This window comes from Lepus europaeus, chromosome 4 (genome assembly GCF_033115175.1).
Source record: "Lepus europaeus isolate LE1 chromosome 4, mLepTim1.pri, whole genome shotgun sequence".
NCBI classification, from domain to species: domain Eukaryota; kingdom Metazoa; phylum Chordata; class Mammalia; order Lagomorpha; family Leporidae; genus Lepus; species Lepus europaeus.
Genome location: NC_084830.1, coordinates 129551824 through 129836075, shown reverse-complemented (window position 1 = coordinate 129836075; position 284252 = coordinate 129551824). Strand labels below are relative to the sequence as shown.

The 284252-nt window shown below is 48.1% G+C and overlaps 10 protein-coding genes and 1 non-coding gene across 19 annotated transcripts; 7 read left to right on the top strand and 4 right to left on the bottom strand.

The window, feature by feature from the left end:
* Window positions 1-175: 175 nt before the first annotated feature.
* On the top strand, window positions 176-48004 carry SYNPO (synaptopodin). Of its 3 annotated transcripts, none has more exons than XM_062188836.1 (4): window positions 176-257; window positions 15906-16481; window positions 38925-41317; window positions 45462-48004. In XM_062188836.1, the coding sequence occupies exons 2-4, from the start codon at window positions 16088-16090 to the stop codon at window positions 46131-46133; spliced, it is 3459 nt and encodes a 1152-aa protein (XP_062044820.1). In that variant the 5' UTR covers window positions 176-257; window positions 15906-16087; the 3' UTR covers window positions 46134-48004. The 3 variants fall into 3 exon arrangements, with proteins under 3 accessions (XP_062044820.1, XP_062044821.1, XP_062044822.1); XM_062188837.1 differs by lacking the exons at window positions 176-257; window positions 15906-16481 and adding exons at window positions 34592-34747; window positions 36582-36626; XM_062188838.1 differs by lacking the exons at window positions 176-257; window positions 15906-16481 and adding an exon at window positions 34592-34747.
* A 3576-nt stretch (window positions 48005-51580) lies between these two features.
* MYOZ3 (myozenin 3) lies at window positions 51581-61137 on the top strand. Its single transcript, XM_062189710.1, has 6 exons — window positions 51581-51641; window positions 56069-56223; window positions 57165-57224; window positions 57333-57468; window positions 57760-57922; window positions 60969-61137. Exons 1-6 carry the CDS (start codon window positions 51581-51583, stop codon window positions 61135-61137), a joined length of 744 nt encoding a protein of 247 aa, XP_062045694.1.
* Window positions 61138-65308: 4171 nt separating this feature from the next.
* LOC133758927 (U6 spliceosomal RNA) lies at window positions 65309-65414 on the top strand. Its single transcript, XR_009865833.1, has one exon. It is a non-coding gene; the product is annotated as a U6 spliceosomal RNA (small nuclear RNA).
* A 1434-nt stretch (window positions 65415-66848) lies between these two features.
* RBM22 (RNA binding motif protein 22) lies at window positions 66849-76072 on the bottom strand. Its single transcript, XM_062188835.1, has 11 exons — window positions 75913-76072; window positions 75449-75502; window positions 74474-74503; window positions 73736-73868; window positions 72854-72954; window positions 72598-72770; window positions 71473-71673; window positions 69918-70082; window positions 69084-69172; window positions 68772-68903; window positions 66849-67963 (listed from the first exon to the last, which is right to left on the bottom strand). The coding sequence occupies exons 1-11, from the start codon at window positions 75964-75966 to the stop codon at window positions 67833-67835; spliced, it is 1263 nt and encodes a 420-aa protein (XP_062044819.1). The 5' UTR covers window positions 75967-76072; the 3' UTR covers window positions 66849-67832.
* A 4571-nt stretch (window positions 76073-80643) lies between these two features.
* DCTN4 (dynactin subunit 4) lies at window positions 80644-110499 on the bottom strand. 2 transcript variants are annotated; one of them, XM_062188832.1, is made up of 13 exons: window positions 110312-110499; window positions 106858-106928; window positions 105670-105848; window positions 98240-98283; window positions 96955-97062; window positions 95292-95365; window positions 95062-95174; window positions 94324-94433; window positions 91375-91448; window positions 89618-89672; window positions 88554-88661; window positions 86537-86634; window positions 80644-83221 (listed from the first exon to the last, which is right to left on the bottom strand). In XM_062188832.1, the coding sequence occupies exons 1-13, from the start codon at window positions 110444-110446 to the stop codon at window positions 83008-83010; spliced, it is 1383 nt and encodes a 460-aa protein (XP_062044816.1). In that variant the 5' UTR covers window positions 110447-110499; the 3' UTR covers window positions 80644-83007. The 2 variants fall into 2 exon arrangements, with proteins under 2 accessions (XP_062044816.1, XP_062044817.1); XM_062188833.1 differs by lacking the exon at window positions 110312-110499 and adding an exon at window positions 109456-109853.
* Window positions 110500-129993: 19494 nt separating this feature from the next.
* SMIM3 (small integral membrane protein 3) lies at window positions 129994-164456 on the top strand. Of its 3 annotated transcripts, none has more exons than XM_062188830.1 (3): window positions 130121-130204; window positions 152447-152662; window positions 163695-164456. In XM_062188830.1, the coding sequence occupies exon 2, from the start codon at window positions 152458-152460 to the stop codon at window positions 152638-152640; it is 183 nt and encodes a 60-aa protein (XP_062044814.1). In that variant the 5' UTR covers window positions 130121-130204; window positions 152447-152457; the 3' UTR covers window positions 152641-152662; window positions 163695-164456. The 3 variants fall into 3 exon arrangements, with proteins under 3 accessions (XP_062044815.1, XP_062044814.1, XP_062044813.1); XM_062188829.1 differs by lacking the exon at window positions 163695-164456 and adding an exon at window positions 153345-153822; XM_062188831.1 differs by lacking the exon at window positions 163695-164456 and having other exon boundaries at window positions 129994-130204; window positions 152447-153822.
* Window positions 164457-169126: 4670 nt separating this feature from the next.
* LOC133757903 (interferon-inducible GTPase 1-like) lies at window positions 169127-218771 on the bottom strand. 3 transcript variants are annotated; one of them, XM_062188824.1, is made up of 4 exons: window positions 218629-218771; window positions 208659-208752; window positions 200417-200521; window positions 169127-171776 (listed from the first exon to the last, which is right to left on the bottom strand). In XM_062188824.1, the coding sequence occupies exon 4, from the start codon at window positions 171753-171755 to the stop codon at window positions 170502-170504; it is 1254 nt and encodes a 417-aa protein (XP_062044808.1). In that variant the 5' UTR covers window positions 171756-171776; window positions 200417-200521; window positions 208659-208752; window positions 218629-218771; the 3' UTR covers window positions 169127-170501. The 3 variants fall into 3 exon arrangements, with proteins under 3 accessions (XP_062044808.1, XP_062044809.1, XP_062044810.1); XM_062188826.1 differs by lacking the exon at window positions 169127-171776 and adding an exon at window positions 184448-186790; XM_062188825.1 differs by lacking the exon at window positions 208659-208752.
* Window positions 206314-210788, top strand: IRGM (immunity related GTPase M). Its single transcript, XM_062188827.1, has 2 exons — window positions 206314-206529; window positions 209164-210788. The coding sequence occupies exon 2, from the start codon at window positions 209175-209177 to the stop codon at window positions 210426-210428; it is 1254 nt and encodes a 417-aa protein (XP_062044811.1). The 5' UTR covers window positions 206314-206529; window positions 209164-209174; the 3' UTR covers window positions 210429-210788.
* LOC133758773 (large ribosomal subunit protein uL16-like) lies at window positions 218659-219174 on the top strand (the record flags this gene model as incomplete). The annotated part of the gene is made up of 1 exon (XM_062189920.1): window positions 218659-219174. A coding segment is annotated over one exon (501 nt), but the record flags the coding sequence as incomplete, so codon positions are not given.
* Window positions 219175-229122: 9948 nt separating this feature from the next.
* Window positions 229123-230379, top strand: LOC133758772 (interferon-inducible GTPase 1-like). Its single transcript, XM_062189919.1, has one exon. It carries the CDS (start codon window positions 229123-229125, stop codon window positions 230377-230379), a length of 1257 nt encoding a protein of 418 aa, XP_062045903.1.
* Window positions 230380-247260: 16881 nt separating this feature from the next.
* Window positions 247261-258777, bottom strand: ZNF300 (zinc finger protein 300). 2 transcript variants are annotated; one of them, XM_062188822.1, is made up of 6 exons: window positions 258630-258777; window positions 257825-257945; window positions 257169-257212; window positions 251006-251132; window positions 250646-250768; window positions 247261-249544 (listed from the first exon to the last, which is right to left on the bottom strand). In XM_062188822.1, exons 3-6 carry the CDS (start codon window positions 257178-257180, stop codon window positions 247995-247997), a joined length of 1812 nt encoding a protein of 603 aa, XP_062044806.1. In that variant the 5' UTR covers window positions 257181-257212; window positions 257825-257945; window positions 258630-258777; the 3' UTR covers window positions 247261-247994. The 2 variants fall into 2 exon arrangements, with proteins under 2 accessions (XP_062044806.1, XP_062044807.1); XM_062188823.1 differs by lacking the exon at window positions 257825-257945.
* Window positions 258778-284252: the final 25475 nt, after the last annotated feature.

Below are 284252 nucleotides of genomic sequence, written 5' to 3'. Positions count from 1 at the left end.
ATATAGACGGCTAATGTCTTCAGTATGTATGAAATATCCCATATGCTCCGAGACAAAGGGGCTCTGTTATTAAAGTTTCATTTCCACAGCCCCCTCCCCTCCCTCCGCCCGCCCCCCTGACACCCTGCCCTCCTCCCATCCCGCTCAGCCTGCTCCAGACAGAGCAGTGAGGAGGCAGGCGGGCAGGCGGCGGGCAGCCGAGGACCGAGACGGGCACAGTGGGTCCCCGCGCCACTGGGTGCTGTGGCCGGCTCCAGGTGAGGGAGGGGGTGCCGCAGGGAAGCCGAGAGGGTCTTGCAGAGGAGGGGGGCCTCTGGGGTCCCCGGGATGGCCAATGGGGCGCGAGGGCCGAGGTGGCCCCTCTTGTGGGCGCCTGTGGGACCGGGTCCCTGGCAGGGCCGTGCTGTCTGGGACGGAAATGCCCGCTCTGTTGCTAACTGAAACCACATGTGTCCCCCAGGCAGCCGGGCAGGGATGCCGCCAAGCCTGGGGCTTGGGACGCGGGAGGAAGGACACAGCCGAGTCCTGTGCAGTGTGCCCTGGGTGGGGGGTGGGGTATGGGGCTGCCGGAGGGTGGGGGTGGTCTTGGGGTCGCTTGCAGCTGCTCTAATGCAAGTGTGTCAAGGTGGGGGTGAAGGTCTGGTCTGCGTGTGCGCACACGAGCCCGCCTGCCGGTCAGTGCAGTGTCCACAGCGGTCCCCCTCTTGGCTCCTGGGAGCTGAGTCCCGGGCATTCCTGTGTGCCTGGGAGCCTGCCTGCTGCCTCCTGGGGGTGTCCTTGGGCAGGGGGATGCCTCCGAGTGGGTGGCAGTCCTAACCGTGTGGCGACTCCCCTGGGCCCCCTTCCTCTCCCTCTGTTTTCCTGCAGCCCCGTCGCTGTCGCTGCACCTGCACTGCCTCTGCCCATTTCCCGGGGGAGAAGCTGTGTCAGGGAGGTCACCTCGGTGAGCTTGGTGTCCAGACCCTAGCCCTGAAAGGTGGGAAAGTCAAGGCCAAGTGAGAGGGCAGTTTGCCCAGGGCATCAGGGACCAGAGGTCTGGGGACTCCTAGGATCCTGGGGCACCCCCAAAGCTCAGGTGGCCTGCATCCTGGGTCGCCTTTCTCTGCAAAGCCAGCCCTGTTGCAGGGCGAGCTCTGGATTTGGGGATGGCTGTGTCCTGCTCTGCCATGGATGCTGGACAGATCGCCCGGCTCCGCCTCACCTTCCCTTCCCCTGAGGTGGCAGGGCAGGCACAGCAGTGTGTCCTGGGGCGTGGGGTGCACATTTCCCATGCAGTGGGACCCCGCGGGCTGTGGGTTTTAACAAGGAGTATGTGTTATTTTTGCCTGCATTTGGGAACCAATATATAACTAGCATATCAACCTGGGGAGCAGATTTAAATAAAAGTGTAATTTACCTGAATGAATGAACACTGGGGACCAGGGCACGACCCCTGGGGCCTGTCCCTTTGGGCTGCCGCCAAAGTGCCCCTGCGTATGTCGCTTCTGGCTGTCTGGGACGCGACCATGTGACCTGCTATGTAGAGTATCATCTGGCCCCACAGATTGGGAGCCTTGTAATCCCACGACTACAGAGGGCAAAGCCCAGTTGCCACCTTGTTGTATGCTGTGTGCACCATGTGGGAGGGGCTGGTGATGGATGGCCGGAGCTGGGAAAAAATGGGGGTGCGTACCCAAGGTCGAAGGCAGGGGCTCCGGGAAAGAGATTGCTCCCCACCCGACACTTTCAAGTGCTATGTCCGGCCTCAGGCTTGCTCTGAATCACCGGGGTGGGTGGGTCAGCTTGAGGCCGCCCTCGCCTTGGCCCTTCCTGTCATTCTGTCCTGGCTCCCGAGCTGTTCGCTGCGTGCAGTGTGTCTGCCAACCTGGGGCTGGCCTGGGAGAAGGGCACTGAGAGGGGTGGGATGTGTGGGTGTGCCCCTGACAGGGCTCCCCCAGTCACTTCTCCAGGCTTGGAAGCTGCCCCCCAACCCTGTACACTTGGCTTGGCGTGGTTCTTCCTGGGGCCAGGCGCTCCTTGTCTGTGCGTCTTTTCTGGCCACGCAGCCTCCCCAGCAGCCCTTCAGGAGCAGAAAGTGCGGCTCCCAGGCCGTCCTCTTGTCTCATCCTGCCCTAGGCAGAGGGCACCACACTTTGGCTCGAGGACGTGGACAGCATCCTCAAGTGGGAATGACCTCATGGCCCCTACCTGGGGGCAGCAGCAGGTGCAGGGGCAGGAGCCCAGGGCTGGTCCGCCCCAGTGCTGCCGCGTACGTGCTGTGTGGCCCTGGACGAACTCCTTGCCTTCCGTGGCCATCCTCCACCCCGCTCCAGGAGGCACTGGCCTTGCTGGAGCTGCAGTGACTGGAGCTCTGGGATGCGCACTGTGAGTGCTGGAGTTGGGCTCCTGGGAACGGGGGTGGGGAGCACGTGGAGTCATGCACACTCCTGGGGCCTGGCTCCCTTGGGGCTTTGGCAGCTGCTTCAAACCCCGAGGAAGCAGCTGGCTGGGGTCAGGGCACACTCGCTGCCTGCGGAACTTACACATTCGGATGAGCCTTGGGTGGCCTTGCGAGTCCCGCTGAACTGCTAGAGCTGCACCCAAGGCCAAGGGCGGACAGAGCCCTGCTCCATGAAGCCCTGGCAGCTCTGCGGTCATCCTCACAGAGAGGTCCGCCTGACCAGGGAACAGGAGGTAGCCTTGCTCGTGTGGAAGAGCAGCTCTGTCGCGAGAGACTGTCATTCAGAAAATGAAACCGCTCCCATCACCAAGGTCGTGGTGGGCTCAGGAATGGGGTCGAGCTGGAGGCAGAGGCTCAGCTTAGCTTTCCCACACACGGTGGTGCCCCGGGTTCTCCACCGCCTTGGCTCTCCGCCTGATTTCTTTCTCCTGGCTTTGGTAGGGACAGAGTGTGGAATCGGTTCGTCTACCTACAGAGCCACACCCTGTGCACTGGAGACGGAGTTAACCTCAGGAAAAGGAAAACTGAAGCTTGCTATTGGGGTAGGAAAAAAGGAGCCAAAGCAAACAGAAGGTGAGCTCGGGCTCGGCTCCTGCAGCAGCTGCGGGAAGCGGCCAGGCCACCGTGCCTCTCTGCGCTCCACGCTCCTGATCTGTAAAATGGGTTGTCATGGAGACTCACGAGGCGATGGTTCCAGCGGGCCCTGGTCCACCTGCAGTGGCCCTGGATGAATAGTAGCTCAAAGGGATGAGGTCTGCTGATGATCCTGCCAATTTAAGGAGGGGGTGTCCTCCTCATTTACGGGGGGAGAGAGAGATCCCGGCCAAGGAGATGAGGAGAGCACCAACGCTGCCCGGCCAGTTCCACGCTCAGCCCTGCCTGCGCTGCCTGTCAAGCCGGGCACCGAACCTTGGCATCTCTGTATCCTCATCTGCACGAGGGGTTGAGGTGGTACCTACCTCACAGGGTGGCTGTGTTGCACTGGATGTGCCGGGCACGTAGCAGGTGCTCATGAAGACTGTGCTGGCTGCTCTCCTGCCAGCATCCATCTAGCCCTCACTCAGAGCTGCAGACTTTGCAAGCAGTGGGGCCAGGGAGCCTGAGGCTCTCTGAGCCCTGGTGGAGCTCCCTGCCAGGGGCTGGTCTCAAATCTCCACCCGTCGGAGATGTTCTGTCTGGAGTCTCCTGGGATGGTGGGAGGTGGGTGACGAGGCTCTTTGCCACTGCGAGCGGGAAATGTGGGGTGACTTCATCCCTGGAGGGTAGTTAGAGGCAAGAGGCCACTGAGGCCCCAAGAGGGGGAGGGCCTGCGCAGGGTCAGCGTGGCGATGAGACAGGGTTGACGGGCTGCAGGTGAGACCGGGAGGAGAGGGCCGCGTCACCCCCCACACACACACAGGGCCTCCCTCCCAGCCCGCCTGGAGCAGGAATGGGTTAAAAGGGAACCGGAAAGGAGAGGAAGAAAGCAAACAGTCGGGCGCAAAGCCCTGCACTCCCAGCTCACTGGGGAGGGTTGGTGTGGCTCAGCCTCTCCCAGCCATCTGTAGACAGCCGCCAGCGTCCCCGCCACACGCACTCACACGTGCAAGCACAGATACGGGCACAGGCGCACACAGGTCCAGACATGAGTGCACGGCTACACACAGGCACACACACGTACCCAGAGACGTGCACATACATACATACACACATGTAGTCACACAGAGAAACACTCGTGCACGGGCACGTGCACACTCAGACACACATGCAAATATAGATGTACAAAGACATGCATATGTAGAAGACACATACATGTACAAGGACACACTCAGACACACACAGACCAGCACATGGCTGCAGATACACAGATATACACATGGACTCACAAAGATGTGCACACACTCACACACACACAGCAGCGACACGGGAGTCCCAAGCCAGAGAGCAGGTGCTAAGAGGCAGGTTTCATGGCTCCTCCCTCCCCGTGTCGAGAACTTCCCGCAGGCTGGCTCTGCCCCTGCACCCAGGCTGCGCTCCGGCGCCTTACTCACGCTAACGGCGTGAACCCTCACAAGCACCTCTGAGGTGCCCCTGCCATTAGCCCTGTGAAACGTGAGGTCAGGGAGGGGAGGTCACTGGCTCGGGGTCACACAGCTGTGGAGCGGCCACTCCAGAGCAGGCCGCCACTCCCGACATGGTCTCCTCTGAGGGTCCTAGTTCCCGCCCCGGGGCTGTCTGAAGCAGCCGCTTGGGCATGATTCTCCCGGCCCTGGGAGGGGGGTGAGCTGCCCCAGGCCCTGAGATGCACGGAGCAGGGCAGAATGTCCGTGTGCTGTGCCGGGGAGGGGGGCGCTCAGCACTCTCCTATCCTCTTTCAGTCTCCTCTGCTGTCACCTCCTTCCCCCACCTGTCCCATCACCATCACAAAACTCCCTCCATCTTCCAGCCCTGCCCAGCCAGCCGGAGCCTGTGTCCTGAGCCTCCTTAACAACAGCTTTGGGGACCAGTTGACAAATATAGTCCCCTGCAGTATCTTATTGTGTCCTAGGTGTGTGGTGGGGGAGGCGTCATCCTAGTCCTTGAATAGCCTTGGGTCATGGCTGTGCCCCTGACAGTCCTTGCCCGCTGGGGTCCAGACTTATTAAAATCCTATTGGGTCAAATGCAAGTCGCACAAACATAGGATGTGGGAGATAATGGCACACAAGTGGCAGTTGTACAGCAATGTCTTTTTTTATTATTATTATTATTTGACAGAGTTAGACAGTGAGAGAGAAAGACAGAGAGAAAGGTCTTCCCTCCGTTGGTTCACCCCCCAAATGGCCGCCACGGCCAGTACTGCGCCAATCCGAAGCCAGGAGCCAGGTGCTTCTTCCCGGTCTCCCTCATGGGTGCAGGGGCCCAGGCACTTGGGCCATCTTCCACAGCAGAGAGCTGGACTGGAAGAGGAGCAACCAGGACTAGAACCCAGTGCCCATATGGGATGCCGGCACCGCAGGTGGAGGCTTAACCAAGTGAGCCACGGCGCCGGCCCCAAGCGACGTCTTTGAAGACCACAAACATAAGGAGATGCAGCAGGGATTCATTACGGAAAGCAAAACAAAGCCAAAAACCCCGAAGCTGATATCAGGTTGTATTAATAAAGGTAGAAGGTGCAGAATGAGGGAGGTGATGGTTTTGCACTGCTCTGTGCTCATGTGGTTTTTCTGGAATGTGTGACCAGTTCCCTCTTGAGCGAGGGGACTGAAGCAGAGGAGGGTGAACGGAATGGGAAGGGGGACTGAAGGTCTTTCCTGAAGGGGAGTAATAGCAAAGAGGCGAGGCTGGTTCCGTGCATCCCAGAGGGCAGGATTGAAGTCCGTGGGGCGGTAGTGAGGGGCAAGCTCCCAGAGGCGGTCTCATCTCTGTAGGAAGTATAAAGAAAGGAGGAATGGGCCATGGCTGCTGGAGATGCCCAGGCTGAGGCCGGGCGCCCTGGGAAAGTGGACTCACTGATTCGGTGGGGACATAACTTCCCTCCCAGCCCCACCCCATTTCCAAGTCCAGGGGAATGTCTGGTCCCCACATGTGTTCAAACTCTGCTTGCTGAATGAATGAATGAATGAATGAAAGCGTCGCGAGCAACCGGCATGGTGCAGCTCACACAGAACTAAAATAACCACCGAGCCCTCCCGAGCCCATCCCTGGGGGCTCCTACATCATCTCATCCCATCCCGGCAGCAGTGTCTAGGCGGAGGGGCGGTCCTTGGCCCTACAGATGGGGACGTTGAGGCTAAGAGGGTAAGCAGCTCCTCACAGCGTCACCCCCCACGTTGTAACAGCCACTCGAGCCCCTGCCTCTTGTCCTTCCATCCATGCTAGCATCACTGGAGGCAGGAGCCGCCCCTGCTGTCCCGTGTCCTCCCCGGGGTCCTGCTCGATGCCAGCCCAGGGGCACCTCCTGTTGGATCATCTGAGAACCGGGGAAGGGAGAGGAGCAGGAGGAGCGCGTGGGAGGATCAGCGGAGGACGCGGAGCCAGGCGTAGACAGGGCTGGCAGCGTCTTCAGCGTCTTCAGCGGCTCTTTCCTCCAACCCCCTCATTTGCATTCAGCGCTTGGACTCCCTCCCGAGAAGCCTCGGGGAGTTCCCCAGGCTCTCCTTGTTCACCACCAGTGATGGGGAGCTCAGTACCTATTGAGTACCAGTACCTATGCTCGCTCTCTCTCTGAATGCACACGGCACCACAGAGGAGGGAGGTACGGTGGCTACCCTGGTTTTACTGATCAGGAAATGGGGCACAGACCGTCCTGCAGCATGCCCAGGGTCGCACAGGTGCTAAGCGACGGGTCGCAGAGCACGACGGGGTCTGCAGTGGTGGCAGCAGGGGCCGTGCCCTGCCGTCCTCTGGGCCAGCACTGTTTGTGGGAACAGAATGCGAGCACACAGGCAGTTCCAATTTTCCTAGCAGCCACACTGAAAAAGCAAAGAGAAACAGGTGGCACAAGGAAGCTCATGAAATCAATTTTAATAATGCCTTTATTTAAACCCCAGAGAACAGATTGTAACGTGTAATCAACGTAGCACGTGGCACTGCGAGACCTTTTCCATTCTTTGTTCAGGGCCATGTGCTGGGAACTGGGGGTGGACACTCCATCCTCACGGTGGGCCCCTTTGCACCAGGCACACGCCAGTGCTCAGGGGCATGTAGGACCAGTGGCTGCCATATTGCACGGTGGGGTTCTCCATCACACTGCATGCAAGGTGCTCGTGCCTAGGAAGAGCCCCCCTCCCCAAATGTCAGCCCGTTGTAGGGTTATTTTTATCACTGGCTGTGGTTCTTGTTGGACCATGGAGAAGCTGGGCTGAGGCCCCAGGCCTTTGGCACGCACCATGCCCTGATGTCGCTATTCTTAACCTCAGTTCTCCAAGCCAGGAGCTTGGTGTCTCCCAGGCTGAGCCAACTTTGTGAACCTTTGGCCTGCGGGGCGAGAAGCACCAGCTCGATTCTCTGGAGGGAGGGAGCGGAGGCTGGGCGGAGCCCATCCAGCTCCCTGGCTGGCCAGCTGGGTAGCACACCAAGGATGGCCTCGGTGGGGTCTCTGAGTCTGTGGTCTGTCTGCTCAGGAGCGCACGCCACAAGGTTGAGGGTAGGGGCTGCTCACTTTGGTTCCTGCGTGCATGAGGCCTCTAGGCAGGAAAAGCAGTCACAGCCCAGCACTCCCAGTATAGTTTTTCCCTGTGAAACCCCATGAGTTAAGAAATGGGACAGTGAGGAGGGTTCTGCCCTTCTCTGCGGTGCCTGGACAGCAGCCAAGGGGTTGCAAAGAGCCAGAGGCTCCCAATCCTGGGTGCCTCTGGAAACCCCCGGGAGGCATGGACATGTGCTGACGCCCAGGCCCCGGCCCCTGGAGGTTGTGATTTCATTTGTCTCAGGTGTGGCCCTGGTTCCAGAACGTGTGAGAGACCCCCAGGTGATTCTAACATTCAAACAGGCCCCGGGAACGCTGTGTTAGCCCTTGGCAGGTGGGTGGGGGTAGGCACGAGCTCCCTTAGCCCTCACTGCCGCCACAGCCCACGTGTGGCTCGGGTTCCCACTTTACAGACGGAGAAATAGAGGCTGGTGGAGGTAAAGGAACAGGAAAGGGGCGCAGTTCCTCCTCGCCCTGTTTCAGCCAGCAGTGTGCTGGTAAGTGCTTAACCACTGGCTCTCCAGCGGGGGAAGCCTTGATTGGCAGCGTCCGCCCATTTCCATGGTGTCGCTACTCCCACTGGGGCCCATGGCAAGCTCCAACTATGTCGTGGGAGCAGAGCTGGGAAGGGCTTTGCGTGGGCGTGACGTGGCGTGTGCACACGGCTGACCACTGTTGGGGGGGAGAGGCGGTCCTACTGAGTGGGAGGGAGAAGTGCTCTGGCATTTGCGCGAGTGTTAGTCCTGTGGCCTGCGTGAGAACTCCAGTGTACAGGACAGATAGAAAGCAGTATGTTGTCGGCGTCAGGCGTCAGGTTATATAACTTGGGTCGTAGTGTCCTGGGCTTGTTCTCACGGGGCTGTCCCACTGTGGGCCCTTAGGTCAGGGCATGGGGTTGAGGGGTGAGGATGGGAGGTGGGTGGCCATGAAGGGCAGCCTTGACCCTCCCCGTCTGGGTGTCCCTGTTCTCCTGTGGCTGGGAGGAGACGGACCTGCATGCAGGACCCCTGGGCGTGATCTTCCAGGCCGGCCTCGGCCAAGGCGCACCACCCACCCGACCCCGAGCAGCCTTGGTCCTTATTTATAGCTGTGACTTCAGTCTCTCCAGCTCCACTAAAGCTGGCTCCCTGGCCCATATATTTATAAACCCGGTGGGGCAGAAATAGATGTGACGCGCAGGGGCCTTGGCTGATTCTGCGAGCAGGCTGCAGGCAGCAAGTGCCTGTGCTGTGGGCTCGCATCTCCCAGAGCCCTGGACGTGGGGTACCACATGCAACCCAGGGCTGGAGGGGGGTTTGAGATCCTCCTGAGCCCAGTCCTGGGATTGTGTGGTCCCACGATCAGGGGGTATATGGCCAAGGTTACAGAGGGCATGGCAGGGCCAGGACGAAGGGTTGTTTGCTCTGTGTGAAATGGCTTCTCCCAGGATCCTTGGGGATGCTCCAGTGACTGCCCCAGGTCTCAGGCACCTATTAGGTCACAGGGTGGTCCTTTATCTACTCTGGGACCATGGGAAGAGACTCACCTTCCAAAGCCTGTGTTTTCTTATCTGTTCACTGGGGATAGTAGTCAGTGTCGGCCTCTTTAATGCTGTTGAGAAGAATGAGCAAGATCATAATTGACATCGTGTGCCAATACACTGTGCAGGACACAGTAAAGTCCAATAAACGGTAGCCCTTGTTCTTTTTTTTTTTTTTTTTTTTACAAAAAGATATATGTATTTATTTGAAAGGCAGAGTGATAGTGATAGAGATGGGGTGAAGAGGTGGGGAGAGAGAGAGCAAGCTTCCATTCGCCGGTTCACTCTCCAAATGTCTGCAGGGACTTGAGCTGGGCCAGGCCAAAGCCAGGAGCCTGGAAGTTCCATCTGCGTCTCCCGCGTGAGTGATAGGGGCCCAAGTACTTGGGCCATCCTCTGCAGCTTTCCCAGATGCATTAGCATTAGATTGGAAGGGGAGCAGCTGGCACTGGAAGCAGTACTCCCGCCTGGGCTATAGGCACCACACACGGTGACTTAACCCGCTAGCTCTTAGTCTTGTTGCGCCGTCAGTCCCGCTCCACAGAAGGACACTTCTACAGACAGTAGCTGCGTCATACTGGGTATTGCACAGGGTGCCTGATTTAACCTCCACAACAACCAGATGACATCATCGTTATTATTATTCTCGAACTCGGTGTGTATCATATGTTTTGCATTCAGAATGCCCTATCAACTAGTGAACTTGGAAAAGAATGTTCTGGAAGAAATAAGGCTAATATGTGAAATCATGTTTCTATACAGCATTATAGAAAGTCATTCTAAGCGGTAGATGGGTTCACAGTGGAACAGGAAGGCTCTAAAATGGGGAACAATGGCAACTATCAGAATATTAGCCTAAGAAAGCTCTCACCAGGGTCAGGCACTGTGGCACAGGGGGTTAAGCCTCAGCCTGTGACACCAGCATCCTGTCTGAGCACTGGTTTGAGTCCTGGCTACTCTGCTTCTGGTCCAGCTCCCTGCTATCATGCCTGGGAGGCAGCAGGTGATGGCCCAGGTACTTAGGCTCCTACCACTCTCGTGGGAGACCTGTATAGAGTTCCTGGGCTCCTGGCTTTGGCCATTGCGGCCATTTGGGGGGTGAACCAGAGGACGGAAGATCTCATTTCTCTCTTTATCTCTGTTTCTGTCTCTCCATTCTCTCTCTCCCTCTCTCCCTCTCCCCTCTCCCTTTAAAACTCTGTCTTTCAAATCTATAAAATAAATCTTTAGAAAGAAAGACTCCCAGGCACCTGCAGGGCTTATGTTTCTGGGTTTGCCACCTCGTGTTGATTTTATGTTTTTTAGAATCGCATATGGGAATTTAACATGACAGTAAACTTGAAATGCACATACTATACAAAGCAGAGTGGCATCTGTCAAGGTTTTTCGTACGATTACCACTGTTTTCTCTGTCTTGGTGATACAGCGCCCTGGCCCCTGCTGCCCGGTTATTTTTCCATTGCATTTGGCACTGCTGGCATACTTTGTGATTTATTTATCATCTGTCTACTCCAGTCGACACGCGAGCTTCCTGTGGGCAGGATTTCGCTCTCTTTTGTTCCCTGTGTACTGGCAGCCCTTAAAATAGCACATAGCAGGCGTTCAGTGAATCCTTGCAGAGGGCACGAGTGGGTACACAAATGACCCAGTCTCCGTTCTCCCACGGGGGCCCCTGGAACTGAGTGAGCTGAAGGGATGCGACCCGAGTCACCCGGCTATTGTGAGGCCTGAGACCTGGCTGACGCTCAGCTCCCCCGAGACCACCCAGCATGCCCGCCTGTGACTGCTCCCCAGCCCCTCGCAGCTCCCTGTGCCCATCCTGCTCCTTCCTGATCTCCAGCAGCTTCACATCAGAGACAGCACCAGCTCCTTCTGCCCCCGGAGCTGGGTGGGAATGAGGAGAATGGAGGAGAGGTCCGAGCAGGCTGGGCAGCCAGGACAGCGGAAGCCAAAGGCTAGTGAGGCTGAAGGCCAGGATCTGCCAGTCTGTCCTACAGGACTGAGGGAGGGCGGCCGGCACGGGGCCACTCCTCTACCTCCCTCTGGGGCTGACTCTGCCCGCTGGAAAACAGCAGGACCAGGCCCATCGGAGAGGATTCAGGGCAGCCTCCCGCCGCTCCCGCAGCCACTCCACTCCAGGTCTTTTTCAGCTGGGGAAAGGCTTGGGATTCCCCCACGTTGGAGCCATAGGGCAGGAACCCCCCTGCCTTGGCTCCCGTCCCTTCCGTGGGAGGGAAACACGATAGCAGGAAGTTATTCTCAGCTCAGCGTTTGAGGACCTCGCAATTTCTCTTCCTAGTAGCAGAGAGAACATGGCTTTGGCCTCCCAATGCTGAGGGCGCGGCCAAGCAGGGCAGGTGTGCAGGTGCAGCCCGAGCTGTGTGCTCAGTTGTGCCCTTGGTCATTGGTCCCCTTGGTTGTTTCACTTCTGAGCGCCTCCTTCCCTCCTTCAGTCCTTCCCTCCTCCCATCCTCTCCTTCCTTCATTCATCCGTCCATCTGTTCAGTCGCTGCTAACATCACCGAGAGGGGTGGATAAGAACGTGATTGGAACCTGACGATCATGAACCCTGACTCAGCCACTTGCTGTGGGAGCTCGGCAAGTCACGGAAGCTCAATTTCCTTATCTGTGGAATGGGGATAATAATAGTGCCTTCCTGGCAGGGCTATGATCAGGATCAAATGAGTGGAGGCGCAGTGAAGTGTCGGGAATAGCACCTGACATCATAAACACTTCATCAACTCCAGCTATTATCATTGTTACTGTTTCATGTGCCTGGCACTGGGCCAGGTGCTGAGGAAATGGCTCCAAACATCGCTTCTGCAGGGATCCTGCATGCCAGCCCTGGTTTCGGCCCCCTATGTTCTGCTCTGGCCATCCCCACAGGCCTGCGGGGCTGCTCCCGATGGCGTCTCTCCGGCCAGCGGAGAGCCCGGGGGTCTGTCTCATCGTGGCCCCTGCCTCTCCCAGCCTTACCTCCCTCTGCCCCTCCATACACAGCCCAGCCTCAGCCTACCCAAGTCCACATGCTCGTCCAGGTTGATCCCCAGTGGTCCTGGCTTCTCGCCTTCCCTGGGCCTGATGGAGCCTCTCCTCCCAGAAGCCTTGCGTCATCTCCCTCGGCTGAGAGTCAGGAGATCTCCCGTGGAACCTACATTTCTTTTCTTTTGTGGCCGGGTGTGATTTTGTTCTATTTTGTGAGCCGTGGGAAACCATGGAATGCACTTGAGCAAGTGAACGACACATTCAGAGTTGCACGTTGGGAAAGGGGATCCGATACCAGGGCCGGCATGGTGTTGCAGTGAGCTAAGTTGCCCCTGCGATGCTGGCCCCAAATTAGCATGCAGGTTTGAGGCGTGGTTGTTCTGTTTCCAATCTAGCTCCCTGCTAATACGTATGCTAGTTTATTTTAAAGGCAGAGTTAGAGAGCGAGAAAGAGAAGAGAAATCTTCCATCTACTGGTTCACTTCCCAAATGACCTCAATGGCTAGGGCTAGACCAGGCAGAAGCCAGAAGCCTGGAACTCCATCCAGGTCTCCCCTGTGGGTGGCAAAAGGCCCAAGCACTTGGGTCATCCTCAACTGGTTTCCCAGGCACATTGGCAGAGAGCTGGATCAGATGATTGATAGCCCCCCTCCCATTTCTGCGACTCTGCCCCCACATGCGGGCCCCTGAGCTTGTCTGAGCTGAGCACCCTTGGGGGCTGTGGGGTCCCTGGAGTCAGAGTGTGTGGCACTGAGAGCACAGGCCCCAGCAGCCTTGATTCACATCCTGCTTTACCACTCAGCCGCCGTGAGACCCTCTGGCTGCTGGAGGGGCCCCCCCAACCTCCAACCTCTCTGAGCATGCGTCCAGTTCCCAGGAAGGCCAGGCAAAGGGCTCAGTCCAGCACCCGCAGATGCTCCGTCTGCAGCAGCTACCACTACTATTGTGGGTGCCTGGGCAGGGGTGCGGTGCCAGGGCCTGGCCTGCATGGGGCCCACCCCAGCTCCCCATCTGGGTTGGGAGTGCTCCCTCCTTGGGAGGAGCCTTGGGTTGCGGTGCTCCTGCCAACCCCTCCCTCCTGGCTTGGCAGCATGAAGACAGAGCCAGCCAAAAATATTTGTGTGGGTGGCGGAAAGTTAACTTTTCCGCCTCGCTCTTCTTTCCTGGAAACCGTGGCCATGGTCAAATACAGCAAAAACAGAAGCAGGGGCGAGGCCCCCCGTGGGGAGTCAGAGCAGCCCTGCCCCCCACGCCCACTCCTACTGCCTCCTGCCATCTGGCTCCGTGGGGGTGGCATGAGGGTGGGCACTCGGAGCGCTCGGAAGCATGGATCCTGCAGTGCCAGACCCTGGTGGTCCTGTCACCGCCCTCTGACTCAACTGCACAGCAGGCACCTGCCCAGGGTCACACAGCCAATAAGGCCTCTTCAGAGTTCTGCTGGCCCTCTACAGGAGTCTAGGATTCTTTGGCATGCAAATGGCAGAGATCTGGCAGCAGCTGGCAAGGGAGCAGGCCCCGGAGAGGAACGAGGGCCTGGAGCCACCTTTTCCATATCTCTGTCCAGCATCCTCCTCAAGACCCTCGTGCCAGGCTCCACCCAGCCCTGGCACTCACTAGCTGTTGTGCCTGGGGCAAGAAGTCACTTCCCCTCTCTGGGCCTCCATCTGCTCTTCTCTGAAATGGAACGGTAATAAAGAACCCCTCTCGTGGGCTGGGAGAACTTCAGATGCAGTGGCTGCTCGGAACAGTGAGCTCCCATTCTGGCCTCCAGGGAGAAGCCTGCCTTCTCTTTCCCCATCCCCTGCCTTGGCACTGTTGCATCAGGTGCCTGGTTATCTTTCCCATCCTGACTCTAATTTGTCTCCCCCCTCACCCACCCCTGCCCCCCGGCACTTGCCCTTGAGCTGCTCCTATCTCTGCACCTGCCTGGCATAGCCCCAGAAGAGCGGCTTTGACCCAGCCTGCTGCTTTCGGGGTGCCGGACCCTGCTGGGGGAGCGGAGGTGTGACCACAGTAGCTGAGCTCAGCCCCAGCTCAGGTCGTCCATGTCCACGGACAGCCACAGTTCTCAGGGTTCTTACTGCTAGTGTGTGTCGGGGTGTACCATTTTGCCATAGGTAAGAGGCAGAGAATCCACACATCTACATCTTTAAGCCATATGCATTTCATTCCAAGGTCTCCTTCCAAGTATACCTGGCCATGGGACCCTGTTTTAAGTGCTACCTGCCAATCCTGGGGATCTCATTCCCCTCCACTGTATGCCCCTCCAGATGAGACCCAGCCTCTAACTCTGGCCGGTTCTCCAGGCCCCTAGGTGGAACTGCCCACTGTGCGTCTCCCCCAGAAATGGAAAATCTAAGTCATCTCTCTGCTCCACGGAACACCTGCTGCTTCCCATGTCTTCTCAATCTCTATTAGCAAAATCGCTGTCATCAGAGCTAGGAACCTGCTAGGCATCCTGGACCCCTCCCTCTTCCTCCACACCCACTCTCCATCTGTCTGCACGCCCAGCCAGCGCTTCCGCCCAAGCATCTCTGCCATCCACCCCTCCGTGCCTATAGGAAGCCTGCATCCCCTCTCTCTCTGGATTTTCATCATTCTTAACACTTATAAGTAATCATGCTAGGGTTGCTGTTGATCTTGATATCACTCGCAGCTCTGCCCAGCGGTTTTTAAGATTGCATGAGCCAGGGCACTCTATCTTCTTTTTCCCTCCTCTATATCCCCAGCACTTTACATGACATCTGAAATATCCCAGAAGCTTAGGAAATTTCCGTGAAAGGAAAGGCTGGCCAACACGAATGGAGTTATGGCTCAGAAACTGGACCGAGTCCTCCGCGTGCATTTTCTCATTGAATCCTCAAAACAGCACTTAGTTGGAGACCTAGGTTGAGTATCTCTTACCCAAAATGCTTGGGACCAAAAGTGTTTGAGATTTGGGAATATTTGCATGTATCCTGGGATATCTTGCAGAGGGAACCCACGTCTAACACAAAATTCACTAATGATTCACAAACACCTTATGCAAATAGCCAAAAGGTAATTTCACACAATATTTGCAATGCGTGTGTATCCTCACATGACATGCCACATGAGGTCAGGCGTGGATTTTCCGTTTTTGCTGTCATACTGGTGCTCAAAAACGTTTTCGATTTTGGAGCATCTGGATTTGGGATTAGGGACACTTATTCTGTATTACAATGCCCATTTTTCAGATGGAAAAGTGGAGGTTCAGAGACATCAAGTGGCTTTCCTGACTACCACATAGGTGGAAGAGCTGAGATTCTAACACAGACCCTGGGCTTGCTAACATACCACTGCCCCCGCTGTCTCGACCTGCCCCCCAACTTGGGGGGTCCCTGTTCCCAGACTTGCGTCTTGTGCGCCACTGTTCCCGTGATTGCTGTGGAGTATGTACCTTTGGTGCGGCCTGAGAGAATTCCTCTGAGGTGGTGCTCGGATAAGTGCTTTTAAATACTTGGTATTGTATTGAATGTGCACTGGGAGAAAAATGACTTCACACAACACACTTGTGGTTTTCCCGCAATTATTGCTTCAGATAAGTTTAAAGTAACCAAAGTAAGCTACTTAAAGTTGATTGAAGGAAAATTAGTAAGCAAATAAAGTGTTAGGTAGCATCAGGATATGGTGAAATCCTGGAATGTTGAATAACACTTCCCTGTGGAAGTGTGGCACCTGTGCCCCAAACCCCAGGCAAGTTCTCAGGGTCACTTGGCGGTAGGGGGGTTTCAGAAGTTCAGCCGGGACCGCAGTGAGCGTCTCACGTGCTGTTTCTCCCCCCCCCACATGCAGAGTGATTGCCTTGAAGACGCCGCGCGCGCATACATCCGAGACAGGTGGGGAAGCACTCACTTTCCCAGCTGGAGCTCACCTGACTGCGAACCAGCGGACGGAGGTGAAGGGGCAGAGAGGCAGAGGAGGCCTCCAGGAGGAGGCCCAGGAGCTCCTCCGCATCTCTAAGGAGAGGCCGCGCCATGCTGGACCCCCACCTCCCACCTCCGCCCCTCGGGCCCACGGAAGCGAGGCCTACCCCCTGTGCCTTCCGGATCCCGGATGGGAGCTACAGGTGTCTGGCTCTGGAGGCCGAGGAGAGCAGCGGTGAGGAGGGCCTGCTGGGAGATGCAGGGCTCACGGACCCGGAGGAGGAGGAGGCGGCGGCCGGCAGCAGTGGGGACTGCCGAGCTGCCCAAGGGGCGCCACAGCTACCCAGCGCCCTGAGCATCCAGCTGCCCAGCTGCTCCAGGGAGCCGCAAGGAGGGCCCCGGTGTGACGACAGGGGCAGCCGGGACTGGAACGTGGTGAAGGCCCGGAAGGTGATGACAAACAGCTCCAGCCCTGGCCCTGGGCCCAGGGTGGCCCCGAAACCAGGTGAGCTTGTATCCATTCTCCCCTAGCCTGTCGGAGTCTCGGGGGTACCCCAGAGCCTTCACACTGGGGCTTCTGCGATCGAAAGCAGCCATCATGGTCCCCTGGGCACGCCCAGGTGAATAGCTGGGGTGAGACAGGAGAGGCAGGGAGACTGCTCCCAGCTGTGCCGTGGCTGCCAGGGAGGGGCTGTGAGCTGGCTCCGAGGAAAGCCGCTGTATCTTCCCAGGTTAACAAAGAGGCCATCTCTCGTTCTCATCTGCGCTTCAGTCGTTGGTGGTAACGAGTGACCGAACAACTGATGGGGTGGCATGCTCTCCCATAGAACATGGGGCACAGTGCTGGACAAAAAAGACCCAGCCACTGCCCCGGGGAGCTGACCAGGTAGAGTGAAGCCTTCCATCCAAGTCCACCTGCACACGTTACAGGTGGGGCAAACGAGATCCAGCGTGAGGAAGAGACTGGCTCCAGGTCACTCTGCATGGCGGGGGCCGGGCTGGCCCCAGTTTAGAGATGGCAAAGGCAGAGCTCATGTCGCGGGGGCTGCTGTGAGCGCCGACGCCAGCGTGTGTGTGTGGGGGGGGGGGGTGGCTGGGGGAGAGCTCCTGCGCCGCCCGGAAGGAAGGAAGGGGTGACGATCGTGTTCCCGAGGGCGTCTGGAGTCTGCAGAGCAGGGAGACCCACGCTGATTCACCTCCACCGCCGGCCATGGAAACGCTGAAGTGGGTCCAGATGGGGAGGACGTGATGCAGGCCATGCTCGGCTCAGGCGGGAGCTGCTGCCAGCAGACCCCGGGGGTGCAGGGTGTGTGGGGGACACGGTGCCGTGAGGGCTTGTGCGTCAGGAAACTGAAGGAACGCTTCACTTCTCTGCAGGCGTCTCTGACGCCCCGGCTGGCATCCCACCAGCCTTTCCACCCACGCTGCTCTCTGAAATAATTGTCTCCAGGCTCTGATCACCCACCGCGGCCACTGTTCCCTGGGAGCTTGGGTCCCACTGGGAGTGGGGCAGCAGCACAGCGGGGTCTTCCGGAAGAAGGCCCTCCCCCAGGGAGGTCCAGTTGTCTTGGTCCTCACTGCAGAGGGCTTGGGGTCCCGGGACGCACCCCCTTCCTGCTGCAGACTGCAGCTGGGCATCAGGAGACCTGGGTGCTGGTTCTAGACCCAGGGCTGACCCAGCAACCCTAGCAACTGTCTTCCCCGTGGGGAGCTTCAGTTTCTTCATCTTCGAAGATGAATAGAAACATGAGCCCTGTCCGTGTCACAGAGCTGCTGAGCAGTAGCATGGCCTGAGGAGTGGCCGTGTTGGGACATTTCAGAGTCATCCGGGCAGGTGTGTGAGGGACACGATGATAATTCCCATGGTCGTCATCTCAGCAGCAGTGACTGCTGCGACTGGTGAGCCCTTAGGCACGTGCTGAGCCCACTGTGCTGAGAGCCTCACGTGCATCGTTTCGTTGTGTCTCAGCAGTCCCCGCACAGGGATCAATGCCTCCATTCTACAGATGAGAAGATGGAGGCTCAGGGACTCTACGTGACTTCTGCAAGGAGCACGACCAGCAGGCTGCTGTCATTGTGTGGTGTTCTGGGGATCCCAGGGATTGTGCTCCAGCTGGCATACCATTCTGGACCTGGGCACCTGGTCGGGGTGGGGGATGAGAAAGCAGGGGAGAAAGGACTGTTGGCACTGGTCCTCATTTTACAGGTGAGGCAACTGAGAGGCAGAGATGGAAGTTCTCTGCCCAAGGCCACAAAAGTCAGGGCCGGAGCTGAGACAGGGACCCTGTTCTTGCTGCTATGAACCGTCTGGGGCATTCTGCTCTTTCACGTCCAGCCAGCTGGTCCTCCGAGGTTCTCAACATTCTGGGGACAGAGGAGCAGGGAGTGACTTAGGGAGGGTGGACTGGGCAGGGGTGGGTGCAGGCAGGAAGCTGTCAGGCAGGATGGCCAAGATCCCGGTGGGCTTTAGTCGGAGCCTTGGGAAAGGGAGTGGCCAGAGACCCAGAGGGGCCGCCAGCTCATTAGTGGATTAGGGCTCCCTTTGGAGGCTTCCTCCCATCGTGGCAGGGGATTAGGAGCATCTTCCCACAACTCTGCCTGCCTCTCGAGCGTACTCCTGGGAGCTTCCAGGACACGTCACGGCATCTTCTGCCTTTGGCGCCCAGAGATCTTTGTCTGGGACAAGGGGGCACTGGTGTCATTTCTCTCAATCCTGAGTACCAGCTGTGCAAGGTGCGACAGGGTCCTTGGCAGGCTGGGGGAACAGGGGCTGTGGAGAGATGAGGTGGGCATCAGCCTGCAGCTCAAGTTTCTTGCCATCAGCTGCTGCCAATTCCAGAGAGAGGCGTAGGAAGGAAAGTGTAACTTGGGGCTCATCAGCAGGCCTCGGCAGCATCGGCTGGTCCACAGCCCACCAAGAGAGCCCCATGCCATGGCTGGTCTCTCCTGCAGATCCTGGGGTGGTCACAGCTGGCAGGGCCCCTCGAGAGTGTCATGTGGGTAAAGATGATGGAGCCAAGAGACAGCAAGCAATTAGTCCAGAGTCGCACAGTTGTTGCAAAGCTAGAGGTGAAACCTGGGCGTCTGCCTCGCAGGTCAGCTGCCAGGCATTGTGCTAAAATGGTTTGGGTGGGTTTGTTTAGCCCGTCCTCTGAACAGCCCTAGCAGGGGCCCATTTTTGTTACTTCCTACAGATGAGGAAACTAAGGCATTTGTGTCGAAGGGAGCTGTCAGTCTCCCGGCTCCAGGTGGCGGAGCCCAGAGTTGCACCTGAGAGGTCTGGGCCCATGCTTTCCACCACCCTCTCCCTGCCTGTCTCCATGGAGACGAGGCAGCAGGCTGTACTTCCACCCACCTGGGCCTGGGAAAAGGTTGCTCAGGCTCTGGGGGTTGGTGTGACTGCTGCCGAGCCACACTCTATCCCTCCTAAGATGTGCTGAGGAGACCTGGAACCCACTTGTCAGTAGGGGCAGTGGCATGCCGAGGGTCCAGAAACCTTTCCCACTCTTGTGGCCACTGCTCCAGTGCTCTGGGGCGGGGCCGGCTCCCCAGATGAGCCACGTGATCTTGATGAGGCCCAGGAGCCCGCACCCATGTTAAGCACTGACAGTGGTTGCTGGGCCAAGGCTGAGACTCCTGCCCCTCAGGGTTGTGACACGGGAGCCGTCCTCACAGCACAGCGATCGTGATGGGGGGTGATGGTGAGGCGCCCTGCTCATAGGCTCCCATACACCTCACTGTGCACTGACACACGCTTTGACATGCACCCATAAACGTGTGTGCACAACACATGCCAACATGTAAGGCTAAACACAGCCCTGTGCGATCGGTAGACACTGCCTACCCGAAGGCCCCTTCACCCAGGCACACCTGTCATACACGGACACACGTCTCAGATTGGCCTGCAGAGCTGCAGTCCCGCCTGCGTGCCCTTGCTCACACAAGCGCATGCACTCCGCTCCACGGACACAGGTTGCGGCTCTTCTCCGTGTTCTTGTGCCACACACCTACACTTGGAAAGCCGTCTGCGTACATGCAGCCTCTGCTCCAGGCAGACCCACTCTCGCACAGCCACTGTCACACACCTACGTGCAGCCTGAACCGCTCGCTCTCCTCCGCTCTCTTCCCCTTGTCTTTCATACCCACCCACGCAGTCAGCCCAGGCTCTCGCTCTCCTCGCCTCTCACCCACACACTTTGCTTCCTGGCTCCCCGCAGGCTGGGCTGCAGACACTTCGAGCACATGTTCTGCCAGGGCAGGCAATGCCTCGCCTGGCACCAGTCCCCAAGGGTCCCCCTTCTTGCGGCCCCACCCCAGCACAACGGGGACAAGAGCAGCCACGAAGTCCAAGTTGTTCTCTGGGGCCCGTGCAGCTGGGCAGCAAGAGGGGAGTGGCCAGCGAGGGTCTGTCCCCTGATCTGTTGCACCCCGAGACCACCTGTTGGAGGTTGGGGACCGGGGATGTCCCCAAAGCAAGCCACCTGTAGGCCAGCGGTTCAGAGAACTTTGGGTGGGGTGGGCTTGCATCAGCACATTCCTGACTTCCAATAGCAGAGGGCTAAACACACAGTTCTTGCTATAGGAGGCAGAGGAGAGCAGAGCCAGCCTGGTGGAAGGGGCCGGAGCTGGGGGAAGTCAGTGAAAACCCAGGCGAGCATTTTCCCCAGAGCGGGTCTGCCTCCGGTTGCCGGGTGTGCCAGGTGCCTGTTAGGTGTTGTTTCCAAGACCTTCTTCCCAGGAGGGGTGCTGGGTGGGTCCAGCATCACCACCTTACCCAGCGTGCCCACTGTCCACTGCCCGGTTGAGCGCATGTGAATGGCTTTAAGTTAAAGGAGAGGGTGGGGAAGGGAGTGTGGGAGAGGCCACTGTGAGGGCCACCCCCATCTGTCCCCCTTTGTTTAAGTGCTTGGGGGGAAGGGGAACAGGGCCAGGGGCACTGCCTCTGGGAGGCAGGTGGCGGATGGGGTGAGAGATGGTCTCAGCTGTAGGCACAAGGTCCAGAATCACAGATATAAGGGGTGAAAAGATGGAGGGGGCGGGATAGGCGGGCAGACAGATCCATGGAAGGACCTAGAGCCACAGAAAATGATGAAGAATCGGAGAGGGAGAGAGCCAGGAATGAGGACACGAGGCACAGCGAGAGGATAGAGGGGGACGGGGGACCCGCGTGAAGACCAAGGCGGGGCGGGCAAAGGGAGCCGCACTCCCCCTCCAGGGCGGGGCGGGGCGCGGGCGGGGCGGCGCTAGGGCCCCGGGGAGCCGGCGGCAGCAGCTCTCCAGCCCGCCCGCCCCGCGCTGCCCGCTCCGGCTTCGCGTCCCGGGCCCGAGCAGCCCTCGAGCCGGTGGTGGTGGTGGTGGTGGTGCCGGCGGCGAGGAGGGGGCGTCGGACACGGAGCCGGCGCGGGGCGGGGGCGCCGGGGCTTACTGAGCGGCGCGGCCAGGTGAGCCGAGGCGGCGGCGCCCGGAGTGCGGGGACCGCTCGCCGCGGCTGGAGGTGAGTGAGGGGCGCCGGCCCCCAGGGGTGCGGGCAGCGCAGGAGCCGTGCCCTGTCCCACCTGCGCAGTTCCCGGCGCCGCCCAGGAGAAGGTGGCACCGCTGGGCTCCAGCCCATGAATGCTGAGTGACCTTGGCCAAGTCTCCTCTACACTCCGGGCCTCAGTTTCCCCAGCTGTCCGGGGAGGGGCAAGAAGGACCCCAGGGCCCTGGAGCAGTTCCGGAGCCGGAGGCAGCCTTACCGCGGGGCAGCGCCTCCCCCGGGCTGCGTGGGCGCTCCGCCAGCGGGTTGCGGGGGTCCTGGCTCACCGAGGGACAGTGGCCCGCGCTGGGAAGGTTGGGTCGGCTGGACCCAGGGACACGGCGGGCTGGGCTCTGCCGGGGCTGACCCACACGGGCGCCCGTGGTGGCAGTGGGAACGGCCTGTGCTGGACTCGCGCCTCCGCTTCCCGCGGGCGGGGGAGCACCGGTTCTGGCTGTGCGGTCAGGGCCGGGAGGAGGGGGGCCTGCGGGACACCGAAGGGACAGGGACGTGGCCCATGAGGACCACCGGCCGGAGCCCCGCCTGGGGAGGTCGAGGCCCTTGCTGAGCTCCGCCTGGGAGAGGGAAAGTCCGAAGCTGTCCCCGTGAGAGTCTCAGCGCACCGTTCTGTTGCTCCATTTGCTGAGGCAAGCCGAGGGGCTACCAGATGACATTGGCATGGCGGGGGGGCAGCATCCGGCCGGGCGGGAGCTCTTCGAGGACCCTGGGAAAGATCTCCTTCCCTCCCCCACCACAGTCCAGGCTATGGATTATTTTGGATGGGACCAGGGGACCGCCTGTGTTCCATGAGTGGTTGAAAGCAGTGGGCGCCCCCGTGGCCATCGCCCCCACCCCACCCCTCCGCCCCAATCCCAGCTGCAGGTGGCACTGGAATGAGCCTGCCTGCTGTGTGATCTTGGAGCAAGCTCTTGCTGTCTCACGCTCCCAGTGCCCAGGATGGTGGGAGGCACAGTTGGAGGGTGCCCTGCCCCTGTCACATGGGGAGGTGGAGGGTGAGAGAGGATGCTCTTGGGAGGACCCGAGGGCACTGGCCTTGGTCCCATCCCGAGTTGGGTTAGACCCACGAGCTGCAGCTGGTGATTTGCTGCTCATCACATCAGTCATCTAGGGGTAGGACGAGACCCTCAAGGGAGTTGCAAGTGTCCCATTTGCTTGATGCCCCCCCTTGATGCCACATGAAATCTTGTGCTGGTTTCTCCACCTGTACAGCCAGGTGGGTGGGCTAGGAGCACTTTAGTTTGATTTCAAGAACCTTCTCCCAGGCCAGTTGTTTGTCACTGTGCTCCCCTGGCTTATAGTCACGCTCCCCCCCTCCCACTTGCTTTCTCTCTGCTGTGGCTTCAGCATTCACAGGGTTAAAAATGAGGCTGTTAACTCCTTCCCTCCCTTGTGGGTGATGGCCCTTCTCTACTCCCCTTCCCCTAAGGTGAAAGAAACAAAAACCAAAGTAAACCAGTGGCATCCAGGTTCAGCTCCTGGCTGCTGACCCAGCCTCTTCAGTCATTGTACATGCTGAGCTGGGAAGGCGAAGGCGCAGGGAGTCTGGGAGGAAGATGGCTGAACCTCCAGCCTGGGGGAGAGCTGGCCCTGGAGCGTCTGGAGAGGGGCAGCACACAGGGCCATGTCTGTGTGCCCCTCCTCCCCTCCCTAGTGGTGGCCCTGGCTAGGGTTGAGCTGGGGCTCTCTGAGCCCACTTCACGGCTTTGGGGGTTGAGCCGGCTGGCTGGGTGGGCGGGCGGAAGGGAGTCTGCGAGTTCTCTCCCACCAGAGGGAAAGCACCTCCAGGCCTAGGCACACCTTTTCCTTCAGGGCAGCTCCCAGGCCTCCAGACATGAGCTCACTGGAGCTGCTGATGCCAGGAAGGGAGGCTCAAGGGAAGTGGGCAGAGCTGCCCAGATAGGGGCGCCGCGGGCCCTGGGGAAGCACAGGGAGTTCTGTGGGTGGGGACCTGCAGGCTGTGGCCCCCGTGTAGTGAGGAGGCAGGAGTCAGTGGCAGGGCTGCCTCTGTGCACCTGCTGCATGACCTTGGGTGAATCTCTCACTCTGGCTAACGGCAGCAGGGTGGGCATTTGGAAACTGGGATTCTCATGGAGAACAAGACATATAGACAGGATCTTGCCCTCAAGCAGTTTGTGTTTTAATTAAGAAGACAACCAAAAAAGAAAAAAAGGAAGCAGATCAATCGGCAAGATCATTGCAAGTGATAAGATGGAGAGTTTAGATAGAGTGTTTAGGTGGGGGCTACTTTGGGCTGGCGGCAAGGGAGAACCTCTCAGCAGGTGACGGTGGAGTCAGGGAATGGCAGAGGCTTCCTGGAGGAGGCATGGGGATCTGAAGAGTGGGGGAATCTGGCTGGGGAAAAGGGTAGGAGGCAGTCTCAGCTGAGGCTACAGGGTGGGGGTTGGGGGCTGGGGGCAGCATCCCCGAGGTCTGCAGACTGCAAACCCCAAGGGGCTCAGCTTGAGATCTGGTCAGGAGTGAGGATGAGGCCGCTGTTGAGTTAGGCCACTGTGCTGTGAGTTCGCCTGCTTTGTGGGCAGCCCCTGGATGCCGGGGACTGCGTTGCTGCCCAGTGTCCACACGCCGTAGCCTCCAGGCACGTCATTCCAGAGGCTTACAAAAGCCCTCTCTCTGAAATGAAATCGCTACCCAGTGGCTGCTGCCTGGAATGCCATGTCCTGGCTTCATCTTTTCCACTTGGTAAGGCGGCCTGGTGTGGAGCTGTGCTGACCCTGCCCTGCCCTGGCCGGCCCTGCCCCCCGGTCCCCCAGCTGCTGCGAGTGGGGCTCCATACAAGTGCTGTGGTCGGGCCCCTGGCCTCCCTTCCTGGCTAACCAGATCTTGAGCGTGTTATGTAACCTCTCCGGGCTTATAAAACAGAAAGGATAAAAACTCTGTCTTGTACTGTAGTTCTGACAATTAAATGCTAAGATGATAAACACTAAAAATAATGAGCTCCTACGTGTTAATAGTATTATCATGTTTTGATCTGCGTTAAAATGGCAGCTGACCCAGTCTCAGTATACATCACTTTTTGACATTTGGCCAGGAGAGGGTTTTGCTGGTGGGAGGGTGGGTGTGTGCGCAGTGGGACATGGCATGGATTGGCTCCAGGCAGGGATGCTGGAAGTCTGGGCTTAGCTACCCGGCTGCTGCCTCGGGCTGGACCCCAGGCTTCAGCTCGGAGCTGCGGTGACAGGCTAAGGCTGCTGAGGGTCTGTGGGAATCATGAGTGTCAAGGAACTTGGGGGACACCAGCAGGAGAAGGGGAGGGGGCAGGCTGGGGAGCCCCATCTCAGGACAGTGGGCTGGCCCACGGCCCTTACATCCCATCCCTCAGAAGAAAGTGTGGGCACTGAGAGTGCTCCCGACCAAAGCCACCTTTCTCGAACAATAGTTGTTTCTGGTTATTACGAGGCCAGGAGCATTCTAAATTCTTGACGTGTCCACAGCCCATGAGGTCAGCCCTGTTGTTATCACCATCTGATAGGCAGGGAGCCCGGGCACAGAGGGGTCCGGTTGAGTGAGCTGCTGAGGCTGCACGGTTGGTGAGTGGTACGTTCAGACCCAGTTGGCCTGTGTGCCAGGGATTGAGACGGCCACGCCCCCTGCCCCAGGACCACAGTATTCTGACCTGGTCCTCATCACTCCTGTCCCTCAGGCCCTGGGGTCTGGGGCTCTGAGGCTGGCCCTTGGACCAGTTCAGCCTCCTTTCTTCCCTCCCCTCTTCCCAGGAGCAGGTCAGGAACCCCAGGAGTCCTGGGCAGTTCTGCCAGCGCCTGAGGAGCGGAGAGTGAGTGGATCCCGGTGCTTCAAGGGTAGTGAGCTCCCAAGCAGCCTGGTAGGCCCTCATCAGTGCACACAGTGGGGAAACTGAGGCCAGAGAGTGGAGGGCAGGACGACATCACATGAGCAAGGGGGAGCCATTTTTCCCCAGGCCTCCTGCCCTGCCTTCTTTGGGCTGTTAGGTACTTGTGGGCTCCAGGGGAGGATGGGACATTAGGGACCCTCCCACCCATCCCCGAGGGGATCCTGATAACAGCTAGGACACAATTCCTGGTATGGGGCTCTGTGGGAGGCACATGGGGGCAGGGGATGGAGAGGACGCTGATTGAAAGCTAGTCACGCGCACAGGGAATGAGCATGCCACCGCCCAGTGCGAGCCAGTTGGCTCCCCCGTGCCCAGCTGCCAGGCCCCACTCAGGTCTCCCGCCGAGGCCCCACCCAACACGCCTGGCTCTGGGCCTGAAGCTTCATGCTCCCAGCCATCCTCCTCCCCCCTCCTCCGCCCCTGCCCAGCCTCCGGGCAGATGGTGCTGTTGCTGAGCTTGGGTGGGTCTGAGCCCAGCTGCTGGCCTTGAGCTATGCCAGGGGGGTCAGCGTCATGACACACACTGTGCGGCTTGAATGGGATTCTGCTCTCTGGGCCTCCGGTGGTGACAGGGCTGGCAAGTGAGGCTCTTTGCAGCGTTCAAAGCTTTTCCAGATTGCTGCTCTCATTTAGGCCTGACCTCCAGGGCTGGAGACCCGGCTCAGAGAGGCCGCTCAGCTGGGGCGTGGCAGAGCAGAGGCCTAGACCCAGGCATCGTGCAGTTAGAGTTCTGTATGCCCTCCCTAGAGTGAGCGAGCCCTAGGTGTCAGGGCATGGACATAGCTGAGATCCCCGCCATGCAGGGGCAGGACAAACTGACAGTCAAACCAACACTGCTGGGATGACAAATCTGACAGGTGCCTGGAGGGCAGGAGAGGGGGCTCTGGCCGGGAAATGTGGCCTCTGAGGGCCCCCTGAGGCTTGCAAACAGCCAAGAAGGAAGAGAGGGGCAGTCAGGCTGAAAGGTGGTAAGAAGCATGGGCTGTAGGAGCAGCCAGTGCAAAGGCCCTGAGGTGAAGAAGTACTTAGCAAGCTGTCTAGCACTTGAAGGGCCAGTGTGGCTGGTGCAGGGAGAGTGAGGCCCCAGGAGGGGAGCTATCGTGTGGGTGCATGGTTCTGGTTGCACATGTTCCTGGCGCTGGTCTTGCCTCCTCCTTCTTCTCGGGTGGGCATCCACCCTGAGAATGCTATCATCAGTGGCTCTCCATGCTGCTCCGGCCACTTCTCGGGGCTGTGTGGATACAGAGGCCATGGAGCCATCTCTCTGCTCCTGGAGCTTATTTGCATCTTAGTTTCACTCCCCCCGCCCCATACCAGCCCTGTGTCTGGCCTCAGAGGTTAGTTGTGACCCACAGACACAACCCCCACCCCCACCCCCGCTCAGGCCTAGGAGGACTTGCCTTGGGTGGAAGGCTGCAGCCACTCATGCTGAGTGTCTCTGGTCAGGTGAATTCTTATGTTGCTGGGTCCCTTGTGTGAGTCTAGACCCCAGGAGGTTCAGTGTTTGGCTGAGCCAGGTCTGCCCCCCCGACTACCTGGCCCCTGCTGCCCTCCAGGCACCTCCATTCACCCCCATTCAGCCCTGGGATGGCCACGGGGGCGGGGGGGGGGGGGTGGTGGGGTGCTTCCTGAGCCCATCTCTACTGTGTGCTCTTGGGCTCATCCCTTTCTCTGTTTGGACCTCAGTCTCCGTATCTGTATGCTAGGACATGCCCTGGTTTTCCTGGCCAGCGTCACCCAGACCCTTGTTAGGGACGCAGACCCCCAGGCCCACCGCCAACCTGCAGAATCAGCAGTGTGCATCCTAACAGCATCCTGAGTGCTTCCCGGGTACAGGAAAGCATGGGAAGTTCTGCGCGAGGCTGGCCACTTCTAAACGTGAAAATGGAAAATAAGCCATAGACGACTCTTCCCTCTGCAGGGTCTGACACAGCAGGTGCGAGGGGCCCCAGGCTCATCCCATGTGGAAGGAGGGGGAGGTTGGGGGCGCAGGGTGGGCATCATGACAAGGAGGTGTCCTCTCAGCTTCTCCTTTGCCCTTTGAGAACTCCTGGCAGGTGGCCCCTGAGAGCCCTTTCTGCTCTAACTTCCAGGGTCTCCTGTCTGACTGGGTTGGGAGAGTGAGCTTGGAGGTGTGGTTCCCGACAGTCCTAGCCCTTTGAGGCCTTCTCTGCCTGTCCCCATCTTGGTGTCCTGCCCTCTTCCCGTCGGAATCCCTGGAAGGGTAGCCGATGCTATTCTTAGTGTGGCAGGGTCATGAGGAGGGAACGTACTGCTGCTTCATGTACGCCTCTGACTCAACAGGCCTGCGTCCAGGGCTCCCGGCGCATGGCCCTCCCAGTGCAGAGTGTCCACGATGGGCGACGGGAGGGCAGCTTCCCAGGACCCACGACTCCTCGCTCTGGCCCTGACCGTTCCTGCCCAGGGCTCCCAGCTCTCCCCCTGGGCACTGGGGCTTGGAATATGACTGTTGGCCAGAAGGAGAGAGCTGCTTTAGCAGGATCTCATGCCTTCGTGCACTGAGCTCGTATTGGTTGAGCACCTATTACATGCAGCAGGTGTGGGTGTGCGTGCAGGCCTGAGCACCAAGGAATGAAGCAGACTTCCTGCCCTCCGGGGGTCAGGAGAGGCAGCATGCCGGGCCTGACGCTGGGCACTGCACCTGCGAGAGCTCCCTGCACAGCCACCCGGCGGGGTGGGGATTAACAGACCTTTTCACAGACAAGGACACTGAGCTCAGCATCTACCAGGCTTGGAAAGGTCACCGTCGCTGGCGATCACAGGGAACGCAGAGCGGCTAGAACGCAGCACTCCTTTTAGATCAGAAGGCAGCAAGAAGCAGCATCAGGGTTCGGACCCCCTGCACTGTCCACGGAGGGACCTGTGGCCGGACGGAAATGCGCCGGTTGATGTCCCACCTTGCGTTACTGGAGAAGTCATGTGAGCCCAGGGATTTCACAAACCTGGAATGGGAAGGACAGGGACACTGCGGGCTGGCAGTCAGGACAAGATGCCACGTGGCTCGAGGCTGTGCTGAGGTCTCTGGTCGGGACGTGAAAGCTTGTGCGCTGTGAGGCCCTGAGCGGGTCCTTGGCCTTTCTCTGGCTCCGTTTTCTAGTCTGCGAAATGGTATGCCTGTCCGCACTCTGCCTCTGTCTGGTGGATGAGAAGTGCCGGGAGAGCTCCCGGAGTGTTGTACACATGCACGGAGTGGTATGGAATCACCATACGTGATGATGTGTGGAAATACGCTTTATTCAACGTGTATTTGCTAATGTTAGGGGATCTTACTCTGTGCTGGACACGTGCCAGGCATCTTCCCCTGTGTGAACTCGCTTAGAAGCTTAGTTACAATACCGTGAGCTCTGAAACCTGGCGGGCCCCCCACTGGGTATGCATCTGAACCCTGTTAATGTGCAGATTCTGTGACCCCATGGGTCTGGGTCTGGGGGAGCCTTGGCATCAGCATTTGAACACTTGCCAGAGGAGTTCTGATGTGTGTGCAAGTTTCTTTTTAACAAAAAATTTAAAAAGAAGACATTTATTTATTTAAAAGGTAGGCTGACGGGCCGGCACTTTGGCGCAGCGGGTTAATGCCCTGAACTGAAGCACCAGCATCCCATATGGGCGCCAGTTCGAGACCCAGCTGCTCCACTTCCGATCCAGCTCTCTGCTTTGGCCTGGGAAAGAAGTAGAAGACGGCCCAAGTCCTTGGGCCCCTGCACCCATGTGGGAGACCTGGAAGAAGCTACTGGTTCCTGGCTTCGCATCAGCGCAGCTCTGGCCATTGCGGCCAACTGGGGAGTGAACCAGCGGATGGAAGATCCCCCTCCCCCTCCCCCTCTGTCCCTCTCCCTCTCTCTCTCTCTGTGTGCATGTGTGCCTCTCCTCTCTCTGTGTAACTCTTTCAAATAAAATAAAGTAAATCTTTTTAAAAATGTTTTAAAAAGTAGAGCAGCAAAGGGAAAAAGGAAGAGAGGGACAGAGGGAAAGAAAGAGAGAGATCTTCCATCTACCATCAGTTCTCAGATGGCCAGAACAGATGGGGCTGGGCCAGGCCAAAACCAGGAGCCTGGAACCCCATCCTGGTCTCACACGTGGGTGCAGGGGCCCAAGGACTTGGGCCATCCTCCACTGTTTTCCAAGGCACAGTAGCAGGGAGCTGGATCAGAAGTAGACCAGCCAGGAATCGAACCGGTGCTCATATGGCGTGGTGGCATTCCGGAGGCGGCTTAATCTGCACGCCACGATCCTGGCCCTCCAGGTTTCTGACCTGGGCCGCAGAGGGGAAGGGGCTTGCCTGAAGCCTCCTCATTGGATTGGAGGCCGGACAGAGGTTAAACCCAGGCCTCTGGCTCGCCTCGCAGTCTGGTGCTTTCCTCCTACTCTTGAGCTGCCCCCGAGCGCCTTAAGGGAATGGAGCCGGGTGTGCCTGTGACCAGGACCAATGGGGCTGGTGTGGCTGTCTCTGTGGACAGAGCTGTGGGAGGCTCGTCTTGCATCAGTGCAGGTGGCATAGGAAAGGGAACATTGTCTACCGCAACGTGGTCCCCTGGGCTGTGTGCGCATCTGGTGGCAGTTCTGAGTGTATCCACCGTGGAGGGAGATGAGGACCGAGGAGGAGCCGAGATGCTGGACATGTGGATTTTAAACCACATGTACCGTTTTTCAGTAGCACCTACTCTCGAGGAGAGTCACCTGGTAACTCAGGTACCTGAAGACAGGGCAGGCTGGTGGGAGGAGACATGTATGTGGCACCAGTCTGCCACATGAATGCCACGTGCCCCCGTGTGCACACCCGTGAGTGTATACCTCTGTGGCATGCCCCGCTGTGAGGAGTGCAGGCTTGGAGCCGGCAGCCCTTCTGTGCACAGGAGAACGTGTGAAGGTGGACTTACTGCTGCCTGCAGGGGGGTCCGAGTGTTACTGGGCAGTGAGAGGGCCGGTGTGTGCACAGATGCTGGCAGTGCGGGGACATCCCCACGGTCCCAAAGGATCCCCACGTCTTGTGCAGCAGCATCCCCCAGCCTGCTGGCAGGAGCCTGCCTCAGGGCCTTAGTACCAGCTGTTGCCTCTGCCTGGCCACCGTTCCCCTGCGCCTCACTCCCTCTCCTGCTTCCGTTCTTGGCTCGGGTCAGCCTTCTCAGTGAGGGTGGTCATGACCACTGCACCTTTGCAAACCACCCTCCTACCCGTCCACCCACCCATTTCCTGTCCCTCTTTACTTTGCTCTGTGGTGTTTCCCAGCTGTCGGACTTCACTGTTCACTCTCTTGCTCCCCTGCCAGAATTGCAAGCAGAGAGCTGCCTTTTTCTCTTCCTGGCTGTGAACAGTGCCTGGCCCTTAGCTGGTGTTCGGTGACCATTAGCTTAATGAACAAATCCATGTACCACATGTCCTTCTGTTCTTTCAATTGTCGCATTTTTTCTTTCTTTTTTTTAAATTTATTTGAAAGGCAGACAGAGATCATCCATCTACTGGTTCACTCCCCACATGGTTGCAATGACCAGGGCTGGGCCAGGTTGAAGCCAGGAGCCAGGGGCTTCTTCCAGGTCTCCCACATAGGTGCAGGGGCCCATGCACTTGGGCTACTTTCCACTGCTTTCCCAGGCCATTAGCACAGAGCTGGATTGGAAGTAGAGCAGCTGAGACTTGAACCGGCGCCCATATGGGATGCCAGCATTGCAGGCGGTGGCTTTACCTGCTACACCACAGCACCGGCCCTCTATTGCCTCATTTTCTTACTGCACTTTCCATGCTAGCCTCTCCCTAAGCAGTAACATACGTGAGCTCATGGGTTTGCTGTTTAACATAGCGCTTTTCCAGCATTGACCTGACCGTGATTATCAGAGTGCCACCTGAATCCTCTGGCTTCTCACGGAGGTGTGAGGGCACCATGCCTGGGAACAAACCGAGGCCCCAGTAGGTCAGGGAGTAGCCCAGTGTCTGACCCAAATGGTGACCAAGCAGAGGCTGGGACTAAGTCTCCTGACTTCTGGTCTCTGCTGCTTTTGTAGTCTGAGGCCTGGGGAGAGGGTGGCACTGGAGGATTCGGCCTCTCACACCTGCTGGTGGGTAACTGGCAGGAGAGGGCCGGGGCAGGGCCAGCAGCCTCCTGCGCCCCAGAGCTGCGCGGTCCTCCTGGCTGCTGCTTCCCTCTGGAACTCCAGGACCTGGGACTTGCCCCCTGGAGGCCCGAAGCTCAGATCTGGCTGTCGCTGCTGGGGTCCCCGTGTGGCGAGCAGGCTGGGGGCAGGGAGGGGGGTGAGCTTGGCTAGCAACTGCCTGAGCAGGAGTGAGAGAATGAACCAGAGAGGGCTGGTGGAGTGGACAGAAGCGGGCAGGGCCCAGCCCCGTAGACTTGGGCCGAGGCTGATTTTGTGCAAAGGCTTCGTTGACTGCTCCCCGGCCCGTGTGCCTTGTCGAGGCAGAGCCAGGAGGCACCTGGCTGCGGGAGGTGGCCCTGGAGTGCCTCTGAGAGCGGGAGGGGGGCATTGGGATGTCGATCTTGGTTTCCTGCTCTGTAAAATGGGGATGAAGGCGCTGCTTGCCCCACACCTTGGCGGCAGACATGCAGCCACGTAGTACAAGAACCCCACGCACCTGCACGCTGGGCGCAGGGACAGTGGGTGTGCCCTGGGCAGGTGTGAGCTCTCCGGAGGACCCCCCTCCCCCAGGGGCTGGCTCAGGTGAGGCCCCTGGGGCGGAGCAGCTGCCAGCGCCCCTCCCCTGTCCTCCTCATCCTGCCTGCCTCTCTGGTCCCCGCTTATTTATTTTTCTGTGAGGAAGGAATGTGGGGAATTTACCACAGGGTGCTGGCCCTCGCCTGGGGCTGCGGCTGCTGGGCGGCCTCTTCTATAAGGAAGCGGCCTAGACGGATGGCAGAGGCAGTGGCGGCAGAGGGTCCCTGCGGGCTGTCATGGCAGAGGCGGCGGCGGGTCCCTGCAGGCTGTGGCCCAAGCCCGGAGCAGTGGGCAGTTATGTAACTGAGGCCCGCGGCAGACCACACAGTGTCCCTGGGCTCAGGCTGGGGCCATGTAAGATGTATGCACCGTGGAACTGTGCCTGACATACCCCACTCTCCCTCGGCTCGGGCAAGCCCGGGAGGCGTGTGTCCCGGGGACAAAAGTTCCTTCCAGCTGCTCTGGACCGGGGCTGGGGGAGGTGCGTCTGGGCAGTTACCCTGTGCCTTCCAGCCTCTGCTGAGCTGCTGTCCTGTTGCTTGAAACACCTCCTTATCACCATCTTTTGAGACCTGGAGCACATAGCGTCTTCCTGGTTGCTTCAACCTAACTCCACTCTCATTTAGGCTGTGTGTTCTCGTGGCTCTTTGTGGAACATTTTGCCCGATTTAAGACTGGAGGTTTGGTCTCCCTATTGCCCATAGATGTATTGTTGCCTCCTTCCCTTTCTCCCCTGCCCACCAGGAGGCACTCTCAGGAGCTGCAGTCTAGCATCTCAGCAAACCTAGGCTCTTCTCTGGAGATGACTGTGGGAGCATTGCTGGGCCCCTCCTTGGGTGCTGGCCTCTGCTGGGGCTGTGGCATTTGGAGAGACTGGAGACGAGCCCGGGCCCTAGGCTGGCTCAGAGCTAAGGGGGAGGGCTGCATGTTTGTGCAGGGCCCAGAGTGTGCCAGGCTGTGCCACGAGCAGCAGGGGCCTGCTGGTGACCAGGCCGTGTCCTGGCACAGGGTAGGGGAAACCGTCTTTGCCCTGCCCTGGCCTTCTTGCCTATAGGACTGTTTTTCCTGGACGGGTATGTGTGCCTGTGTGTGAGTCCTTTCTGTGTTCCCACAGCGTCCAGGGAGCTGGGGAGGAGGGCGACACAGCAGGAGGGGGCTGGGCTGGGGGGGAGGGGGAGAGGGGACTCTGACCTTGGCTGTGACCCCCGCCTCTCCACTTTGCTGTCTACCTGGGACTGAGCCTGCGTCTCTCTCCCCATTTCCAGGTTTCTGGAAATCTACCTGTTGGAGATAAGCTATTCGGCCGAAGGGAGGCTGTGGCTCCTGGCCGGTGCCCCATAGTAGGACCCTGGTCAGCCAGCAGCGAGCAGTGCATGGGTGACTTGGGAGCCCACTCCTCACCATGGGCTGCAGAGATGGGCGTTCAGATCAGCCTCCTTGCCTTGGCGTCAACCTGTTTCCCCTCTGAGGCCTCTGTGCCAGGTGGAGCAGGCAAACAGCATGGGTCTAGGAGTCTCGCTGAAATGACCAGGGCTCCCCACAAGATGTGGCCGTGGGGGTTGGGACGGGGACCGTGGGTCAGGAAAGGGCCCCTGCCCCGTGAGTGGAGCACGCAGAAGGCAGGTGCACTTGGAGCGCTGCAGGGTGGTCTACCCGGCTGTGCCTCTGCTCTGCCCCTCGCTGGCTGGGAGAGTGGAGGTCACTTAGTGTCTGCATTGTTTTCCTCATCGAGTACGTGGGGACGCAGGGGGCTCCTTGATGGGTTGCTGAGAGGGGTCACTGAGAGACACGGTGACCTTAGCATCCACTGTGGCCTCAGTGACTTCCCGTTTCTCTGCAAGCACCTGTGGGCGATGTGGGGGTGTGGCAGGAATACAGAAGCAGAGCATTTATGGTCCCTGTGATCTGGGAGGGGGCAGCGTGGCCCTTGTCACAGGCCCTGCGTCGGGCTTTTGGGCCACCCCTGGCTGAACCTCAGCTTTGCCCCTGCACCCCTCTGAGCCTGCTTCTTCTGCAGCACCGACAGGAGCGTGCTGCCGCCTCGCGGGGAGCTGGGAAGGTGAAGGAAGCCGGGCCCGTCAGGGTGCCTGTCCTCCGGGGTGGTGCACATAGAACACGGGTGGAGCGGGGCAGGCCCCCTGGAGGTGGTGATGACTTGTGAGCTAGCACGGGGGGAGTTTCGGCTGGAGGAGTCAGGAACGCACAGGGCGAGCCTGGGAACCGTGAGCCACGGATTGACCTCCCTCCCCACCTTGTCAGGGGCAGAGAGAAGAGGTTCGAGGGCGCTGATGTTAGGGGCTTTGAACGCCGGGGCTGGGCTCTCCCCTTGGTCCCCACATGGGGAGGCAGCGAATGGCTTGGAGCAGGAGAGACACGAGTGGAGCGGGAGTGTGGGAAGACGAATGTGGCAGCGTAGGACGGGTTGATGGGAGGGGGAGAGGCTGGGGGTGGAGAGGCCATTTAAAAGGCTGTTGCAAAATCGGTTTTCCTGATAGAGCCAGTCTGAGTCATCTGTGGAGGAGAGAAGTCAGATCCAGCTCCTCCGTGCTGCCTCTGTGGGATTTTCCTCCCGCCGTCAGCCAGGCAATTGGCTGCCTTGGCTGGAGGCTTTGGGAGCCGAGGCCCGGAGGCCGCAGGGAGCAACCAAGGGGCAGATGGGCTGCAGCGAGAACCCAGGCAGAGTGAGTAAGAGGAGTATCGGCGGGCACCTGGCTTAGGGCAGGTGGGATTCCCTCGGGGCATCCAGGGAGAGAGGGTATGGTGGCTTCTGCAAGCGGCAAGGCTAGAGCCGGGCCTCGGGCTCCCCTGTCCCCATCCTGGCTGTCCCTGCACCTGGGCTGCATCGGGGTTGGCTGTCCGCGGAGCCCAGATGGGCGGCCTGCCGGGCCGCAGTCGGCTTGCACTCCCCCGTGACTCTGGTGTGCGAGGAGAGCTCCCCAGGGCATGCAGACTGTGTCACTTCCTCCTCCGAGCCGGCGGATGCAGGGCAGGGGCTGGCAAGGGAGCCAGGCCATTACTCAGGCCTCTTCATCTTCCTGCCCCCAGCCGAGCCAGGGGTTGCGCTGCGGCCAGCCATTGGTTCCTTCCTGACCCCGCCAGGGGGGCAGTTTACTCAGCCTGTTTACCCGTCCTGTTGCCAAGACTCCCGGCCATCACAATGGCCTGCCTCCAGCCGGCCTCTGTTCCTGCCCCCTGGCCCACCCGGGCCTGGACCCTCCCATTGACGGCAGCCGTGTGAAGAAACATTTCCTTGAATTCTCCCTGTCCTGACCTCCTGCTCTGGCCTCCCTTCCCCACCTCCCTCTCTGATTCTTGGTCCAGACAGGTCCGAGGGGGCTGGAGCTGGCAGCTGCCTGCAGTGCTGAGAGGGCGTGGGGGTGGAGGGGTTGTTCCTGCATGAGCCATAGTAGCCCAGGGGGTCTCTGGCCTCCTAACCTCCTGATCTTCCCATTCTACCAGTCTTTCATGCCCTATCAGTCATTTCCACCTTAGTAAGAATAAGCTTATCAGCTCTTCTCTGGAGCGAAGCTGAGTTTTTAGGGGAAAGAGCCGCGCTGCAGCCTGCTATCCAGGCACCCTGGAGCCGGTCTCGGTTCCCCCAGGCCCCAGAGTCCAGGTCTGAAGGGCACACCGGTTCAGGCTTTGTGGGTTTTGAATCCCAGCCCTGCCACCTCCAAGCTGCCTGACCAGGGGTTGTGGTTGGGGGGGTAGACAGGAATGCCGGCTGCTGTCCGGGATCCCAGTGGCTGCTCCCAGGTTCCCCAGAGCAGCTGTGCTCGGGGCTCCTCATCTCCCTGCCCCTCTTCAGCATTCACCCTCCTGACCGCAGGCAGCTCCGCCTGGCGCTGGCCCTGCTCTCCTGAAAGCTTGTGTTTACTTTGAGGGTCCAGTGTACGTCCTGAAAAGGTTGGCACCCCGGCCTGCACAGGTGCAGGCCACAGCCAGGCAGCATGAGGGCTCGGGGTGGGGGGGGCACCCTTGGTGACTTCCCACATCTTTGGACCAGCCTCCTGGGGCATCACCCTAAGTGGCAGTTCCCTAGTCTGGGGACTTCTCAATGGCACTGTCCCCTTGCTGCCCTGGGATAAGGGACTCTGGGGTGCCTGTGGTTGGCCTAAGCCCCCCTTCTCCCCACTTTGTTTGTGCAGGGTGGCAGAAGTCATCGGGGTTGCTGGCTGGGCCTGGTCCAAACCTCCCGCTGCATTCCTTTGCCATGGAGTCAGTGCGGGCAGGGTTGGGAGCTGTCCTCAGAGGGCAGCGCTCACTCCCCTCCTGGCCTTTTCTGGTTCCTCTTCCCAGAACAGTAGCTTGGGGGCAGTTCCAAGCTCACAGAGGTGGAGGCTGTGAATGGTGCTCAGCTGGGTGCAGTGGCCCCGGGCCCATGGCCTCCTCTCCCCTCCTCTCCGCGCCTCCCAGGCCCCTTCACACTCCAGGGCCTTTCAGAGCTCTGGCAAATGGGATAGAGGCAGAAAATGAAGGCGAGAACTGGAAAAATGTATTTTTTTTTTTTTTGAGAGCGAAATCTGTTATTCAGTCCCCAAAGCAGCCATAGAGAGCCAGGTGGGTACCGGCTCCACTCCTTCCTGGCTCTGTGACCTCAGGCAGCTTGCTTTGCCTCTCTGAGCCCTGGGTTCCTCAACAGAACATGTGCAATAACAGCTTGTGCTTGCAGGGTTGCTGGGGGGAGGGCGGTTTAAGGTGTGCGGTAAGTGCCCAGTGTTGCTGCTGTGCCGTGTGAACCTTCTGGGTCCCATGGGGCTGGGGGCAGTGAAGAGCAGGAGCAGCCTGGTGGCAGTGGGGTAAGGTGGAGGGATGAGGCTTGGGAAGAGATACCCTCAGGGCCAGGGTTTTGGGGAGGTGAGAATCGTGTGGGCAGTTGGTCCAAGTGTCAGCTCTGAGAGTCAGAGCTTCTGTGATCTGGGGCAGGGAGCTCCGTCTCCCCTTAACCCCGGAAGGCCCTACTACGTGACCTGCAGGACCTCCCTCCATCGAGTGAAACTCCTCCACCCGGGGAGCAGCCAGGGGGCTCACCACGTGCCGGCTCCTCTGGGAGTGACCTGAGCACCCTGCCCTGTCCACCTGGCACTCAGGACCGCGTTGTGGCCTCCCAACCCTCAGGTCCTCTGACCCCCAACTTCTTCTGAGTTCAGGAAGCCAGGTCCCTGAGAGGTGCAGGCACCTGCCACGGTGGCAGAGCTAGCAGATGGCCGAGCTGGGATTGGGGCTGACGACCCCTTCCCGAGCTCCCCGCAGGGAGCAGCCTGGCTAAATGTCCTGCCACATGCGGTGACCCAGGCAGGAGAGGAGTCCTGACGGACAGCAGGTGTCATGGGCGGGTGAGGTGGGCTACGCGCTTTCTCTGTTTCCAGTACAGTGGGAAGCAGCCAGGCTCTGATGAGGGGAGCGAGGGAGATTCGGGCCAGAGAGCCTGCGGCTGCTTTGCTTGGTCCCCGTGAAGCTGCTGTTTATACTCAACAGACTCTACCCTAGGTCATTCTCTGGACTCAGTTGCCCTACCTGTAACTGGGGTGGTGGTGAACTAGCCGCTGCACAAGGCCCCTTCCAGCTTTGAGACTCCATGAATTGTGAGCATGGCTGGCAGGGTGCCGAGGTAGACTGTCCCTGGAGACCCAGCAGGTCGTGGCCCCTGCTAGTGAGGGTAAGGGAGGAGGGTGGCAGTGTCACATTCCTCAGGGACTAATTAGCCCCACTGGAGGAGGAGGAGGGCCGGGGTGCGGGAGGCAGGAATGTTCCCAGCTACTCACTGAGCTGCCTGCCCTGGCCACAGGCTCCCGCATCCTGTCTGACGATTCATTTGTTCGTTGTTCAGGAAGCATACATTGATCGCCAGCTGTGTGCCGGCTGAGCTCTGGGGACAGAGAGAGGCGTGGTGGCCTGAGTGAACTTACAGGTGACCCCTGACCTCCGTCCCTGGATACATCCCCAAATGACCACATTTTAGGGGGAGCACTCAGCTTGTGCGTGGGCTGTGGGCCCAGAGAGGAGGAGTTGTAGGTCACTCCAGCTGTGCTGTCTTTACAGTAAGAGCTGGGGCCAGTTACCTACAGGTTTTTGAGTCTTGGTTTCCCCCTCAAGCGAGTGCTCCTTAAAACTGGAAGATATTCTGGAAGGATGGAGAAGCAGCTGTGATGAGCAGCAGTCAAGGGGAGCGGGGAAGGCTTCTCGCTGGATATCTTTTTTCTGTTTGCATTTTTAGACCACGTGACTGTATTTCCTGTTCTAGAAAGTGTTAGCAGCTTCTCTTTGTACAAAGCAGACAACTACCCTAAGTTGGAAAGTATCGCAGGCCCTGAGAAAGGCACGTGGCAAGGGGCCCAGGGTCCCCAGTGCGTTCAGTGATGTCTGCAGAGGGTGCACTGTGGGCACCGCTGTCATGAGGGAGGTGAGCAAGCAAGGTCACTGCCGCTGTACTCCCGAGTGACGAGACAGAGGACGAACAAGCGGGCATATAAAAACAGTTCAAGTTGCGATGAAAGCTGTGACGAGATGGGAAAGGAGAAGGGAGGGCCCCTCCAGGGAAGTGACTCCAGCAACATGGACAATCTGGGCAAAGATTATTGCAAGCAGAGAGCAGCAGCCACGGAAGCACTGCTGTGGTGTTTTCAAGGAGTACAAAGCTAGCTAGTGGGGCGGGGAGAGGGAGGGGGGTAAGGGATGCAGGAGCCTTGGCTGCTGGGGCGAGGTGTTCGTACATGGTTTGGCGAAGGCCTAACTGGGGGACACTAGTGGGACCGGGGTCTTCAGGGCCGATTCCAGGAAACAGTGGGTGAAGGGCAATTTCCCGAGAGAGCGACAGTGTGCCTGCACCTGCTAACCGGGCGTCTGTCCCCCCTGCAGCCGTGGGCCGGAGCACTAGCCTCAGCGAGAAGGACCTGAAGGAGGCGAAGGCGCGCAGCCAGCAGATCGCGGCCCAGCTGACCACTCCTCCCAGCTCCAACTCCCGCGGCGTCCAGCTCTTCAATAGGCGCCGACAGCGGGTGAACGAGTTTACCTTGGAGAGCTGTGGCCAGCGGGGACAGAAGCCCAGCCCGGAGGCCCTCGGAGCGCTCCCTGCCAGCGCCGCGGGCCATGTGCCGGGGCCCAGCCTGAGTGCCCCCTTGCCACCCCAGCCAGGCCCTCCAAGGAAGCCCAGTCCCCACGGCCCTGACAGAGGGGGCCCCAGCATGGAGGGCTACTCGGAAGACGCCGGCTTGCTGCGGCACCTGGAAAAGATGGCCAGTGAGGAGGAGGAGGTCCCGCTGGTGGTTTATCTAAAGGAGAACGCGGCCCTGCTGACGGCCAACGGGCTGCACCTGTCTCAGAGCCGGGAGGCCCAGCAGTCCCCGCCCACCCCTCCTCCAGCTGAGGACCACAGCCCGACCACAGATGTCAACCAGAACCTCTCGTCACCCAGTGCCACGCTCACAGCACCAGCTTCCAACAGCACCTGCAACCCACCGGCCACGGATGTCAATCAGAACCCCGCAGCAGCTGTCACCCCGCAGAGCCTGCCACTGGCCAGCACCCCACAGCACGCCTCCGAGGGACCATGCCCATCCAACGGCTCGGTGCCAGATTCTGAATCTCCCAGCACCCCGTGCACAGACGGGCAATCCCGGGCGCCAGCTGATGAGGTGAGGTTCAGCACACTCCTCATCGATAAAGTATCGGCTCCACCTACCACCACCACCAGCGCCTTCTCCCGAGAAGCCACACCCCTGCCCAGCTCTGGCCCCTGTGCCCCAGATTTCACATCCAGCTCCTTGCTGGTCGATGTACAGCCCAGCGCCCTAGGGCTGGCAGCAGAACCAGAGCTGTGTGGACAGGCAGCTGCCATCACACCCACCAAGGCATACAGCGAGGTGCACCTGACACTGGCCAAACCCCCGTCGGTGGTCAACAGGACGGCCAGGCCCTTTGGGATGCAGGCCCCGGGCGGCAGCAGCCAGCTGGAGCGGAGCCCCATGGTAGAGAGACGGCATCTTGGGGAGAAGGCTGCAGCTCCCCAGGCCCCCACCTTGGCAGACAGGAGCCCGCGGCCACAGAGACACGTGGTGTCCCACAGCCCCATGGCAGAGAGGAGGGTGATGGGGCAGCGAAGCCCGGCCTCCGAGAGACGCCCCTTGGGGCACTTCACGCCGCCACCCACCTACGCCGAGACCTTGTCTGCGGCTCCCCCGGCTTCCCGGGTGCGCTCTCCCCCATCCTACTCTGCCCTGTACCCCAGCTCCGATCCCAGGCCTCCCGCTCTGAAAGGCCAGGCAGTGCCCACCGGCAAGACGGGCATTTTGGAGGAGTCGATGGCCCGCCGGGGCAGCCGTAAGTCCATGTTCACCTTCGTGGAGAAGCCCAAGGCAACCCCGAACCCCGACCTGCTGGACCTGGTGCAGACGGCCGACGAGAAGCGGAGGCAGAGGGAGCAGGGAGAGGCGGGTGCAGACGAGGAGCCCTTCGCCTTGGGCGCCGAGGCCTCCAACTTCCAGCAGGAGCCGGCCCCTCGAGACAGGGCCAGCCACAGCACCGCAGAGGAGGCCGTGCCCGAATGGGCCTCCTGCCTCAAGTCTCCCCGCATCCAGGCCAAGCCCAAGCCCAAGCCCAACCAGAACCTCTCGGAGGCCTCCGGGAAGGGGGCTGAGCTGTATGCCCGCCGCCAGTCACGGATGGAGAAATACGTCATCGAGTCGTCGGGTCCCGCGGCCGCCGAGCTGGCCCGCTGCCCCTCTCCGACCATGTCCCTCCCCTCGTCCTGGAAATACTCCACCAATGCGCCCGGGGGATTCCGGGTGGCCTCCCGCAGCCCAGCACGGACCCCGCCTGCCTCTCTCTACCACGGCTACCTGCCCGAGAACGGGGTCCTGCGCCCGGAGCCCACCAAGCAGCCCCCGTACCACATGCGGCCCTCGCTCTTCGTCCTCTCGCCCATCAAGGAGCCTGCCCGGGCCACGCCGAGGGCCGCCTCCCCCCGAGCTGTCTCGCCGAGAGCCGCCTCCCCCGCCAAGCCCAGCACCCTGGACCTGGTGCCCAGTCTGCCCAAGGCAGCCCTCCCGCCGTCCCCTGTGCTGCCTCGGCCCTGCCGCTCCTCTCCGGGCCTCTACGCCTCCCCTGGCCAGGACGGCGTCCAGCCCCCCGCCGTGAGCCCTCCCTACAGCAGCGATGTCTCGCCGGTGTCACCCTCCAGGGCGTGGTCTCCCCGCGCCAAGCAGGCCCCCAGGCCCTCCTTCTCTACCCGCAATGCCGGCATCGAGGCTCAGGTGTGGAAGCCTTCCTTCTGCTTCAAGTAACAGACACCCCCCACCCCGCGGCCATGGGGCAGGGGTCCCACTGCCTTGAGAGGCCCCTAGGGCCCGGGGCTTGGTGAGGAGGCTGCAGAGTCCGTGGCACCGTCTGCAGCTGCTGCCGCCAGCTTAGCTGTAGGACCCTGTGCGAGCCGTCTCCCCTCCACCCCTGCCGTGCAGCCTGGACTGCTTCCGTGTCGGATGGGGAAGGGGCACGGAGACAGAACCCCCTCCCTGGTGAGGGGCAGATCCTCACCAGGACTAGGCTGCCCCTTGCCTCGAGAACTTCGGGGTGTCAGTGCGAAGCCAGCATCGTGCTGAGGCAGTGGCCAGCCCAGGGTCTGCCTTCTCAGCTGCCGGCATCTCGCTTCCTGTTGCTGGACTCTCGCCTGTCTCTCCCACTTCTGCCTCTGGACAGCGCTGCTTCTGAGAGCTCTGCCTCCCCTCCACCTCTCCTCCTCCGCTGCTGGACGTGGACTGAGCCCAGCCCTGCTGGGTCAGGCCGTTCTTCCTGCCCTCGGGCAGCTGCCCCCATGCCCTCTGTGAGCCCTGGCTGCACTGGACGGAGACGCCTGGGCTCAGCTGTCTCAGCTCCAGCCTGGCTGTTCGGGGGTGGGGGTGGGGGGCTATCCCAGGGCATCCCTGAGAACCCTAGAGAAGGACTGTGCAGGTGTGTCCAAGGGGCTAGCAGAGCAGCTGCTAGCAAGGAGCTGCCTGGCCACAGGAAGTTACCTGGGTGTGATAGAAGGGGACCCAGAGAGACAGGAGGGAGGATGTGGGGAGGGGGGTTCTGACCCCCATCCCAGCCTCCCAATTGCTGTGTGATCTTGACCAAGTCATTTCTCCTCTCTGGGCCTTGGTTTTCTAATTTGTGCACCAAGGGCCCTTCTAGCTGTGAGGATTGAGAGGATGGCTGGTGCTTTGAGAGACAGATAGGCCTTGTAAGTGACAAGACAGTGCCCCGGGAAGAGAGGGAAAGGAGGTGGGCTGTTGCCACGAGCAGGTAGCGTCAGCCATGAAGGTGGTCCTGTGATGCTCAGGAGCCGCGGCTGGGATGGCCCAGGCCACGGCTGCCTGGAGACTGGGAACGGGACAGGGACTGGACCAGAGGGACAGAGGTGACCCTGAGACTTAAGAGACCTGGATCCTACCAGACTGATGGCGGAGTCTCTTCTACAGTGACGCCGGGGTACCAGGTTATCCAAGTCCCCGCCTGCACTGGCACTTTTGATGGGGGGCAGCTCTCCTCAAATCAGGCTTCGTGGGGGCTGGGAAAATATAGACACAGGAGGCAGCATGCAGATGGAAGCATCCCAAGGCCGGGGGCTGGGGACCACCCACTTCCTCTTCCCTAGCCTTATTTCTGGGCTCCCGGAGGGGAGCTGGGTGGTGGGGGCGGTGCCCTGCTGGGCTGTGCCTGCCGTGTTCGTGAGCTCCGGGCTGGTCTCCATGGGAACAGGGGTGCCTTCTCAGTGAGCTCATTGCCCACGGAGGGAGCGCAGCGTGGGGGAGTTGAGGGAGCTCAGCTCGGTGAGGCCAGGCCCCCTCCCTGACCAGGGACACGCCCCTGTCCTGGACCCACGCTCCCCTTTGACCGCGAGGGCCCGCACCGGAAGAGCCCACCCTGCACCCAGCTCTTCGCCAATCCTGTTTCCTCTCCTGTTCTGAATACATTCTGCCTCACTCCGTCTCGCTGCTTTCTTTCTTCCGCGCTGCTACTGGCCGTCAGGGCTCTGTCCTCCTCCCTGGTTCTGGCCTGGGAAGTGTGGGCGAGTGTTTGTGTGAGAAGAGGGGAATGCACTGCCGGCATTGGCTGTGTGTGTGGATGTGCCCTGCACACCCTGGAGGTGAGCGTTGCTCCAGGCAGCACCTGGGGCCGCAGCCCCCTGTGCAAACCTTCTGCCAGGTTCTCCCTTCAGGTTTGGACAGAAACGGTGGCGAGTACTGGGGAAAACATTCGGCTCCTTAGAGCCAGATTGGTTCTACCCTTTACAAGCAGAATTGAAATACCCCTAGCCAGGCATTCACTCTCCAAGCCCCTTCGCCCTCTGCCTATATAAATGTGACCACTTCCCACATTGCTAACTATTAGCCTGGAGGACGGGAACCAATGCCACGGAGTCGGGGGAACTCAGGGGAACTCCCCAGCTCTGCCCCTGACTCCTGTGTGACGATCCCCTCCCATCTCCGGGCCTCCAGGGTTGCAGAAGGTAGGCTGGGGGCTCGGGCTGGGCTCTGATAGTCCACGTCTCACCAGACCTTACTCATGCCTGCACCCCTCCATGTCCCAGGCTGCTGCTGGGTTGACGGTGCTACTCTGAGTTTTCACCCCCTGCGTTTCCAAGGAGTTCAGGTGCAGAGTGCACTGCACGCTGTGGCAGAAAACGAGCACTATCATCCTCTGCCATCGCACACGGGCAGCACCCGGCCAGGGCACTGAGGATGAGGTCAGCCTCTGGCCCACCTCCAGGCGATGAGGCGCTGCCCTCCCCTCTTTCCAGCCCGTGCTGGAGCCGCTCTGGTTCGCCTGGACCCTGGGACTCTTCCCACTTGTTGGCCACCAAGGGTACAAGCCACCCTTCAGAGATTTTTAGACCTTCCTAGTTCCCCTGCCCCAGCCTGTGCCTCTTGTAGCCAAAGAGCCCAGGCTCCTCTTCCTCCATAGCTATTCACGGCTTGGGACCCCACCTCCCTGTTTCTGCGATTTGGGACACACGTGAGCCCACTCTGATGTGGCATTTGGTCCTGAGACCCTGGTCACTGCTGTTTGGCCCTAGGGCTCAGCCCTCCCTCCTAGCTGCTCTTGCTGAGTTATGGCGTCTGCTTCCTGGAATGTGTCCCAGGCGCACAGCGGCTCCTACACCTCCGACCCTGGAAGGAAAAGAGGTCGGTTATGTTGAGCTTTACCTTGAAGGCTGGAGGCTTGCGTATTCTCAGGTCTCTAAGGATCACTCCAGCTCTACTTTCCCACCAGATATGCACTGGGTAGGCCGTGTATACCACGCCTTTATAGGTGCATGGGTTCCAACTGAGTCTGCATCTAGCAGCCAGTGTGTGTGGGGAGGGATCAGGTTCCTGATTGGATGCAAGGATGACTGGCATGGCCATGGCTGATCACTGACTGGAGGGAAGAATTTCTTGTGTGGCTGGTTCTAGACTTGGGTAGGGGGCACTGGATGGATCGACTGGCTCTGGACTCTGAAGGGTGACTGCTGGGGAAGCGGTCAGACTGGTAATGCTGGCACCTGATGGGAGGCTTAGGCGATGTATGCTGGGCATGATTCCCAAACCCGCCACTCAAACCAGTGCAGATGGCTTAAACACGGCAGAGCTTTGACTCGACAGAGTCACACACCATTTCCTGGTGGGGTAGACCACACTGGGCACTGTTCACCCCCAACAGGGGTGCTGGGAGGAGTTGATGAGCCACAAAGACTAAGAACGAAGCTCACAGACCTCAGAGTTCTCACAGGGGTAGCAGCACGCGGGGCAGGTGCACAGCAGAGCTGTGCTCTCTGTAACTTCCACACAGCTCCTCCCCACGCCCCTGCCAGCAGCCCAGGGTGGGCAGTGTGCAGCCTAGGCCCAAAGCAACTTGCTTTTGTGTTGCCACCTGCCGCTGGGAACTTCTTCCCTGCTTAGGTATCCGAGGAAAAGCAGAGCACCCCCCAGGGCTTTCATCCAGTCTAAGCCAAATAGTAACAGGCAAATATTTCTAAATTTCAGAATAATCCATCCACATGGTCCAAAAATCCAAACCGCCAATGAAAATCAACCCACTGACAAGCCTTGCTCCCAACCCTGGGACTGAGTGTCCTGTCCCCTTCCACTCATCTCCCAGCGGTCACCCCTCCAGTGTTTCTCTGTGGTGCCCAGCAAACAGAAGGAAACCACGGTGCCCAGATTAAGGAGTCTGTCCCGAGGTGACGCTGACTCCGAGCCTCCGCGTTAAACGCACGGGTGGACACCAGCTGACAGGGGACACCTGCGCTTCGCGGCACTGCACGCCCCCCTCCCCCTTGCTCTCTAGATAAAGAGCAAGCCAGCTCGGCCCTGCCCCAACCGTGTTCGCAGAAGACACAGCACTAACACCTGCCCCTCCTCTCTGCTCTCTCCCCAGGACCGCCGGGAGATTCTGCCCACGTCCCCGCCCTGGACGCCGGCCGCATCCAGGCCCCCCAGCAGCCTGGACGGCTGGGTGAGCCCGGGGCCGTGGGAGCCCAGCCGCGGGAGCAGCACGAGCAGCCCCCCACCGCCGCTGCCCCCGCCGCCGCCGATGTCCCCCTCGTGGAGCGAGCGCTCAGTGTCCCCGCTGCGGCCCGAGCATGACGCGCGGCCACCCAGCCGCCAGCTGCAGGCACTCCTGGCGCGCAACATCATCAACGCAGCCCGGCGCAAGAGCGCCTCCCCGCGGCCGGCGGGCGCCGAGAGCCTGCGGCCCTTCTCCCCGCCGCGGCCGCCGCCGCCGCCGCCGCCACTGCGCATGCGCTCGCCGCAGCCCGCACGTCTGGGCCCTCTGGCGGCGCCCGGGGCCACATTCGCCCCGATCCCGCGGAGCCCCCTGCCCGCCGGGCCCTCGTTCTGCGCCGGTCCCCGGAGCCCGCTGCCCGCGCCGCCTAGGCCCTTCCCCTACCGTCGCTCGCCCACGGACTCCGACGTGTCCCTCGACTCCGAGGACTCCGGGGCCAAGTCGCCCGGTATCCTGGCCTACAACATCTGCCCCCGCGGGTGGACGGGCAGCCTGCGGCTCAAGCGTGGCAGCCTCCCCAGCGAAGCCTCCTGCACCACCTAAAGTCCCCCGCGTAGTAACACGCAAATATTTCTAAATTCAGAATAAGCCATCACACGGTCCACAAATCCAAACTCCCAATGAGAAGCAGCACACTGACCAGCCTTGCCCACCCCCACGAGGGCCAAAGAGCGATCAGGCTTGGGGGACCCAGCGCTTCGGCCCCAAAGGGTCTGGTCTCATTGGTCAGCCCCAGAGAGGAGCGCTCCGGCCGTGGGCTGGGGGGGGGGGACCCACACTTGGTTTCTGGCCCTTCCCGGTTCACTCAGTTCTCTGATGCTCCTGCTGACCCTCAGCTGCCTGTTTACCGTGGCTTGGACAACACCATCTCCCAACGTCAGCACACACACGCCTTGGCAACAGGACCCCGGGGCCGGCCGCGTTCTCCTCCCCCCAGCTCCCCCCAGCTCCCTGGAGTCTGCCACCTGTGGTGTGTTCAAAAGCTCCCTGTCCCACGCAGGCCCTGGCCTGGCCTGGCCATCGAGCTCCCTGGCACCGAGGTCCGGGCAGGAGCAGCTGTTTTCCGTCCCTTCCCAGACAAGCTCTATTTTTACCCGGTGACCTTTAGAGCAGTCTCTCGGGCCTGCTCAAGGTGCCCGGCCGTGCCTTCTGGAGAGGAGGTGAGAGCGCCTCTTCTGGCCCCTGCTCAGCCCCCACCCCGGTGCAGGGGGTCTCGGGCCTCTTAGCTGCAGCCAGGACTTCCTCCCAGGCCTGGGACTTGGGTTGCCCACGCAGCTGTCCCTCCTGGGCCCACCCATGCCAGGATCTGGGTTCACAGCTGACCTGAGGACGGCAGAGAATGGAGCAAGCCTGAGGCTCTCAGATCGGGGGTGTCTAAGTGGAGTGAGACGGAGGTTCTGCTGTTACAAGGAGTATGCTAGCTGTGTGGCAGCCCCCGCTCTGGGTGACCCCTGAGGGCTCCCCTAGCCCTGAAATTCACTTCCTGGTCTAAGAAGTGGGGGGGAGGATGGTGACAGAGGATCACGGGAGCAGATAAGCTGGGGGGGGGGGTGAGTGAGGGGTCAGGCCAGCTTCCGCCTGTGTTTCTGGCAGCCTAGGAAATGCCCATTCTTCAGTTCCAGCCCCCAGCCCCGGTGAATGTGTTGTGCCTAGAAGAGTGGGGAGTGGGCCCTGTCCTGCCCCCACCCCTTCTGCTGCACTCTGGCCTGGCTAATGCCTCATTCCCGGTGACCCCGGGGAGCGTGGCTGCCGGCCTGGTCCATTCAGTAAACTGCAGCTGCTCTGACTCCAGCTCCCAGGAGGGATCCAGGGAGCACTGGGACCAAATTCTGTGGTTTGCAGGCGTGGCAAGTGGTGGCCTCTCGAGGAGCATCGGCCTCGGAATACGCCGGGGACTGCAGCAGGCAGAGCACTACAGGTATGGAGGCAGAAGGATGCCGGGATGTAGCTAGAGGTGCAGGGCTGGACTTAGCCTCAGGGCAACGCTGAGCCTGGAACCAAGGCTGTGGAGAGCCAGCCAAGGTCAGGGGGGAAGGGACTCAGAGTTGGGTGGGAGGCTGAGAATAAAAATGTGATCCCGGGGGCGCCTAGAGCCTTAGGGCTGCGGACATAGGCCCTGTGGGTGGGAAGATGAGAGGTGCTCCAGCTCAACTGACGAGGAGCAACCACGTTTACTGAAGCCCCAGCCTGCTGCAGGAACCCCTTGCAGCGAGAGAGACTGGAGCTAAGGACCCCTCCTAGAGAAGAGACACTGCCAAGCTTCCGGCCAATGCAGTGACCTAAGTATCTACTTCTACCTGCATTTCCTGAAATAGCCAGCAGGAGGCAGCCTAACCCACTAGAGCTTGCCAGTGTTCTGCCTCCTGCCTCCTGTAGAATTCAGCTCTGGCCCTCAATAAATGCTTCCTGCATTCTCCTGCCTCCAGTGTCATTTTTGTTTATGCCCAAAGCCCTTCCTTGCTCCCCAAGCATGCAACAGTCCATGGGACTCCGGGGGAATGGGAATATTTGAGAGACATGGGCTGGGAGCTTGGGGAGCAGCTATATGCAAAGGTGGGGGAACAAGTGGGGCCCTAGAAGAAGCCCCTGGGTTGAAGTCCTGGTGCTGTCACTGACCAGCTCAGGAATCCTGCATCTGGCCACTCTCTCTCCAGGCCTCAGCCTCCCCATGTGGGTAAGGGGAGAGCAAGCTGCGCTAGGAAGCATCTTGGGTGGTGTTGCCCAGGCTGGGACCACCGTACACACTGTCACTGGAGTGGGCACAGCCAGGCTGGGCCAGGGCCAGCTTCCTCCCAGCAGTTCAGGGCTCCAGGACGAAGACCCAAGGCGAGAGGTCACCTCTGAGTCCAGGTAACCTAGTGAGCTCAGAGCTTGGCCCTCAGGCGTCCTCCCCTCCTGCCAGGGCAACCTTTGCCCAGAGAAGGCGGCTGTGGTCCCAGTCCCAGGTGAGGCCAAGCCTGTCCTGGGGACCTCCCTCACCCTCCTTTCTAGAAACTCAGGCCTAGCAGGGGCTGGGCAGAGGAACCCAAGGGCCAGGGAGCTGAGTGCAGGAGACAATGCCCTGCGGAGTTCAGGAATATACCCTGAATATACCACAGGAATATACCACAGCTGCAGGTGCTCTCCCACACCCGCCGGGCCCAGAGCCCCAGGGCACTGCCCACCCTTCCTGGGGAGCATTCCGTGTGCCTCTGTCTCGGTCTACCTCCAGCGTACTGGTGAGCTCATCACACCGAGTACCTGCAAAGCGGAGCTCAACCTGCCCCGCACCTGAGCCTGCTCCTCGTCCTGGCTACCTACCGTCGTCACCCCAGCCTGCTGCTCATCCTGGCTACTGCCCGCCATCACCCCAGCCTGCTGCTCATTCTGGCTACCGACTGCCGTCACCCCAGCTGGAAGCGGGGTGTGGTCCTTGACTCACCCCGCGCAGTCCCGCCCCAAGACCTGGCGACTCTCTTAGCACCCCTGCTGTCTCTTCCCTCCCTCAGCTGGCTGCACTGAGACCCTCCTGCCTCTGGTCTGAGCCCTTCACACCTTTCCCACGCGGCAGCCAGAGACATCTGGGGGAAATGCCAATCTGACCACTGCACCCCAACAGCCCTTTATCAACACAGCTTCTGGTGCAGCATCGGCCTTGGCCTTCTACCTGGCCTCGTCTCTCAGCACTGCCCCAGGTCCCCGGCTCTGGCTCAGCTTGCCAACCCCCTGCCATCCTTTTTTTTTTCTTCTTTTTTTTTTTAAGGTTTAGTCCCTACCATCTTCACATGCTTTGTGTCCCCCATCTGCAATGCCCTTGCCCCTTTGCTGCCCGGTAAAGCCCTGCTCATTCTTCATGGGAGCCCGCCAACGTCTCCTCCTCCGGGAAGCCTTCCCAATCCCCCTGGCCAGGCTGATAACACGTCCTCGACACCCCAGGCTCTCCGGAGAATCTCCCATGAGGCTACGCCAAGTCTTGTTTATTGGGCTGGATCTGACTCCGGCCTGGCTGGGCTCCTTCAGGACGGAGCCCTGCCTCATTTATTTTCAGTCGGCGGAGAGAGGCTCTGAGAATGTGAGGAGGTGGGGAGAGGGAGGGAGAGGAGCAGGACGGAAGGAAAGGCGGCACTGACGCAGGAAGAAAGGTAGCAAGAAAGAGAGAAGCAAAGATAGCGGGTGCGGGGGGAATTCACCCATGCAGCCGTCCCTCGTCCACCCACCAGCTATCTAAGAAGGCGACAACAGCTAATGAGCCGAGTGAGCAGCCGCGGACTCTCGACATTTCCAGGTGACTTTTAGGCGTGCACATGGGAGTGTGCGTGCACATGGGAGTGCGTGTGCACATGTGATTGCGCGTGCACATGTGGGCGCAAGCCTTCTGTCGGCAGGGGCCCGCTGCCGGGGCACCTGTCTTCCCTAGGGTCTGGTGCTTTTAGCATCTGGCCCCGGCTCCTATTGCAGCCCGAAATAAGGCTGTGACCCGCGACAAGGCAGGAACGATTCTCGCCAGCTGAAGCCAGAGAGGGCTGCCCACTGCTCGCTGCCCGCTGCTGCAGCGGCGACACAGCCACCAGCCGACTGTGAAACTCCAGCCTCCCGACAGAGGTGTCAACCTCGGAGTTCTGATCCGCCCTCCTGCTCACGGTGGTGGTCTCCTCTTCCTCTCAGGTACCAGGATCCCAGGGGAGCTGGGTACCGGGGGAGGCAGCAGAGGGGACTGGCCAGAATCCAGAGGGCCCTTCCCCAGAGTGGAGGTAGGCCATGCAGAGGATCCGGGGAGTCTGGGACCTCGTGGGAGTGTGGATCTTGGGTTGGAGGGAGGAGAACTCTAAGCTCTAGGCCACTCGACACAAGTGGGATGGGGGGCTTTGACTGAAGGCGGGGGCGGGTGACAGCTCTGCTGGGGACTTCAGCAGCCTCCCCGTCTGTCACTGAGGGGCCCTGCCCAGCACGGGGGATATCTGTCAGCGGAGTGCTTCTGAGATCTGTGCACCGTGCAGGCCTGGACAGCTTAGGACCCTCAGCCCACAGGCACGCAGACTGCCTCCGGCTCTCGAGGACTCGGATACTCTTGAGGCGATCCGTGAATTCCTACGACTTGGCCCAACCCCATTGTGCCACAGAGGGGGAACTGAGGCCCAGGGCTGGAGAGCGACTTGTTCCCAGTTAGGAGGAAGTCAGGGACACCAAGGGAATGCAGGTCCCCAGCGAGCGCCCCTGGACCCCAGGTTCCACAGGGAGTGGGTATAGGAGTGGTACAGATGGAAGCGGACGTCTAGAAAAATCTGTAAGCAAAGACAGGGTCGGGGGCAGAGGGCTGGGCGCTGCCTATTTTCCTGGGGGCAAGTTCGAGACTTGAGTCTGGGGCCTGAAGGGCTCTCTGGGGCTTTGGACCTCGTTTTATTTGTAAATCTCCCAGATTCCTAGAAAGTGCCTTGAGACCAGAGAGGGAGGAGGAGGACGGGAAAGAGAACACTGTGGAGGTAGAGTGGGGTGGGGGGTGGGGGTGCTGGTTCCCCCACTGTTGCTGGGCCAGTCTGTGCCTCAAGCCTCAGGGCCAATTCCTGCAGCCAAGAAGGCCCAGCAGAGCCCATCCTAACCCATGTCCCCTGCCCCTGACGAGATCTATCTTGGGTGGGCAGATGACAATAGAACTTGGGACCCCCGCCTCCCCAACCCCGATGTCCCAGGCATTTGCTGTCCTTCTGACCAGGGTGCCGGACCTGGACCAAGGACTCAGAGTTCACGCTGTGCCGGAAATAAGTGTCCCTAGCAACGGGGACCCGGTTTGCGTGGCCTCTCCCCACTCCCTTGCCCTTCCTGGGCCTCAGGCCCCTCTGCAGAGACCCCAAGGCTCTTCCCGCTCAGTCAGCCCTCGCCTGTGATGGGGGGCGGGCAGGGGGCAAACTGGCCAGGGCCAGGGCTGGATCAGTCAAGAACTTGGAGGGGTTCTGGGGAGGGGCGGGGGCGGGGGGGGCAGCCTGGCCCATTTGTGAGTGTTCCTCTTCGACAGGATGATCCCCAAGGAGCAGAAAGGGCTGGCCATGTCTGCCCCGGGGGACCTCTCGGAACCAGGTAAGCTGGGCCCAGCCCCGCTTCTTACAAACCCTCTTCTCCCTTCTAATCTGTGGCTCCTCAGGCCTGCTGGCCCCAGGCCCAGCAAACAGGTGTGAGGCCAGCCCAGAGGGAGCGCCTGTGGAATCTGCAGCCTGGGCTGGGGAACTTCCGGAGGCTCGAGGAGGGACCTTGTCCTGTGTCCGCAGAGCCAGGAGCTGCAGCTGAGTGACCCTAACTCCAGCTAAGGCCTGATGTCAGCCCCAAGCTGAATTCTGAAGGCATCTACATGGCAGGGGCTGGGGAGCCCGCACTCCACGCTGGGCTCTGCAGGCTGCTTCCATGCCCTTGAGCATCACAGCCAGACTTCCGCCCATCTCATGCGGCATCTCTGCCTGCCTCCCCGGCACCCATTGGTTCGCCAGTCTCTAATGCTGGTTGTGATACATATCTGCCAGTCTCTAATGCTGGTTGTGAAACCCATCTCCAGGGCTGGGAAGTCTTGGGTGGGATCCTTGGGAGTTCAGCCCCAGGGGTCCTGTGTCCATGCCTTATTGAGGGGTGCTCTCAGAAGGGAAGTGAGGGCAGGGGAAAATGCTGAGCCAGGCTGGGCTTGGCTGCAGTTCAAGTTCAGCCTGACCTCCATGGGAGACTGCAGAGCGTCACAGAATCCATTCCACCAAGGCAAGGGGGCAGTGGGCAGCTGTTTCCACGCCGCTGAGCAGGTCTCTGCAGAAGGTCATGGTTGGGATCTGTGGGCCACCAATAACAGAGTTGGGGCAGCACAGGGTGCACCCCGGGGGTCACACCATCGTAAACACCCTCGGGTGTATGTCTTTGGGTATGTTTACTCAACTTGCGCCTGGAGAATGTGTTCCTAGACCAAGAACTACTTAGTCAAGTGGGTCTTATCGTTTCTGTTGTCAGTGTTGAGCGCAGTTCACCTGCATGGTGTCTGAGATTATGAAGTGGGGGCGAGGGCCTGGGGAGGTATTTAGGTAAAACCGTTCCTACTGGTAATTACGCAAGGCACTTTCTGGTATAAAAAGAATCCTGTCAACAATTTCCAGCCCTCCCTCTTCCTATGTTTCCTAAGTAGTCACCGCTAATATTAGACATGTCTGCTACTGTTTCCGATGCACCTACAGGTACCTACATATATATAGGCTCTTAGAATACACAGCCTTCAAGTACTTTCCCTTCTACTTACCCTACAGCGGGTTTCTTTCTGTTCTTAGTGTGTGGAAAGGGCTCTTCCTACATTTGTTCAAAGAATTTAAAAAATCCTTTTTTAAAAAAGTGACTGCTTAAGACATCGCTAAATAGAATGATTCAGAGCACCCCAGTGGCCCAGGTGCTGACGGGAGCCCCCCTTCCCCTAGCCCAGTCCATCTTCTGGCCCACGGCACTGCCTTCCACGACCTTGGCAAGCCTGCTCCTGTTTCCTCGAACCTCCAATACCTCTTGCTGCTAACGACCTTGCTTCTTTTCACCAAGGAAAATCCAGTAGCGGACAGGCAACATGTGCAGCCCCACCTGCCACAGCTGCCCACCTGCTCGCGTCCAAGCCTGGGCGCTCAGTCTTCCTTCCCCAGAGACTTGGCAAAACCCCCTCACACCTGTCTGCTGCCAGCCCTTCTAGCTGCGCACCGGACACCCTGCCCCTTCAAGGACAGTCCTTCTGCCATTTCTGTCAAATGTGCCCATCAGCCAACACACCTGCTGTCAGTTCTCTCTACAGACAAAGCCCTCTCGATCTCACAGCTGCCTCCAGCCGTGGTCATTGAAAGCCCAGACTTCTCAGCGCAGTTATCCTTTCCTTCCCATCCTCTCTCTTGTTAACACATTATGATGTCAATTTCCAAACACAGGCAGAAGTAGGAAGTTCAGATTCCCAGGGCTCCCATCTTTCTTCCTGGATTCCAAAGTTAATACCAAAGGACATGTTATTTCACCCCCCAAATTCTTCAGAACGCATCAACAAGGATAATAAGGACTTTCTTTACATTCTACAAGGGTATTAGCACAGAGAACATAAATAGCAAAAACAATTTAATACCACCTAATAAGCAGTACCACATTTAGCTCCTTCCGATTTTCTAGTTTGGGTTAATCAGGATGGATCAAAAAGGGCTTTTTTTTTTTTTTTTTTTTTTTTTTTTGACAGGCAGAGTTAGATAGTGAGAGAGACAGAAAAGTCTTCCTTCCGTTGGTTCACCCCCCAAATGGCCGCTACGGCCGGCACACTGTGCCGATCTGAAGCCAGGAGCCAGGTGCTTCCTCCTGGTCTCCCCTGTGGGTGCAGGACCCAAGCACTTGGGCCATCCTCCACTGCCTTCCTGGGCCACAGCAGAGAGCTGGATTGGAAGAGGAGCAACCATGACAGAATCCGGCGCCCCAACCGGGACTGGAACCCCGGGTACCGGCGCCGCAGGCAGAGGATTAGCCTAGTGAGCCGCAACGCTGGCCTAGGGCTATCATTTTTAATTGGCTGCTAGGTTTCTGAAATATCCTTTAATCTAAAGCAGCCTCCCCTCCCCTTTCTTCCACGTCATTCACTTGTGGAAGAAAACAGGCCAGATGCCGCGTGGAATGTTCCCTATCCTGGATCTGACTCAGGCTGGCTTCGGTTATGCCAGAAATTGTTCCTCCGGCCCTTTTCTCCTGAACCCTCTCTGATCAGGCTCTCACACCCAAATGTGTCACAGCAACTCCTTTAGTGAAAATTACTGCTGACCCCACGTTACGCAGCGTGGCCGCCACTCTCAGCCCGCGCCTTATAGACCCGGTGGCAGCACCTGCCTCTGCTGTGGGTCCCTCCATCATTCCTGCACTATCCGGGGTGCTCTGCAGGGCGTCTCCCTCTTCAGGTTTCCTCCTATCTCCCTTCCAGGCTCCGGGCTGGCTCCCACCTCCTCTGGCTGAGAGTCGGAGGCCCCCTGGCTCAGTCTTGGTCTACTCTCATTTCTTGCTGACCTCATCCAGCTCAAAACAGCATCTAGAGGGCTGGGATATAAACTTGGCGTCTCTGATTTTTAGAGGCGGACAGTGCAGGGCAGCTGCCTCACCCAACAGCCCTCTGCACCCAGGTCCTCACCATGCCGGCACCCACACCCCGTCCTCCAAAGCCTTCCTTGTTGGTCACATGCACAAGCCAGCATTTTACTGGGCTAGGGGAAACCCTCAGGTGAGAAGTGGGTCCCAAACCACCAGCACCGGAAGTCCTCTCAATGGCTACAATGCCTAGTCCTAAGCATGAGATGAGAAAAAACATCATGGAAAACACCACCGCCAACAAGCACTGTCTACAAGCTCCCAGAGGCGCCCGCTGCTTCTCTCCAGGCCCGTTTCCTGGGGGAACGCTCCACCCACACATCCAGCTCCATTCTCAGTGTCTCCACCTGGAAGTCTGCAGGCGCTGCCAAACTCATGTGCTCACGTTTAGAGACGATAGCAGAGCTTCATGCACACCAGATACTCAATGCAACTCAAGCGCGTGCTCTTAGAAAGGTGGAGATCGTGATCTGATAAACCCAAGTTACAAACACAAACGCCATGATTCCATTTTGGGTACAAAGTCATCTATGAGGAGCCAGCCTCGTCGCATAGTAGGTTAAGCTGCCACCCGAGATGCCAGCATCCTATTAAGAGTGCCCATTCGGGTCTCAGCTGCTCCACTTCCCTGGTAATGTGCCTGGGAAAGCGGCGGAAGATGGCCAAGTCTCTGTGTCTGTGTCTTTCTCTCTCTGTTACCCTGCCGTTCAAATAAAAGTAAAATAAATCCTTAAAACCCAAGTCCCACAAGAGTAAACAGCACAGAGAAAGACAGAGAAAGCACGTATGCTAAGGTATTGCTGGTGGTGTTGTCTGGGTGGTGGACAGTGGCATTTCTCTTCTGTTTTCTTCCATCTGCATTTTCTAACTGTCCTCTGTATACATATATGCCATTTGTGTAACACTGAAAGACCGTTTTAAATCAACAGGACACACATCCAAAACCAAACTTCTGATCTTTCCCCAAAAGAACATGTCCTCCCTCGGCCTTCCCGGTCTCGGCAAGTGGGTGTGCCCCCTTCCCAGTGGCTCCAGCCTGACACCTTGCTGTCTGCCCTCCAGCCCTCACCCCCAGGGCCCCGGCTTACCTGGAGCAAACATCTAGATGTGGCCACTGCTCATTCCCTCGGCCACTGTGCGTAGGAGCTGCACAGCAAAGTCCTGGGCCTAAGAGCTTCCCAAACTACAGCCTCCCCCTGAGCGGCCAAAGTCTGTGTGCTGTTTCCCCCAGCAGGTGGGCCACGTTTCAGAGTAATGACTTCCGGGGTCAAATGTTTGCGTAGGGAGAAACAGGTGTTTTTTCTAGCAAGCCCTGATGCCGGGAGGAGGCGCCAGTTCAAGGGTGTGGCCTGGAGCGCCTGGGGCGGGTGGTGAGGCCTTGCCTCTCCTTGCAGTGCCCTTGCTGGACCTGGGCAAGAAGCTGAGCGTGCCCCAGGACCTAATGATAGAGGAGCTGTCACTCCGCAACAACCGGGGGTCCCTCCTCTTCCAGAAGAGGCAGCGCCGCGTGCAGAGGTTCACCTTTGAGCTTCCAGACAGCCAGCGGCTGGTGAGTCAGCCCGCCCTGCGCTCTGGGGGAAACTGAGGCCAGGGAGAGCCTGGTGAGCACCTCTGGCCTCTGGTGGGGCCCTCGAGCTCCTGCTGGGGAGACGGTGATGTTCCCACAGGTCGAGCGTCTGCTCTGCTGGGTGACCCTTGGGCTGTGTGAAGCTTTAGCCTCTCTCCACTGATACAAAGCCCAGGGTGGGCTGGGTGGGACGGGAGGAGGGACGGGACTCTGCCTCCTGCTAAAAAGGCTGGAAGCCAGTAGAGAGCTGGGGCTGAATTTGCAGCAGGCAGGGCTTAGCTTTGAACTTGGCCTAGCACGGAAAATGCAGCATACCTTTTCCTCCTTCCCACTAGAGGAAGGAGAAGGCTACTGAGCAGTCTGCTGGTAGAAAAAGAAAGCAAGGATGGGTTTCCCCTGGCTGCAGAAATGGACGGCAGCTTCAGCTTCTTCTAAAGAAAGTGGGGGTATTGCAGCCATATATGGCTCCAGCTCCCATCGGCTCTGCATAGGAAAGAACCCAGAGAACTAACATGGACACCTCCCTCTGCTGGGGCCTAAGCAAGGCTGGCTTCTCCCCTCATTTCATGCTACGAGATCCATATCCTCATCCCCATGTATACAGAGGGAAATCAAGGCTCAGAGACGTGAGCTATCTCACCCAGTCTTGGTACAATAGCAGTCAACATAAACGCCGGTGTCTTCAAAAAGTGCGTGGAAAATGGGTGCTCTGAAAAGGAAAAAAAAAAAAAAAACTCACATGGATTTCAAGTTATTGTACACAGAAATAAATGTATCCTTCAACCCCGACTGCCCGGGAAACTGTTGGAAGCATGTCTCTGCTTCCCCCTGGGGGATCTTGTCCTTTCTGCCTCTTTTGGTGGAGGGAGAACCTGGGTGTCCTTCCCCGCTGAGCCTCCTGCGGTCCATTTGCCCCCTCACAGAGCCTGGCTGGAAGCGCCAAGAAGAAGGCGCTTGGAACAGCGGAGCCCGGGACGGTGAGTGCTGGGGAAGACTCCGCCCAAAGGGACGCTTGGGGAAGGGGCGCCGCAGCCGCGCAGGGGAGGGAGTGGTCGGCCACGGCTTTTCTGAGCGCCCGCCCCCGTGCCCAGGTCGCCAACGGCCCGGAGGCGCAGAGCTACCGCTCGGAGCTGCACGTCTTCCCGGGCTCGCCCGGGGGCCTGGACGACGCCCACGGCACGGGCGCCCTGGCGGAGAGCACCCGCAGCCCCAGCGCCCTGGCCCCAGGTGAGTGGGTGAGCCTGGCGTGGGGCAGTGGATGGGGCGTTGCCCAGGGATCGTGCGATCCAGCCCGGTCGCCCACGCCCTACGGCTGGAGCACAAGCCCAGAGGGGCCGCCACAGGGCGAGTCTGGGTCTCGCCAGCTGACCTTGGGTGCCATGGTTCCCCTTACTGGCGTGACATAGACACCCCATCCCCGACTCCTCTTGTGATGGGAGTGAGGATGGCAGTGAGGCAGAGGGGTACAGAGCCCGGGCGCCCCCTTCCGCCTCCCCCACACAGCCGCTCCTTGCGCAGGCTACTCCGAGCCGCTGAAGGGCGTCCCGCCAGAGAAGTTCAATCACACGGCCATCCCCAAAGGCTACCACTGCCCGTGGCAGGAGTTCATCAGCTACAGGGACTACCTGGGCGACAGCAGCAGTCACACCCTCAGCCCAGCCAGCTACCGCAATTTCAACAAGTAAGGCCGCGGGGAGGGCCGGGCAGGTGCTGTTGGCTGAGATGAGAACAGGTTCTTGTCTGGGTGCCAGAAGGAATTCAGACGCGAGACAGAGAGGAGTGGTGAGCGAGGTGGCCAAGTGTCCAGGAGTAGCACAGCCGTCGAGACAGATGGCACCTGTCCAGCTGGAGCCTGGGAGAGGGCCAGGTCATTCAGACTGGGGAGAGCAAGGTTAGGTAGTTGGATGGGGACAATACACTTGGAAGGCAGGGGAGGCTGGGAGTATTCAGACCGGGGCTTCTAAGGGAAGGGGTCCAGGTCTTTCTGCTTCCCCTCCTCCCTCTTCTCCTGGCCACAGGGTTGCTGGGTGTGAACTAGGTGAAATTCCTCCTACGGTTTTATCACCCAGGCTGGGGCCACCTGTAAAGTTGTAGAGGTATGGGCAGGACTTGTGCAAAAATACCGGGCTCTTCTGCATGCACAGGCCAGTTTAACTTCCTACCTCACAGTGCCCACGCGCCGTCTTCTGCAGGTGAAGGGACAGGAGCCCAGGAACCAACAAACTGCGGAATCAGGAAACAAGAAGTGGGGCGGAGTGGGGGCTCGTCTACTTGGACAACCGTAGAGCCTCTGCTGCCTCTCCACCTCTTCCAAGGTCCTGTCTTCCCCCCAGGCAGGCAGCTGGCTCTCTCGAGAGCCAGGCCAGCCCAGCCTCTCTTTATGTCACCAACTGGGGTGGGGGCCATTTGGATATTTACAACCTCACTACTCAGGGACCATAAAAAATTGTGAACTTAAACATTAGGCTGCTACAGTTGTGTCGAATTTCCAGTCCCCTCTGCGGTTGCCTTGGCAGGGCCAGACCAAATGACTGGGAGGGGAGAGCTTGTTCCCAACCCCTCCCCTGCCCCAGAGGCTGGTTTTTGGTTAAACAGAAGAGTGACGGGAAACCACTGGAGCGGCTGGTACTGGTTTAAAGCCTGGGGCCTCAACAAAGGGTTAAATACAGACTCCGGGTCTTGGGCAAGCGACAGCCTCTCTGAGCCTCTTGCCTCAGCTGTAGAGCGCACTTGTAGAAAAGCCATCCAATGGCTCTGAGCAGGACACAAGCAGCCACAAAGCTGCCAATAAGACACTCAACGAACAGCAGTTACTGTCGTTATCACCACTTGTAGGCTGAACAGATGATGACGGCAGAAGCTCATGGAGAACCTGAGAGGCATCACTCTGGTACTGTGATCTGGGGGCCTGAGAACACATCACAGGCGTCCAGTCGGAGGCTGGTGCTGGAGGAAGGCCTTGGGCAGGGGATACATTTCAGCGGCTGTTGGCTTCCCCCGTCTGAGGCTATTTTAGGTTGCAGGAAGCAAGGGACAGGGTCCTCAGAGAGGAGGCCACCGTCCAGCTCTTCTGGCACCTGCTCGGACCACACGGGGAGACTGCGTCTGCCTGACAGAGACAGATGGGTGGGCTCCAGGCCCTGGCTGGCCCTGGACACCCGGCATTGTGAGGAAGGGCTGAAGGAGCTGGGGGCTGGGGATGGGAGGGGATCGGCCTTGGAAGGGACAGCTCAGGATGGGCGTGACTGCCCCCAGGCAGCTGAACAGCCAGGGAAGATTGGGCCCCACAGGCCTGTGTGAGCCTCCAGCTAGGAGCTTCCTAGCAGACACCCTGGAGTTCCCACCAGGGGCAGCTTCCCTGTCTGTCCTTCTGGTCCTCAGACCCTGCCCGCCCAGCCTTGGAAAGCTCTTGGCAGCCCCGCAGCCCCGGGTAGCCAGCTTCTATGCTGGCTGCTTCAGGTTGCGTCTGCACCCACGTCATGCCACACACATGACAGGCGCTCTACATTCCCACCAGCAGCGGGAGGGTCCTGGGAGCCCTGAGCCCAGACCTCTCCTGAGACAGAAAGGGCAATTGAGGCGCAAGGGGCAGGGACAGCAGTGTTGGTGGCCACGAGGGCCCGGAGTCCAAGGCTCTGGGCTCCCAGTCAAGGGCATGTCAACTGTGAGGCCTGCTCAGCTTGGACACTGCCCAGCCTGCTCCCGCAGGGCCTGGCTGTCGCCACCAGAGCTGGGGTGGTCTCAGCTGCAAGGCTGCCTGGCTGGAACCCAGGCCCAGGCCAGGCTTGCTCGCTTCCTCCAGAAGTCTCTGGCTGCAGGAGAAATATTCCTTAAGCAATTTTTAAAAATATTTTCTTCAAATTAAAAAAAAGGCTTTCAAATCATATACATATTGTCTCTTAAAAAATTCAGCAATTGCAAATGAAGTTCACTACCCTGCAATCCGGGTTCCTCCCCAAAGACAACGCCATTGTCAGACTGTGTGTATGTGCAGGACATTTTGCACAGCCAGTGGCATAGCTACTGGAGACACGGTACTGTGTGTGTGTGTGTTCTTTCCTGCAAGTTGCCTTTTCCACAAAACCTCACGCTTTGGGGATCTCCACATTAATGCATACAGATCTAGTTCCATCCCATGAGCTGCTGTGTAGCATGCTGCCACATGCTGTGCTCTTTGTCACCCACATGCTGCTCGTGGCTTTTGCCTCGGGCGTACACGCCTGTGCCTCCCTACCTACAAGCTCAGAGGTGGAGCTGCTGGGGAACAGAGTGCACGCATTTCCAGATGAAAAAGATCCTGCCGAGTTGTCCTCCAAGGCAGCGAGGCAGCGGCACCAGCGGACCCAGATTTGCAGCCGAGTGCCCCCCCCCACCTCACCCACTTCACCCCATTGTCCAGTGATTCCAATTTGCCAGTCTTAGGGCAAATCCCCTCTTTCTGCTTCGATCTGAGTCAGTTGTTCCAAGCTGGGGAAGGGTGACAAGTAGAAGGGACAACTTTCTACGACAAGCCAGTTGTAACACTGGAAACTCCACACCTCTGCCTAAGCAACAAGCCGTGGCCACTAGGGGCAGGCAGGGAATGGGTAGCGCTGGAGAATCCCACTGCACAAGGCACACACCTTGCTGGGTTGAAGGGCACCGAGGCCCACACGTAGGGACCACGGGGCAGGGTCCTGCCGCCCCTTCCTGCACAGCTCACGTCTCCTGCTGCTCTCTTTCCCCAGGACCCCGGTGCCATTTGGAGGACCCCTCGTGGGGGAGGCCATCCCCAGGGCAAGCACCCCTTTTGTCCCAGAGCCCTTCAATGGCTTGGAGCTCCTCCGCCTCAGACCCAGCTTCAACAGAGTGGCCCAGGGCTGGGTCCGCAACCTCCCGGAGTCTGAGGAGCTGTAGCCTCAGCCTGGATCTTCTACGCGCCCCGCTCAGAGCTTGGGCAACCTCTGCAGCCAAGACTTGCAGACAGTACTTTGCGGTTTGTGAAGAGCCTGCACATGTAAAACCTGATCGCGCATGGCCTTGAAGGCCCCTGATGTAGCCATGCTTCGAAATTCCTTGGGGAAATTGTTCCTGATTCGGGTTTCTGGTCTGCCCTAGCCTTGCAGCATCAGCGCCTCCCAGGCAGGGGAGTCTGTAACAGTACTCCAGTTGTGTCCTTAGGAACCCACAGCCATGCCTTGGCTCCTCCCTGCTCCAGCAGCTCACACTCCCCCAGGCGCAGGGTGCTCCCTAGTAGTCCAGCTACCTGTGCATACCTCTGATGGTTAGAAAGTCTTGCTTTTTATTTAAACAATTACGGAGTATCTACTGAGTGTTAGACCATCTGTCAAGCCCAGGCCCCAAGGAGGAAAAGAGAAAGAGGGGAGACAGATCTGTAAGGCAACAGATCATCTGAATTGTTCCTAAAATGTGCTACTGCCATCCAAGGAACAGAGTGTTATAGGGCAGAGGCAAAGTGCCTGGGTGTGGGGTGGGAAGCTTCCCAGAGGTGGAGGGGGACCTTGGAGGCAGAGTCCATAAGGAGAAGAGAGAGGGTGTGATGGCAAGTGGACTAGCAGGTGCAGAGGTGCGGAGCTGAGCCCAGGTGCAGGGGTTGTGGAGAAGGGACGGTATTAGAGGAGTCACAGTGGGATGGGTTTTCCTAAGTGGGGACGTTTCAGTGACGGTGTAGGGCACAGGTTGGAGAGAAGAATGCAAGAGCCGGAAGTCTGAAAGGGATGAGGTCACGGGGATGGAGAGAGGGGCCATCCTACTGGACACCTTCCAGGACAGGTGCAAAGTGGGGGCACTCATAAAGGCTCCTTTCCACCTGCCATTCCGAGCAGGCCCTTTAGTTCAAGTGAAGATGATGGTGATGGAGGAGGAGGAAAGGGAAGGAGAGAAAATGAAGATGATGACAGTGGCTGTGTGCTGAGTGTCTCAGCACCTGCGCTGACAGTAAGCTCTGGACATACCCAGCACAGACACCCACCTGCCCACCCTCCTGCCTCTGTCCAGCCCTCCCAGAGAGGTAACTACTGGCAACAGTTTGGTCCTTTTGAAATCTAGAATTATTTGAATAGGTAGATAAGTACATGCATATAGATGCACAGGTGCCTGGGGATGTCTTGGTTTTAATGGAATCATGCTGTATGTACCCTTGTGTGTCGTCTTTATTCAGCCATAAGTAAAATTTGGATTTTGAAAAAGCAGATACATTAACCTTTGATGTAATGTAGCAGCCTACCAAGTCCCTCACATTAAACACCATTCTTAAGCCTGTTTTTGTTCTTTCTAATGAAATTAGAGTGGCAAGGAAATGAAAAAGACCAAGAACAGCACAGTGTTAAGAAACCCACCATTAGACATAGCAGCAATGAATGAATTATAGGGGCATGCAACAACATGGGTGCACCTCGGCCAGCTGGTGATAAGCAGAGGCAGGCAAATGAACACACCCACGGGACCTGGCACAGGGAGTGTTTATAATCAAAGTCAGAATGGTGGTAACTTTGGGAGAAGGGAAGGGCTTGTGACTGTGAAGGGACACATACAATTCTTCTGGGGTAATTAGAGAACTTGTATTTCTAGACCTGGGTGACTGTTATAGAGATGTCCACTTTAAAATATTCAAGTTAGATAAATGTGAGCGTGATGCCATTTCCTGCATATGTGTTATAGCTTACCAAAATACTCATTTTTAAACAGTTAATGAACAGGCTAATATCAGTTAGGCACTCCCAGAGAGAGAATTAGTAAGTTAAAAGTGCCCATGAAGCATTATAGAGAGGTAAAAAGATGGAAGACCTAGCTTCAAAGTCACAGAGAATAAAATGCAAATATCTCACTGCAAATAGCAACACTTGATAGCAACAGTAGAAAAATACATTTAAGGAGAGTGAAATTAATAGATTTTCAGATAAGTAAGTATTAAGAGAGCTTTCCATTAATTCCTGAAAGAACTACAAAAGAACATGTTAGAAAGAACCCAGAAGTACAAAATCTAAGAAGCCATGGTGAGCAGAACAATTGATAAAAATGTGAGTAAGTGGGGCCAGCCACTGTGGCATAGAAGGTTAAGCCTCCGCCTGTGGCACCAGCATCCCATATGGACACAGGTTCGAGTCCCTACTGCTCCACTTCCCATCCAGCTCCCTGCTAATGCACTTGGGAAAGCAGCAATAGATGGCCCAAGTGCTCAGGCCAGCATCTATGTGGCAGACCCAGAGGAAGCTCCTGGATCCTCGCTTTGACCTGGCCCAGCCCCTGCCGTTGCACCCATTTGGGGGAGTGAACCAGCAGATGGAAGCGCGCGCGCGCTCTCTCTCTCTCTCGCTCTCTCTCTCTTTCCCCTTCTCTCTGTATCTCTGCCTTTCAAATAAATAATAAATATTTTAAGAAAATATGAGTAAGCCCCAATAAATTTAGTCATTACAATGGAATGCAGGAAGGATGAAAAAGAAATAAAGGCACAAAAAATAAAGTGCTATGTTTTAACAATATATGTAAAAGGACAAGACTTACCAGTTTAGATGAAGACTCACAGATTAGAAACTTCTTTTAGCTCTGAGCTATTTATAAGCAGAATTCCTAAAAATATGAGGAATTAAATGAAAAAAGTTATACCAGTTAAGTGCTATCCAAAAGAAATGTGCTCCAGCCACATTAACATCAGACCAAGTAGACTACGGCAAAAAGCCTTGCTGTGATAAAGAGGGTCCTCACAGGAGGGTAAATCTGGAAGCGTGGAAGAACACATTTCAGTGACTGATAGATTATCAAACCAATTACACAGAAGTTCTGAACAAAAAGTAGTAATTAGAGAACACATGACCTCAGTTTCAACTACATATAACACTCTTGAAAGCTGAATGTAAAAATTAAAAAATTCTGTGTGCCAAAGATCATTATCAAGAGAGTAAAAAGGCAATCCATGGAGTAGGACATTATAACTCAGACAGGAAATATCTATGAATATGTCAGCTATAAATAAGTGATTTAATAAATAAACCATAAATGAAAGAGAAGGGATAGATTTTCCTTCTCTGTAACAAAGGCTTCCAAATATGCGCAAATACTAACTCCTTTAAGAAGTAGAACTTAATTCTCCACTTGTTGGTTACAGACTGAACTGGCCAACTTGCTTCCAAATAGAACATAAAAAATGCAAAATAGTGACTTTATAAAGAACAGGTCTAGGGGACACCATGCCAACTGATTAACCAAGCTTTGTCATCAGTAATACTTACATTTCTGTGATGTGGCAAGGACCCTTTCCCTGCATTAGAAACGTTTTTAAAACTTAAAACAGTTAATTTATTCCAAAATAAATAAAGCAAAAAAAAAAAAAAACCAAAAAACAAAAAAAAAAACCAAAAACAGGTTCAGAGGGAGGGATTCATAGGTGAGTTATAGCAGACATTTAAGAAAAAAAAAAATCAGTATTACACAAACTCATTCATAATATACAGTAAGAGGTAATATTTCTAAACGCACTTTTTAAGGTCAGAAGAAACCTGTTACAGGTATTCCAGAGGGGCTGGCGTGGTGGCACGGTGGGTTAAGCCACCACTTGTAATGCCCACATCATGCTCACAGATTGGAACTCCATCTTGTTAGGAGGTCCATCCTTTCCAGACTGATTTACAAATTCGACACAATTCCAATTTCAGTAATATTTTCATGGAAGCCACCAGGCAAGCTTTAAAATTTGCATGGAAATATAAAGATGCATTAAAAAAAAATCTTTTTCAACCAACAATCAACAATCCGTGAGACAATAAATGCCCAATGTGGAAGTCGTCACACTGGTGGCATTTGGTTATGGCGGCTCAGGCAGACTAAAGCAGACTCTGGCACACTGGACAAGTTGGACTTCATGACAATGGAACCCCCTGTTCATCAAAAGATACCACAAAGGAGTGCACAGGCAAGCCACACGCTGGGAGAAAATACTTGTAAATTTCTGACAAAAGACTAGTATCTAAGCTATACTGAAAAGAAAACTTCTATAACTAGTTAATAAAAAGATCCTCCCCAAAATATGGCCAAAATATTTGGACAGATTCTTCATAAAAAAAGATATATAGTGCTTGCTTTGGCAGCACATATGCTAAAATTGGAACGCTACAGAGAAACTAGCATGGCCCCTGTGCAAGGATGACACACAAATCTGTGAAGTGCTCCATATTTTACTTAAAAAAATGACAGATAAATGGCCAACAAGTCCTTGAAAAGATGTGCAACTTACTTCTAACAATAGAAATGCAGAATAAAACAATACTACTGAGCACCCCCGGAATAACACCAAAGTTAGTGATTCTGTGGCAAAACTGGAACTCTCATACATTGTGGTAGGAATGTAAAGTGGAACCACTGGTTTGGGAAAAGGTCTGAAGGTTTCTTTTAAAAAGAAACACATTCCTGCCCTATACACCATCACCTTTCAAGAGAAATGAAAACCTCTGTTCACAAAGACACAGACCATGGCACAGCAGGGTAGGCTGCCGTCTTGGGATGCTCTCGTCTCACATCAGAGTGCCTGGGTGCAAGTCTCCACTCTGCCCGCATTCCAGCTCTCTGCTAATGCACACTCCTGAGAAGCAGCAGGTGACAGCTCAAGTACTTGGGTCCCTGCCACGCCTGCTGGAGACTCACATGGAGTTCCTGGCTCCTGACTTTGGCCTGCCCCAACCCGGCTGTTGTGGGCATTTGCAGAATGAACCAGCAGAGAGATCTCTATTACTGTGCATTTCAAATAAAAACATAAATAAAACTTTTAAAAAAGTGATCGCATCATATAGTCATGTTTTTCAAAGGGTGGTCCTCACCCATCAGCATTGAAGACACCCAGGAACACAGTTAAGACACACTGAAACCTAAGAGCTGGTCTATATTGCCACCTGGTCTACATCCCTGCTCCATACCAGGGCTTCAGCTGCCACCTCAATTTTTAAAAAAAAAATTATTTACTTATTTAAGATTTACTTATTTTGAAAGTCAGAATTCCAGAGAGAGAGGGAGAGCTATTCCATCTGTTTGTTCACTTCCCAGATGGCTGCAATGGCCAGTGCTGGGCCAGGCTGAAGCCAGGAGTCATGAGCGGGTGCAGCCACCCAAACACTTGCAGCATCATCCACTGCTTTTTCCAGCTAGGACTCAAAGTGGTGCCCAAATGGGATGCCACTGTCGCAGGTGATGGCTTTACTTGCTACACCACAACTCCAACTCCCAAATCTTGATCTCTTAAGCTCCATTTCCCTTTGAGCTGGGAATTTTCCACCGACCTATTTCACAGTAACTTTAAACTCACCAGATTCCATATTAGAATCACATTTCCCCGCCCCTGCCTCCCAATCTCGTTCTCCAGCATCCTGCATTCCAGAAGACATCCTTTCATCCAGCTGACCAGGCCAGAGATGGGGTGTGGCACGCTGCTGTCCCCCTAGACGCCTCCTCTTCCAGCTCATTTCAGGTCACAAAGGCGCACTGACTTGAACTCCAAAACATGTGTCACACTGCATTCATATATAATTTGTTTCTCTCACTGACCTCAACTTCAGCTACCAAAGGATAAAGGAAACAGCAATACAGAAATAAGCCACAACAGTATTTGGAAAATTGACCCGTTTTAATTATTTAAAAACAAACAAAAAAACACAAAATAACATCAACTTTCCCTTACCATCTACAGTTCAGTTATATCCAAATATTCTAAGACCAGACAGACAGTCCCCTACCCATAGGAGAGGATCACAAGACGACGCTGAAGACACACGCAGGCCCATGCTGAAGGGCAGAGTTCCAGCTGCAGGTCACAAGTCTTCCATTCAAACACACTCCGGGGCTTCTCATCGCAGTGAGAGTGTTTTACAGGAAGTTCTTTCAGAGAATTCTGTCCCAGACACCAGGTTTCTTCAGTAACACACAGCTCCTTGCAATCTGTTTCCATCTCATTGACAGGAGTAAAAAGTAATTTTTGCTTTTATCTTTTCTCGGTGGTGTAGAGAAGTCAAACTATCCATCAGATTCCTTTAGCAATGGATCAAGTTTGGAAAGGGCAGGATGAAGAGCTCTGTGCTGTGCTGGGTGCTGGCTGCTCCTGGACTTTCTGAGGGTGTGACTTCAGGAGAGTTCAGTCACACTCACGCCACGACAGTGATTAGTGCTGGTCATCTTTGCTTTTAGACGATGAAAAGAAAAATATCCAATGGACATAAAAATGGTCAAAGTTTCTTTACCGCAGGTCAATGCCCTCCCTCCCCCAAAAGATACAAAACAAACATGTTATTAGGATAGTAACTCTGTGGAACATTCCAATTCACCCATGTGCCTGTCCCCTGTACAGGTTAGGCGAACAGACATTAGGTTGTATTAGTAATGTTAAGCAGTAACCAGATGTGGTAATGGCAGTTTATTCAATATTTCAAGTCCACTGATCCTCTGAATACGTGTAGGAAAGCATGGCTGCCACTCTCCAACTGCCCACATCTGAACACATTCAGCTACCATGGAAACTACAAAGGAAGGAAAAATAGATTTATTCCAAGATTCATTTACTGGGATTTTTAGGTGCCCTTTCTTCCACGTAGCCCCAGAGTGGTGAGAATGTGCTAGGGGCTGCTGTGTTTTCCAGCATGAGCCCCCATCCTCTGCGGGTCCTGAGAAGGGTAGTGGATTGGTCCTGGGGCCCTCATGAAAGGAGGGGGTGGTCCCATTGGGTGGAACATGTGTGGCCCAAAACCTGCAGATGGGAAAGAACACAGCTGTTAAGCCTACCGTTCCCGTGACAATGTTTCAAACCACTCAGTCCTTCCAAGATCACAACGGCTTACGTTAGGACGTCACCTGAACCTCCGCAGTGTCTCACATGTGCAAATCCTATCGGGCGGGGTCCAGTCAGAATTTCAGGAAGATAGGCGAGACTGTCACCCTCAACCTCACGCATGCAGCAGACTCGAGGGTGTCCAGAAATCAGGCTGTCTCCACAGAGCGCAGGCTGCTTGCCCCGGGGGCACTGGCTGCCGGCACTCTCCTCACCCTGTCCCGGACACTCCCTAGGGCACGGCTATACATAATGAGCTGCTCCTCCAACTCTCTGCTGCTGGCTACCAATAAGATCAACAGCCTGGGCCAAAATGTAACTTAATTGCATGACGAGCACTCTGTTATTCTTGAAGGCTTTTTTTGTAACAGGACTTTCTCAATGTAGGAAGTGGTCATTGATTTACATTCTGGCAGCAGCCCCTTGTCTTGCTGTGACAGGCAATAAACACTTTGTGAAGTGCGGCTGCCCACAGTCCACTCTCTAAGCACCAGTGCTTGCTCCAGGGCACTGGTCAGGGTTTAGTTTAGAAGAGGGAACAACTGATGCAGACCACTGTTGCAGCCCAGTGAGTCCTACCCAGATCATCAGTATTCCGGAATCCAAAATATCAGGTTTTCTCACTGACTTCTACAGGGCAAACTCAAAAGATTAGCCAAGATGGTGAGGTGTGAGACAGGACACACCCAGGGATTTCTCTGGGCGAAGCAAGGAAGATGGAGGTTACCTGGGGGTGGGGGTGGAGCGATGCCAGGGGGTGGTGGCAGCGCAATGTTCACCACAGCCGGGGGACCACTTGGGGGCAGGTTGAAGTAATTGGCAGAGGCTTCTTCTTCTGCCGCAGGAGGAGGAGGAAGAGCTGGAGGAGAGAAAATTGCCCACTTCAGAAGACAATTCTGCAACACTGATTGTACCACCTTTAAATCCTTCCGGGTCACAGTGGGAGAAGGGAGCTACCCAGGAGCCAGGCCCGAGTCTCCTCGAACAGTGACCTCAGGGCAGACTGAGCTCCTGACGTAAGCAGGAAGCCTGCACTCACCCCCTGGCAGTCCCGGAACAGGCTCCAGCTTGATCCCAGAGTCTGTGGTTCCATCCTTCTCCTTCTCTTTTCCTCTGGCTGCTTGGGATCTGACACACACGAGCACACAGGACATCAGCAGTTCGTCCCACTGTGTTTTATACCTGCTTCTTAGGCCTCTCAAGTGGAATTCCTTCACTTTTTGTGTCCTCTTTGACACTCTTCCCATAAATGCCACAGTGCAGAGTGGGTCAGAGCAAAGGTTTTGAGACCAGAAAGACCTCCATTCAAAACTTGCTAGAACTAAGCGCTAGCAGAGGCAACATAAGTGTTTAACAGAATGCTTAGCAGGTAGGAAACTCTCCATACAAGGAGCAGCTGCTGCTGGCCTTCTCCTCCCTGGTTCCAAGCTGGAGACTTGAAATTAAAATTTGGGTCATTTTTCCTGTGTCTGTCTTATGCAATCATCACTTTCAAACTTAAAATAGCTATTCTGTTTTATCATCTCCACTAGACAGTGAGCCTCTAAGGGCAAAAATCTAGGTCTAATTCACAAAAATACAACTTTCTTGCCTTGGCATGATACTTGGCCACAGAAACATAAACCTTCAAAGGAGCAGATCATTACACCAACACCCTGATGCAGTTTCAAAGCAGTATTCTCCCAGCATCCCTAAGAATCAGCTCTCTCTCTCTCTCACACACACACACACACACACAGAATGAACTTTTAAAGATCTTATTAAAGAGCCTGTTGAATTAAGCCTGTTTGTCAAAGGTGTACTAGTCTCCAGATAATGAAACAGTTTCTTGAAAATTGCAATAAAGATATCTGAAAACTGAATTAACTCTTACCTTCCCCACTTCACATTGAGTCTGCGGCCATTGACAATCAGTTTGTTGAAGGACTTCTCGGCAGCCACTTCTGCAGCCTGCCTTGTGGCAAACTGGATAAAAGCACACTGCTGTCTCTGCACAACAGTGATCGTCCGGATCTCTCCAAACTGGTAGAAATGATTTCTGTGGGGACACAGCAGAGAAAACCAGGAGTCAACCACACAAGACCTTCCCAGGAGCCTGAAATGGAGCATCAACTCTTTCACTGACTTATCAGTAGGCAGGTGGGCCCCATGATTATCTGCTTGCATCACCCCTGTATCCAGCCTTACTGTGGGTGCTACTGACTGAGGAATGGAATGAGAAATGGTAACAGCATTCTCAGACAAGTCAGAGTTTCTCCCATGGAGGAAAAGGGGCTCCAACAGATCCCATCAGACCCCAAGCCCTGAACTCTAGATAAAGGGTTGGCAAATTACAGCTGTCATAGTCCATGAGCCAAGAATGCTAAACAACAACAAACAAACTGTAATGGCTGCAAGAAAAACAAAGAAGAGAGAAATGTGGCAGAGACTACACTGCCCACAAAGCCCAAAGCAGTTACTCTCTAGGCCTTTTACAGAGAAGAGTGCTGAGCGTGGGGCCTATTGAGCTTACTTTGGAAGGGTTCGATGGAAACAGGCTACCAAGAGCAGATGATAAACCTACGGGAGGTTCTTCTCCACTTTCTCTCTTTGGAAGAGGTCACTTCCATTACCATCTGCCTAAATGTCTCACAAAGCCAAGCACAATACAAGCCAAAATAAAACAAATTCATCAAATACTAGCTTCTCTCAAAAGCCAACAATTTAAACCATAAGGGATTTATAATCACAAAGCTCTCCCTCCCCTACATAACTAACACTGTCTGCATCTGTGCCACCCTTCAAAATTCTCATCACCAACTGGGTCAAACAGAATTCTTCACAATTACTTTCTTTCTTTCTTTCTTCTTTTTTTTTTTTTATTTTATTTTTGACAGGCAGAGTGGACAGTGAGAGAGAGACAGAGAATAAGGTCTTCCTTTTGCCGTTGGCTCACCCTCCAATGGCCGCCGTGGCAGGCGCGCTGCAGCCGGCGCACCACACTGATCCGAAAGCAGGAGCCAGGTACTTATCCTGATCTCCCATGGGGTGCAGGGCCCAAGGACTTGGGCCATCCTCCACTGCACTCTCGGGCCACAGCAGAGAGCTGGCTTGGAAGAGGGGCAACCGGGATAGAATCCGGCGCCCCGACTGGGACTAGAACCCGGTGTGCCGGCGCTGCTAGGCAGAGGATTAGCCTGTTGAGCCACGGCACCGGTCCACAATTAATTTCATATGCAAGGATGGAGAAGCACTCTTGAGGAACACTACTACTCTGGCCTCCTAAAAGGCAATTTTATAGAACTTGGAGTCGGTATGATACTAACGACAGAGTAGCTGAACAACAACACACTGTGTGCAGCCTTCTCACGCTTGCCTGTATCCTTGCAAATAAATTATCCCAGGGCAGTTAGAAGCAAAAAGGAGTTCTTAAAATTATACACACACACCTTAGATCTGTCTCAGTAATGGTATCACCCAGACCCCCAACATAGAGTGTGGTGATGGTCTTGTCCTCTGGTGGGTCCAGACGGGGCATGGTTGAAGCCCGTTTTAGAAGCTTATCCGCAACAGGATCATTGATTCCATAATACCGGTCTTTAATATTCTGATCAGCAAGGGGATCATCTGGATCTGTAGGCTTCTCGTGTCTATGATTCAAGAAAAAAAACGAGTGTCATGGTGAAAAACAAAAACAAAAAAGTTGGCATTATCCAACAGTAGCTACACATTAAAGTCATAAATGCACACCCTGATACACTTTTTGAACTGGAAATGATGGTCACAGCAAAAAAGCAACAACCCAAACAGAGCTGCAAGGGACTGGCGGTTAGGGACAGACTCCCTCGTCTCCTGGCAGCCATTTTTAAATGGTCATTTGGGGTGTGAGATTTTCCTTATATATCAATTATCTTTTGGGAGATGGGGGTTTACCAACTCCAAGTTAACTCCTAATCCAGGTGCTCGGCTGTTTTGGCTCAAACATACCCATGCATCCTTTGCAAGTCTAGTCTTGCTCACTCATAAGGCAAATCTTTGATTTAATCAAGCTCCTCTAAATTTAGCAATTTTAAGACATGAGTTCTATCATATTAGTTGTGTGAGCTTTACACTTTATTTATTTTCTTTTCTTTTTTTTTTTTTCCCCCCTTTTTGACAGGTAGAGTGGATAGTGAGAAAGAGAGACAGAGAGAAAGGTCTTCCTTTTTGCCGTTAGTTCACCCTCCAATGGCCACTGCGGCCGGCACATCGCGCTGATCCAAAGCCAGGAGCCAGGTGCATCTCCTGGTCTCCCATGCGGGTGCAGGGCCCAAGCACTTGGGCCATCCTCCACTGCCTTCCCGGGCCATAGCAGAGAGCTGGCTTGGAAGAGGGGCAACCGGGACAGAATCAGGCGCCCCAACCGGGACTAGAACCTGGTGTGCCGGCGCTGCAAGGCGGAGGATTAGCCTGTTAAGCCACGGCGCTGGCTGAGCTTTACGCTTTAAAGCATGTATAATCTGAAACTAGGATCTCCCACTTTTCAGATGATCAATCTTCTGTAAACAAATACTGAAAAGCAGCCCAAGTCTTGCCTGTATGGACATTCCTCGCCTCTTTTACACTCTCCTTTCACCCAGAAGGAACAAATGTGGGGGCGATTCCGTTTGTAGTAGGGTGTGGTCCGGGCTAGTTTGAGCAGCATGTCACTGGTGGAGGTGGCCTTCCCCAGCATGCCGACTGGCCGTGTTCCATCAGAGTTGGAAATCTATAAAGACACACATATAGACTGAGGCAATTCACTAGGATTTTTATCAAATATACAACTACAGTGAGAAAGTGGCAGCATACTTCTCTCTCCATATTCTGTGTGTAGTACTCTTTGTTGACGTCAGATTTTGGCATGTCATCTTTAAAGGACAGTCCTGCGTCACGAACCTGGATGGGCAGGCCTGGTACAAAAGAAAAGAGGAATTAGATCCATCAGGTACATTAAAACACACACACACACACACACAGAAAACACAACACAACACCATCCTTCCCTTCTCCACCCTCCTAGTTCCACACATTTGAGTTTTATTCAAACCCTCAGCACAGAATCTTAAGGAATCATCTAATATCCCAAGTCATCATGAAATTTGATGAAGTGAATGTTTTACAAAATCTTTTAGATGAACACACTTTGGTTTTAGTCACATTTCACATTTGACCTCTAAATGAACGGTGTATCTAGCTTTTATTACAGCATAATTTGTTTAAAATAAAGACCGGCACAGTGACCCTCTGAGCTTAACACACAGAAACGCAGCCATTTTCCAGTCATTCTGAAACAGCAGCAGGGTAGCATGCTAGTTCTAACACCAGCACTGAGATCAACGTCTAAAGCACGCTTGGCTTACGCACGTCTGGTCGGGACTTCGGGAAACAAAGCTGCATTAAGAAAGCAGCCCCAGGCACAGGATCAACGCCTTGAGCCTCAGCTTGGCTACAGAGGTGGAAGTACAGGCCCGTTCTGGTTAATTCCCCGTTTTCCCTTACAGTTCCTACTGTTGTCAGGAGCACTCGAGAATGGCCCGATTATAGCTCTCTTGTTGGGAAAAGCGGACCATGGACCACATTCCAAGGTGGCACAGAACCAGAGACAGGGTGAGAAGCAGGAGACCAAAAGTCCTGCTTGTTTAGGACCCCTGACCGCACTGAGAGCCACACGACTGGACAGGGCAGACCTACCATACTCGAGATCTAAGAGGCAGGTCTGACAGACATTCTTCAATTTACTGCAGGTCTGGCATACTTCAGTCTTCTTGAAACGCATGCGGACCCCAGGGCACCAGCGGAACACAGTGAATGGCCTGGCACAGATCTGGAGCACAAAGCAAGTGACAATATCAAGTCCAGGCTCAGATAATCAACTCATAAATTCATGGGGGATTCAGGAAAGGACCCCGAAATCTAGGGTTTAGAAGATGCTGTACCGGTCATTTAAACTAAATGAGATCTAGTATTTCAATCTATATTTACAGCACCCCTTCCTAGTCATTGAAAAAAAAAAAAAAAAAAAAAAAAAAACTCGCATAGTACAGGAATGAAATATCCAGAAAGTCAAAGTCCCTCCACCACAGAGGTACTATTAATAATCCAAGCCTTAAACTTTTCGGGGGGAGGAATAGGAGCATCATGCAATCCTTTCTAACTTCCTCCTTCACTAAGACACTCACGTATATGGTTATCCAACATCTGGTATACAAAACAGACCACTCAATGCCCACCCATGAACACCAGGTTAGAGTGCTCATTTTTTTACCTTCCAGACCAAACTGTTACTAGTCAGTGAAGACCTAAGTGATCTAAGAAAGCCCTGAAGCACTCACTTTTACTGGAGGCCCTCAAAGCTTAATAAATGAGGGCTAGTTTGGGACAGAAAAGGAAACTATAATGAAATCATTACTCTTTAACAAACATACTTACTTTGCATTCCTTTCCATACTTTTCTTTGGTCTGAAATAGAAAAAAATACAGCTAGAATTATACAGAAAAGGAACCAGGTATCTATTCTTTCCATAAATACATCCGAAAAAAGTATTAGAAATCGCTGGCATCTTAAAAAAAAGGGGGGGGGGGAACCAATCTTTGTAAGGAAACAGGATGCTTGGGGATATAGTCAAACGGTTACTATGTATCACCCTCAAGAGTCTTCGGATCTGTTACCAGGTAAGTGCGTGTGTTTCCATAGCTGTAACTCTTGGGTTCACTTTGCTCTCAAGTTTGCTTCCAAGAACTAAAGTTCCTATCGGCTTCCACAGACCCCACATCAGGGTGGAAGCGGCCACAAACAGCTACTTTACGAAGTTTAGCCAGAAGGTAACTGCCATAGCCTCACCTGGCACACCGTAACCATTCCATTCCCATGAGCTATTCCAACATCACAACAGTATGGACAGCTAAGTATCTCCGAGATCCATCACAGTACTCCAGCCCTAACCTAACCACGGTTAACTGCCGCCAGCTCGCTTCTCACTCATAAGGCTAGAGGGTACCTCCCACTGGAGAGACTACCAGGTCAGGGGACAGGCCACAGGCTCCGAACGAGGAGTCAGAAAAACCTTGTTTCTAGTCCTGGTCCCCCGCACTTGCTGAGGTTCCTGGGGGCAGCCCCACCCCTACTCGCTATATGAAAACACAAACTCTGCCAGCTCCTGCTCCCAGACCCCCTCCCAGGGTCCGTGCCCCGCGGATACCCGCTGCTGTTAGGACCGTCAAGGAGCAGGATCACGGCTGGATTCCCAAGCGAGCGCACAGGCACAGCAGTCCTTTGCAAACGTCCAGCGCTGTGGGATGCTAACGGAGCTCCGTCTCCTCCGCCGAAACACCCCCAGCCGCTGAGCAAGGACCACAGCGCCGCCACAAGAACAACCCAGCCCCCCGCCACACGCCATCGCTCACCATTCGGATATACGGATTTTCTCCAAGACACGTCTGGCACAGAATGGGGAAGTCCTGGCGAGAACGGGAGATCTGGTTGAGGACCCGGTTCCGAGGCCCCGGCCCCACCTCAGCCACGGCCGTGGGGGAGGGGACGGGCGGGGATCGCCAGGTCAGGAACCCGAGGGCGGCCAGCACGGGCCCGGCCGCGGGAGGGGGCGCTGTCTGCACTTCCGGCGGGCGGCGAGAGGGCAGATAACCAGCGGGGCAATGTTGGACGAGCCACGGATGGACATGGGGCCGGTCCCTGGACCCTGTCCTCCCTCCAAGCCGGCAAGAGGGCCGCCCTCCAGCCTCCTGCACCGGCCGAGCTAGGCCGCGGCGCTGGCTCCCGCCCGGAATTCCCTGGGCCGCACCGCAGCCCCGCGTCCAGCCCGGCCCGCATGGGGCGCGGCTTCTCCGCCCTCCGCCCTCCGCACACTCACCGCATCCTCCCAGTTCTGCCTGTTGTAGGTGTTCGAACCCAGCGAGGTCGCCATCTTGAGCGCGTCCCAGAGGCAGCGGTAGCTTCCGAGTTGGGAGACAGGACCGCCACAATCCCGTCAGGCTTGGAGGCTGGCGCCGGCCCTGATGACGTCTTATTTACGCGTCTGGTGCCGCCCAGGGATCGTGGCCTTTACGTCATGACGTCGCCCGCTCTTGCGCTGTCTTGGCTTAGCAGTTGGGGGCGCGGTGTGCGGCTCTGTGGGGCTGCGTCTGAGTACGTGAGAATTTCGGAGGAGGAGCCAAAAGGACAGTTAATTTAAAAACTGGGCCGAAGAATAAAGGGACAAGTAATGAGTGAGGGGCTGGGTTTCAAACAGCGTGAGTAGCACGGAGCACTCACTACGGCAAACGCCGAACGCCAGGCGTTTCATTTAACTCTCACCGAAATTTCTTGGGCGATTTGCCGGGTTTAGCAAACAAAAACACAACTCTAGTGAGGTTGCATTTCAGATAAACACCGAATCACATGTGTCCAAGGCATACTTAAAGCGACTCGTCGTTTATCTGAAATTCGCATTTAGCCGCGTGTCCTGTATTTCATCTGTATCCGTATGCCCTAGGCAAGGATGCTGACCTCTCTTTATAGAAAAGGACACGAAGGTTTTGAGAGATTAGTCACCGGCTCCTGCTTGCGGAGGTAAAAAATGGTGCAGGCACAATGCCCGTGTTAGCCCTGCTTTTCCAGATTCTGAAGTGAAAAGGATCTTAGGGTCAGGTCAGCACTGCAGTTACTTCGTTCATACTTTCAACCGGCCTTTTTATTAAAGACTTATTTATTCATTTGAAAGCAGAGTTACAGAGAGACAGGGAGAGATGGAGAAATTCTTCCACCTACTGGTTCACTCCCCAAATGGCTGCAACGGATGGAGCTGAGCTGATCCAAAGCCAGGAGCCGGGAGCTTCTTCTGAGTCTCCTTCAAGGGTGTAGGGGCCCAAGCATCTTCTGCTGCTTTCCCAGGGCATTAGCAGGAAGCTGGACTAGAAGTGGAGCAGTCAAGACTCAAACCTTTGAGACATTGTTCCCAAAGACAGTTTCAGACTGGTCCAGCCTCCCAAAGTAGCTCCCCCCCAGAACTCTTCCTTCTCCTGTGGGAGTTTGTTCCTGCTCCCCTCCCTAAAACCAGCCCCACCTCTTAGCACTCTGTCTCGCTCTCTTACCTGTTCAAGGATGTCACATCAGTGATTCCCCTATCCGCTGTCCTTTACCGCAAAACTGCTCCAGTTTCTCCTATTCTCCGTTGCGCCCATTCAGGTTAGGGCATTGCACCCAGCACTTCATCCCCACTGTTAAATGCGTCCGTCAGCAGGCACCTACGTAATCTTTCCGTGCCTACCATCTGTCAGTTGACCTTTCCCCAGACAGGCTTTGCTCACTTGGTTTCCAGAACACACCCCTCCTTTCTGTATCCTCTGAGTTCTTTGCCACGCTCCCTGTCTTGCGTTGTTCCAGGTCTCTTCTTGCATACCCGTCTTTCCTCTCCACCCTCACTTTTGTAGTGTCAGGTCCTGGTTCTCGTGCCATCTCCACATTTAAATACCATCTCGAGTATTTTTTCAAAGTCCAAAATCACTAAATCTTTCTCTCACCATATGTGGTCCTTTTCCTATGTGGTCCTTAACTAAATACCAACCGCATCCTTTGAGTTGCTCCCATAAACCTCAGCTCTGCTCACCGACCACACCCCGTAAGTCAGCAAATCCTGCCAGCTCTACCTTCTACTAACCACAGCATCCCCAAAGTGACCACCCTCGGCCGGTCACCACCATCTACTTATGACCCAAGGTAATCCTCACAGGACACACACACTTGCCTCCTCAAGACCACCCAGGGCCTGCCCTGCACCACTGCCTTAGCTTTCAACACAGTAACCAGGGTGATTAAGTCATTTCTCTGCTTCAAAATCTTTGAGGGGCCAGCATTGTGGCATAGTGGGCCAAGCCTTGGTCTGCAATGCCAGCATCTCCAGTTCAAGTCTCAGTTGCTCCACTTTCAGATGCAACTGGGAAAGCAGTGTCAGATGGCCCAAGTGCTTGGGTTCCTGAACTCATGTGGGAAACTCAGAAGCAGCTCCTGGCTCCTGGCTTCAGCCTGACCCAGCCCTGGCCATTACAGCCATTTGGGGAGTGAACCAGCAGATGGAAGATCTCTCTCTCCCTCTCTGTATCTCTGCCTTTCAAATAAATAAAAAATAAGTCTTTAGATTACATGGCTTTGGACAAAGGGATAATGATGTGTATCCCCCACCATAGTATTTCAGTCGTTCATCACCCTAAATTCCTCCCTCCTGTCCCCCAACCCCTGACAGCCACTAATCTTCACCCACTGTCTCCTCCCTCTTCCAGGATGTCCCAGTTGGAGTCATGCTCTTGTAGCTTGTTCACACTGGCTTCTTCTGTTTAGTAACACGTGTTTCAGGGTCCTTCATGTCTTCTTATGGATTCATAGCTCATTTTTTCAAAATATTTTGAGTCAGAGAGAGAGAGAGAGGGAGAGATAGAGAAGAAAGGTCTTCCATCTGCTGGCTCACTCTCCCAGTGAATGCAACGTTCAGAGCTGTGCTGATCTGAAGCCAGGAGCCCCTTCCAGACCTCCCCCATGGGTGCAGGGGCCCAAGCACTTGGGCCATCTTCCGCTGCTTTCCCAGGCCATAGCAGGGAGCCAGATTGGAAGATGAGCAGCCAGGGCACGCACTGGTGCCCATGTGGGACGCCACTCCTTCAGGCGGAGGCTTAGCCCACTACACCACAGCACCTGCCTCCACAGCTCATTTCTTTTGGGTAGCAGTTGATCTGTTTTCTAATATACACTATGCTGCTTTTTACCCCAATTCTGACTTGCTTTGTGCTTTCTTGTTCTTATTTCAGTGTTTTCTCTACCTGGGAAACTTGCCTTTCTCTGTGTCTTCCAGGATTACTTTCTGCTCCCATCTGCCTCTCCAGAGCATTTCTTTCTCCCTTGCACTTTGGGGTTTTCCATGTGTTTAGCTCCTTTACTGGGCTGCAAACTCCTTGAAAACTAACCCAGGCTCCTTCCTCATCTGCGTCTGTGCTCCATTCAAAGACCAGCCTAGGCTGGCGCCATGGCTCAATAGGCTAAGCCTCCACCTGTGGCGCCTGCACAACGGGTTCTAGTCCGGTCGAGGCGCTGGATTCTGTCCCAGTTGCTCCTCTTCCAGTCCAGCTCTCTGCTGTGGCCCCGGAAGGCAGTGGAGGATGGCCCAAGTCCTTGGGTCCTGCACCTGCATGGGAGACCAGGAGAAGCACCTGGCTCCTGGCTTTGGATCAGCGCGGTGTGCCGGCCGCAGCACGCCAGCTGCAGCGGCCATTGAGGGGTGAACCAACGGCAAAGGAAGACCTTTCTCTCTCTCTCACTGTCCACTCTGCCTGTCAAAAAAAAAAAAAAAAAAAAAAAAAAAAAAAAAAAAAAAGATCAAGACCAGACACAGATGCAAGTCAGAGAAAACAGGCAAGAATGTTGAGAAAAGTACTAAGGCTCAGGTGCACAGGGCCTGCTAAAGCCTGAGGTGGAATTGAGACCCCTTTATTCCTCCTCCACTACCAGCCTAGCAAACAGTAACAAGCATCGTTTGCTGGAGGGTGGGCAAGGGCACACAGAGACCACGGTGCAGGTATGCAGAACAACTGCGAGCCAAGGGTGAAGCTCTTCAGCCCCAACCCAAAGCACAAAATAATGCTGGAGAATGTGAAATCCATGCATTAAAGGCAATCACAGCAAGAACTAAAGCCAAACCCAGCATGGTTCCTGATGACATTGACCAAAGCCCGCACAAAAGGCCTGAGAGAAGCCTGCTCACTTCCAAGCATTAGCTATTCACCTGTCTCCACTGTCATAGAGCCCATGACTGGTATTCAAAATTAGGACATACAACACAAGGAACCATACCATTTTTCATGGCCAAAGCAACCCACAGGACCATACACAGAAATCACCCAGATGTTTAAAATCTTGGGTGAGGACTTCGATTAACCTGTTTAATAGTTGAGGGGTTGTGCATGGGAGACCAGGAGGAAGCACCTGGCTCCTGGCTTTGGATGGGCGCATCGCTGGCTGTGGCGGCCATTAGGGGAGTGAACCAACGGAAGGAAGACCTTTCTGTCTAATTCTGCCTTTCAAAAAAAAAAAATAGTTGAGGGGTTGGTGCTGCTACATAGTGGGTAAAGCCACCTGTGGTGCCGGCATCTCTATGACTATGTAGGAACAGACATATATCAGTAGACAGGGAGAAGCTATATGCATGAGACAAACAGCAAGAGGGCAAGGTCAAGTGCTGAGGTGGGGCTTGTTTCAGGTGGGAGAGCAGGAACAAATCCATGCACACTAGAGGGAAGAGCTCTGGGGGAAGGTAGATGAATGGCTACCTGGGGAGGCTGAACCAGCTTGTGCGAGGAACCATCTTTGGGAGCAATGATCCAGGCTAACAGCAACACTGATGTGTGTCTGAGAGCACGCAGGTACAGAGCAAGCATCTTCTCCCTGTAACGTTACAGTCAACTAATCTGATCCGAGGATTTCGCGCAGTTCACTTCAAGAGGTGGAAGGAAGCACGCCGCTGGCTCTCAGAGAGCAACTCCTGTGATTCCAGCCACCTTCAGACTCCGACCCATGCTGCTTCCCGCCCGTCTTCAAGAAACCAAACAGGAGACACACGCAAGCTTTGTCTGCTTTATTTCACTACATTAAGTTAAGCAGTAAGGCAAACAGTAACCTGTCCTTCGTAAAGATCAGGGAGTACCTCTCATTCCCCAAAGGGACGGACAAGGAGGCTTCTTCACAAACGTGGGTGACACTGAGCTCATGACGCCTACACTCTAAACAAGACTCTGGTGGGTGAACCACACACAAACCCAATTACCTTGGCCCTAAGTTTCCCAAATTGTAGCTTCATGAGCTGATGATGCCTGCCTCCTGAGGGGGTGCACACCAACTAGCATTACAAAGCTTGCATCTGACCTAATACAAAAAAGGCAACACAGTCCTAATTCACCAGCTGCAAGTACTGAACCATCTCTACAAACACACAGAATGCCAGCTTGCACTATAATCTATCTTGAGGAAATATTAAACCAATGCCAGTTATTCTGCAAGTTAATTTGACTTCTGAGGGGGAAAAAACTATGACCAGAAGTGTTTGTGTGGTGTCCCATGGCAGTGATGAGACTGTTACTTAAACATTATTACTTCTGGGAACAACAGTAATGGCTACAGCCCATAAAGGCACGCCATACAGCTGTGCAGCCATTGCAGGCTTGTGAGCGCGTGATGCTGTTCTCTACTTGATGCCTGCTTCCTCCAGTGGCAGACACGGACCAGTGGTTTCACGGCAGGCTCTGGCAGGGAGTGAAATAAAAATTCCACACTATGTGGGGTTACACAACATTAAGCTGCTTCTTTCACCTGTGAACTTGTGGTTACCCATTCCCCTGCCCCAACTCCTAAGAGGCCAAACCTTATTTACTGCGACTGTTATTAGGTGCGAATGTTTCGCACACTGCAGCATACATATTACTCCGTGGGAACACCGTTTCATAAAGTCGCCTTGATAGTAACAGTAGAATTTAGTGTCTTTGAGAAGCCTCCTAAATATTTTCATCTTTCAAGGGGAGCTGAAATGGACTGAATTCTATCTTTATTGTATATTATACCTTATTTTTATTTTTTTAAAGACTTAAAAACAAAACCAGCACAAACCAGAAATTTCTAACTCACAAGTCCACTGACCACTTCCAATACTTTTAAAGAAAATGTGGTGCAGCTGGTGGTCTACTTTGTCAAGTTCATTTTAGAAAACATCACAGAAATTAAGGTTAGCCAGCCAACTCCAGAATTCCAGGAGAAAACAGGACGTCTGCTGTTAGGCCAGGATTCTGGGATGCTTGCTGAACTACTTTATGGGTTACAATCAGAATGGTCTTTCTTGGACACACCATATGACAAAGGTTTAAAATTTACTAAGGGGAAAAGCTCTTTTCCTTAATATCCAGCTTTGGATTCAGATAATATAATTTCCCCTTCAAATCAATGGAAAGAACATTAGTTCAGATCATGCTAAAAAGAAATCTTTCAAAATGTTTCCAGAAGTAAGTGTCCACAGAAGTTTTCTTTGGGCTCTTTACCAGTTTCAAATTCTCAGAACACTTTACTGGGTTAAACAGGCAGAGCAGAGGCAGGGCTGGGAGTACACAGAGCGTGCCTCCCTGTGGCAGCACCCGTCCCTGGATACTGTGGCAATATTTCAAGTGAGCGGTCTATGGCCATACCACCCTGAACGCACCAGATCCCATCTAGGATGAATGGAACCTGCTACTCCTCCCATCCCCTTACATGACATGCGATTGCTTGCCTCTAAGATCCATCTCAAAAGTTCAGTATTTTACCAGGAAAAAATTTAAGTGCAACTGGTTAAGTGTTCGGTATTCAGTTAGAAGAGGGTGAATCGAAGTGCCTTAAGAATTCCACAGGCTTCTCCAATCAGCATGACAGTGAAGAGAAGGTGACCTTTTTTGTCAAATGGAACCTATGGCATGACGGGAGCCACAAGAGCAGGGGGAGGGCATGTTGCAGACTGCCAGACCCTACTTCATGGAACACAGAGAGCAGGAGGGACACTGAGAGCCACGTGGGAGCACTGACGGCAGCTCCACCTTTGCGCTATGATTTTTCACGTCATCGTCACTCTGTGATCCTTAGTGAGATCAGGTCAAGAGAGGGAATGCTCAGAGTTTCTCAGGTGACAAATCTAACTGCCACTCCGAGAAATATCTCCTTCAGTGGGATGCAACTATGTTGTTATTCAACGTGCAGGGCTCAGTGGTCAACGGAGGTGAGAGCAAGAGGCCCAGCAGTCATCCTGCACTCCTAAGGCCTGGCCACTGCTCCCACTCTGCTGGGGAAAGGGCTCAGGAGTGCACGGGAACACGGTTATAAACAAGGCCTAGAGAAGCAGCGGCTGCCACATCTTAGTGTGAGTTGGTAGTGACACTGTCCTTTGCGATCTGCCCACCCCTGGACATTTTTAGGGAAGAAGTGGGCCCAAGCTGAGTTCCACATGCTGGGTGAGCCAGATGATTTCAGTGCTCTGGTCACTCTCTTCAATGGGCCGGATAGGGTTTGTCAGGTTTTTAAAATCATGTTTCATCTTGAAGCACACGGTCACTTCGCCTTCCTCACGTTGTGGGGTGACTTTGATGAAAATACCCACTTTGTTGGCCTTTCTGAAGGCTATAATGCTATGGAAAGAAATAAGCACAGAATTAGACAGGTCGTAAGCCAGCCAGACCACCCAGACCTACAGTCATGTTTTACAGCACAACAGGCCATCTCCGACAAGATGTGGCCACCATCCTGTTTCCAAGCAACAAAATTTCTAACAATGATGCTGACCCCTTCTATTTCCTTAACATCACAGAAGCAAGCAGACTTGTAAAAAAGTCAAATGAGAAATTCAGTCTTTCCCCTGATTCTTCCATTCAGCTTGTAAGAAAAAAAATGAATTAGTTTGGTTCTGAACCGACCAGGTATTCTGCTACGAGCTTACAATGTTCTTTCAACCAACATAAATGGAACACGTGATTCTGTTGCTTTTGCACTCTGTTTAAAACATTTCCAAAACGATATATACAGCTCAGCCATTCTAGTTACTGGTTGCATAGCATTCAACCATATATTTACCCTGCTCGGCACACACTGAGGCTGTTGTCAATTTTTCCCTCTTGTAAACAACGGGGCTGCACATTTACCTCTGTGCACACGTGGCAGTTTTTCTACAGGATTTAAACTGCTACTGTGGGAAGACTTAATAACTCAGAGCTTTAAAGGAATTTCTGGAACACTGTAAACCAGTGTTTAGAAATGACCTACATAACACAGGAATATTTAGAAAAGTCTCTTCAGTTAGTGTTTCCATTTGTTTGCTTTCATTGGCACTTGAAGTGTGTGCTTTAATAACTTAGCTTCAAAAGTAAATGGGCCAAATGGCACACACGCGAAGAAAAGTTACTGGAGTTAAACATTTACATAATTAGACAGTAATATGAAGTATTAATTTCCATGTACCTGAAATTTCCCTAACGTATAACTACATGAAACAGTTTTTAAGAAATTAATCCGTCATGTAATCACACTGGATTTGGTGTCAGATGATATTTCCAGAAGCTTAGATTTCTACATCTAAATGATGCAATTCAAACACACACAGAGCAGGGGTTTCAGAGCGGCATTCTGAACTGTACTAACTCAATACATTTGACATTACATTAGCCAACCAAACCCTCGCTCTGTATAAGACTCACGTAAAAAAAATCTGTTTATAATAGGAAGAAGAAAAAGGCTTTTTCCCTACCCTTAATTCCTCAGATAACCACTGATATTTGGGCAGCTTTTTAAAAAACTAATTCAAATTTCTAGTCCCCAGCTAAACCCACTGAAGTGACCCTCTGATATGGGGGTCTGGGACGCGACAGAAGCAACAAAACAGCCGCCCTGGCGCTGAGTTAATGCACTTCTGCTATCACAGTGCTCGTCTCACTCTGGCCTTCACGTTATCTCCAGGCCATCTCATGTCATCCCTTCTCTCCACTCTCTGCCGCGGGAGCTTTGGAACATTCTGTTAGAATATCTTAAATGCTCCCCGTGCCAGTTTATTAACTGTGTTTTACTCCTTCAAGCTCCTCTTTGCATCTTGCTTGCTGACACAGGATTGTGTTAAATCTGTTTCTACCTTGTAGGCCAGCTCCCTGTCAATTTCTGTCAACAGGGGACTCTACAGGGAGCCCGGAGGCCTGGTGCAGAGGACCGGTCTGGCTCCCCCTTTTGAATTTCCCATTTGCTTGTGGCTCCTGTGGGCATCACTTCAGCACTGGGTCTTTACCCAGAAAGTGGGAGTATCCAGTGGCAGTATTCTCATTTCTTGTATAACTAGCTGTCCAGCTACTCCCCCTTGTGCCGCCCAGAGATGCCAGCATCAGGCAGTATCCTCTAGCTCACCTCCCTGGAGCCCATGGGGCTCCTCCTTCAAGCTTCTAAATTAAAAAAAGAAAAAAAAAAAAAAAATCAAGGATTTATTGAGTTGAGAAGCAGAGAGAGAAAGCTCCACCTGCTGGCTCACTCCTCAAAAGCCTGCAATGGCCAGGGGGTAAAAGCCAAGAACCAGGAACTCAATTCAGGTCTCCCTAGTGGGTGGCAGAAACCCAATCAGTTGGGACATCACCACTGCCTCCCAGAGTCTGCATTAGCAAAAAGTGGGCATCAGCAATTGGACATCAAACTCAGGTCCTCTGATGTGGGATATACGTGTCCCAACCAGCATTTTAATTATTAGGCTAACGCCTGCCCCAACCATTCTTTTTAAATTCTCTGTTCCAAGCACTGGTATAACCTCTGTTTTCAGAAAGAATCCTAAATGATGCATTCTCCCCAGGAGAAGTTTCATTTTTTCCTTCTCAGTTATTGAATAGGAGACAGTAAAAAAAAATTTTTTTTGGACAGGCAGAGTGGACAGTGAGAGAGAGAGACAGAGAGAAAGTTCTTCCTTTTCCATTGGTTCACCCCCAATGGCCAGCGCACTGCACTGATCCGAAGCCAGGAGCCAGGTGCTTCTCCTGGTCTCCCGTGGGGTGCAGGGCGCAAGCACTTGGGCCATCCTCCACTGCACTCCTGGGCCACAGCAGAGAGCTGGCCTGGAAGAGGGGCTACCGGGACAGAATCCGGCACCCCGACTGGGACTAGAACCCGGGGTGCCGGCGCCACAGGCGGAGGATTAGCCTATTGAGCTGCAGCACTGGCCAGGAGACAGTAAAATTTATTAGTTCTCTAACGAGGTGCAGGTGGAGGACAAATCCAGTGATGATCTACAGGGACAGAATATTGTATCCTGTCCACAACTGTTAAAAATTATATACCTGAAATTTTTGGTTAACATGGGAAAATATGTTTAAGGTTTATTTTGAAAAGCAGAGTGACACAGAGACAGAGAGATACACAGATTGATTTTCTATCTACTAGTTTACTCCTATTAAATGCCCACAACAGCTGGGGCTGGGCCAGGCTGCAGCCACCAGCCATCCTGGTCTCCTGTGTGGGCGTAAGGGACTCAAGCACTTGACGCATCATTTGCTGCCTCCCAGGCTCATTAGTGGGAAACTAGATGGGAAGCCGAGTAGCCAGGACTTTACCAGGTACTTTGATATGGGATGCAGGCAGCTCACAGGTAGCTTAATGTGCTGTGCTGTAACACTTACCCTAGAAAAAATAATTAAGTAAAAAAATAAGAAAAAGAAAAAGGGTGAAAAAAAACCCCTACGTTTAGAGAATAATCCCAGTGACCAAAGAAATATCTGGAAGGACAAGCGCCAAAATGTCAATGACTGTATTCCTGGTGATGAGGCATTGTTTTCTTCATGGTTTTGTATATGTCCCATACATTTTCTACAGTAATTATTTTATAAACAGAAAGAAAAAAAGGTTATTAAAAAAAACCTAGATGAGAAAACCAGGATATATAAGTGGGCCATTTGTGGTGCAGGGGTCACAGGAAGATTACTCACTCAGGATCATCCTGAAAGTCTTGAGGTTCTGCCAACTCATCGTACTCTGCGGCTGCGTCCTTGCCAGCCAAAACGAGCTCTTTGGGAGGCACCACCACCTGAACAGCAACACAGAGAGGCCAACCTCAGGATCCGTGGGGCAGATATTCATGCGAGGGAATACAGGTAGAAGTGAACAGCACATTCTGGAATGCATGCAGCATTGTACCACACACACAGAGTTTAGAAGCGCGTTGTTTAGGAAGACAGACATTTGTAATAAAAGAATAAGAAGCACATTTAAGGGAATGTTGAAGTCAAATGAAGTGCTTCACTGGGCCTGTAGTGGGGAATTCATATGGAAAGAGAATATGGTGCTTCTCTACTGTTTTTATTTATATGTGCTTAATGTTTTATTTCTTAATGGGAGGGCAACGATGTGGGTGTTTGATTATTCTATGTTTTGGTATACTTGAAATAGATTATCATATGTTTTCCTTATTTATTTTATTTATTTGAAAGGCAGAAAGAGCAAGAGAATGAGAGAGATATCTCTCATCGCTTATTGACTCCCCAAATGTCCCTAACAAGGGGCGATGGGGCAGGCTGAAGCCAGGAACTCAAACCAGGTCTCCCATGTGGGTGGCAGGGACCCAACTACTTGAGTCAACACCACTGCCCTCCTACAGTACACATTAGCAGGAAGGTGGAATCGGGAGGGGAGCTGGACTCAAACCCAAGTACTCCGACATTAGATGTGCATGAGAGCCAAGCGGCATCTTAACTGCCTCACCAAATGCCTGCCTCAGTTTACCACATTTTAAGAAAAGAAGAACACACAGGAGAAACAATTCCCACATGGTATTTTCCGACATGGGGATTTATGGTTATAGAAAATGGTAAGGCATTGTTCAGGCTTATCCTTTTGTAATTAGGCCTCAAGTCAGTTTTGTCAGAGATGAACAGATAACAGTGTCAGCCAAATTTCTCATCATGGAAACAAATGTGGCAGGGGAAGTATAAAGAGAAGAAGGCAACACATTCATAAGCTGGGTGTATGCGTCAGGCTCATTTATGTCTCTGTCATCATTGGAGCTGTTTATTAGGGTTATTTAAGAAAAGGAGCAGGAAAGATGTGTCGTTTCTCTTTCAAGCTGTTGCTAGTTTGAAAACAAAAGAAGGAAAACACCTACATGAATCACTGAGTAGAGCAAAATCTAAAGAGGCCCCACGTCATTCATTCAGTTAACACTTGCGGAGTCAAAACTGCCCATCTCAACACTGTGAGCACTATGCATTGTCTTTATAAGCAGAGGAACTCTGGAGCAGGCATCAGCTTTGAAAGGGAGCTTCGTACGAGTCCTGAAGAGTGGACTGGGAGACTGCAAAGGCAGGGGGAGGGACTGGGATCGGAAGGGGGCACTGCAGGTAAAATGACAGCATACGCAATTCTCCTTCTGAAAATGAAAATGCAACCCACTGGCTCTGCCTGAATCACAAGCATCAACAGAGTACTTTAAAAAGTTCATGGAAAAATGGAAAGAAAAGATGTTTATTTTGCTGCAAAAGAATCTGAAACCCATGCATACTTTCCCATATTATGCTTTTCCACAAACTTTTTAAAGATTTCTCTGATTTGGGGAATGCTAAATCTGAATGTGTAAAGCAAGGACATCAAGGAGCTGATCTGCTAGGCCGAAGAATCTGGACTTTACCCAGAGGCAGAGAGAGGCTAAGAGCTCCGCATGCCACGCAGATTTCAGCAAGTTCATGCTGGGAGCTGCGGGGGGGGGGGGGGGGGGGGGTGTGCTCACTAACACAGAGAGCTCAGTTAGGGAGTTACTGCACAGTCCAGCTAAGACGGGCTGAGGCCTTCAGACAGGGCAGTGGCAGTGTGCTTCAGGACACAGTAAAAGTCAGGAGGCGCCGTCAAAAACCCTACTAACTAGGAGTGGAAGAGAGACTGGCGTCTTTCAGCGAGGTCAAATGAGGCCAAGCAGGCAGAGTCAGGGGCGGGCAGGATGACGTAACACAGTACCTTAGCAGTGCTACTGACATCATCGGGGTCCCCATCCTCGCACTCCAGCAGGGTCACGTGGGTGAGGTTCTCCACGGGGTTCGTCAGAGTCAGAAGCACCTGGCTCTCCTGGGGAATAAGAAAAGCTTCTCACACATGTGCCATGGTGACTACCCAGGCTCACTCTCCCAGCTGCTAGTTCACACAGTCCTCCTCCTCCCCTTACCCCTGAGCCAGGATACTGCCTGCAGCTCTGCCTCACTGCCACGTGGCAGTGCTCACTGACCCCTCTTCTGCTGTCTGCGTTAGGCTATTTAACACGCTCCGGAGTTACGATTTCCGAGGAAATCAGACAGACCCTAGGAAGGTGTCAGGTACTAGATCCCGAAATCCGAGGAACGTACATTATCTGAGTGGTTGTTTTCAGTTCACAATTCTTGTCCCAGCCAGGCTGCCGCTTAAGGACTAAAAAGAACGAAGCCCTCATAAATTAAAATGTGGGAGCCACAGGCTAGCCAGAAATACTAACATAGAAAAAAACGGCACACCAAAATGATAAAAACTTTAAGACTTCTTAAGCCATGACGATTTGCCCTTGTTCGACACTCTACTGAGATCAGACAAAAAACATCTTTAGAATGAAGGACTCCAGGAATGTCAAGGCAAAGGCTAAAGAAGCTGCTGTGGCATATTCTACAGTTCACAAGGTGGAGGGGTGGGGGAGAGGCGGAGGCCAACTCCAAGGAAGAGAGGGGCTGCGGTTAGGAAGTCACTGCCCGTGTGAGGTGGTGGGGCAGAGTGGAAGGTGCTTGTGGGCACAAACATCATCTTTCTTTCTTCCACCTATGATTCTACCTTTACATAATGTGTGTTCTGCTTCCTCTACATACGTTTCAAAGATGCCATTGACAATAATCCCAGTTTAAAGGCATGTAAAGCCTCAATCCTTTTATTTTCCCAACTGTGTTCTATTCCTTGCTCAGTGTATTCCATGCCACAAAAGCATAGTTATCTACATGTGCATCTGCACACAGCATCAATCAATCAATCAATCAATCTTTTCTGTTAATAAGCAAGATACTAACCTTCATGTAGCGAAGGTTGGGAATTGACATGATTCTCACTTCTGGAATATAGTTGCTATGCACGAATAAAAAAATGCATTAATGTTCACTGGAGCCCCTTAAAATTATTATTATTAATTACCAAGTACAAGAATTCTTTTATGCTCATTAGAACATGTCAGAAGAAAAGAACTTCAAAGACTCACACCACCACTACGGTAAGAACGTAAGACATGAAACCACACTGGAAATGAGTTCTTTCTGAAACCTATGTATACTACTCATTTAGAACCTCATATCTGTGTGTACATCATGACAGATAGCTTCTTTATGCAGCTATTATTTTTTGAAATCTTATTTAATTCATTTTTGTAACTGCAGAAGGAAATCGGTTGTAATATCTAAGACTATAATACATGTAGGGTACACACACACACACACACACAGAAAACAAAAAGCTAAAAAAAAATACAGAAAGGGCTGTAGAAACTCTACTATGTTCTTTCCAAACTCTTATCTAACACTTATGATACTATGCACCAGACAATGTTTTAAGTATTTTACATACATTAATTCTTAGACTTTTTTTTTTTTTTTTTGACAGGCAGAGGCGATAGTGAGAGAGAAAGACAGAGAGAAGGGTCTTCCTTTTTGCCGTTGGTTCACCCTCCAATGGCCGCTGCAGCCAGCACATCTCGCTGATCCGAAGGCAGGAGCCAGGTGCTTCTCCTGGTCTCCCATGCGGGTGCAGGGCCCAAGGACTTGGGCCATCCTCCACTGCCTTCCCTGGCCATAGCAGAAAGCTGGCCTGGAAGAGGGGCAACCGGGACAGAATCCGGCGCCCCAACCGGGACTAGAACCCGGTGTGCTGGCACCGCAAGGTGGAGGATTAGCCTGTTGAGCCACGGTGCCGGCCAATAATATGCTTCTAACCTCTCAAAATATTTTTCTTGTTTGACATGTTTTTTTAAGGTTTATTTATCTGAAACTCAGAGTTACAGAGAGGGAGAGGCAGAGGCAAAGAGTGACAAGTCTTCCATCTGCTGGTTCACTCCCCAAATGGCCACAACTACCAGGGCTGGGCCAGGCCAAAGCCAGGGGCCAGGAGCTTCATCCAGGTTTCCCATGAGGGTGTAGGGACCCAAGCACTTGGGCCGTCTACTGCTGCTTTCTCAGGCACATTAGCGGGAAGCTAGATTGGTACAGCAGCTAGGACTTGAACAACCGCTCATATGGGACACTGGTGCTATAGGTGGCAGCTTTACCCACTACTAGCCACAGTGCCAGCCCCTTGACAGGTGATTTTTAGACATGAAATTCCCTTCCACTGACAGGCTTCAGCATGTCATCACCAACTTACTCACTTTTATTCCACTCAATGAAGTGTTATCAGAACACAGGGAAAATGAACATTGTATTAGGGATACTCTTCAACCTGCCATATTTTATTAAGTTTTTAAAAATTATTCTCAAACTTAAGCACTTTATAATTTATAATGAATGACTACTGACTCTCTATTAAATCAAAACTGCCTTAGATCACACCTCCACACTGTGTTCCTAATATAAACACCCTTAAATTTAATTTCTACAGATTTCTCCTAAACTTCACAGAATGTAACTAAATCGAACAAAAAATCTAAACAGGGAAACAACAGCAAGATCACTTTGATGTAATTTTTCTTTTCTTTTTTAGGCCAACAGTAAACACAGTGCACATTGAAACAAACAAAAACAATCCTAAATAGTAACCCAAATACAAATCTCAACACACTTACACAGCAACCAACTGGATTTTGAATTTGATAGATGTTGGATTAAATTCTGGCTTGCTCAAATTATGTTCGCATCTCTAGAAAGAAAAGCAATATAATATGTATCAGAGGACTATAAGAACATACCAGGCTGATCCACTGAGTTGCTAAATTCAGGACAACAGCAACCACAATTCTGTGCTGTAGGATTCTACTACTAGACTGTGTGTTTTAACACAGCTCAGATGCCACTGATCGCCAAAATTTACAGATGATGCGGTTTGGACTAATATTATTATACCTTTACGGTGCTTTAAAACTACTGAAATAACAACACACACATATACTGAATACCTACCATATGTGCTGAACAGTGTGCTCACTGGTTTAAACGGATTTCAGCATCACATCAACTGTATGAGGTAGCTACTGGTACTACAACTATTCATGGGCCCATTTTACAGAAGATTAAATGGGACACAGGAAAGCTAAGTTACCTACATAACTTCACAGAAACAAGAAGTGAAGCTGAGAACTGGAATTCCAGATCTCTTGCAGGAAAATACAGTAACAACTGTTTATCACCTGCTCCAGCAACTGTTACACTTGGTTAAAATTGTTTAAAAAAAGAGGTGTCCAGTGTGGAGATCAACCTGACTCCTTGTTCCTGTCCCCAGAGCCACCCTGTGCAGCTATATTTGGGGCCTGTGTACAGAAAAACATAAACATATATCATTTTTTTTAATAACACAAAAGGGAGCATTTTATACAATGTTTTTCCCTTTGCTTCGTTTTCACTTTATCTACCTTGGAATTAATTCCATTCAGTATACAGAGCAGCCTCTGTACCACTGCTGAAACTTCTATAACTTATGTAACCAGAGGCAAACTGCTAACATTTAGATGTTTCCGCTACTCTGCTACTACAGATAATGTACTTGTGTGTATTTGTCACTTTCCACACGTGTAAATGTATCTGAAGGATAATTTTCCAGAAGTAGAACCAAGCATATATGACACCATCAAACTGCTAGCTTTGCCAGTCTGTCTTAAGACACAGTTCCCTAATCACTATGAAAGTCTGAATAATTTTCATATTTTTTGGTTACTGGGATTTCTACTGTCATGACCTGTATGCAAATACACTGACTATTTTTATGCTGGGTTATATTTTCCTTGATTAGCTCAAGCTTTTTATATATTCCAGAGACAAAGCCTTTGTTTATTAGCTACCTTACAAATTACTTATCTCAGTCTGTGGTCTATGTTTTCACTTCTTTATAGATTTTCTTTGGGGTAGACTAAAATTTTACTTAAAAATTTTCTTTTAATCTGAGGTGGGGAGGGGAAAAGAGAACGAGCGAGCGAGCAAGCACTTATACACTCTCCCATCCACTGGCTCCCGCCCCAAATGCCCACAATGTCTGGCACTGGGCTGGGTGGATGCAGGAGGAGCCAGGAACTCAATCAGGGGTCTCATATGGGTGAATTAGGAGTGAAGCTGGGGCTTGAACCAGGTACCCCACCATGGGACACAGGTGTCTTAACGGTTAGGCCAAATGCCTGCCCATCTTTTATTTTCCAAAAAGTTCTATAATACAGAAATTTTCTCATTTATATAGAAACACAAAATGGTATTAAAAATCCCTGGTGGGGGGGGGGGGCACAGTGCGGTGCTGTAGCAGATAAAGCCATTGCCTGTGACACTGGCAGCCCATAAGGGCACTGGTTTGAGTCCCAGCTGCTCCATTTCCAATCTAGCTCCCTGCTAATGTGCCTGAGAAAGCAGCGGAAGATGGCCCAAAAGTGCTTTGGCACCTGAACCCACACTGGAGACCCCAAAGAAGCTCCTAGCTCCTGGCTCCTGACTCTGGAACGGCCAAACTCTGGCCACTGCAGCCATTTAGGGAGTGGACCAGTGGATGGAAGATCTTTCTCTTTCTCACTCTACCTTTCAAATAAATAAATCTTTAAAGAAATAAATCCCTGGGAACTCATCATCCAACTTCAAAACTTAAGTATGTTGGTAACAATTAGCAACATTGGCTAATCTTGCTTCCTGTATTCTCTCTCTCATTTACCAGCCCTGATTATCTTGTATTAAACATCAGATATAGTACCATTTCATCCATTAGTATTTTTGTAGGTATCTCTAAAAGATATTAAAAACAACATAATTATTATTCCTTAAGAAATGAACAATTCTTTAATAGTATTAAAATTATCCTGCCTTTGACTACATTTCTCCAAAGATTTAAAAAATTTTTCCACCCTTCTTCCCCTCCCCACTCCCTCAGCCCCCTTCTGACTACATTTTGTTTGAATCAGGATCTACAGGAAGTCTACACACTGTGTTTAGCTGGTATGTCACTCAAGTCTCTTTTAACCTAGATCTGTGTTATTTAAAACATCAGCCACTAGTCAAATGTGGCTATTTAGATAACTGAAAATGAAGGACTCTACATCATAGGACCGCGTGTCAAGTGTGCCTCGTGGTTCCGCCTCTGTGCAGATGTGGGAGAGTCCACCATCAGAGAAAGTGCTGTTGCCAAACTCTGCTCCAAAACGTTCCTTTTGCACTTTGCTCAGTTTCGTTTTTACAATTTCTTTATTAAAGAAACTATTTGTTCTGCAGACTGCCATAACTTTTTGCTGATTTTTCTTCTTTCGTTGGAATTGATTATTTTTTATTAGTTCCCTCCCTCTACCTCAAACTAGCCTAGAAGATACATACTCATTACTCTTTTAGTGGGTAACACTATGTCTTTAACCTGCAGGTGCCTGCTTCCACATCTGTAAAGCAGAAACAACACCTGAGACTGCGCCAGCTGAGTTCACACTGGAGGCATTTACGACAGCGTTCCGCACACCTGGTGTCTTCTGCAGTTACTGCCTTAGTCAGATACCAACCACGTTGACTTTATTTTTGCTTTTCTCTCATACAAATGCACCTCCACAGAATGGGCCACTTACCCGGCAGCGCAGCGACCGTTTGATCAGCAGGTGCTTGTGGCGAGGATAGAGCTGCGAAGCACAGACTGGCTGGAAGTCTGGCTGCAGGAGGCGCTGCTGAAGGGTGGTCACTAGTGAGAAAGCAGAAGCCAGGCTCAGGCCACAGTGACTTTCAGAATCAGACTTAGATGTCGTCAGTAACTGCGTCACACAGTACTGCCACCGTGAACAGTGACGTTCAAAAATCCACACAACAGAAATTTTTTTTTGATAGGCAGAGTTAGACAGTGAGAGAGACAGAGAGAAAGGTCTTCCTTTTCTGTTGGTTCACCCCCTAAATGGCCACTATGGCCAGCGTGCTGTGCCGTTCTGAAGCCAGCATCCAGGTGCTTCTCCTGGTCTCCCATGGGGTGCAGGGCCCAAGCACTTGGGCCATCCTCCACTGCACTCCCTGGCCACAGCAGAGAGCTGGACTGGAAGAGGAGCAACCGGGACAGAATCTAGCGCCCCAACTGGGACTAGAACCTGGGGTGCCGGTGCCGCAGGTGGAGGATTAGCCAAGTGAGCCGTGGTGCCGGCCCACACAACAGAAATTTAACATTTAAAAACTCTCTGATAACATTCATCTCACCTATTTTATTTCTACAGGCTGCTTTGCTACCCACAACAATCCCCTTCAAAATCTCAAATCACAACGCATGCATTGGCCAAAGCAGACTCAGATGCAGACTAGAAATGTACAGTAATGTTTAAAGTTACCCTCTGTTAAGTTCACGGGTCTTGTATAATAGTCTTCAGGTAGAGGCTCTACTTCATCTACAGCCTGAGCCGGCTCAATCTTTATCTCTTTCTGGTCCTCTCCTTCTTTAAGGCTAAAAGATAACAAGTAGTGATTTCTCCAGGGCCCACTGATTATACCACATCTAGGACATCAACAACTGAAGTGTTCCTGGCACAGAGAATCTTTTCAGTTTAATATCCACACTTACGAAAGTCCAGCAAGGGTACTGATGGATGTGCCAGCTCGTGGTCGCTGAAGCCTGGTCCCAAGACCATATTTATCCTAAACAAAGTTCAGAAATTCCTATTAGCAAGTGATGATTTACACATCCTATTTATTGAAAGATTTCTGGGTGGGAAAGCATGAGAAGCTCAGGGAATAAGCCAAAAAAAAAAAAAAAAAAAAAAAAAAAGCTAACTTAAAAGCTTCTTTTAGAGAGTACTTTGCAACCCCACATCATTATCCTATTCTTAAAATAATAAATGCACCAGACATGGAGATCGAAACTATGTTAATATAGTAAAAGTGAACTAAATGTGAGTTCTACTATTAATCTAAAAATATCTAACCTATGGCTCAGGCAAGAACTATGCAGAATGTCTAAGACACACGACGAACATCTTCTTGGAACACCAGTGATCATCTGCTAACTTCCTCGGGATCAGCAAGAATCATAAAAGAGAACTTACCACTACATGAATAGTGTGTTGCTGTGGAGCCCCCAAATAGCAGCAGGTTGCAACGGAGACAAAAATATGCAGCATAAGATAGAAGCAAACTCATAGAGCAGGCAGGTTACATGGGAAAGTTGGAAAAATAAAGCATTTAACACAAACTTCTCTCCTAAACAGAACAGACTAGTGCATACGCCGATGACACCACCGGACTATTGAGCACATCAGTGTCGGGCAAGTGCAGGTGCTTCCCAAGTGTCGATGTGTAGTAAACGCTAATCCAGGCATTTTGACATGGCCTTACAATTCTTTAGGTTTCAATGGCTTAACTAATTCTCATGTGGATGCAATTTGGCAAGTTCTCATTTCCTAAAGTGTGCAACAGGGGTACACTGTACCCCAAAGACCTGTTGTGAGGATAACATGATATGTGTAAAGTGCTTGGCACAGGGTTTGACACACTGTAACCATTCAATCAATGTTACTTACTAAATATCAAACTGCTAGGCCTCAAGCAAGAACACAGAAAACAAACTGTTCTGTGAGAGCAAATAAAACTTGAGGTAAGTAACAGAAACTCCAGAGCCTAACCTTTAGCTTCTGACTAGTGGCAACTGGTAGAGAAAGACTTCCACAAGTAATTCCTACAAAAACTCCAGTCGCATATCCAAGGGTATTTCAAAATGGTTGTAAAAAAAAAAAAAAAATGGAATTTAAAGGTAAATTAATTTTAGTGCAAAAAATTTAAAATGCATGAATATGACTAGGTAACCACACAAGTGTGTACTGTCAGCGTTTCCATCGCGGGGACACACGGCTGCAAAGGGCTACCAGCAGGCTGTCAAAGGTGGGCGACACAGGTGACGTGAAGAGAACATACTCTGCCCACCCTCTTTTCAGACCCTCTGTCATTCACAAAAGCTGCAAGCAGGGTTCTGTGGTGTCTACGCAATTAAACAGCAGCCTTTTGGGGGAATCATCAGAAGACAAAGGAGAGTGATGGAGAAACAAACACAAATACTCTTAAAACACAAAGAATTCAAACAGAGCTAATGACGTGGCAAAAGCAGAACTGCTGGGCTTAACCATCTGTCACTGAGGAACCCCTCTCTGCTACCACCATTCAGGAATGAAGGACACGGCCACTTTCTGAAAGGGTCACTACTGCTATGCCCCACAGATCTTGCAAATCCTCACCGAAAAAGCCAGAGGCATATAGTTCCTACGTCGTGCAAGTTTCTTGCGATCTCGCTCAACCTTTTCTTTCTGAGCAAGCTGCTGGTAATATTCAATCAATTTGTTCATCTGTAAGAAATCAAAGACGCATATTTGTTTCGCAAGAAAGCTAACAAGAAACACACAAAATTAAATAATCACACTGATCAGACATATAACAAAGGAGACAAATGATTCAAGTGGGCAAATTTGCTTTTTCTTTGAAAGAATTTCTCTTTATTACATGATCTGTTTTCAAAACTGAAATGGTACCTTCAGGAAGAAGTGTACAATGAAAAGGCTTGGACATTTTATCTCTTTTTTCCCCTCCACAATCTTACCCAAGACATTTTCAGTATTTCTACAGTAACATAGGTCAACAATTATAAACCGCCATTTATCCTCCGCCTTGCGGCGCCGGCACACCGGGTTCTAGTCCCGGTTGGGGCGCCGGATTCTATCCCGGTTGCCCCTCTTCCAGGCCAGCTTTCTGCTATGGCCCAGGAAGGCAGTGGAGGATGGCCCAAGTCCTTGGGCCCTGCACCCGCATGGGAGACCAGGAGAAGCACCTGGCTCCTGCCTTCAGATCAGCGAGATGCGCTGGCCGCAGCGGCCATTGGAGGGTGAACCAACGGCAAAAAGGAAGACCTTTCTCTCTGTCTCTCTCTCTCTCTCTCACTATCCACTCTGCCTGTCAAAAAGAAAAAAAAGAAACCGCCATTTAGTTGGCATTTGAATGTCAGCACATCCATTTCTAGAGCAGTTCCCCACCTTTCTCAAGGGGTAAGAACATAAAATGTCACACACACAGAACAGAAGCGCTTGCCACCAGCTGCTGCAGCAGGCGCAGGCCACGACCCTGTAAGCAGTGAGTCTAGGACACTGTCTACATTATTGGTGTCTCCAGGGGCTAAAATAGCTACATATTTATGACATTTCCAAGAGTATCTGAGGAAAAAATGGAACTGTAACTCACGGGTAGGTGGATGAGGCAAAAACAAAAATGATCTTGTTTTCTTTTTCTGAGGCATAACTTGAAATCAGACCTAAAACTACACCTAGCTTTCTCCATGAACTTAAGTCAACTGGAAAAAACTGACACTGATTTAGTCTTATGATGACAAGCACTTTCCCTGTGTGACGGATGCCACAATACATACTATGGACTTCCAAGCACGGGCCATATTCAATGCAAAATGGAAGATCTTCAGGCCTTTACTCTATCTTTCATTATTTCGTCTCATGGCTCTGATGAAGCCTTACTTACCCGTTGTGTGTGTGGATTTTCAGGTTCCTGCCAGCCTCCGCTAGCTAGAAAATGAAGAGACATTAAACAAGATTGATGATTTGATAACTGCATAATCATAAAAACAAGTCATCTGAGGCCATAAAATGAAATGCAAAAACATAAAATGATAGAATTTCTAAGAAAATGTCCTAGAAATGATATATACCAGAATGCTTGGGATAAAATTTTCTTTCAACATAAAAATGGTGCTAACGGTAACTTTCTTCATCATCACTAATAATGCAACATACATTTGACACGTACTACATTCTTTTTTCTCATGATATTTCCTGAGGCAGGGACTCTTATTATCAATCTGATTTTACAGATGAGGACATCGAGGCTCAGAAATGTTAAAGAACTTGCTCCAAATCCTGCAGATGGTAAGTGGTAGAGCCAGGATTCAAACGACTGTCTGATTCCAGAGACTCTGCTCTTATCCTCAACACTGTGTAACTTCCATGTTCTATGACCTTGATTTAGAGAACTTCGTACATAAGAAACACACGGCACAACTGATAAGGGAAGAAAGTACTCAAGAAAGCCAAAAGTGAAACCACAATTGAGTACCTGCAACAGATGGTGCTGTAATAATTGGATATCCACAAAGAAAAAAGGTGAACCTTGACTCTTACTTCATAACACATAGAACACTTATTCTAAAGTGCACAACAGACTTAAATGTAAGAGCTAAAACTATAGCATTTCTAGAAGAAAACCTAAGGGTAAATCTTAGTGACTCTGGCTTAGCTTGCCAAAGGGCACAAAAATGTACACTCTATAGCACCAAACAAAAAACGAGAAATTGCTCTTCACTGAAATGACAAACTTGCGTTCTTTAGAGATTTGTTAATAAAATAAAAAAGCAAGTCACAGATTATGAGAAAATACTTGCCAGATATGTATTTACTAATGGACCTGTACCCAAACAGAACTCTTTCAAAGGAAAACAAAATAAATAATAAATTAATTAATTAATCGATCTATCTTAAACACACACAAGAATGCTTCTAGCAGGGCTCTTTTCAAAAGCAAAAAATGAAAACAACCTAAATGTCCACCAAAAGGAGACAGAATAAAGAAACTATAGAAAATTATGTATGAATCAGTTTTTTATCACAAACGTAATGTTGATAAAGTTATAGCAGGATATAGTATATGTACCCATCTGCTTAAAATTGAAAACTACGTGGGGCCAGCACTGTGGCACGGTGGGCTAAGCCTTCCTCTGTGGCGCCAGCATCCCAAATGGGCACCAGTTCAAGTCCCTTCTGCCCCTCTTCCATTCCAGCTCTCTGTTATGGCCCGAGAAAGCAGTGGTAGATGGCCAAAGTGCTTGGCCCCTGCACCATGTGGGAGACCTGGAAAAAGCTCCTGGCTTCAGATTGGCCCAGCTCTAGCCATTGCAGCCATTTGGGTTATGAATCAGCAGATGGAAGATCTTTCTCTCTGTCTCTCCCTCTCTTTCAAATAACTAAATAAAAATCTTATTTTTTTATTTGTTAGTGACAACATACCTATGTGGAGAAGTATAAAAATATTCAGACACTAATAAACACCAAAGTTGTAATAATCACCTCTTGGGGACAGACAGGGGAATACAAGAGGGGAAAGGCTATAGAAGAGGCTTCTACTAGTGAGATCTGACATATGTTGAAGTTCTGTTTTGATTTGGCGCACAGCATGTTCAATGATGGTTACTCGCCTAGTACACGACATGGAGAAGAAACTTTGGACACAGAGCAGATGACACGTCCTTCTGTTTTATAGTGTATCCTGGTGTCATTTTCTGTGAATGTGGTCAGGTAGAATTGTTGTTGGGCTTTTTTTTTTCTTGGTCTTTTTTTGGTGGGGTGGGGGTGGGCTAAAGCCATAGGAAGAAAAATGTGATGTATGTGTCCAGTATGTACTATTTTGTTTTTGTTTTGCAAGAAGAGTTGAACTATTTTTGATAACAAGAGTAAATGGTGGAAAATGAAAAAAAAAAAAAAAAAAAAAAAAGAAAAGGCTTATACTGCTTTGGTTCCACTTATTTTCTTAAATTAAGTGATATGCACATGAATACATATTATTTATATAATTAAAAATAACTTTTTCTCTTCCAAAACAAAAAGAACTCTTAATGATCTTGCTAAAAGCAACAATGTATTTTCTCGCAGGAAAATCTTTTTTTTTTTTTTTTTTTTTTTTTGTTTTTTTTTGTTTTTTTTTTTTTTTTTTTTTTTTGACAGGCAGAGTGGACAGTGAGAGAGAGAGACAGAGAGAAAGGTCTTCCTTTTGCCGTTGGTTCACCCTCCAATGGCCGCCGCGGTAGCGCGCTGCGGCCGGCGCACCGCGCTGTTCCGATGGCAGGAGCCAGGTGCTTCTCCTGGTCTCCCATGGGGTGCAGGACCCAAGGACTTGGGCCATCCTCCACTGCACTCCCTGGCCACAGCAGAGAGCTGGCCTGGAAGAGGGGCAACCGGGACAGGATCGGTGCCCCAACCGGGACTAGAACCCGGTGTGCCGGCGCCGCAAGGCGGAGGATTAGCCTGTTGAGCCACGGCGCCGGCCTGGAAAATCTTTTGTACAATATTCCTGTTTCAAAGTTTGTATTACTCAGAGGAACCATGGAAAATAAACTATGTGACAGAAACGTTTTAGTTTTAATAACATTTTTGAAAGCTGGAACCTTTTAGTTGCAACAGTATTTTTAAAAGTCTTATCTCATTATGTTTTCCTCTGCACATATGGACAATATGTCAGAGAACTGTTACAAGTCAGTCAACAGTTCTAACTAAAGTGGTTTCAAGGTTTCCTAGGCATCAGGCCATCATGGGGGAACTTAAATTATCTGCAGTCTCAAAGAGCTCCGGAGATCCAACCATCACTATCAAGATACCCAGAGGAGAGAGAGGTCTAGAAGCCAGCACAGGTTTTATGCACTTGAGAGGTACAGAGACAGAAACAGAACACTGATCCTCTGGTCACTACCAAAATGCCTATGACAGCTGGGGAAGGGCCAGGAACTCAATTCAGATCTCCCACGTGGGTGCCAGGAACCTGATCACTTGAGCCATCACCATTGCCTCCAGGGTCTGCAAGAGCAGAAGCATGAGACAGGAGCCAGAGTCAGGAACTGAATCCAGGCACTGATGTGGGCCACAGCTGTTTTCACTGTTAGGCACCAGACCCTAGCACAGGTTCTGAAACTAAAATTCTCTTATCTTAATGGCTCATAATCTGAAAAGTGTAAAATATTCAATGACAAAGGAGGATGGGAGAGAGGAAGGAAGTATCATTACGTTTTCAGAACTGCATCCATAAAGCACACTGAATGTTAAAAAACTAAAAAAATTTCAAATTAAAATATACTTAATAATCAACTATTAAATTATACATCTAAATATAGTATAATTACAATTATGTTTTATAATAGATTTATAACATTCCTATATAATAAAATATATTCATAACATATTAATTAAAATAACTATAATTTAATAATTATCAGATATTGATGTATTAATTTTAAAATATAAAATATATCAACTTACTATCAAAAAACATTCATTGACAGAGTAATAAACTTAGAAATCTACTTGGATTTCTGGGCCTCCTTCATAAAGTCAAAATACAAACATGGAAAAACACATTTTTATTAACTGGGGCATAAAATATGCCAGCTGCAGGTTGTTCTTAAAATATAACTTACATTCTCTGACAAGTTCTAAAAAGTTACTTGCTACACTGACATTAAAGCATACACAATTATTTAATGACAATCTAAAAAGACGACAGGGAAGTTTTCCAATAGAATCAGTGTCTATCCACCAAGAAGCTTTTTTAAATAACTAAGATTTACATTTTTTTTTTTTTAAGATTTATTTTATTTATTTGAAAGACAGAGTTACAGAGGTAGAGACAGAGAGAAAGGTCTTCCATCCGCTGGTTCACTCCCCAGATGGCTGCATGGCTGTAGCTGTGCCAATCCGAAGCCGGGAGCCAGAAGCTTCTTCCGGGTCTCCCACGTGGGTGCAGGGGCCCAAGGACTTGGGCCATGTTCTGCTGTTTTCCCAGGCCATAGCAGGGAACTGGATCGGAAGAGGGGCAGCCAGGACTAGAATCGGTGCCCATATGAGATGCTGGTGCTTCAGGCCAGGGCGTTAACCTGCTACGTCACAGCGCCAGCCCCAGATTTATTTCTTTAAGAGAGTATGTATCGGGGACCGATGCTGTGGTGTACCAGGTAAAGCCTCCACCTCCAGTGCCAGCATCCCACACAGGCAATGGTTTGAGTCCCGGCTGCTCCACTTCTGATCCAGCTCTCTGCTATGGCCTAGGAAAACAGCAGAACATGGCCCAAGTCCTTGGGCCCCTGCACCCGCGTGGGAGACCCGGTAGAAAGTCCTGGCTCCTGGCTTCAGATCGGCACAGCTCCGGCCATTGTGGTCAGTTGGGGAGTGAACCAGTGGATGGAAGACCTCTTTCTCTCTCTGCCTCTCCTTCTCTCTGTGTGTAACTCTGACTTTCAAATAAACAAATAAATCCTTAAAAAAAAAAAAAAAAGAGTATGTATTTTATCAACTTAATGCACAAAGACAGAAAAACAATTAAGAACTCAAACATTCTGAAGCAAGGCAAATTCAGCAGAATCACGGATGAAATTCCTAAGGTTAGAGCTGAACCTAAAGAAACCTTACCCAGAGCAGACATTTGACCTAGCAGCCAAGGTGCCCAGATGCCATATCACAGTGCCAGGGTTCAACTCCTGACTCTGGCTCCTGGGAGGCAGGGCTGCTGGTTGGAGTAGCTGCATCCCAACCACCCAGACAGCAGACTGGACTGAATTCCCAGCTTCCCAGCTCCAAGCCCTGGCTCCATGCTCAGACTGGATATTTGGGGAGTGAGCCAGAGGATGGGCACCCTGAATGAGAGCTCTTTTTCTACATCTGCTTCTCAAATAAATTTTAAAAAGCAAGCAAACAAAAACCTCATTCATATTTATTTCCAAATTGTGTCAGAATCTATAGAGAGGTTTTAGCTGAAGTCCAACTTCATTTCCATTATTTCGAATGACACACAAGTTTGTTAAGGGGCTTCCCATTTAAGTTGTAACTTTTATGAAAATCCCAAAATGAGAATTTTAGCAAGTTTAAAATATTTTCAGAAAAAACTGAGCCATGAAATTTCAGAAAGTAAGAAAAATGACAACAGGGTTTTAGTCATGCTACTGTATATATATAAAGCATAAATAGTAACTCAATATTTTCAACTGACTGTACTGTGTTTCCACAGTGATATTAAACATGGAATAGACAAAAATATAAAAATACAGGAAGCCTCCTGATAAAGGTAAGTGCAATCTGTACTTTGAGATGCTCAAACGATGGCGAGGTAAGTAACACCCTACACCTTTAAATCCAAACATGGTTTTTCTGTCTCACTGATGAACCCTATGTCTGTGAGTGTCTTTATGTTCGGATGCTTCAGGGGACTTGGACATGAAATTGCTGGGCAGAAGAAAAGCAATTTAAAAAATTAACAGATGTTGTCAAATTGTTCTCTAAGATGGTATTACATGAGAGAATTTTCTCATATTCTAGCCAACACTTGAAATAACCAGATTTAGGCCGGCGCTGCGGCTCACTAGGCTAATCCTCTGCCTTGCGGCGCCGGCACACCGGGTTCTAGTCCCGGTCGGGGCACCGATCCTGTCCCGGTTGCCCCTCTTCCAGGTCAGCTCTCTGCTGTGGCCAGGGAGTGCAGTGGAGGATGGCCCAAGTGCTTGGGTCCTGCACCCCATGGGAGACCAGGATAAGCCCCTGGCTCCTGCCATCGGATCAGCGTGGTGCGCCGGCCACAGCGCGCCAACCGCGGCGGCCATTGGAGGGTGATCCAACGGCAAAAGGAAGACCTTTCTCTCTGTTTCTCTCTCATTGTCCACTCTGCCTGTCAAAAAAAAAAAAAAAAAAAAGAAATAACCAGATTTAAATTTTTTTTGCCAAATAAAAAGTTTGAATTCGCATCTCCACAATTATTAGTAAAGTTAAACATATCTTTCTGCATACTTACTGATCATTTTTATTTCCACTTATGGGAACTGCTGCTTAAACCCTTTGCCTGTTTTCTTTCTTTAAAAAGTATTTCTTTATTTGAAAGGCAGTGTGCCTACCACAGCCGGATTAGGCCAGGCTGAAACCAGGAGCCAGGAACTCCATCTGGGTCTTCCATGTGGGTGCCAGGAACTTCAGTACTTGGGCTTCCATCTACTATCTTTGGGTTCATCAGCAGGTGGCTGGATCAGAAGCAAAGGCAGGACTCTGTCCCAGGAACTCTGATATGAGAGGCAGGTGACCCAGCGGCAGCGTAACCTACTGTGCCATAACACCAGTCCTCTTTGCCTGTTTTTCTACTGAGTCTCTTCTTATTGTTTTACAAAAGTTTCTCATGTGTTTTTCTTTTTTTTTTTTTTTTAACAGGCAGAGCGGATAGTGAGAGAGAGACAGAGAGAAAGGTCTTCCTTTTTTGCCGTTGGTTCACCCTCTAATGGCCGCTGTGGCCAGCTCATCGTGCTGATCCGAAGCCAGGAGCCAGGTGCTTCTCCTGGTCTCCCATGTGGGTGCAGGGCCCAAGGACTTGGGCCATCCTCCACTGCCTTCCCAGGCCATAGCAGAGAGCTGGCCTGGAAGAGGGGCAACCGGGATAGAATCTGGCACCCTAACCGGGACTAGAACCCGAAGTGCCGGCGCCGCAAGGCGGAGGATTAGCCTGTTAAGCCATGGCACCGACCTCTCATGTGTTTTTCATCTTAGTTAGCTGCATTTCAACTATTTCTTATTGTTTGTTACTTTTATCTTTAACTTTATCCATGGTGATGGATGCTTATTTATTTATTCATTTTTATTTATTTATTTGACAGAGTTAGTGAGAGAGAGAGACAGAGAGAAAGGTCTTCCCTCTGTTGGTTCACCCCTAAATGGCTGCTACAGCCAGAACCGCGCCGATTCGAAGCCAGGAGCCAGGTACTTCCTTCTGGTCTCCCATGCGGGTGCAGGGTCCAAGCACCTGGGCCACAGCAGAGAGCTGGACAGGAAGAGGAACAGCCAGGACTAGAACCTGGCGCCATATGGGATGCTGACACCACAGGTGGAGAGGATTAACCAAGTGAACCATGGCGCTGGCCCTGGATGTTTATTTTTTAAGAAGAACCTATCTTCATCCTAAAAATCAGATTTACAAAAGCTGTTTTTACCAATTCCAAGGTAGCAAGTCTCAGATGAAACATCATGATCCATAAATGTGGGCTTAAGGACAAAACATCAGGAATTTAGCTCCCACCTCTCTAACAGGATATAAAACTCTCAGTCTCTGGGCAGTTATGCCACTCCCGAGTGCACAGAATCTCCTGGTGAGCCCACCCCACTCACCTACAGATTTGTCTGCCATGCCCACATCCCGAGACGTCCAGCGACAAAACCCACAGGCCAGGTAGTAGGCTTTCTTCATGGCGGTCTTGGCCGGGTCATCTGGAAGCTGTGTGGAGATGCTCGTTGCCCGGGTGGACAGGGTGTGCATGCACCCAGGACAGTCAAAGCAGTTGGCACATCTGTGCATGGCAAACACAACCATTAGTGCACTCAGCAAGTATCTGCCAAGCACCTACCACGTGCCAGACAGAGTTCTGGGTGCTAGCAATTCAACAAAGACCAAATACAAGGAGGAATGCTTAAAAATGTTCCTGGAGGCCTCTTAGCAAGTCAGTACTTCAAAATAATCACATATTATTTTTTAAAAACCATGCAAACATGACCCAAATTCTTGGATAACCAGAATCTGGCCCAATCCTACTGCACAGAGGGACGCACTGCCACCAAGCACAGGTTACTCCTCCAGACTCCTTTTACGTTCCCACAGATTACAAGATTCCCGAGGAACAGGAAGGCTCCTGTTCACACTGATAGCAAGGTTGCACCGACAGTGCAATGGAACACCGAGAGCCAATGATAAGAGCAGCTGTTGAAACTAGACACAGGAAATAATCACTTGACTGCGGGGCCAGAAAGCTCACACGCCCCCACACGAAGCTAAACTGAATGGTTCAGAAACAGCACTGGTTCAGGGTTTTTTGTTCTTTCTTCAGATGCTAAAGAAGTCCATGCATCATTTTTTCAGAATATGTGCTTCCGACGGATTTTTCGAAGCTCTCTTGTGTGCATGCATTTCAGAATTTTTTCTGCACCAAAATAAACTTATCTTTTAATTCCTTTTATGACTCTGTGAAGTATCCTCACCTTTAATAATAAGCATATAAGCACTGACTCATTAACTGTGACAAGTACACTGTATTAATGTAAGATGTTAACAACAGTGGAGAGTAAGGGCTATGCTCAATGGGAACTCTGCACAACCTTCACAATAATTCTTAAGTCTAAAACTGCTGTAAAATAGAACATCTACTAAAAAAAAAAAAAACCAGACGGAGTTTCATTTTTGGCAATGATGATGCCAAACATGAAAAATGGCTTAAAAAAATAAACCCAGTTAATTCTATGTGTTTTCTAATTACCTACTAAGAAAACAGTTGAGGAAAACAGAAAACCCAACCCTGGTCTTACCTGTTCTTTTTCAGTTTGGCTTCAGCCGACGGCATATTTTCTAAGCAACTGGGACAATAATGAGAGTCCACCTAGAAGAAATCAAAAACATCAGAGGAAGAGAAAACTTAGTTTAGCTTGCATATTTGTCATTTCTATGTCAAAAGGGGAATTTTAAAATGTTACACTGAGAGAGAGGAGACATCTCTCATATGGACTGTTTTTAGCTTAGGGTTTACTCCTTCTAAAAATCCATTTTTCTTGTCCAACTGGGGTACCTGGACAACAATCCCTAGGATACTTGGGACGCCTGCACAGCCTGACGGGAGTGATGACTCTGCCTGTGATGCAGCTTCTGGTTAATGTGCATTCTAGGGGGCAACACACAATGGCTCAAGTCCTGGGGTCGATGCCACCCACATGAGAGATGTTGATGACAGTTCCCAGCTTCTGGCTTTGCTTGCTCTAACTTTGGCTGTTGGAGGCATGTGGGGAGTAAACCAGCAGATGAAGATCCCTCGGGGGGCTGGCACTGTGGCTCAGGTTAAGCTGCTGGACGCAGCACCAGCATCCCTTATGGGTACCAGTTTGAGTTCTGGCTGCCCCACTTCCCATCCAGCTCCCTGCTAATGGCCTGGGGAAAGCTGCAGAGGATGGCCCTTGCACATACACGGGAGACTCAGATGAAGCTCTTGACTCCTGGCTTCAGCCTGGCCCAGCCCTGATTGTCGTGGACATTTGGAGAGTGAACCAGCAGATGGAAGATACCGCTCTTTCTGCCTCTCCCTCTCTCTAACTCTGCCTTTCAAATAAATAAATAAATCACACACACAAACAAAAATATCTGTCTGCCTTTCAAATAAAAAAAACAGGGGCCAGCGGATAAGGCTGCCGTCTGCAGTGCCGGCATCCCATATAGGCACCAGTTCGAGTCTCAGCTGCACTACTTCTGATCCAGCTCTCTCTTATGGCCTGGGAAAGCAGCAGAAGACGGCCAAAGTCCTTGGGCCCCTGCACCGACATGGGAGACCCAAAAGAAGCTCCTGGCTTTGGATTGGCGCAGCTCCAGCTGTTGCAGCCACCTGGGGAGTGAACCAGCGGATGGAAGACCTCTCTCTCTCAGCCTCTGCCTTTCTGTAACTGCCTTTCAAATAAATAAATTTAAGAAATCTTAAAAAAAAAAAAAAAAGCTTCTAATTGAAGGACTCTATGATAACGTACTAAATAGATAATAAAATAACCCAATTTGCAAAGCTGTGGAATTTACTCATTTAGTCTAGCTTTATTTGATTACAATAACTTGACCACACCTTAATCATTAAAGGAGACTTTAAAGGGGTGCAGGAGGTTAAGCTGCCACCTGTGACACCCACATTCCATACTGCAGTGCTCCAGCTACTGTTTCCCATGCAGCTTCCTGTTAATGTGCCTGAGAAGGCAGCAGAAGATGGCCAAAGGACTTGGGTCCTTGCCACCCAAATAGGTGACTTGGATAGAGTTCCTTGCTTTTGGCTCCAGCCTAGCCATTGCAGCCATATGGGGAGTGAACCAGTGGAGGCAGGATCTGTCTCTGTCACCCTGCCTTTCAAATAAATAAAGGAATGAATGAGAAAATAAATAAATATTCCTAAATTCCAACATAATATGTGCTCACCGAAAAAAGCATAAATTAATATTTACATTATCAGCTATATCCAACCAACCAGAGCTTTTTGACAAATTACATCAACAGGACAGTCTTATTATGTTTAACTAAAAGACACAGTTAAAGTGAATCTCACTCTATTTTTTAAAGGTTTCGATCATCACTTTCTTAATGTGGGTAGATCCTATTTGACAATTATAGATCTTTAGTGACCTGTAGGTGGAAAGGTATGCACACTGCCTGCTGTTTCATCATCTGATAAACATCATTTGAAAAGATTAATAAAGTTGCTGCTCAAATCAACTCCAGGAACATGAAATACAGTACCGCTAATTACCATCCGCCCTGATGCATCACGGGAGGCAGATACAATTCATTCCTCCTTGTCCCCATTCCAAATTCTGCTTGTCCCTTCATGCGCAGCTGCCGACCCAGGGCTTCCACTGTCCGAATCCCTCCTAGCCTCATCCTTCCCAACTCTAGTGGCCGCCGTATCACAGGTGCACAGCAGGCTGTAAGAGATGCTGCCAGAGACTGAATGTGCTCGCCAAAGACAGCCCTACAGGTCACGCGGCCTGAACGCCCTATCCCACGCCACAGGAGAATCCGATCCAACGTTCTGGGGGTGCGGCTGGAATAGGGGTGCATCTAAAAGAGAAAGGACTTGCCAAGGAGGTACACAAGGAGAAAGTGCTACAGGAGGATACAAGAAAAACCCCTGCCATATTTATATATATATATATATCGACTTCAAAAAGTTATTTCATTGCTTTCCCTGACAATTGTTACGAAAAGTACCTTCAATAAATTACTAGTAATTCATAAAATGTCTTACGGTACAGGACGTGTTTTGATATGCATTTCAACAGCTCAGAGAACTTCAGGAAAATTCTAAGTCAGACTGTTTTGGTTTCAAATTCTGGTCTTCCCTGCCACTCCTAAATTACTGGGGTGCCCTACGGCAGTCTCTTTACCTGTAAGGCTTTTGTTTGCTCGTTCGTTGTTTTAAAGGTATGCCCATCATTCGTTTGGAGAGAGATTCCGTACCATACATACTACACGGCAACTACCATTCGGTTTCTCTTCACTAAATTGGGAGTCTCTCAGCAGCAGGGTTTATGGTTTACTGATCTTTCACTCCCCAAAGCCGCAAGTTGCGTCAAGCACTGCAGAAATCTGGAGGCCTTGTCGTTTGGTCATCTTTTCTTTATAGTCAAGGGCTTCGAGCACTCCCTTTGCAACGCCCACCTGCGCCGGCGAAGGCCAGCACTGTACCCTCGGGAGGGGCGGCCCCTGAGTGCTTTTCACGGAACTCGCCCCACCCCAGAATTTGGCCGGAGCCAGCAAACAGGGCCAGGCAGTCCGAGGAGGGCCGCTCCGGGCCGAAGGGGCAGAACTTCCAGGCTGGGAGGGGCATGCGAGACAATGCCTGCGCCCCCGCCCCCGCCCGGTCAGCCTCGGCAAGACGGTGATCTCGCCCCTCAAGCGGCCTGAACTAAGCCACCCCAGACCCCTACCCTCAGCCCACCCAATTACCAGGCCCCACAGAAGACAACTGGGCTCCTCTAAAGTCAAGTTTGCCCAATCAGAGGCCGCTCTACAACTAGATGATCCGCTCAGCCCCACCCGAAGCCGCCCTTCCTTCCCAAGTGACAGATGACAAGCAAATTACATCGCAGACAAAGTTGGGTGACGGAAAACACAGCCAATCAGCAGGCTAGGAAACGACTACCCGCCTCCAAGCGGCGGAAGTTCCCCGCCGGTGGCCGTGACTGGGATGATCGTCCCCCGCCCCCAACACACAGGTTCTCCGTAGGATGACTCCATTACCTCGTGAGACACACATTCCAGCGACCGCAGCTCGCAACAGTAGCGGCAGAAGTAGAGCTGCGAGAGCGGGGCCCGAACCTTCTTTTCTCCCTGGACTAGGTAGAGAACCCGCTCCGACTGCAGCAAGGACGCCATCTTGCAGAGGGAGGCGCCAACGGCCCTCCCGCCGCATCACGTGACCCCAACGCCCGCGTTCCGCTCGCCGCCTTCCGTACGTCTTCTACGTAACTTTGTCGTAAGGCTTGCGACCCAGAGGAGCTTTGCGCAGGTCGGAAACAAAGTGCGCAGGCGCAGCTGGGTTCGCTTGGTCCGCTCCATTCTGGCCGCGCCCCCTCGCGTGTTGGTGAGGGTCCGCTGCTGGGAGCCGTCAATCCTTTCTTTAATTAAGTCCAGACTCGCAGATGAAATCCAGACGGGCTTGGTGCTCTCGTTGTCTTGTTTTTTTTCCAGAAAGGAAGGATGCTTTTTATTTACAAGTGCCTCCCTCGGCAGACATTCGGGACGCAGCTGCATGGTCGCAGCGGCGGAGTTCCCGGGCAGAGCTGGAAAGCTAAGAAATCTCAAAGTCACGCGCCAGCCGTTTCTTCTGACGGTGGCTTCAGCACAGGTCATCCTCTCGTTTGCAGCTAGTTAGGACGCACCTCCAACAGAGGCCAATTCTCCTTCGTGTCCAGGTTTCCAGTAGCTAAGCACTAGGTCGAAGTCTGTACTGTGGGTAGGAAGTGTCGATGTGTGGAGGAATGAAATCAGTGAGGGAATAATGTTGGCAGGTGACACACGCATTTTTTCCTTAAAAAATTATTTACTTATTTGAAGGCAAAGCGACAGAGAAAGGGACACACATACACGCAAGCGAGAGAGAGAGAGAGAGAGAATCTTCCATCCTCTGGTTTACTCCTCAGATGGCCACAATTGCCAGCTCTGGGACAGGCTGAAGCCAGGAGCCAGGAGCTTCTTCCAGGTCTCCCACATGGCCCACACAGGTGCAGAGGCCCAAGGACTTGGGCCATCTTCTACTGCTTTCCCAGGCCATAGCAGAGAGCTTGGATTCGAAGTGGAGCAGCCAGGACTCGAACCAGCGCCCATATGGGATGCCGGTGCTGCAAGCAGCGGCTTTACCCGATAGCCACAGCTCCAGCCCCTCAAAGGAGCTCTTAAGGAGAAAGCATGCGTTTGGCCACGCTCATCAAAGACTCAGATCCTCCACACCTAAGGAATTCTGGAGAAGGCCTCTTACCAGCTCTGGCCATCTGCCAGGACTGCCTTCCCCTCTTTGGGTTTCCTGTTTGAGAACTGCATTAATGACAGGTTTGCCTGTGTCAAATCTACAGACTCATCTGAAAGTCATAGCCAACAGAAGGGCCAGAGTAGAGCACTGTTTCATCAGCACTCATTCTGGCCCTCTGGCGGCTCCGCCCAGGAAATGTGGCTGGCCCGGGCTAAAGGTTCTTCCCCAAGCACAAACATGGCAGAGAGCTGCAGCCTTCATTCTGAGAAGTCTTTTCTGTGAACTCAGTTTTCAGTTGTACTTTTTTCAGGGCTTCCTATCTCTTCCTATACACCTACACCTCCTGTTGTAGCTCACACCGAGCTGCCCCAGCCAAAAACCTGGGAGCTTCCTAGGGGACTCCTTCCTGGCAACTCTACATCTTGAGCAGCTCTGACTCCTGCCTCTTTTCCTTCTCATACCCAGACTTGATTCAGAGGTTAGCAGTTTCTCTTCTGGACTTACTGCAGCTTCCTGCCTCCTACCCAATTCGCTTTGGATGTTGAGCCTCAGTGGTCTTTCTGAAAACTGTTGTGGTCTTGATCCTCTCTCACTGTTGTGTGGTTCCCACCAGTAGCTCGCTGTCACCTACAGGACAGCTCCGCAAACTCTTGGGATACAACATAAGGCCTGCCTGGGACCCTCCTGCCTCTTCAGCCTCATCTTCCAAACACCTCCCTGCATTCATGGCCTGTCTGACCCTTTGTGATCCACTCAGGAGAATGTGCCGTACCCTTTTTAGCCTCCAGGACCGTGACGGACCAGGGATACCTTTGGTATCTGCTGGCCGCTCATGGGTCTTTTCCTCTGTGAAACCTTGATTGATCTTACAAAAGGCAGTTGCCCACACTTGTCTTTGTCCCACAGCTGTGTCCTTTTAGGGAATCTCGCACATTGCACTGCTTTCATTTTTTTCTCAACAAATCTGGCTTCCTTCTAGACCACAGACCCTGTAAAGACTTGGTGCAGGGCAGGTGCACAATAAATTTCGATAACTTCAACGTCTTAGAATACTTAGTATATACGCAGATAGCCAAGTGTGTTAATGCTACCTGATAGGTAGTATTCACTAGCCACTTCACATTAACACAACCACCCTATGAAATAGGCACTGTAATTTTTAACCCAATTTTCCAGGTGGGGAAATGAAATTTGCCCAAGTGCACACCAATAAGGAATGGCAGAACTAAGATCTGAACCGAAGTCCTCTGAGTCCACACTTTACTCTTGAACAAATAATGGTATAGCCCATGGATTGTGGAGCCTTTTCTTGAACGGCCAGATAGTGAACATTTTGATCTTTGCAGACTAAGGCAAAATCAATAGTGTTACGTATTTATATAACAAGGTAGAAGACCACCGCCCCAGCCCTCGACTGATGCTCGCCTGGTAGCGAGCACACTCAGCACCTGACTGGAGAGGCATCAGCCTGAGGGAGAGGGGCTGGCAGGAAGCAGGTGGGGGAAAAGTTGGAGAGGAGAGAGACTTGTCAGCTGAACTCTTTTCTGGTGACACAGGCTCCCAGTACCCATGTTTCCTAACAGAGAGCATAGCTGTCTGAACTTGGGCAGATTTCACTGGCAGTTACTGGCAGACGCCAACTGCACAATCCTCCATGTGACCTGCATGTCTCCTGGGCAGTGACAGGGTACAGACACCGGCTTGGGGCACAGACACTTGGAGCAGAGGGAGGAGCATGTTCAGGAGGACGTCTGCCTTTGCTTGAGAGGCTCACTGCACCAGCCTCTTTGGAGATGCTGGCAGTCTGCACAGAAACAGGCAGCAGCTGGAGTTGGCCCCCGGACTGGAGTTTGGTGATGCTTCCTGTCACCTCCTGCTGTAGTAGACTGGAGGACTAAGAATCCTTATGTATCAGGAAGATCCTAGTTCAGTCCTTGTATTCTCCATACAAGGAAAATGAGGCCCACACAGTCAGAGGGACACACTCATAGGTTTTCCCACTTCTGCTGCAATTTTCTGTTTCTATAAATGAAGCTCCTTGCCTTACGCCAATCAGCTGATGATTCATATTCACAGCAGAGTAAGAAACCAGTTGCTCTTCTCTAACAATACCTAAAACAAACAAACAAACAAACAAACAAACAAAAAAACTAAAGCAAATACATGGGAATACCACACACTCACTGGAGAGCCTCCCAGATTTTTCCTGGAAGTTTACTGGGTGACCCCATTTCTGTTTCGAACACAAGTTGTACATCTTTAGGGTGCTTGCCCCTTGACTTCAACAGGAATTTCCCAAGGGTATCTCAAACCCCTTACTCTCCATCTCTGTGCTTAGTAGATGTGTGGGTTCCAGTGCTGTGGCTCCCTGGGACACTTTGAGCTCTTCCGAGGCTGCAGGGACATGAGCCAGCCAACGTCCTCAGACTGGAGGATGCACAGCATGACCTCAGCCTATCTGCCGCAGCTGTTCCCCAACTGTCGCTGGCACTTAAGGCAGCCCCTGGCCCCTGAAATTCTGCCTTCCGGTAGAGTGTGTGCCTGGGCCATGCTCAGTCCCGTGAGCTCACACTAACTTGAGGGGCCATAGCTCTCAGTGCAATCATGGAATAGTGGAGCCAGAAGTGACTTTCAAGACTGACTAAGCTGCTCCTCTTACTTTAAGACAGAATGAAGTTAGAGGCGAAGCTAGAATTTGAACTTGGGTCTTGGCTCCAAGTTTCTTGCTTCTACTTCACGTGGCTAGCCCTCTATGACCATACAACTCACCACCCAACTGCTTCTAGGAGACCACCTGTACTGCTGACTGAATTAAATCAAATAGAATTGGAGGTGGAATTCCTGCCCAACTCAGTACCTGACAAAGAGCTGTGCTCAGTGAGTTTGTTGAATGGATGCCTTCAACTATCTGGAACTTTCTGATAGACAACAGTCAAGCAAATTTTTTTTTTCTTTTTGCTCTTTTTTTTTTTTTTCCTTTTTTGACAGGCAGAGTGGACAGTGAGAGAGAGAGAGACAGAGAGAAAGGTCTTCCTTTGCCGTTGGTTCACCCTCCAATGGCCGCCGCGGCTGGCGCGCTGCGGCCGGCGTACCGCACTGATTCGATGGCAGGAGCCAGGTGCTTCTCCTGGTCTCCCATGGGGTGCAGGGCCCAAGGACTTGGGCCATCCTCCACTGCACTCCCTGGCCACAGCAGAGAGCTGGCCTGGAAGAGGAGCAACCGGGACAGAATCCGGCACCCCAACCGGGACTAGAACCTGGTGTGCTGGCACCGCAAGGTGGAGGATTAGCCTAGTGAGCCGCGGCGCTGGCTCTTTTTGCTCTTTAAGCAATTCCTTCTTTTAGAAAGGGGGAAGATTGCATTTAAATAGGGTGGTCAGGTTAGGTCTCATGAGAAGGTGAGATTTTGAGTGAAGATTGGTGGGGAGAGAGGATTGATGGGGGAAGAGTCTTCCAGGCAGAGGCTGACCCAAGGCTCTAAGGTCTTTCTGAGGAATAGCAAGGGAGTCATGGGGCTGTCATGGAGTGAGCAAGGGGAGGGATCTCGGGGCTGGGATCCCAGAGGCAGTGGGAGTGGAGGTGCAGTCTTGTAGGCTCTTAAAGGGAGTAGTGAGCCACTGTAGGATTTCAGGTGGAGCAGTGACACATATATTACAGGGGGCACTCTGGACCCTGCTTGAGAATGAGCTGCAGAAAGCAAGGACAGAGCAGGGCTCGGTTAGGTTGTTACAGTGATGCAACCAGGAGCTTAGAGTGCCCCAGACCGTGGATTCTGGCTTTATTTCATAGACAACACCTATGGGATTTCCTGATGCCCACCTCTGGGGCCTCCCGTACCCAGACTGTCTCCTGAATGGTGCAGGTTGGAGTCACAGACACAAAGGCCCTGGATGGTCCAAAGGACAGTCTGTTTCATGGCTTGGCAAATCCATACCACGACTATGCTCCCTGAAGGCAAACTCAAACCATCCAGGAGAGGTAACTGAGCTTCAACTTTCACAGTCAACAGAAGGAGTTGAAGCGAACTTCTTCAGTCTCTTGTTTGCTTAGCTCCGACTCACAAAGCATGCTGATTACCACACAGGAAAGCATATTTCACAAGAGGCTAGAGAAAGAGCCCGTCAGTTGCTAAACACATTAATCAGATCTTCAGAGCCCCAGCTCGGCTCAGACAGAGAAGCTGGTGCGGAAGAGCCCGGCCCCTTTCAAACAGTGCCAAGGACTCTGCCAAACAAGCTTTGCCCCTTGCCGTGAGGCTGAAATGAGCTAATGAGAGCAAAGAGGGCAGAGCGTGGCACAGCTACGGTGCTGCCGAAGTGTTCGCTACGAGGCTCTGGAGCGTAGTCCGATCCCCTCCTGTACAAGTAAGATCAGTTTAGAGAGAGGAAGAGATTTGCCTGAAGTTACGCTGTGCTCTGAGGGGACATGTTGAGCATTAAGCTGACTTCTTTGATTGCTCTGTGCAGCTGGGACTTCCAGTGTTGCCCATACTCTCATCTGCTCCTCTTGGGTGCCTTTTACAATTCATTTCTGGGAAGCTCTTTTAGAGTGAGCTCTCTCATTTGGAAAGAAATCTTTGATTTTAAACATTAATTTATTTATTTGAAAGGCGGAGTAACAGAGAGGGAGAGGCAGAGTCAAAGAGAGCGAGAGCGAGCGAGTGAACGAGAGAGAGAGAAAGTCTTCCATCTGCTGGTTCACTCCCCGAAGGGCCACAATAGCCAGGACTGGGCCAGATGGAAGTCAGGAGCTTCATCCGGGTCTCCCATATGGAGGCAGGGGCCCAAGCATTTGGACCATCTTCCGAGGCTTTCCCCAGGCCATTAGCAGGGAGCTGGATCTGAAGTAGAGCAGCCGTGACTTGAGCCTGCACCCATATGGGATGTCAGCAATGCAGTCAATGGCTTAGCCTGCTACCCCACAGCGCCGGCCCCTCATTTGGAAATCTTTGTGCCCTCCCGGGGAAGTTCAGTGGCATGTCTGGGTCCTCTTGGGCACCTGTGGAAGCCAGCCTCCAAATAGGCTCTCAGTGGTCACTGCCTCCTGGTATTCCGACCTTGTGACCAACAGTGTGTACCGGAAGTGATGGTATGACACTTCCAAGACTAGATCCTGAGGCTGTGGCTTCTAATTGGTGTCAGTCTCTGTCTCTTCCTCTTGGTCCTAGATCACCTGTTTGGGAAAAGCAGACTGCCACCTGCTGAGCAACCCTGTGGCAGGACACAGACGTCTTTGGTTGGTGAGCCAGCAGCAGACTCTGCAGCTCCAGTCCAGTTTTGAGATGACTGCTGACCCCGCTGACAGCCCAACCACACCCTCGTGAGAGGCCCTGAGCTGGAACCATCCAGCTGAGCAGCTCCCAGACCTGTGGGAGTAGAATGAAAGACATCCCAGTGCTTGCTGGTGCTTCACTCTTAGGTGAACCTGATGGGAAGCCAGCCATTAAGGACATCTGTCACAGTCTGGGTTCCCTCGATGCATACTGTAAGGAAAGTGCAAGTCATTTATTTGAGAGCTCCAGGGCACACCAACCGGGCAGTGAGGGAGTGAGTGAAGTGAGGAAAGGCGGCCATGCGGCTGTGCTTTAAACAGCCAGCATGAGGGGTCGCTGGAGTATACACTCACCGAAACCTTCAGGACACAACCCGTGGAATTCTGTCACCGTAGGGTGAGGGAGCTGGGGCACGTACACTCCTACAGTGCGTAGGAATGAGGGCTGCTCTTGGGGAGGGGTGTTAATTCCTGGCTGGCACATCGGCTGGCCTTCCGTGGTGCTGGGGAAAGCCCTTGGATATAAAGATAGAGATACTGGCCACTGGAAGTCCGCAAGGCACTGCAGTGGGTGAGGCCCGAGGGACTCAGGCAGGGAGTGGCCCATTGATGTGGTGCATCCAGATGCACCTGCCCCTCACACAGGCGGATAGAAAGTGTGTGCAGGGGGCCGGCGCCGCGGCTCACTAGGCTAATCCTCCGCCTTGCGGTGCCGGCACACCAGGTTCTAGTCCCAGTCGGGGCACCGATCCTGTCCCGGTTGCCCCTCTTCCAGGCCAGCTCTCTGCTGTGGCCAGGGAGTGCAGTGGAGGATGGCCCAAGTGCTTGGGTCCTGCACCCCATGGGAGACCAGGATAAGCACCTGGCTCCTGGTTTCGGATCAGCGCGGTGTGCCAGCCGCAGCGCGCTACCGCGGCAGCCATTGGAGGGTGAACCAATGGCAAAGGAAGACCTTTCTCTCTGTCTCTCTCTCACTGTCCACTCTGCCTGTCAAAAAAAAAAAAAAAAGAAAAAAGAAAAAAGAAAGTGTGTGCAGGGGGAGTCTGGAGGCACAAACAAAACTCACTCGAGTGAGTAAAATTGACCGATGATACTGTCTTAACCGAAGAGCACTGGACAAGTTTCCAGACAATAACCTTTGCTCATGGTTACCGTCTGTCTCCGTCCATCACAGCTGTGTGTCTGTCTGCCTGCCTCTGCTTGGGCCCCGTGCTCTGGGCATTGCACATCCCGATGGCGTGTGCTTGTGCATCTGACTGTGCATGCGCCATCTCACAGAGCAGAAAGCAGGGGCCCAGACAGGACCTGACGCAGCCCGAGTCACCGAGGCACATGTAGAATCAGTTCTGGCTGGCGCCGTGGCTCAACAGGCTAATCCTCCGCCTTGTGGCGCCGGCACACCAGGTTCTAGTCCCGGTCGGGGCACCAGATTCTGTCCCAGTTGCCCCTCTTCCAGTCCAGCTCTCTGCTGTGGCCCGGGAGTGCAGTGGAGGATGGCCCAAGTGCTTGGGCCCTGCACCCCATGGGAGACCAGGAGAAGCACCTGGCTTCTGCCTTTGGATCAGCGCGGTGCGCCGGCCGCAGCGGCCATTGGAGGGTGAACCAACGGCAAAAAGGAAGACCTTTCTCTCTGTCTCTCTCTCTCACTGTCCACTCTGCCTGTCAAAAAAAAAAAAAAAAAGACTCAGTTCTGGCGCTTACTGGCTGGGGCACCGTAAGACAAAGCCTCTGTTTCTCAGGAGTTAAATGAGCAGTAATCACACTTTCACCGTAGAAATGTCCTCGGGAGGGCTAAGTGGCTGAACACACGTAAAACCCTTGTTAAAAAGTGAGTCCTCAGGAAATGGTTTTTAAACTAAATCATCTGCTTCGAGACAATAAAGTTAAATGTTTTTATTACTTTTTTTTTTTTTTCTTGAGACCACACTGTGCTTCAAAAACTTGACAGCCTGAACTGAGCCATCTGCCAGTAAAAGACATTCTGTTCCGGCTTAGCTACATGACTGTGTAATAATTGACTACTCTGGAATGAAGCCATGAGAGATGATTCAAATAATTATGACCATACTAATGAGGCCACGTGACCATTACTCCACTTCAAAGCTGTAAAATGGAACCCTTCCATTTCCTTCTCTTCCTGTCTGCTCGGCAACTTGTTTTATCTAAAATTCCACATGTGCAGAAACTCCTGTCATTTGCCTTTTCTGCCTAATTATTAACTCAGTTGAAGTCTTTCAGCTGCAATAATAATAATAAAAAGTTTTAATTAAAATAAAAATGAGCCGTGCATCTAGTTTTCAGGGTAAAAGCTTGTTTCTTTTGAGAGTTGGCAAGCAAGTGGAGATTCTCCAAGGACTAAGAATGCATTTTGTCCAAGGATCTGCCAAGCAAAAAGAACTTGGGACTTTGTCCAGGAGGAAAGAGGAAGGGAGAGAGCATAGTAATCTCAGGGCTGGCTTCTTGGGAGGTACTGAGCTGTGAAGGCCTGGGGGGTGGGGGTGGCGGGGACTCATGTCTGAGCCAGGACGTAGTCCTCAATGGAACAAGGTAGGTCATCCCACACAGATATGCTTTTAACTGAAAACTGTACTTATTGTCAGAGTTTTGAACACTGCAACAATTTGAAGGTGCAAGTGACCTCAGAGAATACCACTCAACTTCCTTCTTTTTACTTCTCAAGTTCACAGACCCAGAAAGAAGGGACGCACTCAAGCTCGCCTGGCAGCCTAGTGACAGTGCCAGGCCAAGAAGCCACGGTTTGGTGCCATTTGGTGCAGGGTTACTGCCTTTCCATTGTGACAATGGTGTGCCCGCTTCCTCAGCCCCACAGCCCCTCACCCTCCCAGCAGAATCCTCCTGCAACTGCTCTCTGCTTGCATACCACCAATGTTGGGGAACTCATCATATCCAAGGAAATCCCATTCAGCCCATTTTTATGCAGCTCTCTTAAGAAGTGCTTTCTTGGTTTCTCTCTGTCTCTCTCTCTCTCTCACTGTCCACTCTGCCTGTCAAAAAGAAAATAAAAAAGAAGTGTTTTCTTGGGGCCAACATTGTAGTGTACTGGGTAAATCTGCTACCTGCGAAGCCATCATACCATGTGGTCACTGGTTCATGACCTGGCTGCTCTGCTTCTGATCCAGCTCCCTGCTAATGGCATGGGAAAAGCAGTGGAAGACAGCTGAAGTGTTTGGGCACCCACACTCATGTGGGAAACCTGGATGAAGCTCCTAGCTTCCACCTGGCCCAGCCTTGGCCATGTGGCCGTCTGGGGAGTGAACCAGCTGATGGATCTGTCTCTGTATTTCACTCTCTCTCTTTAACTCTACCTTTCAAATAAACAAATGAATCTTATTTATTAAAAATTTTATTAAATAAATTAGAATTATAAAGAGAGAAATCTTCATCCACTGGTTGACTCCCCAAATGGCTGCAACCTGATCCAAAGCCAGGAGCTTCTTCCAGGCCTCCCACGTGGGTGCAAAGGCCAAAATACTTGGGCCATCTTCCACTGCTTTTCCAGGCACATTAGTAGGGAGCTGGTTGGGAAGTGGACACCAGGACTTGAATGAGTGCCTGCTACACCCCAATGCTGGCCTCTATATTGTTTTCTTAGAGTGATTCGAGATCTGTCTCTCCTGATATTCTTCGGTTCCTTATCTGTGCCCTCTGTCCCAGGACATGCCTTAGAGATTTGCTTAGCATCTCACAGCCTACACAAGTGCCCCTCTCCTTAGGTCAATGTCTTGTTTTCTTTCTTTTTTTATTTTTATTTAAAAAAATTTTTTTGACAGGCAGAGTTAGACAGTGAGAGAGAGAGAGACAGAGAGAGAGTTATAGTCAGTGAGAGAGAGACAGAGAGAAAGGTCTTCCTACCGTTGGTTCACTCCCCTAATGGCCACCATGGCCGGCGCTGCACTGATCCGAAGCCAGGAGCCAGGTGCTTCCTCCCAGTCTCCCATGCGGGTGCAGGGACCCAAGCGCTTGGACCATCCTCCACTGCCCTGCTGGGCCACAGCAGAGAGCTGGACTGGAAGAGGAGCAACTGGAACTAGTACCTGGTGCCCCAATCAGGACTAGAACCCGGGGTACTGGCGCCGCAAGCAGAGGATTAGCCAAGTGAGCCATGGCGCTGGCCAAATATCTTGTTTTCTTGCTATTCTTTTTTCTAGACACACCATTACCTAGACACAGAGCGATGGCTAATATTATGCATCCACTTGCCTAGGTGCTTAGATGTTTGGGCAAACACATCTGGATGCTGTCATGCAGGTATTTTTGAGATGGCCTTAACATTTAAATCAGTAGATTTTGATTAAAGATTACCTGCCACAATGTGGATAGACCTCATCCAATCAATTGAAGTCCTTAAGCAAAAGACTGATCTCACTGGAGGGGCAGGGAATTCTGCCAGAAAGGCTGTGTTTCCACTGAAGCTACAATAATATCTCTTCCCTGGATCTTCACTGGCCTGCCCTGCAGGGTTAGGACTGTCCAGCATCACAATCATGCGAGCCTGTTCCTTAAAATCTCTCCTTCAGGCTGGCATTGTGACAGAGCAGGTTGAGCCTCTGCCTGAGATGATGGCATCCCATATGGATGCCAGTTCGAATCCCAGCTGTTCCATTTGCCATCCAGCTCCGTGCTAATGTGCCTGGGAAAGCAGCCGAAGATGACCCAAGTGCTTGGGTGCTTGGGCCCCTGCCACCCACGTGAGAGACCTGGATGAAGTTTCCAGCTCCTGACTTTGGCCTGGCCCCGCCCCTGCAATTGTGACCATTTGGGGAATGAACCAATGGATAGAAGGTCTCTCTCTCTCTCTCTCTCTCTCCACTTCTCTCTGTAACTGTGCCTTTCAAATAAATGAGTAAATCTTTAAAAAATAAATCTCCACATACACACAATTGATTCTGTTCCTCTGGAGAACTCTGAATTCATACAAAAAGTTTTTCAAATACACAACTTTGCCTTAGGTACAATCTCAGACCTTGAAAGAGATATCTTGGTTGACCTCTGATCTTCATCTTGGTGATGCATTCTTTAAACCAATGGAGAATGTATTCTGTACCCAGGGGCTGGGCACTGAGAGGTAAATATGCAGTGAAGACTTTGAACTTGGGGAAGACCTCAGTGAAATCAGATCCTGCTCAAAACCATCAGTGCAGAGTGGCATAGAATTTAGGCTCAGTATTGAGCCAATCCTGAGTTCACATCCCAGCTTTACCACCAGCTGTGGATCTTGGGATCTCACTGAGCCTTAGTTTCTCCTTTTGTAAAAGGAGGGGTTTGGATTAGATGATTTTTACTTTTCCTTTAATTTCATTTTCATTTTCAACAGGCAGCATCTCAGTGTAGTGCAAATGCAGGAAGGGGGGGATTGCATGGATATCTAGGTATCTACTTCAGAGCCCAGGAAAAGACCGACATGAATATATCATTCATAAATAGTATGCACTTTACTAGTCATGTGCTCTTTCACAATCCCATCTCATCATCCCCAAACCCCTGGAGGCAACACACTTTACAGGGTCACACAGTAAATGCCAGACTGGGACTCAAACGCGATTTTCCAAAACCCTGAACCTCCTTTTGCTTGGGAATTCGGAGCATTTGGGAAGAACAATCTGAGATCAAGAAGTCTGGAAAAGCAGCGGAAGATGACCCAAGTGATTAGGCCCCTGCACCCACATGGGAGACCTGGATGAAGCTACAAGTCTGAGATCTGTTTCAGCGCTGTGTTCTCTTTCAAGAGTTTGTCCGCGGCTCACTAGGCTAATCCTCCACCTGCGGTGCCGGCACTCCAGGTTCTAGTCCCAGCCGGGGCGCTGGATTCTGTCCCGGTTGCTCCTCTTCCAGGCCAGCTCTCTGCTGTGGCCCGTGAGTGCAGTGGAGGATGGCCCAAGTCCTTGGGCCCTGCACCCGCATGGGAGACCAGGAGAAGCACCTGGCTCCTGGCTTCGGATCGGTGCAGCACCGGCCGCAGCGCCAGCCACAGTGGCCACTGGGGGGGTGAACCAATGGCAAAGGAAGACCTTTCTCTCTGTCTCTCTCTCTCTCACTGTCCACTCTGCCTGTCAAACAAACAAACAAGCAAACAAAAAAAACAACGTAATTTGTAACATACATACACGGGGCATGTAGCAATATTTTATTCACATGTTCAGTGCAGGAACAAGTAGGATGACAAGAAAGCTGAAGCAGACTTGCTAAGTTAGATGCCATACTGGTTAATGTCCTACGGAGTAATAAAAATATAACCTTTGAGATTACCTTTTCTAACAAACACAAGTTCATTTGTATTCCTATTGGACAAACCAGCCAACAAACACAAAATCAAACCAAAATACTTGTATCAAGTTTTCACAAGTTAGTATCTAACTTTACGAAGTAATGAAGTATCTGGACCCTACGGGATTGCTAAGCAGTGATCAAGCAAAGGCGCACACCCCTCGGGAGTCAGAGGTTTTTAGGTTGTGCTTTGGTGTGATCTTGGGTCTTGTTTAATCCATTCACACTTAATGTTACTGATATGGTTGGATTTACACCTGCCATTTCACCTGTTTTCATATCTTTCATGAATTTTTTGCTCTTCTACTTTTAAAAAAAAGATTTATTTATTTATTTGAAAGTCAAAATTACACACAGAGAGGAGAGGCAGAGAGAGAAAAGTCTTCCATCTGCTGGTTCACTCCCCAATTGGCTGCAACTGCCGGAGCTGCGCCAATCCGAAGCCAGGAGCCAGGAGCTTCTTCCAGGTCTCCCACGTGGGTGCAGGGGCCCAAGGACTTGGGCCATCTTCTACTGCTATCCCAGGCCACAGCAGAGAGCTGGATCGGAAGAGGAGCAGCCGGGACTAGAACCGGTGCCCATATGGGATGCTGGTGCTTTAGGCCAGGGCGTTAACCTGCTGCACCACAGCGCCGGCACTGTACTCTTTCTTTACTGCTTTATTTTACAGCGAATTGGTAGTTCCTAGTGTAATCACTGATGTTTTAAGGTTGCTTTTCTTTGCTCATCTATTCCAATACCAGAAAACTAAAGCCGAGAATGAATCTGCATCGGGTTTTACATGCAGCCCCTAAAGGGAACAACTTCCTTTTTTTCTAAGGTCCCCAGCATTCGCTGAGGTTGCTGGCTCGAAGGAAAATGGAATTTCTTACTCTCTCATTAGCATAATGCTGGGACCCTGCAAGCCAGCGTAAGTACCAGAGCAGTTTTCTGGGAGAGCGCTGTAGCTCTGCTTCCGCACAGGAAGTGCACCTCTTGTTCCCTAACAGTTATGTGATTAGAGTTGATTAAATGAAATTTATTCTCAAATGTAAAGCTGTATTTAGCCGACATATCCTGCTAAGGAGGAGGGTATGTTCTTGGACTCTATTCAGATGATTAACCATGCAAGGACTCAGTAAAAGCATTTACTCTTGAATTCGGAGGGGGTTACTAGGAACGCAATATCATTCAAAATGACTATTTCCAAGTTTACTAAACTGAGGGCTAGCAAAAAGAATGCTGAAAATAAAAAATGGGAAACAGACTTTCTATATGCACATCAGAAAACAGATCATTAAAAACCATCCAGGGGGCCAGCGCTGTGGCGTACTGGGTAAGGCCATTGCCTGCAGTGCCAGCATCCCATATGGGCGCCGGTTCAAGACCTGGCTGCTTCACTACTGATCCAGCTCTCTGCTATGGCCTGGGAAAGCAGTAGAGGATGGCTCAAGTCCTTGGGCTCCTGTCCCTGCATGGGAGACTCGGAAGAAGTTCCTGGCTCCTGGCTTCGGATTGGTGCAGCTCCGACTATTGCAGCCAGTTGCAGAGTGAACCAGCGAATGGAAGACTTTTCTTTCTCTCTCTCTGCCTCTCCTTCTCTCTCTCTCTCTCTGTGAAACTGTGACTTTCAAGTAAAATAAATAAATCTTTAAAAAAAAAATCCAACAATATATGGAAACAACCTGATTACATTTCCTTCACTGGCTTACTAGGCTCCTGCAATTTTTTTCTGGCTCTCAAATCTTGGATCTTCAGTGTACATCCATGCTCATTTGCATATGCATTGAAGAGTCTTGGAAAACCTGATTCAGTCCTGTGGCTCAGTCTACAGCTGTTTCCTTGTCTGTTCCAACAGGAGTACCTGGTTCATTCTTGTCCACCACGGTGCTGGGCCTGCCTTTGATGACCACTCTTTAGCTTATGCAGAGGTTTTCAGGCAAGCATGGAGGAAACTGGTAAGTGTATTGTCACGGGGGCTAAGAGCTACAACTCTTCCTTGTTTTCAGGCACCTATGCTCCTATCTTATGATAATGATGATTATTATTTGAGAATTATCTACTGTTGCCTTTCCAAGGACATGTCCTGAATTTAGAAAAATGTCACTGTTAGTGAGTTTTGATATGTCAAACCATAACCAAGGACATGCGAAAGCCAGCAACAGCACAAAAAGGCATTTTCCTTAGATACATACCATCTCATACTTGCCCAGATTACACAGAAATGAAAAATAACTTCTACTAGCTCTTGTTAAGAACAAAGTAAACATTCTAAGACTAGTTTCTTGCTTTTTTATCATTCTTAAAAAGATTTATTTATTTGAAAGACAGAGTGACAGAGAGAGAGAGAATGAATATGAATTTTCCATTCACTGACTTACTACCCAAATGATTTCAGTAGCCAAATCTGGAACAGGCTGAAGCCAGGAGCTAGGAGCTCCATCCTGGTCTCCAATATGGATAGCAGGGACCTGAGCACTTGGGCCATCTTCTGCTGCTGTCCCAGGTGTGTTAATTAGCAGGAAGCTGGATGGGAAGCATGGAGCACTCAGGACTCAAACTGGCATTCTGAAATGGGATGCTGGTGTTGTAAGAGGTGGCAGAACCAGCCTCTAGTTTGTCATTTTCACACAGACAAAAAGAAAACTAAAATTTGCTTTTGCCGGTAGAGGATTCACTATCCCTTTAAAACAGTGCTACAAGGGGTTGGTGTTGTGGCACAGTTGGTTAAACTGCCTCTTGGGACACCTACATGCCCTATCCGAGTGCCGGTTGGAGTCCCGACTACTACTCTGCTTCCCACCCAGCTTCCTGCTGCTGCATCCTGAGAGGCAGCAGAAGATGGATTAAGTGCTTGGGCTCCTGCCACCCACATGGATGGAGTTCTGGGCTCTGGGCTTCAGCCTGGCCCAGCTGTGGCTGTGGTAGGCATTTGGAGAATAAACCAGCGGATGACATCTCCTCTCCTCTCCTCTCCTCTCCTCTCCTCTCCTCTCCTCTCCTCTCCTCTTCTCTCTCTCTCTCTCTCTCTCTCTCTCTATTTCTCTCTCTTCTTCTCTCCTATATTCACCTTTCAAGTAGATGAAAACTAGCTTTGAATTCAAATTTTGTCTTTTGCTAATCTGTCATATTCTGGCACATTTACTTCCCGAAAAAAATCACTTACTTTTCCCCTTGATAAATTGCGCTGCACTCATAATTGTACATGCACATTCACATTTCTTTGTGACTTCAGTTGTCAGTACAGTCTCAATGATCCACATAAATTACCAATATAACTGCCCAGCCCTGGTGTTGTGGTATGTTTGGGGGGCAAGCCAGGGATGTAAGATCTCTCTCTCTGCCTTTCAAGTAGATGAAAATAAATCAATAAACATAAAAAAGTGAGGCAAATTGTGTTGTGTGAATAGTGTGCTTGGTGGTCAATGTTTTTGCATTCTATCTTTTTAAGAAATTATCCATGGGTTGGCACCATGGCTCACTTGGTTAATCCTCTGCCTGCAGTGCTGGCATCCCATATGGGCACCAGGTTCTAGTTCCGGTTGCTCTTCTTCCAGTCCAACTCTCTGCTGTGGCCTGGGAGTTCAGTGGAGGATGGCCCAAGTGCTTGGGCCCCTGCACCTGCATGGGAGACCAGGAAGAGGCACCTGGCTCCTGGCTTCGGATCGGCGCAGTGCCGGCCATAGCGGCCATTTGGGGGGTGAACCAATGGAAGGATGACCTTCCTCTCTCTCTCTCTCTCTCTCTCTCTCTCTCACTGTCTATAACTCTACCTGTCAAATAAATACATAAAAAAAATTTAAAAAGAGAAATTATCCAGGCAGCTAAAGATCATTCACTAATTTACTTGATTTAACATCAGTCTAAATTCTTAAAGTTAAACGCCTTGGAAATTATGTTTAAGCTGATTACAAGGTAACACATCAGTAATGATTTTAAAAATTGAGGAAAGTCAGGTTAACAAGAATCTCTGTGACAAAACTCTGTATTTTTTTTTTTTCTATCACATCATCTCGTGTTCTGCGTGGTGTCACAAGCTGATAAGATCTTGCCTGTTATTTTCCTTATACATTGTGAATATGTTTCCACTCAATGAAAGCACAATCAAGAGAGATAATTTGTTTTCTTTGTGGCTGGAATGTGTAGGAGATATTCAGTGAATAGCTTTACATGAAGGAGAACATGAACAAAATATTCAAATAATTGCATTAGACAGAAGGGACTGGTCTCATTGTGCTATGTTACAAGTGAGGAAACTGAGGCACTAGTGATCCTCTAGCTACTGAACAGGCACAGAATTCAGTTTTTCTGATTTCTGGTCCAGTATGTCACATTCTTCCCCACCACTAAATACGTATACCTGTGCAGGTGACAAATGAAAAGTCTGTGTAGACGAGATTCATAGTGAGGGCATGTGCTACGGACTGCAGCCTAGTGGGGGCCCCTGAAGCAGTATCTACTTTAAAAACATTTATTATTATTATTATTATTATTATTTATCAGAGAGAGAGAGAGAAATCCCACTGGCTGGTTCATTCCCCAGCTACCTGCAGAGCTGGGACTGGAGCTGGGCCCAAGGCCAGGGTCAAAGCTGGGAGCCAAGAGTTCAATCCAGGTTTCCCACATGGGTGGCAGGAACCCAATCACTTATGCTGTCCCTGCTGTCTCCCATGGCCTGCATTGGCAGGAGGCTGGAGTCAGGAGCCAGGGTCTGGAATTGAACCCAGATACTCTGATGTGGGATGCAGGCATCTGAATCACTGGGCCAAAAGTGCACTCCTGAGCAGTGTCACCATGGAAGCCAGTGTCATTAGCCTACACTTCTATGCAAATTTCCCCCCACTGTCAAGGGATCTCCAAGTGAGCATTGCTCCTGACTGTTTTCCCTTTGGAGCCCTTCTTGACTTAGGGTGGGGGTCACATCCTGGTAAACCCATCCCCAATCGAAAATACTGTAATTCAAAAGTGCATTTACGATACCTAACCTACCCAACATCATAGTGTAACAAGAGTGATACACTGTCAGTGTCAACTATTACCCCTCTGTGTGCCTGGGCTCACTGCCACTGCCCAGCGCCACGAAGCAGCAGAGACTAACATCTGTAGCCTGGGGAAAGATTGAATGTGTATTGCTTTACACCATGGTAAGGTAAAAAAAAAAAATCACAGGTTGAGACGTTGTGAGACAGGGGTAGTCAGTATTTGTAGTTGAGGACCAAGAAAGTGAAATACTGGGTGTGCGCATTTGCCCTAGGGGCTAACTCAGCAGGTAAAAGCAGGCTGAATCCCATATTGGAGTTTAAGTCCCAGCTCTGCTTCCGGACTCCAGCTCCCTGCTAATGCGGATCCTCAGAGGCAGCCGTAATGGCTCTAGTAAATGGGCTCCTGCCATTCCGTGAGACCTGAACTGCGATACAGACTCCACGTTTTAGCCTCAGCCCAGCCCTGACTGCTGTGGGCATTTGGGGAATAAACCACAGGGTGGAAACTGTTTTTCTCCATCTCTCTAATAAGTAAATTAAAACAATAGCAACAAGAAGACAGTGAAATCTGAGTTGTTTCTCGGTTCTTTTGTGTTATGACAAAAGCTTACTGATGAAATTGGCCATGTTCTCCCCGCTTCCACTCCAACCCAGCACGTCCTCTTCCCTTGCAGCCAAGTCAGTGCAGCTGAGACAGCAGGCTTCATGCCGCACACTGCGCGCTGGGGATGCAAACTTTCTGTTTGGCTTGCTTCTTGGTCTCCAGGCAAATTGATAATAAAGAAATAGCAAAATACCGATCCATGGCTCACCGGGAAAGGCAGATGCAGCACGGTGGATACTGGCTCCGGCCCTGGCAATCCTTGTCTTGCACGCATTGGGTTACCAGTTGCCCACCCAAGAGAACTCCCTCTGTCTTCCTCTAACCAGGGAAAAATTTGGATTAAGATCCCCCTCCTTTAAGTTTTTTTCTACTATGAAAAGTGTTGAATGAAACTCCTCAGAATTCATTCTGCTTGCACTTAGGATCCCACACTTCGTCTTAGCAGAACGTGCTGCTGGGTAACGAGCCTTAGAATGTCTGTCAGAATCATTTCTCAGCCACTCGCCTTCTGCCCGTTGTATGGGATGGGATGATTTTCTTTCTGCAGGCCGGATCCCTGAATGCGGGGAAGCTGCCGGGTCATGTCAGGGCCTACTCCATATGGGATCTGGGCCTGGCTGAGTACCCGCGGCTCTTGTGTCCACAGGGGAAAGGAAGAAACTTAAACGCAGCGGGGCTCCCATACTCCGCAGTGCGCCACTGGGTGTCAAGGCCTGCGCTGCTGCTTTGAGAAGAGTAGGAATGAGTCAAGCGTGGATGGCAGCCACCCCTGCCAGGAACCACAGAGCGAGCGGGGCAGGCGGCTGCAGGGTTGGCACCCCGTGTGGGGCTGGGAAGCCTGGTGTCAGCTCGGTGCTGGGCTGTTTATCCTCATCACAAAATCACAGGACGCTCAGGGGCCTATGATGGCATGCAACCAACCAGCTTCGCACTGGTCCTCCCACTGAGGCTGGACGCACCTTACAGAGAATGAACCTGGTGAAGCCTCCTGACCACTGCACACGAACCCACCTGCTGAACTTGCCCTAGTCTAGACGACAGCTGGACAGGACCTCGCAGGGTACATTTTGGGTCCGCCCTCCCTGTTCACGATACGCAGAGCGGCGGCCCGGAGAAGCAAAGCGACCTGTCCAGGGCTAGTGTGCGGTCAGGCGCGAACTTAACGCGAATTCCCGGTGCCTAGGTCCCCGCGCAGGGGGCTTTCCCGCTCGCGACCCGCCGGGCAAACAGGGGGAGGAGCCGAGTGAGCTTGCCCGGGCCAGGGGCCGGGGTTTTCCGGGGGCGCGCCCCGGCGGCCGTGCATTCCTGAGCCGCCGCGCGCCGCGCGCGGGTGCCGAGCCACGCGTCCCGGCCGCTCCTGCGCGTTCCCGTGTGTCCGGGTGCTGAGGGGCCCCGGGTTCCTGGGGCGGGTCGGGGTCGCTTCCGGCTGAAGGATCTCCAGCGGTCCCGGGACCTGGAGGAGCGCCCACCAGTCCTGTGCCAGGAACTTTCCGCGATCCGGCGGCGACCCGGTCGCGGTGTTGACAGCAGCTCAGCGGATCGCGGTGAGTGGGGCCACCGGCGGCGTCTGCGGGGCTCAACTCCACAGAGCCCTGCGAACTCGCGAGCCGAAGCTCGTGCTGCCCCCTGCCCGGGGTCCTCTGGCCGCCCCTGCGGTGCTCTCTCCCGCCTCCCTTCTCGCCTTCCTCACTTGCTCATTGCTCCCCCGCCCCGCTTCCCCTTTCTCCCCGCTCCCAGCTCGAGTCGCCGCCACCTTCTGCTCACGGTCTTGGGCCTCCGTGGATGCCAGAGCCCCACCAGGGGACGGCTTCCTCCCCGGATTTCCTGCCCTGCCTTCCCAGGAAGCGTGCCCCCTCCTCGAGCCGCTCTGCCGCCCTCGGCCCTCCAGGCCCGGCTCCTGGCCCGAGTACTGGAGGGCTCGGATCTGCACCGCCCAGAGCAGCGATTCTCTGCTGGGAGTGTGGGAGTCCCGACCCGATGGGTTCTAGCCCTGCTGCCGTCGCAGCTACTTCCCTGTCCTCTGCCAGCCTTATTTCTCCATCTGTGAAATGGGGAAACCATCGTTTGCACGGAAGACAGACGAGAGAGGGAGTGGGAAAGCTATCTTGGTCCTTCCTCCGGCCACCTCCCCTTTACCTGGGATGTAGTTGTGGCAGGTAGACTCCCCGCCTGCCCTCCCATTTCTCCCAGCTAGGGACTGCTAGCGCCTGGCAAATAGTCGGTGCTCAATACATGCTCCTGTGTCAAACAAAACATCTGTGCCAGCGTCCGGGCTCTTACTCTGATACAGCAGCCAGTCCGGCGCCTATTCCTGCTGGCTGGCACCTGGGGGTGACTGGCGTCCCTCTTCAGACAGTGACTGTCTAAGGCTTACACGTGCTGCCCTGGGTCTCTGGTACCAGGGCAGTGGGCACCAGGATAGTGACTGCCAGATGGGATTGGGAAGATCCTCTGAGTTACTTTTTTTTTTTTTTTAAGATTTATGTATTTGAAAGGCAAAGTGACACACAGAGAAGGAGAAACAGAGAAAGAGATCTTCCACCTGCCAGTTCATTCCCCAAATGACTGCAAAGGCCAGGGCTGGGCTATGCCAAAGCCAGGGGCCTAGCACTCCATCTGGGTCTCCTAAGTGGAAGGCAAGGGTCCAAGTATTTAGCCCATCTTCTGCTGCCTTCTTAGGCACATTAGCGGGGACCTAAGCTGGAAGCAGAGCAGCCAGGACTCCAAGTAGCCCTGGGATGTTGGTGTGGCAGGCCTCGGCTTAACCTACTCTGCCGCAACGCCGGCCACAGCTTTGAATTACCTTGACTGAGGCCCTGGGCCTCTGCAGTGTGAGGACAGGGGAGGGGACAGGTGCATGTTTGTTTGGGAGTAGCCACGGCATGCTCTTTCGGGTTAGGCAGGGCACTCGCCAACCCGCTGGACATTCGTAAGACAGCCCAGCTGTGCGGCAGGACATGATGTACTCCTGCAGTGAGAACGGAAAAAGCCAGGCAGCGTTTCTGCATCCGAGACCTCCTGTTTCCAGCCACCCTGAGGGCTATGACTCATGCCATGGGGCTCACAAGTCATGCTCATCAAGTGTCCCACATGCTGACCTCCTAGCTGCTCAGAAGGTCTTGGGATTGTCCCCGTGTGGTGCAGCTGAACCACTGAGCTGTAATGAGAGAGATGACAAATGCCGGACCCTCAGGTCCAAGAAGTGGCAGAGCATGGGTCATGACCTCAGTTGCTTTCCTGGCCATAAGCTGATCCTTCTTTTATTTCCTTTTTTTTTAATTACTTTTTAAAAAATGTGCTCTAGCTCTTGTCTATGGACTCAAACATACACAAGAAGGGCCATAGCTCCAAGGAAAGAAAGTCTTCATCTTGGCTGGGCTCACATGGCCACTGCTGGCAGTGGTGTCAAAGACAGACACACCTGCTCCCACCCACGGCGTAGACGAGTCAGTGTTGGCACTGCCACACCCTGCAGTGGCCAGGTGTGCTGAATGCTGTAACACCAGTTACACGCGGTGCTCAGTAGGAGGCGGGCATCGTTCTAAGTGTTTTACAGGCATGAACTCGCTTAGTCCTTACGACAGTCTCATTCGAGAGGGCTTGTCACTGCCTTTGTCTCACAGGGGAGGAAACCGAGGGCCACAGTGAGGAGCACCCCGGAAGCAGGCGGCACAGCTGCCGGTTGAACTGCCTGTCCTCTGTACCCCGTTGGAATAGGGGGACCCAGGCTTCAGCTCTTGCCTCTAGTTTACTTGGGAGAAGGTAAATGGGGCTTTGATAGCTGCTGACCTAGCAGCTCACTAGAGACCCTGATACCCTTATAACTCACTAGGAAACATACAGTGACCTCCCCCACACCCCAGGGAAGGGAGCACATCCACCAATAAGCCAGGAAAGGGAACAGAGCAGAGTTGGGATTGCTGGCCACAGTAAACAACAGCAAGGCAGACTCACTGTGTGCCCTTATCCTCAGTACCCATGGACCCTCCATGGATAGGAAAATCTGGGGATGCTCAAGTCTACAAATGTTTGAATATCCTTGAGATCATCTCCAGAGTACTTATAATAGAATGTAGTTGCTATGTAAATAGTTATTCTACTGTATTTTACGAGAATAACAAGAAAAAAGTCTGTGCATGTTCAGGAATTTTTAGCAATATTTGCAATCCAAGGTTTGTTGAATCTGAGATGAGAAGTCACAGAGACAGAGGGCCGACTGCACTGTAAATTGCTTAGCTGTGTATGGATAGAGCATCCTCATTTTACTGATTTCGCTAGCACATTAGCAGGGAGCTGGATCAGAAGTCGAGCAGCCAGGATTGGAACCGGCGCCCATTTGGGATGCCAGTGTTGCAGCCGGCAGCTTAGCCGGGACACCACAGTGCTGGCCCCGGCACTCATTCTTGAGAGCTGGTCAAGTCCTCAGCGATCACCTTGTCCATCCTTTGCCATGAAGTGAGCGGAAGCCCAGCAAGAAAGAGTGACTTACTCAGGATCAAACAGCGAATTCATTTTCTAATGTTGCTCTAACAACTTACCACAGATTTAATGGCTTTACTTTTTAAAATTATTATTATATTGTAGACGGAAGTGTAGAATGGGTCTCATGGGAATGAAGTCAAGGTATCAACGGACATGTTTCTGGAAGCTCTGGTGGAGAATCCGTGTACTGCCTAATTGAGTTGCTGGTGCAATGCACTTCTCATGGCTGTAGGACCAGAGGTGCTGGCTGTGCACTGAGGGCCATTCCCCGCTGCTGCAGGCCTCTGCATTCCCTGGCTCTCAGTCCCTTTCTCCATCTTCCAACCAGCAGCTGTAAGATCCAGTCCTCACGTCGCGTCTCTGTGACCCGCGCTGCTGCCGTCTCTGCTTTCTGGAGGGCTCGTGAGGTTAGGCTGGGTCCACCTGCGTAACTTAGCATCATCTCCTCACCTCAGATCCCGATCCTGAGCCCCCGCTGCAAAGTCCCGGTCTCATGGCTCTCTCTGCGTCACGCTTCCCTTGTCAGTCAGTTCTGGGGCCCAGCGCATGGACATCTTTGGGGCACACACTTCTGCCTGCTAGCCACGGGAGGCCCTCTTTGGGAAAGTGGGTTGTTAAGGATCCACCGTGAGCCGGGCAGTTGGTGTCAGTCCAGTGGCTCCTGCAGCTCTGTCCCAGATCCCCCTGACAGTCCCTGTCTTGGAGCATCTGCTTTGTCAGCCCAGCGCAAGAGACCATGATGCACCCAATGCATGGCAGTGGCTTAAACAGGATGCTATGGATTTGGCCTGGGCTTCCTCTTCGGCAGGGTTTCTGCTGCATCCTAAGATGCTGGGTTTGGCTGGGCTGTGTGCGACGTGCAGTCTTAAAAGCTCAGGCTGCTTTACCGATCTCTTTGAAACAGCTTGGTGTTTTTCCACTTTTCCAGCCACAGAGGAGCAGATACAAACTCAAGCCGAGAACAAGCCTTGGCCTGGCCGTTGATGTGACATGAGAATAGAGTGCCCCACAGGGACCTCGGGTCATTGGAGAAAGGGCTTTGACTGACTTCTCATTTTTGATCGTCTGTGTGCCCTGTCTGTTCCTTCTTTTGGGCTCTTCTTTGGAACAAAGGTCCCTGGTGAAATGACTTGTGCTGGGATGGGAAATATTTTTGTTTTCAATTAAAATGTTATTTTAAATTTATTTTATTTATTTAAGATGGGAGAGAGAGAGAGAGAGAGAGAGAGAGAGAGAGAGAGAGAGAGAGAAAGAGATTCATTCTGTCCATCCTCTGGTTTACTCTCCAAATGCCCAGAGTTGCTGGAACTGGGCTGGGTCAAAGCCAGCAGCAAGTAATTCAATCTAGGTTTCCCACATGGGGAGCAGAAATCCAGCTACGTGAGCTGTTACTTGCGGCTGCCTTTTAAGGTGTGCATTGGCAGGAAGCTGAATTCAGGAGCCAGAGCTGGACATTGAACCCAGGTACTCCACTTTGGGATGCAGGTGTCTTAAATGTTAAGTCAATATGCAAATGTTTGAGGGTAACTTTTGTGTAATTGGGAAGAGTGTTCTCTCCAAGAGTAGGAGTGAAGCTGGGGTAGCCATCTCATATCAGACTTAGCATGGGGAATACACCTCCCCTTTTATCTGCCTCCCTTATCCTCTTCTAAGAGCAGAGAAAGAAAGGTTTGCAACTTGGGCAACCCCAGCCCCATCCTACATTCCCACTTCAGTGCCCAACTCTTGAACACAGGGGGTCGAAACTTGCGTCTGAGCTCCCCAGCTTAGGCAGGTGGGTAAGAGGGACCCTTGGAGAACTTCATTCTGAAAGGGCCAGTCTTCCTCTGCCTGGTGTGTGTGGGGTGGGACAGGAGAGAAGAGGCCCTGTAAATCTTCCTGGATGTACAGAGAACCCAGAACATGATAAAGCTGGGGGATGTCATTTTATTTTGGAGATTGGTTTTTGACTTTTAGGGTTATTGGTACTTCTGCAGGGATTCTGATCTGGACTTCTTTGGCTAAGTTCCAAGAGTTAGACTCCAGCTTGAAATGGCCAGTCTTCTTGTATGTTACATTTATTGGCACTAATAATGTGCCAGGCCCTGGTAATAGGTGCTGAGGGTATAGCAATAATCAAGGCACGTGGCATCTGTTCTGCTCGTGCTGGCAAAGGAACGTGCGTTTAGCCTGCTAGGAATAAAAGCCAATCAAAACAAATCAACGAGCAGCAAAGAAGTTAATTTTAGATCCTGAAGAGTATGAAGAAAATAAAAGAAGATGTGAGACTAATTCGGCTGTCAGCTGAGAGTGGTGGGTTAGCAGCCTGGGTCTGGGAAAGCTTTCCGGAAAGGTAATGTTCGATTTGAGGTCTTGGACGTTGACAGAGTGGCCAGAGGGCCCACCGTAAGCATTATTAGCATTTGAGAAGGCCTGCAGGTGGAGTCAGCCCTTGGGACACAGGTCATTAGGTAGGGCTGGTGGGGCCCCTTCTCGGCACTTGGTTTGCCTTCTTTGTGTCCTAAATGCTCTGTTGTTCATTGACCATCTCAGCAGCTCCCTCTGAAGCTGGCGCCGTGGCGGGGGCTGGTGGCGGGGATGGGTGCATCCTGTAAAGTTGGGGATGCTGACAAGCCCATGAACCCTGTCCCCTGGGTACTGTCAGCCTTGTTCACATTTTGCAAGCTGCTTCAAGAGTCACGCATCTTCAGACGCCCTCAGCACCGGTGACTCACAGCTGGTCCTAGCTGCCTCCCCACTGGTCCTTGCCAGGTGGAAAGGAAACGGCTACAGCCCTGCCTGCTCAGAGCTCCAGAGTTCCGGCAGTGCCCGGCTCAGGCCACGCCTGCAGGGAGCCACCTACCTCTAGCTGCCTTTTCTCCCACTTTGGGATAATTAAGCTTGGACTGCCAGCAGGAAGTCATTGCTTTTATTGCCTTCCTCCTCTGTGAACTCTTTGGTGGTGAAACCAGTTGGATAACTATTGGCAATCTCTCAAAAGTTCACTGTTAGCTTCGGCTCCACGGGGAGGGTGTGTGATTTCCGGGGGAGGGTCAAAGCCTAGAGCGGACTGTCAGAGGCTATTTGCGCACGAAACTTAACGCTGCGGTTTCCTCTGTTGGACCCAGATCAGTCACGGAGCAGCCGAGCAGTCACAGCACTCTAACTGAGGGCAGGGCCTCTGAACTCATTTTTTTTTTTTTTTTTAATTTTGAAAGGCAGAGCAAAGGGGAGAGACAGGTAGAGAGGTCTTCCATTCACTGGTTCACTCCCCAGATGGCTGCAATCCACGGCTGGACCAGGATGAAGCCAGGAGCTTCTTCCGGGCCTCCCATGTGGGTGGCAGGGACCCAGATCCTTGGACCATCCTCCTCTGCTTTGCCCAGGCCATTAGCAGGGAGCTGGATCAGAAGTGGAGCAGTGTGCTTGCTTCGGCAGCACATATACTAAAATTGGAACGATACAGAAGTGGAGCAGCTGGGACTTGAACCGGCACCCATATTGGATGGTCTCACCCGCTATGCTGCAGTGCCAGCCCCATGACCTTTTTATAAACTTCTTTCACAATCTACGTGCCTTTTATTTTGTTTAAAGGTTTATTTACTTGAAGGCATGACAGAGAGGGACGGAGAGAGATCTTCCATCAGCTTCCCAAATGGCCATAATAGCACAATAACCGGGCCTGGGCCAGGCTGAAGCCAGGAGCTGGGAACTTCAGCCAGGTGTGTCACATGCGTGGCAGAGAGCCAAGGCATTAGCAGGAAGCTGGATCAGGAACGTGGAGGAGCTGACACTTGAACTGGCACTCTGATCTGGGGTGCCGAAACACCCGCTTAACCCGCTGAGCCACAACGCTGGCCTCTCGGTTTAAATTCTGTGAGGCTCTTAGTGTTTACCAGGCACTGCCCTAATTGCTCCATGTGCCTTAGCTCATGTAACCCCCACAGCACCCCAGTGAAGTCATTACTATCAGGAGTCATCGCTATTCCCCTGTACCGGGACGACAGGTGTTCCCAGCTCGCCAGCCATGTAACTCGTCGCTCCGGGGCTCCGTGGCTGACGTCCGTTCTGCTCATCTCGTCTTTGCCCTCCCTTCTCCCGTTGGAATGCCTGTTCTGTCTAAGCCCGTATCAAAGCCCTCTTTTTGGTGAAGTCTTCCGTTGTGCTCAGGCAGAAACAGTGCAATGAGCATGGCTCTTTTTCCGGGCATCTGTTGTGTTCCAGGGTGCTTTACTCAGGTTCCCCCTTTATCCTCACAGGGAGATGCTGCAGTGTAATAGGTTCAGTACCCCTGATCTACCGATGCAGAGGCTGAGGTTTAGCGGTTTTCAAATCATTCATCCAGATCCTTGGCTTCAGAGTCGGGCTCTTTCCACTTCTTTCTTCTTCTCCAACAGCAAGTGGTGTGCGCTTGTGGTTCAGCCTTCTCTGCTTGGTACTGCATGCAGCGATTGCAATTAATGTCTTTTTCTTCAAGAAGATGGTGAGCGCTTCAAGTGCAGATCCTGTTCTCTCTCTCTCTCTCTCTCTCTCTCTCTCTCTCTCTTAATCCCAAGTGTTAATCATAGTGCATACATGTTTATTGAATTAGACTGGGTTGTTAATTATACCAGTTTCAGACTTGGGCTGCAGGGATAGGTCAGTGTAACCAATCACTTTGCTGGTTGATTTTAAAAAAATCATGACTATGGATGAACCATTTACCATCTTTGTTGGTAAAGCACAGACTTGGCCCAAGTCTGGGATGCCTACAGGCATGCCTTTTTTTTTTTTTTTAAGATTTTATTTATTTATTTGTAAGGCAGAGTTACAGGGAGAAAAGGAGAGACCGAGAGAGATCTTCTATCTGCTGGTTTATTTCCCAAATGTCTGTAACAGCTGAGGCTGGACCAGGCTGAAGCCAGGAGCCTGGAACTCCATCAAGGTTTCCCACTTGGGTGCAGGGGCACAAGCACCTGGCACATCTTCTGCTGCTTTCCTAGGCACATTAGCAGGAGCTGGATTGGAAGTGGAGTAGCCAGGACTTGAACTGGTGTCCTATGGAACGCGGGTGCTGCAGGTGGTGTCTTAACCCACTGTGCCACAGTGCTGGCCTCTAGGGCGCTTTAATCATAACAAGAATGAATGTTTATAGATGCTTACTCTGCGTCAGACAACATCAAGCACTTGTGTCCTTGTCCCGGGTCATTCTCCCAACTCTGTAAGGCAGACACTATTTCCCATTTTTGGTTCTGTTTTCAGTGGAGTACATGGAAGCATGAGGAAGCTAAAGCCACTTTTTCAAGGTAGCTCAGCCAGAAAGGGATCACATTTAAATCCAAACAGAATGGCCCCAAAGAGTCTGGTCATTTTCTCTGTTTTTGTTTTGAAAGAGAGACAGAATAGAAAGAGGCAGATGGAGATCTCACATCTGCTAGTTCGCTCCCCAACAGCTGGGGCTGGGCCAGGCTGGGAACTCAAACTGGGTCTTCCATGTGGGTGGCAGGGACTCAAGTAGTGAGCTATCACCTGCTGCCTCCCAGGGAGATGGAATTGGAGCAGACGGGGGCGGGACACACACACACACACACACACGAACCCAGGCACTCTAATATGGAATTTGGGCATCCCAAGTGGCCTCTTAACCGCTATGCTAAACACCCACTCCTAGAGTCTGGGTTTTTAGCATTGCTCTGTAGTGTGAGCGTAAAGGAAAGTATTTTTCCACATTCCCTGTTGTTTCCAAATGTTCCCTCCACATGGATGGATTCCCAGGGCCCTACCAGCATCTAGGATCTTTGTTGACTAGAGAATTCCAAGGTGTCTGCCAGTACCTGTACCCTCGGGTAGAGCACTTTGTGTTCTGAATGGGAGAAGCAGGAGGGAGCTGCGCTGGGTGAAATCAATGCTGGGGCAGAGCTGGAGGCCGATCCCTGTGCCATTCCTCCCCAGCCCCAGTGCGCATGCGGAATCCCCCACTACCAGTAGGAATCTAGTGTTTCTTCTTGCTCCTCTGATGTTCTCACCCACTTGCAGAACTGGCAAGGTTCACGCAGTTTGGGCCTTAGGCCAAAGGGTTGAAGCACAAAAGTGGAACGGTATATATCAGTGGTTCTGACTAGGTGCTTCTTGTGTGTGTGTGCATCTATGCCTCTGTGTGTGTGTTGGATTCCGGCAAAACAGCTGCCTCACCTTTTTTTTTTGACAGGCAGAGTAGATAGAGAGAGAGAGAGACAGAGAGAAAGGTCTTCCTTTTTGCCATTGGTTCACCCTCCAATGGCCGCTGCGGCTGGTGCATCGCACTGATCCGAAGGCAGGAGCCAGGTGCTTCTCCTTGTCTCCCATGCGGGTGCAGGGCCCAAGGACTTGGGCCATCCTCCACTGCCTTCCCAGGCCATAGCAGAGAGCTGGCCTGGAAGAGAGGCAACCGGGATAGAATCCGGCGCCCCAACCGGGACTAGAACCCAGTGTGCCGGCGCCACAAGGCGGAGGATTAGCCTGTTAAGCCACGGCGCCGGCACCTGCCTCACCTTTTGTGAAGTTGGTTAGGCTCTGTGCCTCCAGAAACCCCACTAGCGATCACATAGCAAGACGGCACTGTAAAGAAAGTGGCCAGCACTTTGTTCCCAGCTCCCATATATTTTTTAAAAGATGTTGAAAGGCAAAGTGACAGAGGGAGGACAAACAGAGATAGAGGAGATATCTTCTATTAGCTGGTTCATTCTCCAAAAGTCCACAATAGCCAGCACTGGGCCAGGTAAAAGCCAGGAGCTGGGAACTAAGTCTGGGTCTCCTGTGTGGGTGTTCAGGGACCCAAGGACTTGAAGCATCACCTGCTGCCTCCCAGGGAGTGCATTAAGCAGGAAGCTGGATCAGAAGTGGAGGAGCCGGGACTCAAACCAGGTGCTCCAATGGGACATGGGCATCCTATGCAGAGACTTAACTGGTTTACCAAATGCCTGTCCCAAGAAGTCCTGATCTTTGTAGATTATATATCTCCTCTTCTCTAAGTCTGGAATGGCCTTTGGTCAAAAATAGGAAGATCGGACGTGGATCTAGAAGAGAGCCAAGATGCTGGGAAACTCCTTGCTTATATGCAACGGGGTCAGCGTGGACTCTCGGAGGTAGCTAAAGTGGGTGCAGTGGTGAGTCCAGGGTCAAGACGCCCCAGTTTGTCTTCACTGAGCCTTAGGATCACTGATTGGTTAACCTCTGTCAGCTGTGGTGTCCACAGTATCATCCCACACGAGTTTATGGCGAGGGGTTAGGACCAGGCCAAGACAGTACTTATGTTTGTTTAACCAAGATGGACAACACAGATCTGTGTAGTGACTCAAATAAAATATTTTTATCAATTTAAACACATATAGTTTGCAAGCATATTTGTTGCAAGCAAATGCTAGCTTGCATGATCCTGTGTTTGAGGAAGTCGGGGGTGGTTTCTGGGAATAAAAGAGGTGTGGTGAACAACTCACGGTACTTCTTAAGAGAGTGTCTTGCGTATAGCAAGTCCTTGAGACAGGGACGAAGGGATCAACATCCTAGGCATAGTGTGTGTTTGGGGGAACTCACCCACAAATAAGAACAACATCGCCCTAGAGGAGCATGCTGCTTGCTAGGGAGTCTTGGGGTTGGAAGGTGAATATAAGCTCACGCTTGTTGCCTGGAACTCAGTTTTTCTAAAACCACCAACTTGGGGCCATTGTTGTGGCACAGTGAGTTGGACAACTGCTTGCAACACTTGCAACCCAACTGAGCAATACTGCAAGTCCCGGTTGCCCCACTTCTGATCCAGCTCCCTGCCGATGCACCTGGGAAGGCAGCAGCAGATGATCCAAGTACCTGGGCCTCCACCACCCACGTGGAAGACCTGGATGGAGTTCTGGGGTACTGACTTTGGCCTGGCCCAGCCCCACCTGGTTCACGGGGGAGTGAACCAGCAGATGGAAGGTATCTTTCTCTCTCTCTCTCTGTGTAGCTCTGCCATTCAAATAAATAAAACTAATCTTAAAAAAAAAATCCTGCCAACTTGTGGGAATTTTAATTTATGAAATTTATATAGGATTTTTTTCTTATAGCTAGAAAATGTGCTACGTGATAGGATTGGCTGGAACAATCATGCATTCTTTTGCCAAAGGATTTTGAGTTGCTTAAGAAAGATGGTTCCAGGCTGGCGCCGTGGCTTAACAGGCTAATCCTCCGCCTTGCGGTGCCAGCACACCGGGTTCTAGTTCCAGTCGGGGCACCGATCCTGTCCCAGTTGCCCCTCTTCCAGGCCAGCTCTCTGCTGTGGCCAGGGAGTGCAGTGGAGGATGGCCCAAGTTCTTGGGCCCTGCACCCCATGGGAGACCAGATAAGCACCTGGCTCCTGCCATTGGAACAGCGCGGTGCGCCAGCCGCAGCGCGCCCACCGCGGCGGCCGTTGGAGGGTGAACCAACAGCAAAAAAGGAAGACCTTTCTCTCTGTCTCCCTCTACTGTCCACTCTGCCTGTCAAAAATAAAAAAAAAAGAAAGAAAGAAAGAAAGAAAGATGGTTCCAGAAGTGAAATTTGGGGCTCCCTGCCTAGCACGTGGGTCATCCCTTTTAGTGCTTAAGTTGGATCAAGTAGAGTCCAATTTTTTTCCTCGTTTGGAGAAAACTACATTCTTTACACTCAGTCTTGTTAGTGGATATAAAATAGTCATTTTGGGGTTACTGGCTTTTCCACTCATTGAGCTGCATTGGTTGGCCCCTGTGGACTGAGGCGGGGCAGTGACAGGCCCTGGACACAGGAGGGCCTCTGATGGGATGGGATGGCATGGATGGGGCCGCAGGCTTCTCTGCTGCAGAACCCAGGGTGGCGTGAATGCAGCTTCTTAGGCAAATGTTCCTTGCACCTGTGTCAGAGTCCATTCCTCATGAACGGGGTAAACAGCAGATAAGTTCCACCTGTTCACAATGACAGGCTTTCAGGCCTGACTGCTGTTTTACTTCCCATGGTCATAAAAATGTGGTATTCTTATCAGTGATGGGCTTAAATTTGTGACACTAATGGTCTGAGTCATATTCCAATTTGAACCATTAATCAGAAATAACAAGCCATATATCTGAGAAGCAAATGGCTCTACGACTATTAATTGAGTGTTCCAAGAAACAGGGTGTATGCACTTATAAGGAGCCAGTGCACCCGGATGCCAAACGGGGGTCAAACAGAAGTCAGCTCACAGAAGCTTGCCGTCCTGCTTCTTCTCAAGCGAAATTTTCCAGCCAGCAATTAAAGATGCCAAACGTATGATTTGCTCAGTTCTTATTTTGGGGATAAAATTTTCCTTTGGTAATGGGGAGAGGTAAAGATGTAGGACTGAGGAGTACAGAACAGGGAGGTAGAGCTCCACCTCTGGCCACCTCTGTGGCCGGCCACGGCACCCTGGCAGGGCCTTCGGAAGACATCACAGCTGTGGATGACTGTTCCCCGGAGCCCACGGAATCCAGGGGAGGCTGCACAGCCGAGCCCTACCATGGACTCAGCAGGCCGCACCCAGCGAGGACGCCCGCACCCAGCAAGGACGCCCGACAACAACAGCAGCTGCCAAGTTATTTTCTCAGATTTGTTTCTAGTTAGAAGGACAAACTGCTCTACTTTCACACCATGTGAACTTTGTGTTCTCTGGCTTCGTGCTGTGTTCAGCTTGAATTGCATGTGTGCAGGGGATGGGTGCTTAGGGTTTGCAAGGATATTTGTCCAGCCCTGCTGAGTTGGAGGGACTGCAGGCCCCTCTCCCCAGACTCTGCACTTCTACCAGAGTGGCTTTGCTTTAGTCTGTTTTTGTGGTCGGAAACTCTTTCATTTGTGAAAGATTTTTTTTTTCTTGACAGTCAGAGTTAGACAGTGAGAGAGAGAGAGAGAGAGAGAGAGAAAGGTCTTCCTTTTTCCGTTGGTTCACTCCCCAAGTGGCCGTCACTCACCAAGTGGCCACTCTGGCCGGCGCATTGCGGCCGGCGTGCTGCGCCGATCCGAAGCCAGGAGCCAGGTGCTTCTCCTGGTCTCCCATGCGGGTGCAGGGCCCAAGCACTTGGGCCATCCTCCACTGCCTTCCTGGGCCATAGCAGACAGCTGGCCTGGAAGAGGGGCAACCGGGACAGAATCCGGCGCCCTGACCGGGACTGGAACCCAGGGTGCTGGCGCCACAGGCGGAGGATTAGCCAAGTGAGCCACAGCGCGGGCCATTTGTGAAAGATTAATATGGAAATGGTGTAGGACACAGGACAAGTTTGATTTATGTTTCTCCTGGGTCTGTTTTCTTTTTCTGTTTTAAAGCTTTATTTATTTATTTGAAAGGCAGAGTTACAGAGATAGGGAGGGAGAGGGCTCTTCCATCTGCTAGTTCACTCTTCCAAGTTGCTGCAACAGCTAGGGCTGGGCCAGGCCAAAGCAAGGAGCCAGGAGCTTCTTCCAGGTCTATGTGGGTGCAGGGGCCCAAGCACTTGGGCCATCCTCCGCCGCTTTCCCAGGCACATTAGCAGGGAGCTGGGTTGGAAGTGGAGTAGGGGTTGGCACTGTGGTGTAGAGGGTTAAACCTCCACCTGCCTGCAGTGCTAGCATCCTATATGGATGTTGGTTCAAGTCCCGACTACTCTGTTGTAGCCATTTGGAGAGTGAACCAACAGATGGAAGATCTCTTTTTCACTTTCTCGGTATTGCTGTCTTTCCAATAAGTAAATATTAGAAAAATAAGAAAGAAAAGAAAAAAGGAAGTAGAGCATATGGGATGCCAGTGTCACAGGTGGCAGCTTAGTCCAATATGCCACCATTCTGGCTCTTTTATTATTTTTTAAAAGATTTATTTGAAAGGCAGAGTTGCAGAGAGAGGGAGAGGGAGAGAGATCTTCCATCTGCTGATTCACTCCCCAAATGGCCACAACAGCAAGGACTGGGCCATGCTGGAGCCAGGAGCCAGGAACTCCATCTGGGTCTCCTACATGGGTGCAGGGGCCCAGGGACTTGGGCCATTTTCTGCTGCTTTCCCAGGCACATTAGCAGGGAAGTGAATTTGAACTGGTGCCCATTTCGGATGGCAGCTTTGCTGGCACCGGCCCCTTGTTCTAGTTAGGGACAGTGAAATGATCAGATTTACGTTTTGGAATGATTATTTTGGAAGGCGGTAGGAGTGAAGGTAGGGGAAGATCACAGGGCCTCAGTTTTGCCATCTGTGAAATAGGACTGGGTCTTTATTTCTGATTTAATTTCCATCTTGGTTATTGGTCTGTTTAGGTTTCTGTGTCTTCATGACTCAATTTTGGTAGCTCGTGTGTTAGGAATCTACCCATTTCTTATACGTTTCCCAGTTTGTTGGCATACAGCTCTTTGTAGTAACTCCTGATGATTCCTTTTATTTCTGTGGTATCTGTTACATTCCTCTTTTCATCTCTAATTTTATTAATTTTATTGATTTGGGTCTTCTCCACTTTTTTTTTTTTTTTTTGGTTAGGTGTATCAATTTTGGTTATTTTTTCAAAAAACCAATACTTAGCTTTTGTATTGTTTCAATTTTATTTCTTCTTTAGTTTTAATTATTTCTTTACTCCTACTGATTTTAGGTTTGCTTTATTGTTGTTCTGCCAGGTCATTTTCAGTTTCTTCATGTAGGCACTGATTGTTATAAACTTTCTACTTAACACTGCTTTTGCTGTATCTCATATGTGGTTTTTTAAAAAAGATTTATTTATTTATTTGAAAGGCAGAGTTACAGAGAGGCAGAGGCAGAGAAAGAGAGAGAGATGGGTCTTCCATCTGCTGGTTCACTCCCTAGATGGCTGCAACAGCTGGAGCTGGGCTGATCTGAAGCCAGGAGCCAGGAGCTTCTTCCAAGGGCCCAAGCACTTGGGCCATCTTCTACTGCTTTCCCAGGCCATAGCAGAGAGCTGGATTGGGAGTGGAGCAGGCAGAACTCAAACTGGAGCCCATATGTGATGCTGGCACTGTAGGCGGTGGCTTTGATATGATGTAATGTCATCTTCGTTTATTTCCAGGAATGTTTGAATTTTTCTTTTGATTTCTTCTATGATCCACTGTTCATTTAGGAGCACGTTGTGCAGTTCATGTGTTTGCATATGCTCTATGAGTTGTTGATTTTCAGCTTCACTCCACTGTGGTTGGGGCAGATGCATGGTATAATTTTGATTTTTTTTAATTTGCTGAGACTTGCTTTATTGGCCTAGCCTATGGGCTATCCAGTAATAAAGACTCCCTCACTCCCCCCCCCCCCAACAAAGAAAAGTCCAGGACCAGATGACTTCACTGCTGAATTCCACCAGATATTTAGAGAACTAACTCCAATTCTTCTCAAGCTATTCAACATCGAAAAGGGGGGAACCCTCCCCAAATCCTTCTCTGAAGCCTGAATCACCTTAATTCCTAAGCCAGAAAAAATACAACAGAGAAGGAGAACTATAGACCAATATCCCTGATGAACATAGATGCAGAAATCCTAAACTAAATATTAGCTAATCAAATCCAATAACGTATCAGAAAGATCATTCACCCGAACCAAGTGGGATTTATCCCTGGTATGCAGGGATGGTTCAACATTCACAAATCAATCAATGCGATACATCACATTAACAAATTGAAGAACAGAAACCATATGGTTATCTCAATAGCTGCAGAGAAAGCATCTGATAAAATATAACACCCTTTCATGATCAAAACTTTAAGCAAATTGGGTATAGAAAAAACATTCCTTAACACAATCAAGGCAATTTATGACAGACCCATGGCCAGTGTCCTATTAAATGAGCAAAAGTTGGAAGCATTCCCACTGAGATCCAGTACCAGACAAGGATGCCCACTGTCACCATTGCCATTCAATATAGTCCTGAAAGTTTTAGCCAGAGCCATTAGGCAAGAAAAAGAAATCAAAGGGATACACATTGGGAAGGAGGAAATCAAACTGTTCCTACTTGAGATGATGTGTTTCTATATATAGGGGATCCACAAGACTCCACTGAGAGACTAATGGAACTCATAAAAGAGTCTGGTAAAGCGGCAGGATATAAAGTCAACACAGACTAATCAATAGCTTTTGTATACACAGACAATTCATTGCTGAGAAAGAACTTTCAAGATCAGTCTCATTCACAACAGCTTAAAAAGAATTGAATACCTTGGAATAGCTTTAACCGAGATGTCAAAGATCTCTACGATGAAAATGACAAAACACTGAAGAAAGAAATGGGTCTGGGTCTAGCTTTCACGTTCGTGACTGCTGGCTGTGGATGAGCCAGAAGCCTAGGTCCTGTACATGACAGATTTTGCTTATGAAAGTCGGCCAGGGAGATTATGTATTCCTGGCATGGAGTCCCAGAGACAGTTTGATGTTAATGGGTTTACTGGAAAGGGCTTTTGTGGGGTTCCTTTGGCCTAGGGCAGACTGGCTGTTGATGTCATCAGTAGACCACAAGGAATGATTTCCCCCGCCCCTGAGCCCCTGTAAGTGCTTGTGTCTCCTGTGACTCATGCTGCCGTGTCTCAGACCTTGGAGAAAGTGACTGCATTTCTACGGCAGCGTCAGGGCCAGCTGGTGCCTCTCCCGCCCTGGCAGGCCCCAGCCTGAGAGTGCTGCAGCCCCAAGGAGCCTTGGCGAGGCACCCACTTCACCTGGAACTGGTCAGATTGACCAGTCTGCCACCTGAGCTCCCAGGTAGCAGTTCTCCAGTCCTGATGCTAGAAAGGGCCTTGGAGAGCTTAGAGATTGCGGGGACTAGGGGTTCCCAAAACCTGGCTGCGTGTTCAAGTCACCTGGGCATTCAGGACCAAAGGCCCCCTCTTGGCTGATTCACCAAGTCTGGGTGGGGACTGGAAATCAGTGTTGTTTATGCTGTGTGAAGTGCTTCTCCTCTGCTGTGACCACTGACCTAGTCTCTTACCTTAATTTTATTTGATTTAGAAATTATTTTTGAGGGGCAGGGGATGTTTAACCTATTGGTTAACATGCCTGCCATGTTGCCTGGGTTCCAGTGCTGATTTTGCTTTTTTTTTTTTTTTAAAGATTTATTTTACTTGAAAGTCACAGTTACACAGAAAGAGGAGAGGCAGAGAGAGAGAGAGAGAGAGAGAGAGAGAGGTCTTCTATCTGCTGGTTCACTCCCTAGATGGCCACAATGGCCGGAGCTGTGCTGATCCGAAGCCAGGAGCCAGGAGCTTCTTCCGGGTCTCCCACGTGGGTAGACCTTGGGCCATCTTCTACTGCTTTCCCAGGCCATAGCAGAGAGCTGGATTGGAAGTGGAGCAGTGGGTCTCAAACCGGCGCCCATATGGGATGCTGGTACTGCAGGTGGTGGCTTTATGTGCTACACCACAGCGCCACAGCGTTGGCCTCTGATTTTGCTTCTGATTCCAGCTTCCTGTTAATGCACACCCTGGGAGGCAGTGGTGATGGCTCAAGAGGTTGGGTCCCTGCCACCTGTATATCCTGGCTCCTGGCTTGGGCCTTGGCCCAGCCTTGTGTGAACTAGTGGTTGGGAGTGCTCTCTCTACTCTCTCTCTCTCTGTGTCTCTTATTTCTCTCTCTCTCCCTCCCCCCACTCTGTTTCTCAAAGATTAAAAAAAATAAAGATTATGTGTACATATATTTCTCTTTTTTTTAAAAAAAGATTCATTTTATTTATTTGAAAAGCAGAGTTTACAGAGAGCGAGAGGGAAAGACAGAGAGAGATATCTCCCATCTATTGGTTCACTCCCTAAATGGCTGCAATAGCCAGAGCTGGGCTGGTCCAAAGCCTGGACTTTCTGCCGTGTCTCTCATCTAGGTGACAGGGATCCAAGAATTTGGGTCGTTTTCTTCTGCTTTCCCAGGCACATTAGCAGGGAGCTGGATCAGAAGTGCGGCAGCTGGGACTTGAACTGGCACCCACATGAGATGCCAGCAATGCAAGTTGAGGCTTTCCTGCTATGCCACAATGCCGGCTCTGTCTCTCTTGTTTTAAAGATTTATCTATTTATTTATTTATTTGAAAGGCAGAGTTACAGAGAGAAGAAGAGGAGGGAGGGAGGGAGGGAGGGAGGAAGGGAGAGAGGGGAGAGAGAGAGAGAGAGAATGAATCTTCCATCTTCTGGTTTACTCTTCAAATTGCCCCAACAGCCAAGGCTGGGCCAGGCTGAAGCCAGGAACGTGGAACTCCATCCTGGTCTCCTACATGGCTGGCAGGGGCCTAAGAACTTGGGCCACCTTGCACTGCTTCCTCAGGTGCTCTAGCAGGGAGCTGGATTGGAAGTGGAGCAGCCTGGACAGGAACCCACACTCATGTGAGATGCTGGTGTGGCAGGGGCCCACTTCATCCACATGCCACAATGCCAGCTCCTGTCTTTATCTCTCTCTCTCTCTCTCTTTTTTTTTTTTTTTTGACAGGCAGAGTGGACAGTGAGAGAAGAGACAGAGAAAAAGGTCTTCCTTTGCCGTGGGTTCACCCTCCAATGGCCGCCGCACTGCGGCCAGTGCACCGTGCTGATCTGAAGGCTGGAGCCAGGTGCTTATCCTGGTCTCCCATGCGGGTGCAGGGCCCAAGCACTTGGGCTATCCTCCACTGCACTCCCGGGCCACAGCAGAGAGCTGGCCTGGAAGAGGGGCAACCGGGACAGAATCCGGTGCCCCGACTGGGACTAGAACCCGGTGTGCCAGCGCCGCAGGTGGAGGATTAGCCTATTGAGCCGGGGTGCCGGCTGTCTTTATCTCTTTTAAACAAAGAATTGTAAAGAAAATCGGCCCAATCCCATGTTCCCTTCAGCCCAGTCGTCATAAGAAAATGAGTGCAGTTCTCCTTCCCCTCCATCGGGGATGCTTCCGAGGACCCCTAGTGGGTGCCTAGAACTGAAGATGCTACAAAACCCTGTACCTACTGCTTTTTTCCCTAATATACAGACTATGACAAAGCTGAATTCATAAACCAGGCACAGTAAGAGCTTAGCAGCAGTAACTCAAATGATGAGAACATGCCGTTATGAAAGCTCTGTGCATGGGGCCTTTCCATCCTGTGCTCACCCTCCTCTTGTTAACCACAGGTAGCGGAACCTCAGAAAGCAAAGCTGTGGATAAGGGGAGACTGCTGTAGTGTGTGCTGATATTTAGAAAATTCTATTGGTTAGAAGCATGAAGAATGAAGAACAAACACCTCTCTCCCTAGGCCAGCTCCCCAAGGGTGACATTCATAGGAATGCACTCTGAAAATATTTTTTCATGTACAAGAGTTCTTTAAAAAGTTCGTTGAAAATATTTATTATGAAAAAGATTTCAAACTTTTATGGCACCAAAATAAACTTCTTTTAAAAATAAGCAAACCCTCCCCCACACACAAACAAAAAAGGCAAACGAAAATTAACAGAACAACTCAAAATGTCAAGGCAGTTAGGAAGACAATTTGGAGGGTTAATCTTTTTAAATCTACAAATCAAAGGTTTTTGTTAATAGATAACTGGCAAGTGGTGGTTTTCTGCCGAGGGCTCCTATGAAATAAAAATTCCAAGACAGAACCCGACTTCAAACAGAAGCAAGTCTAGCGCCTGCAGGAAGAGATGTGAGAGGCGCGATGCTCACACGTTTATGTGTTATTAACAACCAGAGCTATCTTATGTATTCAAGCTGCGTTAATGCCCTTGGAAACGGAGAGCTCACTGTGGATGACAGACTACAGCACGGGGCACCGTGCGTGGCCATGTTGGGTGCATTCTAGGGGGTTGGGGCACCCACACATCTGCCATGAGTTGGGCCCGAGATCCCACTCTACATTGGAGTTTCCCTGCTATGCCACAGCGCCGGCCCCATATCTCACATTTTCTTTATCCATTCATGATGATTCCATAAGTTGGCTATTGTGACTAAATTGAAATAAACATGGGAGTCCATCAATCTCTTCAATATATTGATTTCAAATCCTTTGACTGTATTCCCAGATGTGGGATTGCTGAATCATACAGTAGCTATATTTTTTAATTTTGGGGGAAACATCTATTCTTTTCTCCACAATGCTTTATTAATTAAATGAGTTAATATTAACAGTATACTTGGAACAATTCTTAATGTGTAGTAAGCACTATATATTTATGAATTGAATGGGTGAATACGTGAAAGTCATTGCGTGATGTCCCATTATATGGATACAACCTACTTTATTTTACTGTTTGCTGATGGTTTTCGTGGGTCAGTTGCTATAACAGATGATGCACAAACAGGCTTGTGTGTTTATCTGGGGGTCTCTACTTTGGGTATAGTGATCAATATCTTACTGAGGGTGGCCACAGTGGCATGGCATCACAGGCATTAGAGAGGAAAAGGTAGTGATTAGCTAAGAGGAGAAAATAGGACTAGAATTTGGAATTTTGTCTGGGACCTGGCATCACCGAACTACAAATCTGAGATTTGAAAGAAACCGCAGGACGGTGTTGGTGCCAGCCTGTGCCTTCTGGGATGGGATTGTATCACATCTGTGCCCTGGGAAGCTTTAGGGAGCCACGGTGCACTCACAGGGGCTAAGGGGTGCAGTAGCACCCTTCAAGATTCTTGACAGAAATAGAGGTACTGGGTGTCTCCCAGCTCAAACTCCTAGCTCAAGATAGCTTACAGTTTGGCATTAATACCACTACATTCCTTCTGGTGATGTTATGTCTTACGAAGTTGAGTTTTTGGTGGCGGCTGTCACATGGCATGAACAGTGTAAACATTAATGTGGAATAAAAAGTGGCAATGGCACATACCTACGTTTGAAAAGCTGTGCATTGCCTAGGAGGTGCACGTGTACTCTTGGTAAGTAACTGGTTAGGAATGAAATAACATTTTTTCTTTCAACTTTTGTGTATTATTTTTCATCTACCAAGTTGTTTGTCCTCAAATAGCCACTAAGCTGTTCGAACATGCTTCCAGGTGGTTTGAACCTAACTTCTTAATAAACAAAACTCTTAGGGACTTCTTTTGGCCTGGGGTGCTGTGGAAAAATTACCAAGACTTAAGGATGCTGTGAAATGAAAAATGTTTGGGGACAACTGAGTTACATCTTTATTCATTTGAGTTCTTTTAGCTGCCAGGGAGAGACACCAAACGGATACTGTCTTAAGCAAAACCAGAGAACTGTTGGCTTATGTTTCTGGGATGTCCAGGGTTGCAGGTGGCACCGGCTTGGCTGGGATCAGGTGCCCAAAGTCAGTCATCAAAGCTCCATCTGTCGCCCTTTCTCCTGGGCAGTTTCTCCACGGCAGGCAAGAAGCCCTCAGGCCCATTCTGTCCAGGCTCCTGTCCTTCCAATTTAGCAATCCCAGCGAAGGAGTCAACTTCCCACCAAGCTTCTGCCTGAACCTCTGGGGAGGACTTGGGTGTCACTTGGCTGTCCTGAATGTGGTCATGGAGATCTGTAACAGCCAAGCCTAGGTACGTCTCCAAACCTGTCCTCAGATGAGTGCCCTTCCCCCAGAAAGGATGGTGTCCTCTTACCAGGAGAGAACACCGGAACAGCCAACTTCCCACTTTTGGGTGAGAGAACAGACTGGTAGGATGGTAGTTTATTTTCCTTACTCCTAAGTTTAAGGCATAGGATAGCAGTTTAATAGCTAAGCATGGAGGCTCTGTATTCCCTGCCATCTGAGTTCACTTCCTTGGTCAAGTTAATGACATCTATATTTTTAAGGCTGTAGAGTCATCATCTGTAAAATGGGTGTAATTGAAGATAAAGACCAAGAAATAAAAAATGGACAGAAATTATAGTCCCAGTCTGGCAGGTTTGGTGCTTAAGGTGAGACTGGATGAGTTAATAGACATAAACCAGGGCCAGTGCTGTGGTGTAGCAGGTAAAGCTGCAGCCTGTGATGCCGGCATCCCATCTGGGCACCTGTTGAGTCCTGGCTGCTTCACTTCCAATCCAGCTCTGTGCTAATGACCCAGGAAGAGCAACGGAAGGTGGCCCAAATACTTGGGCCCCTGCACCCACATGGGTCGATACCTGGATGAAGCTCCTGGCTTCAGCCTGGCCCAGCCCAGGCTATTGTGGCCATCTAGGGGGTGAACCAGTGGATGGAAGATCCATCTCTCTGTGTCTCACCCTCCTTCTCTCCCTCTTCCTCCCCCCCCACTTCCTCCCCCTCCCCCGTAATTTTGACTTTCAAATAAATAATTACTCTTACACAAGAAACAGATACAAAGTGCCTGGCACAGACCTGGCGGTAGAAGGCCCTGAGTAAATGAGGCCGTTGTCATTACTGATCAGAGAACAGTGAAGCTCGCACATCCAGTGAATGGCCCAGCCTCTGCCTCCTGGAGGTTCCCCTCCAACTACGGAGGCAGCGAGAGGGCACACCACGGTGACTTCCTTTCCTGTCTCTTGCAGAGCAAAGCAGCATGGAAGCTGTCAGCCAAGTCCCTGTGGAAGTCGTGCTCCCCAAGCACATCCTGGACATCTGGGTCATTGTCCTCATCATCCTGGCCACCATTGTCATCATGACCTCCTTGTTGCTGTGCCCCGCCACCGCGGTCATCATCTATCGCATGCGGACTCATCCCATCCTCAATGGAGCTGTGTGAGAACCCGCCCTGTGAGGGCCAGGTGGGGCATGAGGACAGGAGTCCCCTCCGAAAGCCTCTCTTGTCCTCTGAAAGGCAGTGGGAGGGCCCTGGGGACTGGGACTTAAGTTCCAGTGTTGGTTTTGCCCCTGGGCCGCTGTGTGAACCTGGCTGAGGGACCTCACTCTCTGAGTTCCAGGTTCCTCGTCTTTCAGGTGGGGATCATGGTCCCTGCCCTGCCTACCTCGTAGGGTTGTAAGAAACAAATGACTTAGTGGAGGTGAAGACTTGACAAGCAGCAAAGCCATTGCAGGGATACGAGCCTTACGCCGACTGCGGAAATGCTTGGAAGAACCAAAGAACCTAAATGCTAACGGTGGCCTTCAAGGTGGCGAGGGAGACATGGGAGGTAGAGCAGGCTTGGCCAGTGCCCCCCACCCGAGGTCAAACAAGCAAAGGGCACCCTGTCCTCATTCCAAGGGAACCGCAGAACATTGGGTCACAGTTATTTTCTTTGAGATCATTCCTCAGATTTTTCTCCTTTGGCAGGGAACTGAGAATGGCAGGGGGAGGGAGATGAGTAGAACCTCGAAGAATCTTAGAATCTCTACCCCTATGCAATCTGGGGGAGGGCTCTGCCATTTCTGGGGCAATGTCAAGGGAGTTGGGGTGATGGGCTTCTTCCTGCGCTGGAGTCTCACGTGTCTGTTAACTTTGACATTCAGGTGATGCTGGAAAATGCAGAGCGGCTGAGTTCCCTGCCCAGCACTCAGGATCTGCAGACCCTATGCCCTACAGTGCTCTACACTAGAAGGGCTCTGTCCCTGTGCCCCCGGTCCCTCCTGCTTTAATTAGCTCCGTGTATGTCCCTCTCTCTGTCCCACCAGCACTACAGCCAAGCCCAGGTCCCTGCCTTTTAATAGATGTTCCCAGGACTGTTGGAACCACCTCACAACAATGATGTTTCTTTTAGATGCTATGATTTATATTTATGTAGAGATACTTCTGGGCCACCCAAGCTCTTTGATCTCAAAAATCAGGAGCATCCTGACAGTCATTTATTAAATTATGTGAGAAGACAGCACAGACATGAGGATATTGTTGTGTGAAAATGATACTTTTACTTTGATGTCATTGATGTGCACAAGTGATTCCCAATAAAGTGCTGAAAAGAGCATGTCCAAGGCCTTTCTTTGAAGAGATCCTGTTAAACTCAGAACTCAGATAAAGGTGTTCTGCTGACTTCATGGGTCTTAGAGGTGGTTTGAATGTTCAGAGGGGGAAAGAACAGAACAGGTTGGTTCCCAGAGGTCTAGCTGCAGCAAGTGGGGAAGTTGTGCATTTTACACAAACATATGATGCGGGGGGTGAGAACAGATTCTGGACGTAAGATGATGAATTTAGTGTTGGGTATGTTGGACTTGTGATATGCACACAGACACGGCAAGGCAACTGGAAGCCCAGGTCTATTCCGTGAGAAAAATATTGTGTCCAGGGTTATGGCTTGGGGGGTTAGTGTCTGTGGTAGCTTTGCTTTATGTAGAATGAGAACCTTGCTTGACAGTTTTTGAAACACCTGTGAGAACAATGAGATAGTTAGTGGGCATCATCCAAAGGTGTGAGACAATGTGTTGTGGTTCTTGAAAAGAGAAAATAGAAATTCTAAATCCAAATTTCTTGGCCACTTGGAAGAAATCAAGGATCTGGAAGTAACCGGGTTTTAAAAATTCTGGCTAGTAGAAGTAGCACTTCCATGATGTTGTTTAGTTGTGTGAGGTGACTTGAATTTTTAAGAAGAATCTATGTGTGCTTCCATGTAAGAACAAATGATGAACATTCTCCATGTACTCCCAGTACTTGTCAGCACATGTTTTCACATTTAACATAATTTCCTTACTGTAGTTAGCAGACAGAACATTTTAGAAGACAGGGATGCTTGGTAAATCAGACAGAATAGTATCTCTTGTAATAAGCAAAGAGTGTCAATAACCTTTCCTCTAGACTTCTCCCTCCACAACCACAACTCAGGGAATACCCAGCTGATCTGAGAATTACTTGAAGAAACAGAGAGCAATAACAACATTTTTATAGTCACCAAGGAGTGTCTGACAAATATGCTATACACAATGGAATAAAACATGGCAAATTGGGTGAACATACGGTGCAGTGGTTAGGACAGTGCTTAGGCTATCTGTATCCCATACTGGAGGGCCTGGGTTCAAGTCCTGGTTCCATTTCTGATCCCAGCTTCCTGCATATGTGCACCCTGGGAGGCCGTGGATGATGGCTTAAGTACTTGAGTCCCTGTCATCCCTCTGGGAGACTTGAACTGAGTTCCTGGCTCCTGGCTTCAGGCTGGTCCAGCCCTGGATGTGGGCATTTGGGGAGTCAATCATTAGGTAGAAGATACCGCTCTGTGCATCTAACTTTTAAATACATTATTATTTTTAAATTTATTTATTTGTTTGAAAGGCAGGGTTACATGGAGAATGAGTCAGAGAGAGAGAGAGAGAGAGAGAGAGAGAGAGAGAGAGAGAGAGATCTTACATCTGCTGGTTCATGGCTAAAATGGTTGGGGTTGGGTTTGAAACTCCATCCTTGTCTCCCACGTGGGTGCAGGGAACTAAGTAGTTGGGCCAATTTCCACTGCTTTCCCAGGCACATTAGTAAGGAGGCAATCAAAAGCAGAGCTGCTGGGACTCTAAGAAGTGCCCACGTGAGATACCAGCATCGCAGGTTGCAGCTTAACCTGCTGCCCCACAGCGCTGGCCCCTCAAATTAAATAAATAAATAAAACTTAAAACATGGCAGTTGGGCAGTATCGATTACAATGGCAACAACAAAAAGTGAAATACCCCTCCAGACCTGTATTGAATCGGCTAAGGAGTGATAACCTGGGTGAAAACTGCAACATTAACTGTTATAATTTTTCAAAGCCTTTTATGTAAGACTAGAAAAATGTCTACTCAACTGCTCAAAGGGGTTTGGGGGTGCTGCGCACAGTTAATGTTGAGATCATGAATGCATCCACGCAGACGGGAAGGAGTACAGAGAAGACGGAGAGAACGCTGCCGGGGGCTGTGAGATTATGGTCACCACTTCTGTGCATTGGCTTCTTCACGGGTTACAGTTGTCCATAAGAAAAATGAGAAGCACCTGCATGGTCAATGTGTCTCTCTCAAAATTTTCTGTGATATTTGGTCCATTGTTAGAATGGTAATTTCTGCTGCCAAATGTAGCTTTCCAATTTCTTTAAAAAAAAAAAAAAACACCCTTGTCTTTGGAAACCAACATCCCAGAGGTGTGCTGCTGTATACATCTGGCCAGCCCAAGGAAGACTGGGGATGTGCACATGCACACGTGTGTCATCTCATGTGTGTATAAGTGTTCACAACCACCTGACATGCACACGTGGCTTTTCATATTTATCTGCCCACCTATTTTGTGATCAACATGTCTGGCAATAAAAAAAATGCTGGGACACTACCTTCCAAACACAGCAGATCTTTCTGTTCACAGATTTTGTGTTTTTTCTTTGAAGGCCTGGTTCTCAAACATTGGCTACAGCAGTGGGTGTTTGGCCTAGATGTTTCAGTGCTGCATGGGATGCCCATATTCCATACTGGAATGCCTAGGTTGGAGTACCAGCTCTGCTCCCAATTCCAGCTCTCTGCTAATGCACGTCCTAGTGACCACAGTGATGGTTGCAGTAGTTGGGTCCCTGCCACCCTCGTGGGAGAACCAGGTTGAACTCCCAACTTCTGTCATCACAGCATTTGGGGAGTGAAAGAGCAGATGGGAGCCGGCGCACCAGCTCAATAGGCTAATCCTCCGCCTTGCGGTGCCGGCACCCGGGGTTCTAGTCCTGGTTGGGGCGCCAGATTCTGTCCCTGTTGCCCCTCCTCCAGGCCAGCTCTCTGCTGTGGCCCGGGAGTGCTGTGGAGGATGGCCCAAGTGCTTGGGCCCTGCACCCGCATGGGAGACCAGGAGAAGCACCTGGCTCCTGCCATCAGATCAGCGTGGTACGCCAGCCACAGTGTGCTAGCCACAGCGGCCATTGGAGGGTGAACCAACGGCAAAGGAAGACCTTTCTCTCAGTCTCTCTCTCTCACTGTCCACTCTGCCTGTCAAAAAAATAAATAAAATAAAAATTAAAAAAATTAAAAAAAAGAAAGAGCAGATGGGAATTCTCTCTGTCTTTATGCCTGTCAAATAAATAAATAAAAATTATTTTTAAAAACCCTTTATTATGTGCCAAAGTCACTTGGAGAGCTTTTGCAAACGCACAGTCCTGGTTGTTAGCTACAGAGATTCTGATTTAGTGGGCCCAGGATAGAGGTAAGAATTCTGCATTTTGAATGATTGATTGATTTTCATTTTATTTTGGGAGGCAGGTGGGAGAGAGAGATATGGGGGGAGAATGAGAGGGGGAGAGAGGGAGAGAGGGAGGGAAGGAGGGAGAGAGGGAGAGGGAGAGGGAGAGAGAGAAAGAGAGAGAGAGAGGGAGAATGAGAATCTTCCATTTGCTGATTCACTCCTGAAATGCCTACAACAGGCAGAACTGGGCTTGGCTGAAGCCAGGAGATAGGAACTTCATTCAGGTTCCCTGGGTGGGTACAGGTGGGACAGGAACCCAAGTACTTGAGCCATCACCTGATGCTTCCTGGGGTGTACATTAGCAGGAAAGTGGAATGGAAGCAGAGCCATGACTCCAACCCAGGGACTCCAATATAGGATACAGACATCCCAAGTGGCATCGTAATCACTGCCCAAAATGCCTGTCCCAGGAATTCTCCATTTGAAAAGCAGTTTTCTACACTTGAGAAGGATTGCGCTGAACTCCCTGGGAACTTTGTTTCCCTATAATAACTGCCTGGAACTTAAACTTTTGGATGACCCACTGGAGGAAAGCCTGGAGATTGTTGTCATACAAACATAGGATTAGTCTTGTGCAATTCGGCCCATGATGAACAGATGGGGAACTGGCAGTTGCAGGATTTAGGCTCTATGTGTGTTTAGGCGCTATGGAGCCTTTTGCTGTCTGATTCTGTAACCAAGAGTGTGGGATTTAGGCAAGAGGCAGGTCACAGGAGCTGGGCCGAGAATGGGAATTGCTTTACTCCATTGAGCTTGTCTTAGAGGATGCTTCAGGACAGCTTACCTTGCTGATCTGCATCCTGACACACAAGGGAAGCTCAGAGACCAGTGTGTGATTTTCGAATGAGGGTGCATGCTGCTTGGACAGAAAGCACCCTCCCATTCTCTCTTTTCTACATCCTGAACACCTGTCTCTGTCTCTCTCTCTCTTATACACACACACACACCACCCCGCACGTAAGTCCATGCAGACTGCTTCTGGCATAGGCAGTTTCTTTAGGAAACTACAGCTTCCACTGTGTCCTTTTCTTTTCCTAAGTAAGTCAAGCTTTCCTTTGAGCAGCTATCACTTGAAGCCAATTATTTGGCAACACCCCAAGTAAACAGACGCCTTGTGTCTGCTAACAATCTCAGGTCTGTGAAACGTGTAGCACAGGCTAATAAAAGAATCATTCTGTTTTCAGAGTGGATGAATGTGAAGAACTTTGAGGTTGTCCACCAGATGGCGATATAACCTGTTCTGAAATGCAGCTGTTGGTCCAAGGGAATTTTGGGAGTTAATCCTATTAGATTCCTAGAAGACCAAGGGTTTTTTGTTTTTGTTTCAAAGATTTATTTATTTTATTTGAAAGTCAGAGTTTAAAAAAAAAAGGCAGAGAAAGAGAGAGAGAGGTCTTCCATCTGCTGGTTCACTTGCCAAATGGCCACAATGGCGGAGCTGGGCCAATCAGAAGCCAAGAGCCAGGAGCTTCTCCTGGGTCTCCATACAGGTGCAGGGGCCCAAGGACTTCAGCCATCCTCTACTGCTTTCCCAGGCCCAAGGACTTCAGCCATCCTCTACTGCTTTCCCAGGCCATAGCAGAGAGCTGCATCGCAAGTGGAGCAGCCAGGACTTGAACCGGTGCCCATGTGGGATGCTGGCACTGCAAGTGGCAGCTTTACCTGCTACGCCACAGGGCAAGCCCCAAATACAATGTTTTATCTTTATAGTGCTGGTTTCAGAGACTCTGGAGATAACACAGAGATCATCCAATCCACCCTCCCTGATAGTGCAGGAACCTGCTCTTTCAGGAATTCTCCTGCATGGTCCTTGACTACCGTAACTGCCTGCCTCTGACTGACCCCAGGGGGTGGGGGACACATTAGGTGCAGTGGTCACGATGCTGCTTGGATGCCAACATCCCCTATCAGAGTGCCTGGGTTTGAGTCCTGGCTGCACTGCAGATTCTGGCTCCCAGCCAATGCACACCTTGAGAGACAGCAGCTGATGACTCAAGTTCTTGAGTTCCTGCCCACCCATATGGGAGACCTGGATTGAGTTCTGGGCTCCTGGTTTCTCTCCTGACCCAGCCTCAGCTGTTGTAGGCATTTTCAGGAGTGGCTTTTAATTACATAAGCAGCCTCAAGATCTTACCAACCTCGAGAGAGAGAGAGAGAGAGAGAGAGAGAGTCAGTCTTGGGAGAGGGCCCTTGAATACCTGGGACGTGAAAGCAGTCTGTGGGTGACCAGCAGACAGAAGCAGAACGACAGAGGAGAGAAACTACCTTTGTGTTGAAGCTGCGGCAACACTTACCGCCCTGCAGCCCAGATGGCCAAGTAAGAGTTTTAAGAACACAGATGATGCATTGTGAAATTTTTGCTTGTTTTTTAAGCAAAGGCTATGGATTCCCTAACTTTGGAAGAGGACAGGAGGTAGCCCTTCTCTCTAAAACCTTCAGCTTTAGTCTGGTAGGGCTGAACCGGAGAGAAACCAATGTTAGTCAGCAGAGATCTGAGGTGCCCAATGTTACAGTAACCTAGACGTGTAAGGGGGCCCAAGAGAAGAAACAAAAAGTAACAAACTGGCAAAACATGCCTCCTGGCCTTCATGGAATTACTACAGGTTGTTTGTTTGTTTGTTTGTTTTACTTCAGAGTTAGACAGTGAGAGAGACAGAGAGAAAGGTCTTCCTTTGCCGTTGGTTTACCCCACAATGGCCGCTGCGTCCGGCGCGCTGTGCCGATCCGAAGGCAGGAGCCAGGTGCTTCTCCTGGTCTCCCATGCGGGTGCAGAGCCCAAGGATTTGGGCCATCCTCCACTGCCCTCCCTGGCCATAGCAGAGAACTGGGCTGGAAGAGGAGCAACCAGGAAAGAATCCGGCGCCCCGACTGGGACTAGAACCCGGAGTGCTGGTGCTGCAGGTGGAGGATTAGCCTAGTGAGCCGCGGCACTGGCAGAATTGTTACAGTATTAAACATGATTTATAAAATATTCAAAAACTCTTAAAAGAAATCCCCATTAGTCTTCATAATTAGTTGGAAGCCTCGGTTTAAGCTTTTGGTCTTCACTGAAATACAGAATTGTATTTTCATAGTGCACAGCCTATGATTTTGATATTTGTGTTGCAGGAATAGATTTCAACAAAATATTTGTCAAAGCCTCTGCTCACAAAGTTTCAATAAACTTAAACATTCTGCAAAAATGCTTTTGTATATTTACAATCAGAAGGGGGAAATAGAGATCTTAAGGAAATGGAAATAGATTCCAGAATTATTTTGCAACTTTCATTTCAAAATTAATCAGAAAGATATTTAAAGTTCAGAGAATAAAATGAAACATAAAGACAACTTTCTTGAAATTTGTCATCATCTTTGAGTGTTCTTGACACAGAAATCTCCATAGAAGAAAACTAAGGGCAGGTTAAAAAAAAAAGAATCAAAGAATCATCTGAATTTAGATATCTTTCCTGTCCCAAATAATCACATACATTACATTTCAAGCTCTAGTTCCCAGAATAGCTCACATTTTCTTTTCTTTCTTTCTTTCTTTCTTTCTTTCTTTCTTTCTTTCTTTCTTTCTTTTTTTTTTTTGACAGGCAGAGTGGACAGTGAGAGAGAGAGAGAAAGGTCTTCCTTTTTGCCGTTGGTTCACCCCACAAAGGCCACGCAGATCCGAAGCCAGGAGCCAGGTGCTTCTCCTGGTCTCCCATGCTGGTGCAGGGCCCAAGGACTTGGGCCATCCTCCACTGCACTCCCGGGCCACAGCAGAGAGCTGGCCTGGAAGAGGGGCAACCGGGACAGAATCCGGCGCCCTGACCGGGACTAGAACCTGGTGTGCCGGCGCTGCAAGGCGGAGGATTAGCCTGTTAAGCCATGGCGCCGGCTGAAACAGAGATGTTTAATAGAGAACTGAAAAAAAAAAAAAGGAATAGCCATTTGTAGTATAGAAAAGAGCCTGGTTGTGTTTCTCGAGAGTCAACTCCAGTAAAACCCAATGACTTAGGAATCCTAAGAGATTTTCCCAATGTGTAGGTTTTGCTGCAAGAATGAATCAGATATCCCTAAGAGCTTCCTCTGGTCTTTGCTTAGTGGAGCACTGGCTGCACACTTCTCAGAGAGCTTTATCCATTGGAGCGAGTCTTCAGGAAGAGAAGCCCTATACTGGGCATATGTAAGAAAAACAATTTAAAGAGTTAATAAAGAGGGGGCTGGCACAGTGCCGTTGCGGGTAAAGCTGCTGCCTGCAGTGCTGGCATCCCATCTAAGCACCGGTTCAGGTTCTGGATGCACCACTTCCAGTCCAGTTCTCTGCTATGGCCTGGGAAAGCAGTAGAAGATGGCCCAGGTCCTTGGGCCCCTGCACCCATGTGGGAAACCTGGAAGAAGTCCCAGGCTTGGATCGGCCCAGTTCAGATTGGCCCAGCTCTGGCCATTGCAGCCATTTCATTTGGGGGAGTGAGCCAACAGATAGAAAACCTCTCTCTTACTCTCTTTGTCTCTGCAACTCTACCTTTCAAATAAGTAAGTAAATAAATAAATAAATATTTTTTTAAAAAAAATTTTTAAACAAAGTGACTAAAGGACCCCTTTCTCCTTCTTTCCTTAAACTTTCCAGAGAAGTCTGTTTCCCTTTCCTAGTAGACATAATCCTAATCAGAAATATACCACATGCTATATAGAACTCAGAATGGACAAGATAATCCAACTATCCTATTATATGAGAACTTATCCTGATTTTCAATTTTTTTGCTTATCGACACAATAATTGTATATGTGTATGGAGCCCAATATGATATTTTGATATGTGACTGCATTGTGTAGCAATCAAATCAGAATAATTACCATATGTATCACCTCAAACATTTATTATTTCTTTGTGATGAGAACATTCAAAATCCTCTCTTGTAGATAGTGAGTTACACACCACATTGCTATCCACAGTAACCCTATTGAGAGAAAGATCATCAGACTTTACTCCTATCCAACTGTGACTTTGCACCCATGGAGTGAGATGTGGGCTTTCACTTTCCACTGGGCACAGGCATTCTGTTTAGAACAAGCATCACAGCAGCTTTTCTCTATTACAGGAAAACGTTCTGTGATGCAATGCTGTAAAATTACTGATAATCAGCAGTTATTTTCATTTTGTTGTAAAAAGAGAGCTTGTGGCTCTAGGTATCAAGACAGTAACATTGTTCTTGAGAAATAGGGCATTTGATCATAAATTACATGTGCTGTGTTTCAACTGAGTATGAGATTAAAGTAAAAATCGATCCTTTCATGAATTCACTCCTGTGATGGCTGGGATGGGTGATTGAGAGCTGATGAGAGTAAGATGTTATAAAGGAAGGAGAAATTCAAAAGAAAAATTCTTTGATAGGATTTATATAAGATCGATTGTGAAAACAAAACATTCAGATTCTAAAATATGAAGACAATGATGGAAAAATGTAGGGAACAAAGTGGGGGTCAAGAAAACTTGCAAGTGTTGGCTCTAAAATTCCTGATAGCAAAAACAGATGGAAAGTTTTAGAAAAGTGTGTTAGACAAAAAGGAGAGGTTTAGGGAACAGTAACTGCTCTAAGCCAGCCTGAGTTCCCCCAACATGTGCAGCTATGAGTCAGCGCCCCCTAGTGGCAAAGGGTCATATCCTCCAATGTTGAAGACAGAACTTGCACAAAGTCAGAAAGCACAAATATGTCAGAAAGGTGCTTCTCAAAAAAGTATTCTGCCCTAGGATGCGTTGTGGCTCTGGTGTAAGAGATGACTGTTAATGCTGTGTGGAGAACCACATAGAATTTATGTTAGTCTTGGGAGCCGTTTTATTTGTTTTAAAAATAAAAGAGGGGGTTGGTGCTGTGGTGTAGCTGGTAAATTCACCACCTGCAGTGCTGGCATCCCATATGGGTGCTGGTTCCAGTCCTGGCTGCTCCATTTCTGATCCAGCTCTCTGCTATGGCCTGGGCAAGCATTGGAAGATGGCCCAAATGCATGGGACTCTGCACCCGTGTGGGAAACCTGGAGGAGGCTCCTGTTTCCTGGCTTTGGATTGGCTCAGCTCCAGCCATTGTAGCCATCTGAGTAGTGAACCAGCGGATGGAAGATCTCTCTCTCTCCCTCTCTGCCTCGGCCTTCTGTAACTCTGCCTTTCAAATAAATCTTCAGAAAAGAAAAATAAAAGAGGCAGAAAGAGAAAGAGGAGACATCTGTTGGTTCACTCCTCAAATGCCTGCAACAACCAGGGCTGGGCCAGGCGGAAGCTGGGAGCTGAGAATGCAATCCAGGTCTCCCACGAGAATGGCAGCAGGAACTCAATCACTTGATCCATGACTGCTGCCTCCCAGCGTCTGCGTTAGCAGGAAGCTGGCATCAGAAGTGGAATCAGGACTGGAATCCAGGCCCTCTGATGTGGGATGCTGATCCTTGGTATGTGCCACCTAAAGCTGTGATGGAAATTTCCCTCCTCGCTGCCCACTGGTTTGGGGGACTACAAGTTAACTGACCCGTTTGAATTTCAACACAATCTTTAAAGCATACCACATACAGACATGGTGCATGGTTGATGTGTTTGGTAAAACAGGGAACAATGCTTTATTCTGTGTCTGGAGTGACATTCTGTAAGCTAATGACAGTACATGAAGAAAATTAAATTAACCATTGTACTGAGTTGCTGGACTACTGATGTTTTTTTCCTTTCTTTTCTTTTTCTTTTTTGACAGGCAGAGCGGATAGTGAGAGAGAGAGACAGAGAGAAAGGTCTTCCTTTGCCGTTGGTTCACCCTCCAATGGCCGCTGCGGCCGGCGCACTGTGGCTGGCGCATCGTGCTGATCCGAAGCCAGGAGCCAGGTGCTTCTCCCAGTCTCCCATGTGGGTGCAGGGCCCAAGGACTTGGGCCATCCTCCACTGCCTTCCCGGGCCATAGCAGAGAGCTGGCCTGGAAGAGGGGCAACTGGGATAGAATCCAGCGCCCCAACCAGGACTAGAACCTGGTGTGCTGGCGCCACAAGGTGGAGGATTAGCCTGTTGAGCCATGGCGCCAGCCTGGACTACTGATGTTAATACCAAATTTGAGCATGAAGTTGTAGATATAGAAATATTTAGGGTGGGTTATTAGACTTTGGTATGTTTTTAGCCTAGACAGGACATTATTTATCATAAGTGTCTGGATGACTGTTACTGATCTACCAAGCTACCAAGCATTTATTGTGCATTTACCAAGTCATGTCCTATCTTCTTTGAATTATTTTTTCTCATTTAAATTACATAATACTCCTATGAATTAGATACTAGTATTTTTATTTAAACAATTGATATAGAGAAAAGTCCAGGAACTTGCGTGAAGAGTGTATTTCTATAATGAAGAAGAGCATGGACTTCTCTTCAACTCTTTTGGATCAAAAGTTCACATTTTTATTTACGTAATTTGTATCATGAATAAAACAAGGAATGTTGCTTTCTCAGAGATCACTACGAGTGTCTCCTGGTGTCAAATCTCCTCCCTATCTCCATTAAGAAATTGACAAATTTCACCTTGAAATGGCAAAGAAGGGAGTATTTATCCCCCAGACCTATACAGTGTAGGGCAATAGAGTCCAGTTGTTTCAACCCTACTCCAATCCTGTGGGCTCACTGGGAGGAGAGCTCGGGTTACTACTACATCACTAACGGCTTTCTGCAGCGTTGCAGGGATGTGCATTTGGAGAAACACGTGGCATAGTAGGTTAAGTCTCCACCTGCAACACTGACATCCCATCTGGGCACCGGTTTGAGTCCCAGTTGCTCTACTTCTGATCCAGCTCCCTGCTAATGGGCCTGGGAAAGCAGTGGAAGATGGCTCAAGTACTTAGCCCCTGCACTCATGGGAGAGATCTGGAAGAAGCTCCTGGCTCAGCCCTGGCTGTTGTGGCCATTTGGGGAGTGAATCAGCAGAAAGAGAAGGAGAGAGAAAGAGAGGGAGGGAGGGGGAGAGAGAACGAGAGAGCTTCCAATCCCCAAATGTTCTCAACAGTCACGGATGGGCCAGGCTGAAGCTGGGAATTCGGGAACCAATCTGGATCTCCCACATGGATAGCAGGAACACAACTACTTCAACCATCACTGCTTCCTCTCAGGCCTTCGTTAGCAGATAGCTGGAGACAGGAGTTGGAGGCAGGCTCTGAATGCATGTATTCTGATGTGGGACACAGGCATTTTAACTGGCATCTTAACTGCTAAATGAAATGCCCATCCCCATTACATGATCTCCTATGTGAAAATTCTATGTGAAAAGTGTTAGATCTCATAATGAAATCAGTAATGTTGCAGGATATAAAACTAACATACCAGAAGCAGTAGCTGGAGGCCACTGGCAGAGCAATTAGGCAAGATTAAGGCATCAAAATAGGAAAGGAAGCAGTGAAATTGTTGCTGTTTACTGGTGACATCAGCTTGTGCACAGAAAATCCTGAAGAATGCACCAAAACTCTGCTAGAAGTAATAAGCAGACACAGCCAAGTTTCAGGATACAAAATCAGCACACACAACTCAGTGGAACTCTTAAGCTCTCACAACAAATCAAGAAACAATGCCATTTACAATAGGAACAAAAATACCTAGTAATAAATATAACAAGGAAGAGAAAATATTTGTACATTGAAAATATAAAGCACTGATGAAAGAAATGGAAGAAGACAGCAATAAATGCAAAAATATTTTATGTTTGTGGATTGGATAAATTAATGTTCTTAAAATGCCCATGCTATCTAAAGCAGATTCCGTGCAATCACTATTCAAATTCCAATGTCATTTTCACAGAAATAGAAAAAGCTATCCCAAATTCATTCGAAATCAGAAAATGTTAAGCACAAAGTAGAAGACATCACACTACCTGATTTCGAACCGTTAAAATGCTGGAGAAATTAAAACAGCATGAGACTAGCATTAAAAACAGACATTAACCACTGGAACAGGCTGGAGAGGCCAGAAATGAACCTATGTGTTTATGGTCAGCTGACTGGTGAAAAGGCTGCTAAGGACACACAATGGAGGACAGTTCTTGCAACACAAAATCATGTTGGGGAAACTGGATATTCACCTACAGAAGAATGAAATTTATTTATTTATTTGAAAGGGAGTAGGGAAGAGAAAGAGAGAGAAAGAGAGAAAGAGAGGTAGAAAGAGAAAGAGAGAGAGAGAGTCAATCTTTCATGTGCTAGTTCACTTCCCAAAAGGCTGCAACAGTCAGGTCTAGTGTAAGCTGAAGACAGGAGCCAGGAATAGCCAGGAATTCCATGTTACATCCAGGTCTCCCGCATGGTTGGCAGGGACTTAACACCTGGCCCATCTTCCACTGCCTTCCCAAGGGCTTTAGCAGCAAACTGGATTGGAGGTGGAACAGCTGAGACTTGATATGGGATGCCAGCCCCTGCTGGTTTCTTTCTGGTTCTTAATGATCACTGAGCTACAAGAAGAAAGATTGCAAAAGGGAAAGTGCAGCACCTAGAAAGCACTTGAGAATTCAAATAATCCAGGAAAAGATGATGATGGCTTGGACTAGGGAGGTGGCACTGGTGTCACCAAAGTTGGATTGAACCTGTTAACTCTACATGATTAGTTCTTTGAGTCCTCATAGCTGTCTATGAACATGCACCCATATGTTGCTCCTTTGAAGGTGAAGCCATATAAAGAGTAGGGATGTTCAACAGCATGATCACGAGAGAATATAATTTTGATGGACAGCAACTCATTGCCCAGCTCCCATGGTAATCATCCCAATATCATGACAATTCCAAAATACAGTTCTGTAAACCAGATCGTCCTAACTCTCCAGAAGCCCGTCCTATCACATCTGAAAAGGAGGATGAGCGAGTCCCTGAGAGGCGACATCCTTCTCAGCAGTTTTTCTCAGACCCCTACTCAGATCTTAATCACTGCTGTCACTCACCTGAGCATTCAGAGTCCACAAACTGATGAAAGATGAGGAAGGCTTAGAATAATGCATTTCCTTTTTTCCAGATTTCTCCCTTGCTCCTCCTGAACTGCATCCATCTCTGCAAGGAAATACATTGCTTTTGCTTATTAAACGTTTGGTCTATTGAAGCCAGCCTATCCTACAGTCATTAATATGACAATACTACATATACAAGTGCAACTGTTCCTTTGAAGGTTAAGGGATCACCACAAATAGGTGTCATGGAACTATTGTTACACTGTGTATCCAGGCTTGATCTCATCACTGTAATGCCACAGTCCACAGGCCTCACCCTACTGCCAAGCCAATTCTCATTTTCTCGTCTATTCCCCATCAACTTAGTTTTCTTTCATATTTTGGTTCACTTATTTCATACAGACTTTCCCATTTCTCTACTGCTTTTGTGTGTTGGTTTGTTTGCCATGGTTTGCAGATGAGTTGAGTTTGTCTCCCAAGGGTTTGTAAGCTGAGAGCTTGGTCCTCGTGCGACAGTGTTAACAAGTGTGATCTTCTAGGTCAGAGGTCCTTAGGGGTTGTGTGCTCAGAAAGGAGTGAAGGAATTCTCATGGGGCTGCTGAGTTAGTTCTTGTGAGAGGACTATAACATAGGAAAAGCCTGGCCACCTTGCAGACTCTTTGTGCCCCTGCCTGGTGGTGGGATTTGTCTGTTTCTGTCTCTATCAACTCCTGCCATTGTAGTGCCCTCCTCCATGACAAGTAAGTCAAGGGAGCCCTCATGGGAGCAGGTGTCATGCTTTTTTGCCAACTCCAAAACTGTGAGCTAAGTAAACCTCTTCTCTTTTTAAGTACCCAGGTATTTCACCATAGTAACAAAAATAGACTGATTCACGTTGCTATTTTCAAAACAACTGAGTATTCCTAGCCTGAAATTTTCATAGCCAAAATGTTTTTTTTTTTTTTTTTGACAGGCAGAGTGGATAGTGAGAGAGAGAGAGACAGAGAGAAAGGTCTTTCTTTGCCATTGGTTCACCCTCCAATGGCCGCTGCGGCCAGCGCTTCACGCTGATCCGAAGCCAGGAGCCAGGTGCTTCTCCCAGTCTCCCATGCGGGTGCAGGGCCCACGGACTTGGGCCATCCTCCACTGCCTTCCCCGGCCATAGCAGAGAGCTGGCCTGGAAGAGGGGCAACCGGGATAGAATCCGGCGCCCCAACCGGGACTAGAACCCGGTGTGCCGGCGCTGCAAGGTGGAGGATTAGCCTGTTAAGCCACGGCGCCGGCCGCCAAAATGTTTTAAACATTGGGATGGTATAAGAAGTAGAAAATACCACACCTGATCTCACATGATGCGTTGCAGTCAAAACATAGCTACACTACAAATGCTGTACAAAACTACTTTAGCCAATGTGCATAATGTGTATATGACACATAAGTCAAATTTGCCTTTAGGCATGGTTCCCATTCCTAAGCTGGTTCATCGTGTACACAGAAATATTCCCAAATCCAAACCACAAACCCATTGGTCCCAGCATTTTGATAAAGGATACTCAATATCTTTGCAAAATACTTAGCAGGTATGATGTTGGTAAAATGAGAACTGTCACGGGTTCTAATCAGAAAGGAAATAAATCATATGCATAACCTGTATAACCCACCTGTTACGGATGGCACATTTGTTTCTCCAACATATGCATGTCAATAACCTATCCACTAATGGGATCATATTAGGAGGTGGGGCTTTTGGAACATAATTAAACTGGGTGATGAGAATGGGGCCCTAGTGATGAAAGTGATGTCCTTATAATAAAATGGAGCAGAGAAGAGACTCTCTCTGAACCCATGACCAAAGACATAGATAGGAAAAATGCCTTCCCCATGGACCCGGCCATGCTGGCACCTACATCTCCCACTTTGAGTCTTCAGAAGTGTGACAAACACATTTATGCTGTTTAGTCCACCCACTCTATGGGATACGGCAGCCTGAACTAAGGAACCACCACTCAAAGTGAGTCACAACCCTTCATCTGGTGTTTCGTGCAGCCTTTCCAGCCCAGGTACTGTTTATTTCATTTTGAGGAAAACAAGATGATGGAGGTTATCATTAAATAAAGATAATACTAACAACAATCAATTTGAAGCATTCCATGTTTATTGAGAGTATCACATATCAACAACAGATACTTTTTTTGTTTCTTTAAATAATTATGAGGGCTAAGTTATTGAGCTATACAATATATGAAGAACATTCTGTATGCTCACTCTTCACACCACTCACAAGAAGTAGGCATTTTTTAAAGGATTTATTTACTTTAGAGGCAGCGTTAAAGACACAGAGAGGGAGAAGCAGAGAGAGAGATCTTCCATACATTGGTTCACTACTCAAATGTCCACATGGCTAGAGCTTCTTCCAAGCTTCTTCTTGGGTGCAGGGGTCCAAGCACTTGGGCCAACTTCTACTGCTTTCCCAAGCCATTAGCAGAGAGCTGCATTGGAAGAGGAGCAGCTAGGAAAAGACACGGTGCCTATATGGTATGCCAGCACCACAGGCAGAGGCTTAACCTACTAAGCCACAGTGCCTGCCCCAGCAAATATCTTCTATCAGGCATTTCTTAAGCATTATTGGTATCACAAGGGGATTATAGAACTTTCTCACCATCCTGACAATAAAGAGCCATGAAACTATAATAAGTCAGAGATTTCCTCTCTCCTATCAGCACAGACTTATAAATTTTTTAGTAACTTTTTGGAGAAGGAGTCCGATGAAATAGATTTCTTATGATTTTATCAAAGTTGTGATTTTTATGGTGATACGATTTCTTGCTGTTTTGCTCTTAAGAGTGGCATAAACCAAAATGGGCTGTCTCTAGCACAGCCCTGACTGGGGGAGCATGGAGACAGAGGTTTCCCTGTTTGTCAGCTGAGACACAAGGAGGTGACACTAAAATGCATGAAACAGAAGAAACTGAGTTTCCCCAGGAATCAGAGGTTAGAAACCTAGAGACGACATCGACAGGAAGTACAGCAGTAGCATGGAGCTCTACTAGTGGGCGGGAACCAAGGATAAGTGAGTGGGCCTGTGGGGCCAGTGTTTGATAAGGACCACAGGTGCTATACCTTGGGCTTTCCCATGGGAGCTGGGGTTTGGCTGCTTTAAGACGGTGAGAAGAGGAAGCTCACCTATGTGACTCTGCTGTTGACCAACAAGCTTTATCACCGTCAGCAGCTGTGAGTTTGGATCAGTCAGATGCAGGAAAGTCAGGCTACATCACAAACAACCATGCAGAAAGAGGATGTTATCACAAGGTTGAAGGGAATGGGGTACAACTGGGTTTCAAAGAGCTTATGTCAGGAAGGAAAATGGTTGTCAAGTTCACAGCTACATTAAAGGAGGTAAAATCATCTGATGTGGTGGTTCATTGAAAGTGGATGCATGATATTTAGCTCTCTGACCATATTCAAAAATATCCCATTCCCGTGGTACATCTAAAAGGGACATGCAATCATTATGTATGAGTTGCTGCCTGGATAGCAAGAGCAAACTCAGTAGATGGGTTGCCAACAACCACTGTGCTACATTATTCTACAAATTAGAATTTCAAACATGCAGATGATTTTTGTCTATTGGGAAGTCAACTGGTTTCTGGAATATGACTTTTTAAGGAGAACTTTAGCATCACTGGTCACTGTGTCAAGGAAATGAAATTGCAGGTAGAAGACTTTCATAAAGTAAAGACCTGCAGCAAGAGGAGTGAAAGCAACTGAACTTAAAATCTCCAAATATTCCAAAAGCTTTTCCCCTATTGTTTGGTCCTGTTCAGTGTCAAACAAATAGGGAGACTTAATGGCGGCTTTGAGTTCTTCCACAGGCACTCGCAAATCCTTACCCAGACTCTGCAGGGATGCGTCATCCACTCCAAAGTGGACCTGATATTGATGTAGGGAGGCCTTCAGCTTCTCCACATCATTGTCCTTTATGATGCCCACCACAGGAAAGGTCGCCAAAACTCCAGCCTTGAAGGCTTCTAGCCAGACAATCTGCTGTAGGGAGTCCCTCTTTCTATCAATGGCTGCCTCCGTAATCTTGGGCAGGGAAAGCGTGAACATGTGGCGCTTCTGAGCAGGGAGATCCTTTAGTAGGGTGTCCATCAGGATTGGGAAATCAAACGCAGACAAATCTTTGTTGGAGACTAGGAAGATCTGTGGTTCAATGTTATTCTCTTGAAATTCCTTCAGAGATTTGTTTCGAATCTCTTCTATGACCTTTTCTCTTACGTAGGTAGTTGGTTTAAATTCCTGTTCATTTTGTAAATCAAAGTCCACCTTGGTTCTCACAAAGTAGAAGTTCTTCTTCATAGCTTTTATAACTTTGGCCAGGTCTAGGTCATTTTTCTTGAAGCGTGTTGCAGAAACAATAATGAAGAAGTCGTACTCACCAAACTTGACTTTCTCCAGATAATCTTTCGGCTGGAAATTAGTGGTTCCGATGCCAGGCAAGTCCCAAATTGTCACGTTGGGAAAATTCGGGTGTTTGTATGGCGTTCTCTCTATGGTTGTCTCCTCTACCCCAACCGGAGCCGCATCTTCTTCTTCGTGTCCCAGCCCTCTCAGGGAGTTCACCAAACTGGACTTCCCTGATCCTGACTCCCCTGTCACAGCGACATTGAGTGGGACCTTGTCAATATTTTCTAATATACCACTGATTATGGAATGTGCGCCTTGAATGTCTCCTCTGCTCAGGCGTGACTTGATTGAAAGAATGGTTTCCTGAGAGATGATTTTTCTTTCCTCCCTGAAGTTCTTAATATATTCTTTAAAGCTGGATTCCAGATCTTGGCATTCTTTGCTAAGCTCAGCTGAGAAACTTGTACCCATGACTGTGAGCAAATAAAAGATCTACAAGAAAGGAAGGAGAGGAGAGCCAATGAGGTTGTTGTGCTAGAGCATCTTTGTGCTTTTTTTTTGAACAAAGTGGTGCAGTCTTAGAGTTGTCTCCCTCAGTCATGTCCTGACCCAGATGAATTTCCATATCTTTCTCCTTTCTCTTAAATTGCTATTGAGATTTTAAAACTCAGAGTTCGGGAGAATAATATAATAAACCGATGAGTTGTTAACCAGCTTCAACAACCATCAAAACATGGGTAATTGTATTTCCTCAAACCCTACAGGATTACTATAAAACAAATCCAAGACATACTCTATCATTCCACGCAAATGGCCTTCAGTGTGTTTCTTGAAATTATAATGAACCAAGATGTCGGAATAGTGAGGACGTGCACTGATAGTCTGGGAAAAGATAGTTTAATAAAAGTGGAGTTACTGTAGTTTCAGGGAAAGGCTCAGCGAAAAAATTGCATAGGAAACTCTTCCAGATCTAGTGGATGTGACACAGACAACCTACGGGGAGAGCAAGGACACCCACGGCTCCGGAGCCCAACCATGGAGTCTACGCATCTGCGCTGGAAGGGGAGATGAGGCAAACTCTCAGTAACCCGAGACATTGGCCGGGAAATGGCAGATAGAACCTAGAGGGAACGAGGCTTGAAGCCCCACTGGGGAAAGTTCACCAGGCTAACTAGAGGAAAGAGGAAAAAAATAAAAAAGGGGGGGGGGACCTGTACAGATGAGTTTCTCTCTCTCTGCGAACCTCGCAAAGGCGAGCAAGACAAAGAGCAGGCGCCATTTTGTACATATGTAAAAGCTGCACGACCTCAGAGCTGTGCCTGCCCTCAAACAGAAAAACCTGACTCTGGAGGGGTGAAATAACAGGAGGTTAGGAACTAGTGAATGTGTGGAGCTAATGAACTGAGACTGTGAAAAAACAGACGGTGGGTGAGAGAACTCACGGAGTTCACGTGTGTACCCTCCAGAGATGCTACAAGTCGGTAACCTTGGCAACCCGGTGGGAGACTGCAGGAGAATTTGAGTCCACACTGAGGGCAGCAGAGATTCTTTGTGTGGTCCTTGGGAAAGAACAGACCAATGAAATACCCACAGGAGCCAGAGATCGGAAGCTGACTACCTTCAATTCTGCTCAGCTGTGCGGAATTACTTCCCTTCTGAATAAAAAAAAAAAAGAGAGAGAGAGAGAGAGAGAGAGATTTTACCATGCCTAACCTGAGTGTGTCACCTTTGGCACACCCTTTCTCTGGCCACACCCATCTCAAGCCTCTAAGGCTCCTCCAAAAGCAGACAGTCCACTTAATACAGTCATAGTATAACAAGAAAAAAAACACCACAGCGTGGGAAGAAGAATCCAAAGAATATCTCCACAATGCCAAGTAACAAACACAGAAACCGAGGAAACAAGAACAAGGAAGACATTATGACGCCCCCAAATGAACAAGACACCCCAAGCCAAGATTATGAAGATGATGAGATAGAAGAAATGCAAGAAGCAGATCTCAAAAAATTTATGATAAGAACATTTAGAAGTTTTCGAAAACAAATTCTTGAACTACAGAAATCCTTACTGGACAGGATAGAAAACCTCTCTCATGAAAAGGAAATCTTAAGTAGGAATCAAAATGAAATGCAGAAACTAGTAGAACAGGAAAGTGTGATAGTGAAGAGAAATCAAAATGAAATGAAGAACTCAATAGATCAAATGACAAACACATTAGAGAGCCTTAAAAAACAGAGTCAGTGAAGCAGAAGAGAGAATATCGGACTTAGAAGACAGAGCACAGGAAACTATACAGTCAAATCAAAGAAAAGAAGAGGAAATTAGAAATCTAAAAAATATTGTTGGGAACCTACAGGATACTATTAAAAAAACCAACATTCAGGTTCTAGGAGTTCCTGAAGGCATGGAGAGGGAGAAAGGATTAGAAGGTCTTTTTAGTGAGATACTAGCAGAAAATTTCCCAGGTTTGGAGAAGGACAGAGACATCCTAGTACAGGAAGCTCATAGAACCCCTAGTAAACATGACCAAAAGAGATCCTCACCACGACATGTAGTACTCAAACTCACCACAGTGAAACATAAAGAAAATATTCTAAAAGGTGCAAGAGAGAAATGTCAGATTACTCTCAGAGGATCTCCAATTAGACTCTCAGCTGACTTCTCATCAGAAACCCTACAAGCTAGAAGGGAATGGCGAGACATAGCCTAGGTACTAAGAGAGAAAAACTGCCAGCCCAGAATATTATATCCTGCAAAGCTCTCATTTGTGAATGAAGGTGAAATAAAGACCTTTCATAGCAAACAGAAATTGAAAGAATTTGTCGCCACTTGTCCAGCCCTGCAAAAGATACTTAAAGATGTGTTACACACAGAAACACAGAAACACGGTCATCAATATGAAAGAAGGTAAAGGAAGGAAACCTCACAGCAAAAGATCACAGGAAGTTCAAAGCATATATTAGAAAATATCTTTGGGAAAATGGCAGGGCAAAGTTACTACTTATAAATAGTCACAGTGAACGTTAATGGCCTGAACTGTCCAGTTAAAAGGCACAGATTGGCCGGCGCCGCGGCTCACTAGGCTAATCCTCCGCCTTGCGGCGCTGGCACACCGGGTTCTAGTCCCGGTCGGGGCACCGATCCTGTCCCTGTTGCCCCTCTTCCAGGCCAGCTCTCTGCTGTGGCCCGGGAGTGCAGTGGAGGATGGCCCAAGTGCTTGGGCCCTGCACCCCATGGGAGACCAGGAGAAGCACCTGGCTCCTGCCATCGGATCAGCGCAGTGCACCGGCCGCAGCGTGCCAGCCGCGGCAGCCATTGGAGGGTGAACCAACGGCAAAGGAAGACCTTTCTCTCTGTCTCTCTCTCACTATCCACTCTGCCTGTCAAAAAAAAAAAAAAAAGGCACAGATTGGCTGATTGGGTTAAGGAGCAAAACCCATCTATTTGCTGCTTACAAGAAGCACATCTTTCCAACAAAGATGCATGCAGACTGAAAGTGAAAGGCTGGAAAAAGATAAACCATGTCAACAGAAATGAAAAAAGAGCAGGTGTAGCCATCTTAATATCAGACAAAATAAACTTTAACACAAAAACTGTGAAGAGAGACAAAGAGGGGCACTATATAATGATTAAGGGATCAATTCAAAAGGAAGATATAACGATTATCAATGTATATGCACCTAATTACAGGGCACCAGTTTATTTAAAAGATATGTTAAGGGACTTAAAGGGAGACTTAGACACCAATACAATAGTACTGGGGGACTTCAATACTCCACTCTTAGAAATAGACAGATCAACAGGACAGAAGATCAACAAGGAGACAGTAGATTTAAACGACACTGTAGCCCAAATGGATCTAACAGATATCTACAGAACTTTTCATCCTACACACAAAGAATTTACATTCTTCTCAGCAGTACATGGAACCTACTCTAGGACTGACCACATACTAGGCCATAAAGCAAGTCTCAACAAATTCAAAAGAATTAGAATCATACGATGCAGCTTCTCAGACCATAGGGGAATTAAGTTGGAAATTAGCAACTCAGGAATCCCTAGAACATATGCAAACACATGGAGACTGAACAACATGCTCCTGAATGAACAATGGGTTATAGAAGAAATCAAAAGAGAAATCAAAAACTTTCTGGAAGTAAATGAGGATAACAGAAAACTTATGGGATACAGCAAAAGCAGTGTTAAGAGAAAAGTTTATAGCAATAGGGGCCTACATCAAGAAATTGGAAAGGCACCAAATAAATGAGCTTTCAATGCATCTCAAGGATCTAGAAAAACTGCTGCAAACCAGCCCAAATCTAGTAAGAGAAGAGAAATAATTAAAATCAGAGAAGAAATCAACAGGATTGAATAAAAAAAAATTACAAAAAATCAGCCAAACGAGGAACTGGTTTTTTGAAAAAATAAACAAAATTGACACCCCATTGGCCCAACTAACTAAAAAAAGAAAAGACTCAAATCAATAAAATCAGAGATGAAAAAGGAAACGTAACAACAGACACCACAGAAATAAAAAGAATCATCAGAAATTACTACAAGGACTTGTATGCCAGCAAACAGAGAAATCTATCAGAAATGGACAGATTCCTGGACACATGCAACCTACCTAAATTGAACCAGGAAGACATAGAAAACCTAAACAGACCCATAACTGAGACGGAAATTGAAATAGTAATAAAGGCCCTCCCAACAAAGAAAAGCCCAGGACCAGATGGATTCACTGCTGAATTCTACCAGACATTTAAAGAAGAACTAACTCCAATTCTTCTCAAACTATTTGAGAACAATCAAAAAAGAGGGAATCCTCCCAAATCCTTTCTATGAAGCCAGCATCATCTTAATTCCTAAGCCGGAGAAAGATGAAGCATTGAAAGAAAATTACAGACAAATATCCCTGATGAACATAGACGCAAAAATCCTCAATAAAATTCTGGCCAATAGAATGCAACAACACATCAGAAAGATCATCCACCCAGTGGATAAATCCCCAAGTGGGATTTATCCCTGGTATGCAGGGATGGTTCAATGTTCGCAAATCAATCAATGGGATACACCACATTAACAGACTGCAGAAGAAAAACCATATGATTATCTCAATAGACGCAGAGAAAGCATTTGATAAAATACAACACCTTTCATGATGAAAACCCTAAGCAAACTGGGTATAGAAGGAACATTTCCCAACAAAATCAAAGCAATTTATGAAAACCCACAGCCAGCATCCTATTGAATGGGGAAAAGTTGGAAGCATTTCCACGGAGATCTGGTACCAGACAGGGATGTCCACTCTCACCACTGCTATTTAATATAGTTCTGCAAGTTTTAGCCAGAGCTATTAGGCAAGAAAAAGAAATTAAAAGGATACAAATTGGGAAGCAAGAACTCAAACTATCCCTCTTTGCAGATGATATGATTCTTTATTTAGGGGATCCAAATAACTCTACTAAGAGACTATTGGATCTCGTAGAAGAGTTTGGCAAAGTAGCAGGATATAAAATCAATGCACAAAAACCAGCAGCCTTTGTATACACAGGCAATGCCATGGCTGAGAAAGAACTGCTAAGATCAATCCCATTCACAATAGCCACAAAAACAATCACATAACTTGGAATAAACTTAACCAAGGACGTTAAAGATCTCTACAATGAGAATTACAAAATCTTAAAGAAAGAAATAGAAGAGGATACCAAAAAATGGAAAAATCTTCCATGCTCATGGATTGGAAGAATCAATATCATCAAAATGTCCATTGTCCCAAAAGCAATTTATAGATTCAATGCGATACCAATCAAAATACAAAAGGCATTCTTCTCAGATCAGGAAAAAATGACGCTGAAATTCATATGGAGACACAGGAGACCTCGAATAGCTAAAGCAATCTTGTACAACAAAACAAAGCTAGAGGCTAACACACACGTGGGTACAGGGGCCCAGATTTCAGGGCATGCTACAGGGCAGTTGTAGTCAAAACAGCATGGTACTGGTACAGAAATAGATGGATAGACCAATGGAACAGAATAGAAACACCAGAAATCAATCCAAACATCTACAGCCAACTTATATTTGATCAAGGATCCAAAACCAATCCCTGGAGCAAGGACAGTCTATTCAACAAATGGTGCTGGGAAAACTGGATTTCCACGTGCAGAAGCATGAAGCAAGACCCCTACCTTTCACCTTACACAAAAATCCACTCAACATGGATTAAAGACCTAAATCTACGACCTGACACCATCAAATTATTGGAGAACATTGGAGAAACCCTGCAAGATATAGGCACAGGCAAAGACTTCCTAGAAAAGACCCTAGAGGCGCAGGCAGTCAAAGCCAAAATTAACATTTGGGATTGCATCAAATTGAGAAGTTTCTGTACTGCAAAAGAAACAGTCAGGAGAGTGAAGAAGCAACTGACAGAATGGGAAAAAATATTTGCAAACTATGCAACCGATAAAGGATTAATAACCAGAATCTACAAAGAGATCAAAAAACTCCACAACAACAAAAGAAACAACCCACTTAAGAGATGGGCCAAGGACCTCAATAGACATTTTTCCAAAGAGGAAATCCAAACGGCCAACAGACACATGAAAAAATGTTCAGGATCACTAGCAATCAGGGAAATGCAAATCAAAACCACAATGAGGTTTCAGCTCACCCCAGTTAGAATGGCTCACATTCAGAAATCTACCAACAACAGATGCTGGAGAGGATGTGGGGAAAAAGGGACACTAATCCACTGTTGGTGGGAATGCAAACTGGTTAAGCCACTATGGAAGTCTGTCTGGAGATTCCTCAGAAACCTGAACATAACCCTACCATACAACCCAGCCATCCCACTCCTGGGAATTTACCCAAAGGAAATTAAATTGGCAAACAAAAAAGCCGTCTGCACATTAATGTTTATTGCAGCTCAATTCACAATAGCTAAGACCTGGAACCAACCCAAATGCCCATCAACAGTAGACTGGATAAAGAAATTATGGGACATGTACTCTATAGAATACTATACAGCAGTCAAAAACAATGAAATCTGGTCATTTGCAACAAAATGGAGGAATCTGGAAAACATCATTCTGAGTGAAATAAGCCAGTTCCAGAGGGACAAATATCATATGTTTTCCCTGATCGGCGACAACTAACCGAGCACCAAAAAGGAAACTCGTTGAAGTGAAATGGACACTATGAGAAACAGTGACTTGATCAGCTCTTGTCCTGACTGTTGATGTACAATTTAATACTTTATCCCTTTTAGTATGTTTTTTTTAGTTCTACTTAATACTATTGGTTGAACTCTGTAATTAACACACAATTATTCTTAGGTGTTTAAATTTAACTGAAAAGTGATCCCTGTTAAATATAAGAGTGGGAATAAGAGAGGGAGGAGATGTACAATTTGGGACATGCTCAAGCTGACTTGCCCCAAATGGTGGAGTTAGAAATGTGCCAGGGGATTCAATACAATCTCATCAAGGTGGCACGTACCAATGCCATCTCACTAGTCCAAGTGATCAATTTCAGGTCACAATAGATCATAAATATAGGTCTAAGAGTCAAAGGGATCATACAAACAAGACTAGTGTCTGCTAATACTAACTGATAGAATCAAAAAGGGAGAGAACGATCCAACTTGGGAAGCAGGATACACAGCAGACTCATAGAATGGCAGATGTCCTAAATAGCACTCTGGCCTCGGAATCAGCCCTTAAGGCATTCGGATCTGGCTCAAGAGCCCATGAGAATATTTTAGGCATGGAAAGCCAAGACACTCTGGCAAAAACAAAAAACAAAAAACAAAAAAACAAAAAAACCCACCCTAAATGAAAGATCCCCAGTAGAAAGAACGGGCCGTCAAAGAAGGAGGTACCTTTCTCTGAAGGAAGGAGAAAACTTCCACTTTGACTATGGCCTTGTCGAAATAAGATCAAAGTCAGTGAGCTCAGGGGGCTTCCATGGCCTTGGCAACTCATGACTAGAGCCTGGGGAGATTGCTGACACGTTAAACAAGAGTGTCAATTTAAGTCAACAACAGGAGTCACTGTGCACTTACTCCTCATGTAGGATCTCTGTCCTTAATGTGTAGTTCAATGTGAATTAATGCTATAACTAGTACTGAAACAGTATTTTACACTTTGTGTTTTGTGTGGGTGCAAACTGATGAAATCTTTACTTAGTATATACTAAATTGATCTACTATATATAAAGATAATTGAAAATGAATTTTTTTTTTTGACAGGCAGAGTGGATAGTGAGAGAGAGAGACAGAAAGGTCTTCCTTTGCCATTGGTTCACCCTCTAATTGCCGCTGCGGCCGGTGCATCGTGCTGATCCGAAGCCAGGAGCCAGGTGCTTCTCCTGGTCTCCCATGCGGGTGCAGGGCCCAAGGACTTGGGCCATCCTCCACTGCCTTCCCGGGCCATAGCAGAGAGCTGGCCTGGAAGAGGGGCAACCGGGATAGAATCCGGAGCCCCGACCGGGACTAGAACCTGGTGTGCCGGCGCCACAAGGCGGAGGATTAGCCTGTTAAGCCACGGCGCCGGCCTGAAAATGAATCTTGATGTGAATGGAATGGGAGAGGGAGTGGGAGATGGGAGGGGTGCGGGTGGGAGAGAAGTTATGGGGGTGGAAAAAGCCATTGTAATCCATAAACTGTACTTTGGAAATTTATATTTACTAAATAAAAGTTAAAAGAAATAAAAAAAGCAATTATAATTAACCTATTGCAGGGTTTATCACAAAAATATAATTCATAACTGTCATCATACATAATCTATGTCACAAACAGCAAAACAAAACAAAAACAAAAATCAACAAAGTCAGGCCTTTCACTGATACGTTTAGAATGTGGCAAATATTTTCTGAGAAGGGAATATCTGAAGCTTTCCTGGCCCTGTCTTTATCCCAACTACTCATCTCTGCTTCAAAGCTGCCGCAGGGCTACACACACACACACACACTAACGATGGGACTTGTTCCAGAAAACTGGAACACTGGAAATAAAACCAAAGAAGCTGCCACTATAACCTCTCTGTGTGATGACTCTTTCTTTCAACAGCTTTATTGAGATATCGTTGACTTATAAATATTGTATGTATTTCACGTACACAATTGGATGTTTTGATATATGAACACTGTGTTCAATGAGAATGGCAATCAGTTAATTAGCCTACATATACCATCTACATAGTATTTGTGTGTGTGTAGCGAGGTGATTTAAGATTTATCTTCCAGCAAATTTCAAACATACAATACAGTCTTGCTAATGATCATAATCATGATGTATATTAGATTTCCAGAATTTATTCATCTTGTAAAAAGAATACTTCATATCCTTTGCCCATCTTGCCCCATTTCCCTCTACTTAGCCTCAGACAACCACTATCCTACTTTGGCTTCTGTGAGCTTGAGTATTCTTGATTCCACATAACAGTGAGATTATGAAAATCACTTTTTATAAAAACCATAGTATTTGTCTTTTGGGGACTGGCTTATTAGTTTTATTTATTTATTTGCAAGTTAGAGAGAGAGAGAGAGAAAGGGAAAGAATCTTTCATCCATGGGTTTATGGTTGCAGCTGGGCTGATCTAAAGCCAGGAGCTTTTTCTGGGTCTCCCACATGGGTGCAGGGGCTCAAGTACTTGTGCCATCTTCTGCTGCTTCTCCAGGAGTATTAGCAGGAAGCTAGATTGGAAGTGGATCAGCTGGAACTCAAACTGGAGCCCATATGGGATTTGGCATTGCAGGCACTGGCTTTACCCACTACATCACAGTGTGGGCCCCTGATAATTAGTTTTTAAAAAATGTGGGGCTGAGGGCCAGTGCTTTGCTATACTCTGAACAAAACAGGTATAAAAGAAAATCATCTCACCACAACAAAAGCTGTTTGTAAAAAGCCCACAGCTAACATTATAACCAACTGGAGAAAGGCTGAAAGCTTCCTCTGAGATCCTACACAGAGCAAGAGGACCAGTTCTTACCACTTCTATTCATTATAGTACTAGAAGTCCTAGCCAGAGCTATTAGACAAAAAAAAAAAAAAAAAAAAAAAAAGGAAAAAAGAAAGAAAGAGAGAGCACTCAATCAGGAAGAAGTAAAATTGCCTCACGTCTAGATGATATAATCTTAAGATTGATTATTTGTTCACATGACAGGCAGAGAGATGGAGACAATGCCACAAAAACCAGGGATGGGCCAGGCTGAGCTGGGAACTGGGAAACCAATCTAGACCCCACTACTTCCACCATCACTGCTGCCTCCTAGGGTCTTTACTGGCAGGTAGCTGCATTCTGGAGCTGAAGCTGGGGATGGAATGCAGGTACTCTGACATAGGACATGGGTGTTTTAACTGGTGTCAGAACTGCTAGGTTTGGGCCAGCGCTGTGGTGAAGTGGGTATTGCCATTGCCTGCAGTGCCGGCATCCCATATGGGTGCCGGTTAGAGACCCAGCTGCTCCACTTCTGATCTAGCTCTCTGCTATGGCGTGGGAAAGCAGTAGAAGATGGCCCAAGTCCTTGGGCCCCTTTCCCAATGTGGGAGACTGGAGCAAGCTCCTGGCTCCTGGCTTCAGATCTGTGCAGCTCCAGCCATTGTGGCCAATTGGGGAATGAACCAGCAGATGGAAGACCTCCTCTCTCTAACTCTTTCAAATGAAAAACAAATATTAAAAAAAAAAAAAAGAACTGCTAGGCTGAATGCCCATCCCTATGACACGATCTTATATATGAAAACTCTAAAGACCACAGAAAAATGTATTAGAACCCATAAGTTAAATAAAAAGATGCAAGATATGAAATTAACATATAAAAAGCAGTAGCAGGAGGCCACTGGAAGAGCAATTAGGCAAGAGAAAGAAATGGAAGGCATCAAAATAGGAAAAGAAGTAGTGAAATTGATGCTGTTTACTGATGATATCATCTTATGCATAGAAAATCCTAAAGAATGAACCAAATCTCTGCTAGAAATAATAAGCAAACACAGCTAAGTTTCAGGATACTAAAGCAGCACACACAACTCAGTGGAATTCTTATGCACCAACAAACTATCTGAAAAAGAATCAAGAAAACAATGCCATTTACAATAGGTACAAAAATACTTAGTAATAAATATAACCAAAGCACTGAAAATGATAAAACTTTGATGAAAGAAATGGAATAAGACACAAATAAAAGGAAAAGGATTCCATGTTTGTAGATTGGGTGAATTAAGATTATTAAAATGTCCATACTATCCAGAGCAGATTCAATGCAATCATCATCCAAATGCCTACATCATTTTTACAGAAATGGAAAGAAGCAATCCTGAAATTCATATAAAATCAGAGAAGACACTGAACAGCCAAAGCGCTCTTGAGCACAAAGTTCAAAGTTGAAGCCAAACTATGTCACAAAGCTTGAGACTAGCCTAAACAGAAACATTAACCACTGGAACAGAATGGAGAGGCCAGAAATGAACCTATGCATTTAGGCTCGCTTTATTGGTGGAAAGGGTGCTGGGAACACACAGTGGAGAAAGAGAAGTCTCTTCAAAACAGATATTGGAGAAACTGCATATCTACCCACAGAAGAATGAAATTTATTTATTTGAAAGAAGACAGATATATATATATATATATATATATATATATATATATATATATATGGAGGGGAGTAGCGAGGGGAGGGAGGAAGGGGGAGGGGAGGGAGGGGAGGGAGGGGAGGAGAGAGGAGGGGAGAGGAGAGGAGAGAAGAGAGGAGAGGAGACTATGAATCTTCCATCCACTGGGTCACTCTTCAAAAGGCTACAACAGCTGGTACAGAGCCAGGCTGAAGACACGAGCCAGAAACTCCTTGAACTATTTTCCACTCACTTTCCAGGTACATAACAGGGAGATGGATGGGAAGTGGAGTAGCAGGGCTCAGATTGGCATAGCGATATGGGAAGCTGGCATTGGATGCGGTACTGGCTTTATCTGATGTCCCACAGTGCTGACTCCTGCAGTGTTCTTTCTGGTTGTCTTAGGACCATTGAGCTACAAGAAAGAATGATTGCAAAAGCGAAAGTGCATAACCAGGAAAGCCATTTGAGACTGAAAATAATCCAGGAAGAGGTGCTGGTGGCTTGGACTAGGGAAGTGGCACCTATGTCACAAAAGTCAGAGTCAATGACTATTCCTTTTGGTTCTTATGGCTGTCTAGGAGCATGCACTCATTTGTTGCTTGTTTGTAGGTGAAATCACACAGAGTAGAGATATTTCAAAGGCACTACCATGAGGGAATTTAAGTATGACAGACAGTATCTGTCTGGATAGGTAACATTTTTTCCACCTCTTTCTCTGTAACCCCTTACTCAGATCTTAATCACTGCTATTACTCACTGAGCCACTAGAGTCCACAAATTGATGAAGTGTGAGGATGACTTAGAATACTACATTTCTTCTTCCCAGATTTCTTCCTTGATCCTCCTTAATTGCACAAATCTCTGCAAGAAGACATTGCTTATGCTTATTAAACATTTAGTATATTTGAAGCAAGCCTATCCTATAGTCACTGATACGACAATATTTGTATAACATACAATTATTCCTTCAAGTGTCAAGAGACTGCAAAACAAAGGTGTTGTGGAAGTAGTGTTACACTGCATATCCAGGCTTGAGCTCATCACTGTAATGCCACAGTCCACAGGCCTCACCCTACTGCCAAGCCAATTTTTGTTTTCTCCCTTTCAACTTGTTTTTCTGTTATAGTTTTGTTCTCTCATTTCATAGATTTCCCCCCTTTTCTACTACTTTCATTTGTTGCTTTGTTTGCTATGGTTTGGTTATGGTTGAGTTTGTCTCCCAAAGGTTTGTGTACTGAGAACCTGGTCCTCAGTGTGACAATGTTGAGGTCTGATCTTGTAGAATGAAGATGTTTAGGTGACTGGGGGTGTGCTCACAGAAGAGTACTATCATGTAGTCCATGGTATTATAATAGCCTGAACCAAACTGCCTCTTACCATGGAATCATTTCACCCTTCATATTCATTCTCTTGCAGGTTTTCTAGCGTGGGTACTTTTTTTTTTTTGTATTTCATTTTGAGGAAAATAAAGTGATGAAACAGAGAATAGGTAAGGACATTATTATTAACAAAAATAACTCTAACAGCAATCAATATGAAGTACTCTTGAATTTACTGAGAACAGCAACGTAGCAATGGCAAATACTTTTTTTCACCAATCATGTATTGAGCACCTACTGCGAACACAAATGGACTAAAGCAATTGCTTACTACTCTTGACAATCAAAAGACCAAGAAAGTCAACACTTCATGAATTCATAAGGTCTCCACAGTTCCCAGCACAGAATTACAGGTTTTCTTAATTACTTTCTTGAGAAGGATTGATCCAAAAGCATTCTTATGACTTTGTTGTGATTTCCATGGTGATACAAGTTCTTACTATTTTGCTGTTGAGATCTCTGTTGAAAGTGGCCATGAATGACAATGGGTTCTAAGATGGCCCTGACTAGGTTTCTGTGTGTGTCAGCTGAGTCAAAAGGAAGAGGTGAGATGAAAGTGCATGAACCAGAAGGAACTGAGTTCTCACAAGGTTCAGAGAGGTTAGGAAGGATGTCAACAGGAAGTCCAGAGGTGACATGGAGCTCAAACAGTGGGCAGGAAAAAAGGAAAAAGAGTGAAGCTGTGGGGCCAGGCCTCCGTTAAGGACCATGAGTGCCATCCTTCAGGCCTTCCCATGGGACTGGAGGCTGGCTGCTTTAAAAGACAGTGAGAAGAGGGAGCTCACCCATGAGACTCAGCTGTTGACCAACAGGCTTTACCACAGTCAGCATCAGCTTGTGTATCAGATTTGGGTCTGGGAGATGCAGGAAAGTCAGGCTGTATCACAAACAACCACAAAGGAAGGGGAAGTTTTTACTGGGATGAAGAGGATAGGGTACAACTGGGTTTCAAGGAGCTACTGTCAGACGTACAAAGGGTCGTCAAGGTGGCAGCTACATTAAATTTCTGATGAAGGTAAAACCATCCGATGTGCTGGTTTATAGGAAGTGGATGCATGTATTTAGCTCTGCCAATATTCAAACATATCCCAGGCCTTTAGTCCATCTAACAGGGATATGCAGTCGGTAAGTATGAGTCAATGGTGGATGCCCTCAGGAAACTCTTTATACTGTTTGGTGGCTTCCACTGTGCTATTTTTCTCCACAAATTTGGATTTCAACACTTAGAGGATTTTAGCCTACTGAGAAGTCAATGCTTTCTAGAATATGCCTCTTTTAACAGAACTTTAGCATCACTGGTCACTGTGTCAAGGAAATGAAATTGTAGGTAGAAGATTTTCCTAAAGTAAAGGCCTGTAGCAAGAAGACCACCATTGGCTGAACAGAAGACCTCCAAGCATTTCAAAAGCTTTTCCCCTATTGTTTGGTCCTGTTCAGTGTCAAACAAATAGGGAGACTTAATGACAGCTTTGAGTTCTTCCACAGGCACTCGCAAATCCTTAGCCAGACTCTGCAGGGATGCGTCATCCACTCCAAAGTGGACCTGATATTGATGTAGGGAGGCCTTCAGCTTCTCCACATCATTGTCCTTTATGATGCCCACCATAGGAAAGGTCGCCAAAACTCCAGCCTTGAAGGCTTCTAGCCAGACAATCTGCTGTAGGGAGTCCCTCTTTCTATCAATGGCTGCCTCCGTAATCTTGGGCAGGGAAAGCGTGAACATGTGGCGCTTCTGAGCAGGGAGATCCTTTAGTAGGGTGTCCATCAGGATTGGGAAATCAAACGCAGACAAATCTTTGTTGGAGATTAGGAAGATCTGTGGTTCAATGTTATTCTTCTGAAATTCCTTCAGAGATTTGTTTCGAATCTCTTCTATGACCTTTTCTCTTACGTAGGTAGTTGGTTTAAATTCCTGTTCATTTTGTAAATCAAAGTCCACCTTGGTTCTCACAAAGTAGAAGTTCTTCTTCATAGCTTTTATAACTTTGGCCAGGTCTAGGTCATTTTTCCTGAAGCGTGTTGCAGAAACAATAATGAAGAAGTCGTACTCACCAAACTTGACGTTCTCCAGATAATCTTTCGGCTGGAAATTAGTGGTTCCGATGCCAGGCAAGTCCCATATTGTCACGTTAGGAAAATTCGGGTGTTTGTATGGCGTTCTCTCTATGGTTGTCTCCTCTACCCCAACCGGAGCCGCATCTTCTTCTTCGTGTCCCAGCCCTCTCAAGGAGTTCACGAAAGTGGACTTCCCTGATCCTGACTCTCCTGTCACAGCGATGTTGAGAGGGACATTGTCTATTCTTTCTAATATACCACTGATTAATGAATGTGTGCCTTGAATGTCTCCTCTGGTCAGGCGTGACTCGATTAAGAGGATGGTTTCCTGAGAGATGATTTTTCTTTCCTCCCTGAAGTTCTTAATATAGTCTTTAAAGCTGGATTCCAGATCTTGGCATTCTTTGTTAGGCCCGGCTGAGAAAAGTGCACCCATGACTGTGAGCAAATAAAAGACCTACAAGAAAGGAAGGAGAGGAGAACCAATGAGGTTGTTGTGCTAGAGCATCTTTGTGCTTTTCTTTGAACAAATGGTGTGGCTTCAGAGTTGTCTCCTTCAGTCATGTCCTGACCCAGATTAATTTCTATATCTTTCTCCTTCTCTTAAATTTTAAAACTGGGAGGCAGAATAACATATTAAACCCCATAGATTGTTAACTAGCTTCAATAGCCATCAAAACATGAGTAATGCTATTTCCTCTAACCCTATAAGATTACTCTAAAACAAATCCAAGACTTTCTTTATCATTCCATGCAAATGTCCTTCAGTGTGTTTCTTAAAATTATAAGGAGTTTGAATGAATATATTGCAATGTTTGTCACAAAAATATAATTCATAACTGTCATCATACCTAAACCGTGTAAAATTTTCCTAAATGGCATTATACAAGTCAATTTGCTAGTTATGTTTTTATGTACATTACTGGTTTGAATAAAGATATTAATAAACTCCACCCATTTTATTTGATGGGTACTTTTCTTAAAGTGCCCTTAATTTGATTTTCTTGTCCCTTTTTCTTGATTCTGGGATTCATGTTTTTGAGTTATTTTCTTCTAGGGATATGTGTGTCTTTTCCCCTTAAATGGTGTACCATGTACCTGAAAGAAAGGATGAGAATATGGAAGGCTACAAATTCTGCCTCATTGTTCACATATTTGATTATGTCACAGCCTGTGAAATGGGACTCTTCCTATTGTTCATGAGCTGGGTATGATAGGAGACAATTACACTGTACAGTGGGCTGCCAGATTCCTCAAAATGAAAAAAGTCAATTCACCCTTGAGAATGTGGATGTGGCCCATATCCAATGTATATAAATGACGGGTGGCTAAGGACTAGCTGAGAAAATAGATTATGAGAGTCTAAAGACAGCGGGCAGTTCAATAGGGAATAGTAGGCTGGCACCGCGGCTCACTAGGCTAATCCTCTGCCTGTAGCGCCAGCACTCCGGGTTCTAGTCCTGGTTGGGGCGCCGGTTCTGTCCCGGTTGTTCCTCCTCCAGTCCAGCTTTCTGCTGTGGCCCGGGAAGGCAATGGGGGATGGCCCAAGTGCTTGGGCCCTGCACCTGCATGGGAGACCAGGAGGAAGCACTTGGCTCCTGGCTTTGGATTGGTGCAACACACCGGCCATAGCAGCCATTTGGGGGGTGAACCAACAGAAGGAAGACCTTTCTCTCTATCTCTAACTCTGTAAAAAAAAAAAATGGAATAGTAAGTGATTTTCCATGCTTATCCATGGGTGGGGTAAGAATGGTGTGCTCTATTTTGAATAGGTTTACAGGGCTCAGTGAGAACCACCTACTGAATGAGGATAGAAGGGAAATGAAACTCCTGCACCATTCTATGTTACTGAACTTAACACTGAAACACTCTTTATAATGTTCAACAGGCAAAGAGAAAATATTTGAAGAGTGTATATGTCTAGAGTCTCCTAGGAAATAGATGGATAATGTTTTGCATGTACTAAAGTGAGCAGCATGATATGTGGTTGAAGTTGAGTTATCTCAATGAACTATTTCCAGGAAGACTTTCTTCTCAAAGGAGAAATTCCCAGTTCCAGGAAAGGACAGTGAGGGAACCACTAGAATCATTTGGTAAGTCACCTACTAGTTGTGCCTGGTAAGAACTCTCAACGAGTTTGTCAAGAATAAATAATCAAAGACATAGCGGTTTTGGAAACTAGCAAAAGAGGACAACTTCATGGACTTCCAACATCACAGCGAAGACCTGTAAGCAAACATAGTCTTAGTCATAGCAAAACAGGACCTTGAACTGTGCACCTTTCTTGTGACTTATTTCCTTTGTGTCTATTAGCCTCTTTGTTAGAAGGTTAAGCACTCACCCTGTTAGCGCCCTGAACTTCACACATTTAATTAAGCCACACTGGGCCATGAACTGTCCTCACTTGCTCAAAATTCCTGAACACAGTGGGAGAAAGCAGTATGAGAAAGAGGTAGACAATTCTTGACAATTCCGTTGAAGAAATGAAGCAAATCGGAACTCCAAGTCTCTTGTTGTTCTGATGCCTCACCTCTTTGGATTGAGAAGGCAGCCTGGCCATCCAGGGCTGGATGGCATCTCAAGTTAGAGTCAATCCTATAAAGTTGGTGGTGAGGAGATATTCACTCAAAAGAGTTTACTACATGGACCCAGAACTCACTCTCTTGGCACAATGAGAACCAAGATTCCAGGGCCAGCACTGTGGTGTAGTGGGCTAAGCTTCTGCCTGTGGCACCAGTATCCCATATGGACTCTGGTTTGTGTCTCAGCTGTTCCTCTTCTGATCCAGTTCTCTGCTAATGTTCTGGGAAGGCAGCAGAAGATGGCCCCGGTGCTTGGGCTCCTGCACCCTCATGGGAGACATGGAAGAAGCTCCTGACTCCTGTCTTCAGACCATGCCAGCTCTGGCTGTTGTGGCCATTTGGGGAGTGAACCAGTGGATGGAAGACTTTTCTCTCTCTCTCTCCCTCTCTCTATCTATAACTCTGCCTCTCAAATAAATAAATCTTTTTTTTTTAAGTATTAAGGTTCCCTCTGGTGTCTTATTAGGAGATGAGAATAATTTTTGAAACTTCTTACACAGGAGAGAGATTAGGACTAACCTGAGAGTTACAAACTTCTGTACAATGGCTCTCTGAAGGGATGTACTTCCAGCACTTCTCCCTGTAAGCTCTTAGATCCCAGAGTGGAGATGAGATCAGGACCCAGGACAGGGAGAAAAGTTTTTGTTTTTGTTTTGTTTTTTAAGGATTTTATTTATTTATTTAACAGGTAGAGTTATAGACAGTGTGAGAGACAGAGAGAAGCTTCCTCCTGGTCTCCCATGCAGGTGCAGGGGCCCAAGAACTTGGGCCATCCTCTACTGCTTTCCCAGGCCACAGCAGAGAGCTGGACTGGAAGAGGAGCAACCGGGACTAGAACAGGCACCCATATGGGATGCTGGCGCCACAGGCGGAGGATTAACCAAGTAAGCCATGGTGCCAGACTCAGGGAGAAGAGTTTTAAAACTTTTTCTAATCCAGACTAAGTGAGGCAGAATTTTTGGTGACTGTGGTAAAAATTGTCTTAAAGAAGAATGACAGATCAGAAATGAAAGAGTGGTCCTAGGTCCCTCAAGAACATGTCCAAAAGTTCCATGAATTTATAATATTCCTAGCATTTCATAATTTAAACAGAGAGTATCTTCATTGAGGAAGCATCTTCGTTTTGGGAATATTTGTGAATACATTCTCATGTATGTGGAAAGGCTAAGAAATAAGTTGGGGATGCTTTGTAATGAGAGTGTCAATGGGTTAAATGGAAGCAGATTATTAAACAATGAAAAGGTCAAGTGTAAAGAATTCTACCAGTCACAAGTTAATATTTCTAATCTAGGGGCCAACGCTGTGGTGTAATGGGTAAAATTGTTGCATGCAGGGCCGGCATCTCACAAGGGCACCAATTCAAGTCCCAGCTGCTCCACTTAAGATGCAGCACCCTGAAGTTAGTGCCCTAACCCTAACCCTAATCTTGGCAAAGCAGTGGAAGATGACCCAAGTGATTGGACAACTACACCTGCATGGGATAAACAGAAAAAGCTCCTGGCTCCCGATTTCAGCTGGCCCAGCTCTGGCTACTGGGGAGTGAACCAACAAATGGAAGAGCTCTCTGTCTCTCCCTCTCTCTGTTTGTAACTCTATCCTTCAAATAAATTTTAAAAATTTAAAAAATTTGTCTTACTGTGACTGGTCAAACATGGCAAATACCTTGGATGTTGTGCACTGAGGAGGATTCTTGGTGATTTTATCTTGGCCCTTTTGCTCATCATGCTGGTAAATCCCTCACTGTAGCTACGACTTCTTAGTATTTCCTTAACCCTCTCTTCCTTTTTTTGATCTTTGGATCTCATACTTTTTTCATATCTTCTAAAATACCTTTTCTTCTTACCTTTTCATTAGGCTGACTTAATTTTGTATTAGCTAATTTAACCAACAAATTTTCAGTACAATTACTAAAGTCAAGTCTCATTCTCCTCCTCCTTCTGCTTTTGTCCTGTATGACACGAAGTAGAAGTGACACAGTGAAAACTACAAACTAAATGTAGCTTCACATCAGCTTGCTGAAGTCGACACTCTCTTGGAAAGCCTGGTCTCCTTTCTAACATAGCCAAGTTGGGATTCCCACTGACTGCTCTCTCCACCAAAGGGAGAGGGGATAAAATGGTAAAGATACAACATGAAAATAGTACTACAGAATGCATAGGTAATTTCTCAGTATATATTCAGGATGTAAACATATGAAATATGTTTCTCATGATACATGTAATGAAATATAATTATTTGTATACACATATAGAAACATAAGCAATTTTACCTCTAACTCAATCTGCTGGCAATTCTATTATTTAAGAAAAATGAGAGGAGGGCGGCAAGATGGCGGAATAGGAACGGAGCACACGATTAGTCCGGAGAGAGAGACAGGTTAATATAAGTGGAGATACTGCAGGGTCAAGGAAGAGTAGCAGAAGAAACAGCAGAGGAAACTCTTCCGGAACTAGTGATTCACAGTGGACCTGCGTGGAGAGCGTGGGAGCCCAAGTTCGGGACACCAGCAGCAGACTCAACGCACCAGCGCTGGAACGCGAGGTGAGCCGAACCACAATAGCCCGAGACACCAGCGGGGAAGCGGAAAGAGGAGGCTAGAGGGAACGAGGCTTGAAACTTCGTGGGGAAAAGTTCACCAGGCTAACTAGAAGAGAGAGAGGAAAAAAATAAAAAAAGCGACCGATACGGACACAAGTTTCTCTCTCTCCGCTCACCTCTCAAAGGCGAGCAAGACAGAGCAGGCGCCATTTTGGACATACGTCATAAGCAGGGCGACCTCAGGTCTGCACCGGCCCTGAGCCTAACAGAAAAACCTGACTCTGGTGGGAGGGGTGAAATAACAGGAGATTAGCATCTAACTTGGCAACCCAGTGGGAGATTTCAGGAGAATTGGAGCCCACACTGAGGGCAGCAGAGATTCCCTGTGTAGTCCGTGGGAAAGAGCTTCCGATCTCTGGCTCCTGTGGGTATATCATTTGCCTGCTAACTACCTCCAATTACATTCAGCTGTGCGGAATTACTTCCCTTTTGAATCAAAAAAGAGAGAGATTTACCACACCTAACCTGGGAGTGTCATCTTTGACACACCCTCAGCCCTGAGGAACCAAACACAGCTCTCAGTCCACGCTCATCTCAAGCCTCTAAGGCACCACTGAAAGCAGACAATCCACTTAATATAGAGCCATAGTGTAACAAGAAAAAACACCACAGTGAAGAAACCAAATATCTCCAACATGCCAAACAACAAACGCAAAAACCGAGGTAACAAGAACAAGGAAGACACTATGACACCTGACACCCCCAAATGAAAAAGACACCCCAATTCAAGATTATGAAGATGAGGAGATTGAAGAAATACAAGAAGCAGATCTCAAAAAATTGATAAGAACATTAAGAAGTTCTCAAAAACAAATTCTTGAACTACAGAAATCCTTAATGGACAAGGTAGAAAATCTCTCTCGTGAAAATGAAATATTAAGGAGGAATCAAAATGAAATGAAACAACCAGTGGAACAAGAAATGGTGATAATGACGAGAAATCATAATGAAATGAAGAATTCAATAGATCAAATGACAAACACATTAGAGAGTCTTAAAAACAGAACGGGCGAAGCAGAAGAGAGAATATCAGACTTAGAAGACAGAGAACAGGAAAGGAAACAATCAAATCAAAGAAAAGAAGAAGAAATCAGAAATCTAAAAAATACTGTCAGGAACCTACAGGATACTCTTAAAAAACCCAACATTCGGGTTCTAGGAGTACCTGAAGGCATGGAGAGAGAGAAAGGATTAGAAGGCCTTTTTAGCGAGATACTAGCAGAAAATTTCCCAGGTTTGGAGAAAGACAGAGACATCCTAGTACAGGAAGCTCATAGAACCCCTAATAAACATGACCAAAAGAGATCCTCACCACGACACGTCGTAATCAAACTCACCACAGTGAAACACAAAGAAAAGATCCTAAAATGTGCAAGAGAGAAACGCCAGATTACTCTCAGAGGATCTCCAATTAGACTCACAGCTGACTTCTCATCAGAAACCCTACAAGCTAGGAGAGAATGGCGAGACATAGCCCAGGTGCTAAGAGAGAAAAACTGCCAGCCCAGAATATTATATCCTGCAAAGCTCTCATTTATAAATGAAGGTGAAATAAAGACCTTTCACAGCAAACAGACATTGAAAGAATTTGTCGCCACTCGCCCAGCCCTGCAAAAGATGCTTAAAGATGTGTTACATACAGAAACACAGAAACACGGTCACCAATATGAAAGAAGGTAAAGGTAGGAAACCTCACACCAAAAGATCACAGGAATCTCAAACCATATATTAGAAAGTATCTTTGGCTAATGGCAGGGCAAAGTTACTCCTTCTCAATAGTCACATTAAATGTTAATGGCTTGAACTGTCCAGTTAAAAGACACCGATTGGCTGATTGGGTTAAGGAACAAAACCCATCCTTTTGCTGCTTACAAGAAACCCATCTATCCAACAATGATCCATACAGGCTGAGAGTGAAAGGCTGGAAAAAGATATACCACGCCAACAGAAATTAAAAGAGAGCGGGTGTAGCCATCTTAATATCGGACAACATAAACTTTACCACAAAAACTGTTAGGAGAGACAAAGAGGGGCACTATTTAATGATTAAGGGATCCATTCAACAGGAAGATATAACGATTATCAATGTATATGCACCTAATTACAGGGCACCAGCTTATTTAAAAGACTTGTTAAGGGACTTAAAGGGAGACTTAGACCCCAATACAATAGTACTGGGGGACTTCAATACTCCACTCTCAGAGATAGACAGATCATCAGGACAGAAGATCAACAAGGAGACAGTAGATTTAAATGACACTATAGCCCAAATGGATCTAACAGATATCTACAGAACATTTCATCCTACATCTAAGGACTTTACATTCTTCTCAGCAGTACATGGAACCCTCTCTAGGATTGATCACATACTAGGCCATAAAGCAAGTCTCAGCAAATTCAAAAGAATTAGAATCATACCATGCAGCTTCTCAGACCACAAAGGAATGAAATTGGAAATTGGCAACTCAGGAATCCCTAGAGCACGTGCAAACACATGGAGATTGAACAACATGCTCCTGAATGAACAATGGGTCATAGAAGAAATTAAAAGAGAAATCAAAAATTTTCTGGAAGTAAATGAGGATAACAGCACAACATACCAAAACCTATGGGATACAACAAAAGCAGTGTTAAGAGGAAAGTTTATATCAATAGGTGCCTACATCAAGAAATTGGAAAGGCACCAAATAGATGAGCTTTCAAGTCATCTCAAGGATCTAGAAAATCTGCAGCAAACCAAACCCAAACCTAGTAGGAGAAGAGAAATAATTAAAATCAGAGAAGAAATCAACAGGATTGAATCCAAAAAAACATTACAAAAAATCAGCCAAACGAGGAACTGGTTTTTTGAAAAAATAAACAAAATTGACACCCCATTGGCCCAACTAACTAAAAAAAGAAGAGAAAAGACCCAAATCAATAGGATCAGAGATGAAATGGGAAACATAACAACAGACGCCACAGAAATAAAAAGAATCATCAGAAATTACTACAAGGACTTGTAAGCCAGCAAACAGGGAAATCTATCAGAAATGGACAGATTCTTGGACACATAAAACCTCCCTAAATTGAGCCAGGAAGACATAGAAAACCTAAACAGACCAATAACTGACACAGAAATTGAAGCAGTAATAAAGGCCCTCCCAACAAAGAAAAGCCCAGGGCCAGATGGATTCACTGCTGAGTTCTACCAGACATTTAGAGAAGAACTAACTCCAATTCTTCTCAAACTATTCAGAGCAATCGAAAAAGAGGGAATCCTCCCAAATTCTTTCTATGAAGCCACCATCACCTTAATTCCTAAGCCAGAAAGAGATGCAACATTGAAAGAGAATTACAGACCAATATCCCTGATGAACATAGATGCAAAAATACTCAATAAAATTCTGGCCAATAGAATGCAACAACACATCAGAAAGATCATCCACCCAGACCAAGTGGGATTCATCCCCGGTATGCAGGGATGGTTCAACATTCGCAAAACAATCAACGTAATACACTACATTAACAGACTGCAGAAGAAAAACCATATGATTCTCTCAATAGACGCAGAGAAAGCATTTGATAAAATACAACACCCTTTCATGATGAAAACTCTAAGCAAACTGGGTATGGAAGGAACATTCCTTAATACAATCAAAGCAATATATGAAAAACCCACGGCCAACATCCTATTGAATGGGGAAAAGTTGGAAGCATTTCCACTGAAATCTGGTACCAGACAGGGATGCCCTCTCTCACCACTGCTATTCAATATAGTTCTGGAAGTTTTGGCCAGAGCTATTAGGCAAGAAAAAGAAATTAAAGGGATACAAATCGGGAAGGACGAACTCAAACTATCCCTCTTTGCAGATGATATGATTCTTTATTTAGGGGACCCAAAGAACTCTACTAAGAGACTGCTGGAACTCATCGAAGAGTTTGGCAAAGTAGCAGGATATAAAATCAATCCACAAAAATCAACAGCCTTTGTATACACAGGCAATGCCACGGCTGAGGAAGAACTTCTAAGATCAATCCCATTCACAATAGCTACAAAAACAATCAAATACCTTGGAATAAACTTAACCAAAGACGTTAAAGATCTCTACGATGAAAACTACAAAACCTTACAGAAAGAAATAGAAGAGGATACCAAAAAATGGAGAAATCTTCCATGCTCATGGATTGGAAGAATCAATATCATCAAAATGTCTATTCTCCCAAAAGCAATTTATACATTCAATGCAATACCCATCAAGATACCGAAGACCTTCTTCTCAGATCTGGAAAAAATGATGCTGAAATTCATATGGAGACACAGAAGACCTCGAATAGCCAAAGCAATCCTGTACAACAAAAACAAAGCCGGAGGCATCACAATACCTGATTTTAGGACATACTACAGGGCAGTTGTTATCAAAACAGCATGGTACTGGTACAGAAACAGATGGATAGACCAATGGAACAGAATAGAAACACCAGAAATCAATCCAAACATCTACAGCCAACTTATATTTGACCAAAGATCCAAATCTAATCCCTGGAATAAGGACAGTCTATTCAATAAATGGTGCTGGGAAAATTGGATTTCCACGTGCAGAAGCTTGAAGCAAGACCCATACCTATCACCTTACACAAAAATCCACTCAACATGGATTAAAGACTTAAATCTACGACCTGAAACCATCAAATTATTAGAGAGCATTGGAGAAACCCTGCAAGATATAGGCACAGGCAAAGACTTCCTGGAAAATACTCCAACAGCACAGGCAGTCAAAACCAAAATTAACATTTGGGACTGCATCAAATTGAGAAGTTTCTGTACTGCAAAAGAAACAGTCAGGAAAGTGAAGAGGCAACCAACAGAATGGGAAAAAATATTTGCGAACTATACTACAGATAAAGGGTTGATAACCAGAATCTACAAAGAAATCAAGAAAATCCACAACAACAAAAGAAACAACCCACTTAAGAGATGGGCCAAGGACCTCAATAGACATTTTTCGAAAGAGGAAATCCAAATGGCCAACAGACACATGAAAAAATGTTCAAGATCACTAGCAATCAGAGAAATGCAAATCAAAACCACAATGAGGTTCCATCTCACCCCGGTTAGAATGGCTCACATTCAGAAATCTACCAACAACAGATGCTGGAGAGGATGTGGGGAAAAAGGGACACTAATCCACTGTTGGTGGGAATGCAAACTGGTTAAGCCACTATGGAAGTCTGTCTGGAGATTCCTCAGAAACCTGAACATAACCCTACCATACAACCCAGCCATCCCACTCCTTGGAATTTACCCAAAGGAAATTAATTTGGCAAATAAAAAAGCCATCTGCACATTAATGTTTATTGCAGCTCAATTCACAATAGCTAAGACCTGGAATCAACCCAAATGCCCATCAACAGTAGACTGGATAAAGAAATTATGGGACATGTACTCCATAGAATACTATACAGCAGTAAGAAACAACGAAACCCAGTCATTTGCAGCAAGATGGAGCAATCTGGAAAACATCATGCTGAGTGAATTAAGCCAGTCCCAAAGAGAAAAATATCATTTGTTTTCCCTGATCGGTGACAACTGAGCGCCAAAGGGGAAACCTGTTAAGTGAAATGGACACTATAAGCAACAATGAACTGATCAGCTCCTGTCCTGACTTTAGATGTACAATGTAATACTTTATCCTTTTTAGTATTTGTTGTTGTTGTTGTGGTTCTAGTACTATTGGTTGAACTCAGTAATTAACACACAATTATTCTTAGGTGTTTAAATTTTAACTGAAAAGTGATCCCTGTTAAATCTAAGAGTGGAAAAAGAGAGGGAGGAGATGAAGAGCTATGGGTTATTTAACTATGTGCTTATTTTCAAAGACTTGAATAATCACCTTGTAACAATGATCAGATTTGGTCTATGTTATGTCATGATTTTAAGGAATCTTATTTCAACCAGATATTTTGGATTTTGATATTGGTCTATTATGCTATGTTATATGTGCGTACATATTGTATGTCCACATGGGGAAATTTTATTAAGAGTTTTATTTTAAATGGCTTTTAGATAAGATTGTCCATAAATTTAAGCTGCTAAAATCAATCAAAGATACATTTTAATTTGTATGACCTGAATCTGTGTATCATATGTTTTAAACTTGTTGGTAGAAAGAAACTAAAAACATTTTATATGGTTGTGCTTAAGTTTACTGGTTAAACAAACTACACCATGTTAGATATTTAAGACATGTTTTCAAATACATGATTCTTAAAATTTATAGAAGGCATTGGACCTTCCGGTAAATGTTTTATTAAGTTCTTATCTAAGGGTTGAAACGGTTTGCTAAGTATTCATGTAATATTGCTATTGTCAGCAAGTGATCTAGGACTTGCTCCCTCATTTCTCTATTCTAAGCCCAACTTGTTCTTTCACTTCTCTATTCTCTTCAAGGTAGGGAACTAATTCTATTATGAAGGAATCTGTAGGATGCACAATTTAATCTTTAGACCTTATAAGAGATGGCTAACATTTTTCTGTAATAGCATAGCCAAAATAAGAACTTAACTAATAATCTCATAGCTAGATTCACATCGCCATCAGCGAAGTATACAGTAAGTAAAAAAAAAAACCTCCCTTTCAGACCAAAGGGAAAGAAAGTTTTAAAGTGAGAATATAATTTTCCTCATGGGCATTGTCTACCTTGGAAAAACTACTACAGAACATGCCTGTGACTATAGACTTGCAGTTCAGGCCACCAAAGATTAGAGATGGGACACGGGCACTCCCTTGACTTGCATCCTCTGGTCTGCTTTAACACAAACCAGGAGGAAAAGAAAGCTCGGCATCAGAAGCAATGGGTGGCAGTTCTATTAATGGCTGATCTGTACAGTGATCTGCCCTCAAGGAGACCCAACAGGCCAGTCCACTGCAGTGGCTTTCAATGTGGTAAGCCTGGGCTTCAGCAGAAGTCAGCTTGTGAAGAGCCCTGGCAGCTCTGCCAAGAGTTGGATCACTGGAAATGGACCTGCCCTGGAATCGAAGGATGCCCAGGTCAGAGTCACAGATCTTATTGGCTCCAAGCTGAAAAGCCCTTCACTCAGCCCAACTTCCAAAGTGACCACTGCAGTTGAGGGGACAGCCAAGTAGGGTCAGCAACATTTCAGGCAGAACTGTAAATTTCTTGTTAGAGATGCCCCCTGCCTTTACCTGGCCAGCTCTCCTCCCAGGCCAGCCAAGTAATGAAAGTCAACAGAGTGCCTTCCCCTAGGAGGTTCACACCTCCCTTAGGATATACCCCATGTGAAGAGATAGATAGGTCTGGGCCTCTTAATTTACAAGGCCTAAAGCCCAACAGATTATTATCAAGCCCCTTCTATCAGGTTCTATTTGCCTCTCAATCAGAAAACTTAATTGTAGCTTAGACAGCACCTTTCTTAGCTCCTCTAATAATGACTCTGTCCTTTGTTCTAGGCCCTGTCTAGCGCACTTGGGCCTCATTCCTTTGTAATCATAACCTCTACTCTACCACCAATGGCTCTACTCCCAACCTGTGTGTACTGATGGTCCTCTTCCCCACTTAATGCTGTATAATTGTTCAGACCTGGTTAAGGCCACTCTTAGGATCATTGGTTACTATCCTCAACCTGTCTTTTATGACCTTGTCTAAATATGATCAGAGTTGGGGAACTTGGAAGGCTTCCATAGCCTTGGCAACTCATGACGACAGCCTAGGGTGGTTACTGGCGCCATAAACTAGAGTGTCAATTTGTTGGGTCAACAACAGGAGCCACTGTGCGCTTGCTCCTGATGTGGGATCTCTGTCCTTAATGTACTGTACATTTTGATTTAATGCTATAACTAGTACTCAAACAGTATGTTTCACTTTGTGTTTCTATGTGGGTGCAAACTGTTGAAGTATTCATACTAAATTGATCTTCTGTATATAAATAGAATTGAAAATGAATCTTGATATGAATGGAAAGGGAGAGGGAGCGGGAGAGGGGAGGGTTGCGGGTGGGAGGGAAATTATGGGAAGGGGAAGCCATTGTAATCCATAAGCTGTATACTGGAAATTTATATTCATTAAATAAAAGTTAAAACCCTTAAAAAAAATAAAAAAATTAAAAAAAATTTAAAAAAAAAAAAAGAAAAATGAGACTGTGATTTCATTTTGGTCTGTTTAACACATTCCTATCATGATTAAATTAAAAAAAAACCTGAAAAAAAATTGTCTTAAATATCTTCTTCCCTGGGAATGATGCAAAAAGTGAGAAGGATGTGAAATAGCAATACTACTAAATGATGCACTTTTCACTGACAGTACTCTTCATCAATGGGGCTCAGTATTCTTCATTTTATTCACATGGTAAGATAATTAGCACACACACATGACTATATAATTTAAATAACAATGAAAAAGGCTCCAAGATCCTGGAAATCTAAGCTAGTTACAACAGAACTGGCATGCAGAGTGTGTGCCTTCACCCCAAGTTAGCTTTCCTTGCAATGTAAGGATTGAAAAATGCTGACTGGGTGGGGAGAGGGAAGACAAAAAGACTTGGATTGAGACAGAATAAACCCCATATGTTCTCTACTGATGTTCCTCAACACATATTCTGATACTTGTACCCTTAACTATTATGGGAGAGGCATTAGAGGAAGGCAAATGATTGGGTGCATTTTGTCACATACATAATATCCGAAGCACTAGCTTTAAGCCACCTAACCTTGAAAGATGACCCCAGACCGTGATGAAGCAATCCTGCCTCCCTGCCATCAGGCTCCCAGGCTCCCCACCTGAGCAGCCCAGGGCCCTCAGCCCATGATCTCTCCTCATCCCATGATGTTTTGTTGCCCATCAGCTTCTTGGGGAAAAGCCATCTCTGAGGACAGAAATCAGCTCTGAATGCTGCTGCTGACTTACCAGGAAGTCCTGTGTTGAGTCGCTGCCTCGCAGGAGTTCAAGGCTCAGGAGTTGTCCTCTGCTGTGGTCCAAGCTCTTCTCCTGGAAGCTACTCGTGCCAAGGCCCTGCAAGCAGCAGATATAAGGCAGCTGGGCAGGACTGACACCTGACTCTGTTCTCCCCACCCCCAGTATGACAACAAGCAATCACAGAGGACTGTGGAGGTAGTGCTATTCCTGAATCTACTGTATTTACCAGAACAGAAAAGTGAAACAAAATTAGTGTTTATATCTCAGCTGTACGTTAAATATTATTGAGATAAGAAGTGGACCAGCTAAAATCTATGGTTAGATAAGAGTGAGAAGCAACTGAATGTCAACATTCTCTCCTGATCCGTGACTCTGCAAATGCAATCTGAACCAAGGTTCACACAACAGAAATGCTGGGTCCTGGGCAAATACCAACTATAGTGTCGCCTTAGACACTCCCCAACCTGCAGCCCCTAAGACTGTGCCTCTATTTCCTGATATCTGTAAAGTGGGTCTCCTCAGACTTTGTTGTTATTGTCATGAATGAGAGTAATGTCAATTACATGCAGAGAATACCAAGTGCAAAAGAGACAATGACTCAGTGGAGGTGGGATGGAGAAGACTCAGCCTCCACCCACCAGATGGGGAGTAACACTTTTCTCTGGTCATTCCCTCTTCTCCCTCTTCCCTCCAGAGAGCTAGATGCAGAGTGGCCCTTGTGCTCCTGTCCACGCCGAGCCCCCTGCTGGAGCTGGACATGGAATGCTACATCCTGCGTCCCTGAATGACCACCCACTGGTACAGAAGAATCATCACAGATTGTGAAACAGGAAAGTCCTCAGACATTCTCAAGAACCCAGCCCTGCATCGTCCCTCCTCCTTTACACATCCCCAATGAAACAAAGCCTCATTTTAAGAGTGAATCTTAGGGCTGACCCTGTGGCTTAGTAGGTAAAGCTGCCACCTGCAGTGCCGGCATCCAATATGGGTGCTGGTGTTATGCGCAGATCGTTCAATCCCCAAAAAGCTATCAGCGACCCGATCACACAGAATTGCAAAAGCAAGGTTTATTTTGAAAGTACAAGCTGCAGCAGGGACCTCATCTGACCAGCCGACACGGATGTCAGAGTAAGGCCCCTGCCTTTGTTCGGGAGTGTTTTTAAAGGAAAAAGACCACAGGGTTACATCAGCGGGGACTTACAGTACGGGGCTTTTGGAGATTGGATGGGGCTGTTCCGGGTTGCTCTTAGTCATACGGGAGGGTCTCCGATTGGCTTGGGTTCAATGAGTTACCTCATTTGGTAATCTCTACTGAGCTGGCCTTGGTCTGCTTTGATATCTCCGGAATGCCTGCTTTTACAAGGACTTGGGTCTGCTACGGAGGCTGCTTTTTATTATTTCAAAATAGAGTCACTTTGGCTCTTCATTGTTTCGAGTCCTGGCTGCTCCTCTTCTGATCCAGATCTCTGCTATGGCTTGGAAAAGCATGGGAAGATGACCTAAGTGCTTGGGCTCCTGCACCCGTGTGGGAGACCCAGAGGAAGCTCCTGGTTCCTGGCTGTGGATTGGCTCAGTTCCGGCAATTGTGCCTTTTGGGGAGTGAACCAGTGGATGGAAGACTGACCTATATCTCTCTCTCTGTGCCTCGCTGTAACTCTGCCTTTCAAATAAATAAATACATACATACTAAAGGGCAGCTGTTATCAAAACAGCATGGTACTGGCACAGAAACAGATGGATAGACCAATGGAACAGAATAGAAACACCAGAAATCAATCCAAACATCTACAGCCAACTTATATTTGATCAGGGATCCAAAACCAATCCCTGGAGCAAGGACAGTCTATTCAACAAATGGTGCTGGGAAAACTGGATTTCCACGTGCAGAAGCATGAAGCAAGACCCCTACCTTTCACCTTACACAAAAATCCACTCAACATGGATTAAAGACTTAAATCTACGACCCGACACCATCAAATTATTAGAGAGCATTGGAGAAACCCTGCAAGATATAGGTACCGGCAAAGACTTCCCAGAAAAGACCCTAGAGGCACAGGCAGTCATAGCCAAAATTAACATTTGGGATTGCATCAAATTGAGAAGTTTCTGTACTGCAAAAGAAACAGTCAGGAGAGTGAAGAAGCAACTGACAGAATGGGAAAAAATATTTGCAAACTACGCAACAGATAAAGGGTTGATAACCAGAATCTAACAAAGAAATCAAGAAACTCCCCAACATCAAAACAAACAACCCACTTAAGAGATGGGCCAAGGACCTCTATAGACATATTTCCAAAGAGGAAATCCAAATGGCCAACAGACACATGAAAAAATGTTCAGGATCACTAGCAATCAGGGAAATGCAAATCAAAACCACAATGAGGTTTCACCTCACCCCGGTGAGAATGGCTCACATTCAGAAATCTACCAACAATAGATGCTGGAGAGGATGTGGAGAAAAAGGGACACTAACCCACTGTTGGTGGGAATGCAAACTGGTCAAGCCACTATGGAAGTCAGTCTGGAGATTCCTCAGAAACCTGAATATAACCCTACCATACAACCCAGCCATCCCACTCCTGGGAATTTACCCAAAGGAAATTAAATTGGCAAACAAAAAAGCCGTCTGCACATTAATGTTTATTGCAGCTCAATTCACAATAGCTAAGACCTGGAATCAACCCAAATGCCCATCAACAGTAGACTGGATAAAGAAATTATGGGACATGTACTCTATAGAATACATACAGCAGTTAAAAACAATGAAATCCGGTCATTTGCAACAAGATGGAGAAATCTGGAAAACATTATGCTGAGTGAATTAAGCCAGTCCCAAAGGGACAAATATCATTTGTTTTCCCTGATCGGCTACAAGTAACTGAGCACCAAAGGGGAAACCTGTTGAAGTGAAATAGACACTATGAGAAACAGTGACTTGATCAGCTCTTGTCTTGACTGTTGATGTACAATGTAATACTTTATCCCTTTTAGTATTTTTGTTTTGTTCTAGTACTATTGGTTGAACTCTGTAATTAACACACAATTATTCTTAGGTGTTTAAATTTTAACTGAAAAGTGATCCCTATTAAATATAAGAGTGGGAAAGAGAGAGGGAGGAGAGGTACAATTTGGGGCATGCTCAATCGGACTTGCCCCAAATCGTGGAGTTAGAAACATGCCAGGGAATTCCAATACAAACCCATCAAGGTGGCATGTACCAATGCCATCTCACTAGTCCAAGTGATCAATTTCAGTTCACAATTGATCACACTGATAGGTCTAAGAGTCAAAGGGATCACACAAACAAGACGAGTGTCTGCTAATAGTAACTGATAGATTCAAAAAGGGAGAGAACGATCCATCACGGGAAGCAGGATACACAGCAGACCCCTAGAATGGCAGATGTCCTAAATAGCACTCTGGCCTCAGAATCAGCCCTTAAGGCATTCGGATCTGGCTCAAGAGCCCATGAGAGTATTTTAGGCATGGAAAGCCAAGACACTCTGGAAAAAAAAAAAGAAGACCTATATGAAAGGTCTCTGCAATTGAGATCTCAGTAGAAAGAACGGGGCTATCAAAGAAGGATGTACCTTTCTCTGAAGGGAGGAGAGAACTTCCACTTTGACTATGACCCTGTCGGAATAAGATCAACGTCGGTGAACTCAAAAGGCTTCCATAGCCTCGGCAACTCATGACTAGAACCTAGGGTGATTACTGACGCCATAAACAAGAGTGTCAAATTGTTAAGTCAACAACAAGAGTCACTGTGTACTTACTTCTCAGGTGGGATTTGTCCTTAATGTGTTGTCCAATGTGAATTAATGCTATAACTAGTACTGAAACAGTATTTTACACTTTATATTTCTGTGTGGGTGCAAACTGATGAAATCTTTACTTAATATATACTAAATTGATCTTCTGTATATAAAGATAATTGAAAATGAATCTTGATGTGAATGGAATGGGAGAGGGAGTGGGAGATGGGAGGGGTGTGAGTGGAGGGAAATTATGGGGGGGGGGAAGCCATTGTAATCCATAAACTGTGCTTTGGAAGTTTATATTTACTAAATAAATAAATAAATAAAAAGTGATTTGCACACACAAAGGGAAGAAATGCTCTGAACTCTGGTGGAAGAACCCCCCGGGACCTCAGGTCTCTGCCCAGAGACTCTTCTTCCACCAGATGTCCTCTCCCTGTGCCTGAGTGGCCCAACCATGCATTAGCCCTCGGAAGCACACCTGCTGTCCTTGCTGTCACTGGCACACTGCTCAGTGCTTGCTTCTCTTCTAGCTGCTTTCCCAAGTGGCTGTGTTCAACTCTGATCTGTGTCCTACAGTCTTTGCAGGAGCATCATGGCAAATGCATGAATACTTTATCTGCTTTGGCAACTGTTGGCCACTGACACAAAGAAGAGAATGGCTGATGAAACTGAGCTTGCCTTGCTCCAGCTAAGTGAGGCCCAGCCAAGATGACAAGACATAGAGGGACTCTCATCATGAGTGAAACCTGTATGGGCTCTTGGTATCACAGGGCAACTCAGATGTATCCTTAGTGGGAGTCCCATAGCCCCATAATTATCCTAAACTGAGGTCTGGCTGTTGCAGCCATTTAGGGGGTACGGTGAACCCACATACCCTGGTGGGGGGTGCTCGCTGTCCCCATTTAAGATACAGGGTAAGAGAATCATTGAGAGATTTATCAGTTGTGCAGGGTCACATGGCAAGTCCTGAATACTTGAGACTCAAACGTTGACTTTCTCTATGTTGCCAGGTCTTAGAGCATTTGGGCTGCTACCATGAGAAACCTTCCTCTGAGTAACTTAAAAACAAGGGAAACTTAGTGCTCACAATTGTGCAGTCGGCCAAGTCCAAGATCAATTCTCCAGAAGACGCAGTGTCTGCCGAGGGCTGCTCTGCTGCATGGATGGAGCCTGGATGTGCCCTCACAGGCAGAGGTGCACACGGGCTCCTCAGCCTTCCATGAGGCCTCTTATACCACTCATCAGGAACAAGCCTGCATGACTCATTCGGTCTCCAAAGGCTCCACTCCTAAATGTATTGCCCTAGTGATTTGGGTTCAGTATAATCAGAGCACGTGGCCCCACCAGGACACATCCACAATGTGATGATGCTGAGCAAACAGCAGAGCTGTGGTACCTGTGGTTTCTGAGTCTGTTCTCCAGTACAGACCCAGATATGGAAAGTGCTGTGGGCGGTGGTCAGGAGCAAGACAGTGGGCTGGGCAGGTATTGGTGGTGGGGGGAGGGTAGGTCATGGGGACTTGACACAATGGGCACAGTCTACAGAGTTAGGAGGACAGGACAATTGGGCACCTGTGCCCAGTACCCACAACAGACCAGGGAGGAACTTGAAAGGGGTTGTGCTGGGTGTAAATGTTAGACCTGGGCAGAGGCAAGGCAGCCAAGGGGACAACTTTCAATGTGTCTCAACTCACCTGCAGCCCAGGCCTCATTGGAGTAGAATGTTGACAGTCACACAGGACTCAGTGCCAACACACAAGGACATGGACGTAGGGTGAGGAGGCAGCCAGGGGCCCCTTATCAGGCAGGCCGTTGGGCAGTGCTTCTGCACAGGCAGCAGGAATCCCAAGGGGCCCTTCCTCCCATCTGGGCCAAGGTCAGAGCTGCTCCACTTTCCGGACCTTTAGTATCCTGGCACCTTCAGGCAGGAGAAAGCAAAAGCATTTCTGCTTCTGCTGTTCGGGGAAAAGACTCACTTCCAGGAACAGAAACTGAAAACTGCCCTCACATGATCTCCCTCTCTGGGAGGGGGGGGTGGTGGGCACGACTGGGGGAGGACTGTCATATACTGGGAGGGGAGGGTGAGAGCTGCCAAGCCTCTTATGCCTCTCAGTCTGGCCCTTTCCCTCCACGCTGCTTCAGGTCATTCTCTGCTCTTCCTAGCACAATCCCCATCCCTCGCTTACATCTTTCTGGAGCCAACTGGGCCTGGAATCAAGTTTTAGACCATCTCAGCAGGAACTGCCTCTGGGTGGAAGGGCTGTGACCCCCTCCCCAGGGAGCAGGTGAAGTAGCAGGAGTGGCCTGTGCCCCCAGATCACAGACACTCTGTTCCAGCAACTGGTAAGTGCGGGGGCTCTCAGGATAGACAACTGGCTGTGAACCGGGCTTCTCTGCTATGCTCGGAGGTGAAGCCCTGACACCAAGCATAAGGAAGCTCTGGGGTCTGGCTTGTTTCATGTCATTGAAGAATCCAGACCCGGTCTCTGTGACAATGGTCAGGACCTGAGTGCAACCTTCTCAGATACTTGTGCAGCTCCAAATCCTGCTAAGCCAGGAAAGACAGAAAGAGGGAGAGAGGTAAGGAGGGAGGGTGAGAGAGTAGGAGTGAGTGAGAGAGAGAGAGGGAGAGAGAGAGGAAGCGCACCTCGGTTACCTAGATGCCCCTGGCATTAGGAGTTTTCTCAGAGGGATTAATCGGACAAAGGCAGGATATGCCACTCATATTCCTCAGAGGCTATTTTCAAACTTCTGGATGTTCAACTTGAGATCAGGATCAGCAGAGGCAATGGTGGGGGTTAGCCTAGACTAGCCCATCAGTTGGTTCACCCGGCTGGGCCACCTTGCCCAGAAATAAAGATCTGGGGGATAGGGTCCAGAGGTTAGGTAGCCTCCTGCCCTTTCAATTTCTCTAAACTGAAACGTTTGTTTGCAGTGCAGAGTCCCGTCCTTAACACACAGTTCCTTTGCGGATGACTTTAAGAAGCGTCTGTGCGCTTGTTGTGTATGTGTGGGTGTGCACGTGCCCGTATCATGCACACGTAGATGCTGCAGGCTGAGGGTTTGGGAGGGGCTCAGGCTGCCTCCATGGGGCTCAGCACTGGTGGACAGGTAAGCAGATGGATTGGGAGATGCTGGCTCAGTTCACAGACATGGTCACAGAAAACGTCTGGAAATGTCCAGTCATCTTTTTGTATCCATGGGGAACTGGTTCCACAGCCTCCTTCCCTGCACAAATACCAAAATCAGCACAAGTCCCTTTTATAATATGGTATAGTATTTGCATATATTCTGTACACAAGCTACCTTGTACTTAGTGTTACTAATATAAAAATTATTTAAAAATTTAAATGGCTCATACTTTAAATAATCTCTAAGTTACTTATGATACCTAATGCAGTGCAAATCCTAAGTAAACAGTTCTTATAGTGTCTTGTTTAGGGAACAATTATAAGTGTCTGTACCTGTTGAGAGAAGACACAACCATTGTGCACACAGAGTGTGAGTGTCACCAAAACTGGACTTGTGTGGATGTGACCCCATGAATGAGTTGTGTGTTCGGGTAAGTAATCACGTGGAGATGTGAGTGAGCATGTAAGTGTATGTAGAAAGCAGGACAGAGTGTGTGTGTGTGTAGCTTGAGTATGTTATGAAGTGTGAACATGTACCTGTGTGAAGGAGTGTGTGCATGTGACAACATACTGTGTGTGCCAACGGTGAGTGAGTGTATATGGAGAAGTGTGTGAAAATGATTTTGCATGGGCGCATATGCACACCCAATTGTGTTTCAGTGTGCACAGGGAGTGCGAGAGGATGTTCAGAGTTGTATGTTTGTGTATTTGAACTCAGTTTGTGAAATTGTCTCCCTGTTTAGAAGCAAAATCACCAATTTTTTAAAAACTTCTTTACATATTTGAGCAGCAGAGACACAGAGAAAGAGAGATTTCTCATTATTTGGTTCATTCTCTAAATGTCTGCCACAGCTGGAGCTGGGCCAGACTGAAGCCAGAAGCCCAGGAAGTCAATCCGGGTCTCCCACCGTGGGTGGCAGGGACCCAAGTACACGTGACATCACCTGCTTCCCCCTGGGTGTGCATTAGCAGGAAGATGGAATCAAGAGCAGGGCTGGGACTTGGACCCAGGCACTTTGGCATGAAATGCAAGTATCCCAAACACTATCTTAACCATTAGGCCAAATGCCCAGCCCTCGTGAACTTTTAAATCAGTCTGCAAACCTGGCTCTAAGGGGAACCTGGGAGAGCTAGGTTTTGAGGATACAATGATGATCATTGTTTAGGTAGTGCCTTGAAGAAGAGCAGGACTCTGGGAAGATTCCCTCCCTCCCTCCTTGTCTTCCTTCCTCCCTCGCTCTCTCCCTCCCTTCCTCTGTACGAAAATCTAATGCAAAGTCAGGGAAGGGCAAAAGAAGGCAGCTGCCTTATTGATACTGCAACATTTCAGCTTGTGCTCACCTGCCAGGTGAGGAGGTCAAGTGTTAGAAACCAAGCCAGACCACAGTTTCATACAGGCAAGGGGAACTGGATGCTTTGTGTTCTCTGGTGCCACCTACAGGAGAGAAATATATAGGTGACTATTGCCTGAAATAGCAACTGAAAATTATGAAGGAGCACGCTTATCACACTAGGACAGAGTACAAGTGTAAAAGACCAAAGAAACTCTCTCATGGGACTTTTTGGGAAAGCAGGGTCCTCTGCTCCCCAAGTCTTCTTCCAACCACGGTGCTACTATGGAGGCACAGCCAGCCTCCACCATTCCACGAGGACTCTGCCCTTCACATAAACCTGGAGAAATGTGCACACTGCCTGAGTGAGCACTTGTTGCTGGCTTTGTTTGCAATCCAATGTCTTTGCCATGGTCTTTGTTGGCAGATAAACCCTGAATTGGGGATGCTAAGTCAGGCGATCCTCGCTGCCCTGTTGCGCTCCTCGGTCCAACTCACCGCTTCTATTTCTGCAGGTTACGCCAATATGGCGGAGTTCCCGTGGTCCCCTCTCACTCCATTATCTGCATCCTTGACCTCGGTTATGTCACATGAGGACTGGGGTGTTTTATCCAAGGACGAGGCTGTGAAGATTGAGAAAGACTTAGAAGACGGGAACTTGCTGAAGGTGGTCTCTGACATGAGGCGGCCTCTGGAGCTGGTGTCCCAGACGCCAGTCAACATCGCGGTGACAGGAGAATCTGGCAATGGCATGTCCACCTTCATCAATGCGCTTCGCGAGATAGGACACGAGGAGGAGGCCTCGGCGCCCACGGGGGTGGTCACAACTACCGAAGCCCGTGCCGCCTATTCATCCCCCCTGTTTCCAAAGGCCGTGCTGTGGGACCTGCCTGGCACAGGGGTGGCTACTGATACCTTGCAGGAGTATCATGTGGAAATGCAGTTCAGCCAGTACGACCTCTTCATCATCATCGCGTCCCAGCAGTTCAGCATGAATCACGTGATGCTCGCCAAAACCATCGCGGACATGGGAAAGAAGTTCTACATTGTCTGGACCAAGCTGGACCTGGACCTCAGCTCTAGCACCCTCCCAGGGTGTGAGCTACAGCAGACCATCAGAAACCACATCTTGAGAAGTCTCTGGAAGCAGCGAGTGTGTGAACCCCCCATATTCCTGGTTTCCAGCCTTAAACCTTCCTCACACGACTTCCCAGGTCTCAGAGACACATTGCAAAGGGACCTGTCCCAAGTCAGATGCGATGGCCCTCTTCAATACCTCATGCATGACTGCGAGAAGATCATCAGCCACAGAGCGGCCTCCATGCAGCGGAAAATTACTCTACAACCTCTGCAAGGCATCATGGGCTTCTGGTATGCAGATGACTTGGCGGAGTGTCTGGAAGCCTACCGATCAGTGTTTGGTGTAAACGGTGAAGCTCTCAGGCGGTATGAGCAGAGGAAGAGGAGCACGCTCACAGACTACAGGAGCGTCATGAGGTCCCAAGATGTGCAGCGTGTCCGCTGGAGGGACTGGAAACTCTGGGCCATGACCTTTCTAATCACGAAGATGTTCTTCTTCTGTCTTAGCCTGTGCCCATGCTTACGCACCTACGTCATTCCATACTTTAGACAGATGAAACATAGACACTGCCTCAAGATAGTTGCCGAGGAAACAAAGACAGTCCTGGGTAAAATGCTGAGAGACTCTGCCATGCCCTGCGACACTCGGTGTGGGAAAAAGTTTCCAGCAGATCCAGCAGACTCTCTCAGATGGCCCTAAGAACTGGGGGGTGGGGTGTCCTCATTGCTCCTAGCTGATAGATTGATTAATATTTTCTTCTATGTTTTATGATATCAATTCCTTAAAATGAATTCTGAAAATCACTCTTTAGCATAAATTATAATGTGTCATTCCTCTGAGGATCTATTCTGTATTGTTCATGAAGTCATTAAGTAAGTTTCCCTGAGATGAGATTGACATGGTGCCTTCCCCCACCAAGTGCCATGCATGTCCAGACTAGTGTGTCTGCCACACCTTCATTCACCTGTCTCAGTAAAGGTGGCACAATTCTCCTCTTCCCATTTCTTTTTCCGTTTTATTCACTGGATATTATGGGACACACAATGTGGCAAGGGTTATGTCACAATATTAGGGGGCAGATGGACAATATGGTTGAAACTGATTGAGACATTACACAGATTTTTTTATTAATGTATGAAAATTAGTTTTGGGGCCAGCACTGTGGTGCAGTGGTTAAGTGGCCACCTGCAGCACTGGCAACCCATATTGGTGTGAGTTTGTGACCCAGTTACTCTACTTTGGCACCAGCTCCCTGTTGATATGCTTGGGAAGACAGCAAAGGATGGCTAAGTGCTTGGGCCCCTGCACCCACATGGGAGACCCAGAAGAAGCTCCTGGCTCTTGGCTCCTGGCTTTGAATCAGCCCAGTTCCAGCCATTTGGGGAATGAACCAGAGGATGGAAGACCTTACTCTCTGTCTCTCCCTCTCTAACTCTGAGTCCCAAATAAACAAAATTAGTTTTATTTTTCAGTGTCTGTACTCTACAATAGCAATGAACAACTGCAAAAACAATTAAAAGAATAATTCTATTCACAAGAGAATGTTCAAAGGAAAATGAAATAATTAAGACTTTATATACTAAAGAAGAGCAATACAAAATACAAAGTATTGCTTAAAGAAGTAACAATGTAAATTATTAGAAATCATCAATATTTATGGTTTGGAAATCCAATATTACTATGATGAAAAGCTCCTCAAATGATGTATTGATTTAACACAATATCTTCCGGCCGGCGCCGTGGCTCAATAGGCTAATCCTCCACCTTGAGGCACCGGCACACACCGGGTTCTAGTCCCGGTCGGGGCACCGGATTCTGTCCTGGTTGCCCCTCTTCCAGGCCAGCTCTCTGCTGTGGCCCGGGAGTGCAGTGGAGGATGGCCCAAGTCCTTGGGTCCTGTACCCCATGGGAGACCAGGAGAAGCACCTGGCTCCTGGCTTCGGATCAGCGCGGTGCGCCAGCCACAGTGCACCAGCCACGGCGGCCATTGGAGGGTGAACCAACGGCAAAAGGGAAGACCTTTCTCTCGGTCTCTCTCTCATTGTCCACTCTGCCTGTCAAAAAAAAAAAAAAAAAAAAAAAAACACCACAATATCTTCCAAATCTCAACAGTCATTCACAGAACCTATCCAAGAAAAAAATGCATCCATCAAATGAGGTACCTTTCTCTGAAGGGAGGAGAGAACTTCCACTTTGACTACGACCTTATCTAAATAAGATCGAAGTAGGCGAACTCAAAAGGCTTCCATAGCCTTGGCAACTCATGACTAGAGCCTAGGGAGATTACTGACGCCATAAACAAGAGTGTCAAATTGTTAAGTCAACAACAGGAGTCACTGTGTACTTACTCCTCATGTGGAATCTCTGTCCTTAATGTGTTGTTCAATGTGAATTAATGCTATAACTAGTACAGAAACAGTATTTTAGACTTTATGTTTCTGTGTGGGTGCAAACTGATGCAATCTCTACTTAATATATACTAAGTTGATCTTCTGTATATAAAGATAATTGAAAATGAATCTTGATGTGAATGGAAAAGGAGGGGGAGCGGAAGATGGGAGGGTTGCAGGTGTGAGGGAAGTTATTGGGGGGGGGGGAAGCCATTGTAATCCATAAACGGTACTTTGGAAATTTATATTTACTAAATAAAAGTTTAAAAAAAAGAAATGCCAGAATAATTTTGAACAAGAATAAAGTGGAAGAGTTACAGTGCCCAAGTATAATACTTATTATAATGTTACCACTCTCAAGGCAGAAAATAAAGATACATTGAAAGATTAATGAAATAAAAAAAAAACCTGGTGTTAAATTGGAAATGGCATAGAAAATTAATTAATTTTTTAAAAAAAATTATGTAGGATCTCTGTCTTTAATGTGCTGTACACTCTTATTTAATGCTATAACTAGTACTCCAACAGTATTTTTTTTCACTTTGTGTTGCTATATGGGGGCAAACTGTTGAAATCGTTACCTAATATATACTAAACTGATCTTCTGTATATAAAGAGAATTGAAAATGAATCATGATGTGATTTGAAGGGGAGTGGGAGCGGGAAAGGGGAGGGTTGTGGGTGGGAGGGAAGTTTTGAGAGGGGGAAGCCATTGTAACCCATAAGGTGTACTTTGGAAATTTATATTCATTAAATAAAAGTTTAATAAAAAAAAGAAAGATTAATGAAATTAATAATCCCAATGGGACAGAATTAAGAATCCCTAAATAAATTCTTAAATTGAAAGTCCACTGATTTTTAAACAAAGGTTCTAAAGCTGTTCCACTGCTTTGGGGAAGCAACTGAGAAAGGAACTCATTTTAATAAACTTTGGTTTGGATATTGGATAATCACAGACAAAGGGATCATTTTAGACTCGTGTTTTATAGCATACAGAATAATTATCACAAGATGGATCCCAGTATTAAATACAAGACCTGTTGAAATCTTTATACTAAATTGATCTTCTGTATATAAAGAGAATTGAAAATGAATCTTGATGCAAATGGAAGGGGAGAGGGAGCGGGAGAGGGGAGGGTGTCGGGTGGGAGGGAAGTTATGGGGGGGGGGAAGCCATTGTAATCCATAAGTTGTACACTGGAAATTTATATTCATTAAATAAAAGTTTAAAAAAAAATAAATAAATAAATACAAGACCTAAAAGTATACAAATTTGAGGACAAATCCATAGGGAAAAAGCACTGTGGCATGGGCTAGGCAAAGATAACAAAAGCAAGATCAACAAGAGCAAAAAACAATAAACTGGAATTCAATATATACTAGTCATGAGGCAGGAAGAAGAATGAATGGAGGGAGAATCCCCTGGACAGGCAGTTAGAGAGGGACAAGGGGGCCCCAAGGAAGACTAACAATCACCAGAATCACTGGGTGAGGCCATATCAGTCAAAGCCCTGACCACTGTGTGCCTGTTTGAGAACTCTATCAAAACCAGAACTGACTTCTGAGTGTCTGATCTCAGAGCAGCTAGGGAGGAGTGCTTCAGTTTCACCTGGTTAGGATCTCTACACAGAAGAAAAAAAGGTGATTCTGGCAGCATTCCCCCAGTGGCCCATATCCACTACTAGAGGTTTTCACCTTATCAGCATGTATAGTAACCAATCAGGGAAAGCATCCCATTTAAAAACACAAAACCCCCTAGAAACGACCTCTTCTTTGGGTACCCAATTTTGGACCCTTCCTAGCTGCCAAAGTGCTCTCTTTCTCTTTCTCCAACACTTTTTTTTTTTTAAAGATTTATTTATTTGTTTTGAAAGTCAGAGTCACACAGAGAGAGGAGAGGCAGAGAGAGAGAGAGAGAGGTCTTCCATCCAATGGTTCAGTCCCCAGTCCGAAGCCAGGAGCCAGGAGCCCCACGTGGGTGCAGGGGCCCAAGGACTTGGGCCATCCTCCACTGCTTTCCCAGGCCACAGCAGAGAGCTGGATCAAAAGTGGAGCAGCCAGGTCTCAAACTAGCACTCATATGGGATGCTGGTGCTTAAGGCCAGGGCGTTAACCCACTGTGCCACAGCGCCGGCCCCAAGCTTTCTCCAACTCTTAAACTTCTTTCGCGTTGCTCACACTTCTTCATCCCTATGCCTAATCTTCTGTACTCACAAGAAAAAGAACCTAGCAGGGAAAAATAGCTGTAACATTTCTAAAAATTCAGCAGAAAGAAAAATCTCCAACAAAACTGTTGTTTGAAACCCAGGGAGTGTTGGAGTCAAGTCTCAGGTTAGCTTGCCTGCTCCTGAGGCCCCTCCCCTTCACAGCATTCTCCACACCATTCAAGTGTGTACACATGATCTGTGTGTTTTTTTGTTTGTTTGTTTGTTTCGTTTTTAAGATTTTATTTATTTATTTGAGAGGCTGAGTTACAGACAGAGAGAAAAATCTTCCATCCGCTGGTTTACTCCCCAAATGGTCACAGTGGCCAGAGTTGAAGCTTTTGAGTTTTCCACATGGGTGCAGGGAACCAAGCACTTGCACATCTTCTACTGCTTTTGAAGGACTTCTGAAAATTTACCTGCTAAAAAACTAGGAAGTGAACAACCCTGACAATGGTCACGCCATTTGAACTACCCCAGCACTATCTTAGGGAACTCTAGTAAAACAGTTCCTGGAAATTGGGCCGAAACCATGAGTCAAGGGCAGGCAGCTGCAGTTTGAGATAACGGCGCCAGATAAAGGCATGGGAAGCACCCAACCGCCCCTTATCTGTGGGTCCCGGCAGACGGCAAAAGTATGCAAGGTATTTTCTGCATGCCCCCACCCCATTGTCTTATTGAAACCCTGTAACCACGCTTTTTTTCTGCTTCTGTATCCCCCGCCCTGCTTGCTTAAGAAACCGCCCACACTACCCCCTTCCCTAGCCCCTTACCCAGTAACCATTAACATATTCAATGAAATTGTAACACAACTAGATATGCTAATGTTGTGGTTTTAAGCTTTAAATACCCTGTAAAACTGATGTTCGGGGCCGCTCTCTCTCTCTGCGCCTCACTAGAGGGTGCTGCTGAGACGGCCCATTTGCAAATGAAATAAACTTTCCTCTTGCCTTTTGCATCGATTGGAGTGGAGTCTGTGTTTCTGGGGGTCCGGATTGTGGGACGCCTGCTTAAGGGGTCTTACACTTTCTCAGTCCATAGCAAAGAACTGGTTCAGAAGAGGAGCTGCGGGGACTAGAACCAGTACCCACATGGGACACTGGCAATGCAGGCAGACCATGCCACAGTACAGGCCCCATGACCAGTGTTTGAAAAGTGAATATAGGCATCTATTGTCAGGTTCTTGGCAAAAGGCTTAGTGCATCCTCAACATGGGCCATTTGAAGAAACTTTAATGAGAATATTTTTGTTAGATAGCCAGATAGATATTAGCCTATGTGTGTAAGAGAGACTGAAGAAAATATGAATTTTTAAAGAAAATGGTGGGAGGATGTGGTGTTGTGGCCTAGTGAGTTAAGCTGCTGCCTGTAGCACCAGCATCACATATAAGCACCGGTTTGCAATATGCCTGGGAAAGCAGAAAATGGTTCAAGTAGTTGGGTCCCTGCACCCACACCTGGAGGAGGCTCCTGGCTCCTGGCTTTGGCCTGGCCCAGCTCTTGCCATTGCAGCCATTTTCAGAGTGAGAATGGCAGGGTTCTTCGTGTAAGAAAGAATTCAGGCGTGAGACAGAGTAGTGGGAGGTAAAAAGCAAGATTTATTAGGGAAGGGACATCTGTAAGGACTGATGGGCACCTCTCCAGCCAGGACCTGAGAGATAGTACCCAGTCGCTCAGACTGGGGGGTGGGGAGCAAGGTTACATGGTTGAGTGGAGAGATTACAACTGACCAGGTCAGGCAGGTGGCTCAGCAGAGAGGCAGAGGGCTGAACGTGCAGTCTGGTTGAGGTGGGGTGTGTGTGTGTGTGTGTGTGTGTGTGTGGAGATGGGTCTTGCCTCCCCACCTCTGCTCCTCTTGGAACAAAGGGCTTTTTGGATGTAAATAGAAAAACTTCTGTCTGAGTTTTCCCCTGAAGGTATCAGACAGGAGGAAGGCTAGCTGGAGCCATCCTGAGTTTAGAGGAAGGGTGAGCAGGACCCCCTGAAGAATTGGGATCCCGAGCAGGGTGTTTGAAATGCAGATACTGGGCTGCATCTGGGAGATTGTGGAAGATTTGTCAGGCAGAAGGGGTGGGGACCCCCCCTGGCAGGTTATCTGGTAGAAGGGGGCAGGGCAGGATACGAATACCGTGCTGCCCCTGAAACATTATCGGGATGACTTTGAGATGCAGATGCATATGCTGGACATAGATGTCTTCTCTTTAGGCCTGTCACACACACATAAGCTCATATCTGACTTCCTACCTAACAAAACAGCAGATCTCTCTCTGCTCTCATTCTCTCTCTCTAACTTTCTATCTCTCTCTCTGTAACTCTGCCTTTCAAATAAATCAAAAGAAATCATCAAAAAAAAAGAAAATGGAAATTTTTTAAAAAGAAAAATGAGAATTTTAGTGTGGCTGAATGAGGGAAGAAATACAGAAGCAAGCCTTGGAAGCAGACTAGCATTTGCTCATCAAAAATCTTGCCTTTATGCAATAACCTTGTTAGCTGGGTCCCAACTCTTTCCTGGGGGCTGCTTGTAGGAATCTTCCCCACCCTGCCCCAAAGGGCTGTTAGATCCAATAACACTGTGCTGATGTTCTGGGAGGAATTTCAGGAATTCCATTACTAGGAAGCCCTCCACCCAACAATATCCCAGAGGTGGGGAGGGAGGCAGGAGGAGAAACAGAGGACCCATATTCATAAAAATAAAAACTCCAGTCTGAATGTATACTGGGCTCTCAGATCTTCAGTGAGATGCCTGCCTGGTACTCTCTCCATTAAACTTGGCTAGCAAGCTTACTGTTACTCTCTGTCTTACATCTGAATTCTTTCTTATGTGAAGATAAGAACCTCTGAGTCGTCATCTCTGGTAACATCTTCAGAGGTGTCGGCAGGGTGTAGGGAGACCACCAAGTTAAGTGTTGACACCAATGGCAAGCAACAGGGGGGAGTAGTGCTCTTCAAGCTCAAACAGGTAAATGGGGAGGCAAGTTGCTTGAATCTGAAGACTGTATATAGAGAGGGACACTTAATAAGAACTATTGCTGTGCTAGAGGTTTGCAACTTAACACTAGGAGTCTAATTGTTACCGGAGAAATTGCAGGGTTCTTGTCTTCGCGCAAGAAAGAATTCAGGTGTGAGACAGAGAGTAGTGGGAGGTAAAATAGCAAGGTTTATTAGGGAAGGGACATCTGTAAGGACGGATGGGCACCTCTCCAGACAGAGCCTGAGAGACTGGGGAGGAGGAAGGAGTGGAGAGATTACACCTGACCAGGCCAGGGGGCGCCTCAGCAAAGATGCAGAGAGCTGAGCGTGCAGTCCAGTTGAGGCTGGGGGTTTTTAAGGAGATGGGTCTTGCTTCCCCACCTCTGCTCCTCTTGGAACAAAGGGCTTTTTGGATGTAAATAGAAAAACTTCTCTTGAAGGTCTGAAACAAAGGACTTTATGGATGCAAATGTTATCAGACCTGACGAAGGGAACAGGGTGTTTGAGATGCAAACACCTGGGAGATTGTGGGAGGCAGAAGGGGGCAGGGCAGGATGCGAGGGCCAGGCTGCCCCTGAAACATTATGGGGATGACTTTGAGATGCAGATGCATATGCTGGACATAGATGTCTTCTCTTTAGGCCTGTTACACACACATAAGCTCATAACTGACTACCTACCTAACATAATGAGAGGAAAGGAGAAAATGAAACCTCTGCCCTCACTCTTCTCCTGTAGCATCTCCTGCCAGTGATGCCCTCTGGGCTTATCCAATCAGAATCCAGAAGGGGAGAGAGCCCATTGATAGAGTCTACATCCAGAAGGGGAGAGACCTTAATGATAGAGTCTACAGATCAGAGTGGAGAAGGTCAGACAGCAGACTGGTGGGGAATGAAAGATAATCGTCACAGGACTGTACTGAATATGACAGCAAATCAAGAGCATGCCAATGCCAGTGGCAGAGAGAACGGCAAGTCACTGATTTGAACAGCAAACCTGGACATTAACAACATAAGTTCTTGGCAGGGCATATTCCTCATGTTTTTGGAGGCATTTCTTTTTCATTACACTTCTATGGACTTATGTGTAAATTAAGCACATGTATAATCACATTACTGCTTCAAATTCAGTTCTTCCATAGCTGAGGTACTTACCATCTTGCATACACTTTTACCTCAGTTCCTTCTCTACCTTCCCTGACTGAGGAAGCCTTAGACTAGAAGCAGGCCAGACTAACGGTATCTTGGATTGGACCTCTGGGTCCATCTCACAGTACCCTGCCAGCAAATATACACTAAACAAAACAAGGTGAAAGTCCAATTTTAACAATACTTACCAATGAACCGTAAGATTTAGGTTATGACTGTGTGGCCACATGAAGTTGGATGAGTATGAGCAGCTCTCTTCTGCAGCCCTGGAGGCTGCCCATATTTGTGCCAACAAATACTTGGTAAAAAGCTGTGGCAAAGATGGCTTTCATATCCGAGTGCGGCTCCACCCCTTCCATGTCATCCGAATCAACAAGATGTTGTCCTGTGCTGGTGCTGACAGGCTGCAGACAGGTATGCGGGGTGCTTTTGGAAAGCCCCATGGCACAGTAGCCAGAGTTCACATTGGCCAAGTCATCATGTCCATCCACACCAAGCTGCAGAACAAGGAACATGTGGTTGAGGCCCTACGCAGAGCCAAGTTCAAGTTCCCTGGCCGCCAGAAGATCCACATCTCAAAGAAGTGGGGCTTTACCAAGTTTAACACGGATGAATTTGAAGACATGGTGGCAGAGAAGCGGCTCATCCTGGATGGCTATGGGGTCAAGTACATCCCCAGTCATGGTCCGTTGGACAAGTGGCGGGCCCTCCACTCATGAGAGCTTCACTCTCCTGTGCTCCTTAATCATCGATAATAAAGCTTGGTTCCTATCAAAAAAAAAGAAAAAAAGATTTAGGCTATGACAAAACCAAGTTAGAAAAAGCTCCATTAATACTGCTCTTGCTCCTGCTTTCACATTAGCTAATGTATAACCACTGCATTTGCCCTTTGGAAACAACATGTTAAAGATATACAAATACCCCTAGATAGTAAGATCTCAGCAGCTTAGCCTCTTTCCACCAGTCCCTCCCTTTGCTGGGAGCTTTTCTGACTCCTACTCAAACAAAACTTTTCTCACTGTTGCATGCAGTCTAGTAAATTTCCCTCAACTCCCAGACACCAAACTGAATCATCTCACCAGTTTCTCTGCAACACTATTTCATCTCATTCATGGATCAAGGGATCAGGGAAAGAGTTTCATCTCTTCTACTTCTTACTCTCACCACATCCCAAAATTTGTTAGCATAAAGTTATTCATAGTAGTTTCTTATTATCATTGCAGGCAAGGGGGCTTCAGAATCAATTCTCTACAGTTGCCAAAAGAAGGCAGAATATAGTTGGATCTATCTTTATTATCCATCCAGCCAACCTGTATCTTTCAACTTGGGAATTTAATCTACTTACATTGAAAGTTAATATTGATACATAAGAATGAACACCTGTCATTTTGTTAATTTCCTGATTTTCATATAAATTATTTCTTTCTTTCTGCCTTTCTTATTTATTATTGTCTTTTGGTAGCTTTCTGTTACGATAAGGTTAAATTCTTTTCTTCTCTATTTGTTCTGTTAGTGAATTATGTACTACTATATATTTTCACAATGGTTGTTATGACACTTTTGCTTTTAATATAGGACTTCCTTCAGGAAGTTTTCAAAGATTTATTTTTATTTATTTGAAAGACAGAGTTACAGAGAGAGGTAGAGATCTTCCATCCACTGGTTCACTTCCCAAATGGCTGCAATGGCTGTAGCTGACTGGATCCGAAGACAAGAGCCAGAAGTTTCTTTCATGTCTCCCAAGTGGGTACACGGGCACAAGGCTATGGGCCATCCTCCACTGCATTCCCAGGCATATCAGCAGGGAGCTGGATCAGAAGTGGAACAGCTGGGATTCGAACTGGCACCCATATGGGATGCCAGTGATGCAGGCCAGGGCTTTAACCCACTGCACCACAACGCTGACCCCTTCCTTCAGGATTTACTGTAGGGTTGGTGTGGTGGTGATGAAATCTCTCAGTTTTTGTTTGTTTGGGAAATATTTTATTTCTTCTTCAATTCTAAAAGATATCTTCACTCTATATAGTGTTCTTGACTGGAAGACTCTATTCTTTCAAGAGCTTGAATATATCATCCATTGTCTTTGACCTGTAGGGTTTCTGCTAAGAAGTCTATTAGTTTAATGGATTTTCCTTTATTTATAATTTGATGTCTTTCTCTCACTATATACAAAATTTCCTCTTTGCCCTTAACTTTTGACAATTTGACTACAGCATACCTTGGAGAGGGTCTTTTTTTTTTTTTTTAATGATTTATTTTTTGAAAGGCAGAGTTAGAGAAGGAGGGACACAGAGAGAGGTTTTCCATTTGCTGATTCACTCCTCAAATGGCCCCAACGGCCAAAGTCTCATCTGGGTCTCCCACATGAGTACAGGGGCCAAAGCACTTTTGCTATCTTCCATCGCTTTTCCAGGCCATTAGCAGGGAGCTGGATCAGAACTGGGGCAGCTGGGGCTTGATCCGGCACAAGGCTGGCTCTGAGAAGATCTATTTTGGTTGTCTCATTGGGGTCATTTAAACTCTGTGTCTGTATGTCCATATCTCTTTCAAGACATGGAAACTTTCAATTATTGTTCAATTATTGTTTCAATAAATAGGTTATCACTACACCTTTTTTCTTTTCTCTTTCATATGTCTCTATAATATGAATATTTGTTCATTTAATCATATCCCACGTCTTGTAGGGTTTCTTCTTTCTTTTTAATTTTGTTCTCTTTATTTTTGTCTGAATTATTTGAAAAGTCTTATCCTCAAGGTCAGAAATTATTTTTCTGCTCTGTCTAATCTTGTAGGCAGCCCATAAACAAGTCATAGACAAGTCAAGGTCAGTCTTGGCTTGTGGAATTCCTGGGAGGAGAAAAAGTCACCTATTCCCATGCTCCAGGAGAATGATCAAACAAGAACACTCTGCCAAAATTATCTATGTTATGACTGTGTTGCAGAAAGCCTGATAAGTTGCTTGCCTTTATTGTTCACTTCTGTGGCCTTGAGCTGCAGCTGGTTATGTATAAAATATCGCTGAGACGCTGGAATAAACGAGCCTTGATCAGACTTTTGTCTTGGCTCCATTCTCTGCGCCCTTGTCCCTCTTTTCATTCCCACTCCCTCCTTCAGGTTCCGTTCGACAGGTGCGGCTGGCCCACATCATAATCTGATGTTGAAACTCTCAATTGTGTTTTTTGTTTCACTGATTGAAATTTTCAACTCCAGAATTTCTGATTTTTTTTTTAAATTTTTTGACAGGCAGAGTGGACAGTGAGATGGAGAGAGACAGAAAGAAAGGTCTTCCTTTATTGTTGGTTCACCCTCCAATGGCCGCTGCAGCCAGCACACTGTGGCCGGCACACCTCACTGATCTGAAGCCAGGAGCCAGGTGCTTCCTCCTGGTCTCCCATGCAGGTGCAGGGCCCAAGCACTTGGGCCATCCTCCACCGCACTCCCTGGCCACAGCAGAGAGCTGGACTGGAAGAGGGGCAACCGGGACAGAATCCGGTGCCCTGACCGGGACTAGAACCCGGTGTGCCGGTGCCGCAAGGCGGAGGATTAGCCTATTGAGCCGTGGCGCCGGCCCTGACTGATTCTTTTTAAAAATGATTTCTATATGCTTGCTGAATTTCTCATTCACACATTGTTTTCCTTATTTCTTCGAAATATCTACCTGTATTCTCTTGCATCTCATTGAGTTCCCTTAAGTTTGTTATTTTGAATTCTTTTTCAGCCATTTTGTATATTTCCTTAAAATCAGGATCTATTTTTTGAGAACTATTATCTTCTTTTGGAGATGTCATACTTCCTTGCTTCTTCATGTTTGCTGTGTCCCTACATTGATGTTTACACATCTTGTGTAACAGTTCCATCTTCTTTACAGACAAAACGTTTTTGTTTAGATGAAATATGAGATGTCATTTGGGTAGCTGCTTTGGCTATGGTTCTAGAGGAGCCCAGAAGTATAATGTCTAAGTGATTTTGTCAGCTGTAATCAATGCCACAGTCTCTATGAGTGCTATAGTTGTGTAGTCTACAGCAATTCATGGAAGTTGTAGTAGATTTTGAAGTGGACATGGATTTCCAAAGGTGTGTGTGTTCAGGCTCAAGAGAACTGTGTGTTAGTCACTCTAGGATTTGTGATGGCAGTATCCACATTCCTAATGCTGTGAGACAGAGCGGGTGTCTCCTTATCTGGTCAGACAAGCCTGGGTGATGCTGGGGGTTGTGGCACCAATAGCTGTAACACTGGAGTTGTATGATGTGGAAGGGACTTTCCTCAGGTCCTTCTGGGTAGGCATGGGTGATGCTGAGGCTTATAACACCAAAGGCCCCATTCCAGCACTGGAGAACGTAAAGGAGTCCTTGCCCCAATCCCAGGGGGTATGGTGAATACAAGTTATGTTGGAGATTGTACACAGGCAAATACGAGCCTGGAGTGCTAGAATTCAGGTAGTCTTCTCTAGAATACGTAGGGTGGGTTCCAGTGACCCTGAGGAATACAGTACTAATAGTCATGGTCCCAGAGCTACAGGAAAGGGTACCTTGTTCAGTTCCAATGGGGAAAATGTAGGCTATGTTGGGAGTTGTGCACTGGCAATCATGGGCCAGCAGCAGTAAAATGGACATACAGCCTTCCCCAGGCCCCACAAGGTTAGCACAAGTATTCCTAGGACTTACATACAGTTACAATTCCAGAGCTGGGGCACGCAGTGGAGACCTTACTCAGGTCTCATGTTTCACGCATAGGCTATGGTGGGCAATGTGCAGTGACAGGCAAGAATCTGGATCAGCAGACTACATATAGGGTCTTCCCCAGGACCTACAGAGAAAACTCAAGTGAGTCTGTGGAACACAGCTCCAAGAGTCCCAGTCCCAGGGCTGCAGGTCTCAGAGAGTCTACCCAGGTCTCACATGGTGGTTGCTTATTGTACTGGGGATTGTGCACTAGAAGGTATGGGCCTTGAGTAGAAGACTGTGGATAGGGTCTCCCTCAGGCCATGCAGGGCAGTGCAGGTGTCCCTGGGACTTACAGTATCCAATTCCCAGTCCAGGTCTGCAGGTTGCAGTGGACTCCTGACCCAGGTCTTACAGTCTGAGGGTTGGTTATGCTGAGGATCGCGGATTGGCAGGGGCCAGCCTGAAGCTGAGGGATGCGGAAAGGGTCCTCAGACCCCAGTGATGAATGTGAGTTAGTCCAGAGATTTTAACAGCCACAGTCTAAGAGCTTCAGCACACAGAAAACATTACCCCCAATTCCCACAGGGCATGGAAGGGTAACCCTGAGCTTATACCCTGGTCACCCAGCAGCACTTTGTGCTAAGAGATGAAGAAGGGAAGTTCCTCAGGTCTGGTCCTCTGGGCTTGTCTATTGGCTAATGCTGGTGCTGATCCCCAAGCCGCAGAGGAACACTTCCCTAGATCATGAAGAACAAGTGAGTGGGGCTCCAGGGCATGTGTCCAGCACTTCTGCAGCTGTAGGGTGCAGAGTAGCCTGCTCTCTGCTGTGTGAAGCACTCTGGCTCTGGCCCCAAAGGCTTCTGGTAGCAACAGGGCTGCTTGCTGTTCCCTAAGACAGAATGGAGTTTAGCAGTGACTTTACTGTAGCAGCTTGGGTCTAGGGCTTTGGGGGACAACATGGGTTCCTTTTTTGGAACACTGTAGTCACTGGAACCCAAGTCAGTTTTTTAGACTGGATTTAATACAAGTGAGGGCTGTGGAATTCTCCTGTAGTTAGGGTTTCTGTTCTGTTGTGCTGGCAGGGGTGGTAGAGATTTCTGTTTATCTTTTCCTGGAAAGATGGCATTCTCACAGCTGACACCCCAGAGTAGGAACTGCAGTGTGCTTTGTTCTCTCTCTACTGGATTTGGGTGTCTCTGGGCTGTTTAGAGTCCCCATCACTTCTTTACTGGAATTTTCCTTCAGTCAGTCTTCTTGGAGTGAGGTCCTGAACTCACCTGGGCCACAGAGATGAATTAGAGCAACAAAGAAAGGACTGTATCTCCAGGAGCACAGCATGACAGGCAGATGCAGCCTGACATGGCAGAAAGTCTAAGGACTGTCTTCTTTTCCCCAATTCTAGAGTTTCCGTTGATGGTAGCCCAGTGGGTCAAATGCTTTCTAGGGGAATGCAGAAGTTGTGGGGGTAGAAGCTTGGATTCTGGGATGAGGAATGATGGCTTGTATCCTGTGTGAGCTGTGGCCAGGATCTGACATGACAATGCACATCTCAGCAAATGTAGACATGCATAGATAATATCACCTGATTACGAGACACACGAATAATTTTGGCACTAAATAATTTCTTTGTGATCAAACCTCAGGCAAAGGACTTCCTGAGCATTCTGAGATTATCCAGAATTACTTACTGGGACACAGATTCAAAAGAGAAGCTAAACTCAGCAGTAAGAAAAACAAAATCCAAACCTACCTCACACATGTAAAGTAACCTGAAATGTTTAACATTTTATTTATATCTAGTGCATCAGCACCTTTCATTAACATTAGGCACTTAAAAAATATCAACACACGACTCCTGAACTGCACACCTTACAACTCCTCAAAGGGATGGGTCTGGTGCTGTGGCGTAGCAGGTTAAAGCCGCCATCTGCAGTGCCGGCATCCCATGTGGGCACTGGTTCAAGACCTGGCTGCTCACTTCCGATCCAGCTCTCTACTATGGCCTGGGAAAACAGTAGAATATCCTCCAAGTCTTTAGGCCCCTGCACCCAAGTGGGAGAAGAAGCTCCTGGCTCCGGATAGGTGCAGCTCCGGCTATTAAGGCCAATTGTGGAGCGAACTAGCAGATGGAAGGCCGCTCTCTTGCTGACTCTCCTCCTCTGTGTAACTCTGACTTTCAAATAAATAAATCTTTAAAAAAAATCAACTAGGATTAGGGAAGAAGTAGGTGAGGGAGGCAGGGAATACTCTGGCAGAGCTCCATCCTCCGTGGACTTAGGAAATAGAATTTAAAGTTGAGGGGATAAGAAATGCATAAGGTATGTGTTACAGTGGATGGGATTCTTTAGATTGTGTGGAAATGACTAAGTGTTTTATGGGGAAAAATGATTAAACAAGAACAGCATTCCTACCAGCAGAAGAAATGGATTACTGTCTGTGGGTCAAACAATGATAACTTTAAAAATCTTTAATGATTGTTAAATACAAGAGATGAAAGCATAGGCTAAGATGCTTATTTTGAGGATTTTGATATTAAATAGTTTACTGAAAGGTGCTGCTGCCCTGTTCTGCTTTCTGTATTAATGGCACCCCCACTGTGTCTGGTCCCTGTGACCTCTCTCCAACTACCCAGCCCACTGTCTCTGCTCCTGACCACCGACCTCAACACTTTCAGCAGTTTTCCACATCTGGGTCTGCCCCGGATGACAAACTCAGAAACTACAGGCACCACACCTGTGCTGTGTGCTCAGCCGCCTTATCAGATCCTGGCCATGTCCTTATGGGGCCACGTGTGGCAGGGACAGACTGTACTGAACCCATATCACCAATGCAATACATTTAAAAGCGAGACCTTTGAGATGTGAATGAGCCACCAAGGCTATGCCCTTATGAATGGGATTAATGGCCTCATAAAATAAATTTGTGGATCCCATGTGGACCTTCAGCCTGTGAGGACATATCGAAGGCATCGTCCATGCAGCAGAGCAAGAGTAGCCTTTGGCAGATGCTGAATCTCCTGGAGACTTGATCTCGGACTTCCCTGACCCCACAGATGTGAGCAGTAAATTTCTTTTGTTTGTAAGTTATCCAGTGTGAAGTTTCTCATGACAGCAGTCAAAATATTCTAAAACAGCTGGGAAATTAGAGAAAGTCAAGTCTCACATATTCAGGACTTGCTGTGACCCTGGTGATAAACCTCTCACTGATTCTCATGGCCTCTGTCTTAAATAGGGGCAGTAAGCAAAGCCCCCAGGGTGTAGGTTAAATTCCACTGGCTGCTGAGCCTCCCTGCAGGTCATTTTTGCTTCTCTACTTCTTATACTTTGCATTCATCCTTCCTGATTAGCCAGCAAAGCAGTGAAATGCTCTCACTTTCACATTCCCAGAAATATCATGACTTCCTGCAGATGCAGTTCTCTTTGCCATCTTAACCAACAGACCACTGAGGAGTCACTGAGATTCTGCTACCCTTAAAAGAGCCCCCACTTTTCTCCAAGGACTTCAGTGGAAGTCCTGGCAACTTCACTTCCAATCTAACTCCCTGCTAATGGCCTGGGAAAGCAGCAGAGGATGGCCCAAGTGCTTGTGCTCCTGCACCCATGTGAGAGACCCAGAAGAAGCCCCTGGCTTTTGCCTTCAGATCTGCCCAGCTCCAGCAGTTGCAGCCATTTGGGGACTGAATTAATGGATGGAAGATCTCTCAGTCTGTCTCTTCCTCTCTCCATTATATATCTCTGCTTAAGAATAAAATAAATAAATTGAAGGAGGAGGAGGAGGAAGAGGAGGAGGTGGGGGAGGAGGAGGGGGAGGAGTGGGAGGAGGAGAACAGAGGAGGAGGGGGAGGGGGGGAGGGGGGGGGAGGAAGAGGAGGAGGAGAAAGAAACTACCCAAAAGACTTCCCTGAAATGAGCTTCTGTGTCCTAAAGAAAATTAGAGCCACTACAAGTATTGGTCTTTGTATTAGGAGATCTCTCCATCTTATGGTCCTGTCTTGCTCAGTATTTTGCCCAGTAGAGCATCCTTAGGAAGGACTTAGGATCATGGAAGCTCTGTTATTAGTGATTTTTATTCTCATAGGTTTTCAAGGTGAGTGAAATTATAGGAGGACTTTATTTCCCTTTGGATCTCCATCCCTGAAGAGTTGTATAACAAAGGAATCTTCAATAAGCTATGCACTGACAAAAACAAAGTCAACAGGTGGTGTGAAAAGTCTTACATCTGCTTTCCATATGATTTTGGACAACTGACTTAGTTGTGAGACTGTCTCTGTGATGTTGACGCAAATGTGGATGAGCCCCAGCGCCTCCTGAAGTTTCAGAAAGCACAGGTGACAGCACAGGTGTGCATGCTCCTGAGAGCTGTGGGTTCATGAATACAAGCCCCCTGTGCTTTCCTGCTGTCTTCTCAATGCAATGCCCATCCCACACTTTCACACTCATTTGTCCATAATGATAGCAACAAGATCTGTGGTGACTCAATCTATAGTTTTCAGGAAACAGGGTCACAGTCACAGAGATTGTAGGTATGGAGTGTCTGAGGTGACACTGCAGGTAGTACTTTTCCTCGAAATCAGCATTTCTGCTGTGTGACCCTTGGTTCAGATTGCATTTGTAGAGTCAGGGATCAGGAGAGAACTCTAAAACACAGTTTCTTCTCTGTCCACTCCTCTCTTATCAAGCCATAGGTTTCAGGAAGTTTATTTGTTATCTCAGGATAGTTTAATATTCTTTCCTCTAAACTAACTTTCTGGAAAGGGGCACAGATACTAGTTAAGTTTCACTTTTCTGTTCTTGGAAGTATAGTGGATTCCGGAATGGGACTAGCTCCACAGTAGTCCGTGATTGGTTACTATCACTGGGAAGTAGGGAGGGATTTGAGTTAGGTGTGAGTTCAGTCCTGCCCAGCAGCCTTATATTTGCTGCTTTATATCATTCAGCCTTATATTTAAGGTCAGGCGGATTTTGGGTGAAGAGATTGGACCACAGCAGACGTCAATTTCCATACATCAAACAATAATCAACTCATCGAGCAGACACAAAGCTTTTTGGCAATTTAACAACATCATTCAGAGGTATTTCTGATCCCAAGGATCTCTTTTCTCTAACAAGCTAATGAGTACTAAAAATCTGGGATCATGGGCTGGGAGGCTGGGGTGCTCAGGTGGGAAGCCTGGGGAGTTGATGGCAGAGAGGCAGTATTGCTTCATCCTTCATTCATCCCTCAAGGTAAGGTAGTTCTACAGGAAGAGCTTTGGATATTATTGATAAAGTGATTACCTTTCCTCTAGCGCATCCCGTTATAACAGCTACAGGTATGTGTGTCAGACTGTGTGTTGTAGACTTCATTACAGAATATACTGGGTTTGTTATATCTCAATCTTATGCTACTTCCAAGTCTTGAAAGATAATCAGCCAGTAAAGAACCTGTGAAAAAGAATCCTACAAGGAGAATATAGCCAGCTCAGACAGAACTAAGTCCTGACAGTGTGGATAGCATGGGATGCAACAGAACGTAATTGCAATAAAGAAGCCCCACTCTTATCTGTGGGTAGAATGTACTAACTTCCACTGACATTTGACTGGGTAAGAAAAATTTGCCCCGGGGGATGATGCTGTGGCGGAGTAGGTTAAGCCTCTGCCTGTGGTGCTGACATCCCATAGGAGCACTGGTTTGAGTCCCAGCTGCTCCACTTCTGATCCAGCTCTCTGGTAATGTGACTGGGAAAGGATGGCCCAAGTTCTTGGGCCTCTGTGCCCATGTAGGAGAACTGGAAGAAGCTCCTGGATCCTGGCTTTGGATCTGTCCAGTTCCAGCCACTGGGGCCATTTGGAGAGTGAACCAGTAGATGAAAGATCTTTCTCTGTCTCTCCCTCTTTTTCTGTGTAACTCTGCCTTTCAAATAAATAAAAAAATCTTAAAAAAAAAAAAAAGCAAAGTACAAGAAGTTCCTCTCTCACAGTAATCCTGGTCAGCTTTCCTCTCACTTCTTTCTTGTAGGTCTTTTACTGCTCACAGTCATGGGTACAGTTTTCTCAACTATACCTTCTATAGAACAACACCAAGATTTGCCCTACAGCTTTCAAGTGTATCTTAAAAACTTCAAGACAGAAAGCAAAATCTCTCAGGAAATCATCCTTTCAATTGAGTCACACCTGAACAGAGGAGACATTCAAGGGGCACACTCCGTAATCAAAGAGGCATTAAAAAATATTGACGGTATCCCACTTAACATTGCTGTGACAGGGGAGTCAGGTTCAGGGAAGTCAAGTTTCATGAATTCCCTGAGAGGAGTTGGACATGAAGGCAAAGATGCGGCTCCCACTGGGGTAGAGCCAACAACCATGCAGAGAACGCCATACAAACACCCGAATTTTCCTAACGTGACAATATGGGACTTGCCTGGCATTGGAATCTCTGATTTCCAGTCAAAAGCTTATTTGGAGGAAGTCAAGTTTGGTGAGTACGACTTCTTCATTATTGTTTCTGCAACACGCTTCAAGAAAAATGACCTAGACCTGGCCAAAGTTATAAAAGCTATGAAGAAGAACTTCTACTTTGTGAGAACCAAGGTGGACCTGGATTTACAAAATGAACAGGAACTGAGATCAGCTACATTTGAAAGAGAACAAGTCTTGGAAGAGATTCGAAACAAATTTCTGAAGGAATTTCAGGAGAATAATATTGAAACACAAATCTTCTTAATTTCTAACAGAGATTTGTCTGCGTTTGATTTCCCAATCCTGATGGACACCCTACTAAAGGATCTCCCTGCTCAGAAGCGCCACATGTTCATGCTTTCCCTGCCCAACATTACTGAGGCAGCCATTGATAGAAAGAGGGACTCCCTAAAGCAAACTATCTGGCTAGAAGCCATCAAGGCTGGATTTTTGGCGACCTTTCCTATGGTGGGCATCATAAAGGACAATGATGTGGAGAAGCTGAAGGCCTCCCTACATCAATATCAGGTCCACTTTGGAGTGGATGACGCATCCCTGCAGAGTCTGGCTGAGGATTTACAAGTGCCTGTGGAAGAACTCAAAGCTGTCATTAAGTCTCCCTATTTGTTTGACACTGAGAAGGACCAAACAATAGAGGAAAAGCTTTTGAAATATTTGGAGATTTTAAGTTCAGCTGCTTTCACTCCTCTTGCTGCAGGTCTTTACTTTAGGAAAGTTTTCTACCTGCAATTTCATTTCCTTGACATAGTGACCAGTGATGCTAAAGTTCTGATAAAAGAGGCATATTCCAGAAAGTCTGACTTTCCAATAGTCTAAAATCTTCTGGATGTTGAAATCCAAATTTATGGAGAAACAAAGCACACTGGATGTTGCTAACTGATATGCTGAGTTTCTTTGAGGGCATCTAGCCTTCAATTCAGACTTTCCGACTGCATATCTCAATAGCTGGACCAAGAATATGGGATATCTTTGAATACAGGCAGAGCTAAATACCAAGCATCCACTTCCAATAAACCATCACATAAGATGATTTTACCTTTGTCAGACATTTAATGTAGTTGTCACCTTGACAACTATGTTTAGGCATCACATAAGCTCTTTGGAACCCCTTTATACCTCATCCTCTTCAACCTTTCCCTTCCTGTACAGTTGTTTGTGATACAGCCTGACTTCCCTGCATCTTATGGATCCAAACCGACACACTAACAGTTGATGACCATGATAAGACTACTGACCAACGGCAGAATCATGTCAGTGAGTTTCTCCTGTTTTCCTAAAGTAGCCTATCTTTACAAAGGCCTGGCCCTACAGGTCCACTGTCTTAGAGACAACCCATTTTGGTTTATGGCTACTGGCAACAAAGACCCTAACAGCAAAATAGCAAGAAATCGGACCCAGTGCCGCGGCTCATTAGGCTAATCCTCCGCCTTGCGGCACCGGCACACTGGGTTCTAGTCCCGGTCGGGGCACCGATCCTGTCCCAGTTGCCCCTCTTCCAGGCCAGCTCTCTGCTGTGGCCAGGGAGTGCAGTGGAGGATGGCCCAAGTGCTTGGGCCCTGCTCCCCATGGGAGGCCAGGATAAGCGCCTGGCTCCTGCCATCGGAACAGCGCGGTGCGCCGGCCGCAGCGCGTCTACCGTGGCGGCCCATTGGAGGGTGAACCAACGGCAAAAAAAAGGAAGACCTTTCTCTCTGTCTCCCTCTACTGTCCACTCTGCCTGTCAAAAAAAAAAAAATAGCAAGAAATCATATCACCACAGAATCACAACTCTGATAGTCATAAGAATCCTATTTAGTCATAATCCTTCTTGATAAAGTAACTAAATAAAGTAACTAAATAAAATCTATAATCCTGTACTGATAGAAGTGGGTAATTCTTGGAAATGTTTTTGATTCTAGACAATTCCTGGCTTTTTGATTGTCATGATGGTGAGAAATTCCTTTAAATTTTGTGTGATACCAATAGGCGCTTAATAAATAAAAAGGTGTTTCCTGGTAATGTTCATTGTTGTGTTACCTTCTATAATGATAATCTTCTTGTCCATGTCCCAGCCTACCAATTTACCTTCCTCAAAATGAAATATAATAAACAATACCTTGGGTAGAAAAGACTCAAAGAGACTCAAAGATGAAGGGAGAAATGATTGGTGAGGAGCAGTTTCTCAGTCAGTTTGAGCTGTTGTAATACGGCAGACTGTGAGTATTAAACAATGTACATTTATTCCTCACATTTCTGGATACTGGAAGTCTGAGACTCAGGTGCCAGTTTGGTTGGGTCCTTGAGGAGGGCATGATTCCTAGTTGTGTCCTCACACGGCCTTTTTTTGGTACATGGGTTCAGAGAGATTCTCTTTTCTCCTTTATAAGGGCCACAATGGAGGGTTGAAGGTGGCGGTATAGCAGCGGGACACTCTGAGTCGCACAGGGGAAAAAATGAAGGATCGATTAGTAGAGAGGATACAAACAGGCGGCGGAATCACTAAAAGGTAATAGCAGAGTGGCTCAGGAGTTCACAGAGATTGCCTAGGCCCACACCAGGGAAAATCCAATGTGCACAATGAGAAAAGCACGGAGACCCAGCTAGGAGACAGCCGGACCCACAGAGAACCAGGTGAGAGGTTGCAAACCCACAAAGATGAAGACACGGATGAATGGGGAAATTTACTGAACAGCACTCGGTGCTCTAAGTGGGAAGAAGGAGAAATTCTGGGGATAGGCAGAGAGGTTGAACATTCCAGGATCCCTCGGTGTCTTCTCCCTACCCCCTGCAACCGGAACTGCAGCCAGCGGGGAGACGCCATATTGTTTGTTTACATCCCCAGGGGAGGGAAAATGGCTGCTGCTCGTGCCTCCCACACTGAAACCCAGCAACTACAGGGGCAACCTCACAAAGCTGCAGGAGTTGGAGCTGCGTACTTCCACTTGCTATGGGCTCAGACACATAGCAGCTCATAGCAGAGGAAATCAATTTAAAAATCAAACCAATCAGAAACCAAACAGAAATGCCAAAGAACAAAGGAAAAATTCTGAATAAAAATAAGGAAGAATCTATGAATTCTCCAATGGAGCAATCTAAATCTTCAATAATGGAGGCTGAAGAAGACACTGAAGTCATGCCAGAAGAAGAATTCAGAAAATTAATAATCAGATTACTTAGAAGCAATCAGAAACAGATGAAAGATCTAAATGAAAAGCACACCCCAGAAATTGAGATTCTAAAAAGAAGCCAAAATGAAATACTGGAAATGAGGGGCTGGCGCTGTGGCACACTGGGTTAACACCCTGGCCTAAAGCGCTGGCATCCCATATGGGCGCTGGTTTGAGACCTGGCTGCTCCACTTCCCCTCCAGCTCTCTGCTATGGCCTAGGAAAGCAGTAGAAGATGGCCCAAGTCCTTGGGCCCCTGCACCCACGTGGGAGACCTGGAAGAAGCTCCTGGCTCCTGGCTTTGGATGGGTGCAGCTCCAGCAGTTGTGGCCAACTGGGGAGTTAACCATCAGATAGAAGACCCCTCTGTGTGTGTGTGTGTGTAGCTCTGACTTACAAATAAATAAATAAATCTTAAAAAAAAGAAATACTGGAAATGAAAAATTCAACTGACCAAAATAAAAAAATCTCTCAGAAATCAAACAGATGAAACAGAAGAATGAATATCAGAACTGGAAGACAAATTTCTGGATATAATACAGTCAGATCAAACACAAGAAGAAGAAATTAGAAAATTAAAAATCATGGTTGGAGATTTACAAGATTCTATCAAGCAATGCAACGTACAGATCACAGGAGTCCTGGAGGTGTGGAAAGAGAGAATGGATTAGAAAGCCTTCTTAATGAAATAATGTCAGAAAACTACCACAATAGGCAGATTGAAAGAGACATCCAAATACAAGAAATACACAGAAATCCCAACAGACATGACCAGAAAAGGAATTCACCATGACACATTGTGGCAACACTTAGCTCAATGAAACACAAAGAACAGATCTAAAAGGTGCCAGAGACAAACAACAGATCACATTCAGAGGTAATTCAATTAGACTCATCCTGGACTTCTCATCACAAACCCTACAGGCAAGGAGACAATGCTGAGATATACTCTAAATCCTAAGAGAAAAAAACTGTCAACCCAGAATACTCTACTCTGCAAAAACTATAATTTATGAATAAAGGAGAAATAAGGATCTTCCATGACAAACAGAAATTGAAAGAATTTATATATTCATGCCCAGCCCTACAACACTGGCTCAGTGATGTGCTGCACACAGAAACACAGAAACAGGAACTTCATTACAAAAGAAGACAAATGGAGAAAATGACCCAGCAAAAGTACAAACAAAATCCAAAATGCATAAACAGCTGTACTTAAGGAAACATGGCAGGGAAAAAGACAGTATTTAACAATAGTCAGACTGAATGTATATGGTCTCAACTCCACAATTAAAAGACACAGACTAGATGAACAGGTTAAAAAAGAAAACCCATCTATCTGCTGCCTTCAAGAAACACAGCTTACCAACAAAGATGCATGCAGACTGAAAGTGAAAGGATGGAGGCCAGTGCTGTGGCTCACTAGGCTAATCCACCACCTGTGGCGCCAGTACCCTGGGTTCTAGTCCCGGTTGGGGCGCCAGATTCTGTCCCAGTTGCTCTTCTTCCTGTCCAGCTCTCTGCTGTAGCCCGGGAAGGCAGTGGAGGATGGCCCAAATGCTTGGGCCCTACACCCGCATGGGAGACCAGGAGAAGCACCTGGCTCCTAGCTTCGGATTGGCGCAGCACACTGGCGGTGGTGGCCATTTTGGGGGGTGAACCAACGGAAGGAAGACCTTTCTCTCTGTCTCTCTCAGTGTCTAACTCTGCCTGTAAAAAAAAAAAAAAATGAAAGGATGGAAATAGATATTCCATGCTAACAGAAAGCAAAAACGAGCCAGTGTGGCCATCCTAATATCAGACAAAATAGACTTTAATACAACAATTATTAAAAGAGACAAAGAAGGATACTATATAATGATTAAAGGATCAATTCAACATGAAGATATGACTATTATAAATGTATATGCACCTAATTACAGGGTGCCTGGCTATTTGAAAGAATTATTAAGGGATTTAAAGGGAGATATCGACTCAAATACAATAGTAACAGGGGACTTCAATACCCCACTTTCAGCAATGGACAGATCAACCAGACAGAAAATCAACAAGGAAACAAAAGAGCTAATTAACACTACAGACCAAATAGACCTAGCAGATATCTACAGAGCCTTCCACCCCACAACCACAGAGTACATATATTTCTCCCTGGTGCACAGAACTTTCTCTAGGATTGACCATATGCTAGGCCATAAGAGGAGTCTCAGTAAATTCAAAAAAATTGAAATCATACCATGCATCCTCTCAGACAACAATGCAATGAAGCTGGAAATCAACAACTCAAGAATCGCTGCATCATACGCAAACAGATGGAGAATGAACAACGTGATTCTGAATGAGCGAGGGTCATAGAAGAAATCAAATGAGAAATCAAAAAATTTCTAGAAACAAATGAAAATGACAACACGACATCAAAATTTGTGGGATACAGCAAAATCAGTGTTAAGAGGAAAGTTTATAGCAATTGGTGTCTACATCAAGAAACTGGAAAGGCACCAAATAAATGAACTCTCCACACACCTCAAGGATCTAGAAAAACAATAGCAAACCAAACCCAAATCCAGTAGAAGAAAACAAATAATTAAAATTAGAGAAAAAAATCAACAAAATTTAAACAAAAAAATACAAAAGATCAGCAAAACGAAGAGCTGGTTTTTGAAAAAATACACAAAATAGACACATCATTGGCCCAACCAACCAAAAAAAGGAGAGAGAAGACTCAAATCAATAGAATTAAAGATGGTAACAGAAATGTAACAACAGACACAACAGAAATAAAAAGAATCATCAGAGGCCGGCGCCGCGGCTCACTAGGCTAATCCTCTGCCTTGTGGCGCCGGCACACCGGGTTCTAGTCCCGGTCAGGGCACCGATCCTGTCCCGGTTGCCCGTCTTCCAGGCCAGCTCTCTGCTGTGGCCAGGGAAGTGCAGTGGAGGATGGCCCAAGTCCTTGGGCCCTGCGCCCCATGGGAGACAAGGAGAAGCACCTGGCTCCTGCCATCGGATCAGCGCGGTGCGCCGGCCGCAGCGCGCTACCGCAGCGGCCATTGGAGGGTGAACCAACGGCAAAGGAAGACCTTTCTCTCTGTCTCTCTCTCACTGTCCACTCTGCCTGCCAATAATTTAAAAAAAAAAAAAAAGAATCATCAGAAACCACAACAAAGAGCTGTATGCCAACAAATTGGGAAACCTAGAAGAAATGGATAGATTCCTCAATACTTACAACTTACCTAAATTGAGCCATGAAGACATAGAAAACCTAAACAGACCCATAACCATGACAGAAATTGAATCAGTAATGAATGCCTTCCCGACAAAGAAGAGCCCAGGACCGGACGGCTTCACTGCTGAATTCTACCAGACATTTAAAGAAGAACTAACCCCAGTTCTTCTCAAATTACTCAAAACAATTGAAAGGGAGGGAATCTTCCCAAATTCTTTCTATGAACCAATATCACCTTAATTCTTAAATCCAGAAAAGATGCAAACAGAGAGAGAAAACTATAGACCAATCTCCCTGATGAAAGATGCAAAAATACTCAACAAAATCCTGGCCAATCAAATCCAACTACACATCAGAAAGATCATTCACTCAGACGAAGTGAGATTTATCCCTGGTTTGCAGGGATGATTCAACATTCAAAAATCAATGTGATACATCACATTAACAAATCGAGGAACAAAAACCATATGATTATCGCAATAGATGCAGAGAAAGCATCTGACAAAATATAACACCCTTTCATGATGAAAACTCTAAGCAATTTGGGTTTTGAAGGAACATTCCTCAATACAATCAAGGCAATCTATAACAAACCCATTGCCAGCATCATATTGAATGGGGCAAAGTTGGAGGTATTTCCACTGAAATCTGGTACCAGACAGGGATGCCCACTCTCACCATTGCTATTTAATATAGTCCTAGAAATTTTAGCCAGATCAATTAGGCAAGAAAAAGAAATCAAAGGGATACAAATTGGGAAGGAGTAAGTCAAACTACCCCTATTTGGAGATGACATGATTCTATATATAGGGGATCCAAAAGACTCCACTAAGAGACTATTGGAACTCATAGAAGAGTTTGGTAAAGTAGAAGGATACAAATTCAATATAAAAACATCAACAGCCTTTGTATACACAGACAATTCATGGCTGAGAAAGAACTTCTAAGATCAATCCCATTCACAATAGCCAGAAAAACAATCAAGTACCTTGGAGTAAATTTAACCAAGGATATCAAAGATCTCTATGATGAGAATTACAAAACTTTAAAGAAAAAAATAGAAGAAGATATCAAAAAATGGAAAAACCTGCCATGTTCATGGATTGGAAGAATCACTATCATCAAAATGTCCATTCTTCCAAAAGTAATTTACAAATTCAATGTTATACCAATCAAAATACCAGAGACATTCTTCTCAGAACTAGAAAAAATGATGCTGAAATTCATATGGAGGAACAGGAGACCTTGAATAACTAAAGCAATCCTATGCAACAAAAACAAAGCCAGAGGCATCACAATACCAGACTTCAAGACATATCTCAGGGCAGTTATAATCAAAACATCCTGGTACTAGTACAGAAACAGATAGATAGATGAATGGAACAGAATAGAAACCCCAGAAATCAATCCAAACATCTACAACCAACCAATATTCGACAAAGGAGCCAAAACCAACCCCTGGACAGGGACAGTCTCTTCAACAGATGGTGTTGGGAAAACTGGATGTCCACATGTAGAAGTATGCAGCAAGACCCCTACCTTACACCCTGCACAAAAATCCACTCAACATGGATTAAAGATCTAAATCTATGCCACGACACCATCAAACTAATCAAGAACGTGGGGAAACTTCAAGACATTGGCACAGGCAAAGAATTCCTGGTAAAGACCCCAGAGGCTCAGGTAGTCAAAGCCAAAGTGAACAAATGGGATTACCTCAAATTGAGAAGCTTCTGTACAGCAAAAGTCAGGAAAGTGAAGAGGCAACTGACAGAATGGGAGAAATTATTTGCAAACTACATAACCAATAAAGGATTCATAACCAGAATCTATAAAGAGATCAAGAAACTCCACAGTAACAAAACAAACAACCCAGTTAAAAGATTGGCCAAGGGCTTTAACAGGCATTTTTCAAAAGAGGAAACCCAGGGGCCAGCACTGTGGCACAGTGGGTTAACGCTCTGGCCTGAAGCGCCATCATCCCTTATGGGTGCTGGTTCTAGTCCTGGTTGCTCCTCTTCCCTTCCAGCTCTCTGCTATGGCCTTGGATAGCAGTGGAGGATGGCCCAAGTCCTTGGGCACCTGCACCCATGTGGGAGACCAAAAGGAAGCTCCTGGCTCCTGGCTTCGGATCGGCGCAGCTCCAGCCATTGTGGCCATCTGGGGAGTGAACCAGTGATGGAAGACATCTCTCTCTGTAACTCTGACTTTCAAATAAATAAAATAAATCTTTAAAAAAAAGAAGAAGAAATCCAAGTGGCCAACAGACACATGAAAAAATGTTCAGGATCTCTAGCCGTCAGGGAAATGCAAATTAAAACCACAATGAGGTTTCACTTCACCCCAGTTAGAGTGGCCTTCATACAGAAATCAACAAACAACAAATGCTGGAGAGGATGTGGGGAAAAGGGCAACTTAACCCATTGTTGGTGGGAATGTAAACTGGTGAAGCCACTATGGAAAACAGTATGGAGATACCTAAAAAATCTGAACATAGACCTACCTATGACCCAGCCATCCCACTCCCAGGAATTTACCCAAGGGAAATGAACTCATTAAACAAAAGAGCTATCAGCACCTTCATGTTTATTGCAGCTCAATTCACAATAGCTAAGACATGGAACTAACCTAAATGCCCATCAACCAAAGACTGGATAAATAAATTGTGGGATATGTACACTATGGAATACTATACGGTAGTAAAAAAAGAATGAAATCCAGTCATTTGCAATAAAATGGAGCAAGCTGGAAAACCTCATACTTAGTGAAATAACCCAGTCCCGAAGAGACAAATAGCATATGCTCTCCCTGATTTGGGGGAATTAATAGTGCTCCTAAAATGAAAATTATAGAAGTGAAATTGACACTTTTAGAAACAATGATGGGAATAGTCCTTGACCTGATAGATGAGGGACAGTTTATCATTGTTACTTTTTTATTTTGTTTATCCTCTTTGTTTTGTTAACTCTTTTCTCTTCTTCATACTATATGCTGAACTCTTCATGTAACACAGTTAACCATATGTATTTTAAGTTAATTGGAAAAATATTCCAGTTAAAAATAGGAGGGGGAATAAGAGATGAAGGAGGTAGTCTATAACTGGAAGGCAGTGTAGTTCTGCAAACAGTCCTACAGACTTACTTCTAAGGGTACAGCCTAAAAACTTGTCACGGGACTCCAAACCCATAAAAATTGGTGGTTTAAATGCCATCTTAACTGTTAAAATGATATTAAATGTCAAGGTCAACATAAAGATGGGTTTAAATGTAAAAGTGATCATATAAATAACATCAAGTACCTATTAATAATAATAGTATTAAAAAGGAAGGAAAGTCCAAAATGGGAAGCAGTCCACATAGCAGACTCCTAGAATGACATTTGCTGTCAATAACACTCTGACCTCAGAATCAACCCTTGAGGCTTTCTGGTCTGGCTGAAAGGCCTGTGAGAGCATCTCAGGCATGGAAAGCCAAGACTCTGTGGCAAAAAAAAAAAAAAAATCCTACATGGAGGATCCCCGTGAGACCTCAATGGAAAGAAAGGGTCATCAAAGAAGGATGTACTCTTCTCCGATGGGAGGATAGAACATTCACTTTGCTTGTGGCCGCGTTCAAATACAAAAGGAGTCTGTGCTCAAAGAAGGCTTCCACAGCCCTGGCTGCCCATGGCAAGAGGCCTGGGTGATCACTGACATCACAAATAAGAATGTTAATTGTTAAAGGAACAACAGAAGTCACTGTGCAGTTACTCCCCATATAGGACCTCTGTCCATAATGAGTTGTACTATGAGAATTGATTGCAAATTTTGTTCCCAAACTGTACTCTATATGTTGTGTGTGTGCATGGCTGCAAATTGTTGAAGTCTATGCTTAGCATGGAGTTGGTCCCCTGTATATAAAGTCAAACTAAAAATGAACCATAATGAAGGAGGAGCTGGGAGAGGGAGTGGGAGGTGGGATGAGAGTGGGGGGGGGGTTATGAGGGAAAAAAACAATATATTCTTAAAGTTGTGTCTATGAAAAATGCATTCATTAAATAAAAGAAAAAAATTTTTTAAAAAGGGCCACAATGCCATCTCTAGGGCCCCACCCTAACTCCAATTGCCTTCCAAAATTCCTACCTCCCCATATGATCTCATTGTTCCTCAGGTTAACATGAACATTTTTGGAAAACAAAGAAATACGCCATACTTAACAGGTGGGTTATACAAGTTAGGCATATGATTTAGTTGTTTTCTTATTAACTTATATTACATTCCTCATTCACCACCACAAAACACTCAAAATATTTTGAGCTCCTAGCTCCAGGCTTTGGACTGGCCCGGTTCCAGCCATTGCAGTCATTTGGGAGTGAACCAGTGCATGGAAGATCTCTCTGGGTCTCTACTACTTTTTTTTTTTTTTTTTTGACAGGCAGAGTGGATAGTGAGAGAGAGAGAGACAGAGAGAAAGGTCTTCCTTTTTGCCGTTGGTTCACCCTCCAATGGCCACTGCGGCCGGCGCATCGCACTGATCCGAAGCCAGGAGCCAGGTGCTTCTCCTGGTCTCCCATGCGGGTGCAGGGCCCAAGCACTTGGGCCATCCTCCACTGCCTTCCCGGGCCATAGCAGAGAGCTGGCCTGGAAGAGGGGCAACCGGGATAGAATCCGGTGCCCCAACCGGGACTAGAACCTGGTGTGCCGGCGCCGCAAGGCGGAGGATTAGCCTGTTAAGCCACGGTGCCGGCCGGGTCTCTACTACTTTAACTCTTTCAAATAAATAAATAAATATTGAAAAAAATACTTATTTGAGTCACGAATACCTTACTGTGGAGTAAAACATTTTTTATAAAATATAGCATAATCAGAATATAAAATTGTTCTTCCTTTGAACCCAAGAACAATAAACATTCCTCATACATATTTTTCTCTATTTCCCTTTTGGAGGACTTCCTTGAAGGAGAGGATTGGTTTCCTTTGCTTAGAACTCATAAGCACAGGTAGTTGGAGAGTTGCAGGTATCCTTGGACCCTATTCACCATCTGGTTAATGAATTAGTTCTCTATTCTCTGCTGAACTGAGGCCCAATCTTCCTTCCTATATGAATCCACACATACTTTTCAAACATACCTGATTATCACCAGCTGAGACCTCCAGATTCTATCTCAGGGGAGACTTAAATCAAGAAAAATAAAATTCAAAGGGCTGTCCTCACCATGGCTCCTGGAACTATCACTAGCACGAGATGACAAGCACATCCTTCTAGAAAAGGAGCTTGGAGTGGAGTTGGGGGCCAGGTGTTTGGCATAGCAGTTAAGACAACAATCAGGGCTTCTGCATCCTTATTGGAGAGAGCAGTTTTGCTCCAAATTCCAGCTTCCTGCTAATGTACATCCTGGGAGGTAACAAGGGAAATCTCAAGTAGATGGGTCCTGCAAAAACATGTGAGAAACTCAGATTGAGTTGCAGGCTTCTGGCTTCAGCCTGGCTGTTGTGAGCATTCTGGGGAGTGAATCAGCATATGGGAGTTCCTTGTGTCTCTGATTGACTGGCTCTCAAAGAAAGATTGAAAAAAAAAAAAAACCCAAAGAAATAAAAAGAAGACATTCAAAAAACATTTTTCATTTCATTTCTCTTCTGCACAGCTCGTCAATACTTTAGGCAAGTATCAAGGGAAGAAAATTCAATAAAGACAGAACATAGAGGGAAAAAAACAAAATGCAACAATGGCACCTTTTAGGCCCTCTAAAAGTTAAGAAATAGATGATTTTATTTATTCCAGCTATCCTTTTGGTGAGCCGTAATCCTATCAAGATTCAGGAAAGGAAGGAAGCAGAACCCTGAGAGATGAATAACCCATCCAGGGTGTACAGCTAATAACTTAAAAAGGGAGTAAGGGATGGGCATTTGGTGAAGCAGCTAAGAAGCCACTTGGGACACACACATCCCATATCAGAGTGCCTGAGTACAAGTTCTGGCTATACTCCTGATTCTTGCTAATGCACACCCTGGGGGACAGCAGGTGATGGCTCAAGTAGCTCAGTCCCTGCCACCCACGTGGGAGACCCAGACTGAGTTCCTGACTTCTACCTTCAACCTTGTGCAGCCTCAGCTGTTGCAGTTATTTGAGGAGTGAACCAGGAGACAGGAACCCTGTTTGTCTGTCTCCCTGCCTTTTAAATAAATAAATAAATTTAAAAGACAGGATATTGTAGATAGAAAGAAGGGAGAGCTGAATTTTTTTTTAAAGATTTATTTATTTGAAAGTCAGTTACAGAGAGAGGTAGAGACAGAGAGAGGCCTTCCATCTGCTGGTTTACTCCCCAGATGGCTGCAATGGCAACAGCTGCGCCGATCCAAAGCCAGGAATCAGGAGCTTCTTCTGGGTCTCCCACATGGGTGCAGTGGCCCAGGGACTTGGGTCATCTTCTACTGCTATCTCAGGCCATAGCAGAGAGCTGGATTTGAAGAGGAGCAGCCTGGACTAGAATTGGTACCCATATGGGATGCCAGCACTTCAGGCCAGAGCTTTAACCCACTGAGCCACAGCGCCGGCCCCAGGAGAGCTGAATTTTAAGAGAACTTCTGAGTTATGACTACACTTCCCTGAAAACTTGTATGTTTTAGTTTGCTAGCATAATTATTTTTAACTTGGTTGGATATTTATGGCTATTCAAATGGAAATATACTGAAACTAGGATTTCAACATAATTGACTTTATTAATTTTTTGCTCATAAATCATTATACTACTATTAATAATTTGAGATTTGTTTAGGAATGCTATAAAAAATAGTATAATGGTTGGGAACCATTATCGTCATTGTAAGATAAGAGAGATACTAGTAAAATATCAAAGGTTTTATGAAAAACATGAACAGGAGAGGAAAACATAAACTCATAATTTTAAATGTATGGTCTGACCCTGCTACCAAGTCCACTGAGAGCGAGCTAGGTACAACAACATCACACTGGTTATGAGCATCCAAAGCAGCCAGATTAGGGTTTTCAAATACTATTGCCCAGGGGCCAGTGCTATGGCGTAGGGGAAAAGCCGCCACCTGCAATGCTGGCATCTCATATGGGCACCAGTTGGTGCTTTGGTGCAGCAGATTAACACCCTGGCCTGAAGCATCGGCATCCTATATGGGCACCGGTTCGAGACCTGGCTGCTCCACTTCCGGTCCAGCTCTCTTCTGTGGCCTGGGAAAACAGAAGATAACCCAAGTGTTTAGGCCCCTACACCAGCTTGGGAGACCCAGAAGAAGCTCCTGGCTCCTAGCTTCGGATTGGCACAGCTCCGGACGTTGCGGCCAATTGGGGAGTGAACCATCGGATGGAAGACTTCTGTCTGCCTCTCCTCTCTGTGTAACTCTGACTTTCAAATAAATAAATAAATCTTTTAAAAAAAACTATTGCCCACTAAGAGGGACCACCACTCCTGGAAGAAATGGCTGACTCCATATCTGGCAGAGAGAATATGAAGGAGGAAACGGGTCTTATAACTAGTTCAGCAGTTTTAACATTGTTTGAAGAGAAGTTATCAGTATAATGAACCCCAATTTATAAATTTTTAATTTTACACTTTTGGGGTTTTTTGTCCTGTCTGAAAAATCCCTGCACAACTCACACAAATCAGTTTTATAGCTCCTAGTTTCACATTTATATTCATGGTCTATTTCAATTTGATTTTTGTGTACTGCATGAGCTAAAGGGATAGGCTCTTTTTTTTTAAGTATACGGATTTCCATTGTTCCAGTTTCATTTGTTGAAAAGTCTATCCTTTTTCCATTGTATTACTTTGAAAATTTTGATAAAAATAAATTGCTATACACCTGTATATGGTCTGATTTCTAGATAGCTTCCTGAACCATTGACATTTCTATTCTTATGCAAATACCAATCTTGACTATTTTAGCTCCATATATGATAAGCCCTGAAATCAAATAGTATGATTCTTTCAAAGTTGTTCCTCCTCAAAAAGAAGACTCTAGCTTTTTTCATTTCTATATATATATTTTTAATCAGCTTATCAAATTCTACAAAAATAAGTGCTGGGGTTATTTTTTCCTGGGTAATTGACATTCAATATACAGATTGAGGGGAAATGATATGAATATTGACTCTTTCAGTCTTTAAACACAATATATCTCTCCATTTATTTAGATATTTTTCAGAACTTGCTTAAGCCTAGTAAATATTTTTAGAGTTATTGAGTGCATCCATGTAGAAGACCATGTGATACACAAATAATGATAATTTTATTTCTTCCTTTCCAGAATGTGGTCCCATTCTACTTTTTGTCTTCCTTACTGAACTGGCTAAGATTGCCAGTATAATATTGACTAGAAATAGTGAGAGCCTTTCCCCCATTCTGGGAGGAAGCATTTAGTCTTTCACATTAAGTATGTTAATTGTAAATTTTATATGCCTTTCAACAGTCTGAGGAAGCTGTCCTTTATGCCCAGTAGAGATTTTATTCTAAAGGGATGCTGAATTTTCGTCAATTTTTTTGTTCCTATGAAAATTAAATAGCTATTCTGTTTTAGACTATTGATAAGATGTTTGGCACCAGATGGTTTTCTATGTTGAACCAATCTTGCATTCCTGAATAAATCCTATTTGGCTGAGATGTACTTTCCCTGCAACATATTGTTGGATTTTACTTGAAAATATTCTGTTAAGACAGATTGTTTCTATGTTCAGGAAAAAATAGTCACTAGTTGTTTTTTTTTTTTTCCTCGTAGAATTTCTATTGAGCTTTTGCCTCAGGGTAATGTTAATCTCATAAAATGTGTCAGAAAAAGGGATCCTTCTTCTTTTCTAGGAGAAATATCATAGGCTTCACATTTACTCAAATATTTAGCTTAACTCAAATATCTTTAAGTATCTAGAGATTCTGAAGTGATGCTGTTTTCTTTCATCACTTACAGTGAGTATTTATGACATTTCTTTATTTGTATTACCATGGGTTTATCACTTGTAATATTCTCATTAACAATGTTTTTGTTTCGTTGTTCTTCACCATTTTGTGGTTTTCTATGTCTTCATCTTATTTTTATCATGTTCTTTTTGCCTTTCCTGGAGTTCAATTCATGATGTTTTTCAGCCTTAACCTATTGAGATGAATGCTTACATATTTTAAGCCTTTTGTCTAATCTGGCTTATTGCTATAAATTTCCCTCTAATACAGGTTTAGGTAGAATTGATTTTATCATTATTTATGTGGTAAGTTTTTAGCTTTTATTTTTTGTTATACCCATATAATAGAACCAGAAACATTACTGAAAAGACTACCTTTCTCCTACTGCTCTAGATATCAACTTTGTCGTAATTCAAGACTCTAGGTAACTGTTGAGTTTTGGATTTTCTTTTACCATTGGTCTATTTGATGACCTATGTGCAGTATCACATTGTATTTTTTTAAAGATTTATTTATTTGAAAGTCAGAATTACACAGAGGACAGGCAGAGAGAGACAGAGAGAGGTCTTCCATCTGATGGTTCCTCCCCAATTGGCCGCAACGGCCAGAGCTGTGCCGATCTGAAGCCAGGAGATTCTTCTGGTCTCCCACGTGGGTACAGCAGCCCAAGGACTTGAGCCATCTTCTACTGCTTTCCCAGGCCACAGAGGAGAGCTGTATTGGAAGTGGAGCAGCCGGGTCTCGAACCGGCGCCCATATGGGATGCCAGCGCTTCAGGCCAGGGCGTCAACCCACTGTGCCACAGCACCGGCCCCTAGTATCACATTGTCTTAATTACCATCATCTTACAGGAAGACTTACTATGGTAAATTCTCCAAGCTTGTTCTCAGAAATGTCTTCGCTATTACTGGCTTGGAGCATTTCCATGGGTAATTTTAGAACCAAATCATATATTTAAAAACTTTAGCTTAATATGGAATATTGTGGGGAACTGATCAACTTCACTGAGGGATATTAAAGGATATAGCTACTCATATATGCTAGCTACATGGTGGGGCAACCACACAATGCAATGATAAAGAATGATGAACAGAGCACCAAAGTAAGCCTGATAAAGAACTATGAAGAACAGGACATCAGAGTAAGCTCAATGTAACTACTGATGAAAATCTGCCATTTACTAACAGGATGATTTACAACAAATATAATTTGAATTCCATATAATAGAGCTAAATATTCATTAGAGTCTTTTTTTGTTTGTTTGTTTGTTTGTTTTGACAGGCAGAATGGACAGTGAGAGAGAGAGACAGAGAGAAAGGTCTTCTTTTGCCGTTGGTTCACCCTCCAATGCCCGCAGCAGCCGGTGCACCGTGCTGATCTGAAGCCAGGAGCTTCGCCTGGTCTCCCATGCGAGTACAGGGCCCAAGGACCTGGGCCATCCTCCACTGCACTTCCGGGCCACAGCAGAGAGCTGGACTGGAAGAGGGGCAACCGGGACAGAATCCAGTGCCCTGATCAGGACTAGAACCCGGTGTGCCGGTGCCACAGGTGGAGGATTAGCCTATTGAGCCGTGGCACTAGCCTTCATTAGAGCTTTACAGCTCCAGCATGCTACATGGCATTTTCACTGCTGTTGCTCAATACTAAAATTAATCAACTCTAGATTTATGAACGGACTGTTCCTTTGGATTTCAATTTCTTGCTTCGCCCCCAACAATCTATCAATCACTTGGTGGGAAAACTGACATCTTTGATGTTGCATCCCACATCCCTGTCAGGTGTGCCCTCTTTCCTGCAGAGGTTCTCACCCACAGGTGCCCAGGCTTTATACAGCCGACTGTTCAGCCATGCAGAAAGATCAGGAAGCAGAAAAGAATCAAGCAGGAACTATGTAGAGATGTTGTGCTTACTTCACCCATGCCTTCATCCTTCCAGTCCATCTAAAGCTGCTCAAGGAGGAATAGATGGAACCACAGGGAGAAGGAAAAGGGACATTTTAGAGACAGCAAGTTCCCAAGTCTACACAAGTCTCACTCTAAGAGCTTTCCTTTGTAAAGGTCCTTGTTTCCTGAGGAAAACAGTTGGGGCTGCTAGGCAGGGGTCAGAAAGGAATGCAACAGACTTTACACAAAGTGTTCATACACAATCGCCACAGTGACTAAGTATGTGAAAAAAAGGGGGGCAGTATTCAAAAAGCATTTTAATATAGTAAGAATAAGGCCACCAGGGTCAGAGACAGTAAAAACAAACCAGTTATAGGAGTGGGCAATCAAAAGCAGTTTCCAGTGTACAAAGGAAGTAGAAATGCAGATTTTAAACATGAGTCCTACTATTCCATTGCAGGAAAACAGAGAAGTCAGAAAAATGAACTAATAATAACTGAAAATGTATTCTATCTTGAACTTTTATTTATCAGGAAGAAAAAAACATTCCAATGGGTGAAGTGGACTTTCCTGAAGTTATATAACCTGTGATTAGTTGGCTCAGGATTAAAATCCAAGACTCATATGACTCTAGGGCCAAAGTCTTCCCACCACATCAAGTTCCTAGCTGGGCAGAGTACAGTAGAAAACTTGGTCAAAATCCATCAATTTCAAGGCCCAGTGTTCTTCCAAAGATGTAGATGAATTTACAAGCCGGAGAAAAGAAAATTCATATACTTTACTGAATCTGATCAACCCACCTTTCCATTTTTCTACAGATTTTACATGTAGTTTTAGGGGTATATCAAGACCCTTCTCATAATACAGTTTTCGGGAATTGATGCTTTGCTTTTGCTTTTCACTAAAGCTTTCTAACATATCCTTTACAGGGAATCCTATTTGGCCATAATTACACAAAGCTAATATTAGCAATTTCACAATGCCTTATTATTGTTATGTGGTGTAAGGAATATGTAACTTTACAATACGCTGTACACATACTTTACTGATCATTCACCTCATGCTTTAAAAGGTTTACATGTCATGTTAAAAATGTCCTTCATTTATAAAATTACTTTCTATCATCTGTACTGAAAAAGTTAGGCATCACCATACTAGAAACATGAGCTTCCATGTAAAATTTAATGTAGAGATGCTGTACCCAAATTTATCAAATGAATTGGGTTTCTGCTCATCACTAAGGCTTGAACTAACACTGAAAGCTTTTCTGTGGTCACTTCATTATGACTTTGCTGCTGCATGAGTTCTCTGGTGTACAGTGAGTTGTGACTTCTGAATGAAGGCTTTCCCACATACAGCACACTGATAGGGTCTTTCCCCAGTATGAATTCTCTGATGTAAAACAAGATCTGACTTCTGGGAAAAGGCCTTTCCACACTCAGCACATATATAAGGCTTCTCTCCTGTGTGAATTCGCTGATGTCCTGGAAGGTGGGACTTTTGAGAGAAGGCTTTCCCACATTCAGTACATACATAAGGTTTTTCTCCTGTATGAATCCTCTGATGTCCAATGAGGTGTGATTTCTGGCAGAAGGCTTTGCCACATTCACTACATTTGTAGGGTTTCTCTCCAGTGTGTGTTCTATGATGTATGATGAGCTGTGACTTCCGGGAAAATGTTTTCTGGCATTCAGTACATTCATAGGGTTTCTCCCCAGTATGAATTAACTGATGTGTGATGAGTTCTGTCTTCCGACTGAAGGCTTCCTCACACTGGGCACATTTGTAGGGTTTCTCACCAGTGTGAATTCTTTTATGTATAATGAGGTGTGACTTCTCACAGAAGGCTTTCCCACATTCAGTGCACTCATATGGCTTCTCTCCAGTATGAGCTCTATGATGTATAATAAGCTGAGACTTCTGAGAGAAGGCCTTTCCACACTCTCTACATCCATAAGGTTTCTCTCCAGTATGTATTCTCTGATGTATAATGAGGGGTGATTTCTGGGAAAAGGCTTTCCCACATTCACTGCACTCATATGGTTTTTCTCCAGTGTGAACTCTCTGATGTATAATGAGAGATGATTTCTGAGAGAAGGCTTTTCCACATTCAGAACAGTCGTAAGGTTTCTCCCCAGTATGAGTTCTCTGGTGTACAATGAGATGAAACTTCTCACTGAAGGCTTTCCCACATGCACCACAATCATATGGTTTCTTTCCAGTATGAATTCTTTGATGTACAATAAGCTGTGACTTCTTAGCAAAGGCTTTTCCACACGTACCACATATACAGGTTTTTTCCTTGGTTTCAACGGTCTGACATTGATTAAGGGATCGTTTAAAGCTGAAAATGTTTCCATGCTGATCACCATCAAAGGATACTACTCCATTATGAACTTTCTCAAGATTAGAATTGGATACACTGGGGCTAGTTGATTTTCCACATCCAAAACTCTCATCAAAGTTTTTTCTTGAACTGCTCTTATTACAGCTAGGTAGATCAATATTTGGTTTTAAATTCTTTTTAAGTAAATCATATTTATGCAGTCTTTGTCTCGGTATGTCTGGCTTTATGAACTCTTGAAATATTTCTCCCAGTGCATTATATTTATGGCTTGATTCCTCAGCCACTGTTTTGCTGTTAACGAATGTGACTTGTCTGTAAAGTCCCTCTTGGTCTTCCTGACATCTCTGCAGGTGGTCATCATCTTGAGGGACTTTTAAAATCGAGTACAAGGAACCATCCTTTGTAACTCCTTTCAGTAGCTTATTATGGAAAGAAATAGTCCCCGAAACACAGGAGGGGGAGTTGTGAAGGTTACTCTTCCTGTCTAAAAGAAGTAAATATAAAATCGAAGAGTCACAAAAAGCAATTAACAAAGTGCAGAGAAGTAGAACAAATGAATAACCCAGTGTAGTTGAAGAACATATAAAACAGAGATGAAGGTAGGGCATCTCAGAAGGCAGGGAAGTAAACAGTATGATCACATGAGTAGTCAGATGAAGATGTGAAAGAGAAATATTCGTGTAAAAACCAGACCAGAATGAATTTTTAAAAATTATTTGGGTTCTTACTCTTATCTTGGATTACTCTTCTATGTGCTTCCCACTTCCCTTGTTTTCTGAACAGAAACTGTTTTCATCTTTTTAATTCATTTATGTAACAAACCATTTTCTATGTTTACTTGACAAATATCTGGCCACCACTCCAAAGTAACAAGGTCTCTTCTGTACTCAAAATACTGTAACTCATCTCAGTCTATTTTCCTGATTAATAATTAACACAAAGAAGATAAAAATCCAAGCTCCTGCTATGCATTCAGTACCAGATACACACCAAAACTAACACACTTGAATTCCACTACTCCCACTAAAATACCTTCTATACATGTGAAGTAAAATCAGCAATGTTCTCCCAAAAAACTTATACCTAACTAACTCCAAAGTTTTGTTCGTAAATTCTCTCCTCTACGTTTTTTGTCTTCAACATTTTCCTTGTCCTCATCAGCACTCACCATTAACAGCAGCTACAGCCACATACTCTGAAAAATACCATCTCCAATTCTGTCACATCTCTTTAGACTCATTTTTATCTGAACTTTAAAAAAAAGTATTTTTGAAGCCATGAATCTGAGGGCTGGGAATGGGGTCTTACCTCCCCCGAAACAATTGATGTCTTAGAAGAACTCTAAGTCCCACTGCCTCTAAAGCCTATTCATAAAACACACACCAAAAGCATCAACAAGAATCAAGAAAGGCTCACAACTACTTTCCATTATTTGTTGAATGTCCACTAAATGCTTACAACAATTATTCACTGAATATCTATTAGAGTTCTCAGCACAGGAGCAACAAAGAGGAGCTGTCAATAAAGATAGAAACATAAGCCTCAGGCATCAATTAATTAATAAAGAAACTGATATTTTACTTACCTTGTCTCCAATCTGCCTGATGTTCATCTGGATAGATCCAATATGATATGCCTCTCTGTATGATCCATGGATCCTCTCCCTGTTCCAACTTGGAGATGACATCTGGTTTGCAAATTGAATAACCTATTAAAATGGAAATTAAGGAGGAACTGGATTGAATGCATTGAAAGATGTAAAGATACAGTTTCGGGTGATCTATACTGAAGTTGTCCAGTTAGCCCTCAACAAAGTAACGGCCTTCATATGGGAAGGTAACGAGGTCATACTAAGCATGAAATGTCAAAAACCACCTAACCGCAGTAACTGATAAGGAAAGGCACTTGACTGGACAACCTGAGTTATGTGGAAAGCCATTCTTACCCATTGAGACCAGGTGACTATAGTTCTCCAGCATCACATCCCTGTACAGGGTCCTCTGAGCAGGGTCTAGTTGCTGCCACTCCTCCTGGGTGAAATCCACAGCCACATCCTTGAATGATACTAAAACCTGTAACGGTACATTCCAGTTCAGTATGAAGTGACCATTCTCACTTTCCTATAGTCTGTAAAAGTACATTAGCACCGAGTTTCACATCATAGGTTTAGGAGTAATAATGTAAAAGCCTGTCTTTTACAAGATGAGCCTGATAGGTTAGGAAAACAGAAATGCAAGCCACACAATGACTATATAATACATAGGGTAATTTAATAATGATAAAGGCAGTACACAACTGGGAAATAAGAAAGATTCGACAAACAGTAGTGAAACAACTGGATAGTCAATAGGAAAACAACGTTGAACCTATATGCCATAAATGTAATTGTATTTCCTGAAAATCCACATGTTGAAGTCTCAACCCCTAGAATCCCAGAATGTGACCTTACTTGGAAACAAGCTCCGTGCAGATATGTTATTTCAGACCCTAATCCAGTAGGACTTCTGTCCATATGAAAAAGGGAAATTTGAACATGAATATAAACAGAAGGAAGATGATGTAAAGAGATCTAGAAAAAAGATGGCTATGAACAAGCCACGGAGAAAGGCCTGGAACAGATCCTTTGCTCAAAGCCCTCCAAAGGAACCAACCTTTCAGATACCTTGAATTTGGACTTCTAGCCTCTTCTATGAGATAGTAAGTTTCTATTGGTTAAATCACCCAGTTTGCGGTACTTTGTTATGACAGACATAGCAAAATAATACACCATATTTTATATCTTAAAAACAGAATAAATGCAGATGGAACAAAAATTTTAACTCTAAAAATCCTGGAAACCATAAAAGTTACAAAAATAAAACATGAGAGAATTTTTGTTTATAATTATGGAGCAGAGAGGACCTTTTTAATGAAAACATTTAGAGAATCACAGAATGTCAGAGTTTTTGAACATCATTAACCTTGTTCCATCATTTCAAAGGGAGACAAACATCATAACTTCCCCTAAACCTAACAGCTCTCTTATATAGTACAGTAGCAAGGAGCATAATGAAATAATAAAATATAATAATTACAATAAAATTAAAATTAAGAAATCTCAATAACTCAAAAAGAAATATTCAGAAAACATTCACAAAGAAAATCATAACCATGGATAAATCAAACAACCATCATAAACCAAAACAATAATTTAGTGACAGGACATCAAGATAAAGGACATGAGTAAGCATAGAGCTATAAAATGTCTCTGGAGCAAAAACTGACTATTTAAATCATGTCACCATTATTTTCACAGCACTTATTATCAAATAATGGAAATGAATATAATAGTGACTTGCAATATTTAACTACTTTCATGGATTTTTCCTAAATATTCCATTATTATCAAACATTGCTTTCAGAATGAAAATAAATTGTTACTTAAGATATTAAAAGCCTCTTTCATTTCCTTCTTTATAAATACACTCAGCTAAAAATTGAAACGACTAAGATGAGAGCAATCTCTCATGCACACTAACTTCCACAGTCACACCATCAAGTTCCCAATCATTTTAGTTTGTCCTACAGTCTGATTAATTTTCCTGTTTTACATATGAGAAAACTGAAAGATTACACACTACACACATGACCGATTAACTCTCAGATTTACAGACTCACTACACTGTTTCCCGACTGTTGCACTCAAGGTTGCTTCTCTGATATTGTAAACACGATCTCTTGTATGTTCTCACTTCACTACCACCCTTCATCAACCATGCCATGAAGCAATCTCCACTTTAATTTTCCTCAATTTCCCAGCCTTCACTAAATCACTGTGCCCTTTCTAATTTTACAGACACTGCTTCCTCACTCTCCTTTCTTCCTACTTCGAAGTTCAATTATCTTTTAAGCCTATTGCCTACTTCCTTATAATGCTGGTTGCTCCCCCTCAATGCTACAAAAGTACTTTGCTCCTGTGTCTGTTACAGAGCTTTTATGTGTCAATGCTGGTTTCTGTATCTCTTTACCCATTTTTTTCTCTGCTGTGCTTCCAGGAAAGAAGCTTGCCTAAATCTTCTTGAGAAGCTAGCCAGTGCACAGGACACAGGGTACTCAAGAAATGTTCGCTAAAAAGGAATAATGAAGATTAGAGAAACTAAACTAAAACTCATCTTTACTTAAAAATAACCTGTAACTAAATTATACTCCTTTGATCTGAAGAACAGAACTTGAGAGAGGGAATAAATGTGTAAAGCAGAGGAAATTCATTGTGGTAAAATAATTAACATAGGTTGTAATCCTAACACTCTGACTTGACTTTATTACTGATTCTCAAATGCTTCAATATACTAGATAGAGATAAATACTGATATAGTATATAACCTGTGGAAAATTGAATTTTTGTCATCTACAAACAAGGCTTATAGCTTGGGTGGCTGAGGGAATGGAAGTGCTATTACGACATGAAGAAGTGGAAGGGGCTAGGTGTTAGAGAAAAGAATAGGTATAAAAATGATGACTTCACTTCTTGATTGTATGGAAAAAAATACTAAACTCTGTTCAAAAGAAACAATCCATTTAATCAGTTAATTAGCCATGGTTTGGATAATTTTTAAAAATCCATGCTGGTGCTGTGACACAGCAGGGTAAAGCCCCAGCCTACAGCACCAGCATTCCAAATGGGCACCACTTCGAGTCTCAGCTGCTCCACTTCCGATCCAGCTCTCTGCTATGGCCTGGGAAAGCAGTAGAAGATGGCCCAAGTTCTTGGGCCCCTGCACCTGCATAGGAGTCTTGGAAGCAGCTCCTGGCTTTGGCTCAGCTCAACTCCGGCCGCTGTGGTCATTTGGGGAGTGAACCAATGGGATGGAAGATCTTTCTCTCTCTGGCTCTACCTCTCTCTGCAACTCTTTCAAATAAATAAAATAAATCTTTGCAAAAAAATCCATCCTAATTCTCTCAATCAGTATTGCCTAAGAGAAATATAAAGCAAGGCCGGCACTGTGGTGTAGCGGGTAAAGCTGCCGCCTACAGTGCCAGCATCCCATAACCCTACAGTGCCTGCTTGAGTCCCAGCTGCTCCATTTACGATCCAGCGCCCTCCTATGGTCTGGGAAAGCAGCAGAAGACTGTCCAAGTCCTTGGTCCACTGCACCCACATGGGAGACCCAGAAGCTCCTGGCTTTGGATTGGCACAGCTCCAGCCATTGCAGCCATCTGGGGAGTAAACCAGTGGATAGAAGACCTCTCTCCCTCTCTTCCTTTCTCTCTTTTTCTGTGTCCCCTGGCTTAGTACAATTTGGAGCTGTACAAGTATCTGCCTCTGCCTCTAACTCTTGCCCTTCAAATAAATAAAATAAATCTTAAAAAAAAGAAATATAAAGTTAATGGATATTTTACATTTTCTAGGAGCTACATTCAAAAATTATTTTAAAAATACATATTTATTCCAATGTTTTACTTAAAATATCATTTCAACATGTAAATAATCTTTAAAAACTACTGGTGAATTTTCTGGAACCATACCTTCAAAGTGTAACACATACTTAGCATAACATGTCTCAATTCAAACTAGCCAATTTCACGCGTTCAGTAACTATGTGTGACTGGAAGAACACAGCTCTGACATTGTTTATATTCAAAAATAAAAGCAAACCTCTTTTTGCAATTCCGTTGTTAGGCTTTAATGTAAAATACATAAGGACTGGTAATGTACAAGTTTATTTCTAGCTTTGACAATGATAATGAAGACAAAGTAACAGCGATCACCAAAATAAAGTACAAACCATGCCTATATTATAGTCTAAGCATCACTGGTACTTCCTTAATTCTCACAACAACCCTATGAGGATTATAGTCTCCATTTTATGGATAAGGCAACCATCCAAGGCAATCAGGCCACAGGGAAATGCTATGCATCTGATAAAACAGAAAAGAACTGTAGGTACTAACACAGGAAGATATTAAAGAGGTCTACAAAAATCTTTCTACCAGACAGAAAAGTTAAAAACCAGGTCATGGAACAAAATGCTGTAACATTACTTTTTCCAAAATAAAAACACAGGAAGAAACATTCTCACAGATTTCTACTTTTACCTGTACACATTTATATGGCCACATCAAAAAAAATTCTTGGAGAGTTAGAAACAAATGGTTAGCACTCAGGACAAATAGTATCTCAGGAAAAGGGGCGATCTCTCTATTGTTAATTTTTATAGTTTTACATATTTTTAAATATTTATATCAGGCATACAGTCAATGTTGGCAGGGAGAAAAAATACAGACATTCAAAAATGGAAGAACAGAGAAGGAATAGCATGAAATGGACACAATTCCACAAACTCTGAAACCATAGCAAAGGCTATGAGATAGCAGAACCTCTGCCCTCCAAAGCTTCGTCAGATAAACACAAACAGAATTTAAGAACTGTGATGTGAGTGAACTTTTTGGAAGACCATTCAAAGTGTGCCTATCCTTTCTGTGTTATCTAGATTTTTATCTTTGACTACAGCAGGACTATAGCAAGCCTCTCTAATCAATGCACTCCTCTAAAGCAGAGGTCAACAAACTGTTCCGGTAAAGCATACCTTTTTGGCACTGCCATAGGCATGTATGAAGAAACAGCCTGGGTGTGCTCTAATCATACTTTGTTTATAAAAGCAGCTGGACGGTGGGCACTTGGCCTAGTAGTCAAGGAGCAGGTTCAGATGCCTTCAGGACATATCTGAGTACATGCAGTCAATTCCCTGCTCCGGTTCCTGACTCCAGCTGCCTCTTAGATCCTGGGAGGCGGCAGGTGATGGCTCCAGCAGCTGGATCCCTGCCACCCATGTTGGGGACCTGGATTGAGTTTCCAGCTCCTGTCTGCAGACCTGGTTCAGCCTCTTTGTCTTTCTCTCTCAAAATAAATGAATTTTTATAAAAGACTGCTAGAGAACTGGCTTCAGCCCGTGGTTAACAGTTTATCAACTCCTGCTCTAAAGAATAAAGCTCAAGAAGTTCAGTTAAGACATTAAGGCGCCTTCCCTCTGAAAAAGATAATTTTAAGACACAGCTACAGGGTGGCGCTGTGGTATAGCAGGTAAAGCCACTGCCTGCAGTGCCGGCATCCCATATGGGCACTGGTTTGAGTCCCAGCTGCTCCACTTCCTATCCAGCTCTCTGCTATGGTCTGGGAAAGCAGTAGAAGATGTCCCAAGTCTTTGAGACCCTGAACCCACGTGCGAGACCCAGGATCGGCGCAGCTCCAGCTGTTGCGGCCAACTGGGGAGTGAACCAGCAGATGGAATACCTCTCTCTCTCTCTCTCTCTCTGCCTCTCCTTCTCTCTCTGTGTAACTCTTTCACATAAATAAATAAATCTTTAAAAAAAAAAAGGCACAGCTACAATGTATCTACTGTAGTTATCAAAACGGTATTGGTGACAACAGTGTGCACTCCAGTACCTAAAAGATCCAATAAAGAGAAAATTTTTTAGGCTTCTGTATCAAGAAATGTTTTATTCCCATGGGAAATTTTTCTGCTTTCCCTTTAGGGGAATGCAAACCATGTAACTGATGTCTACCAGAAAGATCAGAAAAATTGATTCTATAAATTCATAAAAATACTTTCCAGTCAGGTTTTCTGCATGCTTCCAGCAACTCCTTCTAGTTCTGGATTTTTTTTTTTTTTTTTTTTTTTTTTTTGACAAGCAGAGTGGACAGTGAGAAAGAGAGAGAGACAGAGAGAAAGGTCTTCCTTTTTCAATTGGTTTACCCCCCGCCATTGGCCGCTGCAGCCGGCGCACCGCGCTGATCCGAAGCCAGGAGCCAGGTGCTTCTCCTGGTCTCCCATGCGGGTGCAGGGCCCAAGCACTTGGGCCATCGTCCACTGCACTCTCAAGCCACAGCAGATAGCTGGACAGGAAGAGGAGTGACTGGGACAGAATCCGGTGCCCTGACCAGGACTAGAACCCGGTGTGCTGGCGCCACAGGCAGAGGATTAACCTAGTGAGCCGCAGCGCCGGCCCTAGTTCTGGATCTTCATTCCTGCTTTCCCTAAAGCAAATTTCAGTTGCTGGTACTTTCCATTTGATGGGATGGACAACCAAAAGAATTTAAAAAAAAAAATTTTTTTTTAAAAAGTACTCACCTGGGACTTCATGATTTTCTACTCTCTTCCAAAAGGGTAGATGCCTAGAAAAGCAAAACCAGTGATCAGAATCAAGTTTTCAGGGGCCAAACTTAGACTGCAGCTTTCACATTCACTAGTCTAGAAACCCACAGGAGAGTTGTTGAGCCTTAGAGAATTGTCAGCAAGCACCAAGCGGAGAAGGCAATCAATCTTGTCTCCCCTTATGCCTATCATGTAATTACACAGAATCAGGATGAGGGTTTTTAATTGGACACACGTGAAAATGTTTCTGGTGACTTTACTAACATCCCAATGTTCCTTCTCGGAAACAGCAATTCTATTTATGGCATATTATCATAAGGCAATAGTAGTGGTTAGATGTAAGATTTAATTGTAGAGGGAGCTTCCGGACAATGAGAATGAGAAAACTATAAAATGAATTCTCTATTCCCCAGAATGAACCAGTAGCTGAATTCCAATAATCTTTTAATAAGCCTTTTATTTTTCCCTCAACTCAGCAAACTCTCCTGCCAAAGTCATTCATGGATGGAAATATTAAGATATTTTCTGTCTAAATTTTTATTGCTGATTTTCAAGTGTTGTCTGTATACAAAAATAGTGACAGGTTGGGACCACTGAAAGAAGGGAATATACCTCAATGCAGGAAGACATACCTAGTAGATTTTTTTCAGTCCTTAGAGATGTCAGGGGCACAGGGCTGATGAGGGTAAGTGGGGGCTCCCATGACAGAGAGACTGTTTGACATGGGATATCCTAGGCTTCATCACAGTACATCTGGGAGGAAACGAGAAATGCCACACTCATGTCTTGACACCCAGCAAATGCTCAGCACATGTTTTCTGAAGCAAATCAAAGTAATTCAAGAAACTTGGAAAGACGAAAATTGAAGTCACACTTCCCATAACCTCTCCCTTCGCCTTCGTTTGGTCGTATCTTAAAATACTCATTTCTGAATGGCACACCAGGCTAAGGGGACAATGGCAGACGGAGAAAAGACGTGAGAAAGGGCTAGTCCTTAAAGTACTCAATAGTTAGTTGCCTATGACCTGTGGACATTTAATGTAAGTCAAAGCCTTCCCGGGTAAATTGAGGCTGACCACCGCGAGGCCCTGACCCCGTCACTGTCCCCTCCAAACTTCCGAACCGTCGGGTCTACTAATCCTGTCTCCCGCCGGACGCCCCACACTGACCACAGGTTCGCACCCAGCATTTGGTCATTCTCCTCACCGATGACGGACTCCTCGGAGTGCCCCGAATCCCTGGACCAGACAGACCACCTGCCCCCTCCTCCTCACCCCCAGCCCCTCATAACCCCGTCACTCCCCATTAACTCCTCACATACCTCATCCATTGCTGACTGCCCAACAAACCCAACGCGAATCCCACGACCTCCCGCGCTGGTCTGTGAATTCACAAACCTCCCGTCAGTGACCCTCACAGGTTTCTCCCTCCCCTTACCAATGCCACAGCCTCAAACACCGCCGCGCAGAACCTCCTCCCGACCTCCCGCTGGACTGTCTGGCCTCGAAACGCCCATCACGGCTTAAACAGCACGACTGTCACATCCATGGCGGCGAACTCTCCCGCTTCCTGCCCATGAGCGAAAGCGCCGGGTTCCCGGGCCTGCGCTGTTCCGTACCGGGAGGCTTTGTTGAGGGGAACATGGCGGCCCCCATGAGATCTGTGTGAGGGACGCCATCTTGCGAGTCCCGCGGGTTCCGTACAAGCGGAGGAATTCTATCAGGTAGACGCCCGGGATTGGACGGCGAAGGGAGAGGCAGGTGAGGAGAACGAGGTGTACGATACAAACGAGGCACAAACGTTTGCAGAGAGGCTTACGGGGGAGTTGGGGGAACTAGCAGCGGGGAAAAGCTGGTCTTCCAGGGAAAGCTGTGACGGCCGTAATAAGTCCCAGGGACTAACGAAGGGAAAAAGAACACTGAGCGTCCGGAACCGGGGACTGAGGGGCGCGGCTTGAGAGAGAGAAATCAGACTGAGAGAAAAAGGGGACACCGTCGGCGAAGGAGATAGGCGTAGTGCTGCAGGGTTTGACACCCGGGAGGCTGAACGGGGCGGGGTGGGGGTGGGGGGAGGCTGCAGGGAGAGACTGAGGAGGTAGTGAGGGAATCACGTGACAAAAAAGTAAATAAACCCCCCAAAACGCTTGCAGAAATATCCTACTAAAACCGTTAGCCTAACCTTTAGACTTCGTATTGTAAGACCCCTGCTAAAAGTAAATATTAAAATAATTCTAGCAAGGGTTAAAAAGTTTGGCTGCTGACAGTAGCCATTCCTTAAGATAACTGTGTCTCCATCTGCCTACAGAATAACCTTGGGAAACTGCTCTGTGTAACTGTCTCACGCGATAACACTTGCAGGAGTCCGGAAAAGAGTTGCAATAAGGTTCTGTGACCATTGTATAAACTTACCCCTTCCCTCACTAAAATCGCAACAAGAGTTTGCCCTTCAAAATAGCCAATCACCAAACGCCCCGCATACATATGTTAATCAGGTGACTATTGTCTTTAAAAACTGCTGTAACCCCTGCTCGGGGCTCTCTCGCTCTCTGGACTGCCTGAGGTGCTGGGGAGCCCGTTTGCGCAAACGTATTAATAAATATCCTCTTGCTTTTTGCATCTACTGGGCTGGAGTTTTGGGTCTTTGGGCGACCACCCGAGCGCGTTGGATTCCCAGATTTGGGGTCCTTCATTGGGGGCCCGTCCGGGATTTGGACGCCCCCAGACCCAATTCTGTGACCAGTTGGAGGTAAGCTACTTGTTTTATTGGTTGCGTCCTTCTCGTCATCTGGTCAGTGTTTAAGTCTGCACTTGGTGCCCGTACGGGACTTGAATTCGTATCGGACCAGTGGGGGAGGCAGACGTGCCCTGAGACCCCTGGTCCCACTGTGGGGGACGCCCCAGCAGTGGTTTGGGGGAAAGGAGAGAGAAAGTGCCTCTCTCCTTCCCAGGGAGAGCCTGGCCGTCCGGCCGCTCCCATTTGAACTTGTACTTTCGGTTTGCTACCGATTTGGTGCCGCGGCTCGTCTTGTGTGTTGTATGCGTCTGTCTGTTTTCTTGTTCCCCTCCTCGTTCGTTTTACTCTCCCCGTACCCATGGGGCAACAACTAACCACCCCTTTAAGCCTTACTTTAGGCCACTGAAAAGAAGTTCAAAACTGCGCCACAATCAGTTGATCGACGTCAAAAGTAAAAAGTGGGTGACTTTCTGTTCCTTGGAATGGTCGACCTTTGAGGTCGGCTGGCCTGGCCGAGGGACAGGACCTTTAATGCTGATATTATCCCACAGGTCAAGGCATGAGTCTTTCAACCAGGACCCCACGGACACCCTGACCAGGTTCCCTATATTACCGTGTGGGAAGACCTGACCCAAGACCCTCCCCTAATAAAGGCTGGAAAAACTTTACTGCAGATGTAGAGGATAGGGTTAAAGAAACAAACCGTAGAGCAATTTATCAGCGCTGTTAAAAAAATTTTGTCCTTGGTTTGCTGAAGAGGGTGTTGTAAATAAAAAACACTGGGAGTAAAAAAATATAAATCAGTGTACACTGGACAGCCCTCACCCTGTATTTAAATATTTTACTTAAAGTAAATGTTACCTGTTGTAAAATTAATATTACTATGTAAAATGAGAAATTGTGGTAACAAAGTGTCCGGACTACACATTCTATTTTTGTATTATGTGTTAACTCTACCCTATTATTAATAGGAATGCTTGAACAGATTATGCTTGGTTTGCTTTACAAAAAATTGTAAATCAAAATATGCTGCAAATAGTTAAGATTGCACAAACCTATAAGAATGTAACAATTACAGATAGTAAGAGGCTACTATCATTATGGCTAAATGGTTACCCAGCGTGTTCCATCCGCTGAAAAATTTGTTGTCTTATCAAAAAGAGATGTTACAAATATTTAATAAAACCCGAATCACTAATTTTAGAGTAATGCAAAATGTTAGCGCATTTGTTAATTGGACTGTGTGCGCCTCAACATGTCTGTTTAACAAGTATCAATGCCTCAGATCTCCATGCCATGGGATCATCTAGTCAGTTCTCAGGCTGTCTGCAGCAGCCTGAGTTGTTGTATTGGAATGGTACTGTTTTTTATGTCCCTGACATGGGTGCCCAAGAAGCTAATTCTCCCTCAGTTATGTTTCAATTTACCCTTAAAACACATTGAGTATTATTGTGTTTAATTGCTGGATATATACTTGTATGAGAAATTTGTATTGTATTCTTATAATGTGTTAATTATGTCTACCTCTCAATGCAGCCCTAGGGCCAAATGTAAGGACAAATTTTTGGAATAAAGAGGCTTGTATCTAGGTTCAGCTCTGGTGGACAAGTAACTTTGTTGCCGGATGACCTTCTCCTGCTCCTTGGGAGCCTGGCCAGTTCCCGGGGAGGAGGATAAAGGAATGTTTCTGATAAACAGGTGGGCATGCTTCGTGTCTCGGCTCTTTGGCCAAGATCCGAGACGGGACGCACTGCTTGCCTAAAATCTTAGCAATGAGCCACCCTTGTCCTTGGGGCTTTGAGAGGGAGCCAGAGCAAGAACCTTAATCCATTAACCCTTTCCAACCTGATGGGTTTTTCTCTTTGCAGTTAATGGAAGCCTAAGCAATGGTTCATATGCTGATGTCTAGTTCTTTTCTGTGCTGCTGTCCCTGACTTATCTGATGAGAGTGTTCCTTCACGTGCCTTGAAGGTTTCGCGTTTTTCTATTGCCATTATGAGTCTTGATTGGGAAAACTGCAACGCAAAGTTGTTTATGTTGTTTATCTGTTTTCAGTGTTTGAGTGATTACCCAACTGATCAGAAGTGTACTAATTGTTGGCTAAACTGCTTGACTCTGACAGCTTGAATTCTAAACCGAGTCTTCCAACTTTGGGCTTCCAGTCGGATCCCTGGAACTCTCAAAGGATGAGACTCTAAAATTTAAATTGCTTGAGTCAATTCAGATTATGTAAAATGTATTAAAATGTTGTAAATAGTGTCAGACCCATGCTGTGTTCATGTTTTTGCTTTCCAGCTAGAGTGGTCTTATAAAAATAAGAGTAAATTCTGTGTATACAAGCCTTTATGTTGTTAACATTGGTTCAGAAAATTAAGTTAATGCCAAAGCCCTTTGGTTTGCTTGGTAGCTCACTTGCTCGGTTTTACATGTCTTTGATATGCTTTAAACATGTTTCTCTTAACGATGAAGATCTTTTCAAAGTTGTGTCCATGTTTGCTGTCCAGGAGGAGTTATTCTTATGTTACTTAAAAGCATGGAAATGTAATTTTGACTTTTAATTCAGATAATGGTGTGGTATTCATTAATAACTCAGTGTCTTAAGCCATCTAGGCATCAATGCTAAACAAAATGTGAAAAAATGTATTGTACTTTTCACATCTTAAATTCGATAAGAGAGACTGTTTAAGTTTGTTAGCATGTATTCTCATAGATTGTCCATACATGACAATTCAAGACTATGTAAAAGTAACTACAGGTATAAAGTTTCAGAAGGTGTGAGCAAGTCATAAGAAAAGTTTTAAAAGGTTTACAACTTTAAAATTGTTTACAGAGTTTTCTTTGAGTGCTAATGCCAAAATTACATTGACCTAAAGTTAAAGTCTGATCTTCTGTTACAACAATGAGGTTTTTTTTAAAAAAAAAATGTGCACTAATGTTAGTAAATATCTGAAAATGGTCTAAGTCGTAAATCTTGGAATCTGTTTTTGCAAAAACTGTAATGTCTATTTTAACAGTGTCTGCTTAATCGGTTGCTCTACCATTTCTAAAGTTAGGTCCTGTAAGCTCTTTTTGACTCTGTTAAATAATTCTAAATTATGTGAACCCTTATGTTCAAGGTTTTATTTCTGGTTTATTCGACAAACAAGAGATATAGAATTCATGTTCTGCCAAAATAATCTATTGTTTACGCGGTAAATGGGCAGAACTCCCCTTTTAAACCAAACTGAGGGATAGATAGGAAATTGCACTGATGACCTCAAAGTATGCAAGCAGGTCACCACAGTTAATTTTGCCTAAAAGGTCATAGTGTCATAGTTCTCATGGGCACGGTCTTAACTCGCAGAAAAATAACTAAGTGTCAGAATTTGCCCATGACCATAGTTTTTTAGCTCACCCTGATATTAAAGAAATCAGGGTTGGGTTGAGCACCCCCTTGACTGACATCATAGAGGCTGCCTCCTTGGTCCACTTTATTAGAGACCAGGAGAACGAGGAGCAAGCTAGCAGCAGGAGCAATATAAGGATAGGCAACAGGCCAATCTATGGCTTTCTGCACGGTGATCTGCCGTCAAGGAGACCCAGCAAGGCCAGTGCACCCCAAACAGCATCTGTTGCTGATATAAGGAGCCGGGGCATTGGGCAAGTAGCTGTCGTGACAGAAACTGCCTTCTGTCAGCTCTGCCAAGAGCATGGCCACTGGACACGGAACTGCCCTGGGTGTTGAAGGACTCCTGGTTCAGAACCGCAGACCTTGTGGCCCCGAGCTAAAATGCCTTTAGCTCTGCCCAGCTTCTAGCTCCAGCCACTGCTATTGAGGGGATGGCCTAGGGTCAGTGAAACGCAAGTTGCCTATTTCTACCAGCCTCCTATTAAAGCTCTCCTCCTAGTCCAGCCAGGTAATGCAAGTCAACAGGGTGCCTCCCTTAAAGGAGATTCACATCTCTTGCAATTCTCTTCCAGCACCCCCTGGATAGGTCTGGGCCTCACACACCCAGCCAGGCCTTAAACGTCTATCCAATAGTATTAAGCTTAGAGAAAGTCCTCCCTGCCTGTTCCTAAAAACAGGGCTTTCAGTAATAGCTAACTCAGATAGTCCTGCACCTATTTGGACAGGTCCTCACTGAGGACTTAAAGGGACTATCTCTTAAGGGGGGTGCACAATAATCCATAATGTAAATGATTTGTTAGTCTGTCTCCTTTCCCAGCCTGAGACTCTAGTCTTGTACATTGGCTTAACTTCCTAGCAAAACTAGCTATTAGGTATCTGGAGGAAGACAAAGCATTGCTAGTCCATTAGAGTGTTAATTATTTAACCCTTATCCTCTCCCCTGGGGAGAGAAAACCAGCCCCAGAGAGGATATGGGCCATGCAGCAAATTCCTACTTCTGAAAACTTCAGGCAGTCCCAGCTTTTCTCTATCAGGTTACAGGTTCCTAGATACAGGGAAATAGTACAGTTCCTAAACCAGGCTCTTAACAGGCAGCCAAAGCATCTGGGACCTGTTAAGCAACCTGTGGGCTACTTTTCTAAAACTTTAGACATGGTTACACAAGGATGGCCTCAGTGCCTAAAGACAATGGCAGCAGCTGCCTTGCTGACAGGAGGTATCTAGAATTACACTGGGGCAAGATATCGCCCTGTATACCTCACATCAAATAAATTCTCTATTAGAGCAAAAGGGCTCTCACTGGCTCACAGATAGTAAAATACTAAAATATCAGGTCCTCCTTCTAGAAAACCCTCAGGTAAAAATAAGGCATAAACCCAGTTACTTTAATGCCAGTTCCAGGGGAAAGTGGTCCCCTCCACTCCTGTACGGAGGCCATAGACTTGATCTGTGCCAGCAGAAGGGACCTAAAAGACAGCCCCCTGACTAATGCAAATAAAGTTTGGTTCATAGATGGAAGCAGCTTTGTCAGACAGGACCTGCTTCTCAGAGTATGCAACAGTTACAGCATGGCACGTTATTGAAACGTGCTCTGCCCCCAGGAACTTTTGCTCAGCTAGCAGAACTAATTGCCTTAACCAGAGCTCTAGATCACACAAGGGATTTGTAAGGCATCTTCACTCTGCATGGAGACCTTAGTCTTCTGGTAAGGTAAGAAGAGCCAACCAGGCTCTATAAAAAACATCAAGTATAGAAATGTGTGCTTGGTAAGGAAGGTTCAGAAGAAAAGAGTGTTGTTAGTAAGAAGGGCTAAAAAAAAAAGAGCTTTTTATATAAGAAAAGAACATGGTTTGTAAAAATGACTTTATCCTGATGGCTAGTTTACTCTAGACTAAAATAAAAATGGTAAAATGTTTAAAGTAAGTTAAAGAGGGTGTGTAAAAGTCACAAAAGGTTATAAAAAAAAAAAGTATTAAACATGCTAACTGCTGCTCCAGGGGGTATCTGTGCCATGCTCCAGGAAAAATGTTGTTTCTGGGTCAGACTGGACAGGTACAAACCCAAATTTGTACTTTTCCTGGACAATTCCAAACAGCTCCAGGGCCAGGCCAAGCAGGGCTGGGAGTTCTGGCCTGAAATCTGGTCATAAAAATCCTGACTATTTCCTCTCCTTGGCCCAATAACGTCTGTAATCTTGCTGCTTCTCTTTGTACTGTGTGTTTTTAATGCCCTTGTTCCTTTTGTCTCTAACAGACTAAAGGCTGTCAAACTCCAAATGGTCGTCAGACAAGGCTTCCAGCCCATTCCATTGGACGACCTGAGCAGCCCTCTGGACTGAGCAGGACAGTCTTTCCAAGGCCACTGTCACACACCATAAGACAGATAGCAAGAGGAAATACCCAAATCTCCCTCGACGCCCACATGCCAGCTTTGAAGAAGTTACAGAAGACGGAACTCCATCCATAATCCCAAAAAAAATTTTGGGTATTCCTCTTGAGAAAAAATGTTAGGTAGAAAGTCAGTTATAAGCTTAAGTGTGTGTGACAGGCCTAAAGAGAAGACATCTATATGCATCTGCATCTCAAACACCCTGCTCCCTTCTTTTGTTTCAGACCTTCAAGAAAAGTTTTAGCTCAACAATATCAGCGTCTAAGAACAGAGAATATAACAGAGACAGGGGTTAAGGGTGATCCCTAAAATTTTAAGATTAAAATCAGTACAAAAAGAAGAGGAGGGAATGTAAGACCCCTGCTAAAAGTAAATATTAAAATAATTCTAGCAAGGGTTAAAAAGTTTGGCTGCTGACAGTAGCCATTCCTTAAGATAACTGTGTCTCCATCTGCCTACAGAATAACCTTGGGAAACTGCTCTGTGTAACTGTCTCACGCGATAACACTTGCAGGAGTCCGGAAAAGAGTTGCAATAAGGTTCTGTGACCATTGTATAAACTTACCCCTTCCCTCACTAAAATCGCAACAAGAGTTTGCCCTTCAAAATAGCCAATCACCAAACGCCCCGCATACATATGTTAATCAGGTGACTATTGTCTTTAAAAACTGCTGTAACCCCTGCTCGGGGCTCTCTCGCTCTCTGGACTGCCTGAGGTGCTGGGGAGCCCGTTTGCGCAAACGTATTAATAAATATCCTCTTGCTTTTTGCATCTACTGGGCTGGAGTTTTGGGTCTTTGGGCGACCACCCGAGCGCGTTGGATTCCCAGATTTGGGGTCCTTCAGTATCGGGCTTTTTGCTTTAACAAGCAGGTGTTTCATGTGTGCAAATAGATACAGTGGTGAATCATCGTTTTCCCACAGTAGCAAGTTTACATGTAGAATTTCATTTCTTGTGTCAAGTAAAAACGAATCTAGACTTGGATAAGGAGAGACTCCATTCAGAAAGACCATTGCGATAGGAAGAACGCCCCGATTTCAGCCATCTGCCAGCCCTCTCTCAGAATCAAACGAAAGGGCTTTTCCACAAGGATGCGCAGGAAGTTGTCGGGGAGGGCTGCCCAGGGGTGCGCCGGTGGGCAAAGGCCGGCATCCAGCAGGAGTCGTGTCTGGGGTCTTGAAGGGCTGTGGGGAAATGTCCTGCATTGGTGCTCTACTGTGCGTTTACACCTGGAAGTGAGCTAGAGTTTGGGGGTCCCTAGGGAGGCCAGATGCCTGACTAAAGTTTTGTGCAGGCGAAAGGGAGGGTAATGGCTGACCGCGAGCACGTGGTCACCACCCCCAATTTAAACGTGCACAGTTAGATCGGTACTGATTGCCTTGTGCGTAAAACATCCGAGCCACGGGGTTAAGCAGCACTACGCTATAGTAATGCCTAAATCAGGATCCGCAGCTTCAAGGAGTGATGCCCGTGGAAGCTAAAGAGATGGGAAAGGGACAGTATTTCCCTACGTGGAGCGTCTCTAGGAATTGTAACACCTTTTTCTCTTTATCCTCAGAGTGACTGAAAACTGTTCTTCTGTAATACCTCATGAAGGAAGAAGTTGAAGGAGCAGGAGGCCTCCTTCATAATGAACAAAGGAAAATGACAGCCACGATAAGATAACATTTTTTATCTTTTATCTTATAAAGAGTATTCCAGGTAGGGGAGGTACTGTATACTGTAGGTAAGGCCGTGGGAAGCAGGAATTCTCGTATAATAAGGACATGAGGTAGCCATTCTATGAGGACTTGGCAGGATCTACCAAACTACATGTTTAAGGGTATTCCAAAAAGCTCATGAAAAATTGAATTAAAAGGTAGGTTTATTTTAGTTCAAAAAATTCCATGTATACTTTTTTCCCCATAATATGTGTTTCCATGTACTTTTTGAAGATCCCACATATTAGTTATCTAGGGCTATGTAATGAATTACTCAAAATTTAGCAGCTTTGGGGCTGGTGCTGTGGCATAGCAGATAAAGCCGCCACCTGCAGTGAACCAGCAAATGGAAGACCTCTTTCTCTCTCTCTCTGCCTCTCCTTCTCTCTCTTTCTTTAAAAAAAAAATTATTTTATTTATGTGAAAGACAGAGTTACAGAGAGAGGTAGAGACAGCGAGAGAGGTTTTCCATCCACTGGTTCACTCCCCAGATGGCCACAATGGCTGGAGGTGAGCCGATCCAAAGTCAGGAGCCAGGAGCTTTTTCCAGGTCTCCTACATGGATTCAGGGGCCCAAGGACTTGGGCCATCTTCTACTGCTTTCCAGGCTGTAGCAGAGAGCTGGATCAGAAGAGGATCAGCCAGTACCAGAACTGGTGCCCATATGGGATGCCAGCGCTTCAGGCCAGGGCTTCAGGCCAGGGCTTTAACCTGCTGCACCACAGTGCCACCTCCAACTCTGCTAATCCAGAATCTGGGAACCGGTGGGCTGGGTCGTTCAGGTTCAGTTTCTCATCAGGTCATTGTCAAGCCACAGGCCAGGACTGAAGCTATTAAATAGCTTTCGGCTCCTTGATTCAGTTTATTCCTAAGCATTTACATTTTTTGTAGCTAAGTAAGATTGTTCTCTTAGTTGGGTTTTGGATAGTTTGTTGTTAAACAAACACTACAGACCACTACTTATTTTTTTGTGTTGCTTTTGTATCCTGGAACTTACTGAATTTGTTCATTAGTTCAATGGGATTTCTGTGGATTCTTTAGGGTTTTCTATATATAAGATTGTGTCAGCTGCAAACAGAAACAATCTAATATCTTGTGATTTTCAGTGCCTTTTAAGAATTTTATTTACTTTTATGTATTTGAAAGGGGGAGGGAGGAGAGACAGAGACAGAGACAGAGACCTGTCTACTGGTTTACTCCTCAAATGCCAACCACAGACAGGGCTGGGCCAGGCCAAAGCCAGGGGCTGGGAACTCAGTTTGTATTCACATAGGTAGCTGGGACCCAATCTGTTGCCATCAGCTGCTGCCCTCCAGCGTGCACATTTGCTGGAGCTGGAACTGGGAGCAAAGCCAGGACTCGAACCAAGCATTGCCACACAGGACGCATGCCTTCCATGAAACATCTTAACCGCACTGCTCCAAATGCCTGCTCTTAGAAGCCTTTATTTCTTCCTCTTGGCTAATTACTCTAAGAATACCATCTTGTTTTTCTTGCATTTTAAAAACTATAAATTTATTTATTTGAAAGACAGAGAGAGGAGGGGAGAGATTTTCCATCTGCTGGTTCACTCCCCAAACAGCAGCAAACAGTTCTTGGTCAAGTCTGGGCCCGGCTAATGCCGGGAGCCAGGAACTCCATCTGGGTTCCCCACCTGGGTGGCTGGGGCCCAACACTGGAGCTATCACCGGCTGCCTTTCCAGGCACATTAGCAGGGAGCTGGGTTGGAAGCAGAGAAGCCAGGATGGCCATCTTGATTTCCTGCCTAGTTCTTCTTTTGTACTTGGTTTAGTTATTTTCTTATTTGTCGCTGTGAAAATTACAACTACTATCCTCAATGGCTAGCAGTCTAGTTTGAACTGATCCTGACGTAGCTCCAACAGCACACAAAACTCCTCTCCTTTGTAGCCCTGTCTACCCCTCTCTGTCTGTTACTGTAGAAAAAATCAACATAAGGTCAGAGCCTCTGAAAACATAAAAAGGTCATTATACATTGGTAAAAGGGTCAATTTATTGAGAAGATACAATGAAAAGCTGTAAAGCAGAAAGTGAAAATGCCCCACAGATGCACTGTTACCATTCAGTGTGTTATTCCTCCATATCTGTATAGATATTTAGAAAAATGAGGTATCATTTTGTTTGTATACTTAGCAGTATACAGTATATTCAAATAGCATACAGTATATTCAATACTGTTCCCCTGTGTGGATATACCATAATATATTTAGTCAAACTCCTATTTGAGGACCTGGTTTGTTTCAATTATTATTATTATTTTTTTTTTTTTGACAGGCAGAGTGGATAGTGAGAGAGAGAGAGAGACAGAGAGAAAGGTCTTCCTTTGCCGTTGGTTCACCCTCCAATGGCTGCCGCGGCCGGCGCACCGTGCTGATCCAAAGGCAGGAGCCAGGTGCTTCTCCTGGTCTCCCATGGGGTGCAGGGCCCAAGCACTTGGGCCATCCTCCACCGCACTCCTGGGCCATGGCAGAGAGCTGGCCTGGAAGAGGGGCAACCGAGACAAAATCTGGTGCCCCGACCGGGACTAGAACCCGGTGTGCCAGCGCCGCAAGGCGGAGGATTAGCCTATTGAGCCATGGCACTGGCCTGTTTCAATTATTTATAAACGTATTTTAATGTGCAAATTGACTTTTTTCCACAAGGGGGAAGTGGGTGACCATGAGAAGACAGCTAAGAGTTGTTTACATAAGCCCTTCCTGCCCTTGTGAGCGGCTGTTAGTATTATCTCCAGTTTACTGATACGGGTCCTGGGTGTGGTGAGAGTAAGTTTCGTGCAGCCAGTGAGTGCCAAGATGGAGCACACAGCTGGCTGCTGAGTGCACACAGCTGAGCCTCCTCTATCCTAGCACTTCACAGGAAGCTGACACCAGGCAGCACCCTGCCTGCATTTGATCCCATTCTAGGTGAGGCCATCCAGTGGCACTGGGGTCTCTGGGCCCCTCGGACATAGGTAGGATGTCCTTCACAAGCAGGCTGCCAGCTGTGGCCGGAAAGCCTGTCTCCAGACCAATCGGCATCTCCCCCACTAATAGCTCCTTGTGCTGCATGTGCGACCTTGTGGCCTTAAATCACACCTCCGGGAGGGGGGAGGTGCAAGCTTTCACCCTAAGCTGGCAGGGGAAGGCGCTGAGCCCCTGGGGAGAGTCAGACTGGCTCCAGGAGACCCTGGCTATCCTGTGTGACCTTGTGGTTTTAAATCATGCCTTCAAGTTAGTTGCAGTCTTCCACGCAGAGCTAGCACAGGAGGGGACTGAGCCCCTAAGGAGACAGTCTCCAGGAGACACCCTATATTTCTGTGAGCCCCAAGCCAATCAACCTATCTATGTGAACCCCACCCCCGTCCACTGGGCACCCCCCAGTAGGATAACCCAATGAACAGACAGCAATGCCTTGAAAACCTGGCCACTTCCTCAAAGCCAGTGTCCCACTCGGGCACTCCACCTGGTCTCCTCTCAGACCAGACACTCTATCGCTTGCCAATCAAATAAAAGTTTCTTTTTGTCTAATAAAAGTTTCTGCCTCTTTGCAAATTGTTTGCTGGCTTTTTATTTCTATACCAAGCTGAGGGAAAGCAGATCACCAGAATCCTATATCAGAGTGCCAGTTTGAGTCCTGGCTGCTCTGCTTCTGATCCAGCTTCCTGGTACTGCGCCTGGGAAAGCTGCAGCAGATGGCCCAATTACTTGGGCTTCTACCACCCATGTGGGAGACCCAGATGGAACTGTGGGACCCTGGCCTTGGCCTGGCTCAGACCTGGCTGTTGCAGCCATTTGGGGAGTGTACCAGTGGATGGAAGATCTCTCTCTCTCTCTCTTTCGATATATCTCTCTCCCTTGCAAATAAATAAATGAATCTTTAAAAAAGAAAGAAACTGGGGCCGGTGCTATGGTATAGCGAGTAAAGCCACTGCCTACAATGCCAGCATCCTATATAGATGCTGGTTCAGGTCCTGGCTACTCCACTTCTGATCCAGCTCTCTGCTATGGCCTGGGAAAGTGGTGGAAGATGGCCCAAGTGCTTGACCTGAAAGAAGCTCCAGGCTCCTGGCTTCGGATCTGCCCAGCCCCAGCCCCAGCCATGTGGCCATCTGGGGAGTAAACCAGTAGATGGAAATCAATCTCTCTCTCTCTCTCTCTCTCTCTCTCTCTCTCTGCCTCTGTAATTCTGCCTATTAAATAAATAAATCTTTTTAGGAAGAAAGAAGCTGGCTACTTGTAGCAGAGCACTGGAACCCTGCATCCTTAATGTGAATCCAGCAGGCCCTCAGAGAGGTAGGAAATCTTCGACAGGCAGAGGTGGGAGAGAGACTTCCAGGAGAGAAAACACAGAAGGTTTTGGAGGCAATAAATACGTATTTGGTGATGGCAAGGGGGGTCGTTGTGCCTTGAGAGTGAAAGAGGAGTCTGAAGAGAGAACCCAGGAAGAGAAAGCTGCGCCAGGTGGGAGAGGCCTGCGAACAGCAAGCCAAGGAGATCCTGTTGCATTTTGTATTCAGGGAGGAACCAACCAAAAGAAATGGCATTGTGTGGGCTTAATGAGGATTCCTGTGGGGCATTGCATAATGGAACAAGGAGACTGGTTGGGGGGGGGTGTTAATCCTTGCTCACAGATAACTAGAGAAGGAAAGAGAACTGAAGGAAATGACTGAGATAAAATCCACCGCATTTGCATCTCATTAGATGTCAGGGAGAGGGCAATGCTGTGATTAAGGTTTGGGCAGCTGGGAGAATGTGAGCGTGTGCACCAGGCAGGGAGAGGTGCTTCGCTTTCCTTACACAGGGCGGGAATCCGATGGGACGTCTGGGAGGACGTGGTAACCGGGAGAGAGCCGGCACATTCAGACCTGACAACCTGCATCTACAACGCCAGCTCTGTGTCCTAGAGAAACTCCATCACAGGTGCACAAGACAGTTTACAAGGGACGTTCCTGGCAGCATTATCTGTAGCAGTGAAAGGCCTGGTGGGAGGAGGAGCCGGTTCATAAACCACTGTGCAGTGATTGCAAAGGAAATGGACGAAAGGCACTGACACGGAAAGATCTCCAAGACAGAGAGTAGGCGAGAAAAGCAAGCAGTAGCACCATAATAGTGCATTATATGACTTAAGGAAAAAGCAGACACACCAAACAAAATGCTGCTGCGTATATATTTTAAATGGTATGGGGGCAGGCATAGAGAATATTCTGGAAGGATAAACACTGCTAATTGTGCTAAAGGAGAGGAGTTGTGATAAAAATGAGGAGAGAAGGAATAGTTACATGGGATTTTAGCCATAGTTGTCAAGTTTTATTTCACAAGAAAGTAATCATATATTACTTATGTGAATATAAGTTTTCAAAACTATTTCAAAAAGATAGATTTTATGGGAAAAAGAGAGAATGGAGACAAGGACTGGATATCTGAGACTATGGGTACGGCACTGTTACTGGGAACACCGGGAGAAGTTTCTGGAACCCAAGGTGGAGGGAGAGCCCCCTGCACTCAGCAGCCTTGCAGACAGCGGCCAGCAGGATGGGTTCTGTGAGCCCAGCTGGCTTTCAACACCTTGCAATTACAGCCACGTTCCTGTGTCCTCCAAGGGTCACGTGGCCCACCACTTGCCTTGGCAGGGGATGCTGTTTGTTCTTTCTGAGTTGTAAGTATCCTGACTTGATCCAGTGCTTGTGTTTGGAAATACTCCTCCTCTCCACAGTGGGATTCTTAGTGTTTTTATTCCACGCCTTCAAGCTGCCTGTGAAATTCACTTCCTTCCGTTCCTGTTCCAGCAAACAGCTGCCTCCTCTTCTGTATCCATTCCAGAAAATTCCCACTCTAGGTCACTTTTAAGAGCATACCATGGGGAGTGATGGGGCTCACAAAGTAGCACCCCAAGAAAAGGGCTCAGAAGCAAAGTCTCTCTCTGACCTCCTCCTGCCCTCTTGCCTCCTGCCTCCTTGTCTCTGACCCAAGCCAAGCCACAGACTCGAATTTCACTTCCTCAAGGCAGGCATAGAAACGAGAACCCCTTTTCCCCAAAGCCAGGCACAAAGCTTAAAAATATACTCTCATTTCCCCTTGCCTTTCCGTCTCGGAGCTGGTCGTAAAGCAATTCTAACATACCTTGTTGCATCATAGGTCATAAGACCCTCATTTCAGAAGGGGTCCTGCCCCACCCTGGGGAGGAGGGAGAGTTGCATAGAGAAACCAAGAAGATTCTGAGCAGACGTGCCTTGCTGCGTTTCCCCACTCAACCTGTTAGCGCTAGATCACTCCCTCTGTGTCCAATCCCATCTCTGCACGTTGTCCACGCTTCATTGAACCTAAGCAAGAAAACTGCTAACACACGCTGGGTCTTTGAGTCTTCCATCTGAAGGCTCCTATGTCAGATAAAATCTGGATCAAAAAAATTTCTTAACGCTTTTGTCTTGTTGACCTGTTGTAGGGGTGTCAGGTAAGACCCTCTATGAAGGGCAGGATGGGGATCACCCCCTTTCCTACCCCTGCAGGGGCCTCCTGAAATTTCTCAGGGGACATTAGGCATGCATGTGGCTGATTCTGAGTGAGCATACAGGTGGCAGGCCCTATGCTAACTTCAGAGAAGTATCTCAGTTGATCCTTCCGACAACCCCAGTAGGACAGTCCTCTCGTTCCACAACTGAAACTATGGTTGTCACCAAGGTAGCACAAACTGGGAAGTGGTGGACGACTCTGTGTCTTATTATGCGAGTCTGCCCTGTGATTGATGGGAAGGGACATGGCAGAGCTGGACTAGGGGACAACTTCCCAGGTGTGCCAGAGGGTGGCCTTTATGGCCATTATCTCATTTGATTTCCCCACAGTGCTCTAATGATGAGGGTCATTAGGGAAAATGAGGAGTTGAGTCAAGTTCTGTAATTCCCTTAAAGTGGCCAACTCTGGGTTAAGGGCTTTTAGCGCCCATTAACTCCCTGTGTGGCCTTGAGCCAGGCTGCAAGGCAGGGAGCAGACTAGCTGGGGCTCTGAGCTCACCATGGCCCCTTTTTGGCCCAGCCCTCCAAGGATCAGCAAGTTCCTAGCAGCCGCTCCTCCCATTCTGGAAATTCTTGACCAGAACCCCCTGCTTTCCAAACCTGCCCATCCCAGGAGACAAGCTAAGTGGTGGAGGAGCCAGTTTCCTGGGTTAATAAACAGGCTGTTTATAGCTGGGAGCAGTCACGGGGCAGGCAGCCACAGGCCGGGAGGTCACACTGCTTCCGAAGGCTGCGGTTTCTTGTAAACACCGGCCAGGGAGCCTCCTGGTGTGAAAGGGGCTGGAGAACCACTGCCCACGCTGGGCAGCGTGCCAGAGCCCCTGTACTGGCTGCCCGCCCCTCTCTCCAATCCTGCTTGCTGGTCACTGGTTCCCTCTCTTCTCTAGTGGGCAGAGGCTGTGTGTTCACAGTAGGCCCACCTGAGAACTTTGCAAAGGCAGGCCAGTCGCCCCTCTGAGCCTCCGTGTGCTCCTCTGTAAAGCGAGGGTAACAGTGCCCCCTGCACTGGCTGGAGGCATGGGGAGTGGCCTGCACTGCGTCTGGCACCCACAGTGGATGTGTACAACATGTCCTGTCCCCTCCTCCCCGGCCACTCTTCCCTTCCTCCCCAGTGCCGGCCCCTGCTCCAGCCCTGTCCCTGTCCCTGGCTGCGCCCTGCCACTTCCCCTGTCTATATGACTGCTTTTGCTTTTTAAGAGAGGGGACGAAGGAGCCCCTGGGAAGAGGGGTGACCACTTTGGGGCCAGTCTGGGCTGGGCACTTCCCCCAAAAGGCCACACCCTAGGGAATGTCTGCTTTTTAAATAAATAGCCCACAGGATTTGGGGGTGGAGGGAGGATGTAGAAAGGGAGAGGCCAGGATGTGGAAACCTTTGGCTGATTTTTGCCCTCAGTCCAGCTCTCCCAGTGGCTTCATGATGAGACGTCATTGCATAAATTGCTGTGTGACTTTGGGCAAGCCCCATTCACTCTCTGGGTTCCCGTGAAGTGTGGGGTAGCAGTAAAGAGGAGAAGCACAGGCCCCGGAGCCAGATGATCCGAGATGCAACCCCACGCCTGCCACTTATTCACTTGGCGTATTCTCTCTGCCTCAGTTCCTCCCCCTGGAAAATGGCATTGATAGGATCTCTGCCTTGTAGGGTTATGATGGGGATTCAGTAAAAGTGTCCGTTTAAAGCACTTGGAATAGAGCCTCGCCCAAGTTGGCACTCAGGGAGTCTTGGCTCTTGTGTGTAAGTGGAGAGGTAGGGCAGGGGTAGGTGTGCATGTGCGGAGAGCCGGGTGTTCTCCAAGGGCATTGTAGAGTCCTGACTCTGCACTTTCCTCCTCTTTATTGACTCCTGGGTCAGAATAGGACAGAGTGCTGAACCTCAAGGATTTGGCTGTCCCACAGAGGTCACTAGAGGCAGGGCAAAGACTTTCAACACCAGACGGAGCCCTTGGGGATATTCTGCAGAAACCAAGGACGACTTGGTCTGGGCTCGCAGCACTGGGATGAGCTGGGGAATCACCCATGCTGAGGGCACGGCAGGGCTGTGAGTGGAAGAGAGCATCGGGTTCAGGCTGCAGGCCCCCATTCTATGGCTAAGATACTGGGGTCACCATTGGCATCTTTCATAATCAGAAGCGTGCAATGTGGAGAGACCCTATCCCAAGCTCTGCAGCTAAAGCTTTCCCACGTATTATCTCAGTCCGGCCAAAATGCCCCTTGACACATGAGGAAAGTTGCCTCACCCAGGGTGAAACAGACAGAAAGGGGCAGAGCTGGGATCTGAATCCAGGTTTCTCTGACGCCAGACCCAGGGTTCTCAGGCAAAACTCTTATCGCTTCCTGACGCCTGCGCCTGCATTAGTGCCTGAGCCCACAATGAGGATCTTACTGTTCTAGTAGATACCACCAGTGGATCAGCCTGGGCTCCTGGCCGTTTTCCCCCACCTTTCTATGCTGAGCTACAAGCCACAGTGGGAGACCAGACCCTGTTGGGGAGCAGCTCTTTTCCTCCAGGCCATCTGTCCCCACCGCCTGGGGAGAAGCAGTGGCTGTTCTCGCCAGAGGCAGGGAAGGAGGGCTTGGAGGCTGGGGTGAAGTGTTTGGCTTATGAGCCCAACTTGCTCAGACTTGAATGAGGGTCTGCACTTGCTTGGGAGGAGAAGCTAGGAGGGGGAGATGGGATGAAAATGACAGGAGGCTGTTGTCTGGGACATGATTTCTGCTCTGAGCCCCCACAGAGTGGGGTGTCCCCAGGTGAAAGTTCCACATCACCAAATTCAAACTAAGCTGTTATCTGGCCTTTCAAGAAATCCAGAGCAGGGGCCGGCAGATTTCCCAAATAGGCCGGGTCCATCGGCAGGATCATGAGGTTCCCTGTGCCTTAGTCCTGACACACAACAGAGGACACGATGTTAATCAAGTCTTGTTTTCCTATTGTTCTCCCTGTCCCCGCTTTACAGGAAAAGTCACTTTGAAATGATAAGTCCACATCGTGTTCTTTTTGTGTTTTCTTTAGCCTTTCTCTGTCTATAAAAGCAACCTCCGCTGCCAGGCTCATCTGACTTCTTATTCTTTTTTTTTTTTTTTAAGATGTATTTACTTATTTGAAAGGCAGAGTTAGAGAGAAAGAGAATGAATAGCATCTTCTATCCGCTGGTTCACTCCCCTCATGGCCACAACGGCCAGAGCTGGGTCAGGCAGAAGTCAGGAGCTTCTTTCAGGTCTCCCATGTGGGTGCAGGGGCCCAAGCACTTGGGCCATCTTCTGCTGCTTTTCCAGGCACATTGGCAGGGAGGTGGATCAGAAGTGGAGCATCTGGGACTCGAAGTGGCTGCCATATGGGCTGCTGCTGCTATAGGCAGCAGATTTACCTGCCACGCCACAATGCCAGCCCCTCTTGTTCTGTTTTATGGAATCAATTGTTGCCCAATTCTAAAATTTAAAATACAACCAACTAAGATCTTTAAATTGCTGTGATTTTCTGCTTTGACTGGACTGAAGTGAAAAAGAACTTTCCCTTCAAAAATATAAAGTTTGTAGTTGCTATGAAATTTATCAGTTTTAGGGGTGGTGCTATGGCATAGCAGTAAAGCTGTCGCCTGCAGTGCCAGCATCCCATATGGGTGCTGGTTCGAGTCCCGGCTGCTCCACTTCCAATCTAGCTCTCTGTTATGGCCTGGGAAAGCAGTACAAGATGGCCCAAGTCCTTGGTCCCTGCACCCACATGGGAGACCGGGAAGAAACTCCTGGCTCCTGGCTTTGAATCGGCACAGCTCTGGCCATTGCAACCAATTGGGGAGTGAACGAGCAGATGGAAGAACTCTCTCTCTCTCTCTGTGCCTATCTTTCTCTCTTTGTGTAACTCTAACTTTCAACTAAATAAATAAATCTTTTTTTTTTAAAGAAATTTGTCGGTTTAATGTATCTGCTGTCCCCAGATAAAATTGCTGCAGTCAGCTCTTGGTTAGTATTTGGACATTTCCATGAGAGTATTTCCAAAAATTCATAAAAAATAGTTAGATGGTAAATTTACTTTGATGCAAAAAAACTGAAACCCATGCATAGCCTTTTCATCATATGCATTTTCCATGAACTTTTTATGACTCTTCATATTTCAGGAGGATTTTCTCCATCCCCAGAACTAATGAGTAGCATACCGTGCCCTAGTTATACAGACATTACAGTGTATGTAGATGACTACTTTCTTATGGGAGTTGGGGACTTTGCTATGTGCTAGACCAGCTCCCTGCAGAAACCCTGGACACAGAGTCTGTGCTGAGCTTCTCTGGTAGACAGCATTTTCCCTGTGCTATCACAGTGGGTTGCTAAATGAATTAAGCTTATCTTTTGTGACACAACTTGGAGAAGGTTCTTGGAAGCTTGTTCTGAGTTTCTTCCAGGTTTTGTCACATGCACCTTTTCCCTTTGCTTTTATTTATTTTTTATTTTTTAATTTTTATTTTTTTTTATTTTTTTTTTGACAGGCAGAGTGGACAGTGAGAGAGAGACAGAGAGAAAGGTCTTCCTTTTGCCATTGGTTCACTCTCCAATGGCCGCCGCGGTAGCGTGCTGCGGCCGGCGCACCGCGCTGATCCGATGGCAGGAGCCAGGTGCTTATCCTGGTCTCCCATGGGGTGCAGGGCCCAAGGACTTGGGCCATCCTCCACTGCACTCCCTGGCCACAGCAGAGAGCTGGCCTGGAAGAGGGGCAACCGGGACAGGATCAGTGCCCTGACCGGGACTAGAACCCGGTGTGCCGGCGCCGCAAGGCGGAGGATTAGCCTAGAGAGCCGCGGCGCCGGCTAATTTTTATTTTTGACAGGCAGAGTTAGACAGTGAGAGAGACAGAGAGAAGGGTCTTCCTTCCATTGGTTCACCCCCAAATGGCCACTGCGGCTGGTGCGCTGCGCCAATCCGAAGCCAAGAGCCAGGTGCTTCCTCCTGGTCTACCATGCGGGTGCAGGGCCCAAGGACCTGGGCCATCCTCCACTGCCTTCCCGGGCCACAGCAGAGAGCTGAACTGGAAGAGGAGCAACCGGGACAGAATCCGGCGCCACAACCAGGACTAGAACCCGGTGTGCCGGTGCCGCAGGCAGAAGATTAACCTAGTGAGCCACGGCGCCAGCCCCTTTGCTGACTTTTATAACATTTCCCTGGAATGAATCGCAGCATCAGTAGATTGCTGAGTTCTGTGGGTCTTCCTGGGAAATCGCTGAACCTGGAGGTGGTCTTGGGGACTCCCAACAGGAGATAAGCCTCCATTTCAGAGTCAGCCATAACCCATGCCAATCCCTCCTGAGGATATACCTGAAACCAGCACTGTCCAATAGGAATATACTAAGAGGGAACTCCAGAAAGTTGGTGGGAAGCGAATTAAAAGCTAAGTTTTTTTGGTGCTGAAAATGTGAAATTCATGCATATGAAGAGTCTTCAAAAAGTTCCTGGCAAAATGCATATTATGAAAAAACTGCATGGAATGGTACTGGTACAGAAACAGATGGGTAGACCAATGGAACAGAATAGAAACACCAGAAATCAATCCAAACATCTATAGCCAACTTATATTTGATCAAGGATCCAAAACCAATCCCTGGAGTAAGGACAGTCTATTCAACAAATGGTGCTGGGAAAACTGGATTTCCACGTGCAGAATCATGAGCAAGACCCTTACCTTTCACCTTACACAAAAATCCACTCAACATGGATTAAAGACTTAAATCTATGACCTGACACCATCAAATTATTAGAGAGCATTGGAGAAACCCTGCAAGATATAGGTACCGGCAAAGACTTCTTGGAAAATACCCCAGAAGCACAGCAGTCAAAGCCAAAATTAACATTTGGGATTACATCAAATTGAGAAGTTTCTGTACTTCAAAAGAAACAGTCAGGAAAGTGAAGAGGCAACCGACAGAATGGGAAAAAATATTTGCAAACTATGCAACAGATAAAGGGCTGATAACCAGAATCTACAAAGAAATCAAGCAACTCCACAACATCAAAAAAACAACCCACTTAAGAGATGGGCCACGGACCTCAATAGACATTTTTCCAAAGAGGAAATCCAAATGGCCAACAGACACATGAAAAAATGTTCAAGATCACTAGCCATCAGAGAAATGCAAATCAAAACCACAATGAGGTTTCAGCTCACCTCGGTTAGAATGGCTCACATTCAGAAATCTACCAACAACAGATGCTGGAGAGGATGTGGGGAAAAAGGGACACTAACCCACTGTTGGTGGGAATGCAAACTGGTCAAGCCACTATGGAAGTCAGTCTGGAGATTCCTCAGAAACCTGAATATAACCCTACCATACAACCCAGCCATCCCACTCCTTGGAATTTACCCAAAGGAAATTAAATTGGCAAACAAAAAAGCCGTCTGCACCTTAATGTTTATTGCAGCTCAATTCACAATAGCTAAGACCTGGAATCAACCTAAATGCCCATCAAGAGTAGACTGGATAAAGAAATTATGGGACATGTACTCTATAGAATACTATACAGCAGTCAAAAACAATGAAATCCGGTCATTTGCAACAAGATGGAGGAATCTGGAAAACATCATGCTGAATGAATTAAGCCAGTCCCAAAGGAACAAATATCATTTGTTTTCCCTGATCGGTGACAACTAACTGAGCACCAAAGGGGAAACCTGTTGAAGTGAAATAGACACTATGAGAAACAGTGACTTGATCAGCTCTTGTCTTGACTGTTGATGTACAATGTAATACTTTATCCCTTTAAGTATTTTTTTTTTGTTCTAGTACTAGTGGTTGAACTCTGTAATTAACACACAATTATTCTTAGGTGTTTAAATTTTAACTGAAAAGTGATCCCTGTAAATATAAGAGTGGGAAAAAGAGAGGGAGGAGATGTACAATTTGGGACATGCTCAATAGGACTTGCCCCAAATGGTGGAGTTAGAAACATGCCAGGGGATTCCAATACAATCCCATCAAGGTGGCATGTACCAATGCCATCTCACTAGTCCAAGTGATCATCTTCAGTTCACAATTGATCACACTGATAGGTCTAAGAGTCAAAGGGATCACACAAAGAAGACTAGTATCTGCTAATACTAACTGATAGAAACAAAAAGGGAGAGAATGATCCAACATGGGAAGTGGGATACACAGCAGACCCATAGAATGGCAGATGTCCTAAATAGCACTCTGGCCTCAGAATTAGCCCTTAAGGCATTTGGATCTGGCTCAAGAGCCCATGAGAGTATTGTAGGCATGGAAATCCAAGACACTCTGGGAAAAAAAAAAAAAAAAAAAAAAGAGGACTAAATGAAAGATCTCTGTGAGTGAGATCCCAGTGGAAAGAACGGGGCCATCAAAGGAGGTACCTTTCTCTGAAGGGAGGAGAGAACTTCCACTTTGACTATGACCCTGTTGGAATAAGATCGAAGTCGGCAAACCCTAAAGGCTTCCATAGCCTTGGCAACTCGTGACTAGAGCCTAGGGAGATTACTGACGCCATAAACAAGAGTGTCAAATTGTTAAATCAACAACACGAGTCACTGTGTACTTACGTCTCATGTGGGATCTGTCCTTAATATGTTGTCCAATGTGAAGTAATGCTATAACTAGTACTGAAACAGTATTTTTACATTTTGTGTTTCTGTGTGGTTGCAAACTGATGAAATCTTTACTTAGTATATACTAAATCGATCTTCTGTATATAAAGATAATTGAAAATGAAAAAAAAACTTGGTTTTAAATTGGAAATTGCATAGAAAATGAATTTTTTTAAAAAAATCATAATGTGCTGTACATTGTGATTTAATGCTATAACTAGTACTCCAACAGTATTTTTCACTTTGTGTTGCTATGTGGGGACAAACTGTTGAAATCTTTACTTAATATATACTAGACTGATCTTCTGTATATAAAGAGAATTGAAAATGAATCTTGATGTGAATGGAAGGGGAGAGGGAGCAGGAAAGGGGAGTGTTGCGGGTGGGAGGGAAGTTATGGGGGGGGGGAAACCATTGTAATCCATAAGCTGTACTTTGGAAATTTATATTCATTAAATAAAAGTTTAAAAAAAAAACTGCATGGATTTCAAATTTTTTTGTACCAAAATAAACTTATCTGTTAATTCTGTTTTCCCCCAAACTGTTTGAAGTACACTTGTATGAGTCACATGTGTAATTTTAAAGTAACTTTCTAATAGCTACATCGTAAAAAGTAAATTAGGTGAAATTCTCATCATGCATATATTTTTCAACACAATAAATAAAAATATTGGGGCCTGCGCTGTGATGCAGTGGGTTTATGCCCTGGCCTGAAGTGCCGACATCCCACATGGGCACTGGTTCGAGACCCAGATGCTCTGCTTCCAATCCAGCTCTCTGCTATGGCCTGGGAAAGCAGTGGAAGATGGCCTAAATCCTTGGGTCCCTGCATCCACGTGGGAGACCTGGAAGAAGCTCCTGGCTCCTGGCTTCAAATTGGCGCAACTCCGGCTGTTGCTGCCAATTGGGGAGTGAACCAACGGATGGAAGACCTCTCTCTCTGTCTCTCCTCTCTCTGTGTACCTTTTTCAAATAAATAAATCTTTAAAAAAATATCATTTTAACATGTAATGATATAAAATTATTGATATATTATTTTTTCATACTAAGTATTCAAAAAACTGTGCATCTTTTATACTCACAGCACATATCAGTTTGGATTAGCCACATTCCAAATGTTCAGTAGCCGCACGTGGCTAGTGGCTGCCATCTTGGATAGTGCAGGCTTAGTTGGAGCTGATTGGCAAGGGTGGTGGAGATGTTGTCTATGGGTTAGAACCCTGAACTTCTGCTCAATCCTCTCTACCATAAGCAGAGTCACTTAACCTCTCCATGCATCAGTGTCTTCCCCTATAAAATGGGGATAATCATGTTAGCCACCTCATGAGTACATCAGTATAAGGCACCACCTGGTATGTCAAGCTGTGGGTGAATGCTCACTGGTTTCTTGGTATCCTAAAGCCCGGCCCTCAAAGATCAACTTGTCCAACTCACTGTACACGTGAGAGAACTGAGCCCCAAAGTCCGGAAGGCAGCGTTGAGAAACAAAGGCCCCAATGCTCACCTCTCCTCTTGATGAACTCCCTGTCTTCTGGCTCTGAGACTGGATTTGCCAGTTAGTCAGGAAACTGGCAGCTCCAGGGCTCCAACTGATCCTTCAGTTCCTTCTTGACTGCAAAGCAGGGCCACTGTTTGAGGCGGGCATGGGAGGCCTGGGGGTTGGGCCTCCTTTCTGCAGCCTCCAGCCGGACCCTGCGTTGGGCTGGCTGCCCCTATGGCTGAGTCAGTAATCCCAAGTGCTTACTCAGCAGTGAGAGGGCTGGCTTTCATTGTTCTGGCTTTTACTACCCTTCTTGCTTATTAACTCGTGTTCTATCTTCCTTGAGGACACAGTGCATCAGCACTTTTAAGTCATCTGCTTTTTTCCACTCTCCTTTAATCTTTAGTCCCTGCTCATCAACCAAGCAGGTGGGTGGTGAGCCCCTGTATATGTTTCAAAGAAGCACATGGTACCCACCTGTCAGGGACACAGACGAGTACATTCTCGGACTAAAAGCTAACTTAGGATTCCTATAAGTGTCTGTTTCCATCTCTCCCTCCAGAAGACCAGTGCAAACCATCCACCTGCTCTGACAAGCTATCAGCAGAACTCACATCTCAAGTCATACCAGCAGGTGGCATCAGAACAGTCTTGTGGGCTCAAAATAATTAACTCCTAGGGGCTTGTGGAGTAGCTGATAAAGCCACCGCCTGTGACACTGGCATCCCATTTGGGTGCTGGTTGGGCCCTTACACCCACATGGGAGACCTGGAAGAAGCTCCTAGCTCCTGGCTTTGGTTTGGCCCAGCCTTGGCTGATACAGCTATTTGGGAAGTAAACCAGCAGATGAAGACTGATCTTTCCTTTTGTCTCTCCCTCTCTATAACTCTGCCTTTAAAAAATAAATAAATAAAAGATTAGCTCCTGCTAACCCGAAGCTGTGCTTATTCTGTATGCCAGAGGGTTTATTTGATAAATATTTGCTGGGCATCATTTATGCATGAAGCCTTATGTTAGGTGCTAGGAATGAAGTCTTGGTGGACCTTATAATTTAGCACAGAAAATGGAGAAACAAGAAATGATGATAAAGTAAGGCAAAGGGTTGATGCAGAGTGTCCAGTGCTACAGGAACTATAGGAAAAGCAGGGGACCTGAACAGAGTTCTTCCTTGAGAACTGACTCTAGCAGACCCCTGAAAAATGAGTCAAAGGGAACCAGTTAAAGAGAGAGAGTGTTGAGTGCCTCAGACATAGGCGACATCACAGACAAAGCATGGAGGCGAGAGA

Bases quoted from the DNA above. Each gene is read 5' to 3' on its own strand.
- SYNPO (XM_062188836.1), top strand. From the start codon at position 16,088: ATGCTGGACCCCCACCTCCCACCTCCGCCCCTCGGGCCCACGGAAGCG. The intron at 16,482-38,924 runs GTGAGCTTGTAT...TCCCCCCTGCAG, and splicing joins CAGGGTGGCCCCGAAACCAG to CCGTGGGCCGGAGCACTAGC. The intron at 41,318-45,461 runs GTGTGGAAGCCT...CTCTCTCCCCAG, and splicing joins ATGCCGGCATCGAGGCTCAG to GACCGCCGGGAGATTCTGCC.
- MYOZ3 (XM_062189710.1), top strand. From the start codon at position 51,581: ATGATCCCCAAGGAGCAGAAAGGGCTGGCCATGTCTGCCCCGGGGGAC. The intron at 57,225-57,332 runs GCTGGGGAAGAC...CCCCGTGCCCAG, and splicing joins CGGAGCCCGGGACGGTGAGT to GTCGCCAACGGCCCGGAGGC. The intron at 57,469-57,759 runs GTGAGTGGGTGA...CTCCTTGCGCAG, and splicing joins CCCCAGCGCCCTGGCCCCAG to GCTACTCCGAGCCGCTGAAG.
- RBM22 (XM_062188835.1), bottom strand. From the start codon at position 75,966: ATGGCGACCTCGCTGGGTTCGAACACCTACAACAGGCAGAACTGGGAG. The intron at 73,869-74,473 runs GTAAGTATGTTT...TTTGTGCTCCAG, and splicing joins AGTATGGAAAGGAATGCAAA to ATCTGTGCCAGGCCATTCAC. The intron at 69,173-69,917 runs GTAAGAGTTAAT...CGTGTGTGTCAG, and splicing joins CTCAATGTGAAGTGGGGAAG to ATCCCAAGCAGCCAGAGGAA.
- DCTN4 (XM_062188832.1), bottom strand. From the start codon at position 110,446: ATGGCGTCCTTGCTGCAGTCGGAGCGGGTTCTCTACCTAGTCCAGGGA. The intron at 95,175-95,291 runs GTAAGTGTGGAT...GTTATCTTTTAG, and splicing joins AGTACCCTTGCTGGACTTTC to CCTTAAAGAAGGAGAGGACC. The intron at 89,673-91,374 runs GTAAGTGTGTTG...ATTCGTGCATAG, and splicing joins AAAATCCAGTTGGTTGCTGT to CAACTATATTCCAGAAGTGA.
- SMIM3 (XM_062188830.1), top strand. From the start codon at position 152,458: ATGGAAGCTGTCAGCCAAGTCCCTGTGGAAGTCGTGCTCCCCAAGCAC.
- LOC133757903 (XM_062188824.1), bottom strand. From the start codon at position 171,755: ATGGGTACAAGTTTCTCAGCTGAGCTTAGCAAAGAATGCCAAGATCTG.
- IRGM (XM_062188827.1), top strand. From the start codon at position 209,175: ATGGCGGAGTTCCCGTGGTCCCCTCTCACTCCATTATCTGCATCCTTG.
- LOC133758772 (XM_062189919.1), top strand. From the start codon at position 229,123: ATGGGTACAGTTTTCTCAACTATACCTTCTATAGAACAACACCAAGAT.
- ZNF300 (XM_062188822.1), bottom strand. The intron at 250,769-251,005 runs GTAAGAATGGCT...CCATTTTAATAG, and splicing joins TAGTCACCTGGTCTCAATGG to GTTATTCAATTTGCAAACCA. The intron at 249,545-250,645 runs GTAAGTAAAATA...TACTTCTTTTAG, and splicing joins TCAGGCAGATTGGAGACAAG to ACAGGAAGAGTAACCTTCAC.